We start from the raw sequence: 288,358 nt of genomic DNA, 5'->3' as shown, positions 1-288,358 counted from the left end.
AAAAGGTCTCCAGTCTTCTGCAAGTGGGATGTCAGCTGAACTGCAACACTGACAAATGCAAAATCATCAGCATGGGAAAAACAGCACTATATATTGATGGTCAATATATTAACTACTGCTGCTCAGGAACATGACATAAGAATGGCCTTTCTGACTTTCTGAGTCAGGTCCATCTAGCCTAATATCCTCCCTGACTGAGGCCAATAGCAAAAGTTTAGAGAGAACTATGAAAAGGCAGTTAACAGTCCTTTCCCAGCTCCTGACAATCTGTGATGCATGAATCTCCTGAACCAGCAACATTCCCTCTGCACTATTTAATAGCCATTGATGACTTTTTCTTTCGTGAATTTAATTATTTGTTTAATCCATGTAAAGTTGTGGTATCTGTACTATGCTATAGTAACAAGTTCCTCAGTGAAATACTACATTTTATGAGAAGAAATTGGGACAGTTGTCTGAAAATGACAGTTCAGTGGCCAGCAGTCATCAAATGAAGAAGCTGCTATTAAAAAAAGGGAATTAATTGGAAAGGTGTAGCAAGCTAAACAGGAAACATCATAAAGCTACTGCGCTGATGTGTGGCGTGCCCCCATTTGGATCACTGGACCCAGTACCAGTCATCCCAAGAAAGATAAGGTGGAGCCTGTAAAAGAAGAGTGTAGAGCAACAGAAAGATTACCACACGGGAAATCTTTCATAGGAGGACATTTTAAATAAAATAGGATATTTCAGCTTGTAAGAGAGATGAGGAAGAAAAGACACGATAGAAATATATCAGAACAGTTTGAAAAGGGAAGAATTCAAATGTAGGAGTGAGAAACATCTCTTTGGTTTCCATAAATCTTCAGTTTTCACTTCTCCTAGATAACATCCACAGAGATGGATTTTTTTTTTTATTTTTCAAGAAGACCTGGAATAAAGGAAGAAAAAACTGCAAGTAGTTGACCCTGACACTTCAGATGTTACTGCAGGAATTGGGAAAAGCGGAAAGAAATCCTAGCTGTAGTTTCTGCTATTCCAGAAAGCCCACAGTGAAGTAAAGGGTTTCATTAACTTGAATTTTGAAGATATTTTAATATTCAACATGTTTCATTTAACAAATCTCCATGCCTCACTAAAGGAATCTGCCTTCTGATTTGAAAATTCTTGTCCCAGACAGCCACAGCCTCACAGTACTTCTAACCCAGCAGTGTATACAAAAGTGTTTTGCATTTTCATTATATTTTTTCATTCTGTAATAGCCAAGAAAAGTGCTCTAACTGGAAAAAAATTACCTGTTTTGCTTGAAACTTGGGTACTGTGATTATATTTGGAGATTCCTAGCATGAATCAAACCAGACGAACCACAGGATACCAGCTAAGTCATGGCAGGGAAGCCAATAATTCCATCATTTATGCAACAGAAGATCCGCTATATGCCTGAAAGAACTGAGGTGAAACTATTTGCTGAAATCCTTATGAAATACCCATTTTCTGTGTTTAGAAATACAGCATTGGCTCTGTTCATGAACTTTTATACAAATATCATTTTGTTTCTTCATGAACAAAGTAAATTATCTAGCTAATCTAAAATTCTTCTGAGGATTAAGTGCATTTGCACTACATGGAAGAAATAATACCATCAAAAGTTATACATACTAAGCTATAGAAAATATGATAGAAATCATAGACATACTTTCATAAAAAATGAACATTCCAGCCTTTATTATTTAGGGACAAAAGTGCTGAAGAAGAGATTCACAGCTATGGATTTTGTTGTATGTGTGGGGACAAAAAAGGAGTATGTAAGTATCTTATCCCCTTTTAATAAAAAAGACTCTTAACTAATGGTAAGGCCCACGATTTAGAAAGCAAAGCAAATCCAATCCTTGTTTGGACTGGGCTTTGCCAAAATGATGTAATGACACTCTGCTAAACCTGTGCGTTAGCCCTTGTAGACATGTGCTAGTCCATTAGCCCCGTTCTATTGACAGTGGTCCTTATGTCCTTGGACCACCGATTTCCACCAGCTACTTCATTCCTTTGCATGTATTGCTCTGGTCACTCTGTGCTGCTGAGTCACAGCCCATTTCTGCATCCTGTTACCTCTTTTGCCCTTCAGCTTCTCTCTCTTACAGTTTTCTACGGGCACTTGCTGATAGCTGACACTTAACAACTTAACCTGGAGCTTGTGCATCTTTCCCATATGTTTCCTTTTCCCTAGTTCCCTCTCCCTGATAAGACCTTGACCTTTAGAATAGAATAGAACAGAACAGAACAGTTGGAAGGGACCTAAAATGATCATCTAGTCCAACTGCAACTTTGCTCTTCTTTCTTCTGGATCTGTCACAGACAAGCAACATCCAAATCACATTACTCCTTCTCTTCCCAGTCAGATTCAACCCCAGCCCATGAATGGTGCTTAGAACCGCCTCCATCTTTGATACTTCTGGCATCCTTGTCATCCTTGCCAGCCTGCCTAGAACATTAGCAGTCTTTCCTCCTATAAACACTGACATATTTTTCTCCTCCAAAAGGTCACACTCTAAAATTTTTGTTATGGTCCTTCATAATTCTGCCTCTGCTGGAACAATAGACCTTCACCTCTGTCCATTTATACATGTGCACACAATCTTCCTGGGCAATGTCACTTTTGAGAGCCTACTGCCTGTATTCACTTTCAGTTGCAATTTCCACACTGCCCAGACCTGGACCACCTTCCTTCCCTCATACCCTTACTGCCCCTTTCCATCCTAGTAAGCTAATTTCTGCTGTGATAAACATAAGCAGCGACTTTAGAACTACATGAAAGTATTGCTAAAATCTAGATTTTTCTCCATGTTCTTCCAAAGAGTAGTTCAAGCATAAGCTCTTCAGGGGAGAGCTTAACTTTGTGTGTACTGGACAGATAAAGCACTGCCTAGAACAGTGGCTGATAGCAGTGGTAGTAGCAGAAGCAGCAACAACAACAAGAACAACAATAATAATAATGATTTATGAGAACTCCATTCATTTATACCTCTACAGCTCTGATAATAGTCAATTTTTGAAAATGTTTCACTACTTTTATCTGGTCTCACTTTTGTTCAGTATATATTTTAAAATACCTAGTTTGCATTTCTCATTTTTGTAAACTAAACCAAGTTCTTCTGAATGTGTTATGCAGTTGTGGATCCTGCATTTTCTATGTGACAGATACTTTCAAAGAATTTGTCTAGAGCTCAGTTCGCCAACAGGTTATTTGCGGCCCTGGTTTTCTAGAGGGCACCCTCTTGATCCTTTGGGAAGAGAAAAGAGGTTGGGAAATTGAAAAAGGAATGTGGTGGGTTGACCCTGGCTGGACACCAGGTGCCCACCAAAGCCGTTCTATCACTACCGTCCTCAGCTGGACAGGGGAGAGAAAATAGAACAAAAGGCTTGTGGGTGAGAAAGGACAGGAGAGATCACTCACCAATTACTGTCATGGGCAAAACAGACTCAGCTTGGGGAAAATTGACTCAATTTATTACAAATCAACCAGAGTAGGGTAATGAGAAACAAAACCAGATCTCAAAACACCTTCCTTCCACCCCTCCCTTCTTCCCAGGCACAATTCACTCCCAGATTCTCTACCTCCCCCCACAGTGGCAAAGGGGATGGGCAATGGGGTTTACGGTCAGCTCATCACACGTTATTTTTGCCACTTCATCCTCCTCAGGGGGAGGGCACATCACACTCTTCTCCTGGTCCACCATGGGGTCCCTCACACGGGAGACAGTCCTCCACGAACTTCTCCAACGTGGGTCCTTCCCACGGGCTGCAGTTCTTCCCAAACTGCTCCAGCATGGGTCCCTTCCCCGGGCTGCAGTCCTTCAGGAGCACACTGCTCCAGCGTGGGTCCCCCACAGGGTCACAAGTCCTGACAGAAAACCTGCTCCAGCGTGGGCTCCTCTCTCCACGGGGCCACCAGTCCTGCCAGGAGCCTGCTCCAGCACGGGCTTCCCACAGGGTCACAGCCTCCTTCGGGATCCCACCTGCTCCGGCGTGGGGTCCTCCCTGGGCTGCAGGTGGAGATCTGCTCCCCCGTGGACCTCCCTGGGCTGCAGGGGGACAGCCTGCCTCACCAGGGTCTTCCCCACGGGCTGCAGGGGAATCTCTGCTCCGGTGCCTGGAGCATCTCCTCCCCTCCTTCTGCACTGACCTTGGTGTCTGCAGGGTTGTTTCTCTCACATGTTCTCACTCCTCTGTCCAGCTGCCATTTCCCTCTGTCCCAACTTTTTTTCCTTCTTAAAAATGTTATCACAGAGGCGTTACCACTATCACTGATGGGCTCGGCCTTGGCCAGCAGCGGGTCCGTCTTAGAGCCGGCTGGTATGGGCTCGCTCTCTCTCGAACACAGGGGAAGCTTCCAGCAGCTTCTCACAGAAGCCACCCCTGTAACCCCCCCACTACCAAAACCTTGCCACACAAAGCCAATACAAGGAAATACCCATATACAACTGTGCTATGAAATAAGGACTTTCTGAAACATGTCTATAATCCAGCTGTCCTCTACACAAACAAATACCCAGAGAAGAAGTAGCTGAAGTAATCTGTAGCATTACCGTGATGTAGTAAGAGGAAATGTTTATGTATTTAAAGAAATTTTTTTCAATGTAAATTTAGTATTAAAGAGGTGTGTTTCTGAATCATTGCCATACTGAAAGCACAAAGCACTGGGGAGGAGAATATAACCAAAAGTCTTTTTGCTGTCCTTGCTCATTTAAATTGCAAATGTATTTAGAATCACCATCTTAAAAGAGTGCAATATGGTCAGGAAAATATGTAAGAGAATATTTGATTCATGTCAGGTCAGGATGTGACTCTAAGATGTGTATGATGTGAATGTTGTGTATTATGTGTGATGTGTATCATGTGAGTGATGGATGAGTGTGACTCTAACAATCCGGTATATCCTATTTCTCTTCCCCAGAAGCTACTGATAACATTAGCACAATGGTGCTCCTTACTCCAGTCTCATGATGCTTTTCAAAATGATAAAGATTTGTGTTCACCAAAGAGTCTGACTTTTCATTAACCAGCTGAAGGTTTCATTAACTGGCTGAAGGTCCTTTCCATGTTTGTAAAGGTTAGATTCTCCCCATGTGTTTGTTGCAAGCTACGGCCTACTTTTTGTTTCACTTTTACATTTCCTTCAGCTGCTGTTACTTGGGAACTGAAAGAAAAAAAAATTCTACTGCAGATGAGCCACAAATGGCAGCTTTGAACACTGGCTGTCATTGAGCACATTATTCAAGTGCTAACATTACAGCAAAGCAAGTAAGAAGAGTACAAAGAGAATTCATAATGTCCAACTTCCATTAACTAAGTCTTTAAACTTTCTATAGATATGGCTAAAGCATGTCTTAAACTGTGGTGACCCAGCATGCCTCCTAACCCTTTGGTATGCTACTTCATCCTGAGTGTGTGTGTTACGACAGGATGGGGAAACTCAGGTGTCTAAGTTGGAAGCAATCTGTGGTCCACCAAGGAAAGATCCACCAATCTAGTAGGATTGCAGGATACACAGGAAAGTGTATCCAGCACACATCTTAGAGAGAACAAGATAACCAGCTCTCTGAAATTATTTCTAAGTAGCGATCATTATGAAAAAAATACCAGAGAGTCAAGCCTTTAGAAACCTGTACAGTCTGAAGTTCCACTAGATAGCAAAGTATGCCTACGGCGCTTAGCATTAGAACAGATATTGCTGTAAATTTTACTAAATTATATCAAATGTTTTCAAAACTGATCCATACAGGCATTAGTCTTTCCTTCTGAAACTTTTGTTAGTGATTTCTCATATTACATAGAAATCTCTGTCTCTCTCTCTCACCCCACACTAGCCAACCTTTTTCCTTTTAAAGAAATCACTAGTTGTATTTATCCTACTTGTCATATAAAACCACTAGTCAAATTACAATGGTCAAACTGGGTATCAAGACAATATTCCATTAACTCACCAACAAAGAAATAGAAAAGTAATGATGATCAGAATGGGGCGTACTATTTTTCAAAATAATTACAATGTTCTTGTTTTCAAGCAAAGAAGAGGCAGACATCTAACATATATTGATATCAGTATCATGTGGGAAATTGTTCTTCAAATTGAAGCATGTATGAATTGCTGTGAAGTCTGTAAAGTTGGTTGACACAGCAATTTCACTTCATCTGCATTTTCTTCCAGGTTCATTTGAAATGGATGTTACCAAGCCAAAGAGAGAGAGAGAGAAAGAGCAGAATTCTCTAAGGGTAAATTTATTTAATAAGACAGATCCTATTTAATATCTTCATTAATGACTTTTAGAGGGGAAAAAAGGAGGATAGTGGTCATGAAATTTGCTGATTAAACAAAGATAACAGTCACCATTGAAGCAGAAGAGGACAAGGAATGATGGATGACCCTGGAATAATAAAAAAGCAGAACAAAATGTAAAAGACTAATGACAACAATTTTTACCATTAGCCCATCAGCTGGACGCAGTGAAGAAAGACCACAGAAGTGTGAACCACCAGACGATGTGTCTCCATCACTTGCAGCCTACAGGCAGATGATGTCTAAGGCCTGATGTTCACGTTCCCTCTTGTCCCCCCGTCAGCAGCTCACGAGCCTGGCCAGCTGCAAACCGACTGCGGCAGCCCCGTGGAAGCGCACAGAGAGACCATGCAGGTACTGCACGGTGCTACATGGCACTCTTCAGAGGCAGAAAGAGATAGGGGATATGAATTCTCTCATCCAAGTTAAAACCAAAATTAAGGCTTTGCTCCCCTGGCAAGTGATGCAACAGTAAGGCTACTGCTCATAGATGGTGAGGAGGATGAAGTATCTGAAAAGCATCTTGGTAGATGTCTGTTCTCAGGCAAGGACTATGACCTGCTGATAGCAGCATGACCTGGAGATGTGACCAGGCCCTTCCATCCTATATTTTGCTGCACTCCACCTTTCACGTTATTTTGGATGTTATATGACATGAATGTATACAAGCAGACGCTGTGCTGACCAGTGCCTGAGACAGTACACCCTCCCAGCATCTACCTCAGCGGGACTGTGATACAGGCATCCAATTAATCATCAGGAATCATTAAGTCCAGGAAGAATTATCCTCTCAAGCTCAATTCTATCAATGGCAGACCAAAGCTGGCAGTATATAGACTTATTCAGAGGTCTCTCTCTGCCATATGCTCCTCAGTACCTGTGATACCCAATTTTTACCATTTTCCAGTATAACCTCCTCATTACCAGAGATAACAGAGATTGATGGTATTGTTCCAAGGACATCAAACAGGTTTTGAACTTATTAAGAAGTTGAAAAGAATGAGGATGGCAGAATTCGAAACACCTGATTTCGGGATATTACATGTTTCTACAGTGTTGCACAGAGCCTTTCCTTACTAAATATGGGAGACCTTATTTATTCCTGGTATACAACATATCAGAAGACAAAATACATCCGTTAGCATGTTTGATTATATTTATTTGACTGATGAACTGATAGCTAGGTCATAGTTTTTAATACCAAAATAATTTTAAAAATCTATAATTTCTACTTTATCTGAAATGGGAAATACAGAACTCATTTGTCATTTGCTAATCTAACTTTCTGTTGTTGTCACTGTACAGAAACGGCATGTGTTCCAAAAAAATAACAGTGAGCACCCATTTAAGGTCTCTGCAAAGGAGATGCAAAAGGTGTAATTCAAACTGGTGTAAATCACTGAGACAGCATTTCAAGAGGAACCCTCTTGTTCAAGGCTTTGCTTTCTACCCTAGTTTTTACAAAGGGATGGGACTCTTCAGCAGCTGAAGAGAATCCTGGCCCTTCTATCCAAAAATGTGTCCTCAGAGGTGGCAGTCTTCAGAGGCAAAGGTGCATAAAACCCCAGTGATTATACTTCAAGCTGGTTTAGAACATATGGATGCCAGATTAACAAGGATACACCAACTACTATTCACAAGGTTTCACACCAGACACTGTGGTTTGTTAATAAAATGAATGGGCCTCTATGACAGTCTGCCAGATCATTTTATGTGTATATTGAACAAGGAGAGTAAAAAGACCCCCCACCTAAGTAACTCATTTTGAAATTCCCTTTTAAGACTTCAGGTTTCCAACCCATAACAATACTCCAGCACATTAACACTTACATTAACTAAGGCTCATGGAAACCTTTTCCAACTTTTTTTTTTAATTTGGGGGGGGGGGGGAGGGGGGAACAGATTTGACAAGCCTGGAACATTTTGCAGAAATCTTTCATTCCAATAAAAGACTTCTTGGCCTTGGGATAGACTTGCTGTCCTTGTGGTGCAGGACAACCCCTCCTGAATGGTCAGTGGGCATTCAAACACCACAGCCTCCATGGGGTCCCACATGCAAGTCGCTGTGCTGTCAGACTATCTCTAACTGAACTTTCTGAACAACAAATATTCATTGAAAATGAAACAGCACTGACAAGAAAGATTTGGATGTTCCACCCGGAAAACCAAGAGATACTTCAGAGGCATGTTCCTCTTTGTGGAAATACTGTTCTAATTATCTCATAGCGAGGTACACCACCCAAAACAACTTTTAAATGTGCATTTTATTTCCTTCCAGCACCAGTGATAGAGCAGGTGATTATGTCAGGTTAGATTTTAAACCAGTTAAATAGTAACCATCTTACTGATAAGATGTCAGTCTTAGGTAGGGGGATTTTTATTCAATTTTGAAATATACTATTTACTTTGACAGTCAGTCTCAGATGTCACTCAAAATCCTAGACTGGGAGTGGCAGTGGAATTTTAATTTATTTTTGAGGTATGTCACAGCTACCTTTATCAGAGCAAATGAAAGTCAGAAACAATACAACCACAAGAAAAATGAGAAACTGCAATACACTAATTTGTAATAGAGCACGGAGGATTCAGAAGAATGCTATTTAATGTAAATTGTTATGTGAGGATGATATTTCCTTTTGATTTACTTAATTAAAGAAGATCCTAGAAACTCAGGAACCATTATTTTCCTCCTAGATGACTCTAGCAGAAATTGTAGTTGACTGTTCACAAGAGATCATGATTTCTCTCCTGATCAAGTGTAAGTCATACATGTAATTTGTCTTTGTTTTGGTTTAGAGAGAGGTCTCTTCAATTCCTTTAAGTTTAGAAGGAGGAATAACTTCCACTGACACCATTTAGTCTGTTTTTAAACCATAATAAGGTTTCATTGAAACCATTTTGCCATCATAACCTTACATTGTAATGGCTTCATAATGGCACCGTCAAAAAGGTCCTTATAGACTTGCTGTGAAATAGTTTTCCCATAATAACTTCATATCTCTGACTGCATTGTAATGATTTCATCATGAGGTCATAGACTAGCAATGAATCCCTTTTGCCATTGAAATCTTACAGTTCCTCATTATAGCCTTAGTCACCGTGTCATTGTTAGGGGGTCTCCACTGGATAACAATGAAACCATTTCCTTGTGATACATTAGGCTTAAATAATATTATCACCCTAATGATATAGTCAGGGGTTAGGAAAGAGTAAGCCGTCCCCTTGCTCATTTCAGCGTTTCAGTTCAGCATTTGATTCAGGGGGCTGAAGGTGTGCAGTGTGGCTACTGAACCACCATCCCTTCTCTCGTAATGAAAGTGAACGGTGGTTACGCACCCTGCAGGAACAGGGAATTTTAAAAGAAGAACAAAAAATGTAAAAGAGCTGCTTTACTGCTTCTGGACCCCAATTCAGCAAACACTTAAGTTCATTCCTCTTCGGCAACAAGTCTAAGTACATGTTTAATTTTAAACCTGAATGCAAGTCTCCTTAACTCCACTGAGATCTAAACACATGGGCAGGTGCTTTCTTGTATCAAGACAGACTGGGGAACCTTATCCACAGCACGGAGCTCATGTTCTCACACGTCAGACATCTTGACCTAGATGGTGCAAAATAAATCCTGAAAAGTGATGCAGGTTCTGAACTCCCACCAGATTCAGTGGAACTATCAAACCCTACAGATGCGGATTTACAAGGAGTGCTTTGCAACAGCTTCAGCTCTCCCATCAAATCCACAGCCCTCTGATCCCACAGCTCTCCACTCCTACAGGAAATTGTACCTACTGTGTTTATTCAGCTTTTCGATGGCAGCATGAATACTCCTGATACAACTTATTTAATCAAGCTGACCTAATGAAGCAGACTATTCCCTCTAGCCTCTCACCACAGGCTACGTTCTGCCAAACTCCTAAAATCCTTGCTGTCCCATTTTCTCTTCCTTGTGGACTTGGAATAGTATGGTTTCAACAGACTTGCACTTCATGCTACTGAAATCTTGAATTACAATGGTTCTGCAACCATCCCAGCACAAGTTCCACACAGACTGATGTTCCTTATGCTGCCACTGCTGTTGCACTAAAAAACTCCTTTTCCATCACTTGCTAATGCCAACTACTCTTAAAGAGGAGGAAAACCAATTCCCAAGTCAAAACACAAGCTATCTATGTTATCTACTCCCTCAGGGAATAAGAAAGTACCCTAGGGGTGCTGCTGCACATGAAAGCTCCTTAGAGCTAAGAGGGAAATTTGGAACTATATGAGTATCTTAACATCTCCTCAGCTTCTCTAAAACTGATGACAGGACATTTGGGCAACGAGGGCAAGGGTGGGCACAGCCACTTTTGCCATTGCCTCCTCCATTTTGACACAAGCGGCATTATTAATGGAAGTGGTAATGGTAGATAATCTCTAGCTGTTTTTTTTCTTTTACTGTTGCAGCCATCTCAAATGTTATTTTTCTAGGGGTAAGCATAGCTATGCAAATATGTCCAAATAACATTGCAAACCTGTGGATGGCTTTACAACTGGCATCCACCAAGAAAGTGATAGTCTGCAGAATACACTGTGAATAAAGAACTTTTTTAGTTAGCTGACAAATTGGAAAATAAAACAGACTAAGATCAACTTGAACAGAATATTTTTCATTTATTTAACCTAAAAAAAAAGTCAATGTTTTTTCATCCAACACGAAATGTTCTTGTGAAATCAAAAAGAAATGCTTTCTTTTCAGATACCTGCTAATAAATTATAAAACTTATTTGAGAGACAGCTTTAAAAAACCTGCCTTCTCATTCTCCATTTATTTGCCCAATGGCTCAGCAGTCACTGGATGAGAAAAGCTTGGCTTGAAACCTTCCATCACCTCCAAAGTAAATGTTGTCTACCCAGTTTCACTAAGTCCACTCAGGTTTTCCCAACATCAATGCCAATTCTTTTCCTTTTTTCCTTCAAACTCTTTCCCAACACATTTCTAAAAAAAAGTAAAGCGGGTATCTTACCAAATACCATCATTGTCCCTCCTGCAAGTTGCAAACTTCCCCCCAAAAACATAAATTCATTTACCAAGGACAGTAAGTCACACTTATGTCTCTTCCAGAATAAAGGAAGCAGGAAGAAAACTGATATTTCTCCTGTGGTTTAATATGATCTACTGGCCCACTTATAAAAAGATTATTTTAAAGAGATTGTATGTAAATCCATAAAATAAACAAAGACTCTTTTCACGAGCTCCAGTCAAATAATCTGAAAATAATCCAATGAAGATTTTATTTAGAGAGCTGAGCACTTCCCTGAAAAAACACACACACTGATGCAGACAAATGACTTTTAGTTTCAAAGGTGTATCTACACAGTTTTAATCTTTATATTGACTTTATAGCCAACAACCTCAACTCTGCTCTAATATTCAGTAACAATAGTCAATACTCATTATTGCCATGTGAAAATGGTCTTCCTGGGCCAGCCATCTACTTAATATAAGCTCTTACCAAACCCTGTTACATTTGGTTGCATAGCTTTAAATATATACGGTTTAAATATTTTCCACCATAATTTATAGTGCATGGCACATACATCGAAGTCAGAATGGCTATTACAGAAAATGGTATCAGCAATCAAAATCCCTAAAAAAAAAAAAAAAAAAGGATAAATGAAGTATGAAGTCCAAAATCCTTCTGATCTAAGTGAAAAACTCTTTCTCTTTTTAACTGTATGCAGTTGTATTGACTCAGGTATTAGCACTCTTCACCTCTGCCATTTTTATGATTCAATATATTTCTAAACAACAACAAAAAGAATATTGCCCCACCTGAATAAAGCCTGGAAAACTAAGGTCAAAATAATGCAAGATGCCCAAAATCTGGAAGAGGTAAAATGTATTAAAAAAGGGGAGTGGAAATTCTGTAATACTTCCAAGTGTAAAGAGAATATAAAGCACTGCTAGACAGCAGCATCACCCAAAGAATATTACACAAATGACTTTATGGCTAAAGCACCTGTGGTGAGACTTAATACCAGCCTTTTCTACACACTTCATGGTATTAGGCAAATGGGGGGAGGGGGGTGTACAAAAAAAAAAAAAAGACCTATAGGCCAGAGTATGGGAATAACTAGGTAAAGAATAGTTAGATAAGCAAGCCGTGTTGAAGTAAGCTGCATATTTGCTGCAGGGTTAGGAATTCCAGTGCCTTCCTTGGAGTGTCTGCAGGGACTATTACTTGCGTGTAATTTTGCTTGAGTATTTACTATCTCTGAGCAAAGCAGGCAAGACTTATGACCATCTCCAGGTTACTAATTTCTCAACGAGAGGAAGCTGCCACTGGGAAGTGCCCTTTGATACCACTAAGCAATGTTCTGAAAAAGCACATTGCAGAAACAGAAAATATTCGAGACTGTGTCAGTAGCTGACATTTTAGTCCTGGAGGAATGATATACCAAAGCTCTACTTCAATTTTAGCTAAGCTACCAGTGAATCCAATATAAAGAATCCAATATAAACAGGCATATCAAATACGCTTTAGCAGCCTAGCAGCACAAACTTCTTAGGTTTTCAGGGAGACTGTATATCTTAAATCATGTAGTGCTTTTAAAAATCTCAACTAAATAGACTTACTAGAGGTTTATTTTGCAGGTTAGACTAGAGGTTTATTTTGCAGGTTAGATTTGTTGGGGTTTTTTTTGTTTTTTTTTTTTTAAGCATAGATCAAAGAAAGAACTGTTTCCTTAAATATAAAAACAGATATGTTTTATGCCCTTCCACCTTTCTGCCTATGTATATGCACTTCAACACACTGGGTTTGGTCCCAGACTACAAACTCAAATGAACTGAGTCTAAAGTCATACCATAGTGAATTAGAAGTGACTTTGCTGACATCAGAGCCATATAAAAGTAGCTTGGGGGAAAAACTGACACCACAGCAGAGATTTTGAGCTCCATATTGCATATATGCAGAGCCTTAATTCTGCACCTTTTTTACCAAGAAAAGTATAAAAATGTGGAACAGACATTGAAAACCAATCCCTCCATGTCTCCCTTAAAGCTAAAACAAAAACTTGACTTTTCTTGACAAAATTCACACGTAAGCAGCTTCAGTTCTGGCAGGTTCTTCCATTCCATGATGCTCAGCTGTTCCCTCTTTCTTCACCTCTCATTCCAGCACCCACTGGGATGAGATGTAGTGGACATGAGCAGAGGTTGAAAAGACAAAGTATGCTGTGTATGAGATAGGAAAATATATTCTTTTTTGTCTTTTCCACCCCAACCAATCCTTAACCTCCCTTTTACAGTCACTCAGTAACAACCTCTGCTCCAAAAAGATGGATCAATGCATCTCTGCCAGGTGACCAAACATGGTGCTATCTCACACATCTGAGAAGAAGCAATCTGAGGCATCCTTACTTTTCCCCTATTTTAGGAAGCAAAAAAGCTGGAGGCAAAACAGAAGGGAAAAATCTCCCCAGGCTGAAAGTGCAGATCAGATCCCTTACCTTTACTATGTCTACAGCTCCAAAGGCAAGTGGTTGCTAGTAAAACAGTGATCACCCCCCAAAAATGCCCCGCCATAATATCTTGAGAGTAAATATAAATATTAGAGAGAGATGCTAAACCTTCAGTGACATGGTGGCCTTTGTAATTTCTGTGAAGTCATGATGCTTACCTCCTGGAAGGTGAGTGTTAATTACAGTACGTGGACAAAAGCTAATGACTTGTTTTGGAGTTAATGTCCCATTTGAAAAGGATTACTGTTGTTACCAACCACATCAAGCAATTAATGGCACCCATAATGCTTAAAAAATTAACAGTGGCAGCATAGTTGAGTGACTATTTTGAAAAACTGGTCATTCCTTGGAGATTAATGAGCAATTTTCTGTCAGAGTGCAGGATGCACTCTAGTAGAAAACTGACAAAAGAGGCACCGTCCTCAGGGGATTATTTTTAACAATCCATTTTGTTGTGCATATTTAAAAGGAAATTTGGTAGATATCACTGCCATTCCAGAAGTATATTCTCATTTATTTTTCCCTTTAAACATTATAAGCCAATAATGACAAGTTACACTGGACTGGATATCTAGAATCTAAAATGACTAATTATAGAGGAATAACCAACAAGGTGTAAAACATTGCACAAGGATTTTTTTTCCAATTGCTTTCATTTAGGTTTGTTAGACAAATAAGTATCAGCAATGTAGGCAATTAGGTTTCACTTAAATCAGTCACAATTGATTAATGTGAACTGTTTCACTATTTTTACCTAAGTGTCTCTAAGCAGGTACTCTGTTTTAAAATATGAAGTTTCAGAAGAGACCTGTCTGATTAAAGAAATATAATTAGGACTATAATGAATGTGATTCTTACCAGAAACTTGAAGTTTGTTTTTTTAGTAACATCCATACATTCTTTCTATAAAGAATTGCCCTAGTTTACAACTTTGATTTTTTATTAAACCAAAATTTAGCCAAGATTCTATTTTGTTTCCCCACTTATCAAATTGGTCATTGACTTAAACCTGCACAGAGTAAGACTGATCAGGTGTGTAGCACCCAATATAGACTTAGCACAAAGTATAACATGGGCCAGCAGCTCCCAACCATCCCAGCTCACAGTGATATTTCATACGAAAAAACTGGCTGTGTCCCACAGCTCGTGGGGTTACAGTTCGGGTCCAGGTCTGAGTCTCTTTTTTTTGCCTGAGGGCTGCTGCTGCTCCTACCTTATTTCTCCCGCAGAGCTCACCGAGATCATTAGCCTCAGCTCTCCAGTCCACCTCTAATAAAATTATACATCACCACCAAGGGCATCCTCTGTGGGCCTGGAACAGACTGGCATGTATAATCAGTTTACAGGTAGGAAGGGAAAAAGTTTCAGAGTGAACATATTGCAGATCAATTTCTGTTGCATAAAAGTCTTCACAAACTAAGCTCTTCTTCCAGAGGCTGCAGAATTGTTTTAGCTGCTCACAATGTTCGCCTGACCAGACCCCATCCTTCTGTTGAGCCTAGGTCACAGGAGAAACAGTAATGAACCAGGTTCTGGAGAAAGAGGAGTAAGGGTGGAAAAGATGAAACAAAGAAATCAGAAGCCACTGACTCCCTCAGATAAAATTCTGCAGAGGTCTAGGCTTTCCTGCGAATGACCAGGCAGGTGAAAAAAGGAAAGCATAAGGGAACTAGGCAAATTTTAACAAGGATGTTCAGGGCCGCTTGGGTAAATGACTTTCTTTTCCAAGGACCTTTCTGAAAACAAGTAATTTTTCCTTCTTTCATTCAGGATTTATACATTGCAGTCCCTAAAAGCAGACCAGCGCAGGGTCCCTGACAGTGTGTTTCTGAGCAGTCTCCCTCCACCCCTCGCCTTGGCTGCCATGGCTTTAGCTGCGAGGCTTGGCAGTGATCCACAGCTTTGTCCCAATGTTCTGGCGGCTGCTCTCCAGCATATGGTCTATTCATTTTTCCCCAGCTGTTACTCAGCCAGGGAGACCACGCTCTCTCCTAGCTACGGACCTTTGTTCAGAAAAGGGAAATCAATTTTCTCCTTATTAAAGGGGCATGAGAGGCAGAGGGGAAGTGAGCAGGTATTCGCATCAGCCTTACGCATCTAGGCTGAGTGCTGATAGAGAAGCTTTCTCTCATTGAGTAGTCAGTCAAGCCTTCAGAGGTTGATTCAGACTCTTTGGGAGGAGTATGTGGCAACCAACCTCCTCCCCCCTGCTCCTGTTTTTCCAACTCATTTATCCCTCATGTTCTCCTTCCTCCAGGTCCTTGGTTGTTCTGGAGGCTCCAATGACTCTTCGGAAGCTTAGATTCCTTAGGGACTAAATTGCATGGTGCCTATGCCAAAGTGTGTGCTCCTGTGAACCTAAAGTAGAGGGACCTTCTGTGTCTTTTGGTAGTGGGCAAGGCCAAACGACTAGAAATAAAAAATTGACTCACCTATCCTTGAATTGTGGGGGGTGTGATTTGACTGACCAGTTAAGGTAAAGCCATGCAGCAACAGTGCAGGAAAGGTATCAGACCTTACCTAAGAATTGCCTTAAGTACTCTGCAAATAAGGACCAGCTAGTTAAAACATCCAGGACCATTTGACAGGTGGAAAAGGTACATTGAAAGACTCTGTGACTGGCCTACACCTCACAAAGCCAATGGAATAAAACTCCAAGGAAGAAAAGGTTGGGGGTGAGTTGAAGAAGAACGATATAAAGTTGGTGCAGGAAAACCAGATCAGGCCTCAAGTAAGGGTGATTTTTACAAACTCCCATCAGAAAACTGGTTATCTACATGAAAGAGAGATATTTCATGACTCGCTCACTTGGCAGCTTGCCACCAATAAGCAAGAATAGTAGCTACTGGAGTTGTTTGAAACTTTTTTCAACCAAGGACCTTGGGTTTTGTTTGCAGTTCCTTCTAAATAAAAGAAAACAAAATATTATCAAGCACCAATAGCCAAATAAAAAAGGGGAAAATTTGCACATAGATGAATAGGGTGCTGAATTAAGGAAGAGAAATTACAAGCAACAGAATAAATCTCCTCCTTCTCTCAGCCACATAGCCAGAAAACAGAAGGATCTGAAGTACGACAAATTTCAAAAGACATTTTCATTTAGCACAGTATCTGGGATTTTTGCATTGTCTGGGACAGTGCTGTAAGAACAACAGCATAAGAGTCTGCCTGGATAATAGATTTATGAACAGAAAAATGCAAGGGAAAGGGATCACAAGCTTCTCAATCAGTTCAGATGTAGCTGGAGTAAACTTTTACTTCTGCTCTTAAATTTTTCACATGTGTAAATCTGTCTTGGATCATACATGGCAGAGGATGAATCGAAGTCAGAAGGAAAGCCCGTAGCATCTCTCTGCAACTCCACCTGAGGTGACCCAGAATATAACAGTACAATAGTTTTTCTAGCACTTCTTATATTGATTACTATCTGAGAAATATTCCCACTCTTGCTGCTGTTTCTTCAGTAACAGTCACAAAGACAGTGGCAGCCATTTACTGGTCTGTGACTTTGACTCTGTTGCTTCTTTCTCCCATAGATTCAGTGGTCCTCGGTATCTTGCCCAGCATAACTTCCAGATCATGAGGTCCTGTGTGGTCTGTTTCTTCGTCCTTTCTCCTTCTGCTATGGGACTTACCAGTGTTGACCCTACATCCTCATCCGAAAGAGAGAGCAGCCCCAAAGTTTGTAGATGAGGTTACACGGAACAGTAAACTCTTGCAAACTCTTGGTGGATGGTCAATTGCCAGACTTGCCCATTGCTGTGGTTTTCAGAATTTACACCAACCCCTATTTCTTTTGTTCTGAAATAAATTGAAGCCCCTTTACCATCCACATACATTTGTGTGCTCTCACTAAATACATGCGTTAGCATGACACTAGGTTTTGCATTGACAGTACACAGAGGTAAAACAAAAATGCCAGGGTAAGAGAGCAGGACAGGTCTATGTGAAGTTGCAGCAAATGAAGTTGCAGTGAATAAAGCAATAACTCCACAGTGGAGTGCACGCACTGGAAGGACACTTTGCTCTAGTTTTCTTTATTACAAGAGAGCAAGACCACAAGAGTCAGTGACCAGTAGAAAGTCAGTGGGGAGGAAAGAAATCTTCTCCTTAGAGTGGCAGATTAATTTGTCCTGCAAGAACCATGTCAGGGTCATGACTCAATAGATAAGGGGTTGCTACTGAAAAGCGTGCTGGCCTTTTTGGAGGTGTCTTGAAGCCCTTGGTAGGATGCACAGTGATGAATTTTGCAGAAGTCCCTACATCCTTGCATTAGGAATCTTGGCCTTCTGTACAAGAATCAGTAGAAGGTCCAGAGGACAACTCAAAGCATTTTGTTATGAAATACTCTGTGGGAGTAAATCGCAACAATTACCTTTAATCATGAAGTTTTTTTCCCCTGTCCTCCCTTTCACTCTTCCCCTGTCCTGGCTCATTTGCTGCCCATCTCCTTCTGGATGTTCCACTTGGGAACTCAGGCTTCCAGCTCAGCTTTCTAAATTAGATGGCACAGATAATATACTTCAAGATGTGCTCGTGTGCCTAGCGTACAGACCAATTTTTGTCTTTCCTTCAGAGGTGGGCCAATTCATTCACATGCTCTACCTATGAGTATCATTGTCACTGACTTAACAGTACTCTGGTCAGCAATCACCAACCTCAGATTGATTGATTGATTGATTGATTGATTGATTTCATTTCTGGGCTGAGACAGATTCTGCTGGTCAGATATAAGGCAGAGCATCTGAAATGAGGATTTAAATGGTAACCATACACAAACACATACGCATGTAGTTTCTGGTGCAGGAGGAAGGATGTCGTGGTTTAACCCCAGGTGGCAATTAAGGCCCACCCAGCCACTCACTTACTTTCCCCTGGTGGGATGGGGGAGAGCATCAGACAGGTGAAAGTGAAAAAACTTGTGGGTTGAGATAAAGACAGTTTAATAGGTAAAACAAAAGCCACGCACACAAGCAGAGCAAAACCAGGAATTCATTCACCACTTCCCACGGGCAGGCAGGTGTTCAGCCATCTCCAGGAAAGCAGGGCTCCATCACACATAATGTGACTTGGGAAGAAAAATTGCCATCACTCCGAACATCCCCCCCTTCCTTCTTCTTCCCCCTGCTTTACATGCTGAGCATGACGTCCTATGGTCTGGAATATCCCTTGGGTCAGTCGGGGTCAGCTGTCCCAGCTGTGTCCCCTCCCAACTCCTTGTGCCCCCCCAGCCTCCTTGCTGGTGGGGTGGGGGGAGAAGCAGAAAAGGCCTTGGCTCTGTGGGAGCACTGCTCAGCAATAACAGAAACATCCCTAATTTATCAACACTGTTTCCAGCACAAATCCAAAACATAGCGCCATACTAGCTACTATGAAGAAAATCATCTCTATCCCAGCCAAAACCAGCACAAAGGAAAAATGTCAGAAATTCTCAGATATAGAATAGAATTGGGAAACAAAGTGAGTTTCACTCACATGCTCACTGCAAAGTAGACAGGCTAGAACCATTCTTAAAGCATAGCACAGACTTTATCCTATAGTTTGCTCTGAGCAAATACGTCAATATTCAACTGACAGGCAGGCAAGGATTTAAGGGGATGTGAATAGCAGGGGCGGATTTGGGGTAAACCTCAGATAAGAATGTGGATTTCACCTACTATGAAGGCATATCTGTAGGAACCACTGAGATTTCTTCCCCCCCACCCCCGTATTTTGTTTTGGCTCCATTCCTTCTCAAACACAACTAAATCTAACTACCCAAAGTGGACCAAGACTGTGGAAGTCTCACTGAAATTAGTCTGCACTCTCTCAAGTAATTCCACTAGTCTCAGTGAATCTGTCTGCAGGAGCAGGTGTTTGTTAGCAAGAGAAGGGATTTCATAATCTGAACCCTACTTATTGAAAATTGATCTTCTGCCAGGATTATCAGAATCCCTGTGCTGAGGATACAGCACAACATTGGACCCTAGAAAATCTGTTTCAGTTACAGAAACAACAAATATACAAGTCACAGGAGGTACATGAACCAACACAGAGGTTCCTTTCACCTCGGTTCCTTTCACCTCTTTCACACCAAACCATTTTATCTTAGATAATGGCTCAAAACTTTCAAACTTGTGTATCTACAATTTTGAGGGTTATTTCCTAATTTCTCCCTTGTAAGCTTATCAATGAAATCTATTCTCACATCTCTCTAACCTTCTCCCTCTACTATCCAGAAATCCCAATAGTAAATACACAGATATCATCTGGAATTCAGCTCCATGTCCAGAGGAGATTCTGTGAATCCTGTAGTTCTACTGGATTGTTAAATGTCTGCGTAGGAGTACACATTCAGCAAAATTGCTTGCTTTCATTCTCTACTTACAACTGGAGTTTGCCATGGCCAGTCTATTTTCTAAGGTTCACTGCTAGAGATATTCTAGATTAGGCATCTCTGACATATACCCTTGTTTTACTGTGCACCATAATACACTACTAAATCAGTTCCTTCCACCAGTTCTACCACCCCAACCCAGTCCCTCGGGCTTTAACACTACTCCTTGAAGGCCACCTTGCTCAGGCTTCTCTGGAGAGACTTCACTTCACAGATTGCTTCTCAGTTTTATCAGAATGGGTATAAATACAGACTATCTCAACTCAGCAGCCTAGCTGTTCCTTAAAGTACTGAATTATCTCTGTTGTTCACCATGTCAGCACACTGATGGATAGCAGCCCTGAGAAAATGAGTCCATCTCGGTATAAGTCTAGTTTCCATGAACTCTTGGTTCTTTGTATTTTGAATTAAATTAAAATACACTGATTGATACTGGCATACTGGAAAAAATCAATATTTGACCCAAATCCCATCAACAGTAACATGTTCAAGTGTTACAGTGATTTCCTCTGAAGAGCACAGATTAGATTTCATTTTCATTCAGTCCAGAACTACAATATTAATGGAATATAAATGTTAACCCACAAATGACTGGTAGATCAGAAATAAAGTTGCTTCAGCCCATGTCCTTGCTTTCTGTCAGATGTTGGGGTCTGAGAGTACGTAACCACAAACCAACAAGCATGGAGTTCAGAACAACTGAACAAGCACTAACTAGTTTATCAAGTTAACCAGGAGAAGGTATAGGAGTACTTCTTGTGCTAAACATGCAAAACAAGTAAACTAGTATGGAAAGATCCCTCTCTAGTTGCCACATCATGATGAAAACACAAGAGGAAATAAACACATCACAAGAGAGGGAGGAGAGAGGAACAGGGGACCACAGTGTGAGGAAGAGACAGAAAAAAAATCCATCCTTCAAAAAAGCTCTACAAAATTCCTCCACCCCCTTTGCCTCACTGTTCATGCTGTTTTGCTTTGTCTTTGTTAGTGGCCGTCTTCCTTTTCCTGGTGCCATTCTTATTTCTTCTCTCCTTCACCTTTTTTTGTCACTGCCACAGTGCACAGCCTAACAGGTTCTGTGTCCTGAGGTTTGGAGCACATGTTTTTCTTCTTGCATTTCTGAACATTCAGAAAAGAGGACTGAGTTTGGGGCTTGGGGTTTTGAGTATTCAGCCCAAGTAGAAGGCATTCACAGAGCATGTGACATATCTACAACTTGCATCCTTCCTCTGCTTGATTCAGTCTTTCTCTCTCTGAAGCCTAATATATATTTATTTACACAGAACAGAACAGCTTTGATAGAAGATAGTGAGGGAAGCATAGTCTGCAATAACAGCAGGTGCATGATTAGGGCACTTCTTTTGCCTGATGTGCATCACTAACTTGACCCAGAGACCAAGTCAGTCCCACTCACCACTTCTTTCCTCACTCACAAGTTGAAATACTTTTAATTTTGATTTAGATAAAACCCAGCATTTCCATTTTGTAAAAGAAGTTTAAAAATGAATGACCAGCTCTATTCACAGGAAGAACAGAAAGGTAAATTAACCGCTGCTTTTTAGATTCTTGTCCGTTACAGAAATGATTAGTATAGATATTGCAAACCCAACTTTTTTTTTCCCCTAAAAATCCTCTGGGATTGGCTGCTGTGCTGGAGAATTAAGAACATCTGCCAATTATAAAGCATTAAACAGTCTTCAAGCAATATTCTATCATACTGTTTTTAATATCAGAATTACTTAGCTAAATTTAAGTGATTGCTTTACAAGTAAGTGGTTAGTAAACTTTTCTAACACAATTAACTAAAATCAAGTTCCTCAAAAAAATTTAAGTTCTTGAAATAGGAGGTAAGCACAGACTCCTTGCGAACTCCTACACAGGCTGCCTTATTGAGGATTTCCACAGAATCCAAACACTATATATATGTGATTGCATATAAATAGTAACATATTTGTTACTATATAAGGTATACATTACTATAAATATAGTATGGTAATATATAAATATTTATATTTATAACCTATACATCTTCTAAAACATTAAATTTACCCAGGTACCTACGCTCTGCTCAGGAACCATCCTATCTGCACTATCATTCAACAAACGCTCATTAGTTTGGGTCCCCTAAACAATGCATCACTGAAGACTCCTTCCCTTCATAGCGTGTTTGTCACACAAGAACTATTATTCACTTGCCTTTCTTTAGGATTCAAAGCCTGGCTATGCTGTGATCTGTTAAGTGAGCTTGGTCAAGTCATCTCAGCTCTCTGTGCCAATCCAATGTAAAAGCAGGAGAATGACACTTACCTTAGTATGCAAACCACTTGATCGAACCCAGTAAAGCAGTCTACAATAACAGAAAATTGAAAGCCATTAACATTGAAAAAATAAATAAGCAAATTCCACTTAAATATTCATTTCCTCTGACAAGAGCTATTCCTCATCCTTTCAGATTTTGGACTGTATTGTAGTGTAACCTTCGAAACAACTCTCAGATTGTTTTCAGAAAAGCCCTGAAGGTTTCTCTTCCCTACTGCTGGGGTGATCCTGGATTCTAACTGCTTCTTAATATTGCTCCATTGCCCTGTCAACTACAGCTCATAATTATAGAAAGCCTAGTGCATTGGCATATAAGTGCTATTGGTGAATAGATCCCACCATTATGCTTAAATGCATCGGTAGATCAAGGCCAAAGTAGCGGCACCCTGTAGCACCACATTTGAGAGGCTTTAAAAATGCAGGAATCCTGGAAGCCCAGGATGCAACTGATGAGAGGAATGCCTTTGCTGACTTTCCAAAAGGCAGTTCTGCGTTTGCATAGCAGCTTAAATATGTTCCAACCTGCAAATAGAAAGAAAATGTGAAGTTTAGCTTGTATCTATATAAAAGGTGAGGTGGCTGTTTCTTCTAGCTTTTTTTGGTTTATATTTTTCCCTACATAAAACAATAAATGCTTCGGTGCAAAGGATTTTAAGAATCAAAAAAACCCAAGTCCTTTGCTTCAGCTGTTGTAGACCAGCATGATTCGGGAAGGAGAAATACCCACCACAGTCTCAGAAGGGCATTCAAATATTGTTTGGATGGGCACAAGGTTAGACCTTCTATGCAGGCATGCATACACGTTAAGTGAAACAGGAATTTAGCCAGTGTGAGAGCACAGCCCTGAGAGTCTGCAGAATGAACATTAAAAAGGAAATTGAACTAAATAGAGCTGAAACTTGCAGACAGCTGTGCAGTTTTTTTGCTTTAAGTTAGTGGTACAGATTTTTAGGTTTGGGGGTTTTTTTTAACATAATATATACAAATAGTTGAGGATCACTGCCTTATAACACCAATGACCACTTGAGACATACGTAGTTTTCCTGTTTGATCAGAGCATGGTCCCTTCTCCTGTCAGGAACAGATGCATCGCAGAAAAGGGGACAGTCACAAATTATTAATTTGTAGAATAAAACCTCATATGAGTTTATGTCTTTCACATCCTGCTCCTTAAAACAAAATTCACACCTATAATATTCAAGTCTTTCTGGTTACTTAGTTAGTTGTTTGGGTTTTTTTTTTTTCTTTTTCAATGTGGAAGCAAACAACAATAAAACTCCAGCTCCGGTTTTGTTGTGCCTAAAACTCCCCTCTATGAACTGCATTATGCAGCTTCCTTGTTTTTCTGAAAGCCTTCATTCTTTAGGTCACCGCTGCTTCTCATGCATGACAAGTAATGGGTCATCAGGAACCTACCATTAGTATATCTGGGTGAGAAATTACATCCTCTGCCCCTTGACAACTTCAGGATTTCAAGAACTGTTCCACATTTTAGGGATGAAATTGAGATCTTTTTTTTTTTCCTTATTTTTCTATGTACTTCGCCATACCTAATAGGCCAGCAATTTAAGGGGACCACAAACTGAAAAATACTTCCAATACTTTGTGTCTTCAAGGAGACCTGGAACACCTGCTATGAGTGTAGTTCAGCATTCACACGTGCTGCTATTTTGAATGAAAGAGAGCACAAAACCCCTGCTTGCATGTTTGAAACCTTGTGGTATCAATAAAGTGTAAAAATCTCTGCAGTTTTGATGCAATGATATTGCAAGTACCACTTGTATTATTTTTTGCAATGTCCGCTTTTTGATACTCCTATAGTGCTGTTGTATTTGCAGCAACAGACAATATAACTGCCTCTTTAGGAGTTTCTCAGCAAAATCACACACTAATAGCACCAGTCTGGCTCAAAAGTACAAGGTCATTCAGTTCCTTTGCAAATATATTCTTCACCAAGGGCAACTGCTACTAGAAGCAACCCCCTAGGTTGTTAAAACAGCAGTTCATCACTTATGGTATGTTAGAGGCACAGACATTTGGGGGAGGAAAGAAAAAAGACATGCTTATTACATTTACTTACATGAAAATCACAAGTCTTTCCTTTGTGCTTCTAAGAGAAATGTTTTAATTCCATTAAAGGAATTGCATTTAATACCTGCATATTTATCAGCTGCTCAGTTCTCCTAAGTATGGGCAGAAGATGCAATATGCTCTTATATCCATATCAAATAACATGAGAGATCTGGAACACCTGTTTTGAGTGTGGCTTAGCATTAACTATACAGAGATCACTTTGAAGACCCTGAATGAACACTTGCCAAAATGGAAAAGGTGCAGTATTTTCACTGACATGAAAGGGTTTTTACAAAAAAAGGTGTAATTTTATAATCTACATAATTAGAGTAAACAAAGGAAAAGACAAGATATTGGAATTCTTTTCAGTTTGTGGACCTTTTAATTTAGGGTTTTATATCGGAAGTACTTAAATGCAACAATCCAGGTATGATCTTTTTAGTGTATTGTATTTCATATCACAAAAAATATGAGCACATGAAATAAATGTATTATCAAGGCTGATATGTGATATTTTAGGCAGAGCTGGTGTGGGAAGACACCTGGATTTCCATTTTAATGTCGGGGATAAAGTGGCTAAAGAAAGACAAGGACACCCTGAAATAACCAAGTTAGAAGAGTTACGAGCATTGTCCTACTATTAACAATTATCTATGAAGCCCACTGAAGATCATCTCCTACCAGCCCCAGTCACACGGCAAGCGTCTGTTACTGCCATCTGCATGCTGTTTTCTTGCCGTGATGCTGCTCGTATTGCCTGCTTTGGATAAAACAATTCCACAAGAACTGTGCTTTTTTACAGACATTTTTAAAAACAGATGATTTTACATTGTTATATTACAAAGAATTATAAAGAATTTCATATAAAGAAAAATTTAACTTTTACTTTTTTACTTTTTCCCCACCCATGGCACCACTGCTTCATTCAATGCCAGCCCTCTACCAGTTCACAGGGCTGTGGGGTGAATCAGATTCCCCCTCACATCACTCGCTGCAGAAGCCGAAACCTTTGTAACGAGTGTGACCAGGGAGTGCAAAGAAAAAACCATAATTCTGCATGCATTACCTTGAAGAGTTCAGTTTTCCCCTTACTTCTGCTACAGAGTTTCTGTGTTACACGGTCAGTGTCCAATTACAGTGGTCCCTTAAATCAGACTTCTCCTAGGTGATTGCGTGCTCCTTGTTTTATGGCCCCCACGTGGCCTGTGGAATCTGTTTTATAGATAAGGTAAGTACCCAGGGTTACTCCTCATAGTCCATGGGATCTTTGCTACCAGCTCACACAAATTATGAAAACAAATTATGAAAATGTATTATGAATACAAATTATTAAAAAACCACCTCTTACCTTGTTTCATGCATGTTCGGGAATCTTGACAACAGTCTTTCTTTACTTCAGTTCTTCAATCTGTAAAACAAGGATAATGACATCCTTTAACACAGGAACACACTGAAGTTAAATTAATAAACAGCTAAGAAGCACTAGGACACTAGGCAAGAGTACCATAGAAAGTATTTCTACACCGACAAGGTTGGTAATTCTACATTCAGGATTAGGTTTGAATCTTGCAAAGGAAACAAAAGGGAGGGCCGCATCTCAAACAAAGAAAACTAAAGTAAATATCAAATTACTACTCATTTTGTGGGTACCAACCATTCAGGGTGTTAAATTAGGCAGGAACTGTGGCAAAAATTAGATGAGATCTTATAATTAGAGACACTTTTGCATTATATACATTGAAAGGGGTCATATTAAGATTGCAAAGACTTCCAGCATTTTCCAACATTTGTGTTCTTGATTTTGCATCCTTAAAGTTCTCCAAATGAAATCTTTCATAATGCAATAGGATTTTTTTATTTCACCTTTATAATTTATTTCAGAGTCCAACGCATTCCATTTTCTTCCGCTGATGGTGGGACTCTTCACTCTGGGACTCAACTCTTCACAGGAGTCTCTATGCTCTTACATCTTAAGATTAGTTGAGAGTACTTTGATGTTCATTGTCCTGTGCTCTTCATGTTTTGGTCATGGAACTGAAACAGCTTTGAATCAATAGGTATAATTATATCCCACCACAACATGAATAATGCCAGCCTAGAGAAAAATTGATAAATTAGGCTTTTGTACTCTATTAAATAGGTAAAATATACTAATGCCAATAGAAGTACAATAGTGTAATTTAGTGAAAAATGAAACTCTAAAGTCTAGATCCTCAAAAGCACTTTTGTTCCTACTTCTCATTGAAATAATTCTGCAGGGATTTTGCACCTGAATAACTTCAAAGATTTGTACCTTTAAATTTTTGTTGCTATTTTGTATTTTATTTTTGAATCAGTAAATCAGACTGTTGGGCAGTAAGAACACATTTGAGAGGGAACATACTGTTTTCTGTATGCTGTGAGATCAACACATGTGGCCAAATATCTTTTCGTATTGGTCACCAATTTCCTTTTTGTTTACCATAACCTTTCTGGAATGGCAGAGGGGAGAGGAAAGCAAATGGAAGACCCAGGAAAATGACCACGTAGAACACACAACAGTCTGGTAAATTAATACAAGATACCTTAAGAAGACAGAGGGAATGAATCCTCTCCCACCCTGTGGCAATCAGGTTATTTCCTGAAGGATCGTATTTCATAGATTGGCAAGAAATAAAAATAGTATCTGTTGTAAAATTATCTATCCCTGTTACTTTTACTGGTTCTTTTCCTGGCTAGCCATTTCAACAAAATGGGTACAATACATCCAGTAATATTTTAAAATTAAAGTTTCTTCTTCACCTTTTTGCTGTCTGTCAATGTTTGGTTATTTTAACTATGGATCATGTCAATAGTTGAGTATCTCCCAAGAGATAGAACTATTTCTATTTTATAGACCTGCAACAAAATACATTGAGAAGACTCAAGGGACAAAGACATTAGGTGCCCTACCACTCATGGAAAGTCATAGACTGGCATTAGGCTCCTAAACAATGCATGGAAAGAGCCTGCGATCCCACACTCGGATTTGTTGGGTCAATGTCCTAGTCAGCAGCCACTTCAAGCTAGCTGATGCTGCAGAGGTGTGCTAAGCCCCACCACTCTCTGGGGATGAAGGAATGCTGTTCTTTCTCTCTCTGACTGCATGGGATGGTCCCTTTATCTTCTGGAGTAAAATCAGCCTTTTCTCCAAAATACGGCTGGAAGACAGCTGTACTGCAGCTTCTGCCTCACTTTATCCAAAGTCAGTGGTTAAAGCACTCAGCTAGCATGTGGGAACATACTTTCAGTTCCTTTCTCTAATTGAGATGAACTTGCAATTCCCAGGTGATACAATTCCCATTCTTCTATGACAGTGTTGCATAATGTCATGATATATGACGTTTGTAGCACTGTCTCTTGAAGCTGGATCATTTTGACTGGCAAAATATAGAAGGAAATATTAAGCGTGAGCATGGCTGGTTAAGTGCACTCATAGCAGGAAAAGCTATGAACCAGTTTCTGCTCCTCTGAATACTTAATACAAGAGACTTAAGCATTCATTGAATTCAGATAATATATACTTAAGCCATTAGTCAATATTTTCTTCATTAAGGATGGTAGAATTTGACCCATTCTACAATCAATCCAGTGGCACCATGTAAATAACATAGTTTTTTAAATCACATCTTTCATGCAGGAGGATTCTTTAAGCAAACAGAATGAAATTTACAGATGCAGCGCACATAATATTTAGATGTAATATTAGCTCCATCAGGAAGAAAAAAATCTTGAAAGTTAACAAAAATTGATTGATGCTCCCTGACTGGAAGTGTCTGTAATTTTTTGCATGATAGCAATGTAGAATATGTTAACTCCGTGAACACCAGTGTCTCCTTTACAACTGCTGTTGCTATTCTAACCACATTATCAACCTCACACATGTTTACCTCAGGGATATTTAGCCAGCCATAATTGACTTTTGCACAAAAACAAAGCTGCAGGCAAGGTTTAATCCTTTTGGGCCTGCCTTCTCACTAAAATAAATAAGTATCTAAGAGAATTGTAACTAGATCAAATACAAAATCAGAGGATGGGGTGAACCTGTTCAGTCTTTTTCAATTTTATATTTCTTAAAATTTTAATAATTAGAATGTCTGGAAGCGAAAAACCTCTTGGTGTGTAAGATGTTACAAATAAACAGAGAACTCAGCATTTCCACTTCCAATAGCAGTATTTCTCCAATTGTTGCTTAATCATGTCAGATTCCTTCATGGAGGTGGAGTTTAAAAAAGCCTCATTGTTGTACTGGTATCACACTAAACTTCAGCCGAGAAGGTTAATGCCAGGCAGTGCTGATTGCACATAAACTCTAGGTGAGATTAATCTTGCTTAATATGATAGGTGCTGTCATGGTTTAACCCCAGCTGGCAAGTGAGCCCCACACAGCCGCTCGCTCGCTCTCTCCCCTCCGGTGTTACAGTGGCTAAGACTAGGGTTCAATAGATCCTTTAACCTGGTGCTACCAGGGAAAGAAAGCAGATCTGCACCACTTTTATGCACACCCCCTTATTCCCAGTCCTGCACAGATTTGTCTCTCGTGTTGATACCAACATGTGTACAAGTGTGTGGTGAATTGTTTCAGGGAGCTGATCTGGCTGAGAATTAGCCATTTTCCCCCCAGGTTATTGTTAACTAAGATCCACTCACCACACAGTGCCTGTTACACTTTGTAATGAATACCTGAAGAGGGGGGAAGAATCCAGGACTGCTTCTTCTGACAGCATGCTCAGTTTAAACTGATATTTCATCTTTGCCTTCAGATAAGTGGAATGAAGCATATTCTCGAGTTGCATCTCTTTTCTTCACTGACAACAAAAGAACCTCAGAAAACTAGCTTAAGCTTAAATTTCTAATTGCAGATAGTTGAAGTTAGAGTGATCTCATCCATGAGCACAGGAGTCCATACTAGGATAAAAATTTAATCAAAGTATTACATTAGGAGTTAACACCCTATGTCAGGTCAATTATCTCAAGTGCAGGTAAATGCAATGAGTGCTAGGATATGCTGTCCAATAGATAAGAAGGTAGGACATTTGGGATAAAAATGTTGCTCCATAAAATTGAACAGCACACTTCTTGTTGACATAAAGCACATAAGAATTTTATCCTAGTGTCCTATGTTTGCTCCTGCTTTTATCCATTGCTTGGCTGTTAACAAATCAATTAATATTTCTCTTCTTTCTCTAGCTGTAAAATGGTCATTACTGGGACTATATTTGTAAAATGCTTTCTAATAGTACATATGAAAGAATTATTTAAGTGTTAAGTATATTATTATCTACTGACAAGTCATCTGCTGTGCTAAGAGAGCAATTACAGAAAATGTTCTATATATTTATATGCAGATAAATCTAGATTTAAGTGAGAAGATTGGAGGAGAAAAATAATCGACTGGTGCTTTCCTTCATTCACTCTTTCATATATGAAACTTTGTAAAAAAGCTTCTGTAAACTGCTCTCTGACCTATGTTAAGAATTCTCTTTCCTGCAGGAAAAAGAATTAAAAAGAAGACATAACTCAGGCCCTAAATTTACTCGGATATACAGATAACTTCCATCGCTACAGTCAAGTAACTGTGATCCAACTGAATACATATGTGGAAACAAGCAGCAAGTTAACCAAAGAATGATGTTCTACACTCAAAGAGATAGGAAGAAGTTTTAGTTTCTAAATATAGCAATTTCAGTTGTTCCTAGCAGACATATTTTTAAGCAAACGTGTGTGTAGGGGAGGCGTTGTAATGAGTCGTGACATTACTGTTTTAATCAAAAAGCAACAATCATGGTATGAAAGCCTATGAAGAGTTCATAGATACTGTGGTCTTTTCCTGTTTTGTTTTTACTCATTTATCCCCGAAAATCTATGAAGATGAGAACAAATAAAAGATCTTTGAAATGGATGCCTTGAAGTATTACTGTTGCTTTGCAGAATGAAGAACAATTTTGCTTTATTGTTAGTATATTGCGCTCACAGACAGCATTAGAGCAACTGAGTAGTATTGGGAGAGGGAGAAAAATGCCAGTCCCATGGGAAGTCTATGACAAAATTATGCCTCCCCTCAAGGAATTCAGATACTACTCAAAGCATGACAGGAAAGGGTCACAAACATTTGAATATTCAAGGCTGGAGATAGCTGAAACTAAGTGGAAGCTATAAGAAGGGCAATAACAACTGAACTGTGGTTCAGAAATAGAAATCATTCCTAAAGGATGGAGTGACATATGAGAAATCCAAGAAGTCAAGCTGTAGAAAACGAGGTCAAAAAATGGTATCCTGTGAGTACAGAAATCTGTAAGAATATCAGCTCTAATAAAACATATGTCTTCAATATGTAGTTACAGCTGAAAGCTCAGAAAATTACAAAGCTCAGCCTGGTATGCATGTTAGAAGAAAATCCACGTTTCTCTCACTGATTGTACTCTGTAGTGATGAGAATCTCAAATAACCATATTTGATGAAAGAAAATAAGAGAGTGTTCTCGCAAAACGTATATCCACATCTTAATTTCTTTCAACAAATCATAGGATCATAGAATGGTTGAGGTTGGAAGGGACCTCTGAAGATCGTGTGGTCCAAACTCCGGCTCATGATGGGTCACCTAGAGCTGGTTGCCCAGGACCACATCCAGACAGCTTTTGAGTATCTCCAAGGATGGAACAGGGAATTTAATACCACAAGTCCACAACTTGGTTTGTCTCTACAGATACATTTGATTGTCATCCAATAGAAGGATGAGGAAGGCCTTTGAAATTTCCTCAAAATCTTCTTATAGTCCTCAGAAAAATCTAGAGTATGTTAAACCGCTATGTCAGATAGTGTTGGGACAGGTTCTTTCTCTCATTAAGGGTGCAGCAGAACCCCCTCCAGACAATATATCTGGCAAACAAATGCTGTAGGACACATATAAGGAATGTGAATATATCTCAGTCCATATCCTTGTACAAAAATTAGACTAGGTGTATTGAAATTAGAGGGGTTGAAAACACAAGAAGTTGAGCCTGCATTGAACCAAATGCTTCACAGAAAATAGAAGAGCTGATACTACTAAAGATACTGCGTTAAAGATAAAGACAGATTATTACTCGTCACCAACATTTAATATGTCAAGATTTTTCTCATATATATGTAGTTGCAGACAACTGGAAACAATTTTTGCTGAGATTCTTAAAAGATGGATTACTCTATTTTGGAGTATTATATGTCAACACCAGTCTAAAATCATTAAGAGGTGGTCACCTCTTATTATAGTGTTTCTATAGCAGGCCCAGAGTACTTGCAAAGCTGAAATTTGTTTTCTTGTATATGAAAAGATAAGAATCTTTTCACTATATTTTAAATCATATGTGAAGTGGTATTACATTTTAAAAATATTAAATCAAGTCATGTACTGGTTGTATGAGTTGTCATTCACTGGACTGCTGGTATTTAGGAATGGAAAGGCAGAAGAAGCAATTTAGCTAAGTAATATGTAAGATGTTCCTACTTTGTGAACAATACTGCAGGTTAGTAGGTTAGCAAATTAGGGCCATTTTCAATGTAAATTTCTAAACATCAGAAGTGCATGCTGGTTGTAGCATGCGGTGGTACGTAGTGTAATGGAGTGGGGTATATATTCTACCCGGCATCCTCCAGCAGAGTAAGACAGGACACAACAGCACCTAGAACATCCTCTAGAGTGATCCACAAGGCACATTCAATACTCTTTACTAAAGACAGTCTGCTGCCATGCCTATCAGTTTATTAATAACACTGAAACTGAGGACAGCATGGCATTGTCGATATTTCATTTGTTATGGAAATATATTTTTTAATGAGCAAATATATTAGAAAGTTACACTTTCTTCCCTCTCCAAACCTTCCCACATGAGTTATAACATTTATATTTTGATCTCACTGAGCCTGTTTTTCATTTAGGTTGTAAAATGTCTAGTCCATTGGGAACTATTCTATGTATGAATAAATAATAATTCTCTGTATGCTATAATATATGTCTGTTAATGGCACCACAAATCTATTGATCTCAACCATCTACTTATCAACATGGTTTTCTATGTCCACATGTGTGTAAAAAATTGCAGTGGACAATGGCTGGCCCCAACCACTTAAGACAGAGAGAGGAGAGACTTGTAATGAAAGACTGTCCTGGAATTTGTGTAACTACAAGCTTCACAAACTGGTAAGTCTCCTGTCTCTGCTTCTCTTAAATTTCTCCCACATAGCATGATCAAGAGGTTATGCATCTGGATGCCAGTTTTCCCATATACTAGCCAGAGTTCATCTATTTGTGGGGTGGCTGCTGGCCTTGCCCTCCCTGTATCCTTTATTCCACTTCCAGCTGCCCTGAACAGTCATCAGTAAGTCACCAGTCTATGCTGCAATCAGTTTCCTAGCTCATTTCTGCTCCTACAAAAAAAAAAAAAAAAAAAAAAAAAAAAAAAACAACTTTTTCCTATTCTTTTTAAATTTTTTATTACCCAGATCAATACAATCAGAGTTCTGCGTCTGTCTAGCCTCCACTCACCAGAGCCAGCCAGTGTGGGGACCTGCCGGTCTCTTAGTAATGTTCAAGTCAGGAGGGTGATTTTTTTCCCCCCACACTAAGTTCATCTTAATTACTTCCTCTGAGATGCTAGGGGTGGCCTCGCTTCCCTATGCCACGACTCCCTGTCTCTGCCCTGCCACGTCTGCTTTATAAAACGACGCCTTCCAATTTTAGGCCCATTTTTTTCCCACAAGTAGTGAATGCTCTGTTAATCTTTAGGAATGATCCTCCCAAGAAGGCTGTAACTTCTATTTTAAGGAAGATTTCAGTCTGGGTGGATGGTTTTTATGACCGCAGTTAGTACTATTTCTAATCTGCCTTTGTTATCTAAGGTTTGGTAGAAGGTCACGGAAGTTTAAATTCTGGACCACCTTGTCAGAAATCATCTGCCTGAAGAGTTTTAAACTGCCCATCTTGTTACAGAGCTGACTCTGCATTACTCTGCCTGTGTTCTGGGTTCGCAGAAGCCCTCATACTGATAGCAGAATTTTCTGTTAATTTTCTGTATACTTGTCAGACTCTATATACTTCCCTCTGCTCCACACATTTGGAAAAGCTAAGTTTTTCATAATTCTAATACAAGATTCTGCCTAATAGACAACAACAACTGAGAAATATAATTCTAGGCATTTAACCCAATATGTATAGTGTTTTTATCAGAGAAACTGCGTAACTATAAAACTGGCTGAAAAGAATCCATTGTGTTACTACTCAAAATATTCTGGAACAAAATCTCCTCTTCCTGTCTTCCAAAGAATTGTAACATAAAGCTTTCAAAAAAATATAAGTTCTTGAAGTGTTAAAGGCATGTCCTTTATTTACAAGCATTTGGGGTCTGGCGGGGGAGAGCGCACTTAGAATATTTAAGTAAGAAGAAAAAAGTGCTTTCATTGCTCTCCCAACAAACAGTAAACAAATCATCACAGATAAAATTAGTTTCAGTTGTGTTAAAGCACTGTCAAGATTACTTTCAGAAACGTGAAAGCCAAATTCTGAAATTAGAGTTGAAATTTAATTGGGAATGGAGTATCAGTTTCCCTGAAAAAAATGTACATTTTCAGTCCACACTAAGGAAGGGAGGAAGTAAAGTTAAAATATCTACAAATTAAAAAGAAACCTGTTTGAAACAATGACCCTGGATTTGTATAAACACCACAGTTTCTTAAAAATGGGGTCTAACTTTTCCCAGGATCAGCTTATTCAGTGAATTATAATTCCTTTCTTATATAGTACATTTAAAAGAGATCCAGTTAATCTAACAACTTCATAAATATACTATTTTTTAAAATTTTGGTGTTTATATGCCAATAACATACCAAATATACTCTATAAGTTTTTGCCTGCTATAGTCCCAGATTAAATATAAGGCTATAAAAAGTAAATAGCTCATTTAATGCTCACCTTTTCTTGTATAAACTTGATGAGATTTGAATTATATTTTAAGGAAACTCATTGGAAACCCTATAACTTTCTAAAAAAATTCAGTTCAATTCAATGTCTAATAAAAGGCAGAGCACTATTTCAAATTTAGGAGATTAAATCTACTGGACATCTGAATCTAATCCAGTGTTTACATGATTAAAATGGATACCCAGAAATAACAAGTAATAATTTATGTACATAACTTTAGGTACCAAAGTTTGAAAAATTACCTAAAAATCTGCATAAAAGGATGAAAAAAAAAAAACCAATCAGCATGCATAAACCTTGGCTACCTCTGACAGATGACTGTGATAAAATAAAGGCACTAGGTCAGGAGAATACTTTTGCCCTGAGTTGTCCACTACCAAACTGAAAGCCCAGGTGGTAGTTTGAGGACCAGGAAGGCAATTTTTTTCCATGTCAAGTGCAATTATGCAGTACAGGTATTCTCATATGTGTTGATTTTGGATTAAGAAGTAATTGATTTTGAGATGAAAAGGGGAAAGTAACCTCCAGAGCAGCAAAAGATCATTGTTTACTGCACATCACGGTGAGCACAGGTAAACACAATTCAAAAAATTACTCTTCCAAAATCAACTAGAATCAATCTTTAAAATGATGTCACAGGAAAAAAATTTCTCATGAGTGGCTAGACAGGATTTCCTCTGAGTTTTATGTAATGAAAAGCAGCAACTGTACCTAGCTTCACAGAAGCGTATGTCAACATACAGGAGAAACCAACATCTAATTATTCACCAGAAAATGGCCTCTCTGACATAAACAGGGAAAATTGTTTCATAAATCAATTTTGCACTAACCTTCTAAACAAAAATGCACCACACATTTGAGATGCAATTACTTTGCCTTGTACATCACAGGGTAAGGTGACTTGATATTCAAGGGAAGGAGAGGTGAGAGTTGCTCTTTGTTCTCTGCACTGAACATGACAATCTATTATCAGAGAAATTATAAACATTCACAATAAATACATCGTCCTCGACCCTCATGCACAGGCTCGCCTGCAGCCCCTCTCTGTAGTATTTCTTCACACCAGGGCCAGTGACAAACCCGGCACCCTCTGACAGCAGCAACTGTTGTCTGTGCTTTGCTTATCCCCCTCCCACTGATCACACCATATTAATAATTTAGGCCCAGCCCTTTCTGTTGTGTATATGGTTAACGGACATTTGCATTTGCTTTCTAGAAGCTTCTGGAGTGAGGACTGCTTAAGTCAGAAGCCCTGATTGTTTACTATTTTTTTAATTATTATTACTATCATCTTATCTCCTTCAGATAAGAAAATAAGCATAAGGACAGATTAGTGCTTGCTTCTAAAGAAAGGAGAGTAATGCAAGCACTACTGCTTATACTGTCTTAATACTACTGTACTATTTTTCCCACATCCTAAAATTGCATTAGGGAGTTTACAAACAGGTACATAAATGAAAAGCTCTTGCCTGGATTTCAGAGAGTGGTATGAAAAGACAACAAGGGATGGGAGGTGGGAAGTCAAGGTAATGGCTTACAGCAGTCATGCCCTGCAAGTTCAAAGGGGTCTGGATGCTCTTGTTCCTTCACATTCAGTTTGGATATATTTGTTTTCTGGGAGGGTGCTCTAGTCCTCACCACCGCTTTTGCCCCTTTACCGCACTTGTTCCTTTACAACATATGGAAAGTTGCTTGGCTTGGTCACTCGACAACAGGGATGGTTTGGCTCAGATTGTCTTGAAAGCGAGGTTATTTAAAATCTGATTTTCTCTCACAGCACCAAGAGTGCGCAAGACCAAGCCCTTTGCTCATGCCAAGAGCCAGCCATGAACCCAAGTGCAGCAAGTCCAAAGCTGCCTTGGGAAGAGGTTGCTTTTTACTAACATCTTGTAGCCAACAGAAAAGAAATAACCTGTAAGGAAGCATTTTCTTGATGAGACAGCTATAAATCAATAAATAAAGGATTAGAGGGATATTCAAAATGAAGGTGTCAACATGGGAACTCACAGACAAGTCAGTGCAGATGAAGGAAGCCAGTAGGCTTACCAAAGACGATGCCATTTGTATAATACATCAGTTTATACTTTCCTGAGGATAAACATAAACGGGAAAATAAGTGTCTGTGGCAAGCCTGGTATTTGCTTAAATCCGAGCTCATTAAATAGTAAACATCAAATTACTAATATTTAGCTGAGGTAACATTTGGGGGGGGGGTGTGTGTTAAATTTACAGAATTCCTCAGCTTCGTCCTGACAAATCTGACACCAGCACACTAACTAACAATTTCTTTACTTCATTACTAGTTTTGGTTTTAAACCTTGAGGCCATGATTTCTTTAGTGCTGTGTTGTGATAAACCCACCGCTGATTTTGAATATATAATTCTGCATCCAGCTATATTATTTGCAAGCTATAATATTAATCTTTTTAATGCTTAAGATAAATTAATAAATACCATTGCTGGCATGAAATAGGTGAATGGCAAGGGTTGAAATATATGGATTGTGGACACTTCATCATCCGGTGTCAAAGCAAAAAGCATTGTGCCTTTCTCCATAACGTCATCCTATTCCACTTTTGTCCTTATATATATTATGTCTGCTTTTTTTGGCACGTGATATGCATTCAATTAAGTAATAGCACTCCAGATGCGGTAAGTGCTCTGCTCTAGTTTTACATCGCAGTACAATGTGCCATGTATTAGCAAACTAGACAATGATCTGATTTACTATGTGTATTACTCTAAATGTGAAAACACTGCTCATAAATTGTATTTTTTGTATCTATCACTTAGTCTTCCACTGCTATTACCTGACTTTAAAAACTGTAGCAATTACACAGTGAAAACAACTTGAAAGTTCACGGCATCCTGCAGGAGACAACGCATGGTAATGCATATCCTCAATTCTCTGCAGGATTCTGCAGACTGCAAATCTGTCAGGGCCGAGTCTGCAGGGAAACTGTACTTTTCAGCTGTCTCTGCTGTATATAATCCACATTATATGATGCAATAAGATATAAAATTGTCAGTAGAGCCCAGAGTTCTTCTCTCTTTACTTAAAATTATATGTGCAGACAAGGAGACTAAAGTAGAGTTTGTACATTTTTGGAGCTGAAATCATATTGGCAACAGGATGCATCATAAATTTTAAGCCATCAGCTGTCATGGCTGATCTTGCGGGTGCTGAACAGTAAGCATTTGTGCTGAAATAACACCACGTTATATATCAGCCCTGGTACGTGTTGGTCCACAGTTTTATATAGTCATAGTAAACAGAAATAAACAAATAAATAAGCATACAGCATTGTGAACACTTACAAGTATATACATCTTTAAATAAATACTTGAAAATAAAACCTTAATAATACTGGCTTTAGTAAATCAATAAAGAAATTTAGGCATCCTGGACAGACATTATTGTCCTACAACATTTCTTCAGAGAGTACACTGACACAGCAGCATCTCCAAATTTTGGCAAGTGCTCATTGTGACAGAATCATCAGCTGCAGCTATAATTCAGATTTTGCTCCTTTCCTGACTTCTGTCCACAATCCCTAGCTTAAGGGGTTTTTAAGTAGGATCATCTCTCACCATCCTTGGAAACCTCTCAGGCAAACAGTAAAGCCTGCAGAACCGTGACAGCTACCCTTTGGTACCAGGAGAAGAAATGAGCAGCAAAGGGTGGGCTGGATAGGAACTGCTTGATCCAGCCTGGCTGCAGCCAGAATAGCCATGTCTGCCCATGCCTTTATGCAAAACTTTAAATGTAAACTAATTGGAGCAGGTGGGGTGGGGTTGCTGGACCTGTACCAAGTAATGCTTTGAGAGGGCAACACTTTCAATTAAAACCAACATCAGCAAACCCATCACTCTGTGTTGTGCATAAATGACCCAACTGCCCAATAAAATGCTGTGCAGAAACACCTTAGTTCACTTTTTCAGACATGTATAGGTTATCTGACACAGCAAACATGCATGTTCATAGAATTCATTAGCTTAACCAGGACTATTCTGGGTTTGATGCTCCTTCCAGAAGTGCAGACAATGCCATGGTGCAACCCCAGGCAGCTACCCTCCCTCCGGCATCTCCCAAGCTGCAGCCCAATGCTATCCCAGAGAAGAGATACCCAGTAGGAAACATTTCATGCTCATATTGCCAGAAAAAGAAATTAAACCTTGAAATAATGGGAACCAGATGACTAAACAGATCATTAGATGTAACCAGCTTGTTGATAGGTGAACAGACTTAGGGAGATGTGTAAAACACACACAGAGTATTCTAACAGCGGGTTGGTTTTAGTGGAATTAATGTTTGCTGCTCTTCAAATAATAAGAGACAGGAAAAAATGAAGGTTAAACAGAGGATTTTAGTGAAATAAGAGTATGGTCTTTAAAAAAACATTCTTATATAACAGTGACCATGCTCCAGTTCAGACGCTTTTCAACTTCTTTTTAACGTGACTGAATAACAGACCTTCTCTTCTATGTATTTATAGCCTGACAGATGTAAAACTTTTAATTTGAATGACTTCACATTTTTGGCCATTATTTGAGGGTTAGAGGTGCAAAGGCCAAAAGGTGACAACTTCCATTAGAGGGTTATTATCTGCAGCTCATGCTGAGAAAGTGGCTCCAGAAACGAAAACCTCAGTGCCACACCTCATACCTGTCCCTCGGTTAGCTGCTGCTCCCTCCCACAGAAATTTAAGCTCATCCTATTAGTACAGTAAATGATTTATAATACAACAGCAGTGCAAAACTACAACCCGAGAAATGTTGTTGGCACCAAAAGAGAATCTCTACTCCTCTCTCTTTCCTTTTAAATATTTAACAGTGAATTCAGTGCTTGTCAAAATTACTGGAATCACAGCCCTTTTACACCCAGGTCAGGCATCCTGGCTGTAGGACTGGCAGAAACCAGGAGTTCCCACACCCCATTCCGCTCGCTTTGATCAGCTGTAAGGAACGGCCACAGGAGTAGTTGTTTATCAGGCTGGTCCAGGAGAAGAGTTTATATTTGCTGCACGGAGCATTTTTGCATCGTTGTAGATCAAAGAATTACAAACGCTCTTGTACTTTAAGAACTAACCTCTGATTTCACAGGAAGCAATGATTATTTGGTTGTTCTTGTAATGGGACCAAGGTTTAGTCTTAATAGGTTAAGCCACAATCATTAACTGACTGGTATCTGTAACAGGAAAAATGAAAGGACTATGAGTAAGGGCAAGTGGGTGATTTCTTACTCTGCTTTAGTCTCTGGGAACGGGTCTGGAGCTATCACAAGAGTGCAGACAGCAGGTCAGTATTTGTAGGTCCCCTTGCCTCCCCTTCGAGGTGCAGCTGTGCCGGCGGTGTGGGGTGCTGATGCCAGCCCCAGCCGCCTGTCCCGCGGCTGCAGAAGGGCTTGTACAGCCACCTCCCAGCCTTCCCCGGCGCAGCCAGCTGGGTTAGCGGAGACTAATTTCTTCAGCTTCTTAAAGTTATTTGGCTGGTTTTGACCCAGATGGGTTTGGAAGCAATCACACCAGCAACCGGGCACAGCAGGCCGGTGGGAGGGGTAGCCCTCACTGCAGCCGAGGGATGGTTACGAGGAGCTGGCGGCTGCTGGGAGGCATCCACCTCTTCAACCGGCCCCGGTGCACCTGGAAAGGGCCAACAAACACCAGGGGAGTCTCACCGGGGGAGCCCGGTTCGAACTAATTACTGCACAGGCAATTGAACAATCATCAGCTGATAACCACTTTTGGATATTGTGGATCTGACCGATTCGGACAAGAAACCAGAGCTGAAATTCTCTGTAGTTGATAACCAAAGCTCTGAGCCAGCTAATTCCCTTCTGTTAAAACTGCCTACGCGTGCGTGCGCGCACACACGCGTTTTCTCTCTCGTCTTCCTTTGCCTCGCACCCCGAGCTGTAGTTGCAGACCTGAGACAGGGCACGCTGAGCGCTATATTCTCTGCAATTATCCTGACATGTAGTGAAACCTACCTCTAGCTATTAGGGCCTGGAACATCAGTAATGGTAGCAAAATAAAAAGGTTGATGCCATATTTGTCTAACCCAGGCAAGGCAAAAGCACTTCTACCGTAAAAACCTTACAATATATAGCATCAATGAGCATAATACATATTATATTGGCAGGCTTATTCTTTTAAGATGCAGGCACAGGGGCTCCTGTGTGTGTCTGCAAAGCAGAGTACTTAGCATAAAAAGATTACGTCCTGTTTGTGCAAGAGGAAATGGGCCATTCTTTACTTTCCCGTGGCGTTACAATTGCCAGCCCTAATTGTCTATCACTTTCTGGGTAGTAAATTACTGATTCTTTAGCAAAGATTCAGATCCACTGGCCTTAGCAGCTCCCTTTTAAACTTTCAACAGCGTAATTAGCCTAAATCATATAATAAAAGTTACATAGCATGGTAGCGCACAAGTAACAATGGCATTACTTCTACACAGCCATAAGCTTTAGTAAAAGCCTTTTTTTCAGAAGGATCCAAAATTCAGTCACAAAAGTGAGCAGCAGCAAACAGTTCCTGTAAGAAAAGAGGGGCCTGGGCAATGAACTCTTGAAAGTCTCAGCTGTGACACTTTAGGTAACATGTATGGAGCTTTAGGAGCTAAGAAAAATGCAGCCATCTCCCCAAAGAATTTAATAAGGTAATGCTCTCCCAAGGAAATGAAATTTAAACTTGCACGTGTGAGGAATCCAGGTTCAACACCTCAATAGTGGCAAAATCTTTGTTGATTTTTTCCAGTTGCAGCTGAAATCCATCAGAAAGCACTCAGACTTGGATCCCAAGTCTCTTCTCCTGCAGACATGAGCTGGAATGCCAGAATATGTTTCAACAAGGAAGTCAGGAAAACATAGACCATCTCTTCAGTAATACTAACACAGCAAGTCCTATCATTGGTTTAAACCCAAGGAAAATCAACTTGTAAGATGGTTGCGGTTGTCTGTGCTAGAAGGGAACATGGTGATCCATGAGGTCACTCCCAGCCCAAGGGCATGTTATCTGCGCAAGCTTAAATTTCCTTACTTTGAGTCTGGAGTGACTCATAAGCATATGCCTACAGCTTTGCAGGATGAAGGGCAACAGGTTTGATTCTGCTCCATTAAAAGCAACAAGCAGATTTACAGAGACTTGAACAGGAATAATATAGCCGTGTTACTAAATTAAACAGTCATTAAAATACTTGCAAAAAAGAAAAAAATGCTCATTTTTCAATGAAGCAACTAAAATAACCATAAAAATATTACCAGCAGCTTTGTTAAATAGAATGTGTTTCTTTGTTTAAACACGGATGCATCAATGTCTAGCAACATTTTCAAAAGCATCTAAGTGACTCAAGAACTTAAGATCATTACATGTTTTTGAAAACCTTTTTATTCTAAATCAGACTGCACAAAAATCTGTGAAAGTTTCAAGGGATGGATGGACAGATGGCCAAATGGGTTTCTTTTCTGCATTACTTGCCTGCAGCTTCTCCCTCTGTTAGCTGCCTTTTTTACTCTCACTTTTTTGGGAATTAAAAAAAAAAAAAAAAGCAATACTCAGACATGCAGCATGTTTCAAAGCTCCGGTGGGTAGCAGGGAAATACTTTAGAGATCAGGTGAAATGAATTCAAGACGAGTGAAAATGGTCTTTGGTTCTGCTCTGCTACCTTTTACTGAAGATTCACTGCAGAGACGTGAATCATCTTCATCCACACTGTGCTTCGCTTCTTGCAGGCACTTTTCACAGATCCCTCCTGTTTCTTTTGTCTCCTAGTGTCAGATACGGTGATTTACCATTGGTCACTGTGGCATTAAGGGTTTACTACCAGTTAGAACAAGTGTAAGAGAAAAGGAGCCTGCTGCAAAATAAATAAATAAAATAACAGCAGACACCTTGTAATAAGGAATAACAATTAGGTAATAAAGTCAGAGAAAAAATGGGAAAGCACAGCTTCTGTTCACTTGGCTTACAGCAAAAACCCAACATTTTTTACTTTAGATCAACTAAAATCTCTGCTTAAAGTAAACTGAGAATACAATTACATTCAGGCAACTGGGCTTTTTGTCTTTTTAGGAAAAAAATCTCCTTACCAGACAGAACGAAAAAAGAAATAGAAGAAAGGTAAAAAAAAGATATGTATTTTTATGACACCATTAATAATCAAACAGACATAATTGTACAAGACACTAACAGAAACCATTGTTCAGGGAAGAAGACAAACATCAACATGATGAAATGCTGTTTTTTATAAAGTATATGAAACTTCAGCTCACTTCTACTTACCCCCTTAAAACTAAATAAAAATCATGTCTTGAATATAATAACTCTAATTCCACTTAGAAAATCTAAATCACCATTTTCCAGAGAATTTGAAAAACCTAGGAGTGATATCTGCATTCTTAAATTTGATTCCTTCCTTTGGGGACTGTAGCTAGTTTCTGTGTTTATGATAAAATAGATGGCAGAAAAAATGAGGAATATATAGGAGAAATATTCATATTTTGAAGTTATGTACCTTACCTGAAAAGGAGTTTTGTCTTCTTCATTTATGTATAATAGTGCAGAGATCCCCTACATGATATTAAATTTTAACGCTAATAGTATGCTAAGAAAAGCATGTAGCACTAGCTGTTAAAGCCAGTTTCCAATCTATAGACACTACAGTACAGAAGAGAACCAAAATGACATTTAAAGATCTCCTCCTCCCCCCCCCCCTCCCCTTTAGTTATGTAAACACTTTTAGAAGTGTCTCTGAAGTCTTTTAGACTCTCCAAAAAGAGTTCAGCCAAACACGGGCTGCACAAGGGCCTGAACAGAGCATTGGGTAAAATTGGGTGCAAAAAAACCAAAACAAAACCCCAAACCCCCAAACAACAACAACAAAACCCCCACCAAAAACCAAGGTAGGCAATTATTTCTGAGACTTTTTTCTTTAAACTCTGTTAGATAATAAAACTAAAATTACAGATGATACTGGGTGCCATTCCAACAAATACCATCACATTATGGGACTTTCTGATAGTGTTTAAAACGTTTTCTGATGTTTCAAGGAAGCATTAGATAAAAAGGGCCAGTGCCGATGTGTCATTAGTAAGATGGCCGTTATTTTCAGAGCAATTCATTGTGCTTGTGATGGTTTTAAAGTGTATTTCCTGAAAGATATTCTCCATACTTTCATCCAAGAAAATATTCCAAGTGAAGAAATTTTGTATGTATGAAAGAAGCATTGTTTTTCCAGAGCTTTTATCACTCATGGTTTGGGCTCTTAATAAGCATGAATGACCCAAGGATTTAGTTTATTCTGTCCCTAAATTAGGTGAAAAAAACCCCCTTTTATTATACAATTCCAAGGGATCTCTGAAAAGAGAGGTTGCACTGGAAGTGCAACTTTTGTTGTTGTCAGACCAATCCTTGACATACTTTGGGCATAGGTATGACTCAAGAGAGCATCAGCCAGAAATAATTTCCAAAGACATTTTTGAGGCAGCCTCTATTTCAGAGCACAAGAGAGCTATTCAAGCTTTTTTTTTTTTTTTTTTTTGAAAATCAGCACGGACATGAGCTGCTATGTGCCAGATGCTCTCATGACCAAAGAATGATCCTAGGCATGTCCCTTTTACTAGTATAGTCGTGGCCAGAGGCTCCCACACCCCACAGCCAAGTCATCCCTCAGGTCTGTGACATCCCTCCTGGGAGAAGGCTTGTGCTGTTCCTCCCAATAACTGCTCACATCTTCTTTTCTGTGAACTACAGGAACTATTGCTGAAGGCTACCACTCCGGGCTCTGCTGTGGAGACAGATCTGAGCCTTTTGTTCAGCCATTGAGTATATTGTTCCTATTTTAGGTAATTTTCAAATTATTTCCTAACAGCAGGAAAAGCAGAAGATGGAGACTGCAACACATGGCACGTGTATATCCACTTTTAGTCCCCAGGACCCCCTTTGCAAATGAGAACTTGTACTTTATAGAGCTTTGTTTTCCCAGTAGTAAACTATTTAAATGAATAACCACATTTAAGCTACTCCTGGGGAAGAGCCAATTTAAGAAAAACCATCCAGGAATTCACTGCAAATGAGATGCTGCCTCTCCAAAGACTCTATTCCTTACCATCATGATGACAGGCTTGGGATTGGCTTCTAACAGAGAATACCAGAAAGTTGGGAATTTGCCCATTATAACTTAAAATTAAGATGGTTGGAATGACATAGACAAAAAGGGGGTTTCTTCCCCCCAAAATAACTATGTATCTTTCACAGCAAAGAAAAACCAGTAATTATGTTATAAACACCGACTACAGCAAAGTAGCTAAAGTTGTGTTTTACAGAGCCTTTCCTTAGAAAATGGAACCATGTGATCTCATGGATTCTGTATTGCATATTGATCACAGAGAGGTGGTCGATGCCTCAAAGCTGTCTGTTTAAGAGGCATTTGGACCATGCCCTTAACAACATGCTTTAACTTTTGGTTAGCCCTGAAGAGGTCAGGCAGTTGGATTAGATGATGGTTGTAGGTCCCTTCCAACTGAAATAATCTTGTCTATATCTAGCTTTCTTTCAGATTTTTATAATTTTCATTAGAACAGTTATTTTAATGCTGTTATTATCATGTATTTATACTTCAGTTGATCTTAGCAGTAAAACTGCTATTCATTCAACATCTGGACTTCTGGGAGATCAGCTTTAAGATGTGGTTTGCATCCACAGTGGCATCTATTCGCAGGTCTTCTACAGGCATTGAAACTTATCAGTCTACTGCATAATGAAAAATTAAGCCTAGCATTCACTCAAAATTTCTAAAGGTCACTAACTAGTCTTGTGAGGTTCTGTCCATTCAGCTGTTTGAATTGCTACAATGCAGGGGAAACTGCTGTTTAAAAGAATCTAAAAAGTAGTTCCAAGGAGTCACCTGGCTTTTTATCTTGGGGGAACAAATGTAATGCTCGTGATGCACTATCTAGAAACAATCAATCTGTATTGATGCACAGAAAAGTTTATCTCTGTGGTCATGCACACCCACAGTTGCAAAATGTGTTTAGCCTGGAAAATGAGCAGATGCATAAAGATCTCTCAGGAACTTAGGGAAAACTCTCTGTTGCTGGTTTTCACCACCTCTGTAGCTCTTGTGCATTCACTCCAGTTTCCTCTTGCTAAGTACGTACTTGCATACATTATACAAGAAATGAGAATACTATCTACTGCAGTGGTGAGGTGCCTCAAATTAGCCCAATGGCTTAACTTTCTGTTCTGGTTGCTCTAAATTCAAAAGTCAGCCACAATGAATATGTTTATTTTTGATGGATTCACTAGTCATTACCATTGCATTCATCAACTGGAGGCATATCAAGGGCACTGAAGTGTATTAATTGCAACAGGTTAAATCAGCAGTCATCTCTGGAATTATTCCTTTTCATTTTCTTTCTTGAACTAGCTGGCCTTGATGCCTTCGATTAAATCACTTGAATAGTATTGTATTGGTATTTTTAATTTATGCCACTATTCTACTAACATCCATCCATAAATGATCAGGGCTAATTTCCATCTGTGGACATTTGAGAAAGACTCATTTGTTCTCTACTGTTTGTTCTTCAAAGAGTGAAGGTGCTTCTACAACGGTCTGCTAACTCTGGAAGCTTGCCAGCCTTACTACAATTTTCAACACCATTCATGTGAAGAGGGGTTGGGTATAGTGAATAAATGCATGCCAAACTGGCTACAAGTCTATGCAGGAGGTCCACAGAGATTAAAAAAACTTGTAGGTCAAATGTAAGTAATTCAAAGAGTCCTTCATTTCTGCGCTTTCAAAGTTTTGATTACAGCTCCCTTATCTACCAACCTGAAACCCCAGTTGGTACAAGCAGAACTTCAAAAAGTAAAGCTCCTACTTGGCATAGGTATAACATCTTTCCTTTCCTGAGCAACTACTGACCTGCTGGCCCTAGGGCCAGGAAGAAATATTAATTATATTCCCACTTATAGTAACATCAGGATAGAGGTCAAATCTTAAATAGTACCATAAACAGCTTTACACAAATCAAAGCCTCCATCTTTTAGAAGCTATTAAAAATTTTAAGTAACATATTTGCAAAATCTATTTTTTGTTTGGTTGTGGTGGGAATTGGGGAATGTTGCTATACCACCGCACATTATTTGAAAAACAAAATAACATAGTTTTACCTCTAGAGTAGAGTGCTTGTCTACTGGTATACCATGATAATTAGCTAAGGATTCCCCAGCCTGGACAAAGTCAAGAGACATCCTTGGAATTTAAGAACCTTTTTGATGTTGCCATTTGATTGACCTTTCTTGTCTTCTTAATGTCATGCGAGCCAGTGAACTGAAGAGTAAAGTTTAGCTAAATCCAAAACTGTGCTAAGAGCGCTATACACGCACTTCCTTCAATTTGGTTTTCTTCCTGTCGAGCATGACGAATTACTAGAGCACTCTGAAGTTTACTGATGCAAAGCAGTCACTTGGACTCTCTTCCAAAATCAAATGAACAGTATTCTTCTCTAGATCTTGATAACGCTTCTATGAAATTATTACCCTTCTGGTTTCTCTGAAATAAAGGTGAAACCAATTCAGAAATACACTTCAGTTCTCTATGCTAAAGCCACTCAGCCTCTCCTGCCAATCACCAAGAAGAAAGCTTATTTCAAGACCTCCCATGTCACATATATTATCATCACAGCTTATTCTTTGTCAGATATGGTAATTGCAGGCACAGCACTGCATATAGATACAGACTGGTAGAAGCAACCCTTCTACATGTACCTACCTGGCTGCACACAAACCAGCGCGAGTACAGAAACTGTCAGGCTAATTGTCAGCATCACATTACGCCCAGACCAGTAAACCTTGTATAGTGAACCTTGCTTTTTTTCAGTGGTCATGTCTTCTGAAGTATCCCTTCAAAGAATAAAGCCAATATGACTGAGTGAGACTAGAGAAATTAAATACTCAGCTATATTTTATCAGGACATGACAGCCAGATACTGGATTAAACTACACAAAACCCTAGAAATGAATTTTCACTGAAATATTTTTGCTGATATTCTTCTGATGCAGACATTTTAGGAGTTCCACAGTCTGAAACCTAGTTTTTGGTTTGGTTTTTTTTTTTTTTTTTTCCTTGAACAGGCAGGCTCACAGACGTGCCACATGGAAAAACATGATCAAACTTACTGACTATCCCATGCAAATTTGTTCTTTTGACAGTTCAGCCCATGCTAAAGTTTACAGTCACCAAAGCTGCAGAAGGCTTTACTCAAAGCTCGTAAGATGTTTTTAAACAAACAAACAAACAAAAAAGTTATCATCTAGGACTTTCTTTGCATGTTTCTTTCACTGCAGAAGTCTAAGTCCTAAATGCTTCCAGATATACAAGTGTGCTAAACTTTCAGTGGTCCAGCAATAGCAAGGGAATCAATCTTGCAACTATGCTTTCATTCAAGTTTGTTCAGCTTGCGGTCCACGAAGACCCTCAGGTCTCTTCACCAGAGCTGTTCCCCATCCTGTGCTGTTACAAGGGGTTCCTCAAGGGCTTCACATTTGTTCTGACTGAACTTCAAAAGATTCCCACCAATAAAGTCAATGAAAGTTCCACAAAAACTGTAACTGATAAATACCAATACACATTTTCTTTTTTTGTTCTAAGTTCTTGCTAATGTTATCCACTGTTACAGTTTTCATAATAAATTTCAATTATAATTTCTTAATTTTGCAAAATAAAAAAATACTTTAAAATGAAAATCAAGCACCTATTATTCCAAAATTGTATTTAAAATAAAACCAATTCCTTATAAACTTGTTCACAGTTATTGTGAACTTATGCTAAGATTCCTGTTGTTTAAGGAAGGAAGAATGAGTGGGACCCAACCACCTGTACACAAAGAAAAGTAATACTAAAAATATTATGGTTCTTATAACGAAATAATTTAAATAGCTCCAATAAAGAAAACAAACATTCAGAAACTTTCCCTTTACTTCTCAATTCTGCTGCAGCATTTTAAGTAAAGATAACTTAAAACAGGAGACAACCAAACTATCACCAAAAGGTTCCATCATAAAATTATATTTTCAGGTGTTTGGGGCTTTAGTAAAACCATCTGAAATGTCATTGCTTTATTTCTGCTTCATGCTGCTTTTATCTGTCTGGGTATTTTGGCTTCAATTTGAGTTCTTCTGTGGGGTTGGAGAAGACAGGGCATGGGGTAATTCAATCAAGAGTATTGGTCAGATATTTTGTTCCAGTTAAAGAACTTCTGTTATACAGGAGCCACAGTACAGTGAAATATTACTGTCAGCATAGGAATATTCTGATATTCCAGTGAAAGAATCATATTCCATCTTCTCTTCCACCCTGTAATCCAGTTTAAAAAAAAAAAGAAACAAAAATATTTATCCATGAAAATGTAACCATTTTAATAAAGGTTAGTAAGATGTTCCATCTCCAACATAATCTGCTGATAGTGTAGAGATAATCCCGGAGATATCAAATAGGTTTGCAAAGCCTCAGGAAGAAGAAAAATAGGAGCCCATGCCTCAGTCTAGGTGGGAATTGTAACCGATAGCATACTGGATAGAAAAGGAGATGCAACTATTGCTCCCCTGTTTGAAAGATGGTAACTGTCACCTTCAGAAAGTGTATACACTACCTACATTTTCAGGAGAGAATTCAAGGCTCAGAATATCAAAAGTCCATTTTGGATTTAGGTTTCCCCAGTCATCGCAGTTCTGGGCCAGTATTGGACATGTCTAGTCGAGGTCACAGAGCAAGAGACCTTGTCTCTCTTGTGTCCTCATTGCTGACCACAAACAACAAGGAGAAGCTGTCCAAAGGAAGACATGTTCAGAAGTCAGTGGGCTTTAGCAGTATTGCAGTTGACTCAAATACCAAGTTATAGGATACCTCAAATTGGATGCTCAAAATTAGCAAACTTCAATAACAACAATTTATCTCTATTCCCCTTTATAGAAAGATAACAGTACCAACCTCTCACATGTGAAAATACATTTATACTTGTTTGAAAGACACATGAAATACAACAGTAATAAACACCACTGAGGAGACCCAATGGAATTAATAATTCTCTCTCCATAACAAGACTTGGCTAGTGAGCAATGAGTGAGGCCTGGGAATGTATAACAGGGAGAAGAAGAGTTTTGAATAGCTATGTTACATACACACAGGACTGGTGGTGCTCACTGACTGGGAAAGTGCCCTGTGAAAAAAAGAGGCCATGACTACGTAATTAAACACTCTTATCAGGACGGACGTACACACAGGAACCGAGTTAAAACTGCACAGGCAACCTTAATTATAATTTTTCCTGACTTTGCAATCTTAATCATGTTCTTTTAATCTAGTTCTGTAGTTGCAATTTCAATGTCATTTGGCAGCAGCACTATGACAAAACAGGCACCATGCTACAAAATTAACTTGACCTCAGCAGAAAAGAGAAATAGAAGACAACACATTTAGGTCATTATTTTTTGTTTTTCATAACCATAAGTCTAGATGAAGCAACAACGAATACAAAAATTTAATAAAAATTGTTAATTTATAATAAAGAAACTACCTTCAAGAAAACAGCAGCACCTATACATCTGCTTTTTCAGTTCATTGTTTCTTTTCAAAATACATTTTCACTGTCTATCTATTCCACTTAGCTATACAGTCTTCTGGTGTTTCAATTCATCCATTCTTGGTTCCTGCATTATGTACCTAGGTTTTTGGTGAAGAGCACAGCCAACATACAGATATTTTAAAAACCCTAGTGAAATAAAAATATACCATTTGATTCATCAAAGCTTTTTTTTCCCCCAGACCTGACCACTGAAACATACTGATATCTTAAGCAAGGTTTCCAAAGGCTTCACCGAACAACAGGCAAGTTCCTCAGTTTTTGCTACTAGCAGTGTCCAGAGAGAAAGTGCAGGACGTGCTCAGTGTAGCCCTCAGGTGGGAATCCAGTCAAACTAGAATTTGTCCCAAGTCTATTTTCTAGAGATGTTGTGATCATGTGTAAAATGTGTGTTCCCTCTGGCTACTCCTTAATTTGGGCTGTAGCCTCTGGGGAGTGGGATGGAAATATATTTCAAGCTGAACGGCTGACTTTATAGAGGAATAAATTATTCAAATTAATTAAGCTTTGTATTTTGTTGTTTTCCCCCCCCGTGAATTAATCAGGAGCAGCTTACAATTTTTATGTTTTCATATAAATCACAAATGTATTCATTATTCATTGAGCAATTTCTGTAAATCAGACCTGGGCCCTTGTAGTCTGATCCCGAGCAAGTTGAAAAAAATTTGTTTACATTCAAAATGTGCCCTTTTATTACTTTTCATTGGCTGCAAATATCAGGTTCTATTCTTTTTCCTGTTGCCTGAATGGTTAAACATAATAGGATAATTTTACATTTGAAAGAGATAAAAAACTGATTTCCACAAATACTTACTTACATGTCTTTAACATTTACTGTTTCTAGGAAAAATTCTGCCAGCAAAACTTTTCACAAAAGGGTGTCCAAAGTAGGTGGTGGTGGGTAGCACACATGAAGTTTGAATGCAAGTAAATATCTGAAAGCATTTTTATGCTGTTCACCCAGATTCCCTCATTTGCAAGGGAAGGAGCCATTGTGTCAGCCACTGATCGCAATCAAGGACAACTTGTCACAGATGTCCTGGTAAGTTTTGATACCATATGGAATCAGCACTAGCTAAATAATTAAAGTAATGACTTAGCGAGGCCGTATTTCTTAAAATGCGGATTCACATTTTTAAATGTTTCATTTTAATCAAAGTAAAGTTTGAAAGAAACAAAGAACGAACAATTAAAGAGCAGTTCAGTGTGCCTGAACGGGCAGCCTAGGGGCTACAACCAGCTTGCAGACTGCTTCCATTCAAAAGAGATAGAAAAGATATTTGGGAGAATGACAGTATGCTGCTGTTAAGAAATATCTCCTCCTGCATATACAGCCTATAGGCCAAAGCCTATATACTTACCAGCTCAAAGCACCAATACCAAGAGGAGCTGGGGGAGTGGAGTTAGAGGCGCAAGTCTTCTGTATCTGCCTGCAGTCCGACTGAGAGTGGTCAGCATGGCTTTTAAGAAGTTCCTAAAGCTAGCAAAACTGGGAAAGCTGGACCACCGTGGAGAATACATACATGGCCAAAGCATGGTGTGAGCTTTGTGATGGACCTTGCTGGAGTTCAACAAGACAGCCCCTCTGCCTCGCTTTTATAACCACACATTAGCGATGCAGATCATGCTTTCCAGATCAAATTCTTTAATCCATATATTTAGATACTTATTTCAGAATTTCCCTAGTTAAGGCAACTAATGAATATTAGTCATGAAAGAGTTTCCACACAGAATCTGCTATTTTATGGGTTTTTTAAGCTGTGATCTTCCCAAAGCTTTCCTGGCACCTCCTAGAATACAGTACTGCATTTCTCCTGGTGACACAGATCCTCTTTCTTGTCTTTCCAAAGTACTGATGCTTTTAGGAACTTTGCTTTTAGACAGTTTAGTTTATTATATGGCATTATGAACCATGCCATTCTTTCCCATGCTGAACTTGATTCTCTATTGGCAAGATCGGACAGCTGTATAAACAACTCATTTTTTAAAGCTGTTTATTATCTTTATTTATTCTTGTTTGATTTATGAACTGGAATTACCTCATCCGAGTACTTAGAGGCAGGGTGCCTACCTACTTCTAGTCAAGCTTCAAACAGACCTTGGTCACCAGTCTGTTCTTGTAGCACACTACACTCAGGTAGGCTTTAAAGACCTGCACTTTTTATTGGCTTCCCATCTCACAAATTAAGCATTTCACCCAATCTTTTACATCACATAGCTATCCTTGCTCATTATCTAACGAGGTGCATTAACCAGCATTTCTTACATGAAATAAAAACATGTTATTCTGACACTGTGATTACTGTCTCCTAGCAACAGAACTTCTTCTTAATAAGGCACTTGTTATTTTCAGGGGTCTGTCATGAATACTTTAAATAGACTTAATTTTCTGTATAGGTTCCCTAACTTAATCAATCCTTTTCTTTATAAGTTTGATGACCTATGAAAATATTTTATTATTACCATAACACCACAAAAACTTGATCTCTAAAATACAATACCTTCAAATCTCTTTGTACTAATGTTTCATTTCAACATTACACGTAAGTGGAAGAAAGTTCTTTCCTCACATAACCAGGAATTTCTGTTCAGCCAGTTTTATGTCCATGAGTACAGGTTCTCATAAGCATCTCTGTAAGTTATTACAGTACATCACAAATAAGCATATCATAAAAAGAGAAGAGAGATTCATGTTGTACTAGTTCTTTTCAAATAAAAACAATGATCTTTCTGGGTTTGATCAGAACATAAAAAGTGGATGTTTAAAGGTAAGCGACAGTAGAAAAGAAAGGAAAGCACAAATCTGAAAAAATAATGAGAAAACCCCTACTGAAATTACTTAGCAGTTTGTTTTAAATTCACCAGATATCTAGATAGCAAGCCTAAGGTAATAGAACACAATATAATTGATATCTGATGGACTATTTCTTTCTTGTGAAGTTTTTCTCTCCTTGTCTATCTTACAAAATTATATGTTCTCAGGATAATTCTGGAAATCATGCAGAAATAAGTGCAATTTTACTTCTAAAGACAAATCATTCATTTGTGAGAAATGAGTTTGGAAAAAAGTAATGAAGGTATGTATTACTTCCATAATTTTTAAAATTGGTCGAGATATTCCAATGTTCATATTGTTGGTGACAATATAAACTGGCAGACAGTATTGCAAGTGTAGTCTGCAAAAGACTGAATACATGTCTTAAAGTTATATATTTCATTAATGTACCCAGTTGCAATGTCAATTTGCAAGCTGTCTGACTGAAAGTATGTCTTCGTAGATGGACCTAAGGTACATAGTATGCTAGATGAGGCATCTGAAGAGAAGGCAAAAGCAGCTGGATGAAAGAACTGAACTACTGTCCGGCTCAAAACGCACAGACTTACCACAAGGTTATGAAAGCCTGTTTGTGGAGATAACGTTCACAGAACATCTGAATGACCAGGTCATGTTACAACCAGGACACTTCCTTCCAGAAGTGCAAGAGAAAAGATGATAAAGAGCAATTCCTCTGGCAGTAACCTCCCTTGGTACCTCTGATTCCTTACCAACCTGTGTTCCACTGATCCTGGAAGGCCTTAGGCTGTTGAAGGAGGGGAAGATCTGGAAGTTATGTCATAAACGTCCCTTTTTCCTCAAGAACAAGGGATTTGCTAAATCTGTAAGGCCAGCTATGGGTGACCTAAAATGTTGGTGGGGGACTGAGAGGTAGGTTTTGGTTATGAAGTTCTGAAAAGTCTATCATGATAGAGGGAGGTTTATGCTTCAGTTGGCATAATCTCACTCTCCAGAGGAATAAACATGATTGGGTAGCCAGGAAGGTTTTTCATTCAATAGAGTAATTATGGCACAAACACTCTGTTATGTAAGTTAGTCTCAGAACAACATAAATCAAATCACACTGAACCTTTCAAAGAACATACTTTTAAAAAAAATTGCCCATCAATGAATACTTTCTGCCTAAGTAACAGGCAAGAGGAATTTAAGATATTCATATATAGAGGAAAAACCCCGAAGTATTGGAAATATAACTGAAACCCAGTGGAACGGTTCATGATACTAAGACACTGAAATTGAAGTTTACCAGTGACATGATACATCACTGTGTCTACATCATCTTTCCAGCAGATAATGTAGAATTTGAGAACTGTAACCCACAAAACCAAAGATGGGATACTGAAAGTCATCCACTCCACTCTTTCCAAATAGCAACTATTGCTAGAAGACAGGCAAAATTTTCCTTTAATAGCTGTCCATGACGTGCAAGAAGAGGAAAACATATTCTTATATTGAATGTCCATCTGGTAAACACTTTATATTCATAGAATTTTAAAATACTACACAATAATTTGTTTAGTGAGCATGCTTAGCACCCAACAGAGGTAACGCAATACTGAGTTTAACTGACAGAAGAGTTAGAAACTGACTTTAGAAGTTAACAGACTAACTGAAAAACAGTTATTATGTTGCATTTACTTCCTTCAAGTAGCATGTGGTACTGCAAACACTAAAGAATACAATAAGAACTATTAAAAGGGCCAGTTTCCCCAAACTTTAAGCAGCTATCACCATAACTGTATTTTGGGAGCAGAGAAGTATCAGAGAAGTATTAGTGAAAACTGAGAACAAATTACACATACATTACTGGTCACCTGAAAAGGGGTAACGTTTCAGACATGACTAAGATCGTGATAGTTTAAAAAAAAAATTAAAAAATTAAAAATTGGTTTGAAAGGACTGATGAAAGCCACGAAAATACACAAATAATGAGAAAGGAAAGATAATGACAGTACAATTTATTATTTTTTAAAGGATACAGGCTTTTCCCAAATATTATTAATTATTGATAAATCTCCTGAAGAAACAGATGATTTCTACATGATTACAAAAACATAAATTTGGTTCCATAGTTGAGTTCTTTAAAAAGTAAAAAAAAAAAAAAAAAAAAGTTGGGGAGGTGCTGCTGATGAGGATTTGAAGTCTAAGTAACCTGGTAGAGCTCCTAAGATATCTAAATAGATAATTCAAAAATAGAGGCTATCAACAAAGAAATAGATGTTAAAAAATTAAAACAATTTCAGTCAACAGCTTCCACGGTACACAGGTCTTGTCAAATGTATCACTAACCTTTTTTGACAAGATATGAGTTCAGATGTTAAAAACATTTCTGTTGATGAAGTACTTGGATTTTAAAAAAAAAAATTACTTAGTACTACATGACATCTTGACTTTATAATCTTACGGTTTAAAAAATTACAGTATACAGAAGTAGCAACATCCACTAAAGGTATTAATAACTACTTTACCGGCACATCAGAAAATAAAGTGACTGGGAAAATATTAATGGATTGCGCAACTAAACAGTGAGGTTCCTCAAAGATCATTTTTGGTCTAATTCTCATCAATATTTTTAATTGATGATCTGAGGATATTTTTGATGAATGAGAATAGAAAATCTTTGGCGGTTAAGTGCTTTAGTTGACAAAGATTCATGGAATAGTGAATAATGAGGGAGCTGGTTACCGCTACAAACAATCTGAATCACTTGGCTAAACGGACACAATGCATGAAAATGCTTTAAATAGATCCAAACACACACACACAAATACCTCTGTGAAGGAACAACACCGGTTACACTTAGCAGGCCGGATTTTCTCAGTTCACTACTTTTACTGAGCAAAAGACAGAGAAGATCTGGTTTTACAGGTTTTTTTGCCTCATTTTAAAAAACAAGCTGCCTGTAAGGAGTTTACATTTAGACAGACAAGGACAAAACAACCTTTGGTGACTTAAATCTGAAGGGAGAGGAAGATAACTTAATAGTCCCTGGTTTGCAATGCAGTTGCATGAGCTCCACATTTCCCCCAGTCTGGTGATGTTCAGGGTACTCTGCCTTTTTTCGGCGGGGTGGAGGGGGATTCTCCCACTTGGAGCCTTCCACTAAAACACGGTTACCTATTCCTGTATTTTTGGCAACTGCAGAAGAACCAGGAGCTCTTCAACCGAGAATGCAGCTCTGCACAGCCATCCTGTTCAATGACACATGCTCTAACTGGCCAGTCTCCAGCCTGAGACGGGAGTTCACAGCGGTTCAAGCATGACTGCAAAAGACCCAAGCACCACTAAAAGCACATCACAGCGAGGACAGGATGGACAATGTATGGAGGCCAAACACAAAAGATCAATGTCAAAGGCAAAAAAACCCTCAGTGCACTAGGCGCAGATGCCTGAAGTACCAAGTGGTTGGGAAATGGTATGCTTAATATTAACTTTGCTGTATTCTCTAGTTAATTACGAAGACACAAAATTATTATCTTGTGTATGCCGGCATCAGTACTGTTCTTACAATTACCTTTGAAAAACAGAGAAGAAATTTAACCATGTTGAGAGACTTGAGGAACTGCCTTCCTACATATTTGAGTGAGAAATTCACATTCTAAGTCAGTTTGCAAGGTCTAATCGTGTCCCCAAACTTTTTCAGAAAAACATAAAAGTAGTTTCAACTGCAATAATATTTACCAACCTCTGTAAGCTGTCAACAGCTTTGAAACCTTCAAATGAGAAAGAAATAGATAGAAACCATATGGCATAACCAAAAAGTTCACCAATAAAATTACTGGAAGGCATGTCTACAGTGTGGGTGGATAGTGCTTAAACATCCAAGTATGTGCCTGACCACACTCATTTACTTACTTTGTTCAGCACAACATCACACAGGTGAACTAACCCTGGTCCAAAAGCGTTAGTGCGGCACTTCACTGGAGCTAATAAACCTCCTCCGGCGGAGCTCAGGTGCAGAGCCACACTGACATGCCTATTCCGCTTCCATTCCTGGTACTAACTCAGACATTGTTACCCTGGGTCTCTGCACTGCACGAGATTTATTGACTTGACCAAGAGGTGCCGTCACTTACAGTATTAAGCACCACCTGTGAAGGAGAAGGATGTGCTTCTAGTCCTCAATCCGAAACCTAAATCTGCTTTCCTTTTGCGAGTGTTGCGAGAAAAAGCAGACCTGCGCTACACCCATGTAACTAACATAACCCATTGGGGAACACAACGTATGCACTCATGGAAGCTGCCATCATTAGCTGAGCCTGAAACAGTCTCCTTTTGATTTAATGACAATATCCAATTTCAGTCCTATATTTAAGTATTTCTTCATCTGCCTCAAAACCAACCAAAACAAAAAAATGCTGCAGATGTGAGAAGGTGGAAGCAGCATGGAAAATTCTAGTAATTAAGTTCATTAAAAAGAACAGAATTTGCTAAATAGGTATGTTATACTACAAATTTCACTACTCTGGATGAGGATCAGCAGAGAAATACTCATGTTATTGAGCCATTGGAAGCTTTCTCCACCGACAACGGTGGAACCAAGGTTTAACTCAAAATGTCTGTTAATCACATGGACAGAGTAAGATTTATCATGTCTTTAATTTCTCACTTTTTAAGACTTTGGGATTAGTTGTTGAGGAAGACACTCAATTTAGGCAAGACTGTTACTTAGCAACCATAATTGGTTTTAAAACAAAGCTTTAGCCTGTGCTTTTTTTCAGCGAGGAAATAATAGATCCCTGTCCTTAAGAGTTTCTAACCAAATTAATAGCTAGAGCAAACATCTAGACTGAACATCAATGGAAGGCCATAAGCAAGCTGCTTATCAAAGCAGCATCCTTACATAGTTTGTCCCTTTCCTCATTTTTGCATTCATGGCAAAGAAAGTCTCAATTCTTAAAAAAAAAAAAATTTTTTTAAAAAAAAAGTTTCCTCCAGACACTAGCTGGCAGCTGATAGAGAGCAGTCACATCCATGGATATGGGAGAAGTGATGCTTTTGTAAACAAATGGGGAAAAATAACTACTGGGTAGGTTTCATTCTCTGCAATAAAAGTGCAGAAGATAGCAAGAAAAATCAGGGAATATGGAGTGGTTCACCCTCAAAATCAAATATGAGATTGGAATAGCTTTCTTACTATGCCCACCTAAGACTCAAGCACAGACTCCACAAAGCTGCCAATTACACTGAAGCTAAGCTGGCCTCAATCATATACTCTGAAAGATTTTGGTGCTCCTATCATTGTACGTAACATGCCGAGCTACCCAAAGGTTTCAAGAAAAGGACAAGGCAACAACATATGGCCTAAACAGACTGTTCATGTCTTTCCCTAAACAAGGTACAGCTTCACCTTAGACTGACCTTGCAATTACAGGCTACTGGGAGCAGTTAGGCACTTGAAAACAGTCAGCACAACAAATGGCACGGACAGGAAAAGACTCAGAAATACTGAACACAGAGAGCCCTCGATAGGCAAGCTATGTATCCTGGCCACATTGCCCGAGACAATCCTGCTCTGCTCAGGCCATTTGCTAGCTGAATCTTAAAATGCAACGTGGAAGCAGAAGAATCCTTTATACTATCACTTCCTATACAGATGAAACAATGATAAAAGCTCCTCCAGAGGTGCACGCTTTCAGCAAATTGAGGCCAAGGTTCTGAAAAAATCCTCCCCCAAATAATAAATTTAAATAACTGCAAAGTAAGCAAAGTGGATTAACATACCAGCTTCCTCCAGCAGCGAGAGCAGAATCTGAATAGTTTTTCCAGCGCAGGTATTAAGTAGCTAGGGAAAAATTGCAATGCCACCTCAAATAACTCATGCCTGTATGACTCAGTTCAGGAATATTAATAAAATCCACACATCCAGAGCCTGTACTCATTAGAGTTTAGGAGATACTGGATTCTGAGCACTAACCTAACAAATTTACCATAACTATTCTGTACCTAGTGTCATTTGTGTGGGGCAAAAATAACTTGTCAATTCTTGACAAACCCCTAAATCTTAGAAATTTGCTATTTTTAACTGTGAAGTTGTTTTGGCTTTCTTAACTACCCCTGAGTACAAAAGCTTAAGGATGAGTATATCTTTATATAACTCTTACACCACAGATTGCAGTTGATGTATGATTTCTTTTAAAAACACATACATTAACATACATGTATTTGATGTGCGTGAAAGATAAACATAATAAATATTTGCAAATGTGCCAAAATCCAGATTGAACTTGTAATTTAGTGGAGGAATCTTATATACACTGACCATTGTACAGGACTACAACTAGCAACAAGTACTACAGGTAATTTGCATTTCTTGTCAGATAAACTCTTATTTTCTCTCTAATACCCTTCTTCCCCCCCCCCCCCCCTCTAAATCAGAAGTGGCTTTATATCAAGTATTCAATCTCAGACCTCAATGATTTCCTTCTGAGAGGGCTGCAGTACATGATAACATAAGAGAACAGATTTCAGGTTTATTAAAAAAAAAAAAGAAAAAAAAAGAAAAAAAGGTACTCTACAGCTTAGGAGAGCTAAAATATGTTTTCTTCTGTCTTATCCTTGTGTTTCATTGTGAAAGGGTTTTTCTCCTAGTAACACAGTAACAGCTGCCAGCTCTTTTTCCTCCATGATTTCACATGACACGTTTCTCACTGGTGCTCTCAGCAATTTATTCTTAATGCCTTGCTGCTCTGAGTAAGTTTTTTTGGAAAAGTTCAGTGTTGTATACATAAAAATTAGATATGGGAGGGGAGAAAAAATCCCTTTAATTCAACAAGCTGCATGAAATGCCTCTATGCCAGAAGATGCTAAAGGCACGCCTGGGTTTTGGGTGCAGGGAGGGCATTTATTTATTTCATTTTTAAAGGCACAATACGTGCTAGACACAGTGCTTATGTGGAGACTCCTGATTTTAAAACTGCCGTTCAGTTTCCACCTCCATCAGATCAGGTCAGCAGTCTTGAAGAATTTATCTTAATGAGCCAGGAAAGAGGTCACCCCATGGGGAAAAGAAAGCCCTTAAGAAAGATTGCTACACAACCGCACCGCTCTGTCAGAGCACACTGCTGCTAACAACAGAGGCCGTCAGCCAGGGTTTGCTTACGTTTGTACGGCTAAAAAACAAGGGGATAAAATTCCATCACTGACACAGCATCCTGACTTAACCTTCATGCGTTGCTGACTTTAAAAACATCAAGTGTTTGGGTTTTCACATCCTAAAATTAAATATACATTAATTAATTACAGCTTCAACTTTGAGGACCCTGAAATGTCGCAGTCAAAGACAAGAAAGGAGCCCCCAGGAGGCCACCTAACCCTTACTTGTTCATTCAGAACGCGAATACAAAATCTCATTGATCTTCTGATCACTACAAATTATTGGTAAGCTCTGCATTAAAGCAGACTGGTGTAAATTGGAGTTGACAGTATTATCACTGAAAGAAATGCATGAGCCCTGTGTTTGCCAAAGTGTGACCTCCTGGACTAGTGGTGTAGCACCGTAGCAGTGCAAGGACTGAGATTTCTAATCCAACTGCCATTCTCAAGCAAATGATTTAAATCACACAGAATTAACTTTGCTAAGGAACACTTCTTCACATTAGACATGCACTGCCACTTAAACAAAAAACCCAAAAAGATATCGGTGCAACATTCCCATCTCCAGGTGCAAGCTCACAAGACTCAGCTGCATCAGACATTAATACCCTTCCAGACAGCTTCCTTCAGTGAAACCATCCTCAACAGGCATTCTGACACTAGCTTGCATGCAAGCAGGATAAAAATTCAAAAGAATGATGCCAGAAATTAAATGTGGGTTTTAAGACCACAGGAGGAACCCTACTAACAAGGTCAGTGACAAGCATTTTTATATTATAGGAAGCAAAAAGATTACAGAACGTAACTGGCAACCAATTTAGGAAGCTGGTATGATTGCTAGGTTTGTTAACCAACTGGAACAAAGACGTTTCTCTGTTTTTGTCTTTTTTTTTTTTTCTTTGTATACTTCAAGATAGCACACATATATTGTTCCTCAATCAGGGCCCTTCAGCATCACCTCAATGATAAAGAATTACTGAAGGAAAGCAAGCAACAAAGAAGACAGAAGGAAATAGTTACTTAATCCTTTGAAGGTTATTTGTTGATGTGGGCCAATGGTGATGTTCAATGTGAGGCAAATTATATGGTTAAAATGATAAACAAGGAACAATGCTTTGACAACCGAAGCTTTTATGGAAATGTGGGAGCTGAAGTACCATGTCTGAAAGGTAAGCAGGTACCTGGGAAGAAACTGAGGACACCTAGAGGAATTCCAACTGCAGAATTTTGCCATTTTTGTACATTATTTTCCACTTCAAACTTCTAATGGAAATGATGTAGCATACTTATATACAAACATGTTCACACGATTAGTGACATGTTTATATTATCTTATAACCAAAACAGTTCACTTGAGTCTGAAAAGCCAGAAGAAATTCTCTTGACAAGTAGCCTGAAGAGATATTTACAGATGAACTGACGAAATTTGTCTTTGGTTCATAGTTAAGGGATAGAGCCAATAAATGCCTTGGGAATCTGAGAGATTGGCACCACAGTTCCTAGTTATTTTAGGCACCTGTGTTACAAAGCAGAGTCAGTTCTGGGCACACCTCCTTCCCTTCCTGAAGGTTACCCTGAGCAGAGCCTACCAGTCATCCCAAATGACACCCAGTGGCACCTCTGCAAAAATTATTCAGCTCTTTGGGCTGCAAACAGAGCAGACAGAAAATAGGGCATGACTCTGCAGGCACAGGGTAAGAGGCGAGGTCCTATCTTCTGGCTCCTGCTGCTTTGGGTTAGACTAAAAACCCACCTGGTTTAATAATCTATTTCCTGCTAGGTCCAGTAGGCCATAATTAGAGGAAAATATAAGAAATGGGATGAGAATAAAGTGATCCTTTCTGGACATGCAGTGTTGATTGGCCCATGTTAGAAGGGAAAGGGCTTTCTGAGTCAAAGGTTGCAACTGCAGCAACTTCTAACAGCCAAAGTACTCTTCATGAAGAATTCATGAATCCCATTATTTTGGCTCTCAGATCACACTACGGCACCAAGTTCCACAATTTCACCTGTGCACAGTAACATTTTTTTAAATTTGGTTGCCTCTCAATTTTTCTAGTGTGACTAGTGGAGAATAAGCATTTCCTCCCTTCCGTGTTTTTTGTAGGACCCTCTCGAGTGCAGTAGCAGCTCCTTAACTCCTGATCATCCTTGTTACCCTTCTCTAGTTTGTGTACCGTTTCTTTTGAAGTAGGGAGACAAAAGCTGTGTGCAGCATTCCAGATAGAATGCACCACAGATTTATACAGTGGAATAATGAGGTTCTTGGTTTTACTTTTCACTCCTAGCCTAGTCTTTCCTAACATTTGATTTGTCTTTTTAACCTTTTGTGAGCAGTAAGCTGGTGTTCTCCAGGGGGGTGGAGAGGTGGAGCCTAAAATTTCCTTTTTCTTTACTGTGCTCTCTTTTCCACACACTCCCTTTACATTCAGAAAACAGTTCTAGAAAGAAAAAAAAAAAAAAAAAGGTCAATTATTCTCTTCATCCTCAAGTTCAGAAACTCACTACTCAAATAATTAGCCCCCACAGGCAGGAAAGCAAATAATTCTGATAATTTCTCTTTGTCAAAGTAAGGAGCAATTTATAGTGATAGTCAGGTATTTTCTGATAGAGCACTTTTCTGTAGTAAAATGAGAATTCAGCAGTCAGTTTCCTGAGGGGGAAAAAACAAGGGGGAGGTGACCCACCTTCCCACTTCTGCTGCACCTCCTCCACAGCCCATCAAGCAAAAGACCTAAGGATGAGGCAAGGTTACACCAGGTTTCCAGTGACACCAAGCCAAAAAGCTTCAGGAAATAACCAGTTTAGATTCTTCCCAACCTAATTTAAAAATAATAATTAAAAACCAAAAACCAACAAAACAAAAACCCCCTTCCCATTGAAATTTTGCACATCGATCTTGGGGTTTTGGTTACAAGTTTTTAGAAATGCCAAGATTACATTAGGCAGCTCGACTGATCTCTTTGTGGCACTACAGGGGAAAGAGAAGCCCAGACTAGACTCAGGCTTGCAGCTACAGTCAGGAAGCCATTTGGAGCATAACAACAACTTTATTGACTCGGCAGGTTTCTGGACAATGCCAATATATATTCTCCCCTTAAACGTCAGTAGATGGCACTCTCTATATTTACTATCTACATATTTTGCACGCTTGCCAAAAAAATGCTTCTTCTCATGGAGCTGTAGTAGTAGATCACAGGTCCTTAAACAGCTTCCCTTAGTGGGGAGCTCTGTGTTTTACCTAATCTTTAGTGCAGATTTCGGTTTTCCCCAGGCACATAAGCTGGTCAAGTATGTTGATTAGTGCCCACAAACCCATGGAAACATGAACTGTACATATGGTCTATACTTTATGCAGTTAACAGATAATCCACTCTCCCATCCACAGTGTAATAAGCCTCAAAATTGGCTCTTTCTACTAAGGCCAAAAAAGGTTCAGCATTAACAAAACATCTGCATATGACACCAAAAAAGAGGTCTATGTTAAAACAGAGCCCTCTTCATTTACCTGGTCAGCTCACTATTCATTTAGAGTCATACCAACTTCATTTAGTTGTTTATATGTCCTTCATATTTGTATAGCCAACAGACTCATGGGAAGGCAGACTGAAAGCTTCTTTGGTGCACATCATGTACATGAAGCTCCTTTGAATTAAAATTATTAAACTTCCCCCCCCCCCCCCCCCCCAAAAGAACAATAACTAGTTTGGGGTAAAAGCTAACAGTTCCACATGACACACTACAACCCAAAAATACTTCAGAAGAGAAAGTGTATCTAGGGCCGATTGCTTGCCAGGGCATTTGGGGAAGGCAGGCTGGTATGAATTCCTCATACACCAGCACCCTCCTGTACAGAGCACTATTTCTACAATGTGGTCAGGACTGCAAGTTTCACACCTTTCAGAGAGTCTCACATGGGGGCACTTGGTTTCTATCAAAGCCTGCTTCATACAGCAAGCTAAGAGTTACGAATACTCAGCAAGTCTAAACCCTTGTTTATCCTCACAGATCAGATGAGATTGAGATCTCATCTCTGAGATGAGACGAAAATAAATGTTCCTTTTTTATCGTGCACTATTACAGTAAGCACCACCCCATCAGCCCAATGGTATGAACATATAACCCTAGTATAGTCCTTTAATACTTCCTTTTTGAAAACATTTCTAAACTATAGTAATATATTAAATCTGATAAATACAATTACTACCAACATTTAATTGATTCTTGATTACAATCAATTATATTTCTGAAACAATCAAGCATCCTACAATTAAAAATAATTGATTCATTAGCACAGCCCTACTAGACAATTACACAAATGCATTATTTATGTAATTAGATACATTTACAGATCATTATTCCACTTTTTATTCTATTGTTGCAAAGCTACAGCAGTAGCACCCTACTTTTTAATCTTCCTTTGCCTTCTATTGACATAGAGATTGCATTTATTTTATTTACCCAATTTCAAATTAAAAATCAAAACCTGAAAGAGACTCAATCCCTACAAAAACAGTAATTAAAGCTCATTTATTTGTCATATGGGTGAAAAGTAAGGGCAACAAAGTATTTTCTGGGGGAAATCTGCTTATTGAGTTGAAAAAAGCAGCTGTAAGCAACAGATTTTTGGAGGTTTCAAAAGTATAAATTAAAATATCTATGTGCCAGGCTCTTGTGTAAACAAGAATTTAACGGTGAGCATGAAAGAGAAGCTACTGAAACATTATCGTGATTAGAGCTGCTTCCAAGCCCAAAAGTAACTAACGGCCACGTACTTGTTATTCTATCGTGGCATCAAAACCAGTTCAGAAGTCTTGACAGTCATGACAACAGATTAAGGATCTGATTTTCAGATGTTCTAGTCCTCCACATATTTTGCCAACTTCACTTATGGCTGTGAATGACCAAACTTGCTAACAAAATGTAATAAAATCCACAAACCAAACACCACCAAAAAACATCCCCCTCCCTCAAAAAAAAAACCCCACCTACAAAACAAACCATCCTGTTCTTTAGCTACTTAGTTGAAGCGCCCTGTGTTGATCTGACTACTCTTAATACAACAGAGGAAGATAACACATACTCTGAATTCCTTTTAGGAAGCATAATGATGTCTCCGACTGCTAGATTACTAAACTTCACACTAATGCACCTTTACCATGTAACTCCAGTTGATATTTCAACTGCTTGCAGATGACTAGGGCTGACCAGGCTGCCTTACACTCTTCTGAAATGAGCAGCTCACCACAGAACCGACAGTATCCTACGGTGAACCTGCGCAGTCTTCTAGCCCTGTTGATGCTGCACTGTTCTGAAAGCTACGTATTTGACTTGCCTGCAATCAGGGTGTCCACCTTGGGTTTTGATCAGCTTCTTTTCCATCTTCTCCATACTATTCAAAAGAGCTTTTTATTATTTAAGAACAACCACACCTGGTCAGACCAAAGAAGGAAGGACAGATGTGTGAGAACTGGAAGGGGCACCTCTGGTCTGAGAACCAAGAGAGAAGAGGCATGCTGAAAGCTCACCGAGCAAGGCATCATGGCCTGCCTGCTAATTGGCAAGAGTACTTCAGTAATTCATTTAGGAGAGAAAAGAAGTGAATATAGAGCAATGCAAAGACATTTTCCCTTCCTTGGCATACTACCACCACCCAATGGCCTCAACGGACTTCAGAAAACAAGTCTGCCAGACTTGTTCCCATGGGGCTTTGAAGCAATGGCTATTAAGAGCTCCCCTCTGATCCCTCCAGACTGAACGTGGGGTGGCTGCCACACAATTTTGACCCCAAGATGCCTGAAATGGTGATCAAATGAAAAACCCAAGCAAAAGAAGTCTGCAAGCTTCTACGCTTAAGTTGCAGCAACTCTCATTTTCCAACAGCATTATACTTTGCTTCCACTTACTTCATATAAATGTTTGTAACATTTATATAATTGCTTGTCATCCATGCATTTATGTTTTTTTAAAAAAAGAAAGATTAAAAGAGTGAGTTAATCTGTCTGTTTCTGATTTTACCTTTCCTAAAGAAAGCTATGTAATAAAGCTCCGAGGGTTAACGTAGAAAAAGTTACCAAAATTACTGTTTTGGTAGAGCTCCCAGGCAAAACCCTTCTCTAGAAAACCCTCAGACAAAACAGAAGATTCCTTGGTGAATCAGCTGACTACATTATAAAGCAATCACTGACCAAAAAAAAACACATAGCAGAAATATTTTTAAATGATCATGCATTCAGCCTTGAGTCTTCTGGATTGAATTTAACCAAAATGGACAGAAGTTATATTGGGTTTATGTTTATATGTGTCCAGCTTTTTTGGATTGATTTGTGTCCTCACTTTTCACAAGTTACAAGCTTCTCTTTTCTTATGCTTATTTCTCTATGCTTATTAAAGACTATAAAGCAAAGAAAGGAGAGTATCTACCTCACTGGAACCCTTCTTTAAACTATGACTGAGTAGGAATTTCTAAGTCCCACTGAAGTTCAGAGCTACACAGCTCTAAAGAAACTAAAACATACTGGTCTACCTTACAGTCCAATGCTATTCTTCATTTTGACTGGGCCTCACTTATAAAACACTTCAAAATTCACCTGCAAAGAAGCACAGCTGCCTTCAAAGTCGTTATATCTTAAAAAATCAGAGGAAAGTTCTTCCAAGTGTGTTTATTTAAGCCAAAACATTAACACACTGACAGCTGTTGAGCTGCTTAATTTAGCTGTCACAACAGACCATAAAGCACCATAGCGAAATGGACACTTCTGTGTATGACATCTGCCAGTCTTCTATTAACTGCTGCTTCACCACAAACATTTTACCGAATAATTAATTTGGCTAGGTGTATGCAACACAGGTTTTTTTTTAATGCATTAAAACATCTGGGGTTTTGCACTGCAAGGTTCTGCCTAATGCAATGAAGTCCAAATAGAAGATTTTAAACAGCCATTTTTGGCTATGACACGAAAGGATTCCTGCAGAGAGATAACATGCCTCATCTACTCAGGAAAGCATACCTTCTGTAACATAAGTTGAAAAGTCTTACTAAAAATATTAACATTGTAAGCTTTAATGGAAATAAAAAATCTTAGGAAAGCTTCATCTCTACAGGGTTATTCTTGAATCCAAAGTATCTGCAACTCAGTGGGAAACACAGGTTATTTGAAAGCAATTTATAATGTGCTGCAGCAGAGGCAGAATAGGGTAGCCTTAATATCAAGGGAAAAAAAAAAAAAAGAAATCATCACAGTAGACAACTTTGCAAAATATAATCCTGAGAAACAGAGTACTCGGGACTCTCAGAAGAGTATCCAAGAATGTCTGAGAATCAGCAGTTCTCAAAACCAGGTTGAAAGTCAGGAATTCTCCTACTATTAAAAAATCTGAAGTCTGGGTTTGGAACTGACTAAAGCTCAAATGACAAAGTCTCCTTGAATCAAACTTGCTTAATTTGCAAGCTAAGTCACAGAATGCCACCAAGATACTCACAAGTAGTACCTGTAAACCATAAGACTACATAGCAAGAAACAACCTTTCTCTTTCACCTGGAGATGACAAAGAACTGATTCCAGAATGTGTATTTTCTCAGCTTTGTAGGAAGTATAACATTTGTCTCCGCAGATTTAGCTGAGTATCTGAAACTACAGTATTGCCTTTTAAAGGCTAAAATAAAATAGATTGAAGGAATAAGTTGAAAAAATCTAAGTTCTCTGTTATTGCCATCTGTCTTATCCAATGGACACACCTGAAGTATTGCTTTTGGCTTTTTCCAAATGCCTGTCCTTGGTCTCCAAGATAACCATCTCGCTTGGAAAGAGAAACTAAAGAGAGAAAATGTACAGCTCTGCTCTGCACATTTATACATTTTACAAAAATGTTTAAATCCAAAAGGAAATGAAAAACATTATGAAAAGCTTTCTTTCAAGAAAGCAAAACATACTTGGCTGGCAATGCCTTTGGAGAGCATCCCTCAAACACTGCTACCTGATACCCCAAAGATGCACCTGATTAGACTACTGGAATTGTACCCTTTTGGAGTCTGCAATCAGCCTGGAGGGTAATTCCAAAATGGGAACTCAGCAGAAGCTGGTTTACTGTCATAAGATGGAAAGAAAAAAGGTAAGAAAAAATGAAGACTGGGAGTGCTGGCTTCTGCATCCTCCACACAACAACTTTTCTGGCTTGTTTTGAAGATGTTCAACACTCCACTGGACCTAAGCATCTAAATTTGAAGTCAGTCCTGCTCTGGGCAGAAGGTTAGGCTAGAGGACCTCTAAAGCTCCCTTCTGGGGAGCGTATCACAGCAGGCACCAAAGATGGAGGTCTCCAAACAGGGAAGTCATTCTAGTTGCAATAATACCTAAGCCTTATCAAAGTGCTGCTGTAGATCTAGAGTCACAGATCCTTTTGAATCATTTAAGAGAAATAAGCATAGCAATACTGAGATCAGTGCACTCCTGCATATAGGCAGGTAGGACTAATTTCTTGATTACTAACAGCTTCCCATTACAATAAGAATCTTCTCCCCCTTTTTTAATAGGCTGAGATCATTGCCTAAGTTCCCTCTAGTATCACTGGAGAGAAGCAAGTACTTTCACAGGGCAATTCACCAACATCCTAAGATAGGGATGGGATGACTTGCTCTTTCCAGCTGTCCCTTATTCTCCAATGACTACCGAAGGTAGAAATGACCACTTCAGTCTAGAAGTCTGGCTTTTAGACAGACCAAATTCAATGACAGAAATCCCATTAGTTACTGACCAGGGAGGAACCAGTAACTCCTCACTAGAATAAGGTTCTCCATCCCTTCCGTTTACACAGCTCTGAAGGTGGCAGAGAAACATAAGCCCCCATCTAAGAGCCATGTCTAGCCCCCTCATTATTCAGAGGTAGAAGGAAGAAACATGGCTTTTGAGAGTTTAATTCCTGAAGCATTAACAGTCAGTACATTATAAGGCCAAAGTATTCATAACCACAATATGCACATCTTCCTTGTGTGCCCTGAAAATAATTTTCAGGATTAAATTCACCAATGATACAAGTAGAGGCAACCCCAAGCACACCCTTAAAAAACTCCTTAGACTATTAGTCCTTGTTATTACTTAATTTCAGTTTTCCTCAGCAGAATTACAGCAGGGGTATATTTGGTGCATTATGTTTATCAACTATATTACTACTGAAATGTTTTATCTTAACAATTTAATGGAAAACTGAATTATAGTGACTTAGAATGGACTTTGAAAATGTTCCTAAGCGATTTATAGGGTGAAGCTCGGGGGGGGGAGGGGTGGGGGTGGGGGGGATTAGTTAGGCTTGTTTCTTAATTTACTTTGGTGCTTTTGAAAAACAACAAAGGCAGTGGAGGTGTTGCACAAATGCCTGCATCTACCAACATAAGCGAGGACCCTCTTATTTTGGTGTAGTTATATCCTCTGCTTTACTACAGTCTTGCTACACTGGTTACTACCACCCATGGACAGATACAGTCTCAATTTAAAAGGAGTATGCCAGGCTGTCCGATGCTAATTGGACAGCTTTGCCTTCTTAGTCCTTCCCTTCATAAATCCACGGCTGTTTCAATAACAAACCCACTATTTCACTTGCATTGAAGAAAACTGTTCAACAGTCATCATGGAAGTAATTCTAGGTTTACACTGGCACACATTAGAGTAGAATCTGCTCCAATGTTTTTCAAAGAAGATCAACAGAGCTGAAGCTCTGCATTCATACATTTTCAAGGCTCTTGCTAGAGCAGGGGTTTTCAGCAGCTGCACAGCACTGCAAGTTGGCATAAGTTCTTGTTATACTGCCACGGGCTAAATTCAAAATCCGAGTTTAACATTGATGGCAAACTGCAATTAGTACTGTTCCTATACTACAGAAAATAATCCATGAAATCCATCATTTTTCATAGCAACATAAAAATTTACCATAAAAATATTCAGTTTTGCTGACTTCTGTTCACTCCTGCTAATTTCTTTCTTTGGATTTCATATGAACTGCTATCTTTTATGAAAGGAAAAAAACCAGCCAGAAAACCAAATTTGTGTAAAATTTTAGATTAGGACAAAACTTCTGTAATTTCTAATTCCTCTACACATTTGTGGAAATATCAACCAAAATATACAGACTGTCATTCCATGACAGCTAAGGTTCATCTAATTAAATATTCTGTCTTGTACATAAGCTAGCATCAGACGTTCAGAGGACACAACAAACTTATACATTGTAAATATGTTTTAGTTGTTTGTGTCCCGACACAAGAAAAGGAATTTATTCAATACAAATGTTCCCATTATTCCTACAACATTGTAATACACTTTTGACCCCTGCTTCAATATCTCCCTGCAATGAGTTACACTACTAATATAAAAATAGTAAAAAAAAAAAATCACAGCAGTAGAATATTTTATCTTATTTTTCCAAACTTGTCACAAATTATCTTTAGTACTCTCTAAATCCTTGGTAATTCACCAAATCATCACAACAGCGAAGCCAAACTATTTTCAACAAGAAAACAGTTTGCACACTAAAAACATTTAAGGGTTGCTCGAGTCTCTTGTAATAATTGAGGTACAGTTCCTTATCACGTAATCCAGTTCTAGGCCTAAATATGTTCTATGCCTGGCAGTTCTCTTCCAAGGTTATACATGAACATTTAGAACATAACAGTCTAATTACACAGAAGTCTTCTATGTCCTTCCTCACAGTCAGGTCTTATCTTCTACTCCAGATTCTTTCTTCTTGAAAATACAAACAGGTAGGGTTCAGTATAACAGGGTTGCATGTTTGGAGGTGGAGAAGATGGAAAATTCATTAGTTTGCAACAAACACTAGCTTATTAATACTTTTCATAGACTGATGTGTTTGAGCAATAAATGGAGGAAATTCCTGAAGGGGCATAAAGAACAGTCAATAAACATTATAATACACAGAATACCAATGAAGACAAACAGTACCACCATAGCCATCTGTTTGTTCTGTTGACCTGCAGCTTTGAGCCATGCCCAGTTAGGAATCTGAACACCTTGGCCATAGTCCTGAACTGTACTTGAAAGAAGAGACACCAACATTTGTGTTGCAGTGAAGGCTGATTCAGTGATACCTGCTGGTATAAGCTTTTAGGAGAGAAGAAGAACTAAAGGATGTGGTCACAGACACATCTGTGATCAGGAGGATGCCAAAGGATATAAAGGCCACTATAACGAACCACTCGGACAGCTATACAGAACAGGAACCAGTAGTAAAGAATAACCTGGCAATTGCACAGGGAAGAAGCTGATTGCTCATATCATCTGAAGGCCAGACAATGCTACAACCAGAAGCCATCAGTTTAAGAGCAAGTACTCTATCCTGGAGAAAGTTGGGACTGTACCCTATGGACATATCTGACCTTTCATCCTTGAAATCAGGCATTACTGCTGTCCTCAATGCACAAAAAAACCCATAAAATAGAGTTGACAGGACAGTAGAGTAGGTCAGATCACTAAAGAAGAACATAAAAGAATGGCACAAGCAGCTGGAGTACAAGCAAAAAGGTCAAGACACAAAACATGACCATAAGAAACAAAGGAACCCTATGGTCACAGCTGAGCAGACACCAGGTCAGGCACACTTCTGATGTGGATCTGCCATAACCTACCCTTAAAGTGAGTGCTCCAAAACACCAAAGTGCTTGCAATATCTAAACATGAAGTAGAACAATGTAAGTTTTTTTAAATAGGAAAGTCTCAAACTGGTCAAATAAGAAAGATATAAAAAGCTTTGAAAATGAAGCGCCTTTCTCCCTACCACATCCTTATAGACTAAGTTTTTCCTCTTCAGTCTTGTTCTAATCCAGCAGTCACTATGCCCTTTCTAGGTGTATAAATACTCCAGCCTCCTCCTGGCCCCTGTGTGCCTGTTACCTGCCTGTCTCCTAAGTCTCTCGCTCTCCTCATTTGTTCTGTTTCAAAACCTAGCTGCCACCATCTATCTTTCAGAAACATGTCCCTCCTGAGCATGCTCTCGGGAAAGGAGCAATCTCCCTCTGCAGAGATTTCCATACAATTTCAAATTCAGGCAGCCACAAGAAGGGAACCATGCAAGCTCTTAAACACAACATAAAGTATCTATGCAGTAAGCTGTAAACAAATAAATAAAGCAGGTATCAGCATTTACAACTAGAAAGGGTACATTAGCCAACTATTCAGAGAGAATGTAGAGATGATGCAGAGAAAGCCAGAGAGTTTAATGACTTTTTCCATTAGTCTTCGTGAAGGAGCTCTATTGGTGTCAAGCAGAATTAATAGCAACAACAGTCAGAGCTCAACTAAGAACACATATTATTAATTACATTTTTCAAATTTAGTCAGCCTGACAAATATCAGCTAAGATATATTAAAAAATTAGTTGAACAGACATGAGAACTGATAGCAGCTCTGTGATGCCTCATGGAAGATAGGTGGAAGGGCAAATGTATTGCCTGTGCTTAGAACAGGAGAAAGGAGGAGCTGAGAAACCACAGACAACTCAAGCTGAACTTTAGATTCGAGAACATTTCTGGATAAAGCAAACTATTACGTGCAGCTATATGATAACACAGACATAAGTAGCAATCAATATAGATTTGTTAAGAACAAACTGACAGATCAATCCAATTTCTTCCTGTGTGTGGCTAACAGGCCTTTTTAGTAGAAGAGAAGTAATTGTCATACATCTTGACTTCAGTAAGTCATGATGAAATTTGAAAACAGAAATTAGATAACTGTACACATGGAGGACCAATGTCTCACTGTCAAACAGAAAGATGTATTGAGTGGTGCTTCAAAGGGTCTGTCCAGGGTTCAGTCTTTTTCAGCATTTATCTTAACAACCTAGATGACAGATAGAAGAAAATATTCCTGACAATAAGAGGGATTTCAAGTATGTTGGAGGACTGGAGAAGGATTCAAATAGGTTTTAACAACCTGGAGAAACAGTGATTACTCAACCACAAATATAAGATAAAGAAAAGTTGATTAGTAACAGTTCTGTTAAAAAAATAAAAAAAAAAAATTAAAAAGGGGGGATGTCAGCTGAGGGCTATTTTAAATCTATTAATACAAGCATAACACTGCACAATGGTTTTGGATATTCAAGGAAGATGTGAACAAATAGGAGACATTCAAAAAAAGAGCAACAAGAACTATCAGAGCTGGAAAACCTGAGCCACAAAATAGGAAAAAAACAGAAGTAAGAAAATAATCTGTTCTCCATACCAGTGATGGACAGAACAAGTAGTAATGGGCTCAGATGCCAACCAGAAAGAGCCAAGATAAATTTTAATAAAACCACTCCATTGAGAATAATAATAAAGCACTGGAAGACATTGTCAAGGGAAGCTCTGCATTTTGTGTCACTGATGACCTACAAAATAGAAATGACAATGTAATCCTACTTGGGGCACAAGGATGGCTTCTCCAAGTCTCTTTCAAGGCAGTTTTCCAAAACAATAAACTACCGTCTCCTCTCTTAAGGGCATTGTGTCACACATGTACATTTCCTCTGTATAAACACAGTCTGTTGTACAGTGGACACCGATTCAACAATTTTTGTTCTAAAAGAATGGGTTTATGGATGTGGTAGTCCCAAATATCAGTGAACACTGTTTGCATCTTTGAAAGCAAAAGTAGGAAAAAACCCCTACCCCCGAAAAAACAAATATAGAGAAGAGACACACATTTTAGTTTTGCTCTTTCAGCAGAATGAAACTTATGCCCCATCCTTTTTTCCCTTTCTAATAATGTGTTTTCTAGTAAGGGTTCGGTTCTAACTGCTAAGTGTGAATTTCCAATATGATTCAGTTTCCAGCCTTAAGATGGGAATCATTAATAGACTTTACCCCAGAATTTTCCCTGATGATGACCTGTTGCTATGGAAGTCAACTTCCAGAGCAAAACTGGAAGGAAGAAGTACTATACCATTAATCACATCATTAATACAGCCCTAATAAGCTGAGGTTCATAACCTCTGGATGCTGATGAATTGGAGTCAGATAAACCTGCTCTGCCCAATGTTTTAATCAACTGCAATGTTTGCTGAAGGCCATGGTAGTGCAGCTTATAAATATATAGATGCTTTATTCACTTTACAAGTGAAAACACAAACTAAAAACTGAACAGACTCAACAGAGAAACTGTTAACTTCAATCCTTGGAATGTATCAAAGCCAAAGGAGTTTGCAAAGATAAGATGCTCAAGCAAAGTTTCCTTATTTCATTAAAATTGTTCTGAACTCATTTTGAAGTATCAAGGAGATACAATACCACTCCTTGTTAAGCCTCAAGACTTTTCTCCTCAAAAAATTGTGGTATGTGCCCAATTAAATTAGTTTGGTTGAGGTTTGGTGCACCATTCTGTATTGTGGCATCCATACCGAGTACATCACAACCAAGCAACACCATGGCAGCTCAAAATAATGTGAGATAAGAGCAGAAAGGAAGGGAAAAATGAGTTACAGATAAAACATGACAGGTAGAGTCTAACCTTCAGACAGAGATTCCCCAAAATAATTACACTCAATTATTCACCCATCACCTGAAGTCCCTGCTGAAGAGCATGACAGTCCTAAGGTAAAAGCATTGCTACTCGACATTTTCCTTATGTATCAGACTAGAACACGCTCTGTCACAAACGTACAGATACTCTTGTACTAGTTTTTCCTCCCACCACTGGTCTGAGTAGCAAACTGCCTTCTGAAAACCCTATCATTAGGCACCGAGTTTTTTGCTTTATGTTTTACTGATGACAACTTAATTCTCTCTGGTTATTCTCCATTTTGATTTAAAACAGAGGACGACTGGGGTTTTGTACACAGTCAAAGTCATAATTTAAAAAATCTCTATTTAAATAAGCTGAATAAGAGAAGTGGTTGTAACACACCTTTGACCCCCCCCCAAAATTTTCATTCACAATAACTGTCAAATTCAGTGATTGTTATGCATTATTGACAATCCTGAAAACTCTTAAGATACACTTTTGCTCTAGCAAATAACTACCAAAAAACCCCCAAACACCTCATCCAACAGGCTATGTTTTCACACAGCAAGGTTTCTTTCTCAATTATCCATAGCCCCCCAAAGTAATCTGGAAATCATCCTTTGACACAGACGTGTTCAGAATAACAAGGATGATGTGATCATAGAGTGTTTTATGAACAGTTAATAAATGACCAGGAAACTATTTCTCCTAGTCATTTTCCAGAGTAAAATTTCCACTTAACTGCTACAAGACTTGTAACGAAACAAAAACATACACTAGAAAGAGTCCAGCTCTTTCCCATAGCTATATAAATCTGGCACAACTGAAATGGCAAAAAAAAGTTACCTGTTGAGCTAAACAAGTGTAAACCTAAATACACAACAAACAAAAGAAACAAGTCTATAAATGGTGCTGTGTGATGCCTTTTTGAACAAGAAGTGTACTCTAAAATGTTGAGTAATTAAAAAGTGTAGCTACACAGCTTTTCCATAATAATTTTTGTTTATTAAGCGTGACTGCTTACAGAACCAGAGATTTTCTTTTAAATCCCCATCTCCTATTTAAAACTATTTTTGGACTTAAACACTGTTAATTGAAATTCCTAACACTGAAATCAATGGAGGTCTTCTCTGAGCTTCCCTCTGAGACCAAGAAATGGATGTCTTTAAGTTCAGTTGATTTACTGGATTCAGATCGCAGGACAGAGGTAATCTCAGTTGCTCAACCATCCTATTTCTGGTGAAAAACAGGGCCGAGAGGGAAGGATGTTATATATTCACCCTGGGATAACAGGAAAGAAGCCAGCTTGCAAATCTCCCCACATTTACTCCTTCTAATATCCCTGGCTGCATTTAGGGTCAGAAGGAGGAAGCAAACTAAAGATGTCAAGAGATGTAGCTCTAACTCCCAAGCACCCAAGGAGAATTTTGCTGGGCTGAACACGCTCTCTCTAGGTCTCACAGCAATATTAAACTGATCAAACAGCACAAGCAGGCTAACTATTCCACTTATTTTGTATTCAGTGTACACTCTCCTAATTGTTTCCAATTACTGTCCTTTTTTTCTGGAAACAGATAGTGCTTGTCTGTGCTTGGAACCTATTAACATTGCTGCCTCAGCCACTGGAAAGATAACAGCTACATTTCTGTGCATGTATCTGTGGATGCAAGATCTGATTGCATTGAAAATGTGCTCAACTTGCCTGAAACTTTCAGTTTTGCTCTCCTCAATGAACAGACCTGACTCATTTTTCCAAACAATGAAGAATCGCCCTCTCTCATTTTCCAACAGCATCATGTGATGCAGCTTTTCTCAAAAGAAGCTGGTGGATGTTTTGAGTTTGCTCATCAGGTCTTTTATGTCTAGCCAGATATTTTTATGTGCTCATGACTGTGGCATCTAAGTGCATTTTCCAGATGTTAGTTATATACACATTATTCTCCTAAAACAGTCATTCCTAATCTGCATGTTAAAACATATCTGTGAAATAAGCAAAGCAACTGAAATCAACACAATATCAAAAGAATATTGGTTCAGTCTTCAAACTACTGTCTATAAACTCACTCAACATCACATTTAGAGATGTGATTAGATGTGATATTATGTTTATGTTTATATTATTTATATCATATTTATATGGTGGTATAACTTCTCTCCCTTTCATATATGGGTTTATTTGAATGAACTTTTAGGTATATTGTACTGCTCTGCAAGTTTGTTTATTCAGTTTAGAAGATAATCTGATTGATGCCTTGAAACAGGTATTAGAAAGACCTGGTTATAAACAGTCTCGTTCTCATTTTGTTCATTTTCAGTCATATTCCAGTCAAGGTCTGCTTGGGACTTCTGGAGAAACCTTTACTTCCATGTATGGATTTGATTCACTTAAGCTTGTCTTTACAACACAAATTTGCTAAGGAGAAGAATCCTGTGCAATCTTGACAACAGATAATGGGTTTATTTTTTCTACTGTTAAATTCTTAACAATATATTATCTCCTTGAAAGAACTGTATTTCAACTGACAGAGCATTGCCTCATAGGCAAATTTTAATATATTTGCACAAACATGAGACCACCAATAATACATAACCCTTCAAGAGGGGATGAAATTACTTTACAGAGTACTTTAAGAACCCCTATGAGGAAAATTATCACCTACATGAAGACAACTAGCAACTTAAATACATACTTGATTTTGTACATAAGTACATTTATCAAAACCTTTCCTCTACTGTAAAAAGAGGAATGTACCAAATTCTTTTCTGACAGTTTTCCAAAGTGTTTCCAATGGCTAATGTAACACAACACAGTTAATTTATGTAGGAAAAAAAAAAGGATAATTTGTTACATTTAAAATTGCTGACCATCTTCAGAGTAGGAGGACACTAGTCCAAGTATATTGTTTTAATGTTTTTAGTTGTGAATACTGCAGATTTCTTGAAGACATCAGCCTAGAACTATTCGTGTGCAAGTAACCAAAATCCCTTTTTCCCAAGAAAAGGAATAACATTCAGAGGATTGTCTTATAACTAGTCAGGCATCTGAATTTGACTTTTGATTAATACTGCTCACTGTTAGTACAAAATACTGAGCTGTACTATTTTGTTCCACTTCCTCCGACTAGTACATTTAAAGAAATAAAAAGTTCTCTTTTTTTAGTGTCTTCTGATGAGCGCTTCAGATACACACCTTCCTATGAAAAGCTATAGGCTTCAGCAAAATGTACTGCTTGCTAAGAGATCTGGATGCATTAACAAAGAATTGTGAACAGTAACCAGTGCCTTGCTCTCCCATCTAAAACTGATGCTTCTATATTAAACAACTCGTCTTAGCATCAAGGTTGATTTATGGTGATTTAAAACAGAAGTTAAGATGTTTTTTTAAATTAGTTTCAAGACATTTACAATAATAATAAAAAAAGAATGCCTCACCAATATTCCTGGTTTAGCATGCCTCAGCTGATTAAGTACAGGGACTAAACTCACTATACAGAAGCCATAAAAAATGCCACCTGTAAACCACAAGACCTTTGGCTTCTCCTGCACTGTCAGACATGCCAGTTAGCTTTCACATACATACACTGCAGCAAGGTTGACAAATAGATTACAATGATAGAGTAGTCCAATCACCATAGAGCGGCACAGTGGTCCGAGCAGCAATAAACATGCAGTTGCTTTCACTGTAACTTTGATGGCCAAGAGAGCAGAGGTTGGGGAAGGAAAAGGGGAAAAGTCTCTATTGTCTAGCTGAAGACAGTCTCAGCTTGCTAAACAAGGAAATGTTACTTCCTTATCTTGCTTTGCCCAGTGTGGTACCTCAATATATTATTACACCTTCACTAGAAAAACCAAATGAAGCCGGACTGCCTGCTTAGACTACTGGCATCAAGGGAGATCATTCCTAATTCCCACCAATGTTATTCTTTCACTGCCTCTGGCAAATAGTTGCACTTTAGCAGGAGCCACTGCCTCACACAGAGGCAAGACCTAACTGTTCAGCAGATTTCCAAAAAACCAGCAGCTCCCACCTCACATCCCTGCCCAGGAGCAGCGACCTCATACAGGAGAAAGCTGGAGCACTGCCTTTGCATGAGTAACTCCTCAATATGACACCACACCTCTTCCTTTTCCGCCTCTTCGGCACTGGTTCCATCTTTATCATGTACTAGATCACACATATTGACTTTTGCAGGAGCAAAACCAAGATACTGAACAGAATATTAAGTTCTTATTCTCATTCCAGTGAGTTTCTGTTTATAAGTTTTTATTATTTAAAATGCATGGCTTCCTGCTCATCTGACCCTAGTTGACAATGAAAACCTCGTCATCCATGGACTGCCACACCTTCTAGGTATTCTCCAGATTCTTCTCAGAACTTCTTCTTCCATACTCTTTACCTCCCACTTTCACAGCTGGATTGTTCACATCCCAGGCAAGATCTTAGAAAGGTGCCTCACTTAATCTCAGTTTCATATTTCATCTTAGCTACATATTAAATACTTCTTTGAACATAGTGGTCTTCATTTACTGGTGCTAGCAGTTTAAGTGGGGTGGAGTTTTACTTCCAACATACGGCCAAGTGCTTCTATATTCCAAAAGAGTGCTTATCATATTTAGGTAATATTCTGTCTCTCCTGTGTTAATTGTTAGTTTTTTCTTTTAATTGTTTAGTATACACAACTAAAAGAAAACAATGGCTATTCCTCACTGCATGAGAATTTACCTAGCTGCACATAACACTCTCACTGTACAATGACTGCTCACATAATTTTCTATTCCTGAAGTAATGTCAGCTGGGGCAAAAAATTAAAGAATATGAAAATACAATGGTAACATTATTTATCTAATCAAAGTAAGAAAGTTTTTATGGGCATCCAAAGAAAAAGGGCTTCTACTGATAGTTCTATATCTTACCACACAGCCTGGATTCCACATCAAACCAACTGTTAAAAAAGCATCTTCTCTTGAAATATAAACCCACTATCTACAGCAAAGTACTCCCTACTAATTCTCCCAGTCTGCAAAAGACAGACTTTTTTGTGCATTCCAAAGAAACAGGAAAACCAATTACAGCCCCCAGAATTGGGAATTGCGCAAGGAGAAATCCTAACAGAAATTCAACCCCTTGACACAAGGAATGCATATAAGACCCTGTAAGCTCTTAAATGAAGGTTATATCTTTTCAATGGAGGTACAATATGCAGAAAAATATAAGCCAGATTATTTTTACATACTGGCATGATAGAAATTGACCTATGTTGTTTTAACAAATCTAATTTTGAGGTTTGATTTCAACTCTCATTCAATTTTTAAAGTTCTAAATTCTAGGTTTTACAGAAAACCTGAAAAAAATCAAAACTCCTGCTTTCATTTACTAAAATTTTTTAGTTCAGCACAGTTTTATGAAAAAAATATCAGAATGATGATATGGATCAGAATTTTCTCACACACTCTTTTTGCTGAGGCAAGATTGTTTCAATCTTACAGAGAAATCAAATTTAAGCAGCCCTTTGTAAACAGAAAACTTCCCAATGCATTGTCTCACAAGCAAATTCACAACTGGTGAGCAAACCCTTCCTTTAAGAGCAACAGCTGTTGGCTTGGCATGTCCCAGTTTGACCCAGATGATTTGGGCTTCAGCTTGTTTACTAGGTATTGGAACAAAAGTTTACTCATGTCATTAGAAGTTCAGGCATGCCTCTTTCTCAACAGGTAACAGTGTAACTCACTAAACAAGCTGACATGCCCCACCTTAGACATATTTCCATCCCTGGTTGGTGTCCTTTATATCCAGTTAGGGAAACGGTATTCCCTGCTGTAGACTTGGCTCTGCCTCCCACAGCAACACCTTCAGAGCCGGAGTAGAAGAGGCTACAATGGGACCAAACCGATCCTGCAAATGCAGGGCAGCAAGTACAGGGATCAGGGTAAACCAGGAATCTGCTGAGCTCAGCAGTGAACTGTGTTTCGCGTCCCAGGCCCGAGGTGCTGGCTACTGATGGCTCCTGCTGACAGGAGAGAAGGACAGGAGAACGAAGAGCTAACTGAAAAGAGGACCAAAAGCCCTGAAGAGTCAGGCCTGTTGCTCTCCTCCCCGCTGGAAGCACAAGGTGTGCAGGCCAACAACGTTGCTTTGGGTAACGTTGGCCTCCCTCCTCTTAGTGCCAACGGCCTCGCCTCAACTCGGCTTCTGCTACCGAGAGGAGGGAGACACAGCAAGCCTGGCTTTCTGGGGCCCTGGACTACACAAAGCTGCCAGCACCCCTAAGCTGTTTTGCTACCCTCAGCAAACATCTGCCCCAGGCATTGCCTCAACACCTAACGTGCCGAGCCAAGCCTTGGTCAGGGCCTCAGGGAAGCACCGGAGTTCAGATTTCGGCAGCCACAGCCGGAAGAGCAAATGAAAGGAGTCCATCCAAAAGGATGACGTCCCAGAACAGTCAGCTACAGCCTCCACAAACTTTTAAAGCTGGAACTGGAAGAGAGAATCTAATGTGAGCTTGTGCGAATCCTTCATCCCAGCTAGGGTATAATTATATCATTCTGCTTGACAATGTGGCATAGAGGGGGCAATAAAATATCCATTTCGCAGTGAGGCCAGTATGACATGGCTACTATGGATGGTTAGGCTACTTAATTTATGTTTCAGAACTCATTTGAATTCATTAAGCTTTTCCTACTATATTCAGCCTTGCTATAGATAGCTGCTTATAAAGGTTATAAGAAATAAACACTTTAGGCATGGGCAATTTATTTCTTCCTTCAACCTATCTTTTGTGAAATTGCATGCTATAGAGCAATAACTACAATATCTGATTTATAGAAAGCATGAAAACCAAAGACTTCAAACTGTTGCAGAATGGTAGAGAGTTGCAAATACCTTAGAGAAAGAATGAAAACAAACAAACAAAAAGAAAACGCTTAAGGCACTTAAGGTGCCCCAAACAGTGAAGACTAATGTTTTACATTGTTTATATATTTTTCAAGAATGCCTTCAAGAAAGCCACTTACCACTTTCTGTGCTTTTTGCATTTGAAATATAATTAACCATGGGGTAGGATTTTTAAAGAAGACAACAAGGCAAACATTTCCTGGATTCTTACAAAGTGAGAAGGTAGGTATGCAAAGGCTTGACTGGAACAAAATAGAATCCCTCAACTCTGAGTGCATTGTTTGCTGTCCTTTAAAAACAGGCTAACCCAGTGTGCAGTTCATTAGTATTCTAATTGTCAAGTAGTGCTCAGTGGTTGTCTCAGGCTGTCTGATTAAAAATTAAACAAAATTAATTTTTTTCCATTGCCAGATGCACTGAAGTATTTTTTTTAATTAAACTCCCTTCCCAACACTTAAGATCACATGCCATCATAGCAGAGCAGTAACTGACCATACTTTGCATGAGTAGATCATGAAAGACTATTTAATTCTGAATTACAGTGCAGAGGTTTTATTCTTATAATGTGTTGCTGTTCTGTTCATTTCAGCTGATCTTTGTGTTCTCCAGGGGTGAAAGAAAAACTGATGAGACTGTGATCACAGAGCATGGCAAACAGCTCCATGACCTACAACCAGCTATGAAGCACACGAGACAGCTTGTTTCCATCTCTAAATAGCCATTGTGCTTTGGTAAGGATGTTCTTGGCTGCTGAACTGACTCAGACTGACTCAAGTAACATCTGGGCACTAACCATCTAACTACTCTCTTCCAATTATACATTTATCTAACATAAAACTATACCAACAGGAGTTTCCCTGAACCATGATGCCATTAATAAATATCAACAGAATGTAATGTTTCTATAACACTATAAAGGATGACCTAAAAGCTGAGTTTCTGGACAGAATCTCAACACCCTGGGGTACATTTTCAGGCACATCCACAAACATCTTCTGTTCAATTTACCCAAGTAAATCACTTAAACCACCTTGTGCCTTAGTTTCCTGTTATTACAATGGGGATCCTTCTTTCTCTCTGTTACAGTTGGTTATTATGCAAACAAAATTAATCATGTTATGTGTACAGACACTGTAGTTGTAGAGGACAAAACAGATTCTATATTCAGAATACCAATATTAAGAGAACCCAGAGCATTCCCAAGATACAAGAAAAATATACAGTTATCATTTTAAGCTACAGCCAACTAGAATAACACGCCAATCAGTCTGATCAAGGACAAGAGAGGAGTCATGTTAGACTCGGGGTTTATTGAAGGTTAGACCATGCCCTCTTGTTTTATTCGTGTTAAGTACGCTGTCAGTGACACTAGCATTTGTAAAGCCATCTTAAAAGCTAGCAGCAGAAGGAAAAGTAGTGAACATGCTAAGGTTGCATTAACAAATGTATCACAAACTTCAGAAAAAATTCTGAATGAACCTATGCCAGTCTCTAGAAAGACAGAACTACTTCTTCCTTTGTAACCAGGCTATCTTATGCTGGGAACAATGTACAAAGACAAACACAAATACGTGATCAAATTAGTTCTTTTTACATTTTGGAATTGTCATGGTTAAAAATAACTGGTGGCAACAAACCAGAGATGAAGCATCACAGAAATTTTTTAATACAAATCAATTTATGCTCTCCTCCAGGAAAGGCAATATTTCCATGTGGCTGCTTCACTCTCTTAAGCAGTTGCAGGTACACAGCCAAAGACACTAGAGTTGGGTTCACTATCATTTTTTTTGGGTAAGACTCGAATTCTTCTTGCCCTATGGAAATGTTGGTCTCATTTCCAAGACTATGCATAAAAAAATTAAAGACAAAGACTAGAAAATTAAATTAAACCCCAAATTTGTTCCCTTACAACAGGGGCCATATTCTTATGAGAAGTAAACATTTTATCTGCAGTGGTGGACTGGAGCAGACAGAAGGGAAAGCAAGAGAAAGAATTAAAAGAAACAGGGCAACTCATTCCAAGTCACTGAATCTATATAGATTTACATCAGATGGGGCCATGAGTCTGGGTTAGCATGTTAGCATGTATTTTCTTAAGATCAGTTTATTATCCTTTTACAGTTGACCTGAAAACTGTCACACCTTTCGTATTTTATACTCGATTGTCAGAGTCCTTCCTGTTTGAACACAGAAAGTGTTCAATGCCCAAAAGCTTCAGCTACAGCCCACACAATCTAGAAAAATATCAGGATCAATAATATAACATAATGTGGTAAAAGTTTCTCCCACTTTAGACTAGAAAAGAATAACACTAATAATGCTGTTGCTGCGTAGTAAAAAAAGCTTCTCCCCTCTTCCCCTGCACCCACCCCAAGTGTGAACAACCTTGCTGAGCTGGTTTTGAATTCAGAGTAATGGAATATCACGGCTCTGCATCAAAAGGAGAATTTCTATCCCCTACGCTGTAGTAGTTTCTGCTTTATACTAAAAAAGTAATTAAAAAAAAAAATCTTAAATCAAGTTCAGATTATTATTTTTGTTTTTAAACTGAAGTCAACAAAGAAGTTGAATACTGAGAAAGATTGCCTTTTGGTGTATAGGATATTTAAGAATAATTTTCTAAATTTTGGCAAGACACAATGTTAAGATTTTTGTTATGAAACATGCAGAAGTACAGGGGAAAAAAATGAAGTACTCTCTCTCGCTACTGATATTTGGTTAGGTATTCTTTTCTGTTCAAACAGACAATGTTAATGACGATTCTCCAATGACTTAAACACAAATTTACCTTGTTTCATGGATTTATCAACTCTGCAAGCGCAAACCTCAGCTCGTACACCTTGGTAGAACAGACATAACTATTTTACAAATACTGAAACTAAGCTAACAACTACTGCAGCCACAGCAAAGGTTTTGTCACCATCAGTGAGCTTTGTATCAGGCTCACATTCCCCTGGTTGTACTTATACGGTGACAGTAGTCAATACATGCCCCAGACAGGATTATATAGTTTCATGATCCAAATATACACATGCACACACATTTAATAAATCAAAATTATTATTTAAAATGTGGAGAAGAGCATAGCTCTAAGTAAGGAAACGGTTATTTATGGAGGTCAGATTGCACTCCTAGGGAATACAGAGTATTGCTGCACTACATTATTTTGAAGACATCTAACCCATACCCTACCTCCACGACAGGCCAGTAGAAGTGCTCCAATATGAAAGAACATGGCCGGTTCAGCAATATCTCCTGCTCAGTTCCCAGCAATCCAGAGTAAAGACTCTGGAGACAAAAGTTGTGTGGGGACTAGTTGCTATGATAGCCACCCTTGAAACTATTGTCCATGAACACGCCTAAGCCTTTTTTAATTCTTTTTTCCTTTGGTTTTCACTCTATCAGTGGTGAGTTCCACCATGAAAATTTTCTGCTATGATAAAAAGTATTTTTTGTTTTAAACTTGCTACCTTGTATTTTTGCTGGATACATTGTGACAGAGAAAAACTCCCCACTGTTCATTTTACTCCTCAGCGTTTATTTCTCTTAAAATAATTCTGTTTTATGAGCTGCATCTCATAGTTGCAGAGATAGTTAATATACATCTGGGGATATTGCTATGGTTGAAAAAGTTTTCTGTATGTGTGTAGAAAGCATTAAAGTTTGTCTTAGCTGTCCTTCCATTTAGTCTACTTTCTCCCAAACTTTTCCGATCAAATTCCTCTCAAAAATTACAATAATTTGGAAACAAAAATTTACTAACACCACCAATCTGCAACCTAAATTATGATTTTTAGCAATTAAAAAAGCTGACTTAAATGCTCTGCCTCCTGTTGAAGTGTGGATGCCTGAGGTGAGCAGTGAGAGGAATACAAACCATGAAGAGTTTAACAGAGCAGTTGTGGACTTCAGAAGTGATCCCATGAGCACAGATGCTTGTGGATCGTGTGCTTACAAAGCCTGACACATAAGTGCCCACACATTTTTAAAGATTGCCACCTGAGATCCTTTAGTAGAGTTTAAATAGGTGACATATCAGGCTCAAAGTCAATATAGTATTGAAAGGTAATTGAAAGGGATTTTATCATGGAGCTATTAACAGCAATTCACACAGGATATTTAGTGGCAGTTAATACCTGTACTCTTACAAAATGTCTTAATAATGAATAGCTGTACTAAAGTAAATGTCTTAGTGTTTGGAGTTAAACTTAGCTCTATGAACTTTCATGTCTAAATGTAAAGTATCTACTATGGCCAAACTATTGCAGGTTCTAAACTAAAAGCATTCTTTTCTGCAATGAAATAGTCTTCACACCTTAAAAAACACTCAACAGCTTTAAACTTCCCCAACGTCACCTACTATGCTTAAACATTGTATAATCAACAGCTAAGTAATCCAAAAAAAGCAGAATCCAACCATGCCAAAACTTAAACTTCACCCACCTGTGACTTCATTCCCCAGGCTATGACTTTGCAAATTCTTTTTCAGGAGGTGAACTAAAGCAAACAGTGCTGGATTTGTAGTAAAGGGCACCTCTCTAGCATTACAATTTTTCACCAGAAACACCTACAGCTTCCCATTCCACCTATAAAGGAAACTGCCTACACTGCGGAGGAAGAACCAAGAAATATTGGCCTGCCCTGACGTTAAATCATTATGGCTATGACAGGCATTCCTACACATGATGCATGTGCAGCTGCAAATAAGGTCACTGTGTTGTTCTCCTTGGCAGTTAACACTATGTGCTGAACATCTCGGCTTCCATTTTAAATTTACGCTAGCTTTACTCCCTTAAAAATTAGATGAAAAATTTGCAAAGTAATTCGATTTCTATGTCTAATTAGCGAAGACTTAATTCACTACTGATATATTTCACCTTTCTGTGAGCTACTTTAGCAATGACTTTCACATATTCAGAGCTTTCCATACCACTGAGCTTCAAACTAATTTACAAACTTTGGATATTATTATGTACTGTGACAGTAAATAATAGAATCCCCAGATTTAGATGTATGTTAGATCCAGGCGTCCCTTAAAACATCCATATTTTCAGATAAAAATCAGAGCTGCTGGGCTCACCACAGTCATGGTGTATGCACAAACCAGGTCAACACCATGCGTGCAGTCAGTCCTATGTTTCTAACAGCACAAGGGCTTCATCAACAGCCTGGTGCAGGTAATGTCCAAGTGCTTCCTAACCATTATAATTACTGTGAAAGCACAGAACACCTGGCAGTGCATACACACACATTTCTGTCATCAGTTAGAGTAAATCAGTATGGCACTAATAAAAGTCAATGCAAGGAGCCTATTTAAAGCAGACAGGGACCTGGTCTTGGAAGAACCTACGTCTGCCAGTTACACAAATTCACTTTAGCAAAGCAGTGCTGTACTTTCTAAAAGAATCTCATTAGTACTAGCTTAGCATTAGCTTGGCTACATTTGGAAAATTAGGATTCAATTCACTTGCTTATTGCAGTAGTATGGCCTAGCAAAGACAGGATTCACTAAGAACTACTGTTGAGGATGGCTTAGTGAGAATGTGCTGATAAAAAATATTATTTAAATGATCTCACTACAAGACAGCATCTCTCATCATGGATGCTGGCCAAGTGCTTCCAATATTTTGTGAGCTAGTGCAGCCAGAGGCAAAAACAAACCCAACAGTCATCAGGAGGATTTGTGGGGCTTCCCCTGGTAGCTTCCCATCCAAGTACGATGCATGCTTTGTGAGATCTGATACTACATGTGGCAGGACTGCTGCTAAGAGGGTCACCATGGGATTATTTTAATGTTCACTGAAATGGAAGCAATTTATTACATACTGCAGTAGCATTGCTTTCATTCAAATTATAAGAGGTTGCAAGTAGCCTTTTAAATCTGCTTTGCCTTTCCCTCTGGTACCAGCTTACCTTCAAGCTTCTTGGAAAGATGATGCTCTGCGAAGCAGGCTTCAGAGGTTATACTAAGAACAGAGAGTTCAGTAAGTACCCTGTTGACCTCCCAGAGCATGCAGGGTTAGAAACACATATCTGCATGCGTAAATTGGGTTTCCCCAATGGCCTAAGAATGGGATGCATCTGCAGAACAAGTTTTGCACTTGAATATTATCATAAAACATTTACATGATTTAATTAGATTATGTAAATGCTTTACTCCAATTTGAAGCTTTGAAAATCATAATGTCATGCTCTAAATTATGCAAGTATTGAAAATGCTTTTCACAGCAGTAGAAGCAAAAACACAAGTGAGACAGTCCTGCCACATGCCCTTCTGCTGTTCTCTACTCACCAAAGACCACACAGAATGCATTACTGTAATCCTGACTTTTTCTATTAACATTTTCTGCACAGTGTAGTTATTTTGTGCCCTGATTTTATGCTAAGCCCCAAATCCAAATTTGATTTGGAAAGTGTTCTGTGGTTTATATCCACATCTCGATGAAGCAGCAGATTTTTCACAATGTCCTCCCCACCCTTCTCTGCCACAGCATGGCAAGGACACCTCGGCAAGGAGATTCAGTAAGAGTTATTCATTGAAGCACCTTCCCTTTTTCACTGCTCAGCAGTTAGGAAGTAGGTAAAACCTTAGCAAACGTTTTTCTCTTAAGTTAACTTACTTCTACTGTATTCCTGGATAGGACAGTGCTGCCACAATACTGAGCACATGTCACTAAGAGATCCTGCACCCCACAGGACATTCTTTGAACTGTAGAAAACAGACATTTATATGATATACAGAAGTTAGTTACAGCAGGTAGGGATGGTACCAAATTATGTGGAGACAAAAGGAACCACCATTAGAGACAAAAGAACCATCATGAATTAATTCCAGGAATTAACATGTACTCAGAGAAAAGTCACCAAACTTGGGTAGCTGAATTTTAGCAAGACTTCATTATTCAGAATATCACTTATTTTTGAATACAAACTGAGTGCACCAGCTTCTTCAATACTTGATGTGTTTGAAACACCTAAGCCTGATCTAGCCCACCACACAGATTGCCATAATGGGCTCTAAAGCATGTACCACTTTACATTAGGGTCACAAATCTTTTTATGCAGTCAGAATACCTCACCCCCAAGTCTTACTGTTTCCCCCATATTCTGACACCCCCTCCCCCAAACTGAAGCTCATGGACAGAATAAAAAAATTGAAAATAAAGTTTGAGTTTATGAAAAGTCCTAAAATGTTTGAGCTCCAAGGCAAGGGAACTTTGAGAATAACAGCTCAGAGAGAAATATATTTCTTCCTGTGCAAGTGTAGGTCTGTTCTTTACCACATGGTGAAAGGACCTATCCCATAGCTCTTCAACCATGGGTGACCAGAAAACAGTTCATATGCAGGCCAAGTTATGTCGTACGATAGTTGGTATATCCATTCTGATATAAAACATCTGGGGTAACACGTATCTCTAGCAGCAGCCTACATTCCTGGCTCACCATAGAATAAACCTGCCCATTTTTATCTTACACAGATGAGGACTCTTGGGAAAGCTGCTCTCTCAGCAACCCTTTGTCATCTACGGCATACTGCCCAGCTATGGTTAGGACTTCTGAGAAAGCTGATGAGTTGTGAGAAAAGGCTGTCTGAAAGTCTGCAGGGAAAAGCCACACACGATAAACATAAAATTGCAAACAGAGATAATACTGTTGCGGAGGGAAACATTAGCAGCTCAAGGATTCAATAGGGAAAAGATACCAAAATGAAAAGGTATAAAATCCTAATGGGATAAATGGAGCTAGAAGGTGGCAACTCTACAACTCGGTTCTAAGCTGCACAGAGGACAACCCTTCCCCAGTCTACTGACACCTTCCTGGCCAGCAAAATTCACTTCAGGTGTCTCACCAGACATGGGGAATACACTTGTGCTAGGACCCAGTAGCCTGTTAAATTTTTGCCTGTATCCTGCTTGCGGTCTCTCTGCACATTTCAAAAGATACCTGAACTAACACAGACACGAACCACTGCCTTTTCCTACATACCCTCCTCTGCTTTCAGCTCTCAGGTTATTATAAATGTCTTGTTCATGACAACAGGAAGATATTTGTCTGCAACACACTTGCTCCCTAGCTCTGCTTGCTTGGCATTCCCATTCTCTACTGACCACAGCCAGTCATCACAACACTGTAACCTGCTCACCTTCCTGTTTTACAGCACTTTACATTCAGTACTCTTTCTAGGACAATCCACCCAAAACATCATTGTTTTTCACCTATGTGGGACAGTTACAGCAGACAAATGATAAACTCGTAGGGACAAATTTGTTTTTAAAAGTTTCATATAACACTCTTCAGTGGTGCATGGGTGCTCCATTCACTGCAAGGACAGAACTGATTCTGATCACCACTCCAGAAAAATTCACAAAACCCAGAAGTGAAATGTTCATACAACTTGTCATCTTAAAATAATTTGCTACGAACAAGTGTACAGAACAACGCCCTACCAACTGAACAATAAAGTGGTTTTCAAACACTAAGTAGTAAAACTCTCATTATCCTTCCCAGCAGACATTATCCCACAATGCATAAACCAGAACTGACTCAGCCTCTGTCATGGGCAATACCAGAAGAGCTCAAGGTACTTACTCTCCAATTCTGATGAATCTTAAGTCAGCTCATAAGGCTGTCATACAGGCCTGGCAGCAAATTTAAGTTGCTCTTATTCCAGGTTCCACAATGTCTTTCCTGTGATGGAAATCCTTGAGATGAAGCTCCCAATCCAAAATTGCACCCTCCTGTGGTTATCGGAGAAACTAAATTGAGCACAGCTGACTGAAATTATTCTGATTCAATTATTTCATGAACACTTCAACTAACCACATTTATCAGCCTCCTAAACTCATAAATCATAGCAATCTCTGTTGGGAAATTTGAAATTGATGTGGCCCCGCCTGAATCAGAGAAGGCAGTAGGCATCTGACAGCCTTGAGGAGCAGCCTTGTGTGAGTTGATTGGAATTTCTAGCAGTATTAATCTTAATAACCTCAGGTAGCTTCCTCCCCGCAGCCTATGTCTTTCTGTGCAAGCAGTGAGGGAGGGAGCACTGCAACAATTACTCCCTCATTCTCTCCAGCTGACTCCGTTTTCTGATGAATATGAACACGTCAGTCATGCTCAGCCTTCATCCGTAGCTCTTCTCAGCCCTCAGCAATGACCAGTCCAAAACCTGTAGAATTTAAATTGTGATTTGAGCCTTGAGGTACAGGACACAGGAATAGAAACCAGAATACCTCCCAATTCAGCAGCATGAAGACTTAAAAACAAAAGCAGCTTTTCCTTCTGTCTTGCAAGAATTGCCTGTGAACTGCAACAGAAAATTGTACAGCATTTATCCAAATCATTCAAACAAAAGATTGAAGATATTCAAATAGTATTAACACTGAAAACAGATGATTAAAACACAGATCAGAAATATGCATCTATCTAAGAAACCAAATCCAAGTAACTGTCACTCACAACTGACAGGATGGTCAGAACAGTTGTTGAAGCTCTCTGGTACTTGCTTTGCAAAGGATTAAACAGCTCCCATTGTGATGAAGCTTTCATTTGTGCTTTTTCTAATAGACTTTCCACTAATAATAATATATTTACAAGGTTTCTCCCATTTTACCCAGGTTGACTTATAGAAAAAAAGCACAACAGCATCAAAGTATCTATGGCTCCCATCTACCAACGAGCTGCTATCAGCAGACATGTATGTACCCAAGGCTAACTCTTTTGTAGTTGCAAATAAACGTGTTACACAGCCACTCTCCCGACAATAAGGAAACATTCTTAATTTTAAGAAGATGCTTTCCTGTTTGTGCTGGTGTATCATTATCCTGAGTAGCATAATCCTTTTTTTAGAAGCAGTTTTAGATAGGTAACTTCTGCTCAAAATATTGATATATGTATACTGAGAAATGGCTGGAAGTACTCAAATGGGTGTTTCACCCCACAAACTACATGCTGGAAAACAGATCATTCTTGTTCACAATCTCTGCAAAATCAACTTCCAGGTTTTTTCCCCATCCCCTACTTTCCAGGCATAGAGTCAAAAAGATGGTTCGTTACTTTCTTTAGCAGAAACTCTTTCCCAATGATGAAAAACTAAGAGAATATGTGAGGGTTTTTTTCTTCATGTGTATTTGAAGACAAGTTAAATTTACCATTATATACTACATTCTACCCAAGGGAAATCATACAAATGTTCGGATTCTAATTCTGGCTATTCTGTGTAACACAATGGACAGACAATCCACACTTTGTTGCATGGATGCGGTCACATAATTTCTGATATTTGTTAGTATTTTGACTGGTGTTTATAAAAAAAATCTAATTAAAAAACCCAAATAAAACATTCATAACTTGGCTAAAATTTCCTCAGATTTCCTTATCCAACTCCATGCACTGCTGTTCCACGTAGCTCCAAATATCAATACCATTTCTACTATTTTCCAGTCTGTCTTGACTTCTCAGTCCTCTGCAAATTTTTAGAAACTGGCAGTGGTTCAGAGAATTTGTCTGCCAAGTCTTTTACCGCCCCAGGATTCAGCTCATCTAGACTTGCCGATTAGTACGTGGTATCTTTGGGTTTTCCAAGGTTTCCCATACTCTTCTAAATTCATTCTGTTTAAAAGCTTTTCCATAGTTCCTTCTGCCAAAATCCTGAACTTGGGACAGCATCAGAATAAATGGACAATTTGCTGAGAAGGTACATTAGAGGTCTTCCCTGCTCAGCCCAGCTGCTTGGCAGCTGTTGCTATAGCTCCAGGGCAACAGCAACCCACATATTTGCCATGCGTCTCCACACTGGGAACTTGGCTCCTGGATTTAGTAAGACTCATTCATCTCTTTCTCCCCAAAGCCATCTTCTGTGCTGGAGCACTAAAACTGCTTTATGAAGTTGGGGCCGCTGTAGCATCAAAAGCTGTAGCATCAAAACAGGGGGGATTTTCTCAAGAACGGCTCAAAATTCTTTTGCTGTAAGGCAAGTCAGTGTGGAAGGGAGGATGCGCCTCAGATACTTTATTAATCACATCTAATATCTTGACTTGTTCTCACTAGGACGCTCCCCTAAAGTCATAAACAGGGGGATAAGCAGTGTCTATCAAAGACATGCTTTTGCAGATCTAGTTAGTGTGACTCAAGAAATAACCCACATGAAATTTTCCTCCTGCCTCTCAGAACACTGCTCAGGTTGATTATCCGATCTGCTAACTTTGCACTGAAATGGACTACAACTCCTCACACATGCAGTTGCAACCTGATCACTGAAAAGAATAATGACCAGCTAAAAATCCTAACCCCTTAAAACCTACAAGTTTGGACTAATAACTTATGCATCAACAAGAACGTGATAGCAACTATTCTGCATGAACCATCTCCAATATCAGAACTAAAATGCTGCAATATAAAATAGGAATTCTCTAGCACTTAAATCAGTTAACACGGGGAGATTAACATGGAAGAATTTTAAGGACCTTTAACATCACAGCCAAAACAAGCGAATAAAGTCTTTTTTTTTTTTTTTAACTCCTTACCCCTGTATCTTTTTCTTTACTTCATTTACTGCCAATTTCTTCCATCTTTCCTATTTATGTTTTCCAAACTGATCTTTCCCTGATCTTGTCTTTTTCAATTCATTTTTCACTCTGTATTTGCCAGTCTTCCTTTTACTTTTTCTTCTCCTTTGTCTTTTTCTCCAAATCTCTGTGTGTCATTTTCTTCTGACTTCGCTAGCTCCTCACTGACCAGAGTGGCAGGTGGAATGAGGAGAAGCAATGTGCAAATTGTTCTGGAGAGTATCCATGGCTTCACAGCCTCAGAATGGCATTCATACCACAGGCACCACAATAAAGTTTTAAGCACTTTCTTCATATCCCCTAGAAAAAGCAAAAAAACCCTTGATGTCCTCTGTGAAGCCAAATGGCAGCTCTATAGCACTATGAGCTTGTATGCAAATACTGACTGATCTTAGCAATTATCATTACCTACTTCTCATTGCTTCAGTTATGTCAAAGACATATCTACCTCATGATGTCTTACCATGTCAGACTATAGTCAGACAATACTGTTGAAGGCTATCTTAAACAAGATGCAGAATTTCAGTCTCAAATACTGTAAGACTGGGGAATTCCAAATGAAGAGGCAAATACAGAATTAATGCTTTCTGCTGTCATTTGGAAAATACATTGGTCAGGCAGCTTGACTTTTTCTTTACAAAGCACTGTTTTCAACTAATACTAGTGTTGATCATAATCCAGATCATACGGCTTCTTATTTCCACTCATACTGCTTCTTAGTTCCACTCACCTTTGTGAAATGAAAAGATATGAAGTAAGGAGAATTGGTCTAGAGCAAGCATATTGGATGGCATGGGTAGACTTGACAAGTTCTTCATTAATTCTAATGTTGACAAGCAGTTTTTTAACGTCATGGGCTTCAATACAGGTCAGGCTAATTTTAGCGCTGATATCACAGACAAAGTCCAAGTCATTACTGAGAGGTTTTACTTTTTGGTGTTTGGTGGTGGTTTTCAGTTTTGTGGTTTTTTTTTTCTTTTCTTTTCTTTTTTTTTTAATTTGAAGTTAGCACCATTTTTAGTTCAAGTGAAACAGATTGTTATTTCAAGCTTCTCATTAAATGGCCAAGATTTGTATTGACTTTGGTCAGTTTCATTTAGATCATGCTCAAAACCTTTTAAGAAATATTATAAATTCCTTTCTCCTTCAATAATTCACTTTCTGTGGAATAAAAATACGTTGTCTCAAGCATTTTTGTAATTTCATACCAGACACATATATTAAATAGGTGACAAAGAAAAGATTTTCAGCACGAAATCTGGAATAAAACAAGTTTTTAGATGGCAACATTGAAAATGTGACATTTTTAAGGAATACCATAACTCACTTCTTAAAAACCAAGACCTATTAAAGCTTCTTACCTGGACACAGTATGCAAAGAAAAAAAATCATTAAGAGGTGTTTGTTTTAAAATAACAATTATAAGCTTACCAATGCTGATACGTGACTGTATAAACAGCATTCTCTATAAAACACTGAAACAACCCAGTGCTGCGAGATCAGTTAGACCATGATTTGAATTTCCAAAGCGGTGATGGACTCCTCACTGTACAGAAATCTGCTTGCCTCCACAGTCTTACTGCCAAGAAGTGTTTTGCAACAAGATAGTTTCCAGAAATAATACTGGGATTCTGTAAGAAATTCATCTGAGACATAAGTGTTTTCTGAAATCCCCTAAAACACAACTCACGACCAAAGTAAACAGTTCTGAGATAGAAACGTGCAGGAGCAATGTGCTGTCTCAGCACTACAGACAAAGCTTTAGAAAGTTATTTTTTTTTAACTTCTATTTTCTACCTTTACTGGCAAATAGCACATGTCCAGGGAGGTAAGGACTGGACAAGCGCACAGGGATTCTCTGCCAGTACTCTTTGTAGTGTCCAGTGATTCATGGTTTAAAAGGATTTTCCAAGCCAGAGATGATGCCTTTATATTTAGCAGCCTTTAATGGATTCATCTTTCAAGTACTGGTTCAGTTTCTTTCAAGTCATGTAAACTTTAATGAGATTTTTTTTGTTTCTTTGGGTGTTGGTTTGTGGTTTTTTTTTGCGGAGGGAAGGGAGTGTTAAAGAGGAGTGCCATAGCTCACCTTCATGCCTGTTGAGACCACCTTATTTTGTATGCTTTGAGCCACCACATGCAGATTCCATTTAATAACCTCTAGTTCTGGTATCAGGAGAGAGACAGTGAACAATCAACTCCCTATTCATGCTCTCCCTCTGCCACTTGTGATTCTATGGACTTTTATCATTCCCTCTCAACCATCTGCCTTTCAGTCTATTTAGTTACCCCCATACAGGTGTTGCATGCTATTCATCATTCCTGTCACCACCCTCCTCTCAAATCTTTCCCAGTTTTACTACGTTGGGTTTGAGATGAAGAAACCAGAACTATACACAGTATTCAAGATGCACTTACACCATAGATTTATAAATATATATTATTTAATGGATTAACAATTCTTTATTTTCTTCTCTATTTGCTTTCTAGTAATTCCCAACATTTTAATTAAAATTTTAACCTCTATTAAGCTGACGCTTTTAAAGATCTATGAAAAGCCTAAGATCTTACTTCCAAGTAATAGCCAAATATCGGTGGTCCCCAGTAGTTATGTAAAACATCTGTTTTCTTCCATATCTGTTACTTCACATTTCCAGCACTGAATTTCATCTACCATTTTATCACCCAGCCACCCTGTGAGGTAAAGCCCTTCCATAATTCTTCAGTCATCTTTACTACTCTGAACAGTATCTGCAAACTATGCCATATTTCTATGCAGCCCTTTTTCCAAAAAGGTCATGAATATACTGTGAAGCACCAGTCCAGGCACAGATCCTTACAAGACTTCATTGGTAATTTCTTTTTACCATGAAATGTGATGATTTATTCCTGCTTCCTATTTCCTATCTTTTAATCAGTTATTTAACCATCTTTGAACCCCTCCTCTTATCCTACAGCAGCTTGCTTTCTCTAACAGACTGGGATAAAACCTTGTCAAAAGCCTTCCTTTTCTGAAGGTCATTTCCATATCGCTGCCAGTGCTGTACATGTAGCTCAGATCCCACTTTACAGACAGCTGAAAATGATTAAAACTTGACCCTTCCTGCTCTCTTGATTCTACTGTAATGTGTTTCATTCAAATTTGACCTGCTACTCCTTTCCTTCCCAGTGTTCATCCCCTCTCTTCTTCCCTAGTAAGTGATATACACATTCAACAAAACTAAAACAAAAGAAAACATTTCTTATTTGTTTACAGAGCTTTCCAGCTTGTGTAAGCTTACAATATTAAAGGAAATACAGCCACATAAAAATTAGTCTGAAATCTGTCCTGCATTTATTACATGTTAAAAATCAAATCCCACATACTGTTATGCAATTTCCCGTCACCTTCACAATGCAAGACATATACATTAACAGACAATAAAGTTTCATTAGACATTTATTGCTAATGTGAAGAAAGTTTTAAAGAGTTTTGCTGCATACTAAAGATATACTGCAGGTTTGGGTTAGTGTGGGTTTTGGGAGGGTGGAAGTGGCAGGGGGTAGAACCTGACAAGGTTTGTGTCTGAATATTGAAAGCTCCACATATAAAGCTGCAGCCCAACCAAGGATTTTGATATTCAGATGACGGAGGCGCTACTGATTTGGAAATGTAATTTTTCTTATGGTATATAGGTGAATAGCTCATGCCTAATTACAGATTGAGACAATCTGAAATAGTACAAGTTTAAGATTTTAACGCAGAAAATCAGACCATCAGAATTTCCAATGAAGCATTCATTTTGGAGCAGACAGGCAGCATTGTAACACAAATATAAACAATAGCACAGATGATTTAATTGGATTACTTCACTCCTATGAATTCTTCCAAACAAGCTCTTTAAGAAAGCCAGAAATAGAACTCAACTCATCTTTTCTGGATGTTTTGGCCTATAGCAGTCAGTGATGCTCTCAAAGCATGTTCTCACAGAAGCAGCTGTGTATACACAACAAATCACATCTGGACATGTTTCAATCCAAGAGTGGGTAAGGACAAGCAGAGGTGAGCAGCAGGCTGTCCCTCAACACTAACACCAACAGTTGCCATGGCAACAAGAGGAATCACAGAAGAGGCTGGTATTGATTTTTCCATCCCATGTTCATTGCCATTTCTTCAGAGCAGTCTTACACAATGCTACCACAACCAACACTGTCACACATACCCAGGTTCTGAAGTTAATGGGAAATAATAGGGATGAAAAGGCAACAGGGAATAATTACTGCTGCAGTTAGTCTGAGTACACAAAGAACAAGCAACAGAATTTTCATCTTAATGCAAGCTATGTAAGGGGAAAGGGGGGTTGTCAGCACGTACAGGCATGCTTCACCATGCCTTCCATTGACATTTCAAGTTTTCTGTGCATTCTCCTACAGGGCAGCATCTGTCTGTTCTCAGCATTTGTAACAAGACAGTCACCAATGCCTAGGTCAGGTATTGCAAACAGTAGGATATAGCAAAGGATATTTTGTGCTTAGCTGAAAGCCTGCTACATCATGTCAACATACTGCAGAATGGCACAGAGCCAAAAGGATAAGAAGGAGAGACTACTCACAAATATAAAGAGATTTTTCAGGTTAACAACAGCATAGCTCCAGAGTCCCTCAAAATATACTACAGCACAACTAAGTTCTATAAACATGGGATAATACATTCCATGAGTATATAAGAGGTTTTGGTAAAGACTAATATTGTTTCCAATAACAACAACGCATAGCTCAAAATTGCATTTAGTTTGCAAATTACAGGATGGTACTTTGTTGATGCTACCACAAGGCTTAAATGAAAAAATGTATTTTGAAGGTTTCACCTTCACAATTAACTTCTCTACTTAGGATACACAAGACGGGAGAAAAAGTGTTTGAAATATTAGACTGAATTAAGAAAGCCTTTTAAGACCATTCCCAACTGTATTCATAAACATTGAATAATGACCAGAATAGTTAGCAGAATGTGGCCCTAGCCAAGAGCAGAAGGCTGCTTATATCAGAAAGATAAAATATTATTCTTGTATACAAGTAGATCACTTCTGCTACATGCACCCTACAATGTCCCAGTTTTATATTAGCATAACACCACCTCTGTAATCCACTATATTTGCATAAAGCTGAAGTAATAAAGCAATAGTATGGGAAGTACCCAATATCTCCAGAAACTTTATAATTCACAAAGTGATTAGCCCCTCAAGCAAGCAAAAAAAACAACAACAACAACAAAAAATCATCTAACTAGTACAGCCTTCAGAAAATGCAACAGTTCTTCAAGGCAAATACAAAAGGCAGACTGAAAGTGTCTATATTAGTATGGATATTCTTAACAAAAACTTAACATTTATACTTAATAAAAACAGATTCTCAAAAAAACCCTCCTAAACAATACCTACCAATTGTGTACATCAAGATAACAACTCCACCATAATCCAAACAAATTATAACAGTATGTGATATTTAAGGGCTCTGGGAACCCTGTTAATAACAAGTCTCCCATCATAACTTAAAGAGGCAAATAGCCACGGGTCTGCTGAGGACCATTCAACTGCATATACGCTATCTTCATGTTCTTCATAGGTAGCTATTACACTGTCCTGAAGGGGCTCTTTAATCCTAAAATTGGAAGAAAAAAAAAAGAAAAAAGGAAAAAAGAAGAAAATTGTAAGGATCTGTGAACACACTTGATTTAAAAGGCAATATTAAGTGTCACTAACATCTAGATACACAACTTGCCATTTGAAATATAGGAACGCAGTAGTAGGCTCTAAGGAATTATTTTATACCAGATGTCTGCATGTACCTATGTTTTAGATAACACAGCAGAGTCAAGTCAATGTTAAAGACCCCATTTGGAGGGACAAAGTACCTCTTATTCTCAACTTGAGTGCATTTCCCAGTGTCTCAGAACCTACACTAAGCATCTCTCTCTCTAAAGCAAGTAAAACTACAGTGTATGATCTAAATGCACTTAAACACACATTTTTATCAATATCTTTTCTCTTGCCATGCTCCATCCCTTCCTTTCCCCCTTTGTTAACTGAATTCTTAAAATAATATATAATCTTATTAGAGGTGTGTAGATAGGTAAGAAGTTGCAGTCCTTAACGTCATAGTCTTTCCTGTGCTGCCATCCTGGACCCATTCTCTCTGGAGTAATGGAAGGGAGATGGAGGCACCACTCTGAACACTTCAGTTTTAGTCTCCCATTCCTAGAGTTATAACACCACCAGATTCTCATCTATTATTGTATACCTTACCTCTCACTGCAACACCCAAGCTCCTGGTCACCTACATCATGAGAGACAGACAGATTCTTTTTTGCATTGCAAATATTTAAGAACAGACTCAGGCAATTCTCTGAAGTCCAAACCACCCAAGAGTCACTGATCGTGCTCTGCTAGCTGAGAACAGCCCTTCTTCCCTCCACTCACAGAGCCAGTCCCTCCTCTCAGAACACAACCACAGCACATTATTCTGTAGCTACAGGGTAGGTGAGTTTTCAGAGGATGACCTTAGAGCTCTTCACCCACAGAGGATCACCTCTGTCTGACAGGAATCAGTCAGCCTTTCAGAAGCATCCCCCTGCCTCCCAGAAACAGCCTTGTATTACAGCTGCAATCCTCCTAACAGAAAGCAAAGCCAAAGAGCCTTGTGAATGCCACTCAATCATTTAAACAGATGCTGCTACTACAGAAATGAAGTGTTGTTATTGGCAGTCTTTGCCCTTTACTGCTGCTCTCTGAAAGCACGTGTCTCTACGATCACAAAGCGTATATGGTATCACATTTGAATCGCTTGCAGGATATCGCTGCTCCACCTAGCCAGCCTAACCAGCTGTGAATCTAACATCGCAATTAAAGTTCAATTGAATTTAATGAATAAACCAAAAGCAGTCTGATACTTCAGAACAGCTTCAGATACTTAGTTTCAAGGACTTTTATCATTTAGTTATGCTACATTTAAGGTCAACTAACAAAAAAAGGTCACAGCACAAACAACACGCAGCCCCTGGTTAATTGCAAAGAGCAGGCTTGTTTTGCAGTTCTCCTGAATATGTACTTTGATACAAACCATCTAACAGCAGAGAGCTAACAAACACACACACACACACAGACACTTCATCTCCTGCAATGTGTTTTTCTAACTTCCTGCTAACTGACATGCCTGGTTAAGTGAAAGTTGGTCATGTCCCCAGACAGCAATGTGCTTCGTGCGGTGCTCACCCACTTACCCACAACTCCATTATTCTGAAGGTTTCAGATGTCCCTCCGGATAAGCAGGGGAGTAATGCACGGTGCACATGGCTGTCAGGGGACACGACCGACTTTCAGTTAACCAGGAGTCTCACTTAACCAGAGGTTGGATAAACAAGAACAAATAAGCTTCTAGATTATACTATTTTCTGTATGCTCAGAGTTGTTCCAGTGTTTCATTTAAATAACACAGTTCATCTAATTTAATTTAGAGAAGTCATAGGGGAATGAGTGTTCAGGAAAGAATCCTGTAGATGAACTTCTGTTTGGCATTTCCATTTATAACTACAATTTTTAACTGTCTTTTATTTTTGTCTATACACTGAACTTCTTGGCTATGAAAGTAATTTTGTGACGTCCCAGAAAAAGAAAGCATACTATTCCATGTGGTTCTTCAGGCCACATGAGTTCAGTTTTCAGTGGTTTGTGGGGGGTTTTATGTTTGTTTTTTTTTTAATAGCGTAGATCTGTGAAAATATTATGTATAGACTACTTGAGCATAAGAATAGCATAGCCCTGAGACAGTTACTCAGAATCTGAGAAAATCCTTATGGAAGTGATCACTTCATGTAAAAGAGCTAGATACTATACAAGATAATCAGGATGGGAAAAAAGTCATGTCAGAATGACATGTGTCTCAGGAATAATACAGAAGATCCAAAAGAAACTGTTTGTAGAGAATGCTTATGGCACTATGAATGAAAACAGATTAGCCTTTAGATTATGTAATGGGTAATGAGCCCCAAAGGATTCTGCTACTGGAATAAAGAGCAGAATTTATTACATGAATGTGAAAGACTGTTCCAAATAATTAAAAACCCCAAAGGAGCAAGCTTGTTTGTGGTGGGTTTTTTTCCCCTCACAACAGGAATCTCTTGGAGACAGACCACCTTACCCCATGCTAATAAACTTCCAAGAAAACACCTCAGATTTGTCTGCATTTTGGCTATGTGCGTGAATTTTTTGGTAATCCACAACAAGCTGAGAATACTATTTTTGAATCTATATGAATCTAGAATACTTAGAATTGTTCAGAGTCCCACAACAACCTATTTACTCTCAACAAGATTTTACACAGCTTTTACATATTTTTTAAAGAATCAGCTCAGACTCTCCTACCTCCCCAGATATTTAATATAGTTTGGTTAATGTAAGAACTTACAGACTTGACAGCTATGACACTGACATTTATTTAAACAAGGTAACAAAAACTTTTAAATATATATATACACACACATATATAAACAGAGCCTACAAAAAAAAGATTATTTTGGTCACAGCACATACTAGTGGAACATGTACAAAACAACTTGTATTTATCTTAAGATGTTTCTTCTATTTAGATATTTTAATTATACTTCTGTTTTTATCAGTTTCTACAATTTTATTTCTCCTTAACATACAGTAAGTAATTTCAGAACCTAATATGTCATAGCACTGACAAGTGTATTTTTTCTAATACTCTATTCATAATGTAGCAATGATTAAAAGAATACTGTGCTATACTGCTATACTTTCATGTGCATTATTCTTATCTCGGAAACTTCCCATTTCATAGTTACCAACTCCTGATGACAATTCCCAGGTTACCTGCCTTCTTACATTAGATGCATAACACAGGACACAGAAGAGGAAAGCATTCAAAATGGACTGGATACTGGGCTAGTCAGCAGATCTTTGGCAGGTTTTGGAACAGGGAGGAGAGTTCAGGACCTTAAATTTCTTCCCGGGTAGAGAAGTTCAGAAACAGGAAGAGTACCTGTACAGAGGTGGATATGAAGTAAACTTTCTTCTATGCTACTTTAATAAGTATAATTCAGGTTGTTGCCAAAACACAGAAATTTCTGTTTTGACATAAAAGCTGCAGGTTATGGGTGTAAAAATGTAGTTGCTATGCTATAGCTAGTTTAGTGTACCACAGGTGCAGGTTCTTGGCCTGTTGGTCCCTGATAGAGCAGTCTGACTAGATTATATTTGATAAGCACACTTGGTAATCACTTGTTATGCCTGGCAAGCTTAGTAAGATATTTTCTTTCTAGTCCTAAATCTCCCTGCCCCTTAAAAGGTTCCTTTAGTTTCTCATTTTCCTGTACTATTTTAAGGACTTTTTCTGGCCAGATTAAAATACCTTTTTCTCTCCTTATATATGTTCTTGCATTGCACCAACTGACAAGGCATCAAACTCTTATGTCATCAAGAACTCATAGTAAGAAACGTGTAATTTCTACCTACATCCTGCATAAATTTAAGACCTGTGCCACACAGAGCTGAAACTGGACTGCTTTCTCTTTTTAGTGTTATTCACATAGCACGACCCCTACCAGCCTCTCCTATGAAAGGAGAAGAGCTTTCATTTTACTAGATAACTTTGAGGTTAATTGTGTTACAGACTTGAGAGAGAAGCCTGTTAAGTCTTGGATAATTGTTTTCATGTAGAGAGCTGTTGTCTCCTATTACTTCTCATGCTAACAACCACTTAAGTTTTCAGTGCTTGCGATTCTGTATTGTCACCACAATGTTCAATAAAATATGTTTTTCAGAGTCACCAAAAATCATTAATTCCTTATCACAGTCAAAATTAAATCCTCTTTAATCTAAAAATTACTATGAAATAGATGTGATTCAACAGAGCAGCAACATGTACTGCAGCATCCAATATGAATCCTGAAAAGCATGTCATTGGATTCCAGAATAAGCCCTGTGGATGCCCTTTCTCTTTAACTGCAGGAGAAAACTTAGCAACTGTAAGGTTTTGTTTCTGGTAAGCCTAGACAACACACTACTTCCTCTTTCACTCTCTTATTTTATACTGGAACACAATTTTTATATATAATAATTGGCCATTTGTACTATTGTAACTATTATCCCCCCCCCCCCCCCCCCAAAAAAAACCACCACCCAAACCAATAGCCTTCTGAACTGCTTCTACAGGAAATGCTACCTTTAAAAACAGGAAATGCATATTTTAATACAACATGTTTCATAGTTGTCCTAATACACAAAATGAATTAAAGAGGGTATATCTCCTCATAAGGGTTAAAGAAAGAAATAGTATGGAAAAAACCACACATTTTTAAAGCAAAACAGCCTAAGAATTGGAAAGTGCTGCTGCACTAGATTTGGCCCAGCTTCTTACATATCCAACCAAATTCTGAATACTGGCATTCCCCAAGACAGGAACCATTTAAGCTGTTTTAATTAATTGAGTCTCTTCATGGATTCCATAGCATAATCCCATGACTTCTAGATTTCTCCGAGACATAAATACCACAAGCAAAATATCATCAAGATTAATACTATTGGCAGCTGTGTGAAAATACCCTGAAAGCCTGCCTTATCATGAACATTTGGCAAATACTTTTTAAAGTATCAATGCTGACAATTCATCCTCCTGAAGTCACTGGTGTGTATACAAAGGTGTTATGTTAGATCACACAGTAGTTCGTATGTATTATCATGAAACCACATCATTTACTATTCAAAAGGCTCCAAACTACGTTTCTATCACAAAAGGTAGAAAACACCACACTTCCTTTAGATGGAATTTTGAAGGAATCTCTTTCTACAGAGAGGCCACCCACCATTTTCTCTGGTCCATTCTGATTGCAGAAGAGGTTCCTACACTTAAAATCTCATTAAAAACTTCACTATCTCAATGAGATACTCTGTACTGGAAGGACCAATCCTTTACATGTCTCAGCTTTAAATGCAAAATGGTGAGAAGTGCTTGTGTTAGATTTTGTTCTGTTTGTATCAAAGGACAGTGTGGCTAACATCTATGGTGAAAAAGATGGAAACATCAGACTTCAGGAAACACACTACAAATGTATTTCTTAATGTGAATTTCTGGTACCCTCTTCAACAGATAACAAAGATAAGGATAAGCTTAGAACATATTGTCAAAAAACGTAGCATAATGGAGAAGGCAGCATACTGACCTTAGTAATCAGTTCTGCCAGTGAAAACACAGCAGTCATCTCAACCCTGTAAACCACAGAGAGAGCTATGGGATCTGGTAGCTCATTCTGCAAAAATTAAAGTTTAAGGACGGCTTCCTTTTCAGGACTGATGTATAAGCTCAAAATGCTATTGACCTTATAAATCTTTTAATTGGTATGGATACAGAAAAGGCTTTTTCTCTTAAAAAGCAAGTCCTCCATTATCCATTCAGTCTTGTCACGAAGTTCTGGCCATATAAGTCATGAAGAATGAAAACACTGCTGTACATGCAGAATGTACCTTGTTGGTGCTCCTAAGGGAGCGAATGGCCTTCCCATGTTGCATATCATCAGCATACCAAACACAGACCTACAGAGTTTAAAATTCAAACCTATAAGGCAAATAAACTGTATCAGCTTTGTGTGGCAAGGTTTTGGTAGTGGGGGGGTTACAGGGGTGGCTTCTGTGAGAAGCTGCTGGAGGCTTCCCCCATGTCTGACAGAGCCCATGCCAGCTGGCTCCAAGACGGACCCACCGCTGCTGGCCAAGGCCGAGCCCATCAGTGATAGTGGTAGCGCCTCTGTGAAAACATTTTTAAGAAGGAAAAAAAAGTTGCGGGACAGACACAGAAACGGCAGCCAGAGAGAGGAGTGAGACTATGTGAGAGAAACAGGCCTGCAGACCCCCAGGTCAGTGCAGAAGGAGGTGGAGGAGGTGCTCCAGGCACTGAAGCAGAGATTCCCCTGCAGCCCATGGGGAAGACCATGGTGAGGCAGGCTGTCCCCCTGCAGCCCAGGGAGGTCCACGGGGGAGCAGACATCCGCTTGCAGCCCGGGGAGGACCCCATGACGGAGCAGAGGGATGCCCAAAAGAGTCTGTGACCCCGTGGGAAGCCCATGCTGGAGCAGGCTCCTGGCAGGACCGGCAGATCTGTGGAGAGAGGAGCCCACGCTGGAGCAGGTTTTCTGTCAGGACTTGTGACCCCGCGGGGGACCCACGCTGGAGCAGTGTGTGCCTGAAGGACTGCAGCCCGGGGAAGGGACCCTCACTGGAGCAGTTCATGAAGAACTGCAGCCTGTGGGAAGGACCCACGTTGGAGAAGTTCGTGGAGGACTGTCTCCCGTGGGAGGGACCCCACGCTGCAGCAGGGGAAGAGTGTGATGAGTCCTCCCCCTGAAGAGGATGAAGTGGCAGAAATAACGTGTGATGAACTGACCGTAAACCCCATTCCCCATCCCTCTGTGCCACTTGGGGGGGGAGGTAGAGAATCTGGGAGTGAAGTTGTGCCCAGGAAGAAGGGAGGGCTGGAGGGAAGGTGTTTTGAGATCTGGTTTTGTTTCTCATTACCCTACTCTGGTTGATTGGTAATAAATTGAGTTAATTTTCCCCAAGCTGAGTCTGTTTTGCCCATGATAGTAATGGGTGAGTGATCTCTCCTGTCCTTATCTTGACCCATGAGCCCTTTGTTATATTTTCTCTCCCCTGTCCAGCTGAGGAGGGGGGAGTGATAGTATGCCTTTGGTGGGCACCTAGCATCCAGCCAGGGTCAACCCACCACATAAGTATATTCCAATAACTAAAGAAAAGGAATCCTGATTGGTGAGTAAAGATGGTCACACTAAACGGCAAGAACCTAGTAGGTTTTGTTTATTGTTAGAAATAGCAATGTAGAATTAAAATGACTGCCAGACTAGTTTAATACAACAAAATATAGACTCACTAACATAAGGACTTTGGATGACCAAAGAACAAAGAAAGGATGTAAGACAGTCACCACCTCCCTTTGAAGGAAGACAGTGCTCTGCAGATGTCTAGAAGGGAACTGACAGACACTTTTAGGAGCTTTGGAATCATGGCAAGTTCAGTGTTGTAGAGAGGAAGTCCTTGCAACACCAGAGTGCAAAGCCACTAAAGAAAGAGAGGACAAGGAGAAGCCCACCTTAATCAGTTGCATTCTTAGATGTGGAATGACCCCATGTTTTAAATGTTTTGTTCAAACTGATACATTGAAAAGCACTCCCTATATTCTTGTCCAGGTGCACGAACTTTGTCTTGGGGATGAAAGCTAAATGCGCCCCAAATACTCACCTCTTCTGTTCTGTTTTCATTTGTTTTGTACACTTTTTTATACCTCTGGATCAAGGTGCTAGAAATTAAGCTAGGAGTACAGCATTTCATTCCCCATTTCTCAGCTAATTTTTTTTCCATATTTGAATTGTGCATTTAATTACCCAGACTAGGGACTTGACCAGAATACACCATAGCTCTCCTCTGGCCACGTGCCTTTAACTCCTCCCTGCAGACGGCTCAATCCTCTTTTTTAGACTACCTACTTTCGACAGAGGCTTTGGGCTTCCCAGACAGAAAGCACTGATGCTTTTCCTTATTCAGTGTAAGAAAACAAATGCAGTTGGCATATTTCTCCTAGACACATTTCACAAAGGCAGTGCATGCACAGCTAGCATGTTTTGGAACAAACAAAAGCCACTGTTAGTGAGAAGAGATAAACTCGAGAATATGGCTGATGGCAAAAGAAAATCCTAAAGGGAAGGATCAGAAGTCTCCAAAGATGATTCAGAAGGCAGTAAAGGCCCCTGATCTGCAAATAGTCAGGGGCTAGAAGCATACCCAGGGGAGGTATCATCTCCTTTTCCTGTTTTTATAATCTTTACTCTCGGCCACTATCAAGATACATGATATACAGGCTAGGGAGACCTTTGATATGAAACAGGGAGGCTGCTCTTAATGTTTTTATGACTGATGAAACAACAACAATAGCAGTTTAAAAGTAGAGAAGAGACCGCAAACTAGTTGCTCTGATCTGAATCAGCAGTTAAGAGGAACTAAAGATCACTCGATTGCAACAAGTGACAGATCCTCATGCAATAGTTCTAGTTTTATTGCTTAGGTAAGCGTGTTCTGGTCTCCAAGATGGGAGCACATACAGTTCCAAGATGTCAAAGACATACATGGACAACCACCCAAAGGAGAAACCTCAAAGAATAATTCCTTAGTAACAGTAGAACAGCAACTTTTGGATTGTTGTCTATTCATTACTCAGTGAACCTGTACTCTTTTCTTAAAAAGAAAAAAGTTACCTCCAAATAATTATTTTGCAGTTGCAAACCTTAAAAAGTAGGCAGTTACTACAGAAAATCTGGCAAGAATAAACGAGTGGGTAGATTCATGCATTGTTCTACATGGCTGAACAATGAAGTGTTAAACTGACATATTACTTGCTTCTGTCTCTAGCCAAGCAATACAATAAAAATTAGAAAGTTTACTACAAAATATATTAAAAATTAACATAAGCCTTAAAGATCTCAGAAGTCTTAGCTGTGCACAATGGTATTACAATTCAACGTTTTTAAAATATGGGGATATTTGCTAGGCAGAAAAAAAAAAACCAAAACAAAATTTGAAGATACAACTGGTACATACTCTTCATTTTTATATTTAATCCAATAAATATTTTTACAAGTTACTTTATTCAGAACATGAAAAATAGGTAGCCCCTGAGGAAAGAGCCTTTTTTCTTCTTTCCACTTATATTTCAACCTTCTTTTCAGATACATTTGGTCACTCACTCTGAAGGTGACTGGCTGGAGATACTAGTTGTACAGACACCTGCTCTTCCTGGTGTATTTCAAGGTACACCCAGAAAGGACATTTTTTTTTCAAGATTTGTGTGCTAATTAATAGCAAATCAGATGCCCTCCAAAACAGGATAAAATTGAACCCCATGAGAATATAACACTGTCTTGAAAGTCTAGAACACACCCAAGCAAAAAACCAAAACACACCCCCCACACACCACACCAAACTGTACAATAAAAACCTGTTCTACACAAGAGACAGTACCCACAGAATGGTGGAACAGACTCTTCAAAGAGGTCTCCAGGAGGGAAACAAGTACTAAAGCCTAAATATTTGGCACTAGTGGTTGACTAACAAGAAGTATTCCCAACAGCTGTTATGCCCTGCTTCATTAGTGCGCTCAGAACTAAACAGACATTCAGCTGGCAACAGCTCAAGGTTGGTGAGCACCTTGCAAACATCCTTCCAGCTCAACTCATAACAAGGAGGGGGGACAAAAAAAACCCACAAAACAAGACTCTTACAGTACCAATCAAATGTTACAAAAGCTAATGCACTTTCCCAGGTTTTATAGAGAACAGATTAGCAGCTGAAAAACATGTATTTAAAAGGCAAATGCAGTACTGATACTCCTGTAGCTTCTGGAAACAGGCATGGGCTCTACATCATTACTATACAAGTCAGTCATGATGTGGTTTACATCCACCTCATAGCCAAAGGAAAAGATGCGTTATATTTGTTGTATTGCTTTGCATATTCTTGGTTTCAAAAATTCCTATTGTAGAAACAATCACTTGTGTTTTAATAAGGCAACCTACACGGTCTACAATCAACAGAAATTCAGAACTCCAGATACCCTACTATACAACATCTGTCAGAACACTATTTACTTGTGATTTTGTTTATATTAACACATGTCCACCATATTTTAAAAAAGTCTCTTTCTCACTTCCATTAACGCTATTTATCTTCCATCCAGAACAGAATAAATTGCAATCCCCAGCCAAACGTAAGGAACCAAAAGGTACATCATATTTAAAATGCTGTAGTTTAGTTATGTTCTAGAAAGTATGTACTGTTGATGCGAGCAAATTTCTAGGTGCTTAATTTGATACACCTTGATTTTCCAGGCACTTACATCACCTATTGCCTCCAGAGGCATCTTGTACATTTAAAATGAACCATTTCTATATATGGGATAGCTTCCTTATTTAAGATTTAAAAAAAAAATGGTTTCCAAGTCCTTTATGTGAAGCCAAAATGTCAAAACTATTCAGAGCAAAACTACATCTTTATTCATAAAATAAAGGTGCAAGAGCAACCTTAAAAATGCAACTAGAGAAGTAACCTATACTTTATTTAGAATTTTCACTGAAACTTCTAGCAAACACAGCTGAGCAACCAGGGGATCTTTTTTGTAATTTCCTTGTTCCTCATCCCATCTGACTATTCTTCATTTTAAAAGATAGTTCAGGAGGTAATCTGCCTATTTCATTGCAGACAGCTTTGCATATTAAAATAAATTAACAGAAGTAACAAAACAACTGCTCAGTACAGACATGAGGAACATAGATATCGACAGTTGAAAAGAATAGAAAAATATAGACTAAAGCCTGTTGGTCTCAAAATATTTTACATGAGTTTCAGTATCATCATCTTCACTTTGTAAAGAAAGTTTGCTGAAGATCACCATGTAAGCTAGTCACAAAATTAGAAAGCCTCAGCCCACACTAGATCTACAGAACTCCCTATATAGATTTATATATTCATAAAGAAGTACAGAGAGCAAAACAAGCATCATATATTGCACAATGAAAAAGTTGAAAGCAGACAAAAATGGAGGATAAAGAAATGATTATTTCAGCATTTCAGTTAACAATTTACTAAAAACCCCGTCTCTCCAAAATTCACGTGCAAAATACGTGATTTCTCACACACCCAAACAGATGCTGTCTAGAAATGCTTGCAATAACATGCATTATTCTCTACCAAGACTGTCAAAAAACCCCAAACTTCTGTTTTGCTTGAAGTAAGGTCTGATGAGTTACTGGTTTCTAGAGCAGTCAGCAATATTAAGAGTGAAATGTACAAAAGTTAATGTATTTATACTTCTTTTTTCTGCCTGTGCAGAAGCTCACCATTAGACTGGTAACATTTCCTAAAGGTTAGAACACATACACAGAAAATGCAAAAAGCAGATTTTTCAACTCTCACTTAACCCAGATTATTGTATGTGCTTGACTTGATCCAGAGCTCCCTTAAAGTGAATCTTTTCACTGAACCAGTGGACTTTAGGACTGGTTGTTGGCATCACCATCCCCTTCCTACCAGTGAACACATCATGACCGCGCCAATCAGATTTAAAGTGTGTACTGCACCCAAGACTGAGTAAAAGAAGAACGAAGTAGGAATTAGAACTACTTACCAGAAAGGCCGGTATACAAAAATCCTAGTCAGCAAAAAAATAGCATGTTAACCATTACAATGAAAAGACCAACTATAAGCATCTGCATAAAACTCAGGAAACTTCATACTTCTCTTCTTGATGCTGGTCCTCTTGGTCACTTAGTTCGTCATCATCTACCATATGCCCAAATGGTTCAGAAGAAATTGATACCATATTAGACAGAATAACTCTGCTGTCACTGCTTCCTGTAAGGATCAGCTGATCATGAGAATGATTGTATCTGACATTCCAGACCCTAAAAAATGAAATCAGAAAGAACAAAAGGCTATTCTTGGCAGGTACTGCATCAATGTTAAAGGATTTTTTTTCTAAAAACAGCACTAAAAACTGATCTGTGACTTAAATATTGTAAGCATGCATAGAAGTGATGTGCCTTACTCCAAAGACTGGCATCTTCATATGGCTTTTAAGCTTCCACGTGATCTGTTTTCTGAGGTGTCTTTAAAACTCAACAAATAAGTTTCAAAAAAAAAAAAAACCCAAAACCAAAGAACAAAACACACTATTCAGTGGTATCATTCCTTGAGGTTACATGCCAATTCATTGTTTAGTAAGTCAGATAAATATTTAAGTTCTAAATATAAAAATTTGCCCAGAGCAAAATATGGATTAGAAATACCCTGTTAAACAAAATCTCACAACATTCTTACAGTAAAGTTTAAAATAGACTCTAAAACAAAAGTAGGATTATATTTCTCTTCAATTTTAACATTTTACATATCAAGTTAATACCAAATGTCTTATGGTTCTTGTTTTATTATTTTTCTTTTAATCTTCTGGAAAAAAGTATGAATGCTGCTTCTGTTAATTCACATCTTCATTCCCCTCAAAGTAGCTTCAGGGTCCAGATTTATTTTGCAAGAATTACTCCAACCCAAATTTTGTAAAATATGAACTGCTCATCTTTTCTTAACCACTGAAGTCTGCAAACATCAGACAAGATTCTCTCCTTGCTCCAACTACAGGCCAGAGCAGTAGATACAGGCTCTAAATATTATCTCAGAGAATAAAATGACTCTTGCATATTCTGGCTTAAGGGCTGTGAAGAGCATGAAAAAAGTGTGGCTGAATTATTGAGCATTTCAACCATTCCACAACAGAAGGATAGATGGCAGCTGATTTTCTGCACATCAGGTGCAACAGATCAGGCTCAATTTGAGCAGGCACACCTGTGTCCCAGCTGGCCCCTACAAGCCAAGTTCTGTGCTGTGCTTCTCAAAGGTGTACCCTATCTCCCAACAATGTTAACGATAGTTTCTTGCCAATTAGACTAACGTTGTCTAAACTTTTAATTTACAATCACACAAGGAACATTCACACATTGAAACCTTTCCTCTGTGCGGAAAAATGATTATTCACAATAGCACAAACATAGTTAGTTTGCATTGTTCCTAAACAGTAAAATAATTAGCTGAATAAATTACATAAGCCATCCACCCACAAAACAGCATGCAGATAATTTGTTCTACCAGTGGGAATGCTCCTCTAGTGTCTTCACTGGTTCAGTGACATTTCTTGTATCCCAGAATTTCACCTTGCAGTCATCTCCACAGCTAGCCAGGTAGTACTGTTTATTGGGATTAAAGTCTAGGTCTCGTACCAGCTGTCCGTGTGCATTTTCTATGCAATATATCTGTCTGTAAAACACATTAAAAAAATTATATGGTCTATAAAAAGCTAACTGCACTCCACTGACAGGAATCTGTTTCCCTGGGAACTTGCATAATCCCCTTAGCACCCGCAGACCTAGAGTTCCCACCGCTGGTACATAGTTTAGGGAAATCCCAGCTGTTAACAGTGACTTGTATAGATTTCTCAGCTTGCATTGAAGCTTTGCTCTTTCCTTGTTTGCATTAGGATCGTCTGGAGCTAAAAGGAAACAGTTGTTCCAGATGATTCTAGCACAGCTCTCTTAACAACTGTTATGAAATCTCTGCTACTAAACCACAATATTTTCAGATAAGAGCTTCTCCACCCCTAAGTAATTATATTAATTCTGTATTTATGACATCTAGTTCTCCCTACATGAAAAGCTGAGATGCAAGGGATGCAACACATATGAACAACAGCTTTTTATTATTGCACTATTTTGAACTTAACCTTTTTGAGCTCTGGCATTTATCATTAATTTACCTGTGGCCCTTAAACTACTCAAGCCACGTGCACACTCATCCATCTGGACCGCTTCAGAAAACATTTGTAGTACTGCTAACAACCTAGCATCCTTATTCAACACATCATGTTCCACCAGTTTGTCTCCCTACCTTGCCTCTTAAACTTGGGTTTTGTTTTGTTTCCACTATTGCATTACCAGTTTTCTCAAAGCCACCATCTACCAAAGCTTTGCTTAGATTTGACAGTCTCCTACAACCTTCACCAGAACTTGTCAACACTTTGTAAACTTTTTTCTTTCTTAAAATGAAAGATGTTTCTCTTCAGAAAACATAGACTGACCAAAACTTTGTATTTCTTGCGCTGTACATATGGTCTCCTGTCAAGACCAGATAGAGAAGTCTCTTGCTGTTAATACCTAACTACTAATACAAAGCAAAGTAGCTCCATAAGGAGAGATTCAAAGTATAACAGGCCTATACTAAGCCCTATCCTGACAGCTATGGCAGTCACTCAGGATAGAAGATATTACTTAGATATCCAAGGTCAATACTCAGTTTCAGAGATTAAGGATATCACTGAGGTATGCCTTTCTACCAGACATTCTGGGAGCCGAATTCAACATTTCCTCTTAATTTCTTGAAACATTTTTATGGGAAAATTTTTAAATCTCAAACATGCTTGCAGCAATAAAACACTTTTTTCCTCCTTTATTGCACCTTTCACTTCTTTCTTGCACTTCTTGCATTGCTCATGGAAATGTGTGCAAAGGCTCAAAAAGAAATACCACTGTCCACTGCATATTCAACAGTGCTTCCCATGAAAGTCTTTATCCCAACTTAACTATCATTCTGAACACTTGATCCCTTTCCATCCTGTGGTGGGTTGACCCTGGCTGGGCACCAGGTGCCCACCAAAGGCATTCTATCACTCCCCCCTCCTCAGCTGGACAGGGGAGAGAAAATATAACAAAGGGCTCATGGGTCAAGATAAGGACAGGAGAGATCACTCACCCATTACTATCATGGGCAAAACAGACTCAGCTTGGGGAAAATTAACTCAATTTATTACCAATCAACCAGAGTAGGGTAATGAGAAACAAAACCAGATCTCAAAACACCTTCCCTCCAGCCCTCCCTCTTCCCCGGCTCAAATCCACTCCCAGATTCTCTACCTCCCCCCCCAAGTGGCACAGAGGGATGGGGAATGGGGTTTACAGTCAGTTCATCACATGTTATTTCTGCCGCTTCATCTTCCTCAGGGGGAGGACTCATCACACTCTTCCCCTGCTGCAGCGTGGGGTCCCTCCCACGGGAGACAGTCCTCCACGAACTTCTCCAACGTGGGTCCCTTCCCCGGGCTGCAGTCTTTCAGGCACAGACTGCTCCAGCGTGGGTCCCCCGTGGGTGTCACAAGTCCTGACAGAAAACCTGCTCCAGCGTGGGCTCCTCTCCACAGATCTGCTGGTCCTGCCAGGAGCCTGCTCCAGCATGGGCTTCCCACAGGATCACAGCCTCCTTTGGACATCCCCCTGCTCTGTCATGGGGTCCTCCCTGGGCTACAAGTGGATGTCTGCTCCCCCGTGGACCTCCCTGGGCTGCAGGGGGACAGCCTGCCTCACCATGGTCTTCCCCATGGGCTGCAGGGGAATCTCTGCTTCAGTGCCTGGAGCACCTCCTCCACCTCCTTCTGCACTGACCTGGGGGTCTGCAGGCCTGTTTCTCTCACATAGTCTCACTCCTCTCTCTGGCTGCTGTTTCTGTCCCACCAACTTTTTTTCCTTCTTAAATCTCTTCCCCCACAGGCACGACCACCGTCACTGATGGGCTCGGCCTTGGCCAGCAGCGGGTCCATCTTAGAGCCAGCTGGCATTGGCTCTGTCAGACATGGGGGAAGCCTCCAGCAGCTTCTCACAGAAGCCACCCCTGTAACCCCCCCACTACTAAAACCTTGCCACACAAAGCCAATACACTTCCCAAACATGTATATTCTTTCTTTCACTCTATCATGCTACCTACGGCAACAATACCTACACTGAATTTCCCACTCACATCATAAATTAAGGCTAGACCGCATGAACTTTTTCTCCAGCTACTGGCTCCACCTTCTCATATTCTTTTTTCATATTTTTTAGAATATATTCTTGGAGTCTGAATTTTCCTGATACAATTCTCTCTTTAAATCCATTCAGCCTAGTGTCTGTCTCCTCTGCTTCACAAGCTTTTCTCTGATTAAGACTGCTAGTCTAGGATTAAGACCAGTCTAGTCTAGGAGTCTTCCCACCAACCTCTTTTTTTCCTCCCCTTCTTTGTTTGCTATGTCCAAAATAATATAACTCCCTCTATCTTACAGCTATCATAATCGCACTATGTGGAAGTGGCTATTTCTAGCTACTTCTTTAGTATCTCTCCTCTCTTATTCTTTGCCAGTATAGCAGTTTTCTGTCCTTGATTCCCTACCCCTCCTCATTTTTTGCTTCTTATACTGCCACATTTTATACTGCCCTGACTTTAAACTCCTACTTCTAGCCTAACTAGTCATTATCAAATATTCACATCATTCTAGACATATTACAGTGTAATTGCAGATGAGACTTAGTCTTGCACATATTTTTCAAGTACACTGCAAACAGCTCTTTGGCATAGCCTAGTACTCGTAAATTGGTTCAAGGACTATCTAACCTGAGCTTCACTTAAAGTAATTAGAATTGTGGGGTTTGCTTTTGTTGACCAAGCTACGCTTTCATTGAGAATCTTGTTAACATCTGGACTATCTATCTTTCATAAAAATTACTCAGAGTATTCATTTAATGCAAGATAGAGATGCTTTTTCTAATGAGACAGAGCATGTAGGAGACTTCACAACATTTAACATTTTCTGCTTAGAAACACAGGCTTTAATCTTAAGGTCTGCACGCTATATATTAAAAACAGGATGATTACAAAAATATCACAAAAAGGCAACTTAAAAACCCACCCTTTCTCCTTTGACCTTTCTTTCCTCTCTTGTACACTTCATTTAAAAGAGTCTTCATAAATGAAAGCATACACATATATATATACGAAGTTAGATTTCTATATATCCTTTTACAAGGCAAAGAACAGGACTTCCAAACCTGATGACAAATGTACAGGAAGTGACTTTTAATTACTATATTTGTATTTTTAGCTTTTGTTCCTTAAATTAAATAAACCTTTTCAGCAAAAACACCCAAGGCTGGCAAACACAGGGATTTATTGCTACACCCCTGAGCTGGCAGGAACCATAGAACTAAATTTAAAGTCATCCCCCTTTAAGGCAACAAAAGTTATTACAAGACATCAGTCTTCTCGGTTTAGTGATAAATTACTATGTGCTAAGGGGATAAAGCGTATCTTAAAAAAGCTTGCACAGGCTTTAGTAGTCATGGCAACAGTTGTGCACAACATTACTCCTTTGCTTATCAAAATCACAGCTGAGCAGGGGGGAAAACACCTTATTAGGTATATTCAAAGCTTTAATTGATTTGGTTATGATTTTGATAGATTCAGTAGTTTCATATAACCACCATGCTACAATCTTTAATATAATATAGTATAGCATACTATTTGTTAAAATCAGAAGAGTGAAGAGTGAACTTAACCTGTGAGCTACCTTCAGAGATTAAAGTTACCTTTAAATAGTATGCTATGAAGACAGTTCATAGCTTAGTCAGGACTGCTGTTAAAACACTTTCAGGTTGAATTACAGAACAGCTTCATTCAGGTAATGCCTATATATTGAGCAAATCATCTTGAGACTAGTACATAGTTCAGTAAAACTCAACATACAAGTTAGAATTAAAGCTGAGGGGGGAAAACCAGAGAAAACCCTTTACTAAATTGTAAATATATCAGCTATGCAAGCCCAACCATTCCTTTTATAAATGATAGCTTTGCCACATTTCTAATATAAAAAAAACCAAAAAAACAAAAAACCACCAACCCACAAAACGTTAGGAGCAATGAAAAAATCTATTTTCAAAGGAGACTGTATTTTCTAGAGAACAAGACTGCAATTTCTCATTACCTCATGCTTCGTGTATCCCATCCTCGAACAGTGGTATCATTGGCTGTTGCAATCTGTGTACAATTATGGTGTGGACTCCATCTTCCAGAAGTAAATTTTAATTGTCCTTTCCCTTCCAAGGCTGTAGAACTAGAGAGCTAAAATAATGAAACAAAGCTGGCAATGTTTCTAAATGTAACGCTAAAATGAAATTGGTTCCACTGAAGACAAAACCTGCACAATAGCCTATTGTTCCAAGTGTAACAGATTATCAAAATCCTAGGATAAAAAATGGAAAAAATTAAAAGCTAGGGCTGATTTTGTATCTCAAAGTAATTTTTACAAAGGCTTATACAGTGTAATGTATCCAGAAATATAAGAAGTACTGTACTACTTTATAAACTAAAATAAGCAACTTCAGATCATTTGTTGAAACAGTAGATAGACAATATGGGCACATTGCACAAATCTGTAGCTGCCTCAGACAAACACGCATGCATGTAGTTTCATGAACAGTCTTACAAGACTGTTTTTCCATGTCAAAATGTCAAATTTTATCTTTAGGAACAGTGTCAAAGACTCTTCAATAAACCTATAGCAGCTTTTAAAAATAAAAAAATCAAGGCCCAGGTGCCCATGTCATCACATACACGCCTATTAAAATAACAGCGAGTACTAGATCACAAATCTACAATCTGTGAGAACTAAAGGTTTCAGTTCCAAAACCAGGCTTGCATGTCATTGAGCAGACAGCTCTCCATCTCTACAGTTAATGAAAAGGTACAAAGCCATCAACTTTCTCTTTGAAGTTGTACAGCAAGTTATCCTCCAATTCCATATGAATGTGGGGAAAAATGAAGCTGCAAACACTGCAAATTACTTTGACTTCTAATCACTTACTGAAACTGATATCTAAATATCTAAAAGGGGATAGGGAGAAAAACCAAAATACTTGCATTTTAATCAGATATAAAATTTATACAAATTTCCAGAGGCTAGGCGGACAGCAGACTTATTTGGTTACCTTTCACATGATGTTCATATTTCAAAATGTTTCATTAAGTATTTCACAAAAGCAGATTACTGTGCTGGATCTTGTTGGATCACTTTTCTCCTTTACCTAAATCCTAACACATCATAAATATTCTATTACATAGAAGTTTTCTCAGTGGAAATATTACACTTTGATGGATGAAAAAGGCTAAAACATAGATACTGCTTACGTTAACTTTAACTGATGTCAACAGAAAAATATGCTGGCAATACAAGACTGCTTAAATCTATTTGTATATAGTACCAATGTCCATTTCTGTATATTGCTAACTTTTTACTATTACAGTTTTACCCAGAAGATCATATATATTTAGCATTCAGACTAACAATCTAGAAATCACAACTCTTCTATCACTGAAGTCTATGCTACCTAAGATGTGTTGTCTTCCAAACATTTTGCAGTTGGTTTTGGTTTTGGGGGTTTTTTTGTTTGTTTGTTTTTTTAAGACTGTAGAATTCCCAGCATGCAGGATCATATATCGCTCCTGTGTTCATAAGTGATATAATGCTGTGGTCAAATCTACTCCTCTAGCACCATTCCTCCTTAAGTACAAATACTGTCTGAAAACCTTTCTACAACTTGCAGATTATTACTATAAAGAAAAATACTGCACAGGACACCAGACGTGGGATAATGAAGTGCACTGTTTATTTTTTGACACATACTAGATTCCAGGCACAAGAGATTATGCAGAGTTAGAGTGGGTCATTTAAAAAATTAAACTAATTTTCTTTAGTAAGCACTCTTGGCCACACAAAGCTCAGACTGGGGGGAGAGGAGGGAAGCAAATGTTAAAGTGAGATAGTACCAACAAAAAGAGCATCTTTCATCAGGTATTTCCAAAATCTGTTTTTGAGACAGAAAGCATCACATATCCAAAATATGACTTGGGCAGAAGGTCTTTGTCAGCAGTAGACAATACTTTCTCCAGCATTCCAGCCATATTTATTTTTTTAAAGTCTCCATTTCAACTTTTATCATGTAAACTATTATCAAAAGATGAAATTTTTTTTCTTTTCAGCCAGAAGTTTAGGGGTGAGGCCAGCACACGCATCCTGCACTATTTCTTAACAACATATATGAAAAAGATCACACACATGTTAGATTGGTCATCCTTGCTTTTCCAAGCAATTCTTAAGCACTTGCAGAAATTAAATGACATCTTTCCTCCTATGGATGTCCAACTATGAATACAGCCAAGTTCCCAATCAACTCATAGTAAACTTCTGTTAATAAAATGAAATCCCAGAAGTTACTGAGTAAACTGTTGTTCAAAGTTCTTCTGCATGTCTTCTATGAGCTGGAAAGGAACTACATAGATTCAAATGACAGCTAAGAGGTAAGGGGAGGAAATTTTCATACATAAGAAGGAATCCTTACGTAGCAGAAGGAAGTCTGCAAGTCTCCTTCTTGGAAGTCCAAGAAATGAGCTTGAAGGAAACAAAGCTAGTAGTTTGGAATCACAAATGCAGGTTCAAAAAAACCTTAGCTTTAGTTTTAATTCATAACTAAATATACAGACAGGTAAGCAAGCTTTCTTTTTATCTTGAACTCTTCCCTCCACTTCTTTAAAGGCAGAAAAGTTGCCTACAGAAGGAAAGGAAAACATGACAAAGGTATATTTTAGGCATTAATCTCACATGAGGATTTGGATTTGTGCTGCCCAGAAGATGAAGACATGCAGCTCTGAGAGCCTCACCAGATACTGAAGGAAAACAATTCATCATAATATTTTATAAACACAAAATGTGACTTACAGTAAGAAGCGAGTAAGATCAGATGTCTTCTTTTAGATAACAGAATTAGTTATTGTTCTTGCATTGTGCAAGAACCACACACTGACTTTAGAAAAAAGACTGGACAAAATGAAATCTCGAACCATGTAAAATGGTTATCAGAATATAGATGGATTTAATACTGTTTATAAGTGCTTAAGTGGATCAGTCCCTAAAGCTGGTAACATAAGAACAATAATAAAAGGGCAGTATGGTATTATACTACAATTACATGAGAGCAATGATTTGAAATAAAAATGGACAGTTCTGAAAAAAATTAAGCAACATAACATGATCAGAATAGAACTGTATATATTATCCTCAGTGAGGGAAGGGGTTTTACAAAAGCAAAGTATCTGGATCTGAAAAAGTCTATCCTAGCTTTGAAGGACTGACCTCTGTGTATTCAAATAAAAATAAGTTGTAGTAATTGACGTTTCAATCAAACATCAATAAGGACCGAGATGCCTCTTTTTCTGCTTCAAGTTTTCATCTCATAAGCACTGATTTGGAAAGAGGAAAGGATAGGCAGTATCCTTAAAAAAAAACAAACCCCAATATATATTAGCCTCTAGAGGGCACAGAAATTATCTAGAAAAACCACAAGCAGCATGGAGACAGTGAACCAATTGTTCATGCTCTCTTCCAAAAAAAGACCTATGGGCCATTGAATGAAGCCTGTATAAGTCAGATTCAATAGTAAACAAAAGAAAGTGGTTCTCCACCCAATGGACTCCTTGACAAAAGACACTTGAATACATAAAGCTTACTTATGTCCAAGAATAGAACAGGAAAGTACTTGGAAGAAAGATCTATTGAGGGTTACACTAAACAGACAAACCCAACCGGCTCAGAAAAATCCTTGGATTGAGAAAAGTAGAAGACTGACTGAGTGTTAAGGGCAAAGTATCCAATACATTTGCTCCACTGAACTTTTCCTTGGAGTCTGCTATGGCCACTGCTTCAAGCAGAATACTGAGGCCAGATGGATTTGGGTATGGACCAGCATAACCATTCTTAGAACTGAGCAGCATGAAGCAGACAAATCGCAGAATTTATCAACTTCTAAGGGTGGCTGAGGGGGCTGTACTTTTCTCCTCTAACAACATGTGAAAAACAATGCTAGAGGACCAGTTCTAAAGTTCTGTAAACTTCTGGATGAAATGGTAACTGGAAAAATGTAAGCTCTGTTCCCTTACTACACTATCTTCATCTAATAAATAAGTTTTTATATGCAGAAATTGGCTTTAGTTTGGTTTTTTGTTGTTTTGTTTTGTTAACGTATGAACTAATTCTAAGGTAGAATGACTAAAAATTAGTAATTGTGTCATGCATTTGGGAGGTCAGTTGTTTCCCCTCAAACAGACTGTCCTGGTTTCAGCTGGGATAGAGTTAACTGTCTTCCTAGTAGCTGGTACAGTGTTATGTTTTGAGTTCAGTATGAGAAGAATGTTGATAACACTGATGTTTTCAGTTGTTGCTCAGTAGTGTTTAGACTAAAGTCAAGGATTTTTCAGCTTCTCATGCCCAGCCAGTGAGAAAGCTGGAGGGGCACAAGAAGTTGGCACAGGACACAGCCAGGGCACCTGACCCAAACTGGCCAACGGGGTATTCCATACCGTGTGACGTCACATCTAGTATAGGAACTGGGGGAGTGGGGGCAGGGAATTGCCGCTCGGGCACTGGCAGGGTGTCGGTCGGCGGGCGGTGAGCAATTGCCCTGCATATCATTTGTACATTCCAATCCTTTTATTATTACTGTTGTCATGTTACTAGTGTTATCATTATCATGATTAGTTTCTTCTTTTCTGTTCTATTAAACCGTTCTTATCTCAACCCATGAGTTTTACTTCTTTTCCCAATTTTTTCTCCCATCCCACTGGGTGGTGGGGGAACGAGTGAGCGGCTGCGTGGTGCTTAGTTGCTGGCTGGGGTTAAACCACAACACAGACTTTGACACCAACGGTTAGAAAACGTCTCCCAAGAACAAAATATGTAGAAAACAGAGAATGTTCTAGTGCTCTAATTTGATTAATTTATAAATTCTTATAACATCTTTCTGGATAACAAAAGTAGTACAAAATTAAAGTAAACGCTACATTTCCTAGTATGTATAAATGGTTACCAGCGACACTTAAGCAATATTTTTACTACAAAATACAGGCTCACATAAAAGTGTTAAAAATATGAAGATTTCTGTTAATTAAAATCAATCCACTTGGTAGATATTAGTAAACAGACTAGTTTCTTATTTCAGAATTTTCTCATTTGAAAAAAATGGGATTATCAGTCATTATATAGGGAGAGCCAAAGATGCAAATTTCTATGTAAAGGCTTAGCAACTGCAGCAATCTACTACATACTTATCAATACGTTGATATCCTGCATTTTCTTTAAGGAAATGACCTTGGTTTAGTTTCTTGATAAAAATGTTCATTACAATTTGAAGTATGTAAAATATATTGTTGGGGGTTTTTTTAACACTTAGAAATTATTTGAAAGATAAAAAACCAGAAATGTTTTACTTGATAAATGAGAAAACATGCCTTTTGACTCCTGAATGCCTTTTTAAAAAAAATATTTAATAACTTTAGTTTTCTTACCCTTACAGCAGCAGCTGTTTTAAACAGAATAAATAAAAACAAACAAACCCAAACACAAAAAAGTGAACCCTAAGAAACTCTCACCTCTTACCCAAGAAGTTGTAAGACTAAAAATCTGATGGATGTTCAAGTGCATTCTAAACAAGACAGCACATGCTTATTTGATCTTGACTGCCTTCTAGTGAAGACAGGGTAGGGAAGACATCATAAACAATTAAGTCCATAAATATTTAGAATTTCTAAAGAGTATCAACTGGAAGAAGTTAACTCATGGTAGTGATTATTAAATTCATTCAGACAAATCACACACATTATTTTTTTGTTTTTTAAGCATACGCTCATCAACTGGAAATGGGCCACAATTCTGCTCATGCTAGAGGTTGTGTGGACACATCAAGACAGCCTCAAGGAGATGTCCTTTTAATAACCACAGTAACAAAGCCATTTAAAGACTATTTTGAGATCCACATTAAGAAGGGATGAGTGTGTTTCTGGCTTCTTATTGACAGAAACAGAAATATTGATGAGGATTTTAAATTCATCAAGTTCAATTCCTCCCACTGCAGGCAACCACGCCACATAGTCCTTTCATAACTGTTCTTGTCTCCTGAACCATCTTACAGTCATTTGCCTTTTCAAATAGCCTCATCATACTGGCAGCTCAGAGTCATTCTCAGAATAGCTAAGTAAGAGAATCGACATATTTTTAAGTGCTGAGTTTCTACGTCACAGCAAGAAAAATACTTTTGTTCCTGAAACACAAGTTTTCTGCTTTATACTACAAAAATTAAACTAAACATTAAGTTCATCCACTGAAATATATTGTTACTCCTATATACTGATGATGCATTCCAAGTTTCTGTCGTCAACAATTTTCATCATTTCACTCCTACTTCTATGCTACTGTTAAGGAGACCATTAAACAAAATTGATCCCAACACCAACTCTTTAAGAACTGGTCTTCTATCCTCTTTCTGATCCAGTAATTAACTTCTCTTTCATTTTTCATCAGACAGGTTTTTGCCCTCCTTTAATTAATCTATGTTTACTCTAGTTGCAGTAATTATGGGGCACTCTACAAAGTTCTCCACTAAAGTCCACAATGTATTTCCTGCCTTGAGGAACAGCAGCCATCTTGCCAAGAAAGCATCCCATGCTTATTCTTAACATCCTCCGATATTTGGGTACGTTACTTTTACCCAGACAGAGTGTGAAATCTTCCCCACAAGACCTTCTGTCTTGCTTGGAGTGCCACTGCCAGATATCTTCCACTGTTTCAAATTAAGATGACCTATACATTAAATGCTACTAAAGAATCCAGAAGGGACAAGACATCTAAAAGGAATCTAATTAATCATTTGCATAAAAATGATCAAAACCACACCTCCACTTCTCCCCTTTCTGAAAACATAAGGCAAACAGAAAAATGTAGATATTTTAACATCTCCATTTCATTCTGTTGCACTCATCTGCCATTCCAAACATAGGGCATTTACCCAAGGAACAGTTCTAGTGATTTGGTGACATTGGAGCTAACGTCTGTATACAGAAATATTAACTGTCATCTTTTCAGCAGAATCTATCCAGACTTTGTGGATTGGTTGGGCTTCTCTTGGGTTCAGCTAATGATTATAAATGGCAAAGAATAGCTAATTTAATTGCAAAGGGTAATGATGCAGTGAGCATAAGATTAGTTTCACCCCAGAAGGTAAATGTCCTCAAAACAATAATAAAGGGAGTGATCAAGAGGACAGAAGAAGCTTGTCTTAATGCAAATACACACATATATTCCTGTATTATATACTATAATGAAGAAACAAGTTAGCAAAAAACTCTGAAAGGGGTAAAAAAAAAAAAAAACCAAGCTACCAAACTGTATAGTAAGTTATGGTTAGTAATGTTTCCTACGACACGTTGACCAGATAATTCAGAGAATGAACACACCAGTAATTTTATTACAAAGAAGTGCTGAAAGTATCAGGAACCCTAAAATTCTTCAGGCTAATTCTAATTAAACAATGCGACTTGTAAGTCCCAGGCAGATAGAAGAGATTGCACCCAATAAGACTCTGAAGTTTCGATCAGTGTAGGCAAGCAGAAATTTTGGCCTGTGCAAAATTTTAAAGACACGTATATTTTCAGTTTTTCACCAATACTACACCTGAGTTTTAGATGAACTTTTTCACAAACGTGAAAAGTCCATGAAGAGTAGCATTGGGTTTACCTCTTGCCATTAAAATTAATATTGCCTATAATGCATACCTATCCAAAAAGGAAGCTACTGAAATGTGTTCTTACAGGAAGACCAGGAAGACCAGTACTCACCAGTGCAATGAATACCTCCTTACTTCTATTACCTGATACAGATAGAGTGGACCAGTTCCTACTTTTAGTTAATGATGATAATGTCATTCAACTTAAATACCATCATGGTTTTGACAAAAAGGGAAAAAATTCAAACACACTGACATTATTATCTTAATCCTAGGCTATTGATTTATTCAGTTAAAATAATGTAAATACACACACAGGTACATGGTTATTTCACTTATAAGTCTAAAGTAACAGGAATATTTTGTAAAGACTTTTCCCCCTCAACAGTCTCTACAAAATATATAAGTTTACTAGCTACTTACTGCTTTGTCTGCTACAACCAAACAGCATGTTAGCAATAAGACATCAGGTGGCTAAGACTTGCCAAAAATGGACAACCTTTAATTCTAATGAACAATAAACACAATGTTTCTTGTAATTTAAATAATCTCCCTGTGCATCTGCATATAAAGCAAATGTGGACTTCCTGGCAAGAATTTTCTACATAGCACCAATTGACACCTTGTATAATCAGCTGTAACCTCCAAAGGAACTGTGAATGGTTTCCATGGTCTCTCTTCAGAAAACTTTTTTTTTTTTTTTTTAAATACATGCCCCCTTTTTAATGTTGGTGAGAGTTGGTTTTTCTTTTTTTTTCTGTAGGCTGTCCTATACCTGTTTTCAAGGCCCAAAAGGTCTTTTTCTCAATATACCAGAAAAATCTATTTTTACACTCTGAACAAAAAGCATTAAAATACAAATCATGTGCTTTTGAGGGTTACAACATATTTTGCATTCAACAATCCCTTATAAACAGGACATATACAGAAAGAAATCACTATTTCACCAACAGCTTATTGGCCTACAAACACTCCTTGTACATGGTGATAATCAAATGGAAAATATATTTATTGCTTACCTGTACCAATGCTATCTGTCTCCTAACCAACCTGTTCTCACAGACTTCTCTCTTGCATTCTAAATACTATAGCAGCAAAGGATGGGGTAGACTATTAATTTTTTTTGGTGTTTTTATTTGTTGGTTTTTTTTAAACAGAAAGCCACCTCAGTAATGAAACATTTCTTATTTTTCCTCATTGCTCCCTGTAACTGTCAGTCCTACATAATTTTTTGTAAATATAAAATTGCTACAGAATAAGAGTTGTTTTTTCAGCCTTCTACGGATTCTAACAGGGAGTTAATCTCTTAGGAAGCAGGTAATCTTCAGAGATTTCAGAAATACACAGCAGTTGATTCTAGCCCTGAAAAGCCTATGATACGGGACTTTAGGTTATCATCATTTTAATTACTAGAAAGTCTACGGTAGGCATTTCAAAGAGATGCTCATGCTTTCCTCAGTCTTGTTCAGCTGGACTCTGGTTAACTCAGGAACCCACAGACATGTTTGAGACAAATTTGTTGCAGACAAATATTCAACAGGAATGCAACAGTACAGTCGTCTTAGAAGATATTCACCTGACTTAAGATTTAGATGCCTGGATATACATTATCTGTGGTGAAGTTTCCATGGACTTTCACTATTAAACTTCACTTTAAAAAGCAGTCACTGACTCAGTGATGCAGCAAATACCATCTAAGAGTAACTCAAAATTGCTGGAGCAGAAGACTGATAATGGTAAACAGTTATTTCCGGGTAAAATTTTAATCACAGGAAATTCTAATTTACAGTCTATTCACATGAGATACTAGATTATTTTAGACAGAAATATAGAGAATCAGTCAAATTCTATATCAGGCCTCCTGAGAGCCTGACTGTAAAATATAAATGACACTCCTAACTTCTGCAAACTAAGGTTTTTAACAAACATTTCAAAATTCTCCTTATCTGAAGATGTCGGTCAAGGGTCGATATATCTACTTTCATAGTGTTAGCTTCATTAGATGAAGCAGGTTTTTTGATGCAAAATTTCACTTCCATTTTTTCTTGTTTCCTTTTATCAAATATAAGCATATAGCAATGTCACAGGTTAAATCCCATTAGTTTCTTTATCACTTTGCCTTCTGGAGTCCTTATTTTGCCTTCAATATTTGATGCAGTACAGGCATATTTTAAAAGTAACAGAATAAAAGATGTTCTAGGAACACTAATTGAAATACTGAAGGGATCTGCAAGCTGAATATTGCTTTGAGGACAGAAATACTGATTTCCAAAATCATGCTGAAATTACATAGTTTGGTGAAGAGCCTAGTCCTCTCCAAAATTATGCAGAACCCAGTTCTAGCAATGGAAGGAAAAGAAAATGGAAATCATACTTACTTTCACAAGTATTTGTGTGACGGAGTGAGGAGGTTAGTTTTGAGGAAAGGAATAGTAAAGTGAAGATGCAACATGCAAAATTTTAGTAAATAAATCCCAAGAAAAATAAAATAAGGAAAAAAAAAAAAAGAACTTGGCATTCATTACAAGATTCCCACACATACTTATAGAGAGACTGGTAACACACTAGACAGCATCCCAAAGAAAATCGTATTTCAGAGAGGTTAGGATTAGGAAGAAGTTTGAGATAGTTATGAGAAAGTGGTTCGGACAATGAAAAAACTAATTAACATTAAAAGAACTTTAGCAAGAGAGGACAGAGCTGCCCAAAGAGAGAAAGGAGGAGAAAGAGAAAATGCTAAGTAGTCTAGCAGTCCCAGCACTTCAAAGAGATGTGAAAAGCTATAGCATGGAAGCAGGACCACCCCCAAAAGTAGTTTTTTAAAAGGTTTGAAGAGCGCATTCCAAAAAAGTCTGTGCATTATGGAGACATTAGAAAAGAAATACTGACTAATGTAGGACTAACACAAATCCAGGGGATACAATGCCACAGACAAGCTCCTGAAGGCAAGCCTTCAGAAACTCTCAACATCAATTTGATAAAAACAAACACCACTTTGAAGACAACTTGTAAGGTAACATAACAATGACTGAAGTTCCAGGTGAAAAAAAAGCTGAAGTTTCTTCACCTAGTGAAGGAACCCAAAGGGCTTGATTATGAACATAAGGGATTAAACTGTATTACACTACATTGATAGCATGCAAAATGTAGCAAAATAGTAACAGCTCAAGACTTCATCTATTTGCACACAGTCAGACAGTACAACAGGGAAGAGTTTATGGACACAATGTCTTGACTCTTTAAGCAACTGCCAGTTCAAAAACCTGATTCTGCAGCATCCAAGAAAAGAAATTAACTCTGAACTGAGGAGTTTGTTCAAGAAGTGACAGCAGATCAACTGAATAATGATGTCCTTGACATAATCAGTTTCCATTTTTAAGGACAGACACTGACCTAAATGACTCTATATAGAAACATTTGAAGTTTTCTATATACAATCTATGTCATTATACATAAATAAGCAAACTTTTTTTTTATCTATAAGACATGGCATAATCAGACAGAAATCTATGTCAATGACACCTTTTTACATATGTTCCTGAATAAGGTTTTAACGAGTGAAATAATCTGAATAGACAGTATAGTACTAAATTAAATACTGAGAAATCAAAGCAGTGCATAATAAATACAGAAATTTATATTACACTTACACATACAAGGGTTGTAAATTAAACAGACAGCTGCATGGTGTTAACCAACATGAATTAATATACTATTATCTGAATTCAATAACCTTTGGCTTTACTGATCCCTTTTCCCTCACACACATTTATCAAATTAGCATTGCTTTATTTTAGATTATTCACTGTAAAACCAGTAGGAAAGTAAGGGGAACTCTAGAAAAAGGAAGATATTTAACCATTAGCAACAGATACAAAATACTACTCTTATACACTCGTATTCAAGACAACTGATATGGTATTCATTTGCCCCACCCACATTAAAGGCAACAAGATATTTCTGAAGGAGTAGTTAAAAGACTAGCCAATTCTAGGCTAGTGAATGTTGTTGTTTGTACTATATTCAAGTGTATCGTGATTTGTTAAAAAAAATTTCTTACCACAGCTTTGGCTGAACTTTCTTGCAAATCCCACAATAATATGTTATTATCAGCCAGCGAAATAATCTTTTTACCGTCTCCCATTGGTTCCCACATAACACTGTAAAACAGAAACAGAAAATGAAAAAAACAACCTAACATTAAAACCAATCAGAATTTGTACTAGAAATCTATTTTAACTCTGTGGATCTAATCTGTTCCAAAACATATTAAATCATGTTCCTTATGGTTTCCTTCAGCTGAAATCCATCCCATACTTTAAGTGCAAAATCTGCCATTAACTAGCATTCTAGCAGTTTTTACACGTACTAGATGAACATTGTATTGCAGCATCAGTTACTTAAAAGCTATGTGATACCAAAGTTAGGCTTGCTTATGGAATCTTTTAGTCCCTGCTAATATAGACATCTTTTTCTTTTGAGTGGCCTTTGACACCCCATTCAAATCTGTCAGAAAAAGGAATACCACCCAGTTTCCCTAGATGCTAGCCTAACCGTAAAAAGAAAGCTTCTTGAAATTCTTACTCCATTTGTTGTCCATTCTGCATATTGAATCATACAGTGATCATGCAAAACAGTGATTATGTCACTGTAGCAGTCATTCTGCATACATACAGAGAAAAAACCAGACCTTGACGTACACCCACTTTAGAGTGCTTTCGCTTGAAATCTGGAAGTTCTTCATATGTAATGTGCATCCTTTTGAAGATGCACCAAAAATTAGAAGCCAAAGAGCTTTGATGCAAACCTCTTCCAGTTCAGCAGCTGTCATCATGACTCAATCAACATACACTTTTTAAGTGTGATTCACCAGTTTCATGCTATACATGAAGGAATGCAAGAAATCAGTCCTCATCTCTAGTTCTGCCTATGAGAAGCAGCATATTCAAGCCAGTTAGTATGGGCAGCATAGCTAAGTATATGCACTATAACCCTAATAAATTTGCTGGAGAAAACAGTAAGGTTAAAAGAATAATACTTGTCATTTGATGAGAATAGGCTTCCATACCCAACACTTTTAAAAGTAAGTTGTGCAACCTCCCAATCATCTTATACAATACAGCTGAAGGCAGAGATCACAACTTTAGTATCAACAGCTACATGAAAAAACTTCTTCCCATCTCTAGACAAAAACTTAAGCTATTCAAAGGCATTTGATAAACTGCTCTCATCCTCAGTGCATATATGAAAAAGTACCTCTTGAGGTTTGTCAAGAGTCCATCACTAGATGTATGTTTTCTAGTCTGTTTAGCTTTTTACATGAATCAGTTCAGTATCTGGATTGAAGAGATGAAAGAAGGTTGCATGAGTAGGTGCAGCCTTGGGCAAATAAGCAAAACATTAGGCAGCCACGAGCTACCTTCCTAACTCGGTGCTGCACACTATGCATGCTCCTATTTTATCCCAAATTTTGCATTACTCCTACCTTCCTAAGACAGTGAGTATGACCTGGCTGGCCCCAGATCTAAGCCATGGAACTCCACCTAATCTTATGGTATAAAAGACAAGGAAAAGAAAATAGCAAGTTGCAGGTAACAGAAAAAAGTGACACAGTGTCATTTTCTCACATCATGAAACACAACCTCAGTTATTCTCAGCTGATACCTTCCTCTCAAAATCCTCTTGTTTCTTCCGTGAACAGTTTCGTTGCTTTTTTTACTCTGCACTTTTAGCAAAACAAGCATTAGATATACAGGCACCTATTTGCTGTTATAGAGTAGCCAGACTATGCAGAGAAAATAGAACTCTGCCAAAAAAGAAAATTAACACTAAGTAGATGAAAAAGCTGGAACTGTAACTAAAGGGTGTGTTGGCTGACTCCCCACCCACTGAACTTTTCTCTAAGGCAACAGAGCAGATCAAAGAAAGGACTAGCTTCTGCATCCATCTTCTGCTGGAACCATGACCTGCATCCTTATTATGTTGTCAATCTATGAAAATTAACTACTTAGAAAAGTTCATTTGTAATGAGCTCTCTTGTATTAGGACAAAATCACTTCATTTAGCACATTAAGCTACCATCATGTTTTTAAATGTGTTTTAACAAGGACATGGAACTAGAATGATTCTATGATTTGCTTTAAATTGGGCTGTTTTGTCTGTAGTATTGCCAATCTTATTTTCAAAAGTGTTTCTTGTTAAAGTTGTATGGCACAACTTGGAAAAACTTATGAGCAACTGAAAATGAGTGTTGATGATAAAAATGATAAAGCAGTTTCAATTACAAGTTCAACCATCATTGTGCCCATAATAATGAGAAGTAACCAACTGGCACTGGCAGGGGTGTTTCAGAATTTCATACAGTTCTGCTGCACGGATATATCAATTAGATCCTTCCAAGAAATGAAAACATTTTCTGAACACATATAACAGCATAAAAAAAAATTAACGCACTATAACCTGCACACAATCACAGCTAACCTTCCACAATCCAGTTTTCCAAAGTGAAATTAAAAGACATCAGGATCATCACGCAACTGAATGGGTAACTAAGAAATCTTCAAGCTGATTCTGATCACGTTTATTTAAGTCCATCATTTTTCTTACATATTGCTGAAAGTATAACTGGCATTTGGTGTTAATATATGTAGATATATTTTTAATTATAGACAATGACATCTGGTTTGACCAATTAACTCTTTCAGAGTTCTTCCAGCCAAAGATCAATATTCTTTATGCCTGTTGATGTATTTGCACCTTTCCTGCACTGATCACTGAACTTTCAGTTGTAAGAGCTAGATTGGAAGCACTTTCTTTGATGTTTTCAAAGGAAGAAATTTCACATCTTTGAGTGTCACTGAGCTTCAAGGTAAAGGATTTTTATAGCTGAATACAGTGTGCTAATTAGAGCCAATTATAACCCAGCTGACATACCTTGGAATGAAAAGGTCTCTCCACATTCACTCTGTCCTTGTGAGATGCCCATTTTCCTTCTATTTAATTTGTCTTTTATGAAAGTTCATTGTTTTATGGGTGTGGTTGTAGTGATCATTCAGATTTTATAATCTAAGTGAAGGTTACTCAAATCACTCTTTGTAACACGTTCAGCTGTATTCTGTAGTCATGACTGAATGTTAAACATGAAATACCATGGAGAAGTGAAAAAAACTGGCTTTGGAAGCAAGATAAAAATTTTAGAAAAACTGAAGTTTTCATTTAGAACAATTTTCAGACACAGCAGAGGTGGTAATAATCTTTAAAAAGGAAAACAGATAAACCAGGCAATACTATTTTCCTGAGTGTGCCAACAGTTGCTGATGCTTACAGTTTTCAGAAATGGACAAGATAATTGTCAAATTCACAGCTGCCACTCAGAAACTGAGTGTCAACTTCATGGCTGCTCTTTAGATAATCTATAAACAGCAGACAAGCAATTATATTTGTTGCCTTTTACCCTATTTTGTTATCATCTGACTCCCGATGCTTCAAATTAGCTTCTAGCTAGTAGTTTTTGGTAAAAAAATTAAATCCTACAGAGAACATTTTCCTAGTAAAGAAAAAAGAGAATTTAAAATATTCACTCATGAAAGGACTCTATTATCTGTGTTTTATGCTGAAAAGATAGTTAACACCATCATTTATTAATGTACTGAGCTTTTACAAATGAACAATTCAAAGTTCTCCATTATAGACTAAAGAAGAATAAAGCAACATGCAAACGCTTTCATAGATGTGAACTGCAATCAGCCACAATGTGTTGGACAAAGAAAGCATTAACTACTGCTTAACCATAATTATAGAAGTGACAACCATTTATTTCTGTAAGTGGAAAAATTTTGCTAGACTGAAAATTCTTATGCACTGCAAAACAGAAAATACACCCAAACATTTGGTAACTCAGCAGAACATCCTGCAGCCTCATGTAGCCCATCATAAAAATTCATGTGTTATGGACTCATATATCCTGCCTTCTTTGCAGTATAATGATTCAAATTTAAAGGCGACTCTGCTATCAGGTGATTAGGACATTATTCTAGAAGGAAGGAGATGAGACTGAGGACAATCCAGAACCCACAATTCTTACTCCTTACCCAAGTGCTCTACAGAGTGGCCACATTTCTGATTGAAAACTGTTCTGGCTATTTTGTAGCGTATTGAAATCCATGCTGCAGGAAATACATGTAAGTTATTCTTTGTCTCAAAATTCTCAGCCACTGAGATGTATTTTGCTGTCCAGCTCAAGACACAGTAAAACAAGAATCAGATTCCTAAAAAACCTGAAAGATAAGGGGAATTTATTTTAGGTGCCTTTTTAGCCAAGAGGCTGCTGAGAAGAATGAGAAATGAAGTTAAAGATTGTTTTGGACAAGAAACCCAAAGACAGCTGGGCTTTATTTTGGCTCTTAAATTATTTTTACATTCAGAAAAATAAAACTGCTGTACAAATGAATACAAGAGTATCCCAACAAGGTGGTGACACAGAAAAAGCACCTGCTTCTAAAATGTTTTTAATTTTTTTTTCCTTAAATTATTATACTACAGTGTTGGCAACCCCATAAAGTCTTTCTGAAAAAAAATCATAAAGCAGAATGCAAAATAATAAAGGGTCATCCTTGATATTTGTATTTACTTCACTGCATCTCCTCATCTACTGCAGCTATGATTAAACATGTTTATCGTGAAAAAAAGAACTGTGATTCTTGCTTCACAGGCCCAATTAATTTCAGCATTGAAAAGGTATTTATGGACATGTAAAGATAATAAAGACAGCCTGAATCACAGGAATTCACAATCTAAGAGAAAGCATGGTAGTGAATTTGTTACAAGAAAGCAAGATATAGGACTCATTGATTTTAAGTAGGAGCTCCTAAATATCTGTTTTGTAGAAACAACTATTGGATTTCTGTTGAGATATTTGTGATTTAAAGGGATGACTAACAGGTGAACACCTCCATAGTTCATTAACAATCTCAGACTCCTGTCTGGTTGGCCATGGGTTTACATATTAATAATGCTTAACAGCAAAGCAAAATCAGGCAAATTGATTATACAGACTATACATATGAACTAAACTGACAAAAGCTGTCACTAGTAAAATTTCAAGTCATGAAATTATAGATGGGAATTAACATCTCTAGACTTTAGTTTAACCGACTTACCTACATTCTGTATACACTTGCAGCACAGTAAGAGTAATTACTGGTGGATGCAAAGCACAAACAAGCTATGCAACCAAATGGGTTGAAGAGTAAATAGCAAGACCTACTTTATAGAAGGGAAGCCATGACTTAACCATTTTCAGACTTAAGACACCCATCAACACGGACAGTTCTTGTAGAGCATGTGGTGAGATTTCTTACAAGTGTAATCTATGGTTCCTCAGATTGCAGTAACCTAAGAAATCCTAATTCTTCCCCATCGACTTGTGGGTGAAGCTGATTCATTCTTCTGTGTTCAGAGAGATAGTGCATATGAAAATCCCACAGAGTAAGAAACTCATGGTTAGCACTAACTGGAATCCATGCTGCAAAGTAGTTTTGTAGCATGGTTTCATCAAGGTTGTGGATGTTCTCCATGTTCATTTGGTATTGCAGAGAAGTTCTTACAGTTGATTAACAATATTATGAGGCTAATTTTGCTTGCTTGTTGTCACAAGTATTTATTCCAGACAGATGAGGAATATTAATTCGTCTTTCCAGAAAAAGTCCTGCTTTCAAAGATACAAAAGGTATACTAGATTTTTTAGGACACTGCCTTGTCCTCTAAGGTCTGCCTCTTACTAGGATATTACTAGATATCCTGGATTATTGCTCAACTTTGTGCTTGTTGGCATAGACTGTTCTTGAGCTTGGAGGAGGTGATCCTTGAATAGTAAACAGCTTTCTTGGACCCTTTGTCCCTCTAGGGCCCTATCACATGGGACTTATTCAAACAGATCCCTGAAGAGGCCAAAGTTTGCTCTCCTGAAGTCAAGGGTTGTGAGCTTGGTTTTTGCCCTGCTCCCTCCTGTCAGGATTCTGAACTCCACTATGTCATGGTCATTACAGCCAAGGCTGCCTTTGACTTTCCCACCCACAACCAGCTCTTTCTTCTTTATGAGGTCCAGCAGAGTATCTCTCCTCATTGGCTCCTCTGTCACTCAGGTCAGGAAGTTATCGATGCTCTCCAGGAATTCCCTGGATTGCTTATGCCCTGCTGCACTGTCCCTCCAGCAGATAGTTAAAGTCCTCCATGAGGATCAGGCCCTGCAAACAGAAGGCTTCTTCTAGCTGTCTGTAGAAGGCCTGATCTAACTGTTCTTCCTAATGAGGTAGCCTACAGCAGACACCCATTATTGTGTCACCCATAGTGGTCTGTTCTTTAATACTTACTCACAAGCTCTCATTTGCCTCATCATCCATCCCCAGGCGGAGCTCCACAAACTCCAGCAGGTCTCTCACAGAGACAACAACTCTCCTCATCATCATCCCAGCCTCCCTAAAAAGCCTCAGTACTCTTCTCAGTTTTGTCTGCAGCTATTTTGTCTATCCAACCTGAGTAACTGAAAAATGAATTATCACATACAGACAACACATTTCCTAGTCTTTTGAGTGCTGTTAAATACAGTTATAACAATATCAGGCTACAAGAAGAGACTATAACCCCTGGCTTTCCCCCGTTCTGGTGATTTCCATTAGGCTAGAAGTTATAGCACTAGTTTGGTTTGACCAGAGTTGTACTATTAAAGACTAATGTGTCTTCAATTAAGATAAAAAATGTACTGTCACAGGATATTTTCATAACAACTCTATTATATAAAAGATAGCTTACCAACAGATCTCCCAGTATTTTTGGTTTGTTTGTTTTTTTCTGGGTGGGTTTTGGTTTTTTTGGTGGTGGTGGTGGTGGTTTTTGGTTTGTTAGGTTGTTTGTTTGTTTTGGTTTTTTTTACATAAAACCTGGGGGGCTATTTTATTCTCCTTTATTCTCTTTTGGAGGAGAGAGAAAAGCTTGGGGCGTGGTGGGGTGTTAATTAAAAAGGTTATGCATTGTTTTTGACATTCTATGAAACACCAAATACAGTCTAAAGAATACAATAGATTAAGAAAGTTAGTATTTCCTCAAAGTAATAAATATTGGATTATTTACAACAAGAATACTTAAATATTATGGCAGAAACACTTGCAAATAATACTGTAAGGCAAATATGCAAACCCCTTTTAACTTCATTATGTTTCATTCATACCTTCCCATATTGCTCAAGTGCTAAACTCATGTCTACATACATGACAGCTCTCACAAAAGTTTTGTTAACTTTCTGTCAAATTACCATGATTAATATTTTACAGTGGTATTTTAATTATCCTACTGTTAATGATGGCTGAAATATCTGAGGCCTCAATGACTATTTTAAAACATTTTGAAAGTTCTTTTTTGTTTTTACAAGTGTTTTAGAAAAAGTCCATGTGAGATACATGTGCTGAGACAGCAGAATGCATTATAACTGGAGGGTTTTTTTGGTGACATATCTACAATAACAAAAGGTCTAGAGTATATGCACTTAAATTACTGTAGGAATGCAGTGTTTTGGCAAGATAGTTTATGGTACCTGGTGAACTCTATATCCCATGCCAGAAAAAGCACTTTACTAAGCAAAAAGCAAGGAGGATTTGCAGATCCTGTTACACAGACAAATCTTTTTAACAGTTTTAGCAACAAATCACAGAGGAGCTGAAACCTATTTATTAATATGAAAAAGAATCAATTGATCACATGATTTGGACAGGAAACATGGCCAAAGTGTCAAATAAGTACTGCTTGAAAAAGTATGTACAGTTTAAAGATCTACATGAGTATTAAAAGTTGTTTTCACCTTCTTTCTTAACAGCAACAGGAAAAAAGTTTCAAAGGAAGGAGTAACACATTTCACACAAGCAGACACTGATGACAGATTACTGTCACCCAGAGTTAACCGCTATATACAATGAACAACACGTGGAAGAATAGAACCCCCCAGCACACACATGAGTTTCTTCAATGAAATTGGAGGGTAGTGGGAAAACTGTGCATAAAGCTAGGATACATTTCCAAAGCAGATGGACAGAAGTCACATAACATCTATCATTCTACAACACACTGCTCATGGAGCAGCTGCTGCCACGGACACCATTTCCATTCTGTTGCTTGAACAGGGCTGAAAAAAAAAGACAAAGTGAATATTATGGATATGTGACATGTCATGAAAGAAACATATAACTGGCTTGTCTGTCAAAGATCAGTAAGGTGGTCAACCTAGGAAAAAACTTCAGAAGTATGAATGTCTGGCAGGAAAGCACACGAGGAGATGTCACGTAAAAGTCCTGCCCAGCCACATGATGCCAACAGTTTTTTTCCATGTGCTAACGTAAAGATTAAGAGCTGAAACAAGCTTATTTGTGAAACAGCTGGAGTGGGCAAAAACATTCTCTGCAGACTCATTTTAGAGGAAACACGTATCTACTTTTGGGGGGGACAGTTTGAATATTTTCCTACGGGATTTTTCAAAAGATAGCAACATGGATATAGCATATCCTTATTAATTTATTGCTGTTTGTAACAAACAGGACATCTACATGGTTGGACAGGGGGAAAGAAACCCAAACAAAACAGAATGTTCCTGAGTACATTTCTCCAATGATTTGAAACGTGCACCCAAGAAGAAAATTATGATTGCCTAGAATCTGCATTGATAGTTGAGGAAAATGACCACTCCTGTTCAAAAGAACAGCAAAACCAAGAATGACAAAGGTTTACATGGACCTGGCACAGAGGTACCCTCTAACACCCCTAATCCAGTGACTGTAGATACTGGGGGAATCTGAGGTGAGCAGACTCTAAGAAGTGGCTGGGACTCTAGCTAGTGTAGTCCCACTGAATAAACTCTCCACCACCACTGCCTGAGACTGAAGACTGGGCTGGATGGACTGTTTGAGACTGCAGGGCACCCCTTAAGTTCTCACATATATTTTACCAAATAGAACCACTTAACTACAAAGGTACAAGGATCAATTTTTTTAATCCGAAAGACATTTCAGAGCCCTGAATTTTTAACTACCATGTAAGCAAGTGTCAGCAATATTACTTCATCTGTAATCATCCCAGAATATTGTGCTAGAAGAGAATTCTACTCTGAGGAATAAATATTCTAAATAGTAAATGCTTAATGGGATTTCAGAAGGCAAACTGGAGTCCAAGACCAAGAAAACAGGGACACCTGTTCAAAGCTAGTTCCTTGTGAACATCTAAAATTCTCCTGCATAACTAATTTTTTCCACAGCTCTACAACATCTTTTTTTTTTTAACATTTCGCACTAACCTTTTAAGCAATTCAATAAAAACTGAAAATAAAACTAGCTGGTATCTCCTTAACCTGAAAAATCAGTTGAGGGAGACTGCAACCTTATTTTTTTTTTTAGTACTAAGAATAGCTAAAGTGGTATTATAAATAGGAAAAAAACCCCACTTTTAAAAATAGCGCAGTTTTCTTTCAGTAGGGAAAAAAATCTCAACTAATTTGGCAGTAAAACTAGGGAATACGACAGCATGGTGAAAACTGGAAAGAAAACTACTTTCAAGTTGGGAAGCAGAAGTGAAATAGTACTCTACAAACCCATTATTTTTTACTTGCAGAGGAACACAATTTCTGCACTATTTTCTGTATCATGATTTACGAATCCAATGTAAATACAAATAACTGCAAAGACTTCAACAAAACTAATTTTCATTTTAAGCATATGAAATCTACTGAAATTATCAAAAGTGGTCATAAGTTAACTGAACACAGAGTAAGTTCACGTACATGAAATACAGCATACTTTTCCCTTAGTATTTCATTCACTGTCAGATTTTACTTTCATTAAGTTTCCCTCAGCTTTACAAGATTAGAGTGAAATAAATTCTGATAAAAAATTAACATAATAAACTGGGCACGTAATACAATGTGTTACTATTTCACTATCCCATTAATGAATCACAATTATTCCCTAGTATATGCAATTACATTGAATAGCTTAAAGTTTTAAACTTGCGCAATACTAACCATTCAAAATTACCAAAAACATTCAAGGGAATGAAAAAGAGACATGAATATTATAAATTACCCTACTGGTTCCAGACATTGTAGAGGATGATAAAAGGGGGAAATAAGAAAGAAAACACGAGAAAGAGAAAACAAATGGTTGAACATTCGGATTTATATATAATACATGGATTTATTTACAATAAAGGATAATCAAAGATTCAAGAGAGCAAAATCCTGTAAAGAATTCAGGATGTCACACAGAATTAAGAAGGGAGAGGGTAAAGAAATACAACATAAGATACAGTTAAAATTTTTAATATTTTAGAAAGGATTAGAATATAAAGGCGAGAGTGACAGTACTGATAAGCAGCTATAGGTTTACATTCCCAGTGAAAACACTTGTCCTGTAGTAAGTTTTTCCAAAAACCTTTCTCTATACTTCATCTTTGTAATATGAGAGGTGGCTGATGGAGAATGTAAATGTGTGGAATGAACCAGGGGCAGAAGAATTATTCTTAAATGTTAATAATTTTTTGAATCTGTCTGTAATGAATGAGCTTCACCAGTATGTTTCTCCTGATAGCTCTGAAATTCTGTGCATTATGTGAAGAAATTGAAAGGCCTACAACACAATCAGTATCAGCTGGGCAGCTATTACAAAAAAACCCTAAAACCCCCTGGAGTTCAGTTTATACCCCAGCCCATGCAATTGGCACTCCTGATGCTCTCAAAAGAAAACCTCTATACAAATGTCAGAAGGATCTCCTTCTTCACAATTATATTTCTGATACTGGGACATAAGAGGAGTTAAAATAAGGTAAGGTTTTCATACCAAAAAATTTATGATTGTATTTATTACATGCCTTTGCTATAAAGCACATGTAACAGTTAATATACCATGTATTCAGGACTATATGATCCTCCTAAAAGAAGTGTTACTTTCAGGTTTAAATTCATTAGATATAGACCATTAAATTGTTTTGGGTTTTTTTTTGTTTTTTTTTAAATGAAACACTAAGGCAGAATTTTAACATGTATACCCTGATGCATAACAGAGGAGTACTGTAGAAGAATTAATGTTACCAACATCATGACAGGAAACAAAAGTGTCACCTGAATGCAATGTGGAAGTGTTAGAGCTATTAAAAAGACCATTTTCACTTTTCTTTTTTCCTGAGTTTCAGATTCTGTTACTTCATAGTTTTTTTACTTAAGACAATATTTTGGGGTGTTTGTTTGTTTGGGGTTTTTTTTAATACTATTTTAAAGGCCAAAAAGAGTAAGTAAAACACTTCTGGACCTCACTTCTGGAATGCACTTACTCACCTGTCTTCAGGGCATCAATTACAAGTGTGCTTAACTTTCATCAGGTGACTGTGTTCGTTAATGGAATGAACATGATGAAATTGAAACAATAATATGTTATGTATAGTATCTTATATATCTTAAATAAAGTAAACTTCCATTCAAGTTGAAAGGACTGTTACAGCAAATCTGTACTTTTGTAGAAAGCCAGCCTTAATGACATTGCTTCATACTGTGCAATGACACAGCCAAGGAAGAGATAGCACTTCTCAGTACTCTATTTGGAGAGCTTAGATGAAATACCAAATAAAATCTAGAGTACTTAAAAAGTCTGTGGGAATAGCTCATTTACAGTAACTTTCTCCTTTACAAAATTCTTGTTTAATATTTTAGTGATAAACATCCCAGAGTTCTTGAAACATCTGTGACTTTTTAAAAAGATTATAATTTGTCTTTCTCTCTAATTTCTCTTAGATGTGCTAATATTTGCAAGTCCATATTTAGGATTGATTGAATTGGATACACGAAAAAATTCAACTTCAGCAAGTAGAGAGGCTTAATAAGTAATCTATCATTATACCTAATATATTCATCCCTTTCCAACTTTTTTTAGCAGCTGACTATTGTTTTCTACATAAAACATGAATTCTTAATTCCTCACCTTTCAGGTCTCCCACAACTGAGCTCTCACTCTTCTTGTCTCTGTCATCTCCATTCATTTTCCCTTTACAGTTTTATCTATGCTGTCCATCTAACACTTTCTAATCTTGCTTTTATTTTATTCCAAATTTATTCCATGGACCACCATCTAACTTAGTTCAGTTGTGCCCCCTCTCTTTTGAAGCACATACCTTGCTACTGACCAGCATCTACCTTATTTTATACCTACCAAATTTGGAAAGCAAGGAGTAGGATGTTAAGCAGATATAGACAAACCTGCTTCCAGCAGGCACCGGAGGAGAAATTCTGGCTTTGCACCTTTACTTCTGACAAAATAAAAAGTCCCTGCTGAATTCTGAATTCAAGATCTCACAGATTACACTTTCTCTCATGGTGTGTGGTATCCTACTTCTCTGAGGACTATCCTGTCAAGTCTGCTATCAAAAAAGTCTGTAGAAAAACTGATGAAGAAGTAGAACAGCAGGTTACTCCTAAAACATAAGTCTTCAGGATTTTAACAGACACATTTTTAGGTATTCCTCCAAGCTGCACACAGAGGAGTAATCAAAGTCTCATTAATAGTTGTCCTGTTTCCTAGGCCACTCCTATCCAGACTGCACCTTGGACTGCTTCTTGCAAGATACCCAATGGCAAGTTCCTTTAATTACTGAATCTTAAAACATTGTATGGAGCAACATACCTATGGTTATGTATGTGTAACACTGTGTGAATACATACATTTATCTACAAAATTAATTTACAGAAAAGGCTTTTTTTTCTTTTCTTTTTTTTTTTTTAACATGCAAATGCCTATGTATCTCCAGAATTTTGCACTCAAAATATTTGCATTTTGGCTTACATGAGGAACAGCAGGTAGAGGATGAAAAAAAAGTCTTAGGCTTGAACCAAATAGAGCAATTAATAGGCCTATTTGTTTGCCTAATTTAAGCATCTGCTTAATTTTCTGAACTCTCTCTACACCATACAAGAGTTTGAGTAAAAATTCTGATGGGTCCCAGATTCAAAGCTTAGAGGCAGTAAACAACCTCAGTAACTGAAAGTGAATAGTCATGCTTAATTTTTAAACAAAGTAACTCATTCAATCCAGATAAAAGTGTAGGAAAGTGCATTTCTTTTTCACTTGCCTGTAATGTCTTGGAGATCAGATATTTGTCAAAGGTTTTGTCCAGACTAGAAAATTATTTCAGAAGATCTCAAGCAGGAGGGGCACAGTGTTCAGACACACACAAGTGAAGTTTAGGATTTTAGTCACAATCGATTCGAAATGCTCTTTTAGTCTTGGTTCACGGAATAGAACTGGTATTAAATATGTCCCTGCTAGTTTTTAATAAGAAATTTCAGAGACATTTGAGCACAGCATTCCATAAAGGAGATGGGAAAGGTAAAGAAACACAGGATCAGTTCTGTCAGTAAACAATTGAGCAAAACCAATACCTGACACACCAGAACTGGAAAAATCCCCCCTTGTATTCTGTGGTACATGATACTAGAAATAGAAAAATCCGTGAGGTAATTTTTCAACTATCAGGCTTTCTTAATGGAAGAGAAAAACAACTCAAAAAGATAAACCTTAAAGAACAGAAGTTAAGCAATAAAGCAGAGCACGGAAAACATGAACAAAAGTACAAGCAAATAAAGCCCTGAGACTTGCAGTGGATGCCGGAGTACATAACCAGTTGCATTTTCAGGATAGTTTTTTTTTTTTTCCTTTTAATTACAGTCAAATATCAATTACTTATGATCTGCAACCCAGACCCATGAATATTGTGAAGCATCTGTGCTACGGATGCTGAGACACACAAAATACATTCCCATGAGCCACTATCTGAAATCGCAGAAGTTCACACTAGGTGCCACAAAGGCCGAGATCAACATTACACCCTGCATCTCTAAACTGTACTGTCAACTACGGTACTCTTCCATGCCTAGCATATAAAGATGTGATAAAAGCCCAGTTTATTTTTTTACCCCTTTTTTTTGGGGGGGGGGGGGGAATGCATTCTAACTAATAATTTTCAAAATTAATTTTAAAAAATTAAGTGTTTATCAAATCTAAAAATGTATAATTGCAAAAGCTATCATGACTTAAAATTTTTCAACCCTTAACAAGGGTAGCAGTTGTGGTACATTGCTCTGCTGCACTCTGTGGATTAAACAACCTCCTTGAAGTGCATGTGGTCACACTGAACCCCTGGGTTCAGTGTTCAGCCTATGTTTTGTAAGTAAAATGTACAAGATTATGCTCTAATGGCAAGGCAAATGACAGAGCTAGAATAAGCATTGCCCTTCTTACTGCAAAGGTATGATGCCAGACCACTACTGATCTCAGACTGTGTACACCAGAATGTTGGTCTTACATTGAAGTCTGAAAAGTATTTACACTTTGCATTGAGGAAAATTGCTTTTCTGATTTATGGTTGGTTCTAACAACAATTGTACTGTAAGTGTCTAAAGCAGTTTCATATTTTTCTAAACATCTGAAATGTGTAATAGAAAAGAATATTTAAGTTGCTATTCATAGCCAACACACCACTCAGTGGGACCTGGCCTGTTAAATGACACACGTTTGGCACAAAACATTTATTTTTACTCATTTATGTGAACTGTTTCCACTATGATTGAGGCAGGAATAGAAAAGCCTGCTCTAGAACAAGATCCTATAACTTAGCAGTGCTTGCCTGAGATGATGTGAGGGGTAGTAATTCCAAGTATTCCATTTATACCTTTTATCTCTAACACAGGACATTTTCAAATCTTTGTGCATATATATACACACAAACATAGATGATGGGCATTAAATGGTAGAAGATATTTGTGAGCACTAGTACTGAACAAAGTCAGATGACAGGAGACAGAAAATTGCACATGAACTTGCTACAAGCTATATTAGAGGGAAAAAATTATTTTTGGCATTCACATAAATTCACATCCTGATAACAAAGCAGTGATGTGCCCCTTATTCCTCCTCTGGTGATCAGGCTACCACACAGAGTTCTGGCATCCCACCATCAGATAGGAACATTATGGAAAATTAAAAGATAAAAAGTACAAATCCTAACGTGAAGATTAAAACAAACAAAAAATAATATTCCCAACTATATTGGAAACTAATTATCAAAAGGTTTCTAACATTAAAAAAGGAATTTTTTAATATAATCAAAGAGTTATAAAGAGAAGTATTCATATGAAAATGAGTAGCAAAGAATTAAGAGATACTACCATGAAGAAATGTAACATTCAGGAAGCTGAGATTTTAGAAGAAAGTAGCCTAGACAACACACTTTTGAATACACTGATATGTCCAATCTTGTCCAAGAACCATCTAATACATATTACCTTCTATTTATTTTTTTTTTAGTTGAAGTTTAATCTACAAGGCTAAAACTAGAAATCAGCAGCTAGAAATAGATGCTTAAAACTTACAGTACAATGTATGACATAATTAAAAATCAACTGAATTAATTATCACTTCAAAAGTCTACTTTTTTTTTTTACTAGCTAGCTAACAAATAGAAATTTTTATGCAACTAGGTTTTGAAAAGGAACTGAGACTGATGTTAAGTATTGCTCTCTTTTGATATAATTTAAAATTACTCCTACTAGAATATACTTAAGTATAATGAGATTATGATGGATACCTTACGCAGCAGGTGTCTGAATACAGAAACCAAAGAGGCCCTTTCCACTCTCATGTATGACACTTACAGCAATATTTGACGTTGATGTTGCATTATCCTTGTTGGGTTTCCGTTCAGAGTTGTCACATTTCATTTACAAAAGTCTGCTGTGTTATTCCACATTTTTCTCTTAAAATTCTCTGATACTTGTGAAAGGGACTGTAGAACTTGGATGATCACCTCCTACTCCATATTCTTTCTGACAGACAGACATTCCTGGGACTACAGCAGACCATAGTCTTACGGTTTCAACTTTTCCTGCCAGTGGAAGATGGTCAGGTGGTCCCAAAATTATTTCAAACAACATTGTAGTTGGTAAAATACGGACTGAGTGTATTAACATTCCTTTGCCCTACATCTGTTCAGGAAGGAGTGGGAACATGTTGTATACACACCCATAAAACAAAGAACTTGCAAATACACAATGGACAAATTTAATTTTCTTTTAAATAACAGAAAAGAAAGGGAAACAAACCTCTGTAATACCCTCTGCAGTACTGCAGCTCTCCTTGTCTTTTCTCAGGCAACAGAAAAGAGTAGTTAACCAGGCACCATATAATATAATGAATTCTTATCCTTAACAAACAATAAATTACTTGCACTTACACCAAATCAGTTGAGCGAAGACTGAAAAACAAAGACTGAAGTGCAACATCAAATTTATATTCCGTAAAAAGATTGACATGCGAAGTATTATACCTTTGTGCAACAAAGGTTTTAGATGGGGGCAGGTGGGGAGAAACACATTAAAACAGTACACAGGCTGTTACTCCATATGTGTTTGCAGGACTATAATAAATGTTTTTAATCTATGAAACATCTGGGACTAAAAATCCAATTTGTACCTTTTTTTTAAAAAAAAAAAAAAAGATGGAATAGTTTTAAAGTGTATAGCATTGCTTCTACAATATAAATCTGCACAAAACTAACAGCACAGGTCTATCCTTTAGGCTTTTTCTAGGAGTATAAAATATGCAGAATCCTACCAGGCCATATTGCCATGGGCTGTGTTGTCAAGGTGACAGAGTAGCTCCAGGGTTTGAGTGTTGCTTGATGAATCATCAGGGGATTCATGACTGCCTGATTCCAATTCCTTCGGCATCCTCCAAACAGCAGCACATGTCATGACTTTACTGTCTGAAGCTAAGCAACAGAGAATAATGTCAACAGATCACTGTATGGGAGACATATTTTGTATACAGTGCATCAACATTTACACAAATCTATAAGCAATGCACATCTGCTGTTTAAAATATTTAAAAATATTATACAAAGATGAACTCAAAGAATGCAGAATGTCGATACAGACACAGACCTCAAGTCAGCAGTCAGGTTGCTGCAAAACTCACAATTAGCACACATTTAATGCGTTTCTCCGCGTATAAAGGCAAAATTCAGTGCTCGTGAAAACCCAACTCTTTTGGAGGCAAGTCTTCCAAGCTTCATTCCCCATATTGATGTTAATGAAAATGACCCACAAGCTACATTGCTCAATTCCTTAACAACAAGGATTTAGACATCATTTTAACATTTTCCTTTCAAGGGTTATCTTCAGTTGAATCTATGGCATTGCCACATCCTTTACTACCAATAACTGTTTATTGCAAAATTAAGTTTTCCGTGTAAGTACACTCCTCTCATTCTAGCAAATAAAAACAGCTTCCGAAAGACAAGCTGAACTTACACGCATATAGCAAAATATTACAATGTATGATGAACAAGCCAACTGTAGATTGAGGAGAAAATACCATATGGTCTATGCACATATGGCATTGCCCGTCACCCAATATAGCAATTTGTAACAGTGCAGAATGGGAGGAGACCAGAGCAGCACTGCATATGTTCATGTTGTTCCAGCCGCTGGTCCAGGGTTCACAGAAGATGAATAGGTCAGTATTATCCACTGCAGCAGGAACAAAGAAACCAGCCACAGCTGTGTTAAGCAAAAGCAGGGGAGCGACTACCTGCTGGAGGATGTGTTAAACGAGAAGTCCAGAAGATAAGCAGCAATGAACGACATGTTTTCTGTTCTGAGGTCATTTCGCATGCCTCTTTCTCACAGTTCTGTCTCCAAGTACATTTTAGCTGATTTTACTGCAAAGTGCCTGATTACAGAGCCATGAGCAGACGTGACCAACTTACATCAGTGGAAAGGAAAACAGGAACAATTGTAATGAGAGTGTTTTCGAGAGGAAGGACAGTAACTCTGAAAAAGGCCTTCTTAAATGACATTAACGGGGGGGAAAAAGTCTCTATTATAAAAGGTTGCCAATCTGGATATTCCATATGCAAAAAAGGCACCCAAACAACAGAGAATAGGACAAAAATCAATTGATATGTAGTGATACATAGTAAATAAGCGCAAAATGTAAGAATGCAAACGTCTTTAAAAAGTAGCCATATGAAATAAAAACCATAGGTAGTTAGGTCAAACCAATAAGAGAAAAAGGCCATTTCTGTGAGAGAGAAACAGGGGAAGGAGAAGGACTTTGAATTCAAACACAGAATTCAAAACGCAGAAGCACTGGGTATTTGATAGATCATACTAAATATAAAATATATGTATGATGCACATAACTGCTCACAGTAATTTGGCATATACAAGTTGAATACAGTATCAGGAGACCATAAATCTAAAGATGATGGATAATCCCTTATTTATTAACATTTAATTGAAATTTTACTAATTGTAGTGCATGCTAACTAAACAGCTACTTCCAAATCATTTGAGGCAAATCCTTTACTCTAAATCCATGTGCCACTGAACGAAGAGGAGAAAGCAGCAGCAGATGGCTACCTTTCTTTAGCAAAGGGCAGCAAATCAACGCACAGCATGCATTGCATGCCATACAAATAATAAATAACGCAAACTGAGAGTGCGATATAGTTCAAGAAGGTGAGATTCATTGAATGTTTCGCCTCGATACTCAATATGTGACAGAACAGTAAAGAACATCACAGAGAAGTTTCTGGTAGATTATAATTACTGAAAGGTCTGTACCATGCATATAAAGCATTAGCTTTTCCACTATCATCAAGACCTATACAGACAACCACAAAAGCAAATCATGGAAAACAAACTACACATTTCTCAAGCCATCTCTCCTCTCAGCACAGCACCACAAGTCTTAAGACAGCCTTGAAATGTCATTTTAACTTCTTAAAACCAGAACATTTTTAATTTCTGATCGTGTGTTCCTATGAAAAACTTTTTAAAAAAAGGTTTAGTTTCTTGCACAATCAGATTTCCAGATTGAAAACCCTAAAACAACTAAACAAGTGCTTGCTGAAGATTGAGGGAGGCTGAAGGGGGGGGGGGGGGACGGGACAGATATAGATATAAAAATCCCTCTGAAACATGATGTGACCCCAGCTCCTATAACACTTCGGTGTTTTGAAAATTGCCAAAAGCCACCAATGAAATGAATCTGCTTGAATTTTTAATGTGTGCAGCAATTCTACATAGATTTTATATTTGTTTTCAAGTTATTTCTACAGATGCTGCTAAGGAGCAAGACTGAAATGTACCTTGATACTCCAGGCAGAAGAGATTTGCTTCAGTAGTGAAAACAAGTTTATCAGATTTCCACATTTTGCAGACTTATCTATGCCATTCTTTGGAGCCCAGCCTATAGTGTCCTCTCTGGAAAGCTGTTCAAGCTGCTCTGATGATATGAGGTGTATCAGATGCCATTTGCTCTTCCAGAACGCAAGAGAAACTTATCTTTTTGAAATATAATTTGACCACAGTAGATTTCTGTATTAATGGCTGTTATTATGTAGTATATTAGGCAATTATTTTTAATATTAATTTTTATCATTAAAAAAACCTGCTCCAAGTCTTGTATTTTAAAGATATAAGCCAAAATGTATAATTCTAAAACTAAGGATACCTATCAAACTTACTAGGGATCCCAGTAGCACAGTAGTCATTCATTCTTTCTCAAATAGTAGAATTAGTTGTTATTTTCTTCTGGCTATGTTTACCAAAACAAAAAATCTATCTATTTTTAATTAACATTAAGAAAGTCTCAGTGAGGTAGCTGTCACTTTTCATGATAAACAGAAAAATTTTACTTCTGTCTCATGACTACTACATTGATTACATTTTGGTATTTGCTAAAAGTTTCTTCTCACGTTACCATCGTACACATATAAAATAAGCTTATTACCTCCGCTTCCTCTTACAACATAGATATTCCTGTAAACAACTGGTAAAGTAAAAGGGTCTGAAGTACAGGTTGGTGCAGAATTTCACACACAGAATTTTTTACCATTCCATGCCTGTTTCACTTCATCGGGACTAGTGGAGAAGGATAAAATTCATTGTGTGTCAGAAAGGGACAAAACTAAAAGCCAACAGGCACAAAACTCCTCAACACTCAGCACAGACATCATCCTCTGCTTTCAAGCTGGGTTTGAAGATGCTCATGGAAAATGACAGACTGCTTTCCAGCTGTTGAATGACCATCAATCATGAACAACTGTATGTGCATCAAAAAAATCTTCAGGTTCTAATTTTAAACTTTGGATGATTTCTGGAATTAGATACATGGCTGAAATCTGTAAAGCACATACTCGATTCAGAGCACTATTATTTCTCCTTGAACTTTTTATGTACTTATCTACAGTTCTGACACTTTATTAATTCCCAGATTTGTGAAACCAAAATGGAATTGCCACGGTCTCCCACAGAAGTAATTTTAGATACAGCTGGCCTTAAGGAAGGCTTAATTTCCCTATATATAAGGACCTTTTTAAAAGATACCATTTTCTCCCAGTTAAAAGAGATGGCAAACACTAGTGCTGAGTGAAAGTCTCACTCTTATGACAGATGAAGTGTAGCCTTTATGTGGGTCACGATTCCTCTTTATCAAGTAACCACTAGCAACAAACCTACAGGAATCTATAGACACAGGATAACTCTCATTGCATAGAAATCCAAGTCCCACAACAAGTTTCTCATGCCTGTATGACAAGCTCACTAGCAGTATACAGTATTTGTGGCATTACCCATATAGCCTTATTTCCCAAGTGATCATATTAAAATTTAAAAATTCAGTAACTAAGTAATTTCACTACCACCTCTGTAGTTTCATTGCTTACCTATAATACCTGCAGGAAAAGAGAAACTTCAGATTTTCCCTTCTTTTACTATCTTCTCATCACCCTACTGCACATATACATACTAAATGACAATGTTTTTATCTACCACCTCTCGTATTATTTCTTAAAAATGTTAAGAGACCAATATGAATGTAATATTTAAATGACAATGCCAGTTATTCTGTAAGAGAAAGAAAAACAAAACACACAGTGTCTATTTAAGTCATCCTTCTACGCCTTCCTTAAAGCTATTTACATAGTTGGAAACCACTTGTCCATCCCTATCCCTAAAAATAAATTTTTATTTATGTCACAGCACCAATGCAGAAGAGAATGGATAAGGTTAAGCTAGTTTCTGTTGTAGTCTTATCACTAAGCATATTAAGAAAAATGTAACTGGGTTTAACTAAGCACTATTGAACCTGTCTTGAGAACATGGAAGTTACATTTTCATAGAGAACAAGTGAAAGGTTTGCAGAAGGGAGTCCCACTGTATTCCTAAAGCACTATTCGCATAAAATGATACAGGAATGAGACAATGAACTGTTTAATCTTTGTCACATTTGTTCCTCCTCATTCAAGAGAAATCCCTTGTCTAATTCATTGTGCATCTTCAGTATAACTTTTTCTAGGAATAGCTAAAGATGGAGCTAGATGTACTGTTCCAACTGCAACAACCCCCTGTGAAGCACTGTTTCCCCAAGTTCATCAATACGATCTCCTGGGCAGAGGATACCATCTGCTAGAGTGACTGTACACAGTTCCATCTACCTGGTTCTGTTGAAATGATCTAGACTTACAAAGAAGCAAACCAAAATTCAAGGAATAAGTAAATAATCCCATATTTTGACAGTACTTAGGAAGCAACTACATGTGATGCTGGCAGCAATGAGGGTGCAGTAACCAACCACAGGAAACAAACTTTGATGAGTTCAGCCAAAGCCTAAGAGAGATAACCACGGCTACAGAATACGAGGCCATATTTAGATGCCTACTTTACAAGTCGAGCAAGTGAGAAAACTCTGTGCATGCAGAGCGTGCAATTTGCAAAGGGTTACAACTTGGTCAAATCGATACCAATTTTCACTGCAGCACTCAAAAGGACTTCTCAATGAGGGCTATTTCCATGACAATTTTCAGCTTTCCACTACCAGCTGTTCCAACACAGGGGAGGAAAAAAAAAAAAAAAAAAGTAAAAGTTGCAGGCAGGTAAAGCATCCTGCTTTATCTTCCTCCAAACACTGTTCCCCTTGGAGAGTTGCTCCAACTTAGAGTGACCGACTCTGAGAAGGAAATAAGCCTGAAAAAAAAGATCTGCCTGAAAGGTAAACATAACAGGAAGTTATTAATGAGAGTTTGAAAAGAAACACATATGTAATGTTAACTACAAGTACTCATTACTGCTTTATAGAATTATGTCACACACAACGGATCAATTCACTGTACTGTTGCTGCTGGAACGCAGTAGCCAGCAGACATTCTTTAACAACTATACAGTCATTTTGGGACTAGATGCAAAAAGAAAAATGTGGATATAAGAACACAGACTGCTGATTCCAGTTGCAATACATTTGCTCAGGACACTGAAAGTCATTCTTGCCCTGATGGAGAACTACAAATTTTTATGAATTTGCAGATTTTTAAGCTAGAAGGGATTGTCTATGCACTTCACAGAATCCTCGATTTTCCTTCAGCAATTCATACAGTTAAAGACTTACATAATGAAAGAAGTGAGCTCTGTCACGTCTCCAGATTAAGAGAGGACATAAAATTTTAAGTCATTCGGAATTATTATAAAAATTTCTTCAGAAAATGCCCCAGACTGCAAAACTACAAAGAATTCAACTGAACATCAGGTGTCATAAAAACCTGTTTACACAGACTTCTTGAAAGATGCAGTTTATTCTCTTTAATAAATAACAGCTTTAAAAAGGACATAACATGCAACACCAGTAAACATACTAAGAAACCAATTGATACCTGGATGACTGATGCAATAAATCAGAATAGATACACAAGAAAGATGCTGTCTAGTTCGTCCCTGTAGATAGTAAATGTTCTCACTTAGACCTCTATTTGGTTTTATATATTGAGAACAAAAAGCCATATTTGTTATGTCGGAGCTACAGGTGATTTTCCAATTGAAAACAACCCAGTAATTTCATTGTTTTCACACACTGCATCCATTTATTGAAATTCTCCCTCCCCAAATATGTTTTTTGTAAGGAAGCTAGACAAAGAAACTATTCCACTTAAAAGCTTAATGGCTTGAGTTTTAACAAAAAACAAACCAAAACAAACAACAACAAAGGCAAAAAAACCCTACCTGAAACTACCTTGGAGACACCTGCAACAGTCAAATATTAATAAAACAAATATGAAATAGAAAAACAAAAAGAATATATGGAATATAAAAAAACAAATCCTCATCAGAAGTGTGGATGCTAATGAATAGTCTGAAGTTTCAGCAAAGAGAAGGTCTGGGTACATGCAGAAACCCACCAGCTTTGTTTGCCTTCCTCTTACAGGTGCGGATTGAGGCCCACCCAGAACTTGATAAAAGTCAGTAAATACTATCACTTATCCATGTTCTGCTTGCCACCACTTCACCCACTGGAGTAATTTCTCCAAAAGTGAAGTTAGTGTCTTTTACAGGCAATAAATAGAGACACTAGAAAAAATAAAGGAGAAACTTATTTTGAGTGATTAAAAACAGTATCAATCTTTATTATGATAACAAAATTTAAAACAGGATTTTAAGAAGTTAATCCCCCTCTTATGCAAAGTGTTAAGTCAGTGTTCCCATAATATAAAGGGAAAAGCATAAGAATAAATGGACATACAAGAAATAGTACCACCTGTCCCTCCCACCCCCATCCAACAGTCTCAAGTGGATTTTGATTCCAGTTATACAGGTCCACATCAGCCAACATTACAGTTCACTGCTGTTCAATCATCTACCTTCCATTCTTCTGGTGCCACTTGCTGAATAAAACCTACCATGCCACTGAAGTATGCTCTGACATGTAACAACTGCAGTCTTGACCTGTCAGGAGCTTACAGCAGTCACCCAAAGCAGACCAGATCCAGCTCTGCTCAGTCCTCCCTAATTATACCATCTTTCAAAGCACTTTAATCTTTGTGTTCAATCATTCCGTATGGTCTTTCTTAACTAAACACATATTCAAGCTGGTTATTACTAGTCTCCTGTTCTCTTTTCGAATAATTTCAGAACACATTTTATATGTACATTAGTAATTCAGTATTTTAAAATTAACTTTCTATAATCAATAGCTATACACATCAGATGGTAGTATCTACACGAATGATGTTTTCATTTTACTTTCTGCTGTCATTCTACTTCATTCCCCTGTGTTTAACCTTGAAACCCGAATGACAATGCTTCCTACATCAGTGCCTGCAGACATTCACACTGAAGCTGGAGGAGCTGAAGTATCAGTGCCTGACAGGGTTTGCTCTTTGATCAGCTCAGGTGGTGCAAAGCCAGCTGGCTGCAGTTATTCTGTTGCCCAGGGAACAACAACTGAAGTGTATACTTCCTATATCTGCACAGGAGGCCCTTCTGCAGCATTGCCACAGCAGCTCTTGCTGTGCAAGGCTGAAGTGGTGAAGCTGCTATAGCTACCGCCCAGCTGGTGCCCATTAATGCTCTCAGTATGACAGGAACAGGCAGCTAGTGTTCAGAACCCTTCCTCCTTTCCATTGACAAACACAGAGTTATCATTCTTCCTTATTAATCAATGTAAATATCCTTCTCCTAGTTTACTAAAATGAAGAAATAAAGAAAAAATGATTCAAGTAGGCATCTTTTTTTAAAAGAATAACCTTGTAGCTTTTTTAGTCAATTTGTAAAAAAGATGAACCGTGTTCTATTTATTCAACAACATGTCCTTCACAGGCAAAACAGGTGGAAAAACAATGCACCATACTTTTTCTGGGATAAGAATTTCATCTTTTGTGATAAAAGCCTGTGTAATCTTTAATTTTATATTTTTCTGAAATATATGGGGCAAGATATAGGAATAAAGAGTTGTAGGCAGTTTTCTTTCCATCACTTCGATGAATCTTTTAGCTACCAAAAGACAGCCTTTGATTTTTGAAAAATACAAACATGGAAACAGGGCAGAAACACAACACAACAGCTCAATGTGTATCCTAATAGAAGTATGTTTTCAAGCGGAGCTGAAAGTTGAAATAATTAGCAGAAAAACAGTAACATGCAACAGTCCAGACATACTCATACACAGGACATCTTCCACACTTAGCTGTTGTCTCATTACTGCAACCTGTGGAAAGCACTGCATAAACAGCAGCCCTCTTGTTAGCATGCAGATCACAGATGACCATAAATTCACATTTACTGCACACAAATACAACACAGATAGGGGTTTAGCTCTCTAGACAACAGGCTCCCACGTTTGCATTCTATATACAGATGTCTAAGGAGGTTTTAAAAACCTCACAAGCTGGACAGTAATGCAGAGAGAATGACCTAAGAGTGTGCAGAGGTGTGGGGTATGACATGGAGAGACGGGTAAACCCATCATGTTGTACGGAAATGGGAGACAGAACCTGCAGAAAGCAGGCAGTCAGCAGGCTGAAAAATTGGAGAAGGCATAAATTGCACTTTTTTATAGTCTGATGTTTCTTATGCTATCCAGAGGTGATTTGAGACAATGTTCCAGCACATACCTTTTTTGGGGGATATGCTCTGCAGATATACATCTATTTGAGGGAGCTCAAATTTACTGACTGCATTTCTGGAACTCTGCCATATGGGGACAGCGCAAGTGAAGAACTGCAGCCATCGCTGTATCGATGAGCTGAACTTTGCTCTTCAGACAGAATTTGGCTGCAACACTTTAAAGCTGCTCAGCAGCACAAATAGGCACGCTTTCTTTCTGACATTTCAGATGACCACATCTCATAAGTCACAACAATGACTTATGGCTTGTTTGATACTTCAAATATGTCTCTCTAGGTACTTTAACAGAGTGCAAAAGAACGGAGAACCTAGCACTAACCATGTGCTTCTGTTTGTTTGCAATAATGTTCCTGCTATTGTTACCACCAGCACACCGTAACCACAACAGTGGGAGCTATAGAAGAAGCAAGGTATCAGCTGGCCACATAAAAAGCATTGTGAGATTTAACCCTGTGCTGAGGAGAGCTGTGCAATACACCAATAAAAAGTTAATGAACCATACTTACATGTTGGCTTCCATCAATACTAAGGCTAGCAAAGCTGAACACCCTTATCAACATTGATACTTTTACACACACAAAAAAAAGGGCAAAGGAAAAAGCAGGAGTCTCATGGAGGCACTCACTTTCATCACCAAAGCAGCCACAGCAGCTGTCAGTTAAGTAGGGCTAGATGACAGCAATGCACTAAGGTTCCCACTTGATGTTTCATGAGATATTAAAACACTGTACTCCTTAACATGTTAATGGGAACTGCAAACCACTTATCCCCCCATCGAATCAGGCACCTTCCTAGACAGTTGCATATTCAATGGTCTATCTAAATAACCTTTAGCATTCCCATTCTACTTCAAAGGAGTTCCAAAGGCAAATATGATGACTTGACAGTTCATGGAAATCTACTTCGAACAGGACAAATATCACTATATCCAACACCAGCAGTTTATGTGGCTGCCTCAAGCTTGCTGGACCAAGTTCTTACCACTAGCTTGATTTGAAAAGGTATGTTCACTACCCCTTATACCAGCCTTTCACAGTCTCCACTTCATACTTTTTCTCGATAGAAACCCAGATGTGTGGCCACTATCAACAGACACAAACTTTTTTCCAGCAATAATTTGTGATTCAGAGTTTAGATCTCAGAGTCATAACTGCTTATATCTTTACATTATCTGGCCAATCACATATCAAGCACAAGTAATTAATGGAAGAAAATAATTATAACAATTAGTAGCTAGATAAAGTGTAATTCAATTGTCTGTTCATGAAGTCAGTTACAAATGCTACAATAAGAAAGCTAGTTTTACTAATACAATAAAAATAAGTTACTCACGTTTGGGATTTTTAGTTGAAATTCACTTACCTGACGTCTCAAGATATCAACAGCTAGCATATCCAGAAAGTTCCAAGAAAAAGAATAAATATTGCCCTATGCTAGTCAGCAGTTTTCTCAACTTGGGGCATTCAAACAATACATGTTGTTCTTAGTCAGCTGCTAACGACTATGCAGTTCTCCTCATTGGTTTACAGCTCTGAAGTACCCATAGGAGAGAAACCCTACCATAGGTTTTTTATTGAACTTAAATGGAGAAAGACATACAGCCCTTTCCTGAAAAGCTTATCATCTAAGAAGAAAAAACCATGAAAATATAACCAAATAAAAACAACCCCCAAAACGCCTTGGTGGGTTTTTTAAGCCCTAAGCCATCCCACAGTCAAATCTTCAGCTCAGAGATGGAATAAAATTTCTTTGCTAGCACTGACCAAATACGCCTTAAGTTTATTCCAAATGCAGAATCTTATTGAGGTGTACAATCTCACTGGGATCAGAGAGGCATGGCTCTTTAGGAAGGACAGATCAGGAAGGTGAGAAGGGAGAATTGCCTTTCATGAACAACAGCAACTAGAGTGCATAGAGCTCCGTGGAGGGATGAGGGTGTGATGGGTTGACCCTGGCTGGACGCCAGGTGCCCACCAAAGCCGCTCTATCACTCCCCCTCCTCAGCTGGACAGGGGAGAGAAAATATAACAAACAGCTTGTGGGTTGAGATAAGGACAGGAAAGATCACTCACCAATTACTGTCACGGGCAAAACAAACTCAGCTTGGGGAAAATTAACTCAATTTATTACAAATCAACCAGAGTAGGGTAATGAGAAATAAAACCAAATCTCAGAACACCTTCCCTCCACCCCTCCCTTCTTCCCAGGCACAACTTCACTCCCAGATTCTCTACCACCACCCCCCCAGCGGCACAGGGGGACGGGGAACAGGGTTTATGGTCAGTTCAGACGTTATTTTCTGCCGCTTCATCCTCTTCAGGGGGAGGGCTCATCACACTCTTCCCCTGCTCCACCATGGGGTCCCTCACACGGGACACAGTCCTCCATGAACTGCTCCAACGTGGGTCCTTCCCATGGGCTGCAGTTCTTCATGAACTGCTCCAGTGTGGGTCCCCCATGGGGTCACAAGTCCTGCCAGAAAACCTGCTCCAGCGTGGGCTCCTCTCTCCACAGGGCCACAGGTCCTGCCAGGAGCCTGCTCCAGCATGGGCTTCCCACAGGGTCACAGCCTCCTTCAGGAACCCACCTGCTCCGGCATGAGGTCCTCCCCGGGCTGCATGTGGAGATCTGCTCCACCGTGGACCTCCCTGGGCTGCAGGGGGACAGCCTGCCTCACCATGGTCTTCCCCACGGGCTGCAGGGGAATCTCTGCTCCGGTGCCTGGAGCACCTCCTCCCCCTCCTTCTTCACTGACCTTGGTGTCCACAGGGTTGTTTCTCTTACATGTTCTCACTCCTCTCTCCGGCTGCTGTTTCCATCTGTCCCAATCTTTTTTTCCTTCTTCAAAATGTTTATCACAGAGGCATTACCACTATGGCTGATTGGCTCAGTCTTGGCTGGTGGTGGGTCCATCTTAGAGCCGGCTGGTATGGGCTCTCTCGAACACAGGGGAAGCTTCCAGCAGCTTCTTACAGAAGCCACCCCTGTAACCCCCCCCCGCCCCACTACCAAAACCTTGCCACACAAAGCCAATATAGAGGGCCAGCTGAGAGCTCATGGTTAAGCATTAGAAGGTAGACCAATGTGGCAACATTGCAGTTGGTGTCTGCTACAGGAAGGATGAAGCAGAGAATAACACAACCTTCAGACAACAACACGGAGCTTTACATTCATATGTCCTGGTCCTCACATGGGACTTTAATCACCTCAGTGTCTACTGGAACTGAAATGCAGCCAGATACAGGAGGTTTCTGCAGTACATTGATGATAACTAAACACCAGTGATCAATGAGACAATGGAGGTGTTCTGCTGGACCTCAGTTACAAACATCAAAGAACTGGTTGGAGGTGTGAAGGCTGGGGGAAGCCTGGGCTACAAAGATCAGGAGATGGAGGAGTTCATCTTTTTCCCTGACATGAAAGATCAAGGCAGATAACAGAATCACACATCACCCTGAGCTTTAGGAGAGCAGACTTTGGCCTGGTTAGGGATCAGCTTCAAAGAACCCATGGAAGACAGACCTGGAGAGAAAGGGGATTCAGAAGAACAGATTGATTTTCAAGGTTCACCTCCTCCAAGCTCAGGAATGGTCCATCCAGATGAGTAGGAAGTGAAACAGAAGGGGCAGGAGGCTTGCATAGGTGAACAAGGAGTTCCTGACTAAATTCAAACATAAAAAGAAAGCGTACAAGAGGTGGAAGGGACAGGTGGCTTCAGAGAGACACAGAAACAATATCTCACCACACAAGAATGTGGTGAGGAAGCCAAAGCTCCTCTGGAGCTGAATCTGGTAAGAGACAAAAATCAACAAGAAGGGCTTCGACAGATATATCAGCAGCAAAGGGAAGACTTGAGAAAATGGGGGCCCACTGCTGAATGAGGCAGGGGACCTGATTACAGAGAACACAAAGAAGTCCGAAGTAGTGAATGTTTTCTTCACCCTGGTTTTTACTACCCTCAGGATTCAGGGATCCCAGGCCTCCAAGACCAGTGGGAAGGTCTGGAGCAATAAAGACTCACCCTCAATAGAGAAGCATCAAGTTTGGGAATATTTAAACAAATGGGACCTGAGTGGATGCATTCACAAGAGCTGAGGAAGCTTGCCAATGTAATTATGAGGCCACTTTCAATTATTTTTGAAAGGTCATGGTGATGGGGAGAGGTTCCTGAGGACTTTAAGAAAGTCAGCCTCCACTCAGTCCCTAGGAAGGTGACAGATTAAGTGAACCTGTAAAACATTTCCAAATATAAAGTGACTGGGAGCACTCAGTACAGATTTATGAAGAGGATATCATGCCTGACAAATTTGACTGCATTCTGCAATGAAAATTAACTTGAAAATACAGGCTTGGTAAACATGGGGAGAGTAGTTGATGTTGTTTATCTTTACTTTAACAAGCCTTTGGTATAGTCTCCCATAACATCCTCACTGACAAGCTGATGAAGTACAGGTGGACAACATGGTGGGTTGAAAAGTGGCAGAACTCAATGAGTGCCATTCTCAAAGGGTTGTGATCAGTGGCATGAAATACACCTGGAAGCCAGTCACTACTGGTGTATCCCAGGGGCTAACAGTGGGGCCAATACTGTTTGGCATCTTCATTAATGACCTCAGGGAACCTCAGAGGGACCGCAACAGGCTGCAGAAATGGACCAACAGGAACCTCATGAAGTTCAACAGTGAGACACAAAGCCTTGCACCCGAGGAGGAGTAACCCCATGCTCCAGTGCACACTGGGGGGGCTGAGCAGCTAGAGAACAGCTCTGCAGAAAAGGCCCTGCGGGTCCTGGAAGCAACAATGTAAACATGAGCCAGCAGTGCACTTGTGCCAAAGAAAGCTAACAGACTCCTGGGCTGCGTTAGACAGATCATCACTAGCAGGTCAAGGGATGTGAACCTTCCCCTCTACTCAGTCCTGGGCAGACCACATATGGAAAACTGCATTCAGTTCTGGGCTCCCCAGTACAAAAGAAACATAGATATACTGGAGCAAGTGCAGGTAAGGGCCACAGAGATGATGATGGGATTGGAGACTGAAAAAGAGAAGGCACATTATTAATGTGAATAAATAATGTTGTTAGGAACTAAAGAAGACCGAGTCAAACTCTCTCAGTAGCACCCAGTGACAGGATAAGAGGCTATAGGCACAAATTGAAATAAAGGAAAATTCTACTTAAGCATAAAAAACCCAAAACATATAAGGCCCTGAAAAACCTGGTTTGATATCATTGTTGATTCTGCTTCAGGTAGGAGGTTGAACTCTAGTTCAACATCCCTTAAAACCCTCTGACATTCCTTACAACCTGAATTACTCCATGATTCTTAAACAGTGGAGAAATGGTCTACTGGATGGCACACGTACCCACAGTGGACATCAAAAAACTATGCTGAGCTGCAAAATAATCTTCACATGCCAGAAAAGGCACATAAACATTAACCTCAAATTCTCATATTCCCTGTAGCTACCTGTCACTCCAGTAGCTATAGGAGCAGAACTGTCTGCGATGGTCCTTAAGTTTTATGTCTAATGGTCAGAAATGTTGATGCTTGTTTGATGATGCATGAAGTCAATATAATCAGTTTCCTTTTAAAAAACACTCACACAAGTTAAGAGAATTAAGGTTGCAAACCATCACCTAAAAATTAGTGAAAAAAGGACTTGAATTATAATAGTCTTCAAAATATTTGAACACATTTTCACGTAAGCACTGTAGAGAATAGAATACACTACAGATTTAGTGTTATCAGGTGACTAGATCAAACTCTAGATTTGCTACCTTATAAAAAAACTATCAATTAGCTAAACATTTAAGATATGGCTAGGACTTGAATTGTGGTTTTGATAAAAGTCAGCAAGAGCAAAAGAAAAAAAAAATTTAGCATTCTCTTAAGAGTCTATCAAGCAAGCAACTCTTCTTCAGCCTCTCCAGCATTCCAAGAAAGATGGGACATGGAAAAGCTGAAGCAGGCTATCCTTCCATGGTGGAAAGGACACAGAAAATGGAATGCAAAAAAAGGTGAAATTGCAAAATGTCTTAACATTTACTGGAAGGAACTTGCACATTATGCTTGGTTTCACTTGCATGATTCAGGAATAACTCCTAAGTCTAATGCAAACCTGAAAAAACCAAGCCTCTAAGTTTCAGTTATTCAACAAGCTAGTTGGACAAGAACACCTAAACACATACTCTAAGACCTTATGCTTATCTACAAAATGTTATTTACTGCAACAATAGCATTGACTGGAGATGGAGAAAGAACGCATTTTCTTTCAGTTTATTATACTATTTCAGTTCAATATTTGAAAATTTTGATTTAAAAAGCTCTTTGAAATTGGAGAAGGAAAACCATTCTTCTTGTTCTAAGCTCAAAAAAAAAAAAGGGGAAGGAGGGGGAGGAGAATGAAGCCTTCTAATACTGAAGGATAGAGCAGCTTGATAATTCAACAGATTCTCTCCCAGTGACAGTTCTAATTCAGAAGCATTTTATCCACTTCCTGTATTTTAGAAGCACTCTTTTCAATATCATGACCATCCTGTAATACTCCAATTTCAGTAATTTTCTCTCCTCCCTCTTCTTTCTGATATTAGTTCTATTTTGCTTCACAGCACAAATGTTACAATTATCCTGATAATGGCTGTCAAATAAAGATGAAATCCTAAATCAAGGGATAACAAGCATCTGTGCTTCAAGTTAATTATATTATATAGAATCCCCCAGTTCTTACACTTTTCCCTATGTATCTGCTCTTACTCACTGGCTGAGACACTACTGAGCTTGACTCCTACTGCAGTCTTACATATGAATAAGATTATAGCACAGACTAAGATAATACAGCTATGTTACCTGTCATTTGGACTGAACTCAATATACGTCCATGCACAAAGGCCTTCAAACCTGAACAGCAATTAGCATGGAACAATTTCTCAAGCCATTCACCACTTCTGTAGTGGTTTTCCATCATCTGGATCAGACAGTAAGCCACGGCACTTAAAACCTTATTGAAGGGTACTTGTAAAGGAACACTACAGATTACATATAACAGCTAGAATTCATAGAAAAACAACAGGTACAAGCTACAAAGAACATTAGGAGAACCTCAAGCACATTTATTTCCTCCTTCAAACTATGGGAATAAACTTTCTTCTGTACAAGCCTCCACTACTGCTGAGAAGAGCACTAGGGAATATTTAGAGAGTTGCATTCAACTTCCCTCCCCATTTTAATAACTGTAGCATATCACATGGCTGTATCAATGATTTCCCTACATGGAGTGTTTTCACTACAGCAAAGGAAAGTGAAACCAGTGAAGTCAGTGTTACCTGCTGTTTTCAATACTAAGCAGTTGAAAGCATCACCAGCAGCATTATTTCCAATACCCTTACTGATGAATTTTCTCTGCAGGAAGTTTTTTGTTTGTTTTTTTTTAATAGACAAGTTTATTGTGCGTACGTGCAATGCACCAGACAACCATAACTCATAGCAGGTTTAATGTTTTTAAATTAATGGGTTTTAAATGCAAACTTCATTTTCTTTTTCATCAAAATTAAACAGCAGTTTTGTGTTTGTATGTCTCTATGTTCTGGATCTACAAACCCGAGCTATTTATACTGAGTCTTCAGGTGCCACTGTGCAGCGGTTGTATCTTGTTTGCACACGTTCCTGCCTGCATGTGTAAAGTTGCAGATAAGAACAGCCTTCTCCATTTGCACTTTCTTTTGCCCTCTGGTGGCTTTGTATGTCCCTACATGTAATGGAAGTGCAGAACCTATATTTACAGGAGTTGAACAACACATTTGCACTGGGAAAATAAATCGGTTTCCACATATATTTCAGTGGATTTAAGAAATTGAATACTTAAGAGAAGCAGGGGCAAGCGCAAACACAGAAGACAACAGCAACATAGAAAATTATTTTTAAAGTACTTAATTTCAAAATAGTCTGGGAAAGGTTTTTAAAACAACTTTAAGAGTGCTGCTTTCATTAGTCAGTCACTTTACAGATAGAATCTATTTTTGTTGCAGTGATAACAACCTGACTTAAAAAAAATCTCATTATTGTTACACCTGATAGAGATTTTGCTTTTAAATTTCATTTTCCCTCTTCCTAGTGAGAGAAATTCATCTAGCTTTATCCCATGGACTTAAAACAAGGATTTATCTGAAATGCTAAAGTTAAAAACAAAAGAGGCATTCCACCATGAGCTCCCCAAATAGTGTTATTAGTGTCACAGTATCAACTCCTAGTCTTACAGGAGTTGACACTTTCAGATAATTCCATGCCATGCCAAAGGCGGGAACAACTGAAGGACTCCAGAAAACTTGGTGGCCAAAAAAGTGACAGATGAGCTTCTCTGCATACAAAAGTTAGTTAATGCATTATAGAGAAAAATAATTTAAGCCATCCTGACATGATACTGCACCTAATGTGCAGCAGTAGCTATGGAAGCCAGCAAAACATCAGGCATCCATACAAAGGGCACTGAGAATAGAATAGAAAGCATTGTTTCACAGCCCCATAAAAACTTGGTAATGCCCATATCTCAAAAGGAGAATGCAATTCTAGTGTTTGCATCCAAAGAAGGGCATAGCAGATTTGGAGAAGGGCAACGTAAACGAAGATGGTAGAAAAACTGTCTTATTAGATGTTCAACAGGTTAGAACTATTTCATTTAGAAGGAAAACACCTTGGGAAGAACATGACCTAAGTTTACAGAAACAGAAAAGCAGTGGCAAGGTGAAAGAATTGCTATTACAGGCCAAATCTTGCAATCTTAGAACTAAGTGGCACTCACTGAAATAGTACAAGGTAAGTTTAAAAATAAAGGGTGGGGACTTTGGCCAGTGAGTAGCTGACTGAAAATTGATGTTAAAAAAGTTTGTGGCAGAAGGCAGTCTCAGCTGGTTCAAAAAGGGATTAGAGACCTATCTATAAACCTGTCTATGCTGTTCTACATAGGATCTCCTGTGGCTGCTGTAGGAGTCATGATACTGGTATAGATGAACCAGTCATTGGTCTGATCAACAGGTTGGCACTATTCCATTTGGAAGGAAAAGGTAAAGATAGTTCTTATATACTTACCTCTCACAGAAACAGCAGCATGAAGGTAAAATGCCTTGCTGCATCTCACCCATCCGCTCCATACCAAAAATAGTTCACACTAACAAACAAGATCATTGTGTCATTCCTTTTTTTTCCCCCCATCTCTGTAGGTTTTCCACTAGAACTGATAGTTATGTCCAAGAAAATTTTTAATTCTGTATAGGTGAAGGTTACCCTGATAATCAATCAGGATAACTAGGCTCCTTTTCCTCCTGATCTACTTTGGAGATAAATAGGAATGGTATCTCAGCAGCTCTTCCTCCGTTTCCCTCAACCCCCAAAGCAGAAATGGACAGGAAGTCATACTAGGGTTTGTGATAACCAATTCTTAAGCAAGCCATATTTCAAAACAAAAGGAAGGCACAGACAAGGAATGAAACACACACAGATTAATTTGCAGCACTGAAGACACTCTTACTTTTCCCAACAGTTCAAGTAATCTTATTAGTACATTCAGGTGAACTGCAAATAATCCTGTTATGGAGGAGCGTGAGATGGAGAACATACTGTGCTCTGTAAACTGCAAATTATTATGGAAAAGTGTACTGTATTTAAAATTCCTCCAAGTTTTTCTTAGCCATTGAAGCTAAGTAGCTGCCCAATAAAATGAAAGTCTGAAAACAGACTGATCAATAGCCCTTCCTTCATCAGCACACACATCCTGGGATGCCAGTTTCCCTGGTCACCAGGACAAGATGATCTGATTTGAAAGGGGAAAATGTTGAAAGGACATGAGCAAAAAATAGCATTTGGTTTGCTTGCTTTTATGAAGGGAATGGAAGAAAAAATGACCACCCTCTTTTTCCCTTTCAAATTTTTTGCATTTATAAATATACAACAGAGACCTTCACTGATAGCTGGTTTAGATTTTAAACAGCTCTGCAATTGATAGACTGCAGTCATGTTTCCCTCTTTTTAAAGAAATCTCTAGTGTCATTAGCAACAAATATGAATCAGAACAGGTACAACAGCATATACTGATGCCATCAGTACAAGAGATGCTTATTAATTTGACAAGTCTGCCTAAGAATCAAGTTAAACTATTTAAATGCTCATTTTGCCTTCACCTCATGGTGCATTTCTGGCAGCAGTTAAGAGTCATCAGATATCAATGGGCTTTTAAACATTTTAGGGCTCATTTTCCTGCTAATACTTTTCTTTACACTTTGTTTAAGTATTTCCTTCATGAACTACTACAGAAGACACCCAAAGAACAAGGTGACAAGTATTCTTCCTACTGTTTTTAAGATCTGTGACTGCCAGCTTACAAAAAATAATAATAAATCTATCAAGAACACACATTCATGTTTTTCTTTTTGACTTTGCATTTCCTTGTGTAGTTGTACATAACATGTCTTTCATCCTTTGTTCCCACAGGAATTTTTAAGAGAAATAACCAATGACCATTCTTCTCCAAGCAGCACAGGATATAGCATTCTGTGAAAAACTGCCCTCCTTCAAAATAGCTGTCATTTTTTAATTGTACTTGATGAGACTAAAGTCACACATTTCAAGGATGACAGAAGTACCAGACAGCATGTGACATGTTGCTCCTTTGCTCAGGACTGCCTATGGTCTCAATGTCATCAAGAAAAAGAAATGTCAGCTGTTAAAAAAAACAAACAAACAAAAACCCAAAACACTTTCTCTCGAAGTTCTGCTAAATATCATTCAATGATGAAAAGCACAGGTAAAATAATCACAAGCAACTCCTAAAACAATTCTTCAGTATATTCTATATAATTTATTGACATTATTTAAAGAGTTTGAATTATTCCTTTCTAATTAGTCAAAGCATGAACATTTGTTAAACCTCAGATTACTTGAAACCTTTCTATAAACTCAGAAATTACCATGCTGGCAAAGAGCTCTGGTCCACGGTCTAATTCAGAATTTAGTATCTGAAAACAGCTAGAAAAGAGTACCATCTTCAGAAGCAAAAGCTAGGATAAATTAGACAGTTATCATCGTTAGACACATATTTTGCCTCAACGAACTTGTGCACCTAATACCCAGCAATTAAACATTCACTTCAAATTGAGAAGTGTGAAGTTTTCTCTAATTCATCAGCATTCTTTAAGACATACCTGCATAATATCTAGCAATCCTAATTACAACACAACCACCTCATAGCACTAGACACTGTATAAAAGCTATACAAAAAGGATAACTGTTCCAAAACTCTGTTCTTCTCTAGAAGGACCAAATTATCTCCAAAATTATTTCTCTCAATTTTGTGGAATAAGCTGCACAACAGAACCATCATACCGAGATAAGCAGAACTGAAATTCTTGACCATAGCGTCTTACCTTAATTTATTTCATATATGTGTTAATAATGTCTTCTGTCTAATTTCTGAAGTACTTGCATGTTTCCCTGCAATACATTCTCCAAAACAAACAATCTGTGTATTTTATAACAATCTGCAATGGAGAACCATGACAGATATTTTATTTTTTGGCAACTCAATAAAGTCAGGTACAGTTCTCCAGCCCTGAGGCCAGCTAACACAGTTAAGCTCAAAATTTTTTCAGGGTAAGCTGAAAGAAGGAGGCCGCACTCCAAATACTCATGATGTTCTTGGACTACCTCTAAGCACCATTGCCTGAAAGTGCTAGGTGGCCCACACCAAAACTGCTCAGGGAACATGCTGAGTCTAACAGCACGCACTACTGCAAGTCAGTCCCTAGGTCAATGCCATGGCCCTCTCCAAGTTACTGGAATACATATATAACCTTAAAATATTAGTCTAATATCCTGAAATTATTTATTTTACTCTATGGGTTATAATTTCCAGCAAAAAATATCATTATAGCAATACTGATGCAAAAAACCAAGAGCAGCCAGCTGTCCAATACCAAAACCTGATTATTCAATATTAAGTTGGGGGGTGTGTGTGTGTGTGTGTTTGCTTGTTTGTTTAGAGTCAGCAGGTTTTATACCTCACAAGCTAGCAGGTAAGAGTTGTTTTCTTCTTAAATACTCACACACACACTCTCCACACCTGCTCCCATGCTGCTTGACATCATTAAAGTGAATAATTCCAAACATCAGACTTCAATGCTGTTATTTTTTGTGGCCCATTATGTCACATTCTAATTTTCAAGTTTTCAATTTACATAAAGGTACTCTTGTGGCTGTGAAAATACCCTTGCAACTCAATTCACAACTGCATAAACTATCAGCATAAACATTTTGTTTAGTTTGCTAGCACTGTTTGAAACAGTAAAAAAGAGAAATGAAGTCTTCAGACCACTGTTCATCTTATAGCATCAAAACTAAAAGTTAGACTCAACGATTTAAGAATCAACAAATTATTTCATTGAGCATTTCAGTAAATGGCATGGAAAGGAAGAAGAACATAAGGCCTCAGGAAAATAGGGGGAGTTGCCACAGATGAAGAAAGAAAATGCAAAATAGAAAGCACTAATCAAAAAATTGAGCAGGCAGACATTTAGTCACAATAATAGATTTTTCTACTGACAGACACTAAATGCTACAGAAAACACCTACAAAATGCTAACACTTAAGGGCCGTATCTTACCCCTTTAACATTTCTACAGTCTTACACAGAACTGATTGCCCAAAGGCTACATACCACCTCACACCTTGTTGCTTACTCACGCATAGTTGCAGTCATATGCTTGTCCTTTAAGTAACATACCCCTTATTTGTTTTTGAGAACTCCTTCCTTCAGGATCTCCTTATTTCTCCAATTACACCACTTCCTTCATTTCTTCACTTTGTCTTTCAGTAAACATTTCCCCATCAGATCTGTGACAGTTAACAGTACATTGGCATTGCCTATGATTATGCTCTTGAGATCGGGTCATTTACTTTTGCCCCCCACCCCCAAGCATTTCCTTCACCTGCAAGCAGGAGATACGCTGAAGTAGCTGCTTACAATCCCTCCCTGAAAACTCACCTTTACAGTAATGGAGATAGCTACCTAGATCCAATTAGAGGTTCAGCAGGCAAACTGTATTTTCTACCAATGCAGAATTTTTAGTCTGGATCATTTCTCTATTTCCACTCCTCTATCTCCCCATCACTTCATGTAAACCCACCAGTTTGCCTTACCCCTTGACTTCCCAAACAATTTTACCATCTCTTCTAAGCATCTGTACATCTACCAGAACGTATTAACTACCCAAGTAGCTAGCCATGAGAGAGTATCAAAATTTAAACAAACCACTAGTTCCTCACTGATATTCTGAATAGATTCATCAGTATCTCAGAGCAATGTATAATTCTGAGGTTTTATTCTACCTTATAGGATATAATGAAAGTTATATTCAGGTTCTGCAAAGAATAAAGTAGAAACTATCGGATTAAGGCTTCCCTTTATATTTATAAAAATATTATTTTAGAATGATAGTTTTCCCCAAACACATCATCACGAGCATTCACCCTCTTTACTGAATATTCTGAATATTCTGCTGTGCAGAGACCAGACACAAGTCATTCAGAAAGAAGCCATCCGTTGCTGGCAAAGTGGCATGGCTGCAAAACTCTTCAAATGGCCTACAAAAAAATCCCTCTGCATTCTCTATTCCTTTAATAATGCACCTGAAATTTACTTTATAAGTCCTTAGGAAATAGTCCGTCTCCATTTTAACAGTATTCTAAAATAGCAGGTGAGAGAAGGGAAGAGATGTATAAACAAGAGAGCAGATTAAAATGAAGTTCTATAAGAAACAAAGCATAGCAAGACACACTCACACTCAAAAACCACATACAACCTGTACCTACCAATGCACATCCACCTAACTGGTAAATTTTTCAAATACCCGATGACAGTGTATTATAAACTGGACTGAGAAAGAGGCCATCATTCAGAAATCAACATATTTTCAAGTATTCCCCAACTTGATCTTAACCCAGGGCTCCCACTTTTTTCAGCCAACCCCAGAGCTGAGGCTTCCATCACCTACTTTACAGAAGAATACAAAAATGGTATTAGACACGTTCCAGTCTGTTGTCTGTTGGTATTTCTTCCTGCCTCGGAACACTATTAAAAGTCCATTCAAATGGCTTTCCAATTTCCGCTCCTGTAGCCTGAAACTTCAGCAATACTGAGACTGTATAGGGATCGTATTCCAGTGGGGTCTAGGGCTTTGTCAGGTTTTCATTGTTCTAGTTCCCAAGTGACTCCACTCTAGCACGATCTACAAGGTTTTGGCATTTCACCTTATCACAATGAAAAATTTATGCTAGCATAGGTTAGAATGCACTTTTGTGTAGTGAAGCAAGGCTTCTTTCAAACTTTTAGCAATACACATGTGAAATTATTTTCCCCTCAGCAGGTGAATAGACGTCTTGGATGGCTACCAACTTTTTGCAAATTTGAAGACTAATTTATCCTCATTTTTAATCTTTATATTATATTTAGTGTACCATTATTCTCATTGGTTTATATCATTATTTGGAGGGTACATTCTTGACCCTCACCCCACCCCATCATTATTCTTTTCTGATATTTAAAAGTGCATTTCTACTAAGATACTATAATGTCCTTAATTACTTTGCCACCTTTCTTATTCACTTTTTTAAAAAGTGTCACTCCTGTCACATCTTAGTTAAAAGAAAGTAAAAAGTGAATAGCCAACTGACTACAGCTAGTCAGAATAGCAAAAAAGAAGCAAGGTGTAAAGTTCCTAGAATTGTTCTGACAGGGATTTTCCACTAAATACAGCATCCTCCATTTTAATTCTGGACCCCTGTGAAGCAAATTATTTGATTTCTGCTTTGTTGAACATAACTAAGATATCAATAAATACTAAAGGCAAATAAGCATGTGTAAATTTTCAGAGATTAAGCATTAACCAATTAAAATGCAACTGCAGTACTCTAGCTTATTGCCACTTTTATCATCACCCAAAACCCTCTGTACATTGTACCCTTTTCTCAACAATCCATCCTTTTAGCTTTTTTTTAGAACCTAATCTATATCATACTGAATTTTAACAATCTAATTTAACTTCTAAAGCTAGAAGACTACAAAACTAATTTTTCCCATTAATTTTTACCTATTTTAAAGCTGTCAGTAGCAATCTTATCCTGTTCAAGAAAAAAACCCACCCCCTATTTTAATACACTTGACTTGCCGCAGTAAGGGGGAAAAATAATGCATCAATATGTCACAAAACTGACTAACAGTGCATAAGTTCATCTAGAGATCTCAAGTATTAATTTTACAAAGCCTTCTTCCCCCATCCCCAAGATATTCAGATTTTAATCCTTCTTTTCTCTCTTATACCTAGCTTCTTCATGTATTTATGCACTCTTCTCCCTTCAGTCAGGGAATCTGGGATAAAATACAGCATTCCTAATTCTTACAGTGCTCACAATACCAAATAGCTGCCAAACACATTTGCAGAAGGGGGGGGGGGGGGGGGGGGGAAGTAGTTACTTCTCAGTGTAATGACTGCCTAAAATAGGTAGCTCATGTCAGGGATTTTTATTTATTTTAAACCATGGATCTGAAGGATCCAATTATGTTTCTAAAACATAGGAAAGCCACTAGGTTCACAGATTGCTACGCTGATATCTCCCCCCGCCACAACCATAAAGTTTGTTTAAAAACCCTAGGAAATCATTTATTTATTAAAATAGAGATGCAAAATTAACCTTACAAAACATTATCTGTTACCAAATCGGTTTTAGTGTTTTATCAAAAAACATTCAGTGTTTTATCATACTTTGGCTATATCTGGACTACCATTTGAACATGAGAAAAGCAATTTTTTAACAGCAAAGGTGGCAAATGACAAGAAGCAGAAACACAACATCACCTCTGATCAACTACTAGATCTACTGAATACACATCTTGCCCATTAGCAACGCGAGTTACACAGGAATGGTCTTAATACATTTCTAGCATACAATATTGCCGAGTACGTTAGAAATGTATAATATAGGCAAGTACTATGCCTTCAGCATAGTAGATTTCTGATCTTTGCTGAAAGTTAGGCAAGATTACACATTACTAGTAAGCCTATCACTTGATAATAAAATCATCTTCTTATAACATCAGTAGTAATAGTATAAAATTCCCTAAGTGATATATCCATCATTGGTGGGACCGGGGGGACTACTATAATCAAGACAGGAACTGAGTAAAATAAGTTTTCCCTTTGCGATTACATGACTTTCCTAAATTGGTATTTCTAATGTGTGTTTAGCACTTAAAAACAATCCAGTAGACAACAAGGAAATTAATTTTCACTGACATGGAAGCCTAACTATTATGACTCATGAGCACATGACTTTGCTCTTCAGTAGGTGTACTAATACTACTACTACTACTGATGTACATTTGAAGTTGTACCTCCTTATGCCTCTTTTACTTATACGAGTCAAGTACAAGTAAAAAGTTTTCACTTATCCATGAAGCAGGGGAAGAAAAAAAAAATTTGTAAACCCCCCAGCAAGTGACAGGGGCACATTGTTTCTACATTAGCATCATTCCTTTTGAAGGAGGCTTCCTACCTGTATGATTCAGGGGGGAAAAATGACTTTGGAAACAGATGCTGTGTATATATATGGGGGGGGGGGAACGACACCAAAAAACATACATACATATACACATGCATGGAAAAAAAGCTTCAGATCTGTAAAATCCCACACAATCATGCTTAGAAGTAGCTAAAATGCCCTCTTTGAAGGAAAACAAAAAAAACCACAAAAAAACCAAACCAAACCAAAAACCCAAACACAGGAACTTACCCATCCAAGAACATCTTTCAACTTTTGATTAACAGCCTTGTTACATCAATTCAAGGCCTTTCTCAACCAGAACAGCAAAAACTTCCAAACATTATTGCATCAGCATCCTTCTCAAACACACAGAGGGCTTATAACTTTCCATTTGATTCTTGACCCCACAAATAACCTATCGTTACCAGCTGAATAAGAGTATCAGTTTCCCTCATGCAATTCTTAGCACTCAGCAGAAATTAACAAAAAGCTTTGTGTATTACAATTATTTTGCTAAATTTAATCCTTACAAGAGAAAAGAGAAGCAAATAACATCAGATCCCTTGTATTTCAAAACATACAGCAAGACCGCTAGCGTTATCTTTGACTTTGAGGCAGTAGTTTCAACTGTCAAGTAGTTAATAAAGTAAAAAAAGAGTTTGAACGTCTCAATAATATTACAGGGGATGATAACAACTGGATACTGAGGAAAGATTTTTCACTACATTTTAAAAATATGGTATGATTAAAAAAAGGAAGAGTAGTTAAGTTATAGGGAAAGTACGTTTAAAAAAAATCTTTTATCTTGCGTAAGTCAGCTCTAGAAAAAGAATTAATCTATGGTCGGAAGAACAGCAAGTCCAGATGACTGAAACACTGAAGCAAATTATTCAGGAATCAATATTTTTCTGTATCACTAGCTGCAAAATGCTTTTAAAAAGTTAATCAAGACTCAAAAAGCTCTCTTCAAAGTAGGTACACAGTATTACTCTTTCAGTTCAACCACTATTATATTCCCCAAACTTCCTATATTAAAGGCATACTTCTCCCAGACACAAAACAAAGAACAGGAGAGCTGTGAAAAAAGTGCTCTTCTGTTTGCACCTACTACATGTTTTTTCATGAAGTAACATAAGACCTTATTCATATCTTGGTTACGCTAACTATAAGTGTAAGAAAGTGAAAGAAAACTCAGTATCTCTCCCAATATAAAAGAGGAAATTTCAAAGTTTTTTCATGAGTGCTTCACCCTATTCCATTAGCTTACTTCAGTGAGCTATGAAATGCAAAATGCACGTGATTCCACTTTTCTTCAGTGCCACATTTCACCACTTATTTAAGCAACTTCAAAAAATAGCTATTACTAATGGACACACACCACTTTTCTTCACTCTCCCAGTTTCAAAAACAGTCAAGATTTGTCAGTAGTATTGGGTTCAGATGCAGAGATGGTCACAATACGTATGACTGTTCCTGACAGCATCATCTCATTTGACTGGTACTTCAATGAGGAAAACAATTAAGAGTCTTTTTAAAATAACAAAACAAATACAATACAAAAAAAAAAAAATTAAAAGGTTTCCATTGCTTAATTTTCTGCAGAAAGTTTATGGCTGATGATTCTAAATGAAGATACATGAAGTAAAACAATAAACCCTCATGTTCAGAAACTAGGTAAACTAAATCCAGAACACAAGCTAGAATAGAAAACATACATATGAATTAATAGGTCCAATAATGGAAATCAGAAAACTCACAGATATTTAGAGTGTTTGGATAGAAGCTCAATTCTAGCAATCTCAGTAAGCTCTCTCCGAAAGAGAATTTTCAATTAATATGCATATTGCTGTAAGGAATTGCTATAAAGAACTTAAATATAGGCCTTCTTGAGAAAAAAGTATACAATTGTTTTTGCCATACTTTCTAGAGCAATACCTGAGCTCAAGAATAGACACAAATTGAAAAAATGAAGACTGGTTAACATTAAACGGTATGTTACATACATGAAATACTGGTCTTGATAAGCTATCTCGTACCATCTTGCTGTTCAGTTATGTACTGAAAAAGAGGTACAGAAATTCTTTAAAATGTTTCACACTATTCCGTGCAGCACAATATTCTTTAAGAAAATAAAAATGCAATCAAGTCAGAAAGGCTAGAGAAAGAAACTTAGAAACTTGTTTTGGTTTTCTTTAAAGGAGACTTCCGACAACTTTCTCAGATTCTCCCCTGAAACTAGCCAGAAAATTACTAAGACTACTTTAGAATTTCAGGCCCGATTACTGCTTTCTCATTTTTTCCATGGATCACTGGCAAGGTGAGAAAGTTATGTTCACCAAGTCAACCAGAGAGTAAAAAGTAGTCAAAAACCAGGCCAATACCATTTCAGTGCTCTCTTAGTCAAAATGCCCACGATCATTTTCAGTCTAGAAAACCAAAAAAGCTCTTTATTACTCTACTTATCTTCTATAATTGTCTTCAAAAGATTCACATAAGGTTTGTGAAAGAAATTCAAATTTTAGCACTTTTATTTCAATCCAAAAGAACCAGGAGAAGCGAGCAGTGCTGGAACCTTCTCTCCAATATAGCCACCAGGTGAGCAGCAGGAATTCTCATCTCCACAACCATCCACAGATGCACAGAGCCTGAAACTCACTTCATTATTCTTATATTCTTGGACCATATTTCCATAGAAGAATAGACTAATATTTACTAGAAGAAATAGTATTTATTCCAACTGACAGCACAGATTTCTTGCTTGTCAGAGAGAAAGAGTACTCCCTTCCCCAAGTGATGCAAGTGGATTTTTCAAGCCTCATGACAGAAAATCTTCACACCTGCCTCATCTAGGAAATGCACAGAGATCCTTAATCTCAACAGCTGTGCACTTAGTGCTAGGTTACACATGGAGCATTCCTACTGTTTCTGATGAGATATTTATATAAGAATTTATAGTTCTCTGTGGGCATATCTGCATTTAACATATGACAAATAACATTATATACAAACTTCACTTGCAATTTTAAAACAGAGCTTGATGCTGGCTGGCATGATGCTGTTTTGAAAGACATTTACTGCCACTTTCAAAAGCAAACATATAAAACAATAAAAAGAATGACATCTAAAATACCAAGAATATATTTTATTTGCCATGCTTTGCATTAATCAGGCAAGCTATACTTTTACTTTGCTGCTTTCCTTGATGTGAATGCAGAAGTAGACTTCTAACTAAGATGACCTAAGAATATGAGACAAATGATGTATAGGTAATGGTACAGCAGATTTTTTGGAAAATGCCTGTGTTGATAATTTTGATTTAAAGTGTTTACACATAGCTAGATGTTCAATCTTTGAACATTCAAAAATATCAAAACACTTAAACAAGTTTAACACGGTTAGAAAGGACTTACTTTTATTGTAGCAGGTTGCTAGTACACCTTTATCTGCAGGACTGGTACTAATGTGCCAAATTTCACCCACTTGATGAAGGAGAACGTTTTTGTTTATAATGTTATTTTCATCATCAAAATCTATGATGTGAATCTGCAAATACAATAAAAGAGAACATTAGGGTTTCAAATGTTTTCCTGTGGGTCTTAATTATGCACGATGACTGCACAGAACAATTTAATGAGAATTTTATAACAGATATCTACTTTAATTAATTGTTATACTAACAATTTAGTATATCATTGATTTCATGCAGCATATACTTTTCTAGAAAAACACAAGCAATTTCCCTGTTTTGAGGAAATACCATGTTTATTCTTCTCAATTTTGCAACTTAAAGCTTGAAGGTGATTTTTCATTTTATGGCTAATAGTAAATAAGCCACTTCTATTGCAGTTCAGCACTTCTTATAGCAATAAACAGAAATAACAACATTACAATCCTTAGTCTAAACATCTGCACCAATTCTGTATCCAAATCATCTAATTCACATATCCTACAAAGAAAGAAGGGGAGAAAGGGAAGGGACTCTCATTTGAAGCAAATACTGTAGCTCAGTAAGAAACATTTTGAGAGTTCACTTCAGCAATCACATATCTGTAGCAATATATAAATCTGTAATACTTTTTATACTATATAGAACAATAAAATGTTAAACGGAAAGATGAAGAAAACCAATAAAATTTAAATACCTAGACATGATTTTTTTAAAAGACATACAGCTAAGTTTGCTTTTTGTGATTTCCATTTTTTGTTTGTCATGGAGTTTTTGTTTGTTGGGGGGGGGATGTTTTTTAAATAGGTCTATGTTACTCTCATTTTTCCTTCTTAGTTAGTTGTTTTTCTGTAGTTACCTCAGAAATACAAGGAATTGAGAAAGATACTAGCCTGGCACAACATACACAAGTGACTACTCATGGGACTAACTACACTGAGCTCAAGAGCGAACAAATAAATTCTAGAAGACTCAACATTTTTAGAAAACTGTATCCTCATTAAAAATTCATTAAGCAAAGTTGGGTGAACAATGAAGAGGAAAAAAACCAAGAGACGTTCTATCATAATGTGTATTGGATTTGTGTGGCAAGGTTTTGGTAGTAGAGGGACTACAGGGGTGGCTTCTGTGAGAAGCTGCTGGAAGCTTCCCCCATGTCCGACAGAGCCAATGCCAGCCGGCTCCAAGTCAGACCCGCTGCTGGCCAAGGTCGAGCCTATCAGTGACGGTGGTAGCACCTCTGGGATAACAGACTTAAGAAGGGGAAAAAACCTGCTCTGTAACAGCAGATGGAAGAGAGGACTGAGAATATGTAAGAGAAACAGCCCTGCAGACCCCCAGGTCAGTGAAGAAGGAGGGGGTGGAGGTGCTCCAGGCACTGAAGCAGAGATTCCCCTGCAGCCCGTGGGGAAGACCATGGTGAGGCAGGCTGTCCCCCTGCAGCCCAGGGAGGTCCACGGGGGAGCAGACATCCGCCTGCAGCCTGGGGAGGACCCCATGACGGAGCAGGGGGATGCCCAAAAGAGTCTGTGCACCCATGGGAAGCCCATGCTGGAGCAGGCTCCTGGCAGGACTGGCAGATCTGTGGAGAGAGGAGCCCACGCTGGAGCAGGTTTTCTGGCAGGACTTGTGACCCCGCGGGGGACCCACGCTGGAGCAGTCTGTGCCTGAAGGACTGCAGCCCAGGGAAAGGACCCTCGCTGGAGCAGTTCGTGAAGAACTGCAGCCCGTGGGAAGGACTCATGTTGGAGAAATTTGTGGAGGACCGTCTCTCATGGGAGGGACCCCACGCTGGAGCAGGGGACGAGTGAGGAGTCCTCCCCCTGAGGAGGAAGAAGCAGCAGAGACAACATGCGAGGAACTGACCCCAACCCCCATTCCCCGTTCCCCTGCGCTGCCGGGGGGAGGAGGGATAGAAAACTGGGAGTGGGGTTGAGCCAGGAAGGAGGGAGGGTGGGGGAAAGGTGTTCTAAATTTTGGTTTTATTTCTCATTACCCTACTCTTGACTTTTGATTGGTAATAAATGAAACCAATTTCCCCAAGTGGAATCTGTTTTGCCGGTGACAGTAGTTGGTGAGCGATCTCTCCCTGTCCTTATCTCGACCCAGAAGCTTTTTGTTATATTTTCTCTCCCCTCTCCAGCTGAGGGAGGGGGTGTAATAGAGCAGCTTTGGTGGGCACCTGACATCTAGCCAGGGTCAACTTACCACATAGTGACTGAATTAAGTCTACTGAATTAACTACTGAATCACTGCAAAAATCTTAGCTACACAGTATTACAGATAATTTTCTTAAAATACAGAAGCTGCTAAATAGGTCTCAATTTAGTCTAAACTGGGAATATTACACACTGGGTTTTTTTTAAATGGCTGAGTTTACATGTTACCTTTTTCTTTCTCGTCCAAACACTGTCATCAGCAACTGCTCTTTCAAACATAATGTAGACCCTCATCATCTGTATTGTTCTTCCATTCTGTCATCCAAGACATACAAGCAGCTCTGCAGCTGATTAGCAAGTTGCCTTTTCAGACTTCATTTGTTCCCCTGAACCTAGAAATCTACCCAGGAATCAGGACACTATCCATCCACCCCAACAACTGCATATCCATCTTCCTGTCCAACTTAGAGTGACCTTGCTGCTTTTCAAAACTCTCCAGAGTAACATCACTTAGACTTATCTATCTTTTCACTTTATTTTGGCTTTCCGTACATCCCCTCTCTCATCTATTCCCTGTATCCCAATTCAAGAGCTTCCATCTATACAGAAAGTTCTTGCTCATTTCATGATTAAAGACCAGTTTAACCTCATCCCCTTTTTTTGTTGTTTTTTTAAAATAAAAATCGAAAGACATCATCTGTTCAGCCTCTATGCTGCTCTTATCAGATAAATTTTGATGTTCTGAATAAACTTAGAACTCAAACTGTTTACAAGTCAAACAGCTACTTTACAAGCACAGAATTGGAAGGTAAAGAACAGCAACGTATTCACAACTATAAGGTAAAACATTTTCAACAGACTCATGGCAAGAAGAGTAACTCCTGTTGTTATTTTTACACTGCAAAATAATTGGCTTTACTATAACAGAGAGAAAGGGATTTCTCAGTTTACTGAATCAGGTATTTAGCAGCAAAACAGTGTAAAATATGTGAAGATCTATTGTAGTTTAAAAATTAAAAGTTATTTTAGTTTCCCATGTAAGGCACAATCAGATTTGCCAAATGTGCTATCTAAAAAAAAAAAAACAACCAAAAAACCACCACCACCACACAAAAAAAAAACAACCCCAAAAAAACAAAAAAACAAAGCAGGGAGAGAAACCTTCCATTGGAGTTACTGGAGTCTCCTTTGACAGCTCAACCCAAGTCCCTGAAGGTGAAACAGAATCCCATTTACTAGTCACACACATTCTCTACCTATATTAACCAAGTTAAGAGGGTCACTCAGCACATAAGCTAAGGGAGTGCTCTTTACCCCAGCTGAAGCCCTTTGAAAGCACAGATAACCAATTTCTCCTCTGCTGTTATGTTTCTGCTTCAGCTGACATCATGGATAGCTGGAAACTGCTGAAATACATAGTTAACTGATTAAAGGTCCAGACTGAGACTTTTAGGAAATATGAAATTTATTTCTTATGCACAGATATTGTTTATAACCTTGAGTTGAAAAATGACATCTTTCACAGCTATGCCAAACAACACAGTCTACCAGAAAAAGTTGATCAGCTTAACAGAAAAAGTTCCCCCAGTGTTTTTCTGCTAAGGATCTTTTTAATCATGTTAAATTGAATACACGATAAATTATATTTATCATATGGAATAGTGACTTCACTAAATACTAAAACAAGAGAATTTTTATAGAAAATATACTAACATCAAATACTGTACCAGTGTGATGCCATGAAGACAAATATTTCCAGAAAGAAACATTCACCTATAATAACTGTCTGACAGAACTGGACAAATTTCAGTTCTGCAGGGTGTTATCCTCCAGCTCTTGAATCATGATCTTTCTAAGTTTTCCTGATGAAGTGTAGAAATGAGCTTTACCGTGGATTAGTTATTGCAGTCTATGGACACCATAGATGAAGATATAGAAAACTGTAAGTAAGCTAAGTCCACACAGAACTTTCTTAACATGAATGTACTGTAATGGTTAATGATATGTGTACTCATAACACTTGTGGAACACGATCCTTGTGGTAAACACCTCCTAGAAGTGACTGGTTTTATTACCATTAACTAAATAAGTGAGTTACTAATCTGCTCTAATTACACTGGGAAAAATTCCCACTGAACACAAGTCAAAGGATCAAGGAAAAACTAGCGAGATTTGAATGAGAACAAATAACTTTTCAGTTCTCCTCAAAATCTGGAGGAATTATTAATTGCTAAGAAAATTACTAAGGGAGGGAGACTAAAACTAACCAATTTCAACACAAAACATCTCTTTTTCTTCAATTATGCAGTCTCCATAATTGATTCTCCTTCATCAGGCACTCATGGGCAGCAGAGACTGGAGAATTGCTTTAGTTTGGCCAGTGCCCTGGTTTGTGCCTATATAATGCTATGCATTAAGGTAAACCATGAAAATAAGTATTTCAAGTTCTAAAACACAAGACTGAAAATAACTTGGAGAGTTCTGAGAATGAGAGAGATGAGAAAAGAGTGACACGTACTTCCTTTATGTTTCCAAAGCATACAGTAAATGCATCAAACTAAGAACAGTATAAAAAGCCACAGTTTAGCAGCAATGAAAGCATTGAGGACAAAAGTTCCAAAACTACACTGCGTAGAACACAGTGCAAAGAGAAACTACTTAAACACTTTCCAGCAAGTTATGAGGACCAAATGACAAGTACTACACACTGTTAATATCTCAAATATTGACAGAATATAAAATCTTATAAACATTTTCCTTTCCTTTGAAATACCAGTATTGATAGGAAAATACTTTCATCAGTTCTCCTATGCATGCCTAAATTGCTTCATACAGCAATAAAACTCAATGAGGCACAAGTTACCATGCCAGCTGTGCAACTCCTACTCTTTCATTTGCACTATACCTGTCCATGACCAGAAGGGAAGAAATATTCTGCACATGATGGCACTGAATAAGAAACCTCTCACGGTGCAGTACTTGGTTGCAACTAGAGGCTGCAAACCAGCTCGTGAGATAGGTTAGGTAACTAAAAAAGTTTTTAAGCAAATCTAGAGAACCTAGTGCTGAATTAAGCAATAATGACTTCAGGCCTAGGGCATTTCTTGTGGATTAGTAAGGAGCTGAGAGGAGCTGATGGCCTGAGGCACAGCTAAAGGCCAATAACCCCCAAACATTTGTTAATACCCTAGAAAGCGTCCTGCACCTCTATTATTAATGTTACTCAATGGAAAAAGAAAAGCATACTCAAAGTTGAAATATGTGTAAATATTTCTAAAATACGTAGTATATGCCAAATCAACTTACCTAAATCAGAACATTTAAATTATTGAAGACCTGCTGGATATCAACTGATAAATGAACATCATTCTCCAATTACAATTTTTTACCAGATTTTAATTAGTTGAACCAAGAAGTAAAAAAACACATAGAAATCACAGTAGAAAATTACATTATAACCAAATGTCTGAAGAACATCTGAGACAGCAAAATCAAAAATATAGTTGTGTGTATTTATTTTTAACTAAGTTTGTCTGCCACTTCTCTTGTTATTGGTCTCGCAAGTATTTCCTGAAATGTAAAGAAACTGAATACTCCATCCCCCTTCTACCTTTGCATGTTTTTTCCCTTGAGCCTCATACAGTATTATCATTGAGTGACAAACTCAAAACCTCACTGAGAATTGACAGCTCCCATGTCCCAGAGCTATGGTTCCGAATTAGTTTTGTGCAGTCCATTACAGACCAGTTTCAGAAGATTCTATGACTGTATCCATTCTAGGGGCTTCTGTGGTGGGTGTTAGCCTAAGCTAACAGCTGGACTCCCCCCCAGCCACTTTCTCCCCCCCAAGTAGGACAGGGGGAAAAGATAAGAATAGGAATGAGAAAGCTCATGGTCAAAGCTAAGCACAGGGAAATCACTTACCAATTACTGTTGCGGGCAAAACAGACTTGACTTGGGTTAATTAATTAATTTATTGCCACTTAAAATAAAAATGTAATTAGTAACTTGGGTAGTAGGAAAGAAAAAGACAAACATTAAATCAGCACCTCCTCTCCCCCCTTTCCCAGGCTTAACTTGACTCCAGACTCCTCTAACCCCCTCCAAGGAGTGCAGCGGGACGTGGGGCAGTGGTGTGGTATGGTATGTACGGTCAGTACATAGCGTTTTCTCTCTGACATTCTTTCCATCTCACTCTTTTCCTCTGCTCCCGTGTGGGGTCTTCATGGGCCACAGTTCCTTCAGTAACATCCGCCTACTCAGCACAGGTGCTCCACAGGGTGCAGTGGATACATGCTCCACCATGGAGCACCTTCTGTTCCTCCTGACCTTGGTCTCACCTGTGTTGTTTCCTCCGCTGTTTCTCAGTCTTTGTTCCCTCCTCCTCTTTCCATCCAGCATTTTCTCCCCTTTCTTAAATGGTTTCACAGAGGTGCCACCAGGCTGACCAGCTCAGCTGTGTCCTGTGGCAGGTTCACTGGAACCAGCCATGTCTGGCATGGGCAATCCCTGGCCTCTTCTCACAGAGGCCACCACTGCAGCCCCTCTGCTACCAAAGCCTTGCCACCTGCACTCAGTACAGCTTTAATTCTTCTGGCCTCAAGATCTTCTTTCGGTATGATGGCATTTACTGAAATTTAGTCACAAAAATTAAAGTTGCTATACAATTAGAAGTATTGTACTCTTAACCGCAGAAGAAACAGCCCAATAGAAATCGAGCCATGAAAGTCACTCAAATTTTAGTTTCAATTATTGTTAAACTTATAATCAGAAAGGTCATAGCTGATTGCCAATAATTAATAATGAAAAATCCAGTTTATGAAGCTTCACATACACAGAGCTGTGCACGTACCAGGAGTCCCATTAGAGGCAATCAAGGCTTAAAGACTTTTGTTTTACTTTGCATCTCTTCTGTGGTTTAAAGATAGCTCCAGAGAATCTATAGATTTAAATTAACAAAAATATGGCAGTTCCTTTACTAAACCAATCCGATTAAGTCATAAAATTAAATTACTCTTCTAAATTCTATGAAAATATACACAGCTTTTATTCACCTACATTTCTTACCAATGTCTTTACATTCTACTCACATGAGTCTTCAACTTGACTATCACTTAATGTTCAAATTCAACAGGGGGTAGAAAGGAGAAGAAATTATATTGGAACAATGTTTTAAAAAAAGAGGAAAAAAATTACAACTGACATTTGACAGAAAAATTACCTGATTATCATATCTAAGAGACTGTGTTCCAACCAAAAATCTTATTGCATCTGTTTCGGCTGTCTGAGGTGTTAAAGCTCGTGCCTAGGAAAGAAGAAAGCCATTAGAAAAGCAATCCATTAATTTCACAAAATCTTGAAGCTTACGTATCAATTATCATTTTAAGCATCACATTCTTACAATCTGCAGACTTTCCCACTCTTTATGTCCATTTTGGTTAATACTTTTTTTTTTTGCGCAGTTTCTCACATTTGTGAGGTGTGTGGAACATAGACGTGCTAAATACATCATCTGGCCTTCATTGTAACAGTGATAATATTCAATATTATAGCAGTTCTTCCAAATTAATTCTCCTTTATCAACCAAAAAAACCTCTATAGAACAGTGGTCAATCCTTAAATACATTAGATAAAATATCCAAGAAAGAGACCGTTCCCGCAAAAGTTTTCAAACCATTCATTCAGACTGAAGATGCCTACATAAAAATGAATTCTTTTTCTTGCCATTAACTACCTAGTTTAGAAGAAAGTTAAAAACCAACCCCCTTCTCTTCTACTTCAGGCCACTAAAGATAAGAATTGTCTGAATATAGGAGAAATAACTTGTTATTTACCTATCAAAATTTTGTTATAATCTTATTAATTTTTTGTATTATTGAGAATGCTAGACTCTCTGCCTTGCTTCTTCAACTTGCACCAACCACAGTCTTGGTAGAAGCAAAACAAACAGTTAAGGGCCATGGAAGACATTGAGAAATAAAGTATAGCTTGAACTAAACCCACAATTGCTAGTTTGCACTAGTCATTAGTAGAGAGTCTCTTAGCTAATTTTGAGTAAATGGGAGGTAAACTAACACTCAAAGGCACTTTTTGCAACTCTAAGTAAACTGTGAGGAATATCCACTACTTCCCCATGCAAAAGATACCCTAATTATATTGTTCAATATCTTTTTTTTTTTTTTGTCAAAACAGGAAAAAAAACCTTTGCAATTCACATCCTGTTTGGCATAAAATAGTTCAGATCTCTTCAGACACTAAATCCTGTATTGCAAGCAAATACTTCAGAAGGATTCAGGTAACTGTTGAATGGCCCTTCTTACTGCCATCCTGTCATGCAGCTAGCTAATGATTACATTCTCGATTCAGGAACATTTAGCTTCAATATAGTCCTGTTTGAAACTTATTTTTAAATTAATATGAGAACGATGCCTAGAAGCTTGAAAGGGAATATTTGAAATACATTACATCACAATACATAAATTTAGAACAATTTAATTCTAGAACAGCAATTTGAAGAGATCTGATTTTTTTTAAAATAAGGTAAAGCAATCCAAGCCCTTGTCTGGCAGTAACAATAAGAGCCAACTCATTTTTCAGAATAAGCTCTGAACTCCTACAGAGCAGGTACTTCTTATCTTGCATCTGAAATGTGTGTTTTAGACAATGTAATATTTTGCTTAAGATTCAGCACAGAAAGTTTAAAAAATGCAAATGAGCTTGGTAAGTATAGGCTAGTAGTGTAAAATTTATATAGAGAAAAAAGCACTACAGAGCATGTTTCAGCAAGTAGTTTGTGTTCAAAACATACTCAAATGCAGATCAGAGATCAGTGTGAATGCCTACCGATTTGTTTATACTCTCCTGTTTATGCAGTGCTTACCTACAACAAGCCTAGACAGTGTTTCTGATTGACAGAAACAACTAAAGTTCACCAAGAAGATTGTAGAAAAGCTTTTATTTTGTCTTGAACATAATTTACATTTGCAGATATTTGGCAAGAGCTCCTTTTCATTTCAGATCTGCTTTCAACTATTTTGAAGAAAACACTAGAAATAAGCCAAGAGCTATGTATCTCTTTCAATCAAGCAAGCTTCTGTTGTTTCTACAAGTCAAACAGAAGAAGAGACCTCCACGATCATCAATAAAATAAAGAAATAAAAGGGGGTTTTCACCCCTTTTAAGGCCTTTTGAGTAGGTCTTACCACGCTGCTTTCAAAAATGCATCAGATTAGACACAAAATGGCAAAAGTAAAATTATGTCAATACATGGTAACATTTACGTCATCAGCCTCCCTATGTCTTCTTTAAAATATTTTTAAATTATTTCCCATTTTTGCAGGGGAAAAAAAAAAAAAAAAAAAAGGCCTGAGAAAAATATTTAAACACATTTCACAACAAGAAACACACTATTGTTTATTCTATGTCATAAAACCCTACAGCATCCAAAGAATACAAGGTTCAAACTCATTAAGCGTTCATAAATCAGGAATATCTGATTCATAATAGAAATAACAGTACAATGGACTTCCAGTTGTCTCCTGCACAAAGATATGTCCAATTTTGTCTACTTCTGAGTTACTTTTAGAGAAACAGAAGTTATTTCAACAGATGATGAAGACACTGAGTAACCCTTGTGATGAACAACATAACTGAATTTGGAGTGCTGTCAAGATCAAGATGAGTGCCTTAAGTTTGTCATCTTGTACCGTAATCTACCAGAGCAGGTTGGAAATATATTTCACAAAAGCATCCTTGTTCATGACTGCAGCTACTAGATGGCAAATAAACAAAGGCATATATATGAATATAACGGATATTGATTAATCTAAACCAATAGAAGTTATTATTTTTATAAAAAGTCAGCATCCACAGGACACTAAACTGCATATAGCCCCCAAAAGCATTTACTACCCAAGATATTAAAGTATTATTTACTATGAAAATTGCCGTGATACACAGAAAATACCCAGAACACACATCTGAGATGCGAACAGGGAGAAAACAAGTCATCCTTCCACACACTGTCACAGCAAAGCCCCACCTAACCAATGCTTCTAGACAATACAATAACATATGTAATTAGATAATTTTATTTTAAAGAGGGCCTAAGACTAGTAAAAAATTATTAGCAAGCAAAGATTAAAACATCATGAACCCCAAAGAACCATTTGGTTACACGTCCAAATTCCATATTCACCAACAGTTCTATGAGGACACGTGCATATTTTAAAGCAGGTAATTTTTATAGAACAGGGGTGATACAGAGGCAACTCGATTGTGATTGATGCTCTAACCAAATATTTTAACAGTCTAGAAGGAAGTTTATAATATGCAGTCAAAATTCCGCTCAGCTAACACAGAGGAAATCCTGCCTTTGGAAAGCAAACAGCAAAGACTTCTCAGTGCCATACAAGTCTGCCAAGGAATCTGAAAGAACCACCCCTCCTTAGAGGCTTTTCAAAGTCTATGTATTTATTCCGCATAATAATCTGTAGCTTCCCCAGTTCTCATTTATTCCACTAAATTAGGGGTTGCACATAATCACAAAACAGAAAACCAAAGAAATGCAACAATTATCAATTCATCCCTGCATTTTCAGGGAAAAAAAATTTATATAGGTAACAACAGATGCTGAGCAATTGTTGCAGAGATGCAGGGAATAGCATCACCATGCTCCAAAGGCATTCCTGACTAGTACTCTGTACATCATAGGGCTAGACACTCTTACCCACACTGAATCTTTCAAGGTGACAAAAGGAAGAAAATATCTTAGGACTCCAGCGTAAGGAATATTGCATGTACTCAAATACTTAAATACATTTAATATATTAATGAGAAATACTAGGTTCCACATGCCATATTCAAGAAACTTTTGTGGTTTGGGGTTTTTTTTGTTGTTTTTTTGGTTTGTTTTGTTTTTTAAAAAATGCATGGTGGCCTGCTATAGTACAGTTAAAACTCAAATACTCTTTTTTTTAAACTTTCTAAAACAAGGTGTGAATTCATACTTAAACAGAAATACAAAACTGAATAGCCTATAGCAATGGTCATACCGAAGTTCAATATGGGTCAGGGAGACAGAATGTAGTCAAGCAAACATAAACTGGCATTTTCATTTACTGCATCCTGAAGTACTTTATAGAGCCATAAATTACATACCTAGAGAGGAATAACTATATGCATGCATGGAAAAATAAAAATGAAAAAAAGCATTCACAACACATCATCTATTCCCAGGGTAGTATAGCTGCCATGCTTTTAGTAGCAGAACCACAAATTCTGCATGAACTTTGAACATACTATACTTCTACCACAGCAGAAAGTAAAACTAATCCCATGGAGGGACAGAGATGAAAAAGAGAGTGGTGGGGGGTAGTAAAGAGTCACCTGAAGCTGAGTATAGGAAGTTTTACTAGAAAAGAAAACAAAAACTTAAATTATTTATTACTTTTACACATGATCTAAATCCTGTGTTAGCATTTCCCACTGGAGATCGAAGATCTCAGATTTAAGATTTCATACCACCTCCCCATATGCAAGTATGTAATTAATGAATGATACAGAAAACTTTCTATCCTGCTACTATTCCTACCATGGAAACTGTAGCTAGTGCACGTATAACTAGAAAGCAAATATTGCCTACCCCATTACCAGAAGACAAGTCCTTTCTTTACTGTGTGCATTGATGGATTAGAGACATGCTGCACAGGTGTCCACACTCACTCTTAGACAGCATCACTTCTTTGTTTAGACATTCTGGGCTTAAATTTCCTTCACTAACCTGAAATGTAAGGGTATTTATTTTTGCCTCAAAATTGTATCTTATCCTCAAAGGGTAGGCAAAGGGGACCACACCACACCCCCCCCCCAAAAAAAAAACACAAAAAACAAACCCCAACCACCAAACAAATCCTGACTCACAGGAAGCTAGTAGGGTGTTCTCAGAAGTTCACAGGTTAGGTAACCAAATACAGTCTGGTTTCCATAAGACAAGAAAGAAAAATAACAAGGAACATGACCAAACTTTTTTACCCGGTGATGGGGAAACAAGTGCAGCTACACATCAGGGACAAGGCAACCCGAGGGAAAAAAAAACCCTGCCACAAACTGTAAGAATCAAAGGCAGGCTTGAGCAGACGTCATACTCCTATCCAAAAAAACCCCTAGATATACTCATCAGGAGAAACCCAGTCCCTCAATAGTTATTCCTGTCAGGCACACATGCTTAACAGATCCTACTGCTTACGTAGTAATTATGGTCTAAACAATAACAAGCTCACACTGAATTAAAACACAGCTTTGACACCACATAAGCTAGTTGCTCCCTTGTCTTAGAAACAGGTCCTGAAATGCATCACACCTAAAGGAAAAGGACAACAAAAACTTAACTGCAAATCAACTGAAAAAATAGACATTTATTTACGCAATGGGCACGCAAAAAGCTAGAATACAAGTGTGATGAACAGCAGTATAAAGATAAAGCAGAAGAAACAGCAATCATTGTGCCAGTATGCAAAGACTAACTGGAGACTGGGCATCACATTCATGCCTACGCTAAGCACAGTGTGATGTTGGACAAAGACCACCTTCTACCCTACCCTGACAATTTAGACTACCTGCAGAATAATAAAACCCTCTGAGAGACAGAAAAAGACCAGAGACTGCAGAGAGAAGGGACCTTGACAACAGCAAGAGATGATCCAGAGGAACACAATGACAAGCCTCAAAAACATAAAGAAGGTTGGTTTAAAGTAAGTCCATTATGGAACTGTAATGCACTAAAACTCTACACTTTATTCATAAGTTCCCCTGAAACTTTCCCTTCTCCACCTCTTCTGAAATACCAGCCAAATAAAAGTTACTTTTTTAATTAGACTGTTACTATTTAGGGCATTAATAGGCAAAGAAAAACGGATCAGTACTTCTTCAATAAGCATTTTGTCTTGCTGATGCATTGCACTGGTATCAGCAAACAAGAAAACATATGCTGACCCCAACATCTGAATATTTGTATTACATTTAACGCAATCAAAAGAATTTCTGCAACCCAGGTATCATTTGAAATTCATACAATCAATCTGTACTAACATGCAGTGAACTTGCAGTACAAAATGTAAAGGATACAGTATTTGGCTTGCAGTCCCCAAATCTGAATTTAAAGTTATTTGACCATCTGCTTATGCTGTAAACCAGAAATAGTATACTGCTACTGGGGGGGGGGGGGTGGTGTGTGTGTGTAAGGGCTGGCTTCACTGATGCCTCATTCTGGAGGTAAAATACAGGTTCCCTGCCCCCGTCAGAGAAGCCTCAGGCTGCTAGTGTCATGAAAATTATTTTTGCCTTCTGGCATAATTTCAATTTTCAAGTAGGTACACTTTGATTTTTACTTAGGTAGGACAGCCTTGTTTCTCCCACCACAGCAGGAGACCCTCTTATCATTGACTGTAATAAGCTGCAGTGACTCTATCAGTGAAGAAACTGGCAGCACACATGCCCAGGTGACCTTCAGTGCTCTCAGACAGCTGCTTTCTCCAAGTCTTTCACAGCACAAGAATTCCCACCACTGATGTATTTAGTGCGCTGACCCTATTCCAAAGACTGACAGATTCTGTAAACCATCATGGCAACAAAAGCAACCCTCACACAAAGCCTTACATAGCACAATCATCCTTAGAAATCCTGTTCGTTTATCATGAACCACAATGGTAACAATCATCTTTGAATAGTTCCTTCAAGTTCACATAACTTATCTTCATATTGTCATTAGTCTGTACAATACCTAATATTAGCAAGATTCTGCTAATTGCTTAAGGGTCCTAGAAGAAATAGTTTCCACCTGATCCACTTCATGCATTATGAAGATCCTTGGGGATTAGTTAAGAGAGTTTTGCCACTTATCTACTTTTTTCTGCCCCTGGTAAAACTTTAAACCTAACAGTATGTTACATTGTAGTTCCACAAGAAGTCCTCCCAACTGATATGCTGCTCTCAAGAAGGGTCCTGAAAAGAGAGCCAGGTAGGAAAATGATAGAATAGACACTCAGCCTGGATTAAAATATACAGGATTGGCACTCATGAGGCAAGTAATCTTAGAAGAGGACCAAGACAAAAACTAGTAATTTCACTAAGACATTATCATGCAGTTTCTTAAACTGATTCAATATTCAAAATAAATTCTCCAAAGACATCTCTAAAGCTGTATCAAAATTATTATCTACATTCTGTTTAGGCCATCCTCTCTCATCCCACAAGAGAGCATGAAAGCTCTCCCATGGAAGAGAACACCACTGCCAATAAAAGCTCCACTGCCATACTGGAAACACAGCTGAGCCTGAAAGGCAGCATGTTTCCCTGGGTACTGCACGAATGACATACATCTTCCTAAAAAGTCCCCCTTGCCCCCTCCTTCTAAGAAATCTACACCTGCCTTCTACTCCATCAAAGGTAGGTCAGTTGAGCTATTCTCAATACATACTGATATTATATATATATACACACACACACACATTGTGCAAGACCTGTGACCAATCTATTTCAGTTGGTATTTTGCACTGGTTTAAGATTCTTGGAATAATAAGTCACATTTGGCTTTAGGGAAATTAAGTTTCACCTTAATCTTGCAAACAGGCATGAAAGTCCTAAAAATCAAGTCTCTGTTCAGATTCATAAAACCTGTTAACAGCTAACTGAAAATACAATATGGGCCAAGTACTGCTTATTCAAGAAGCACAGCAGGACCACAATGCAGTACACAAACTCTGACAAAGCATTAGTGCATTCTTTTTAAGCCTGCTTCAGCCAGACCACATCTCAGGGTGCAGCTGGAGTTGCCCTTGTGTAGTACGGCCCTGTGGTCAGCCAGCAGGCTTTCTACTGTCCTTCCCTCCTGCTCATTATGCTTCTCCCTTGCAAGCCTATGTACTTCTGACATGTAACATGCAGTAGGCGTATCTGGCATACTGAAATTCAGCTCAGCATTGTGGTATCCCCAAAATTCATTAAATGTGCCAAACACATGCTCCATAATTATCACTCTCTGGCACAAGCAATGTTCCTCCTCCCTCCCCACATGATGCTGGCTAGCTTCTGCACACTTTTAAACAAGCAAGACGTAGGCTGTCCCCGCAAGAATCACAGTTGGCATTACAACTGCACCAAATACCTATCCTGGAAAGCAACCCTGCACACAGCTTATTTCCAGGGGTATAAGCATCATCCAGTCAACCTTAAACTAAGGCCAATACGGTATTTCAGGACATTCAGTAGTGCTTGTACACGTACTCAAAACATCACTGTTTAAACACTTAAAGAATAGGATGGGGAAAATTGTGAATCCCTGAAAATGAAAGCCTATTCGACAGAGGGTAAACATAGCAGGTACACCAGGTTAGATAGTAAATATAGGTCAACTATACTCTGGACAAGTGAGAGGCATATAATTTCACTGACAAAAAATAGCGCTCAGTGATATCCCTGGTGCCCCATTTACTACACTCTCATAATTCAGGATATTGGTGAAGTCTACCAAGGTTCCTTTGAGAAGGACAACCTTTCAGTACTGAAATGTTCAGCAGCTACTGCTGTTGCCCCGTATTCATGAGCCACAGTCACATCACTCAGTCCTCAATGCAAGCAGCATCTCACATTTTCACTCCCCATCCACTCTGTAATTTTCTGATTTTCACTACATTTGGACGAACAAAGCAACTATGGTGGGATATTGTCTTTAAAAAAAAAAAGATGTCACAAAAAGAATCACACACCCTAAGAGTCACACATATTTTGTATGTCTGTACAATGTTCATGTAGCTCACAGAGTGAAGAGGGAAAAAAACCACTCCAGGAAACTACATTTTGGGGGTTATATGAATGTTATAAACAGCAAAAAAGAAAGTTGCAACCATCAAGTCAAAAATTTAACTAATCATGCAGAAAAATGAATTCATCACTAGTTTTGATCTTGTTTTGCTGTTAGATGTTTAGCTTTCCCTGTCTACACCAGAAAAAAACCAAAACAAAACAAAAATCCCCAACCTGTTTCTCACTGTTACTTGGCAAATCTTCTTGAACAGTAGTTACACATGCTAAGTAATTACACACAGTTGTATAAGGGCTCAGGATTTGTATCTTTAATTACCATTCTCATTTGTCAGAACCATGAGTGGTGTGGCTCTTCTAAGTAAGACTTCCCTGTTCCACTAAGCCTTTTTTGATGAAAGCTCAATTCAAAAAAGAGAAATATATATTTGTTCATTATTCTAAGTTACCTTACTTATGCTGATACATCAAAACACATTTTGCACATAAAAATGAACAGAAATTGTGCAGAAGTAATTTTAAGTTAGCTGGTGGACAGCACCCTAGGAGGAATCAGCTCTATGTTCTTACAAACCTGGCCACATTGGATCAGGTGAAAGGCGTATCTGCACAACTACATTTTCTCCAGTAGTGGTCAAAGACAGATTCTTATTGGCTGCTGGAGCCACATGTAGCTTCTTAGTCTGCAACCCCTCATGTAGCTTCTAGATGTCATGGTTTTACGACATAAAATTTTTATTTGTAACAAGAGTAAGAAGATCCCTTCCTCTTTTTAAATACTCTATAATTTCAAATCTGAACTTTGAATAAGCTTGTCATAGAGCTGAATTAAAGACTGGAAATAATAAAAAAAACCCCAAACATAAGAAACAACAACAAAATTGGGCTGAAGAATTCATCTGAAGAGATGCTTTCAGTCACAGTGCTTCTGACACACACTGGAAGGAAGCAGTAGTTGTGATGCTGCTGCTAGCCATTACTGTCTAGTGACACATAAGAATCCAGGCTTAAAAAGAATAGTAAACTTTCTTATTAGACCTGAGGATGCAAGTTGGATAAACCAGACCAGTTTTAGGTTTAAGTCTCTCCATCAGAGCCTTTTTCAGAAAGCACAGAGATGAAATTTGTTTTAAAGCCACACTGGCAATTAATGGAGATCAGAAATAGAACCTTCATCTCTACGCTCCTCTTCCAACTTATACATAAACCATCTTTTTTTTCCCCCACTTCTCTCTAAATGATCTGGATTAACTGTAATTCCCTTTGATTACAGCCACTTTCTTAGTCCTTTTGCTTTATCCTCCCACCAGACAGCCTTGTTACATACTTTGCAGAAGAGGTCCATAGGAGATGTATGATTTGGGGCGGTGCAGGGCATAGGTCCATGGAGGTCCCAGACAACACACTGGATAGCTTTCAAAAATTTATGTAAGACTTATTATATATGACCTACCAGAAAGAAGCTATGAATTTTATTAAGTACAGGATATATATATTCTATTCTGCAAAAGAGATTTAAGTATAGTTCAAATTTTATTAATTTTGAAGTACAAGTGACAGCCATCTCTAGCCAATCACAAAATGACAGCGTATTACCAGACTTCAGTAGATTCAACAGTTAGTACAGGTGAATATTACACACTAGCTCCTATACAAGAGGAAAAACCAAACAAATACACAATTTGCTAAGGAGATCTGCTGGTATAATCAGGATTACAGAGCACACAACTCAGTAGCCAGGACACCCAAACCTGTAACAAAGAACCTTCACATATTACTTTCCAAGAGCACTTTGGTAAAGGTGCCTAAAAAAAACCAGTACACATGTTCATATTTATATTACTACATTTACTGTAGAATGAAAACACTGCTCTGTGAGCTGCAGAAGAAACACAGCGCCTCCTATTACTGCTATAATGGCAACAATGATAAGCCAGCTGTTACCAAGGAGAACATGTAACAGCTGAGTAAAACCCTTATTGTGGGAAAGAATCATGAATTAGAGTCCCTCTCACCCATCCAGCTACCCAGCTGTTTGTTTTCCCAGAACTTGCAGAAACTTTATTAAAGGTGAGACCTGTGCTCCTCCATGAACATGATCAGTAAGTTCCTAAGTTATCCAGTCCCATTTCCTTATAGCCATAAACACCAACATGATGGACAGATTTGTCCTATGGGACAAGTGCGCAGACGTGGAACGCACAGCAGGACATCCCACAAACATCAAGTAGCTTTACAGTTGGGTATAACCAACTGCAATTTTCAACTTCAGAAAACGGTTTCATGCCCTCTCCTCACAAAAGCATTTTTATTCTTTTTTTTTAATTTCTGAAGAGGAAGAAACAAGCACTAAACTCTCTTTGAGACTGCCGGTATTTTCCTACCACCCCAGAGCCTACCCAAGACTTCTCCAGAGGTGGACCAGACACTGGTGACAGAGCAGGAGCCCTACCAGCCAGGCTGTGGACGACTGTGAGGGGAAACAGGCCCTGCCCTCGGCCCCTACACCCACCCTGCCGCACCTACCCTGCAAACAGCAAGTTTTGGAGCAGAGACCAACTCCTGCCCTCTGCTCAGCCAGTGGTGGGGACGCCGGCCTCCGCACGAGCACGACACACACACACAGACACACACAGACACACACAGACACACACAGACACACACAGACACACACAGACACACACAGACACACACAGACACACACACCCCCAGCCCCGCAGCCACCACCTTCCCGGAGGTAGGACCGCCACCTGCTAGCTCTCCTCCCGTCTCCCCCGGTGCCCACCTGGAACTCCAGCCCGTAAATCACAGGCGCATCGTCCTCCATCGCGGCCCCACAACGCGACACACCCCGCTGTCCGCCGGCCTTTCTGGCCCTCAGCGCTGCCCGTCACTCGCCGCTTCCGGGAGGTGAGCTCGCGCATGCGCACTCCCGCCCGCCCCGAGCCGCGGCGCAGGCGCGGTGGCGGAGCAGGGGTGTCGCCGCCGCGGCGCGGAGGTGAGGGGAGGCGGGGGGCGGCGGCGGCGGCGCGGCCTGCGTGGCTCTTGTGCCGGCTGCGGGGCGCCCGGGTGGGTGCCGAGAGGCGGCCTTGGGGACGCGGCCCTGAGGGAGGGCGGCGGCCTCGCCCCCCGGCCCTGAGGGAGGGCGGCTGGGTCTCCCCCAGGGCCTGAGGGAAAGCGGCGCCGCTCTCCCCACCCCCCCCCCCCACCCCCGCCCCGGCCCGCGCTAGGCGGAGGCTGTGGGGCGGTCATGGCCGGGGGGACCCCGCGGTGGTGCTGGAGGCAGGGCCGGTCGCTGGAGCGCGGGGCGGGGGGCGGCCGGCGCCGCGGGACGGCCGGGGCCGCGGGACGGCCGGGGCCGCGGGACGGCCGGGGCCGCGGGACGGCCGGGGCCGCGGGACGGCCGGGGCCGCGGGACGGGGGTCTGGAAGCAGCGCTGCCGCCCCCTACCCTGCACGGCCGGCCCTGGGCTGGGCAGCCTGCGCTGGTGGCAGGCGTGGAGCCACTCTTTCCTCTTCTTACATGGGGACCGAGGAAGAAGTCTTTGCGAGCAGGAAAGCCAGTGTGGTTTTGTCTGTGTTTGGTGAGAGGCATTTGCTCTTCAGTCCCGTGTTTTTGCGACTTGCAAAGAAGGACAAAACCTTTATCAGAATTAATTTACTACGCAGGTTGATGTTGAATGTGAGATGTCAAATAGCGAAACGACTATATTTTTAAAGCAAGAGTTTCAGTCTTTGTATGATGCTTAGGGGTTTCAGGGTGGCAGCTGAGCAATACCTGAGTAATAAAACTAATACTTGTTTTGGTGGGGATTTTTCTACCTTCAGCTACCATGGAGAATATTGAAAGTAATGCTAAGGATGCAAAGACTGCCTCGGATGAAGATGACAGCAGAGACATAGTTCAACAGAAAACTCAGGAGGAAATTCTCTTTCACGAGGAAACCATTGATCTTGGTGGAGATGAGTTTGAGTCTGAAGGGAATGAAACTGTATCGGAAGATTCAAACAATTTCGTAGATAAACTTAACGAACAGATGATGGAGAGTGTCATTATTTCAGATTCTCCAAACAACAGTGAAGATGACACAGGTGAACTTGGCTGTCTCCAGGAAATTGTAGAACAAATGGAAGCTAAAGATAATCAGAAAACACAGGCGGAAGTGGATAAAGAAGAGTTTTTAAGTAACGAGAGTGAAACCGAACATGAAGAAACACCCAAAGACATTTCTGAGATTGGAACAGATGATCAGGCATCTTTAAAGGAAGAATCAATTCAGGAAGCCGCGAAGGAAAAACCAAAGTTGGGAAACAATGTCCCTGTTGAAACAAAACCAAATAATATTGATGAAAGCAAACCCGAGGACCAGATTTCATCACCCGATACCAGGAAACCATCTTCTGAGGCTGAGCCTATTCCTGTGTGTACCATCTTCAGCCAAGCAAACAACATTAATACCCAGCCACAGTTGTTCCTACCTGACGGTTTTGAGCCTCAGATGGTAAAATCTCCCAGTTTTAGTAGTATAATTGAGACTCCAGTGAAGTCTAACCCACAGGTGGTTCAGCCAAGTCCTAGTCTAAGCAAGTTCTTTGGCGATACCGTTAACACTAATACTTTAGCTTCTGATTTTTTTGATTCATTTACCACATCCAGTTTTATTTCTGTTAGTAATCCCAATGCAAGCTCTTCAGTTCCAGAACAAATGTCCTCTCTTTCTAATGGTGGAGACAGTTCTTGTGCTTCATCTAACCCTACTTTCTCTGTGCAAAATGGGAGACCTGAAGCAGGTGATTCTCCATCATCCCTAGAAATAATTCAATCCCCCAAGCCGTTCTCACAAATCCAAGCTGTTTTTGCTGGGAGTGATGACCCATTTGCCACAGCCTTAAATATGAGTGAACTCGATAGAAGAAATGATGCTTGGCTTCCTAGTGAAGAAACCAGAAGTGTTCTAATTTCAGTGGCCACACAACAATACAGCACTGTGTTCGTAGATAAAGAGAATCTCACCATGCCTGGATTAAAATTTGATAACATCCAGGTAAGAGTCTATTATTGTATCTTAGTGTATGTTTATATTTTAGAAATACTGTACAAGAGTTGTCCAGTAATCTGTATATCATAGTGCTTCATATTGTTGCTGATGGTCACCTCGTGTGTATTACTTCAAGTCTTAGAAAATGTAATGTTGCTGCCTACTCATACATGAAGGGGCTAAAACCAGATCTGATTTATTCATAGTGAAATTTGTTGGGTACCTTGAAAACCAGTGTTGACAGTTTCCATAGAATCCTAAGCTGGTTGTATTTTTAAGTAGTCTGTTTCTGGTCCTCCTAGTTAGCGAGATAATGCTCGCATTTGGAATATATATGAAATCACTATGCTGTACGACGAAGTCTGAAAGCAGACAGCTTTGCTTGTGGAATTCGCTGTTGCAACCAAGTGGGAGATAACATTTTTCACCGATGTTCACAGTGCTCTCAATAGTGTTAACATTGACTGAAATCACATCATTTGTATCTTCCCTAAGCAGTGGAAAGGTATAACCTACAAGAAAGATTGAGTGCTGGAGCAAGCTACTGGGAAGGGATAACCCCCAAATTAAAGCGAAAACTCCAGATGAGATCAGGAAGGAAAAACCAATAATGGAAACTCATTTCTTTCTCTTCTATCAGAGTTCCCAACTGGTGAGAAGGCATAAAGTGTTTTTTTCAGAATTTGAGAAGTTTCACTCGGATCTATTCAGTATTTCTCATGAAGTAATTTTATCCTCATGGCTCAGCCAAGGCTAACTATTGTAATGGGATTTTTTCATTGAAATAGGCTAATCCTACTCTTTCATATCTAGGTCTCTGGGTATTAGAATTTTTGACTAGAGAGAGGGTGTTAAGGGTCTGGATACTTTAATCCTTAGGTGTAACATAACAAAGATTATCAGTCAATAGTCAAATACAAGCAGAGAACAATCTGCAGTGATTTCCCAATCTGCAGGAACTATCAGAAAAGTTTCTGGAGTGAATCAGGTCCAGATTTGTAGCTGAATTAACTGACAAATCTTAGGTTTCAACAAATGATACCAGATTTAGACATGCGCCATGCTGCTGCTACTTCTTGGGTTAGGTTTATCTTAAAACATTTGTTTCTCATCACAGAGCCCAATAATTAGCGCGAAAGAAAACACTGTAATAGCAAGCTACTCCTTCTCCGCTCCTTCCAAAAAAAAAAAAAGGAAGGATCCTTCCCACCTTCCCCCAAAATCCGTTAGACCTTGATGACTGTGTAGTATTTCTCTCCTGACAGCTAATGGGATGGACAGAAGGAGTGATCCTTTCCACAGGCCCCAAGGATGAGGACCTCCTTATTGCAGGCCTCCTTTTTTACAATAGTTATCTCACACCTTCCTCAGTCCAGTCAAGGATTAAAGCTTGTTTGTGCTGTGTCCCTGAATCTGGGCATGTGCATATATGCAGATCTACCATTTAGTACATAATTTAAATGAAGACATTATGGCAATGTCCATGTGTTGTATTTCTACAGTAAGACCTGATGTAAAATTATCGGTGGGATTAAAGGGCATTCCTGCTGCTTTCTTTGTTGAGTATAATTTATAAGCAGTCACACAGGCATGTCAGCAGGGACAAGTTTTGAAGTGCTTTATGTTTATACAACTTCCCTCACTTCCAGTTACTGCTTTTCAGTGACCTGAGTGCATGCCTTGACTGACCTGACATCCACTAGTTTGGTGTCATTGTTCCATACACTTCTAGTACTGCAAATTGTGTATTTAACTGAAACTATAATTGTAGAGTACTTGAAGTGTCAACTGAAACATTGTGGGAGGCATGTTTTCAATGTTAAATCAGCTCCCAACAATGGTTATTAAAGCTTTGGTATGAATACTTTGCTAATGCTAAATGTTAATGCAAGATGTTAAACCGGGCTGCATGCAGTTGGCAAAGAAGTTATTTGAAAAGTGCATTTACAGTGAATTGTTAGTGTGCTCCAGGGAAGGACTGAAATTTTGTATGACATGTATTGAAGAGCTTGATACATTTTTTTTGCCCTGCTCACTCAGAAAGTGTTCTTATTACAAGTGTTAAGTAGATAAATCACACCAAGAAAAATACTAAATGTTCTGAATTTCAGCTATGTGCTACTTTTTGCTGATCATTCAAGAAACATTATTTTTTAAACTATCTTGGATTGTGTATGCTACAGATTATCTGTACCTGTGCTCTCTAAGTGTGGGAACAAATTGGAGTACTGCTTTTTATGCTCTTTCCTCATCAGTTACTGTCTGCTGCCATTATGTTCTTTGTTTCATTGCATTCATTTGTAATGTTTCCCCCTCCAAAGTCCTGTTGGAGGGATTAACAATTCTTTTGCATTTATGTAAATCTGCACACACTGTCTTTTCTTAATCCTTCAGACTTTTCTGTCTGAAAGATGGAATTCTTGTTTATTCATAGGATATGTGACAGCATTAGAGGTAAAAATTTTCCGTGTAGTGAAACAGTAGTTGCAGTCTCATTCCTCAAGAAACTAGACAGAAAACACAATACATATTTCCCATCACTGTCCATGGGGAAAGTACAAACATTTAGTATCAATTATCTTTATCATAGCTACACTTTACTGTATTTTATGCAGCTCACCTTTTTTTAGTCAAAAGGCTTTGTGGCTTGCTTCCTGCTCTCTGTGCTAACAGCTTCCTACCTCAGTTCTTCAAGTCAGTGTTTTCATGTTCCTTTAGAGGGATTTTTGCAAATATTCCTTTGTTTGCTTATATTTTTGCATGGTCACTTTCTGCTTTACCATCTTAAATACTGCATGCTGTTCTAGTTACCACAGATCTGAAAAGATACAATGGAATTAAAACATTGCAGAGAGAGGAGCAATGGTGAGGAGTGCAGAGGTTCTCTCTCTGTGAGTGGTAGCTAAAAGGAAGAGGACCTTTTGGTTTACAAAAGCAATAATGACCTAAAATTCATAAAAGAATTAAGGTGAATAGGGGATTATGATTTGCTGTTTTTTATGGCAAAGGAACTGTTGGGTAATAAGCATAACAAAAGAAGTTACTGTTCTGCAGACCATGTAACTGTTTTTAAGTTGTAGAATTCATTGCCCTTGGATGTACTTTTGGTCAGAAAAACAGACCGAAAAATGAGCAGGACAAATGTCATGGGAGGTATGTCTATCAGTGGGTGTTTAAAAATGGTGGGCAAATATGTCCCCTGGCACAGGTGGACCATAAAGTTCTGGCTGCTTTAAGTTGGGAAAGACCAGTATGACCTTATCCTGTTTCTTACACTGTTCCTGTGAACATCTGCTATTCACCAATGGCATGGTGAACTAGACTGATCTTTACTCTGGCTGAATTGCTTCCTGTTCAAAAACAAAAATATGAGTAGATTGTTAATATATTGCTGATAATTTTCCTTATTTTCAGATGTTTCCTCTTCTAGATTAAAAATGCATAAAAACATAAGATTGGCAAAAATCTTACAGAAGTAATTTCTGTTACCTGCTTTTGGCACGTGGTGACTCCTGACACCATAGGGCACTCTCTTGTATACAGTAATGTGTACAGTCCCAGCAAGACTAGGACCCCCCCACACACCCTGTCCTACAGTCTGTCTTGGCAGACATGGTACCCGAAGAGTGTGCAGACAGTATTAGCATGGTTTTCAACATCTGCCAGTGTGTAGTCCACAGTTTTTCAGTAGCTCCTTGACGTTAATCTTGAATTTCTTGATTACCTGTTGAAAATCCATAGTACACAGAACCACAAGGATGTCAGCCAACAGATAGGAAGGCACAGAAATTGATAGTTGAACAAAGATTAGAAGGGGAAATTGAGGCACAGAGGGTGCATATTCAGTTTATTCCTAGCAAAGCTGGAAATAGAAGCTGGATTTGAACACTCCTTCTCTTAGCTTCTCCATGTGGTAAAATGTAGAATTAATCTTGTCTGACTTCCACGTTCAAATGTCTATGTCTCACCTATTCACAAGTCTTCAAATTACTGAGCTCCGATAACCCAATTTCTCTGACTGTTTCCTGCAGTTAATCCTTTTGAAATTAAGAATACTGGTTGAAGGGTTGCTATTTACTTGGTTTTATGAGCTCTCAAAGTTTATTTTCTGTGGATACTTAAGGCTAGCAGATCACGTGCAGGTTTATCTTCAATCAGTAGATTGCACCTTTCAACATTAATATCCATTATGAAAACCTGTAAAACTTACTGTGCTTTGTCAGATGTTTGAGGATTATTTTCTAAAATCTTTGAGGAGTAATTTGTAAGATCTTTGAAGGATATTAATATGAGAAGCAAATAAGCCTGAATGTTTCTATGTGAACTGAAACCTAAACATTGAAAAAAAAAAGAATAAAGCAAATAATGTGGAGTAAATCTAGAAGCTTTCATTAAAATGCTGTAAATATATATGCATTTATATTCATTTCACATAAAAGGTACTGGAAAATAAGCATTTCTCAAGGGGAAAGAACTATGTTGCTCAGCTCTAATTCAACATTTCATTTTGCTAAAATAATGTTTTAAAGTGTCTTGTTGTGTTTCTTCTTTTTCTGTTCCATGAACACTAAGGGAGATGCAGTAAAAGACTTAATGCTTCGCTTCTTGGGGGAGCAAGCTGCAGTGAAGAGACAAGTTTTAAACGCCAGCTCTGTAGAACAGTCATTTGTAGGCTTGAAACAGCTAATTGTAAGTAACAATCTTCATAATTCAATATATACTAAATACCATGCTTCCCTCAAGGTGATTGGAAGCTACTGACTGTGAGGAGAAACTAAAAAAAAAAATCTACATATCAGTCTATTCGTGATCCTGCAAAATGACGAGCCAAAGAACAGTAGTTTTTACTGGGAATGACACTGAGGTTTAAGTATTTGGTTTTAAATGACATAGTAAACTTTTTTTTATATGCAAAAGTTAGAAAAAAGGTAATTTTAAGTTGCCATGAATTTATCAGCTGTTAATTTTCATGTAACGTAAATTGTTGCAAAACTGATTTTAATCACTTTTTTGTTTATCTGCATATGTATTATTTATGTTTTCACCTTAGTGTTTTACAAAAGGTAAGACATACCAGTTGTTGTAAATGGCAAGCAAAGCTGATGTGATAATTTCAGCTGCTTTAGTTTTTTATTTCAGTGCAGGAAAACTAAACTAAATTACTTCTTAATGAAAGCTTAACTTTCTCTAAGTTAAAATCCTTTCCTTAGTGGAAATATTTTGGACCTGGAAATAGTTGCATCTAGCAGCCTTGATCTTTGAACCATTGTGTTCCTGTGTGAAACTCATTACTATACATGACCAAGCCTTACTTAATATGTTGAAATGTCGAAACATTTTAGGCTTATTCCATTTTTGAAAAAATGGATGAAAAAGTACTCAGGAAAAGCAGTGAGGAATTGTAAGTGTTAGGACGGTCTGTATTTAGTATTCAACATCTTCTAATTTAGTTGTGTTATGTTACATGTAAAGCTCCAAATGAGACTTTTTTGTCATGTTAGGAAAACTCTAGGTGGTCTCCGCAAGCGTTGTTAAAGGAAATCAGAGGTCATTTTGGAAACTAAACCTGAAAAAACAGATTGTGATCTCCATCCTGGAGACATATTTTTCTATTCATCTCAATGTTTTGCTTAATTTGAGAGTTTGGAGGGAGAAAAAAAATCTTAGTAAGAATTATTATCCCCATCAGTGTCTACGTAGGAAAGGCCTTTTTCCAGACTTCCTTTCCCTCTTCCAGAAGAGGAGTTTTGATGTATGGGAAAGGTTTTTCTATTTGGCCTGGTAGCTTTGTCCATGCAAGATGTTCTTCTATGCTGCAGACCATCTTGTACCTTAAATACAGTGCTGCCATTGATACTGTTTTTTGCTTTGGGTGTGCTCTTAAGCTCCAGAAGAGCAGTGTTAAGGCTTTTAGGATCAAAGCAGAGAAGATAGGAGGCAATCTGCAGCTTTAAGAATTTTTGCTACCTGTAGCAGATTTTTTTAAAAACTTGTCTTATTAGGGGGGGGGGGTTGATAAAATTGCAGCCATTCACCTAGAAGTCAGGGTGTTCTTCAGTTTTCAAAACTTCCAATCATTAGCTGTTGGTTGTTCTTGAGTATGCAATATAACTATCTCTCAGTATTGTTTGCAGAACTCTGTTTCTTTTTATGATAAGAGTAAGGTTTTGGGGTGGTGTTTTTTTCCTTGCAAACATTGCTGTTTATTCTGAAATTCTTAATGTGGAAAATTTATTCCTGATTGGCAACAGTTTTAGAGGTAAAAGGTATTTCAGAGGTAGAAACATTAAAATCTCATGCTAGATGATATAAATTAAAAAGGTGTATGCTTTTTACATACACAGTAGGCCAGAATGACGTATAATAAATGCTCTGTTACCAACCACCAATTTTACTTTCTTTATGAGTGAATTCCTGACCAAATATGTTCAGTGAATATATCTTTTCATGCAAAGGTCCACTTACAAGGAATATTTTCATTAACATCTGGATAAAAAAATGGTGAAAGTTGGGAATATCGCTATGCAGTTTCCATAAAGTTAAGATTTTTATTTTTTTTCCTTAGCTGGTTGTTTCATATCCATGTAAAGTACACATGAACATAAGAATTAATGAGATTGTTTCAGTCACCTAATTCAATCCCTTGCAGCAATGGACAGCAACTTAAAAGAGTCTGTTTCAAAGGGGTCCACAGTACAGAGGAGAAATGCATAGAATTAGGATAGACTTCAGCTTCAGACTGATACCTATTCTTTAGGGGTTTACATGTGAGCAGATGTCTGAACTCTTTTGAGATCGAATCAGTACAGTTACTGATAACATGTAAATTTAGATGTGTAAACCTGGGATCCCATCCAAAAGTCTCAAGAGTTATCAGATGTAGGAAGACACCAATGGCAGCTGAAACCAAAAGTGAATGTTAAGTCCTGTCATGAAGAAATTTGTCAGGTTAAAATTCTCAGATGACCTTGGGTGAACTCCATCTTATTATGGGAAGGAAAGAAAACAAGAAAATAAAAAAAAGCAGTTTTCCAAGCCTGTCTGCTCCAGAGGAAAATGCTTCATTTGTATCTGGTTTTAATCCTGTATGGATGGGAAAAGCATGCTAAATGGCTCATCAGTATCCCAAATCTTCATACCACAGGTCTTTAGCTGCAGCTCTGGAGCTCCTCTGTTCTACCATACAGTTGCTTCTGTTAGCTTATTTGGCTGTTTTAACAAATACAGATACATTGCTGCTATTTTCAAAGGCTATTCCAGAACTTCATTCCTTTGGTGGTTAATCAAAGGAATACTAGACAATCCTCTCTCACAATCTTTTTTCTAATCAAAGATAAAGTTGTTTACAACAAATTAAGTGTTTTGATCTCATGTTGCTTTTTAAGTCATTTTCTTTTCTCAATATTTGCTTCCTCTCCCCTGCTACTTTGTATGGCTAGACAGCAGTGACATTTCCACTTCTTGGATTTTCTTTTTAAAGGCAAAAATAACACTTTTCTAGTCATCTCATCCTGGATGTCTTCATAATCATCCTAGGAGCTCTTCTTAGGAGCTCTTCTCAGAACATCTTCCAATTGAAGCTAACATCTTTTTATTATCACTGTCAGAACTCAACACATTATATTGTAAGTTACATGACTTTCCATGTCAATGATTGTGGTTTACCTCTTCTATTATTCTGATACTGTAAATCATCTAATCCCTGTTTAGTGATGTGGTCCTTACATATATTAACAATACTTACTAGTTTACGTCTACAAATGCAGTTACCAGTTCTGTTCACCAGCATCACAAAAGAGCATCTTAAATTGGATTGGTTCCAGTGTACATCCTTGAGTAGTAACTTCTTACCTTCCTTATAAAAGTTCCAGTAAAAAAACATTTACTTGTACAAGTTAAAAAACAGTTCTGTGGGTAAGATGAAGTTTGTGCTTGTAGCAAAGAATGTTGGAGACTGAAGTCCTTTTTGGGGGATCATAGTGCCAACAGTCTGCAAGTTTCCTCAAGTACAATTAGTTGGCAGAATACAAATGTTATCAAGAAGGTAGTAAGCTGAACTTCCAGAGGTGAACCTTTTCTGATGAGACCACCAACAGCAGCATCATTTCTAAGACAAATAGTTGTTCACCAGGAACTGAACTCAGATCCTTAAACCCTAACAAAATTTTTTTCACTGTGAATTTGCTCTCTAGTTGATTTGAGTGAGATTTGTACCAGTAACCCAAAGATGGATAGTTGGTTTATTAAACAACTGTACTTTCACATTTTAAATTTCTGCTATGGAATGGGTAACAGTGAATTGGAAATGCTTTACTGGTAGAGTAATGGTGCAGAGGTTGTGCAGTTGAACTAGTTTTACAACTTTGAGGCTTTTAAGAGATATAGGAGTGCTGGAGTGGTCCAGCAAAGTAATTCTATAAATTTATGTGCTTATCACTGAGGCGATAACTTGTAAGTATAGTTACACATCTGTAGAGTCTAAGTGTTTATATTTTTCCACTGGAAACAGAAAAATCTGAGCTTTCAATTTCTGAAAATTTTTATTACTCTGGTATAGGAACATGCATTTACCTGTAGAGCAAATAAATGTAAGCAAGAGCTTGTCTTCACAGCAGCAAATAAAAATTATACATACAAGGTGCAAGCTGCAATTATGTTAGTTCCTGTTATTCCATATTTTAGATAATCGTTTACCCTCATTTGAACAAATAGCACAGTATTTCTTACTAGAGACCTTTCTGATATTTTGAGTTGTTAGGTGTTTGCAGCCATAGGAAGATATGTCTTTGATAGTTAACATACCTAAAAATAAATAAATACACAATGTTTCCTCTAAGTATACAATCATTTCTTCAAGCTACTAGACCAGGAAAGGGTTACTAGCTACATTTTCTGAACTGATGTGAAAGTGCTCTACCAATGTAATTTACAGGGGAGAAGAATGTCATAGCTAGTGGAGGAGGACATTTTAATCACTTTAATGGTGTTACATGTAGAGTTAATGATTCCCTTTGAGTCTATTTAAAAAAAAATCATATACTGTTACTTTTGCATGTGATTAATGTTGTGCTCTTACATATATTTTCAAATAGAACTAACAGGTACAGTGGTATGGCATACATGTTCACTTAAAAAGTTAGAAATTATCCTTAAAAATATGGGGGGGGGTGTTACTTTATTTCTAAATCAGTGAGCAATTTTCAACATTTTTGTAGCTGATTTGAGAGAAGGTGGAAGACACAAGTAGCACAAACAGTAACTGGGGGCTTGTGGGAGAGGTTGCATTTCTACACTAAAAAGAAGCAATTTATTGGATAAAATTTCAGTGGCTTAGCTCTGAGTCAAAATTGTTTTCTTGAGAGACTCAATAATGTTATAAATTGTCTTCATGTATCAGGTGTTCCCTTTTCACTGAACATGTTTTCTGTAGATGTCCAGTCTGCATGAATCTCCTTTCTTGACAGAAGAATTCCACCTGGGTATTAGCCGTATTTGTTGCATCACCTGAGCTTCACTGCTTTCATTCGTGAAAACAATGTACAAGTATTGTATACAAAGCAGAAATATGAACACTTCTGCAATCAGATGCTTAAGATCTTTGTTCAACCATAATTAAAAAAAATCAAGCAAAATTGACCTGCATGAGGAGACTTCCAAGGAACAGTTATATATGTGAGACGGTGGTATTCAGCCATATGGTAGTATTTTTTTCAGTCCAAATCAGTGAATATCTTCATAATAGAATGAAAACACAGTCTTTCAGATATAGTGAAAACTCTGACAATTAAAGTTCTTATGACACTTCATTAGAAAAGGAAGAAATTTCAAAAATGTTTTTCCAGACAGACTACAATTTTGGCTTGTATTGGATCATTTTACTCAGTTGGAAGTTTTCTTCATTTCTGAATCTAAAAAATATAATATCTTCAGTGCTATTCTTGTATTTGAACTAATAGCTTTCTAGTTTTAGTCACTGGAATTCTTTTCTACCCTACATCCCATTTCTTCATTCCTCTTTGTAGAAAATAGGCTTATTGAAGGCCTTGGGATGTACAGAATATCTCAGTTACTTTTAACTTTGATCAAATGGGCTAGAAGCATTGCCAGGTCTTAAGATGTGGATTTATCAGAATTTGTAACTCATGTTGTTGTCTCCATTTCAGATGGTTTTTAGGCTGTTTCCTTCTATTGCCTTTAATAAAAGGGGATCCCGATAGCCTTATTCAGGTTCTTATTTTGAAAATGGTGAAATGTAAGTCAGTAAAATGTGGAGGTGAGAGTTGATCACCTTATACTGTAATTTTTATCTCTTAAAGCTGCAGATACAGTATTTGATTAGGTTGGAGGTGTGATCAGAAGAAGCAGTAAAATAATAAACATACTGTATTTGTTCCAAAAAAGGCATGTCAGATTTCTGTGCAAGGTAAGCTCTCACTGAAGAGAGAGAAAAAAAAAAAAGAAAAAAAAAAAAAAAAGGTGGATGGGGTGGGAGACTCTATAACACAAGCCTATCACTTCAAGCTGCATAAAGCTTTTAGTTCCTACCTCTACGAGATAATAGCCAGACAAAATCCTGGCATTACTGTCTACTTTTTTGATTTAAACCTAGAGTCATTGTATTCAAATCTCAGACATCTTAAGAAGTTCAATGAAAAGATAAAAAAATATTGGGCTGGTTCTGTCTTGAAGAAAAATACAAATCCTTTTTATTTGAAATCTGTTTTACTATCCAATTTCCCCATCTGTATGTAAACCTCCCCCAGGACCTCTTCTGTTTTTTCGAAGAACAGAGAAGTTCTTCAAGGAATAATGCAATTGCATTGTCTATTGGGTGGCTAATGGGCTTGTCCTAGCTTTGGTGTGTGCAGCAGTCAGTACTGAAATGTTTTGGTTTTCTTTTTTAATTTTTAGTTATGTTATATGGACCAAAAAAATCCCTTCACAAGTTAAACATCTGGACTAGGAGTGTGTAAAAAGCACAGAAATCATACAAGCTGGTGGCTTTCATTAAAAGAACAATAGCTCCATACTTTTTGTGAAAAAAAGGTTTTCTAATGCCATGTGTGGAGAGAAGTTCTTTTCTGCCAGGTGGTACCGTGTTAGTGAACTATTTAGCAATAATATTTGGTTGACAGTATTTTCTCTAGGAGAAAATAATGTTTTCACACAATTGCTGCTGGTCGACAATGTCCTGATCATCATAGAATAATTATTTTATTCTTTGAGAATATTCTTCAGTATTTTTGATGCTGTATCTGAAGCTGTAGTATCCATATTTGCTTTGAGCCTCTACTTAAGACTTACAAACAAAATTCATCCCTATTACTTTCAGGAGCAAGGGACCTGGGTTCCTAGGACTGTGTGGCTGTAGACCACAGGAAAAGTGAAAGTGGTTTTGAGGGGTGTTTGAAATAACTGGATAAAGATTTCTGGTGGACTGGCAACTGTAAGTCTGGTACAATCTGCCAGAGACAATAATGTGTCCTGCTAATTTCAAATTAAGTTATACTGCCAGCAGCCTTCTATTAAGCTTCCACAGAGAATTATGCTCCATGACCAGCAGGCAGCTCTAATTTTGAAATCATGATGAATATTATGTTTCATTTTCCAGCAAAGACTGTTTTTATGGTGGTTGTCAGACTTGCTTCTCCTGGCTGTCTTGTTCTGTAAAGAAAAAGTATTTTTTGTCTATGCCTGAAACAGAATTTTAAAAATTGTAGCATGTAAGTTTGTCATAAATGTTCCATTATTATTTTTGGATCCTAACTCTCACTTGGGAAGAAAAGTTGAGTGGTTTAGAGTCTGCGTCCACTTCTGTTCTAAGGATAATGAGGAATTAATTTGTCTCTGCAGAAGAGGAATAAATTTCAGGTAATCCATGTCAGTGTCTTTCTGCTTTTCTAAGTTGATGCAGACATATGTTGAAGGATGTTATAAATGCGTTCTCAATTCTTGCTCTTCTGTAAGAGCATAGAGGTCTCAGAAGCTGCTATGCTGCTTTGTGGTCTTGCTGTCAACTGACTTCTGCATTTCCAGTAGAACTCAAATTTTTATCGGGGATTTGACAGTGCAGGGGGGAGAGATGAGGTGGTCAGTGCATGGTAATCTCCTGTAGTGGCCCTTTGAACTATAGGGCTGCAAAATGGGGGCCAGAGAATATGAACACTCTTCAGCTGTAACTACTGGTTTTTCTATGTAACTGTTTGCTGTATTGACATGTTTTCTAAACTCTAAACGTTGGAGAGAATTTAATAAAATACCGATTCAAGGTCAGTATCTGAACTTTGTAAGCACCAATATAAATATATTCTTTTCCTTTACGTTTCATCAGACAACATGACAGTTTTCTATTACATTTATCATTATTTTTTAATGTATTTAAGAAACTATTTGAAAAAAGATTACTTTCAGGAGCAAGATGTGTTTGTTTTCTGATGACCTGCTGGATACGTGTCTCTTGGAAAAAGTCTTCTGTATGATAGAAAAGTATGATGGCTTAAAGCCTGTGAAGCATTATTCTGTGTTTTAAATTTTTGGTACTGTTAGCTATTTACATGGCTGCATTAGCATATACAAGGCAGAGGCATTAATAGGGTGACAGTGTGACAAGACAGTTTGACTTGTCTAACTAGGAATGATTTTGGTTTATGAATAAAAAAATATATTTAAGAATATTTTGAAGTTAGCCATGCAATGGAAATTCAGATGTTTACATTTTATAGGTGAAACAATGGTTATTGTTCTGAGTTTATAATTTTATGCATTGTATTGTTTCTTGTCCTTTGTTCGTAATTGATAGGAATTCTGTGCTCTGGGCAATGTTAGGAAAGTCTATTTTCATTAAATGAACTGCACTAGGGGCTATAATCTGAAATGCTGAAGTCAGTGAGGTAGGAATAGGCGTTAAATACTTTATAACAGTAGAGTAACTTGGATGTGATTATTGAAATATGGCTGGCAATTTTTTTCTCCTTTTGAGGAGAAAACTAAATTGTGAATATTACAGTAAATTCAAGAGTATTAGCAAACTTGATATAGCTTTAAATTTAGAATCCCATATGGTGTTGTATATTCTTTTGTTTTAGTGATCTGATAATATTAATGCTTGATTTCACTTTTTGCCTAATTAGACGTGCAGCTTTGACAAATGACATTCTGCTTCTCACCGGCCAGCTCTCCTGACCTTGTCATTATTACTGATGGGGACATGTAGCTGCTTCAGGCAAAATAAGCAGTTGTGCATTTTAGGGACTTTATGATTTTGCTACTTACTCTTTCCTCCTTCCCAGAGCAGTAAAAACTGGAGGGCAGCAGTTGACTTGTGTGGGCGGCTTCTAACTGCACATGGTCAAGGCTATAAAAAAAGTGGACTACCTACTAACCATACAACAGATTCTTTGCAGGTATGTTTTTAAAGGGACACCCTTGTCACTTTTTTCCAATAGCATTCACAGTGGCCTTTTTTTTCAACACAACCAACCTTCTTTTCCTAATTGTTGCCTAAAAACTGAGCTTCTTAAAGCATTGTAGCAAGTCACTTCTGTTTGCTCATGTAAAGCAGGTCTCTATTTAAAGCAAAATTATTTTTTTAAGTAAAATTCTATCTTGATTGTATGTTTTTAAAGGCAATCACGCTAGTAAAAAGGAGTACGTTGTGCTGTCTTGGAAGACTCACTGTGCTAAAGTTCGTGGACACTATCTAGATTGTGAACTTTGTACTATTCAAATGTTAGAAGTATGTTTCATGATGATAAGAAAGTAAGAACCCAAATTAATAAAGGTATATGAAACATTACAAGTGTTTTACTGAACAAAATGTGACCAGATGACAGCGCGTGGTTCTGGCCCTAGCAACTATAAAGCTCATGAAATTTCACCAACATCATAACAGATTTTAGGAATTGCATAAAATGGGAAAAACAATTAAAAGTCAGACTGATAATTCTTACATGCTAACTCAGTTTAAAGAGAGATGTTCCAATTTTGAAGCAGGCTAGTTTTTGAACTTCAAAATCTCAATACCTTTACAAACAATTAAAACATCAGTCCTCTATGTTTTATTTTAATGATCTTATGAAAAGTATGCTGTGAAATTCTGTGGAATTCTGTGAAAGAGCATGTAAATATAAATCCTGATTCTTATCAGTAACATAGAAACTCTTAACTTTATCAGAAAAACAGAAAGTTTAAATTGTAATTGGATGTAGCTTGTGATTGAAGCTAGTAACAGACCTTGTCTTTTCCTTTTTTTTTGTATGTATTAATTTTTAGCTGTGGTTTGTGAGACTAGCACTGCTGGTAAAACTGAATCTATTCCAAAATGCAGAAATGGAATTTGAACCATTTGGAAATTTAGACCAGCCTGATCTTTATTACGAATATTACCCTCATGTATACCCTGGACGAAAAGGTAAGGTACTTGATTTATAAAATGCTTTTTATTTTTGCCATTTTTACCAGCCATTATAAAATAATGGATTCAGGTTTTTTTTTAATTCTAAAGCATTGGTGAATTTTGGATTCCCCACCCCCTCCTGAAGAACATGATTAACTACTATGTTAAAGTATTGTTTGCATTATGGAGGGTAGTGATAAGGAGTAACAATAAGGGGTAAAATTATTCCATTACAATATAGGTAGGCACTGTATTTCATTATGCTGATACAGCATTGATTTGAAAGAGGAATGGTTTTAACAAGTAAATATAATAAAGTAATTTAGTTCTAGGATATTGAAATTAAAAAAACCCAAAATTTAATAGTTCATTTTAGCCAGAAACAGGCTGTGAAAGGTGTTGAGAGAGTTTGTGGAAACAGAATCTGTAAGCTTTTCCTCTTGAATTCATCCACGTACTAGCAATGTGCTATTTTTAACACCAGCATGTCAATGCACACATACTAATGCAGGTGTTATTTTCTTAGGTTTCCTGATTTCTAGGATTATTTTTTTAAAACTAAATTTAGAGCTAATTTAATAATTTTCCTGAATAAAAAAAAATACTGGTTAAATATATGATTATTTGCTTAGTAATTGAAACTAAATAAAATGAATAATGTACTATGTATCCCATTGTTGAAGAGGAGGAAAGGTACCACCAGCCTCAATTCTTTAAAAGTGGCTTATCTCAAGTTGTAAATGCTCTACTTCCCACTGCTCCTGATAGCCCATAGGTTAACCAAATAGTTCCACTACTGAGGGTATTCTAGTCCTCTAGGATTCTGGATTTGAAAAATTGCTATTTTTAAGAGCAATTTCACTCCTGGTCAGGCCATTTTGAAATTTTATTTTTCCTAAATCTGTTATTTAGAAATAAATAACTCTCTGATGCAAGTACTCTGAGTGATCTTACTGTTCTTTGGCTTTCATACTTGAACCACAATATATGAATAAAATGCTTGTAAGTAACAGTTGTAATAGGCAGTGCCACTCTGAAAAAATATAGTTCATTTTACATACGATGCTGGTAGTCTCAATGGGGTAACCTAGAAAGATACAGAGATTTTGAGGTTGCTGAGGAAGGGAAGTTGGTGTCAAGGAAGTTCAGGATCTTTTGCAGAAGACTCTTTCGTGTGCTTACTGATGCAAAGGATCAGTTGTAGCCCAGCAAGGCCAATGTGGACTGCCTAGAGCAAGTCCCTCTGAGCTTACTCATCATCTTTCAGGCGAAAATTTCCTGGTTTGCCTTGAATATATTCAATCCACTGAGAAGGAACTGTGTTATTTTTAAGAGTGAGAGAGGTTTTGGTCATCAGGTTGGACAGCTCTTTGGATCTGGTTGTATTTTGGCAGCTTTGCACATGATGCAGTGCTGCACAGGAGAAGTAGTCTTCCCCGGGCTGTATGTATGTTTCCACATCTTTTTCAGTACTAAAAATAAGTTATTTTGCCTAAGAAAAGAATCCGTGCAAGTCGTGTCAACATTTAAGGTAGCTCAGTCCTCGTGCCACGGAGCATACAGGTAGCAACTGTTCTGGACAGTCTGGCCAGCTGTTGCAGGCACCCATCCTGTGAATGGAGTTTGGATCTGAACTGTCTTTGCAGCAACCACTCAACCACTGCAGCTATTTCATACAAATTACTAGGATATCTGTGGTAAAAAGGTGAGCATAAGGAAAATATTCTATTTCATGATTATATGCCTCAGTTCATTTTTAACAGTTGAACGTACCAACCAGAACCACAATATGATCATCTGTAAGGAAAATAAGATCAAGGTTGGATGGAGCCGACCTGCTGGTTGTAGGTATCTCATATAAATGCAATGTGATTAAGATATGGGAACAGCTATCAAACCTTTTTTATGTAGTTTTGAGGGGAGAGAGAGATGCTATTTGCAGGGATGTAGGAGAGAACAAGCAATTCTCTTACGGCTACCATTAAACTACGCAGTGCTGGATTATCGATAAAGAAATTTAGTATACATGCATCGTTAACCAGCTAATTTAAATAATAAAATAGATATAAATCATTCATATATTTTGATTGAAATGTATTAGTGGGAATCCACAATCCACTGCCATTTTGGTAATTTTACATAACATTTTGTGGTGTAACAAGTGTAAAATGAGGAGTTTTGTTTCAACATTTTAATTGTGATTCATGGTGTATAAATGGAGTAAGCACTTAAAAATCAATTTAAGAAATGAGAGTATAGCTATAAATAATGTACACATTAATTGTAGTACATATAATATTTTGCACAATTTCTTTGTATTCAAAATATCCATAATAACAAATGCAGTAAATTAGAAAGTTTTCTGTGTCTTCTATGCTTGAAGTAAGGAAAGTTTATATACCTGAGCTTCTTACAGCAGTGAGGATAGTCCCTCATCCATTAATCTCCGAGAAATACACCTGAAAGAATTTAAAATCTAAGTAAATGTATGAGGAGTGGCAGATGTTTTTTCCATTAATTTAACTTAATGTGGCCAACACAGTCCTCTTAATTTTCCTCTGAAGCTCTCCCAAGGTTCTTTCACTTTTGGCAATGCCACTAATGTCTGTTTCATCCTGAGATTTTTTTATGCCATTTGCAGTCATACTGTGCATGGATCCCATTACTGTTATCTTCATCATGGCTGTAAGATCTAACCTTTCTGAAATCTTCCTTTCCTGGTTTCTGTGGTCTCTTTCTTTGGTCGTCTCCATTGCCTATAGGTGTGCACCATCTGGGGGGTAGAATCTGCTGGGAGCCTTGTATCAGCTGGTGAAATTAGTTAAGTCACTCTTTGATCATTCCTGTTTGATATGGGGCAGAGATCAAACCATTCTCATTTTGTAGTAAAATCTTAAAAAGACTGAGTTACAGATTTATTTTTTCTAAATTCAGCTGTGGAGAGAAGCCAAAAACTGCAAATTTTTATTTTTATTTTTTTTTTAAATAGGTAGGTACTTAGGTCAGGAACTCTGTTCTAGATTGCTTCCTGCACATCTCCATTGTACTCTGTGGGGTATATAAGGCTGAATTTTTGTCATCGTTCTCATGAATAATGGTTTTCAGGAATATTTTTTTTTAGGGTTTTGTCTTTGTATTTACACAGTCTGACCCACTTCTATTCATATAGTTTCTTTCTGTGTTCCTCATGATACTTCATAAGCTCTCTTGTATGATAGATAGGCTAACCCGAGATATCCTTTCCATTGGTAATGCTTATGTGTTTCTGAAAGAGTGAGAGCCAACAATTAAAAGGGAACATTAAAATGCTATTTCATTCTTTTATGACATAATTTGGTCTTGTTTCTGGTTAATAGACCAGTAAGTTACAGAAAAGTTAATGCTATCAAAATCAGTGTTCTAAAGCTACAATAATTGAGAATAATTTATTTTGAATTATGAAGGGAAAAAACCCCTATGCACCAGTAAAAATAGGATTTTTATTCCCCTGACCAGAGGTTTATATGTATAGGGGTAGGGTTTTTTTTCTTTTCCCCTTTTCATTCTCCTTGTGATGATACAGCATCATCTGTATTCCTCTAACACAAAATCAGTCTTCTGCTGTCTGGTGGAAAGTGCCTAAATAAGGAACATACTGTTAAATATTTAGTTGTATGTGCTCTAGAAACTGGTTTCATACTGTACACCTTTCCATGAACTCTCTCACTAATTCTAGCACAATTTTTTTTTTAGTGTGGCTGTGTTGCAACCTTAGGGATACACTAGTGTGTGCTGCAATAGGCTGGCACTTTCAGATGGATAGTGACAGTTTTAAAAAACAAAAAAAAATTTCTCTCAAAGTACTGTGAGTCTGGATGTCACAACTATTGTTTTAACATGTTTCACTAGGTCTATATTACTTTTATGACTTTACTAATATCCACTTTAGTTAGAAGTTTTAGCAGAAATATATGAAAAAATGATATAAAAAAAATAGTTGGCTGTGTGAGATTTAATTCTTTATGTGTCCTTATTTACTCAAGCAGTGCTCTTAATTTGTTTCTTTTATTCAGTTTTGAAATTCGGATCCCCCTAAAGGAATCCTATCATATGTGGTCTGGAACTGTCATTCAAATCTATGTTGTAAACAAGTTCTCAATGCTGATCTCTAAGATGAAATGTAGTATATTATTATTATTATTATTATTATTATTATTATTACTACTACATTTAATAAGCTTATAAAATAGCAAAAGATGTAATAGGAAACTTGTCATATGTCTGTTGATGTAGAGACACTTTGCTTACTGTGAAAACACTCATTCAGAATTTTTCTCTAATACCCACAGAAAGCATTTTACAGATGTTGCACTGTGCATGTGTAGTGCAGAGGGCTGTGTACAGCTCCAAGGTCTACCTGCTCTCTGAAGCTTGGTCTTGCTTCTGAATATCAGTCTATGCCAAAAGGAAGGACAGGCATGGATTGGGGAAATTTATGTCCTGTATGGTTTCACAGTAAACATAGTGATGACTCTACAATGTCATTTGACCATTCTGAGTTTAGTGTCTTCCTTTCCTCTGCCCTTCTCTCCTACTTTCTATGCGAGTAGAAGGCAGCCTTGCTGAAGCTTGCTTTCCTTTTTTCTCAGCATGGTTTTAGATGATGCTATAAATTAAATGCCCTTTTTTTTTTCTGTCCTCATCAACTTTTGGTTAGTGGGAGAACTGTAGCAGAATGGAAAGTGGGGTGGGGAAAAAAGAAAAATAATTGTCGTGTGTGGGGAGGCAGAAGGGAATAATCAAGGTAAAAACAGAGATAAGAGAAGAAATGCACAGACTAAAGAAATTGTAGCATGTAAGGTGCTCCTATCTGTTAATAAACTTTGCAGGAAAAGAGACGGAAAAAAAAAAGACTCCCAATCCTTGTTATATGTGGTATTGGTTTTCTCGTATGTTACCATAAATACTGCTGTGCCTGAACTTACACTCCCATGTCAGACTGCTTCAGTCTTGGCAGTTGCTCGGAAGAGTTCTTCATTCAAGCTCAAGTTGACAGTAAAAAACATATCAAAGCCTCTAGAGGAACTGGTTTGACAATTATTTTATTTACAGTACTGTGTACATCTCTATTGTCTCTTTAAATTCGCTATCTGTTCTGTTGCTTCAGAGCTACCTTCTATGTATGAAATCAACTGAAACTGCTTGAATAAATACCATTCAAGTGTTGTGGTTCCAGTTGGCTATTCAGAGTAGTCAGACTTGCAAATACAATTTTTTCTGAAATAATAGAATTTTAGTTAAGAAATGTGTCTATAATTTTAAGGGGGTAGACTGCTGCTGAAACATTTAATTGTGCTTTCTTTCCCAAGGCTACGTAGTCTCATTGTAGACAGAACCAGCTTTATATAGTATTTCTTAAAAGTGAACAAGTAACTTACTTCTAAATTGCACCTTACTACAGTTATCAGTAGGTAAGATTTATGGTGATCTCTTTGCAGTAGAGCAATTGTTGCAGGGATTTTCTGCATTCTTTCTCTTATGTTTTCCTTGCCTCAGTGCAAATAACTCCAGATTACTGAAAAAGTATTTTTGAAACCTTTCAAAACCAGATCTTAATTCAGAATATCTGTGTTCTTAGGTCATGTACAATTAAATTGTGAACTATATGGAAACATGCTATTTCAGATAAAATTTTCAAAACTTTTTCTTTCAATGGTTACAAACATTTACGCTCCTATCTCTTCTTCAGTCTCTCCGGAATGAAATTAATAAACAAAAGCTTGGAAACTAGTCTGATGAATTTGGATTTTTAAGTATACTTTTAATTGACAGTCAGTAAGGCTAGGATTCAAAGTTACTACATCATCGCTCTTAAAAATCTCCTTATAAATTATACAAATATGCTGTTGTAGAAGTATGTAAAAGTATGTGTGCATATAAATGCAAGGATATACACCTCTGTTTATACATATGTATAAAGCAGAATGTCTTTCTGAAACTGGGTTTTCTGTATTTCTCTTTTACCCAGTGGAGGAGGGGTTTATTTCTTTGTTTTGGTTTTTTTTTACTGTCATAAGATCCCACTTTATACTTTCAGTAAATGATAATTTGCCCTACTGATGCTTTTGGTATTTAAGGTTTGTTGAATAAGCTGTAGAAGGCAGAACAGAAAGCATTTCTGATAACTGATTTTGCAACAAGAAAATACGAAGATAAAATGGTGAGCTATTGGAATCCTCTTTTTTCTGCTCTAAAAGGGCTGCAGATGAGGGCTGCAGTTTGAATTTGATTGACATGAGGTGATGTTTATGTTATGACAGTTATGAAAATGTGCAGCTGTTCATAAAGAAATAGAAATTGAAATCTGTGGTCTTAGAAAATTCTACCTGATCTTACTATTTATTCCATCTGTTCCCATGCTTTTGGAGTATCTATTTTCCTTTCAGCAGACCTTTTTTCACTTTTTAGTTTTGGCTTTTGTATGCTGATTATATATATATATATATATATATATAAAAATGAGATTAATTCATGCCAAAGTAATAATCAGAAATCATAGTATTTGAAAAAAATTCTCCACTGTTTAAAAGTGATAACTAAGAAAAGAACTGTCTTAAAATTAAACCATTTTTCCATGATGAACTTTTTATATATAAAATTCTTATGAAACCCCTAAAGAGGAGCAATAAAGGTCAACTGTAAAACATCAAGCTAGAATAAGACTTACTTAACTTAAAAATAAAATTTTAATACATAACAGTGTTTGTAGGGTATTGCCTTTTGTTGAAATCATCTAAGCTTAGTTGACATGGTTTTGCTGTGTAAGAGGGCATTACTACTTTAAAAATCCGAAGCATGAAGTAGAGAGCAAAATCCATTCTCCCATGCTCTAAAGTAAACATTTTAATTATAGGATATGCTGCTTGTTTTAAATGATACGTTGCCTTGTTAAATTCAGTAGAGTGAAATATAACAGAGGACATGGGTTTGATTCCCAATAGTTTTGCAAAAGGCAGCACATGCCAGAATCCAGTGTTTATATAAAAATCTCTTATCCCTACTGGGATATCACAGGAGTATATATGCCCACCTGTATAGGAACCTATATATAATATAATAATAATATATGTAATAGGTATAGGAACCTATTATAAAAAAATGTGTTAGTCTGTGTGCCTTAACTATGTGGCCTAACAGTAAGCAAGTAGGTGAAATGTTTCAGACAGTATGATGTCATTCTTAATCTAACAAGCACATGTATTTCTGTTACAGCTTAGTGTTAATGTAGTCAGTCTTACTTTCTTGTTTGTTTTTCCCCATTGTAACTGTGTTTATTGAGGCAAGTATAGGGGTTTTTTCCCCTGCTCTTAATCTGCTTTTTTAATTAAATTTTATACTCTGAATTCTACAACCTGCCTTTCAGACCTTCATAACACTATTATTATTGATCTACTAGAGTCATCAGCAAATGTCATTTACCTCTTCTCAATTGTTTTCTTTTTAACCTAGACAATGTAAAATGAAAATTACAGTGTTTTCTAAAATCTCAGACCTGCCTTTTTTAGGTGTTATCTCTTTTTCATTTGTGACCATCTTCATATTAAACTGTTAAGGAATACTTATCAGAAGCCTAAACTTCTGTGTCTTTCAAGACAGAGTGGAAGCTGTATTTTTGTAGATTTGTGTGCAGTTTCTTTTTCTGTCCTATATTTTTTAACAATAGGAATGGGCTCCTCCACAGTGTTGTTCTTTCAGCAGAAAAAGGCTGAATGATGAGCCTTTGATCAACATGATATGGTGACGTCACAGAGCAACAAATTGATGTCCTGTTGTGTAGACCAAAATTCTTAGTGAGCTCAGAGTTAACTGTTCCCAGTCAGCACTTCCTGTGATTCTCTTTATTTTTTGCTTTTTACCTTTTTATCAGTGAACTGATGTGGCTTTAATGAAGATTCACAAGAGTCCTATTACGGTTTGCCTTTACCTTTTTCATCTGCCATTCACTCCATGAAGCTCTGCTGGGCTGCATTTCAAACCCATTATGCTCACAATGTTCTCTTCCACTATGGTATGCACACAGGTCACCTTACGGAGTCCTGTGAGAGCAAAGGTTCATACCCATCCACCTTGTGAAAAGATTTTTAGTAACTTTCTGTTGCTTCTGTCAGGCTCTTTCTTGACATTTTTGTTTCAGACAAGTTCAAAGATGATTGTTCCATTTTCTTAGATTGAGAAAATTATAGATTCAGATTTTGGATAGAGAACTCAGGAGGGACGGGGAGTGTGTCAGTTTTTACACAACTGTTAACCAGGAGTTACAGAATTATTTTGGTGAACGGATCTCTTCACATGCATTTTCTATTACTGCCGTGTATTTCTTCCTGAGAAGTCTATATAAATTGTATTAGCACTTTATATAAGTAGCACTCATTGAAAGCTATACCAAATCTAAAGTAAATTTATGGTCTTTTTTTTTTTAAACAGAAAATCAGTTTATTAATGTAGGAACTGAATTAGATATATTATCCATAGCTCATATCATTTAACTAAAAACAAGCTTACTTGGAAACAGGAACATATCTGGGAAAATGTACTTAACCAAAATTCTCAAGAGTTTCTTTTTTATAAACAGAGTATGTTTGGATGAGTGGCTTGGATAAGTGCTGCCGTTTTTTTTATGAGCGATTTGCTCATCTGATTTGACTTGAAGTTACAAAATACAGTTTACATGGAGTGGTAAGTCAGCCTTACTAGTGGTAGAAGCTCGTTTCTTTTCTCTTCTGTTTTCCCCAATTACCGTACGTGTGTGAGAGCATACATACAGTTTTGTGCTTTCTTCCAAAAAAAAAAAAAAAATCTTCTGCTATTCAGAAGGATTACAAGGAAACTGAGGAAGAGGGCAGAAACAGTTGGTGTTTCTGAGATTTTAAATAACGTTAGCAGCCTGTTTCATAAGCAGTAACAGAAATTCACTTAATGGATTTGCAGTAAAATTTCTTGCAGGATACTAGTTATGTCATGAGTTTAAAAAGAAAGAAGAAACAGATACTAGAGTTGTAGATCCTCCTCTGTGAAATAGTAATATGAATTCTGGTTTGAAAAGTCATTAGACCGACTACCCTTACACCGTGGGTCAGCTTCCTTCTGGTTTTGTTTGAGATCTGTCATCACACTTGACCTACCTACTGAGGATCACACTGGAATGCTTTTTGGTCACATGCTATGAAGGAAACACTAAGTGGTTGAGAAATAATACATTAATAAAGTACATTTCGAAGTAATATAGTTCTGAATGCCTATTACAACTGAGGTCTTAGTTGTGATAGGAAATAAATCAGATTCTTATGGAGTCTTAAGTTGGCCTGGAGTCGCATTCATCATTCTGACATGCACTGACACCACTTCTGATGATGTAGATTGGTACTGGGTTATTCCTTCCCCTTGCATGGACCATAATAGTGTGGCTTCATTCAGCAATATATTAGATCAATACTTTACAAAATATGCAATCTCAAAAAGTGTTCTGCAAAACATTATATAAATTTTATAAAAATGGATAATGTGAGGCATTTCATCTGCACTCCATTAAATACCCGTCTATCTGTACTTTGAGCTGTTCTGTTACCAATTCAGATTTTCTGTATGAGTATTTATTGAGTTGACCTTTTGCTGCATTTTACAAGAGAATGTAATGATACAAACTTGTTCAGAGTTGAAGATGCTAGAACACAGTCATTAACCAAAAATGCTGCTAAAACTTTAGATCCCTTTTGTTTTATACCTCAGATTTTCCAAAGCTTTACTGATGAACAAAACTTTTCCTTTTTTTTACCTTTGCTCAGAAATCCTGTTGAGTGCAGCAATAGGTGCATCGTTCATGTATTAGCAGTAAATTAAGACTACTTTCTCCAAAATAACAGTTCCAAACTAGCTGGTATTAGGAACTGCTTTTTTTGGCAGGATTACAGTGGGATGGTGGAGTTAGAACTTGGTCACGCAAGGGCTGGTAGAGGTGGAACCTGCCACAGGTCACGTTTGCTTCCATAGGTTTGCAGTGCAGGTTATTAAGTTCACAACATGTCTACAAAGCAATTTTTCTGTGGTGTTCTGGTATGGAATTTATTCTTAAATTATTTTTGCCTTCCTTTTCATTGTTGTACACCCCACACACTCTGACTGTGTATCTTCACTTGTATCATGCTAGGTACTAGTCAGGATACATACATAAAATATTTCACATCTTTTGTTACCAGTTGAATAACCTTTTACACTCCTCTTAATAGAATTTCCAGGGCAGTTTTGTTTTCTTAAAATTTCTGTTCCACATACGATGATGCATGAAACTCCTGTGTATATCTGTTAGAGGAATACAGCAGTCACAGAAGCCATGGGGAGTAGTTAGCACTGGCAAAAGAGAATTTGTGTAGATGTAAGTGGCTTACTCTGAAGGTCATAATTAGTGAGTTTTGTGATTAAAATTTTGTCAACCTTTAAAAAAATGTCTGGAGGCAGCGTCTCATTGTATACAGCATTTACCTCTTTGACATACAAACCTGTTAAGAACTGGTGCAAATATCTATCTAAAAAGCTCCCAAGTCCTATTTTTGAGAAAAGATGAGGCAAGAGGTGACTTGGGAGGGAAATCCCCTTAGAGTATGTGTAAAGTAAGCAAATTTATTATATTAAAATATTAGAACTGTAGCACGGTATTTTGCAAGCCCTATTTCCCCATTATGCTAGCTCTGATTTGGTTTTAATAGTAGCATTTGGTTTATGTTCAGTATTATTGTGTGTGTATCAGGATATGCAGTTATCTGAAAGCAAGATGTTGCACATACTAGGATTCCCTAAAACTCCTGAAACTGCCCTTGAAGTCAGCCAGAATGCTCATAAACTTAGAGGATTGGGTCTTTGGTAAATATTATAGTAATAAAGGTAAAAGTAAATTAATGTGAAAAGGAAGAAATTTATTTTACTCCCCAAATATTGCTTAAAATTCTTTCCCTATTTTTTTATGTTTTCAATAACCCAGAAAATACTCAAAATATACACCATCTTTATGAAGAGTCAGTCTCAAAGTATAGAGTCATTTAGTAACTCTTTATGGAAGAGCTAACATTAGTGAAGTAAAACTCAGACTAAAAGTCATCTTTAGAGCAATGGAATGGTCTCTGCTCAGCATAATGGACTCAGACCTTTACACAAACCTATGGATATTAATAGAAAAAAGAAAATATTTTGTAATATATTTTAATTTACCAGAGGACTTGATATATTTTTAGATCTAATGTGTCTATTATAGTATTATTATTTTTGTTCTTCATTATACCATTTTTATTTTTTATTTCTTTTGACTCATGTTGGTTTTCTGTCCTTTTGGGTTTAGGTTTGGGGTTTTTTTTGTAATATAGGGGCCCTTCATATCATCTTTATTTGGAAAAGGATTACATAGAAGTGGTTTTGCGTGCCCTGATCACATAACTTTTTCACAAGCATGCTTTTAAGGCCAATAATTTAATCTTCTTTCTTCTGCATTGATTGCAAAATATGCATAATTATTAAATGTTAGGAGTAATGCTCTAGCTGCAACTTGAGTAAACTTCCTTTTTTTTAATCCTTCATTTTAATTAGTTTATAAAAATCTTTAATGAAACATTGTACTTCCATGCACAACTTGTTCTTGAAAATTTGAATTAGATGCACCTTTTTCTTGCCTTCTTGATTATGGTTATGTAAGTGTTTGCCTATTTAAGACATTTTACAATACATCACATGTTATAGCTGAGAAAAAGTTTGCTGTTTTCTCATCTTTCATATCTTTCATCAGGAGAAGAAAAAGATATGAAGGTAAAATGGACCTTGTGTCGTATATACTAGTGAGAAATACCTTGTGTAATGTAGGCAAATCACAACATTATAGCAAATGCATTTAATAAAATTAATTGTTTCTAGGTTCCATGGTTCCTTTCTCCATGCGAATTTTACATGCCGAACTTCCTCAGTACCTAGGTAATCCTCAGGAATCACTTGACAGACTGCATAGTATGAAGATAATCTGCACCAAGGTAACAGCTTCTCTATGCACTAACATTTCTTAATGTTTGAGAAATACATTTTATTGTCCTTATTGTCACAGAAACACTAGGCCAACAGCGATATGTTTTGAAAGTCAGTTTTCTTTAATGATATCAAAATGCAACAGTCAAATTGAACAGGAATGTTATGTGGTATTGAGATATAACAGCCGGATTGAACAGGAATATTGGGTTGTAAACACTGTGACAAACAAACTTATTTACAGGTTCAAGATGTCAGTTGGGAACTATCACTACATGAACTGTAACCAAACTTAAGCTTACAATGATGACTCAAAATGTGCATATCACTCACTGATAAGGCAAGGCACTCAATCCCAGGAAGTTTCCTTAGATAGTGTCCTGATCTAAGGGGAGAGTCTCCGACTGCAGAATCGAGGAAGACTGGCTCAAAGGGGTCTTCTGTCAGGCTCCATTTATACCCTGAGTTGGATCGGGGCTCGTGGTCATATGTGGTTGGGGGTCTAGAAGCTTCCCTTAACTGAGGTGTTTTGTTGGATGAGGTGTTCCTGGTGTGGTCAGGTAGCTGGGGTACGTCACTTGGGGCAGTGTGTGTACATGACTCTACTCACCACACAGCCGGGCAGCTGGACCCCCAAACCATGGCTTCTAGTTTAACTTTCTTTGCAGTGGTCCAGAAGTTTCCGTCTTTATCGGGGCAGGTGTACCTGCCACACTTACAAAGAACATTAAGTTTCAATGATGACTTTTTTTACTCCATCTTGATAGAAGTAAGGAACTCACTAATAGAAGTAATTCAATGCCTCTTCCATTTTAGGATATATCCTCCTCTCCTCTGTGGTAGCTCTGACTAAAACGAGTAGAACAGTGGACAACATAGTTCACTTGCTTTCATGCTTTTGCCAGACAAGACATGGAGGACAGTAAGCAGATGTGTTTAAGGGCAAGTAGGAGAGCTTTCTTCCCTCAGTTGTGTCCAGCTAGCTCAAAACACAGTTGTTAATAATCTTGATCCTTCAAAAATAGTCTTGATCCTTCAGAAATAGTCTGAATAGCTGGTTTTAGAAACAACAGTCATTTGGGAATATAAATACAACCTGCTGAGTTTGTTTGGGGGTTTTTGTTTTTTTCTATCGAGTGCTATGATACAAAATTATGGCTGAAATTATAACATGGGATTTGTTGGTGCTGAAACTGGAGTGATGGTGTTGTGAGCACTTGCCTTATCCACTAAACCGAACACTATGACTGTTAAGCATTCCTCGTTAGGTGTTTTTTACAGAAATCTTTCCCAAGTAGTCTAATGCAACAGTGACTATGAATGTTACAATGTCGTAAACTCTAGACTAAATGCAGCATTATTGTCTTATCTGTGACACTTGAAAGTTCAAAACTGTATATAAGACAAATACGTGTGATTAATTTGTATTTTCAGTATTTCTTGCAAGTTTCCTTTATTTACTCCTGAAAATCACTTGGATAACAGAAGTGAAGGGATTTGATAATTGCCAATTGTATAGCTATAATGGCCTTAGGAATATAAAATCAACTTGTTTATAGCACAGTAGTGACTAGGATAACCAAATGTTTACAGTAAAAAAAAAAAAAAACAGTTCTTTGTATTATGAGGGAAAAAGATGAAGGGTTTAGGTAATAAGTGATGAATGTGGTATTTGTTATAGAGTTGGAAAGAATTGATTTGGAAACAGTTGAGAGATCTATCTAATTTGGCCAAGAACTGCTACTTTTTAACACTTCACGAATGCTGTTACCTGTTCATGACCATCTCATCTAATAATATCACTGGCAGGCTGTTCTCTCCAGCCTTTTCCTTCATAAACAGTCCTCCTCAATTTGAAGTGATTTTTTTTTTCTAGGAAATGCCTTACTCCTCTGTTGCAGGATTTCACAGTACTTCTACTGGCATTTGCCTACCCTGGTCTGCAGCAGATCAGCTGTTTCATATCTTGTTTTTATGCAATCTTGTATTAAGTGCTGCATTATCTCCCCTCAGTCATGAAGGTGCCACTATATTACAAAAACTTAACTTATTTCTAAGTTCCTTTATCTTATAACTGAGAGAGGGAAAATGGTATGAATGTGAATGAGGAACTGACTGCTGAGCAGGGTGTTCATCAGCTATCTGGCTAACTGTTGAAATGGCCATATCTCAGTTACAGTGTGATCAGCCATGATTCTCCACAGCTTAAAGATTATCGGTCAATAGAGGAATAAAAGAAAAGGAAATTAACTCCCCCTGCTTCTTTAAAAGACCTGTAAGTCATCTACAACCTTGAGGTGGCTCTGCCTGCACTCTTCTCCTTGAAGTGCATATCCTTAGAGCATACCCAGTGTGTACCAAGGAAGCTTTTAAACTATAAAACAAGATTTTGTTTGAACATGAACTAGGCTGATTATTTGTTTAAATAAGGGAAATTGGATGTGTTGAAGAAGATGAAATAGAAATAAAGAAGATTTCAAATTAATATATACATATTTCCCTGCCCGCTAAGTTCTTGAAGAACAGGTCTTTTTACTCATCGTCTTACTCCATCAACTGCTAGTGGCCTAGGTCACTACAAGTTCTGTGTGATCCCTTGTGCCCTTGAGGAAAGCTTCTTTGAGGCTGGCTGTACGTCTTCCACTAGCTCTTCTGAGGAGTCCCCTGTTCTCTGCACTTGCTGTTGGTTCACAGGTTGCCATCTCTTTCTCTCTGCCTTCCTCTGTCCAAGTTTGTAAAGTTTCTCCTGGATTAGTGTATGTTCAATTGTGGTCAGAAAGAGGATCTCGCTTTGCTTCTGACAGCTTCCACTAGAGGCAGGATACAGTAGTCAGGAAAAGCCATTGTCTGTGCTGATGGATGGTCCTTTTTAAAGTATAATACACAGAAAACTACAAACGAGCAAATAAAATATACCATGCTTCTCAAGGGAATATTTCTGATCACTTATTCTAGACACCTCATTGCAGATTACTTCATTTGTTTGCATTCAATTAAATACCTTGTCTTTTGGAGCAATTCAAAGACAACTGTAGAAACAAGAGTGTGAAAAAGGACAGCTTGTAAAGATAAATATGTTTTTAAAGACATAATTTAACCATTTGAAGTCAGGGTTGGCTGACAAAACACATTGCTTAGATATATATTTTGAATTTTGTATAGAATGCTATTGGTCTAATAATCTCGATCTCACCTTGAATGTTCAAAAATAAAGTTCATAATACTTATGAAAACGCATGGCATAACCAAGAAAATAACATAAAGGACGTACACTCATTAGTCTTAATATTTGTATGTGACACTTGAGAACCATTTGGGTTATAACAGAATTAATTGGGGAGCTTTCAACCAAAAGCTGCTAGTGTTTTATTTCCCTATTTTAAAAAGTGGAAAAATAATTTTTGGTCATCCGTATTTACAGAAGGGCGTACGAATAGTCATTATGTAAATGAGATGATCTTGGAGTCATAAAAGCTAGAAAAGAGAAAAGACCTATTAGCTCACCTAGTCTGTCTCTCTGCAATGCAAGGTTGTTTTCTAGTTTTTAATGAGCCAGCCTATGGAGCTGAGGTCACATCCCCTGGGAGGCTATTCCAGGCTAATGCTAATGCATTCTTATCATAAGAAAATTTGTATTTCTATTTTGTTTCTCTTCCTTAATGTAATTGTGGTTTTTTTCCTATCTGATCCTTCCTTTTAACCTGCTAAATTCCCTCTTGCTTTTTGTTGTACAGATTCTACAGACACTTGTCAACTTTGGATTAGCCATTTGACTTAAAGATCTAACCATATTTACTTTGTCACTATTTTGGTAACTCGGTGACTTCAGCCCTCATCTTTTTACATATTTCGGGTACCTGAAGCAAGATTGGAGGTTGAGTGCTAAAACATAATTTTCATTTTCCCTGTATAGGCAATAATGTTTTTACCTTTTCCAGTATTCCTGCAAATTTGTAATCAAGACCTGGTTGGATATTTTACATCTCTGTCTAAAGGTGCAACGTTTGGAAAATAAATAATCTGTAGTGCCAAATGCACATTACAGCTTGTGGGAGGAATCCAGTGAAATTGTTACTGTCTCTGTGTTATTGCTGGTCTTCCCAACATGAATTGCCTCAATGAGTTGTTGCTCTTATAAGTCTGCCTTGAAATAAATGGTCTCCAAACAGCCAAGCAGCAAGAGTAACAGTAGTAATTTAAATCACAAAAGGGTTTGTTCTTTTCAAGTATTTATTTAAAAACATAGGCGTGATCACTGTAGTGCTAATAATGCTGAGAACATGCTAATAAATGCTTACCTGGAGACCAAAATGTGAAAAGAACAAGTCAGGCTTAATCTAAACTCCTCCCTTGTTTGTGCCTAAGCTTCCTAGCTGATAGAGGGAGAGCTCCTGGAAATGCACACATCTAATAGTTCATCATATATTACTTTTTAACCCTAATCCTTCAAGTGGCAGAGCTGTGCTGGGCTCTTCTACCAGGTGGGTGGAGCAGTGGCAAGTGGGTTGACAGTCTTGCTTCCTAAAAAAGCCTCTGCAAGTGTTACCTCTGCAAAACTTTTCAAAAATACTTTGTGCCATTCCTCCATCTGCCACTCCCTCTGTAGTTCCACCACTCTCCTTCACGAAGTTATGTTCCTCCCTGGCCCTTCCATACACACGCTTTATATCTCCTAGTCTTCTGGTTTACTTCCAAATTGATGAACTTTTCAGTCTCTTAGCTATTGATTGGTTCCTGCCTCGGTTATTAAGGTCACATAAGTATTTAGTTTCTCATATATTACTTCAGTCTAGGGGTATTTGTCTTGATAAAGCATAGGTCGTGTGTAAAACTGATGTTTAAATTACGTGGTAGTAGTGTTCAATCATATTTCTCTTTATAATAGAAACAAGGGTGTTTAGAACTATCCCGTGTGATACTGCTAGAATAAACAGTTTACATCTGTAGAAAAGTGGGATGAGGGCATTTGCTAAAATTGTTTCGTGTCAACTAACCCAGATAGCTTACACTGAGGAACTACCTGAATCATTAATGTTGTTATTAAACAATTCTTGAAAAACTGAGGAAATGCCCAAATACTGAAAAACTGCAGATGATGTTCCTATACTTTAAGAAGGGCAAAAGGAGATAAACCTAGGGAATAAAACAATTAGCCTCAAATCAGCACTGAGTTCTGGTTTAATTACGTTGAGCTTGAGGTGACGGCTAGATATCCCCAAGTAATGTCACAGAATGGTTAATGTAATACTCTAATTGTATGCTAATATCTAATTCTTTCTTTTTTTATGATGTTAGTGAGCACATTTTCAGAGAAACCCATTGTCTTTTTAAACAAGACAGCATGTCTCATTGATGAAGCCACCTTGTTACATTTAGACCATTTCAAGAGTAAGAACTTTGAGCCTTATTGAAAATGAGAAGTGATCACTAGATGTTTTCCAGGGGAAGAGAAAGATCATGGTTTTTAGACTAGATAGAAAATAGATGATAAGGTGGTTTTGGGTTGTGGGAGAGAAGAATGTATGTTTTTTCTCTGACAAGGTGCCTCATTATACACTAGGCATTTAACACTGAAATGTGGTGCTTTGGTTTCCAAGTGATTTCTAAGTGGCTATGCTGCTTTTGAAGGTGGGACTGAGATTCAGTCTTGCAGGCATGCCAATGTGATCTCATAAATTGCCACCAATCAACTAAGCTGTAGTATCTACTGGTGAATGCTTATAGCCTCTCAAAATCTGAGGTAAGGCAACTTAGCCTAGCCCTCTGTGAATGGGGTTTACACTAAAAGATACTGCCTTATATTTGTCATGGGCTAACAATTCTTATTGGGAAAATCACCCTGGCTCAGCTAGCATGTGGTAATTGCTGTCATTTCATTGTATGTCTCTCCTTGGTCTTAAGTTCCTTGTAGCTAAATTTATGGCACCTAACTTCAAGCTTTCACTCTAGTGTGTGCAAAGAGCTTGGTATCTCATAGGGCAACTCCTTCCACCTGAAGATGTCTAAAATAGGTGGCATGAACTGGCTTCTTGGAGGTACTGGTTGCTGTTCATTGGCTGTAGAAGGCACCAACACACTGTCTGAGGCCAGATGATTTCTACCTGTCTTTGCTTTGGAGGATTTCCTGGGTTGTTTTTAAGTGTTTGCTTACAAAGCACTGAGCACAATTGGAATGCTTTGCTGGTGTAGGAAAAACCAATTACTTCTTATACTGACAGCAGCTGAGAGCTCTGTGTTCAGAACTCTGTGTTCTGCACTCAGTCCCCGGAAGAGGCAGTGCCTTATATTTCCCTAACCGGCTAACCACAGCGGCTGATTAAAGAGCAAGTGCCCTTAATGGTTTTTTGAAGGAAATCTCAAGCATTGTTCTACAACCACAGTTATAAATCTGTAACAGAAAAAATGGGGTGATCTGTGGGAATCAGAAAACAAATTTGGAGAAACTGTAATGGGATTAGAAAAAGGAAAGTTGACTTGCATTTCAGATGGAACCTTGCATACCTATTTTAAAAGTGCTTAAGACAGAAGCTTCATTAAGTATACGTTTTCATTCTTCCAATAAAACAACAAATGTTCCATTCACTCAACAATTTAGATGATTTAAAAATCTATAATAAATAAAAAGAAGCAATAAAACCCAAACTTGGGGAAGGAAATTGCAGCAAGAACTAAGAGGAGTACTTCATTAAGGACAAAAGGATGAAACCAGAGCCTATACTTAGGGTAGAGGAGTCAAAAGGTAGTAGCTTTCTATGAAAAAACAGTTTGACTTTCTATGTGGTCATTAACATTCATTCTCTGGTGAAGCATATTTCATGTTTTGCTTAACAAAATGTGTATGTCCCTAGAGTGTGCTGACACTTAATGTTCTGTAAGTATCATAAACCTGAACTCTAACATTCTTCTACCATACAATGGCTTTCTTACTTTGTGCAATTGATGTAGCTATGGTAATAATCAGTAATTTTGAACTGTACCTAGGTGAAGCATTCCTGCCTGAATTGGTTTACATATAGACTGTCAATTGTAGGTAATTTGCATTAAATATATAGTGCTGTTAAAACTCATGTTGGTTACTTTAAAAAATTTACTACAGATATTAGAAAATTTGGAACAAGGCTTAGCTGAAGATGGAAGTATGACTAGCATTACACAGGAGAACAGACAAGGTAGGTATTCTTTAAACATTTTTTTCACAGACAGTGTGTTTTTATCGCTTGCCTAAGTATGCCAGAAGTTTTCACAAGACTGCCCCAGAGTTGTTAAAACAGTATTTTTGTAATCTCATAGCCTACTCAGCCTCTGAAATTATACACCTTGTACTTTTATTTGCTGGAATTAATTTCACAGTTTTGCCCTTGATCAAACTGATGCACTAAATCAATTTTTTTCATACTTAGAAGAAACAAAGAACATGACTACTATCTTTTAGTGATGAATATTTAAGTGTATTGCTGTCGCAGGTAGATGGGTGTTTCATCTTAAGCCTTGGCTGACTAGCTCCTCTCAGTCCTCATGTCTGAAATCCACTAATTTTTTTTACATTGAACTGCCATCATACTGGGGCTACGGGGCTACACTGGCCTAGGATGCTTCTGCATAGATGGCTGAGTCTCACTGTAGCTACATGGTTCTTAGACTCCTGAAATACCTAATTCACTTTTTAGAATAAGATTTAGATTATATTAATCTACACTGTCATTTTCATGATTTTATATGCAATTACTTTTTTTCCTGTTACTTCTTAGTTGCTTAACTTTAGTAGTATAGGATACATTACTGCATAAAGAAGGGTCATCAGAACAAATTAGTTGTCCAAGCATTTTTTTTTTTAATGGAATTTATACTAATGAGGTCATTTGAGTACACTTAAGAATTGGACAAGAGGTGACATGTTGTTATGGATTGTATGGACCACTCATGGTGCCTAGCAAGTTACAAACATCATACCAAGAAAACAAAAACCTTTCAGCTTCAGTTAACAGCTAATCTTACCAACTTCTTTCTAGGAAAACATTCACCTAGAGCTTGTGGGAAGTACAAGTCTGCCTCTTGTAGGAAGAGGCTGAGTAGAGTTGTTAGCAGAGTTAAAAAATTATTATAAACAATTCCCTAAAACAGTGTTTATAAAGGGTGCAGACCTGTTTGAACTCTTCTACCTGGTCTTCAAATTGGCTGGATGTAAAGCAGCTTTAATGTCTTATTGTACTTTACTTAATACACCATCTAGGTATGTCCTGAAAAAGTGAATGCGCATGTGAGCTGAAACGAGGACAGAGCAGCATATATCATAAAGGCATTTTCAAATACAGTCAAATGAATACCTTTACTACTCTTCTCAAAAGGGTTAGGAGAAAGAGAAATAATCTGATATTGAAGATTTATCCACAGCACTCCAGGAGTTTCTGTTCATCTCTCTTTGTATCTACTATTCTTCTTGCATCTCTTCTCCTACTCACTTTTTCCCTGCTATCAACCCCTTTCTACCATCATTTTTTGTCCTTATTATCCCCACATTCCTTTCTTTTTTACCCCTTTAAAACCAAGACACTGATCCCCCTTTAAGGTACAAGGACTTCTTCCTAGCTGTGTCATAATCCTGTGTCCTGCAGTCTGCCTCACTTGTGAGTTTCTGGCTCCTTGCTTTTCCTCTCTGCTGCTGCTTTAGAGCTGAGATGAGCTCAGGAGGAGGCATAGTTAGAAAAGCAGCAGCTAGTACTTACCAAGGGACAAGGCTGCTGAAAATTTGGAGAGATCTTCATGTGTCTACTGTGCTGCTGCCTGTAGGTTTAAGACTGCCAAAAAGCCCATGGGACCTTTGCAGAGACTGTTGACTGCTATTTTCTGTGGAGGTCAGCCAGGTCTGCTCCCTGTCTGCTTCTTTGCTGCATTTGGAGCTCTAGGAGGCTGATAATGTTTTTTTTTCATGTGAGACTAGCTGAAGCAAACCTTGTTAACTTTATGTGAAGACAGCCTTAATTCATTATGGGGATTATGCTTAGCATGTAATTTCCTTATTGCTGGTGTAAGAAGGTGCCACACTGTTGGAGTTATCATGTACATCTCCTCTAGTCTGGAACAGAGCACCTCATTTGCCAGTTTTTCAACAGGCAGGGAGATAAAGCATTGCACTGCTTGCCTGGTAACACATTCTGTAAGATGCCAATTTTGCAACTTCTCAGTGCACAGAGCTGCTTTTGAAATGAATGGCAGTGTGGAGTATGGAGTCCTTGATAAGTAACAAAGAAAAACAAATGCGTAGGGTGGAAGCATGGGTGCATGGACCTGCAGAGTGGGTTTCAGGCATTTCAGTAACATTCAATAATCAGCTGTTGGCTTTTTGATTTTGTTTACTGCTTTGCAGGTTTTCTTTAACCTCTTTCTGCCAGTGCTAAGAAGCTTCATCGCACAGGGCTATGCAGTTTCCAGATCAGGTGCCTGTTCAGTTTATAGCACAGACTGAAGACATCTGGTCTGTCTGCTTTGCAGTCCTTTTTGAGAACTGTATCTGGTGCTATTGGATTGTTAACAGGAAACCTAGATGTCTCCACTGCAGGAATCAACATCTAATTTTTTGTCACCTAAGTCCTAAAAAGCTGAATGTGGTTACCAAACTGAGGACATGTGAAAAGGAGAGATTAACATAAGTGAAGTAATACAGGAGAGTTATTTAATTATGTCCAGGTTTTACAGACACCCACAAGGAAAGAAAAATAGTAATGTATCATAAAATATTTGCTCATGGTTAACATCATCCTCTCCATTAATCGCAGTAGGGATGTGTGATCAAGGGGGAATTTTCTAAAACAAAAGCTAGGAGTAATGAATGATTTTAAGGTACGGTGGATGAAATATTGAATTCAGTCTTGGGCCCCACATTATACCTCTCTTTTGAAAAAGATAATTTGGGAATATTCATGGATTGGATTTTTTTTGTTGTTTTGATGTTGGAGAGGATTGAAGAAGTTTTTTATTTTTAGGAAGGGGAGTAGACATTTCACCAAGCTCTCTTCTTATTTGTAATGGCATTTATGTGTGCTGAAAGAATTATCTATGTGACCTGCCATGCTTTCATCAGAGACTACATTATTGATACAAATGAGTGGTCCCAGTTATCACAATCTCACTGAAATAGCCTCTTCTCCCTTTCCTCCCCCCTTCTTGAATCATTATCGTGACCTTGACAGCTGATTGACTGAGATACATTTCTTTTCCAAATGTGCTAAATTAATACTCCTAATGTTTATTTTTGAGGATTAGAGGAATATTTCTAGCATTGATCTATGGTAGTGTAACACAAGAGAAAATAAGGATCTATGTGAACCATTCTCTTACAACATCAGGAGTCAGTCTGCAAAGCAAGAGAGAGAAATCTGCTGCTGCAGCTTTTAATGCCTGCAAGCTCCAGGAGCATGGGGAAAGCAGACAGGCTTGGCAGATTTTTTCCAGCATATCTCTAAGCCAGAGGCAAGCACAAACAGTCCCAGACTCAGACAGTTCTCACCCTGCATGTTTTGGCTCTGAAATGACATTTTAGCTATGTTTGATTTTTGAATTTATCACATTTAATGCTGTAGATTACATGTTTTTAAACTGGCGCTCATTATCATTTGAATCTTTTTATGCACCTTTTGTTCTGATATTAGAAAATGCATGGCTTCTTTTGGTGTTTAATATTTGGCCTGAACTCAAAGCTGAGCGGCTGTCTGTTGCTCTGCATTGTTGTATTGTGTATGGTCCCCAGAGCCGCTTCAGCAATTCCCTCAGAGAGATGCAGAATTTTCTGTCTGATGGTGCAGCGTGGCTGAGAATTAAAAATTCTAGACTAAAACCCAGTGGTGTTAACGAGGGAGATCTTTCAAAATAGTAATTCATAGGACCAATAATTGATGGCAAGAAAGAACCTCTAATTTATTTGTGCAAATTCACAAGCTGCTCTTATTTTGCAGCCTCTGTTCAGCTGTGGAGGTCACGTCTGGGCCGGGTGATGTACTCCATGGCAAACTGTCTGCTAATGATGAAGGTATGTGGGTGGCAGCAACTGCAGAGGTACCGTATATTCCAGAATAGAATGTCAGCGAAAGAGCAGGAGAATTACTGGTGCATAGATGAGGGAAGACTACCTGACTGTACATGGAGGTTTTGCTTAGTGAAGAATTAATTAGACTTAATAATGTCTTATTTAATAGATAACCATTTGCAGTAATGTTCTTGGGAACATATCTATACTTATTTCTTCCCAAATCATCCTGGAGAACATGCAATAACAACAAAGAATTTGCATTTTTAAATTGAATTTTTCAAACACTTAACTAAATGCTGTAATTAAAAGCAATTATGTGCTTTGTCTTTTTCAAACTGTGCACTAGGAATGTTGCTCTGTTTGTGAGGATTAATAATACTGTAGCCTTGGTATATGATGAAGATCCAGAATATCTAAATAGATCCTCCCTTGTCAACCTATCTCAATTGTAAGATATCTTCTTTTAAGTTTAAATCCTCACTACTGCATAGGGGTGGAAGAGAAAGGAATAAAAGCAAAAGTAACAAGCTTCCACTGTCGGGTTTTTTTCCCTTTGATTCCTCCTTACTTTTTTAAGCAATCTTACTTCATTTGGTGCAACACTCTTAGTTTCTCCATGTATTCAGGAAGTAGAAATATAACAACTTCTGCCTTTCACCTCATGGTCAGGGAAATAGGCATACAGCCATTCTGAGCTTGCAACAAACTGCTGTTATCCTGAGCTTAACTGTACTTCACAAATCAATGAGTGGCAACAGCCTCGGAGCACAGCTGTCAGCAGTATAATCTTCAGAGGCGAAGATTTGCACTCCGTGCTCCCTGCTCTTTGATTGCCCAAGGTCATGACAAACCTGACCCTCTGATGTTTACTAAACTAATTCCCAAATGGTGCTCCTTTCTTAATATTACAATACCTCAAAAAGCATGCGTTTTTTTTAGGTAAGATCCAGTTATCCAAATACTGCTTTATATGAAATGGAATATCCTTTTCATGAGAATTAGGGAAAACAAAAATTTGTATTCATAATGATATTGCAAGCAGAACATTTCTGTCTTGAATAGAAATAATTGTCCATTAAACCATGAGGTGGTTTTAAGAATTAGTAAGCGTTTGTGTTTTGAAGTAGATACTTGACATAGGTTCAGTTTTCAAGGAACTATCTTTTTCAAAAAGCAAGTGGAGAAAAGCACAAGTTGCCATCCCAAATTAAGTAGAATATATGAATAAGAAAATGCTGGTAATACCTTTTTTTTCAAGAAGTTCATTTTACTTTTGACTGTGAATTGTTTTTTACACTTTCAGTGTTTTTCTTCTCGTGTACACACAAATTCATGTGCATGCATAGCTCTCACCTTTCTTCTGGTTTGGTCGTGTTAGTGCTATTGTCTTCTAGTAATAGAAATATATTTGTGAATACTGATTACCACCTTTTTGGAAATAGTACTTCAGAAGTACTGCAGCTCAGATACTTCTGAAGACCAATTGTATTTAGGGCCTATCTCATAGCTGTTAAGTTAGAAATTTACGGTTCCACAATAACTTCCAGATTACCCACAAATGCATGTTAGTGCATAATTACTTCCATCTGAAATTTGCATTTCAGTGCATTGGGTATGGAGTAGTTGTGAGTCTCTCATTTTTCAGAAATATTCCTGTATGGAGTAGTAGAGAGTTTTTAAGAAAGATTTTTTTTCAAACACAGTTATGTTGCAGTTAAAATCAGACTAGTACATGAAGCAAATATTTTCTGCTTATGTGACAGATCGTCTGTGAGAGAATTATATTGGTTATTTACAAATTTAATAATTTTTAAGACCATTGCAACATGCTGCAATGCTATACTCATCTTCTCCCCCTTCCAGAGTATTCAGTATGAAACTATTTCTTCAAGTCATTTTAAACACACTTTTGTTAATTCTCCCATGAACAATTATATTAATTGAACAGTTCCACATATTTATAATTTTTTGCTGTTGTGTAATACAATGTAAAAACTGCATTTGTTTTTATTCAAGTATTTCAAGTGTATGTAATTTAAAAAAAAAAACCACAACTGATTTCATTCTCCAAGTCAGTGCTATCTATTGCCATCTAGTGAATGTTTACAATATTGCAATATGGTTATATTTGATCCCCAAATCCTATTAGGTGAATGGAATATCTTATGCTATTAGTAGATTAATAATAATTATTTATTAAAGTAAAACTATGTGACATTGGTATAAAAAAAGAAAAACTGATTATTGTATTCTTACTAACCTCTTTCTATGGCCAAAAAACTTCAGTAGTATTTAATAGGGAACGGTCTTGTCAGGATTGACTCTTGAAAATAAAAAAAAAAAAGACTTTGATTAGATGTTGGGCCTATAAGTATTTAAATCTATTTCAGTTATCCTCAATTCTAATTACATTTATTTCATGTCATCTCTCTTCTGCATTACTTCTCTGACTCAAGGAATTCTCTTTATGTAGCACAATGATTCTTGTCTTTTTAAATATGGCCTCATTAGTTTCATAGCTAAACATCTCATTAAATTATTGAGATGGAGGGGAATATTGTTTTGGAGTGAGTGAGGTGCAAAGAAGTGATTCACCCAAACTTGCCCAGGAAACCTATAGCGGAACAGGAAATTAGTCATATGTTCCCTTTACTCTGGAACCATCTTTCCTAGGTATGGAATTCTGCCTGCTGTGTCCCTTTATCTGTGTGACCGATGATACAGTTTAGTAGCAGTTTACATCAGTCTTACTATACGTTTTTTTCCTGTTCATCCCCTTCTCTTTGTCCAATGTTTCTTAAATGTATTCTGGCTTCCTTCTGTGCACCACTTTTGGACTTGACCAAGTGACAAAAACAAAGAAGTGGTGGATCTTGGTTATATCAACTGAATCTGCTTTTCCCGTTTCATGTGAAAAAGAGGCAATTTAAGGGAGGAGGTGGAAATACAGCAGGAAGGGAAGGGGAGACCATGTAATGTGTCACTGTAGACTTCCATTTAGAAGAACTGTGGGCTTAAGTCACTATGAAAGCATACCCTGAATATAGCAGCATGAGGGAATACTCATTTAAAATGCAACTGATGATGTGCATTGCTTCATTTCAACAATCTAATTGCGAAATGTCTGTCATTTTACTAAATCACCATGGAAGTGTCTTGAAAACTTTTAAAGTTCTTTTCATCTGAGCTAAAATCGCTTTTGACATTATCTTACCAGACTTCTACCTCTCTGAGGAATAAACACTTAAGTACTTTCTATATATAAGTGCACTCTAATTAAAGACACATTTTGCACATTTTAGATTTTTTTTCAGTGTTGTCTTAGCTTTTGTAGAACTTACCCTTCGTAAAAACAAAAGCATTAGAATTGATTTTGGTTTGGGTCTAATACAATTAAAACTGTACAAAGAAGGAGATAACGGCTTGTACTAGTGATACGAGGGACTGATGCCTAAGGACTTTGGTTCCTCTATGATTTAAAGGAGAAAGACTGCATGAATCATCGTGTCTTTTGCCTAACTGTGCTGCAGTACTGCTCTTTGGATTCATAACACTGTGAATCTCTGCTTTCATAACACTTCCACAAGTACACTAGAGAGGAAGGATAAGTTATCCCTGTCCTCTCTTCCCAAAATAGAGTATTTATGAACTATACACTTTGTACAACTGAAGCTGATTTTTAATCTAGGGTTTATTGAACCTCCTCTCAGCATTCCACACATCATGGTCATTTATGCTTATTTCTAATTAATATTTTAAGTACTTAAGGTGGTGGTGAGGGAAACATGAAAATGTGTAATGCAGTGACTTATGAAGGAAAGTACAGTTATACTGGAGTGCATTAAAGGAAAAACAAACCCCACTTGCTATTTTTTGCAAGTAGATCCAATGGCTTACTAGAACTATTTTGGATAGGTATATTCAATGTTAGCTCCGAATTTTCATAATAAAAGAGATTGTGAATTATAAAACAATAGGCCAACTCTCATTCATTTCCTGAATTGTGTAACTTCAGTCCTTCTTTTCGGATTTTGTTATGAAGTGTGGAAAATCTGAGGGCTCATAATCTTTAGAAATTAAAGACCATGACAATACATCAGCCCCACCTTTAAGATCACAAGCTGTAGTCATTGAGTTTTTTACTGGCAGTACTTAATATGTCATAGTCCTCATAACCACAACTTGTATCAGCTAAGACTTCACTTCTCTGGGAGGGTCTCTATTTGTCATTTTCTCAGACAATTTTTCTTGTACCATGTAACATTAGCAAAGCTGGGAATGAAAACAAAGTCTTTAGTAAATGAGACCAAATCTCATCTACTTTTCCTTCCGGAGGAACGTATTGTAATGTCAGATAAGATGCTTTTATAACTTACATGGAATAGTATCATTCTGTATCACATGTAGGATACTCTAGAAATCTACTACTGCTTCCATGATAGTGGGGGGGGAAGAGTAAATGCATGCAAAACTCACTGTGGGATCCTGGAGTAACTGCAAAAGGAGGCTGTGTTTAGAAGTGAGCCTGGATATTGTGATAATGTTTTATAGTTTCATCCTGCGGCCGTCCTTGCCTATGCTTAAGGGTGGCTTTGGACATGCATAAGTTGGTCTCCTGTCATCTCCTGGAGGAAGTGGGTCCCATTCCTGTGATAGGTACTGCGAAGCATGGGGTATATAGGCACAGATGCTGTGTGCCATGCCATGGTATGGAAACGGGGTACCATATCCACAAATACAGTGCATAGACTCTTAATGCTTTCCCTCTACTCTCACGTTTTAGGAGGTGTGAATGTTTATGTACTCCTAGTTATAATGCATATGGTGATGTACAGTCACTGCATAGGGAATGCAAAAAGGGAGGAGGGTTTCTTTGCCTGACTAGGCCAAGTCCGCGAAGCCCCCGCAGCGTGGGCCTCCAAGACGTTACTTGGCTGCTTGTTCCTACCAAGGCTGGCTACTACCTACACTAGGGAGCCTGTGGTGCTATAATTGTGCAAACAGTGCCCCCTCGTGCAGCTGCTTCTGGCTGAGACTTTTCTGCAGTCAATTCATGCGAAGCTGTAAACTAAGCTGACAGAAGCACTGTTCTATCAGCTTAACTGCATGATCTCCTGAGAACTGTTTTTACATCAGTTTGGGGATGTGACGGTAAAGCATCCGTCCCTCATGGTTGTGCTGTGCACCTCTGTTGTGTAGCCAAAGCCTTAGAGTGTGCGTGAGACTGAGCGCTGGATAAGGGGCAGCTTTAGACCACAGAATGGAAGGCATTGAGCACAAAAGCTAGAATTTGATACAATAAAATTATTTCTCCAGTGAGCACATTTTATGCTTGAAGGGATAAAATTCACAGTCATAGACGATCCTTCAGATTTTATAAATGATGCTCTTGCCGATATTAATAGCTAATACAAGCGTGACTGGGGTTCCTCTAAGGAGCCAGATCAGAGGGTCCCTATTACAAGTTTTTTATGGCTACCGAACACAGTGGGACTCCATGATCAATGCAGTCCTTTTAGTGAGAGCCGTTACAGTGAAAATTGAGTTTTTCCTAAGTCATAAATTTGTGAAAAATTTTGGTAGCATAAATTTCATCACAGTTGAGTTCTGAATGCTGAATAAATCAGGATTTAAATAAATACATTTTTGTGTATGTAGCCCCTTGTCTTTGCTCTGAACTCTTTCCATTACCAATAACAAGCATGAACATGGCAAGGCACACTAGAATTGGAATAAACTCTTAACTGTTCAGAATTAAATCATTATGCCCACAATATATAGGTTGTTTGCAAAAGAATGGTTCTGCAGAGTGCCTCCTGGGCTGTTTAAATCAGCCTCTACTGTTGCAGGACATGTAATTTCTCTCTTATATGGATGAGACTCCAAAGAATTCACTTGATTTTTTTTGTGTGTATGAAATAATTAGTATGTTCCAAATGGTGACCTGGTGCACAGGTCAAGTAGAACCATTACAGGTCACCTAATCCAACCCCCCTGCAATGAGCAGGGACATCTTCAACTAGATCAGGTTGCTCAGAGCCCTGTCCAGCCTTACCTTGAATGTTTCCAGGGATGGGGCATCAACCACCTCTCTGGGCAACCTGTTTCACCACCCTCATCATAAAAAACATCTTCCATATATCTAGTCTAAATTTACCCTCTTTTAGTTTAAAAGCATTACTCCCTGTCCTATTGCAACAGGCCTTGCTAAAGAGTTTGTCCCCATCTTTCTTACAAGCCCCCTTGATCTACTGAAAGACTGTAGTAAGGTCTCCCCAGAGCCTTCTCTTATCCAGGCTGAACAACCCCCACTCTCTGAGCCTGTCTCTATGGGAGAGATGTTCCATCCCTCTGATCATTTTTGTGGCCTTCCTCTGGACCAGCTCCAACAGGTCTATGTCTTTCCCGTGCTGAGGACTCTGGAGCTGGACAAAGGGTTCAATCCTTCTAAGTGTGACCTCAGGAAAAGAAATTCATTACACCTGGGGCACTTTGCCTCCTCAGACTAGGCAGGAGATGAAGGAAAAGTACTTTTACCAGTAGCTGTGACCACATTAGGGACAAGTGAAATGAGTACTATAATTTGACCAAGAAAAATGGTAGTGTAGAGAGTATCCCAAGATGTCTGTGCAGTTCTGAAAGATTATTCTTTGATGTCTTTTGCTTCCTAACACTTACCACAAATTCTTGTATTAAGCTGAAGGGCAGGACTGTAAGGAAGCACCAGATCAGTACAGCACAGAGTCTTCTGTCTTTGCATATGCCTGGCTTTTATAAGTAAAGGCAGGCTTTCTCTGTCTCTGCTTGGGATTTCTCCAAGAAGCTGTAGCTGATGCTAGTGCAACCCTGTGCCCCATGAGTGTACCTACTACGTGTCTTCCAGTCAGTGTAGAGCACATGCAGAGTTTCTCATGTATGCCTGCCAAAGACCATGTAGCCAGGCTCTAAAAGTCATTTACTGCCCAGACCATTGAATTACTGTGGTTTAACCATGAAACAGCTGGACCGCAGTAACCAGTCACATGGGCATTTCTTTCTGTGGGAAGTGGGACCATGAGTTTTTTTAATCTTCTGTCACTGGTCATTATGTGGAGGGCGCGTTTGCACTGTGTCTTGAGCAGGCAGATCTCAGAGCTGCCACTTGCCAGCGTGCTCTTTGTGCAGGCGTGTGTGTGTTTGGGGTCACTTGCAAAGCTTCCTGGAGTTCAGAACCAGGCCAGCCCTCACTTAGTTTTAGCACAAGTCAGTTTTCTATTTAGAGTACCTGCTCATTTTCCTTTTACATGGTAGGGTAGTAGGGAATAAGGGTTTGGGTGGAGGGATAGAAAAGGTCTTGCTTCCCTTGGCAGTAGTGCTAGTTTGTCATCTGAAAATGTACATGAATTGCAGCTTCTCTCACATTATATTTTTCACAAGTTAAGAGCATTTGCACAGGCAGTTCCCAAAGCTTCAGAACATAGTTTGTTAAATCATGTGAATTATACATATATTTGAAACATGAGACACTTCTCAAGTATGTATACCCCAGTCACACAGAAGGCTTTTGACTTTCATCCTAAATCATAATCTAAGCTGAAGAGGAAATGCTGAGGGTTTTTTTGTTCTTGGCATTTAGCTACAAACAGAATATGATCCAGTTGAAAAGAAAAAAAAAAAACTCCTGTGTATGCAGTTCCAGTATAACTGAGAAAAGACCAATATAGTCAGCTACTAGAGTCTGCAGTGATAGGTAGAAATTCTGTCCCACTGACAAGTTGCAATTACTTTAATTCTGTTTGAATGTGTCTTTAACAAGAAGGCAACATAAAGGCTGAAGAATGCTGAGCTTAAATATCTGGTCATGTGCTTTTCACCCCTTAGGACTACGTGCTTGCTGTAGATGCTTACCACACTGTCATCAAATATTACCCACAGCAAGAGCCTCAGCTGTTGAGTGGAATTGGAAGGATTTTCCTTCAGGTATGCATTTTATTCTAAGTCTGCTAGGTAATATTGCTGTTGACAGCTACGTAGTGAATAATTGTTGCATTTAAAACTGCAGCTATTTTTATAGGGCATGTATCAAACTGTAGAGGCAGTGGTCAAAACAAAAAAATTCTACCATGTGATATTAATTAAAGTTGGAAAATATAAAGCACCTATAATATTAAAAGTACATGCATGTATATTAGCAAACAGAGAACACACTGTAGAAAATTATGCAATAATTTAATCAGAGCAATATCCTGCTTTCCCTAAAACTAATGGTAAAGCTCCCATTGACTTCAGTGAGCCAGAATTTCACTAAAAATCTATTTCTCACTGCCTCAAACTGCATGCAGCTCTCAGTCATACTGTATAACTGCCATCTTCATCTAGAAAAAAATTGAGTTTCTTTCTTTTGTCCAGGTTTTATCCCTGAGAAGACAGGGGAGGGCACATTAAAAGAAAAAACAGGACTGCACAAGTATAATAAATTTCCATATAGCTATGTACTTATGATAATAGGTAAAAAAAGGTGTAAGTGCAGTAGTACTTTTTTGTTTATCAGAAAATGATGCATCTAAATAATTAGTATCTGATTATTTTAATTTTTAGTATCTCACAAGTTCTTTGCTGTTCTTTCATATTTCTGATACCAATATTTCAAACTTTTCCTTTTTTATCTACTTCCTTTTATTACTTACTATAAATCTAATTCTGAGTTGTGGAATATTTACAGACAATCTCATCTGTGGCATTCATGTCATAAAATTATATTGAAATGGTATAATTTACTCTTGATAGATAATTAAATCATTAATATTGTTGCTTGAAATCATAGAATGTTATTCAAACTCACTTATAGATTTTCAGTTCTCAACAGGAAAATGTTTTCACAGTATGGTAGACATGTTTGTCTTTAAAAGTCTCTGGTTTGAAGTGAATCTCCATCACTATAGAGTAATTTTATGATACTGGCTGCGTGCATTAACTGTTACCTAAATAAGCAACCTAGTAATTATGCATATTAAAGAATGGTACTGTAAATATGCATAATACTATTGGAAATACAAGTTATTAATAGTTCTGGTCTTACTGGGAAAACAACTGGGTATGTTACTGGTACTGCCTTGCTGACAAGAGTGTCTGCCATAGTGTCACACTCTCCAGTGTGTTAGTAACTCAGTTTGCTATAGAAAAATTTTCACTCTCAGGAGGAAAGCATCTCCTAACTTCAGAAAGAATTACATCCATCCAATTCCAAAAGTGGTGTTCACAGGCCCCGTACGCAGTCATTTGAAGTCATTGACCTCTGCGATGTTGGCTGTGACAACAGGCCTTTCGTATTTAGTGGTCTTACTATCAGAACTGGACATAGCAAAAGGGAGTATGAGGAGCCCTCGGTATTTTCATGTGATCCTAGATAGTAGTTAATAAAAAGCATCACTTCTAAATTCAAATGTTTTCCTTTCTTCTAGCACCTTAAGGAGATAAATTTTTATTGTTTGGCACGTTGTCTTTTTTTGTGACAAAATATTCAGCTCTGTCTGGAGGGTTTGGTTGCAACAGATGCAAGATTTTGATGTTTTAAGAGAAATAAGCAGTGTGCAGGTAAACAAAACCAAGAAGTTCAAATTAAAGAAGGATAAATGTGTTGCAGGCCTGGGCACCATCATTTTGGTAAGATCACTGTGCAGTATGTGTGCATTGTTGAAGAGGCACTCTGAAAAAAAATAAACATCTTGCAGGTAAAATGGGAAAGCCATTTTCTCATATTCAAATGCCACAAACATTCTCAAAAACAGGTAGTGATTCCCAAATAACCTCCGACTGTTCTGTTAACTTTGAACATTACCCAAGAGAGGCACAAGGGAGCCAGATTTTAGCTGCTTATCAGTCACAGGTACTGTTTGACAATAGATATCACACATGAAACAAAGCAATAATATAGAATGAAGTGTAAGTCAGGACTTAAACAGGAAAAAAAGGTAACCTTTTTTCAACATATAAAACCTTACTTTGTGTGTCTTTTTTTTTTTCATAATTAAATTGAGCTTACTAGTTTAAGGCACCATGTCTTCTTTATCTTCACATGTATTGGGGCATAAAGAGGCCTAAATCTGATGTACGGCCTTTAGTTGTTGCCTTAATGTAAGTGGGAAATGAGGATGAGAAGTGGAAAATGCAGGAAAAGACAGGCTATCACAGAGAAATTTTCAGAAGCACTGTAATTCTGTCAGCAATCACCTGACCTGTAAAACAGAAATTCACATGAGATGGGGAAACAGTGAATACATTTTAGTCTCTAGGATTATACTGTGTGTTGCTAATAGACTCTGCTTAATGGCTGACCTATCCAAAATTGCCATTTAAATAACCACATTAAAGAATTTAGAAAGTGGAAAGCTGCCTGACCTTACCCTCTGCAACAGATTGCTGCAAAACAGAGTTAAAAGCAATAAATAAATCCTAGGAGTACTTAAGAAAAATAGCCTTGGTTTCCAGACAAACAACAGACTTAAGCGCATAGTATATTGGAGGTTCCTTGTTAGAAGATATGATTATTTGAGGTTAACAGAGGAATTTTCATTTTTATTCAAAGTGCTAATTATTATTAGATACTGAAGTCACGTTTTCTGAACTAAGTTAAATAAAATTAAGTGATGAAGACCACTTTAACATTTTAATGACTAATTAAAACTAATTCTTTCTTTTAAATGTTCTGCCAAAAAAACCACATTATAAACTGTTTCCCCTCAGTGGGTAAAATGAGAATTTAAAGTTTGGCATGTTTGCTGAGAAGATACTAGATGCTGCTAAGAAATGAGAACACTTCATGATCACAAATAAGGTGTGATTAGTCTCAGAGCATATTAGATTTGGACTCATCAAGCTCCCAGTGGAGCAAACTGGTAGCTTGCTTTAGAAATTGATTATTCTCATGGTTAGGGGCTTCCTTCTAATTTCCAGGCTAAAAATATTCAAGGACAGATTCATTTACACTTGAGCCAGCATTATCCTTTAGTTAAATGTAATTATTTTCTTGGTGGTTTACACTTCAGTGGTATTTATAGAGGGAAGTTATAACTGAATGTGTAAGTTTTTAGAATGAATAATGTTTGTTTTGTTTGAGTCCAGGTACATAACATCTGGGAGAAATGCATCTGTTTCATTAGATAGACTATTAATGGGTATTCCATAAATGCTTTGGTAGCTGGAGAGTTGCATCTTTGAGTGCAGTGTACAATTGGATCATCCCCTAAAGGTAAAGAAGAATAATTTCTTTATGTTGTCAAGGGAGAAGTCTTGTGGTTAGAGGTAGCAGTATCTGTTATATTAGTGATGTTAGTAGGGCTTTGGATACTGCCACTGTGATACTCATATAAGCAAATTGGGAAGAAATCTAGATGAAAGCTTAAGATGAATGTTTGCTGTGTCTGAAAAGTGTACTTGGAAAGTTGCTCACTGGTAGACTAGAAAGACTTGCTAGATGATCTTTTCCACCAGGATCTCTTTAGGGTTTGCAGTGTTTCTATTTTTTGGTTAGGTGCTTGTATGATGGAATTAGAAGCATGCTTGTAAAACATACGGATGATACTAAGCTGGGAGTGGTACAGACACTATGGAGGGCAGGATCAGAATGCAAAATAATCTTGTCAAGTTGAGAAACTGAAATGTTAAATTGGCCGTGATTCAAACAGCAAAGGCAAAATACTACCAAAGATTGGGAGTAATACACAAAAACAAAACGGGAAACAACAGCAAGGCACTGTTCTGTGGAAAGGAATTAGGCTAAGGGTAAGCAAACTACACATGAGTAAACAAATCAGACTTCCAAAATACTGTGACATAAAAGCAAATCTCATATTCACATGTGAAACATAAAGTAATTCTTCCATTCTCACTGCTGGTGAGAGGTCAGTTGGAGTGTTATGACCTCTTATGTGGGCAATTGGAGAGGATGTGAAGTAGCAGGAGAGAGTTAGAGAAGAACAGCAAGAATGATCAGAGAATCCAGAAAGCATTTTCTATGAGAAAGGGGTGAACACTGATTTGCTTGAAAATTGATTCTCATTCTAGAAGAAGAAACATAGGAGAAAGTGCAATAAAAATGTTCCAGTATGTAAAAGGCTGTTAAGAAAGAGGACTTGTACTATTCTCCCTGACCACTGTAGGTAGGACAAAAAGTTGAGGTAAAAAGTGCAGCAAAATAGACTTAGAGTGTATTTTCTAATACTAAGGCTATTTAAGAATTATGGAATAAGTTTCCAAGGGAGCTGTGTAATATTCACCATCTGAGAGCTTTAAGGAGACTTCAACACATTTGTCACAAACGTTTTTTGGTAATGTTGTCCTGTTCTTGAACAAACAGGTGATCTCTTGAGGGCCCCTTCAATCTCCCCACCTGAGGGCTGCCTGGTTTCCATGGCTTTATGTTCCTGAATTAGTTTAGTTTTACTCCTTTTGATAGATTTGGTTTACTCAGTACTAAGTTTTCTTCTCCTTCCATCTCTCCAGCCCCAAATTAAATACTGTATTGTGAAACGTTACCAAAAGTATGAGCGTATCCTTCTATGAAACATACATTGCTAACTTACTTATCAAAGGGGCCTTCTTCAAATATTTTTTTTTCATGTCAAATAGCAATGTATGTGACATACCCTTAGGTGAAATACCCCTTCCTTTCTAGGAATCCCCTTCCCCATCCCCCCCTCCCATAAAATCTGCTCTTCTTTATGCCAGCTTTCAAATCCCTCATTCCTTCAGCCTGCATGATACACTCATAGGTATTTTTTAATCTGCAAAAGGACTGTCTCCCCAATACCCTCAGGGGCCCATTGCATTGGGGTTGTTTTCTGACCTGTTTTGGTCTCATGCACTGAAGTCATCCTGTGGTCCCTGGCTATGACCCATAAGCTGTGGGTTAACCGAGTATGGGTCCTACGCTAGCTGCCAGGCTACAGTATTCCAGTTCTCTTGCCTTATTGACAGCTTCTGCCTGTGGGCAGCATCTGTCTTCACTTCTTGCAGAATAACGCCCAGTCTCACTGGAAGTAATTCTGACCTTTTCTCATTTTCAGCTAATTTTACAAACCCTAGAGTCAGTTACAACAAACGAGGAGGTGGGGCACCCCTGCCATCCAGTCCATGAATGATCCACAACCCACAACTGAGAAACACTGCCTTAGATAAAACTGCCCATGCTTTTGGTGTTCTTTTCATGACCTTCATGTGGCTCTTCAAATACCTTGTTTGATAACAGATGTTACCCAGTCAGCTTGGTACCAAACAATTAGATAATGGACTTTGATATGTTTTCATGTTCTTATCCTTTGTAAAAGATATAATCAGGCTGGATCTCTTTTCTTCTTCTTGTGGTAACTTTCTTATGATTTTACTGTCTAGATTGGAGACATAAAAACTGCAGAAAAATATTTTCAAGACGTTGAGAAAGTGACTCACAAATTGGATGGACTGCAGAGCCAAATTATGGTTTTAATGAACAGGTAGATAATTTAATAGCTAAATGAAACTTTAAAATATAGTTTTGCAAAGTATGCATTGTGAGCATTAAACTACCCTTGAGACAATCCCGTTCTCTTTCTCTGTTTTATGTAACTACATCTGTCATAAGTGAGACTGAATAGCATATAGACCCAGGAGATCTGTATTACTTGGTACAGTCATATTATCCTGGATTGAAATTGTGATCCTTCAGTTGATTTTACAAAGCTTTTTCTCATTCTTCCAGGCATTGCATATTTTCACTCTTGCTTTTTCAGTATACATTTGCATAAATAATTTTTAGGAAAGGAGAAGTTATTTTGGGCCCTTATCCTCCAGTCAGATCTGCTAGTAAAGTTACTGCCTGGTAGTTTCCAAGAATGCTGGAAAACATTGTAGTAAATCAAGCTGCATGATAGGGGACTCAGTTTGTAATGGTTAGCACATTGGCTTAATATATTTAGAAAATACTATTTAAAAGGGCTCTGAAAATTATATAGCGTGGCTAATTTCATGAAGAGAAATAATTCCAGGAAGAGAGTATCTGCATTTAAATTAATAAAAACACAATGAAGACTTGCTTTGGTAGGCAGAATATATAATAGCCAAATGATCCAAGTTGTCATTCCATTTGTCTGTAAATCAGTGTCTCCTTGCTGGTTGTAATTACACCGTGAAGAGCAAATGTCAGAAACTCTCACATCTATAACAGGAAAAATAAAAAATGGTGTCCATTCTTTTTAGAATATATTATCACCTTGGGTTTTTTAGGAGAACTCATTCATATGTCACTTACTTTCTAGAGCATTTCTCCACCTTGGTCAGAATAATTTTGCAGAAGCTCATCGATTTTTCACAGAAATTTTAAGGATCGACTCATCAAATGCTGTGGTAAATCTCCAAATTGCTACATTTATAATGAACACCTAAATTATTCTCATAATGCTTCATGCGTGGATTTAATTAGTGCCCAGAGTATGCTCAGAGCTTTGGAGAAAAATTGGATGTGGCATGTGTGCCAAAGGGGTTTTAGTATACATAAGGATAAGATACAAAATGGGATGGGAAATGAAGAACCAGTCTATATGAAGGGCATGAATACTTAGGCATGCATGTAGAAATTCTGAGACATTATGCTTTACGGGATCTTCGCAAAAGCACTTCTTTTTGCATTCACTGTTTTTAGCGTAGACATGCATGTCAGAAAAAGAAATGGCAGCTGCCAACGTGTATAAGATTAACTTGATTTCACACAACATTGAAGGGATATTGTAATTTTAAACATGTCATTTTTAACACGTTGCATATCAGAGGCTTGGATTCCCATCACAAGAGGAGATCAAAGAGCTGTTTATTTACTTTCGTGTTTTCTACATTTGGCAGCTTTCAGTGCATGGTCATATAAAAGTGTTCCTAAGAACTGGGACAGCTTACCCCCAGTAGCCTGATCCAAGGCCATTTAAAGACTGAGGGGACTGAGTTTAAGAAACACATGAATTGCATCATTTTGCAGGCTGTAAAATTGTATTATAAATCACACAAGATCAGTAAGGTTTCCTGAAGGGAGAGAAAAAAAGAATTTTTAAAAAGGCTATGTTCTTCCTTTATCTGCAGCTTTCAGAAAGTGTGAAAGTTTCTGCTGCTAAACATGTTATATGACTTTGTACTGTTGGAAACCTGTTCTGTGTGGTAAAGAAAATGGAACCTGACTTGATCATTTATGATGTATTTAGACTGACCTATTTGCTGAATTTACTTGAAGTCAGTTGTAGATGCCTTTGTGATAATTTCTTCCTGTTGCTTACGTGGATATTCTATATGTAAGCCAGAGAGAAAAACACTTCTGAAGATATAGTGAAGTCATTAAAAAAAAAAAACGATGAAAATGACAGCATGTAGAGGCTCATGTAGTTTCTGAAATCTGTTTCAGCTGACTTTCAAAATTAACTGACTAATGTCCTATACTATTTATATTTCATTTTAGACTCTGTCTTTCAGAGTTTCAGCTCTTAGAAGTCAGTGGGTCATACTGGCACAGCATAAATCTTGAGAATAACAAGAGGAGGATTGGACTGTATGATTGATAATGTATTTTAGTTACTTGCACACACACACACACACAAAATAGTAATTCTTAGCACATAGTAAATCTGTTGTAACTCCAGATGCTAGACTTCTTTTTTTCCTTCTCTCTCATCACTTGTAAATACATACATATATGTACACTTATTTATTTATTTACAATATATTTTTCTCTAGGCTAATAACAATGCTGCTGTTTGTCTTCTTTATCTGGGAAAACTGAAGGATTCCCTCCGGCAATTGGAAGGAATGGTTCAGCAGGACCCTAAACACTACCTGCATGAGAGTGTTCTCTTCAACTTGACAACTATGTATGAACTGGAGTCATCTCGCAGTATGCAGAAGAAGCAGGCGCTTTTAGAGGCTGTAGCTATCAAAGAGGGTGATAGCTTTAATACTCAGTGTCTCAAGTTAGGATAGATCATTTCCAGCTAATTTTTTTCCAGCAAGGCTGTTTTTTTTAAATTGTATATACTCTTGCTAATGTGTAAATGTGAAATAAAATTTATTCCATTATGAATATTCAGTGGCATTACTACAGAATCTGTTGTCTCTAGCAGTCCTATCATTGTGAAGACTTTGTGCTGACCTAGAGCCAGCTTCATCTTGAGAAGTCTATTACTGTTTAGTTATTCTTCATTACAGTGTACTAATATATACACAGTCAACTACTCAGAATTTTTATAAGAAAAACTGAATTTGACCTTATATTGTCTTGATGATTGTTACAGCTTTTCAGTAATTAGTGAGCAAATCACATGAGCCAATTTCATCAGCTAAGAGTTATTGACAGAATATCAGTATGTGTATTATAGAAATGAAATTCTGAATGCACTTCTCTTCACTTGCTTCTACTGTGTGCGTCTCATTTTGCCCCCATCAAACTATTGAGATTACACTTTTGTATGTCCACAGCTCTCAAAGGAGGTTGCTTGATAACCACCATGCAGAATCACAGCATGGTTGAGGTTGGAAGGGACCGGTGGAGGTCATCTGGTCCAACCCCCCAGTCAAGCAGGGCCACCCAAAGCAGGTTGCCCAGACGGCGTGCGAGGGATTCATACAGTCCCCCCCAGTATGAGGGACTATATCATCTGAATGATACCAAATGGTCTCCCTATATTTCTTGGTTTTGTGACACCATTAAATCTTTCAGATTAAAGCATTTGGATTCTGGAAAGCTGTGGGTGGGAGTGGGGGATTTCTCTGTTCCCAAACTAATGCGTGCTTCAATGCTTTCTTCCTCTCTCCCACTCTGGCCAACATCTCTACTTGGATGTCACCAGCAGATGCCACAAGGTTGTTCTAGTAACCCCTTAATTTGTGCATGTGTATGTATGTGAGCTCTTCTTATACTACAGCTGTCTTCCTCATGCCTACCCTAGAGCCTGTGGTTTCCTCTTGGTGCAGACAGGCATAGCTCCTCCATTCTGGCATTCTGATGGGTCGAGCAAGGAGCACTGCCAGTTAGGTAGAGTGGAAACGCAACCCGTTTCAGCTCAGTTCCTCTCCTTTCCCGTTACCAAGTGAAAACACCGTGCAGAAAGTATTTCCCAGGGAAAACGATGGAGAGGGTGAGGCAGAGGTATCTAAGGTTTAGGCCACACAAAGCGGAAGCAAACAGGGTGACGCAGAGCAGGACACAAGGCAGTGAGTGATGCGACAGTATCAGCATACAACTGGCATCCCTTGGAACACAAATTTTTTGGCATCACAGTACCACTGTGGTATCAGTGTATTTCACATCTCTGCCCACATTTCTCCCTTCATCTGCGTTGTAAAGATTCAATCCAGATACTCCCATTCCTTGTACATGAATACAATATATACATCTGATCATTGGGTTTTTATTGTTTTGAAATTTAATGTTTAGCAGTTGGAGTAGCTTCTTGTCATAAATCACTGCCATGGGACAATTCTGTAACAGTATTCGTTACATTTTTATGCCACATCCATCAATTAATTCTCATCGTCTTTAAACACCCGCACCTGTATTTTTAAGTAACTAGTAACATTTTTATGCTTGTCCGACTGGAGATACTGTACAGGGGCCAAACAGTTGTCCTCAAAACAGGTTGTTTGAAAACTGCTGCAAGCTGGACATGCAAAAAAATGAGGATGCCTAAAAATCACCAGTCACCTCAAAAGACGTAAGCCTACAGCTTAGACAGAATTTGTTCCATTTTTACAGGATATATATGTTTTACGGGTCATACTTGTACACTGAAACAATGGCTAATTATGTACCAATCCACTGAAAAAAATGAAATCGGTATTTCTGTTTCTGGTTTGGCCTCTAGGTTCCACAGCTGGATCTGAATTAAACTTGTGCAGCACCTGGGTAGGCTTGTCCTAAGACACCACTAATAAACTCGAAAGATTCAGCATCACCTGCTTCAGTTGGGTTTAAACACTGTTTACATTTCTTTAGTGACTATTAAAATACAGTGAAATAAAAGTGGTTACTTTTGCATTACTCTTTATGAAGTTTTACACTTGTTTTAAATATTGCTATGATTTCAGACAAGGTTTAACAATAATTGGACAAATTCTCAGTTTACATTGTCGTAACTGAGTTGAAATCTGTAGTTTTCAGTTTGTCACAACTATTAATCTGATACAGTATGTTACTCACTGTACTCATTATAAGTAACTTTAGTAGTATGTTTTCTCCAGCATAGGTCACTTTTCTTGGGCATAGGGTTTCTTAGGCGATAGATAGAAATCCTGGTATGTAACCACCATTGTTCTCAAAGACTTTGAGAGCACTGAACAATTTACCAAGGCATGTAGCGACAGGACAAGGGGTAATGGCTTTAAACTGAAAGAGGGTAGATTTAGATTAGATGTAAGGCAGAAGTTCTTCCCTGTGAGGGTGGTGAGGCTCTGGAACAGGTTGCCCAGAGAGGCTGTGGCTGCCCCATCCCTGGAAGTGTTCAAGGCCAGGTTGGATGGGGCTTTGAGCAACCTGGTCTAGTGGAAGGTGTCCCTGCCCATGGCAGGGGGGGTGGAACTAGATGATCTTTAAGGTCCCTTCCAACCCAAACCATTCCATGATTCCAGTTAGAAAATTTTACAATGATATGTGAATTAATATCCTATAACAGAGATTCCCATGCATTTAACTGAAGGCCAGCTGTCATGTTATATTCTTATACTATCGTCTGTGCTTTCAGGAAGCTTGATTTGTCTTTTCTAAGTGAAGGTAGCATGATCCACCATCATCCAGCATGCTGAAGCCACTTGCCTCTTTACAGTCAAGGAGCAACATGCTTCCTTTGTTGATTCAGTAGTGCCTTATACTCACTGCACGTGTAAATGACAGCCTGTGTTCTGATCGGCAGAGAATAAAAATTTATGATCCCAGTCAGTCAAAGAGCCATTAAAACACAAACACCCTGAAAAGATAATCCCCTGTTCTCCAAGCTTCTCTAAATTGTAATTCATATGTATTGCTACGTAGGCCTCACTTCAGTATGTTTGCTGTGTTCTTACTAGTAGAAGCTTTTACTCGGATAAAAACGCCAGTAAAGAAGACTTGGACTGGGTGACCTCTAAGCTCAGCGAGCCATTAAACAAGTGACATCCTGGTAGACATGCAGAATGATTAAAATTTAAATGCAAAGGCATATTATCACTGCTGGATGTATGCAAATTGTTAACTGTTTATAAAATGCAAGAATGTCAATGTCACTTTACGGTTTGGATTTAACATATATACAAGTGTTTGAATTTCCTATATTCAGCCAGTTACACAGCTGAATGCTGTATATGGTGTTAAAGCATTAAAGCTAAGGACAAAATTTGTCCTCAAAACATTAATTACACCAGGCAATCCTGTTAAATTCAATGAATTCAGCTGAATTTAATGAGGGTTCCTGGTGTAAATGAGGGCAGAGCTCAGTTCTAAAACACAGCATGCATGTGTCATCTGGCTAAGTAAGAAAAGCTGTGGAAAGTATAGCCTGAATGAGCTGATTGTTGTATTCAAGTCTTAAAGCTTAATGTGCCTTAACAGAAGTTTTGCATTTAAATTTCCTCTTTTATTAAAAGAAGAGCAAAGAAGCTGTACTTCAGACATTCAGATAATTACATTATGCACAGAGACCCTGATCCTCAAAAGGACTTAAGCATCTATCTGCCATTCTAGTACCTAACTGCAGTTCAGGTGATAATAGCATCCCCTAAACAGCTGGTCATTTACATTTTCTTGGTGCCTTAGTTTTTGGACTGGACCCCTTAAATGCTCCCCAAAAGGCACGTGCAGACATGCCTGAAACTCCACAGTGGACTTCAGCCAGTGTACTAGAAAGGATGATCATTCCTCCACCTACCTCATCCTTCATGTCAGCAAGAGCACTCATGCAGCCATGCGCAAGCTGGATGAGCTCACTGACCCGCTGGAAAAACTCACCAAGCCAGCAAACACCCTCTTCAGATTCATCTTCATCCTGAGGCTTTCAACACAAGGATGTGCTGGGAATTACCACCCCGCCTGCACAGGCTGCCAGGTTTTCTGCACAACAGTGGCCTAAGAAGTAGACAGACAATCCTCTTCTGAAGCCTTTGCTGCAGGTGTCTTGCAGATCAAATTGGAGAGGGGAATAAGCAGGGTATAGTCTGCCTGCGTAGCCGAATTACGTGTGTCCTATTTGTATATCAGCTGATGCACTTAATCAACCGCGTGCATTGCAGCCATCCAACAGAAGATTGCAAGATGTGCGCTACCCCCATCTCCAGTTGTGTTTAGCTGTAGTGAGAAACATACACTCGCCCTCTGCTTCAACTTGCAATCAAGAAATGTGTGAAAACAGGACTGAAGCATCAAATCTAGATTTAAATTTATTCCAAATACATAGAACCACAGCAGCCAGAGTCAACCTCTCTGAGGTTGCTCAGGTAGCAACCTAGGTTGCTGCTGTCCTGAGCCAAGGCCAGGGAAACTACAGATGTTAGAACAAGGTGGATTTTATCTATTAGCTCATACCTGTAACATGAGCTCAAAGGACAATGTCATACACCCCTTCCACCCACTTAATAAAACATCGGGGGAAAAAATGTATTTTACTAGTGAGGTACTTTACATTGTAGGTATCTAGGGAGAGTTTTTAGCATTTGAACAGCAGCTCAGCAGCGCTGAATGCAAACAAGCTCCAGCACTAACTTTCAGGCAACAATAGTGGAAAGCTGCTTTCCTGCTTAGTTCTCCTAGTCAGCTTGGGAATAACAAATTTAGAGATTCCCATTTTCAAGGGGTGTGTGAGATGGTCAGAATCCTGGTGCTAGGGAGGAACAGAAAGTTGCAGGGTAGGGAGGAGGACCCAGGTGCTGCCTTATCCAAGCTGTTCTGGATCAACACCTGGTGCTGTCCTAGCTTTGGGCAGTCATTTGCAGGTGTTTATTATGTATGAGAGTCATTAAAATGAATCCATCTGAAAGCCAGCAACAATGGCTTGTAATCTGCCCACAAAGAGGGAAAAAATGGGATGTTACTTGCTTGAGGCAGGGAAGGAAGGAGGGAGGAGGTTCCTCTCTGGCTTTGAAAAATTGTCAAAACTGTCAGTGCTAAATTGAAAATACTGAAGTAAAAAGCTGCAGAATAAAATTACTAGAGCTGTTTATAAGAAAAAAATCCACTATGCAGCACAAGGTGTGAGCAAGTACTTCAGATGCTGCAGTACTTCAGCACACACTCCAGTGGCATGCAGCAGGATCAAGCAGCCTGTGCGTAACCCAGCCACGGCTTTGTGTCCCCTTGCTACAGCATCACCAAGAACAGCTTCCCTCTTTCCCATCAACAGTGGGCCAGCTTTAAGTTGCCTGAATCATTTGGAAGGAAAAAAAAAAAAAAAAAGCCTGAGGGTGGACCCAAATCAAATTCTCAGGCTCAAATGCCTGTGATCACAGGGGAAACTGGAGCCCAGAGCTCTACTTGGCTCCTCAGGGCTGTGCCAATGAACAAAGGCAATCCCGCGGCACCAGGGAGGCATGGAGGATACCCAGCCCAATTTTCCTCCAGCCGATGTGGCTCATTTACAGGCACAACAGTTACTAATCGGTACTCTGAGAAGCAGCATAGAAGGCAATGAAACAGAGGGGTGCTTTTCAAAATTAGCGCAGGTATCCCAGAGAGAACTGCAGCGGGGGAAGCCAGCACTGAAAGAGATTCACAGCCCTTCAACTGCTGAATCTTTCCCTGAGCATTTTGCTTCTTTGTCTGATCTGGGTATTTATACAGTTAATAAAAAATGAGAGATAGTGACTCAGTTGCATAAAAAAATAGGTTTTTCAAATTGCAGGTATAGCAGAGTACTTTTTTGCAAACACACAAAATGTTTTGGGAATCAAGCTGTAAAATCACAATGAGTGCAGCAAATCGGATCAAATCTGGATCTCTGAGCCAGGAATATTTAAATTGTAACACTAATTCATCCCCCAATGAGTTGATATGTTTATTTGGCTTCAGGAAATAGAAGACAACTGGCAGTGACCCTATTTTGGGGAGAGGGGAGGGAATCTGAGAATTTCTATCATTTTCACAGGGAAGACTCCCAAACAGATGATGTAATTTTCGAGCATAGCACAGGTCAGGTCCACAGCCTCTGCTGGCCAAATATCTAAATCCATTATTTGGCTGCTAGGGGTATTCTTCAAAGCAGTGCTCAGCTGCCACCTCAGTCTTTTATGTGCATTGGTGCCTGCCAGCTGATATTAAACGATTGCCTTTGTCAGGAAGCTGTCCCTTCTCATAAGTTCCTAGTTCAAGCTAAATCCTGGAGTCAGAAACCAGGCAGGAGAGTGCCTTTTCTGCCAGTAGGACCCGATGCTCTGAGTGCATGAAGATTTTATACTGCTCAAGTTCAGCAACCAGGACAGGCAGCTACCAGCTCCTGCAGCTGCCAGGAAGCAGCAGAGCCCCTGCTCTCGGCAGCCCGGGGCGAGACACCCCTCGCCTCAGCATCTCCCTTCGCCCATTTATTTGTAAGCACCCCTAAGTGCCTGGTGTGGATGTGACTAGTTAATTACTAGCTGGCTGTGAAATGTCTTTGCCTTAAGATCTCCAGCCAAAGACACTTGCCTCAGGACACATAACAAGGGAGGGCAGCATGACAGATTTTGCAGCCATGTGGTTGCCCACCAAACTTATTGAAAAGCCCGCTGACCATCAACAGTTTGCTCTGAGGCCACCTGCAGAAAGCAAGACCACAGCTCTCTTAAGCTGGTCATGAGAAACTGAGGTATATGCCCCTTTGGAAAAGTTTGGATTAAAGTGGAAAATAATACAAAGGTACCAAAAAAGCTATCTGCAAACGCCTCAATTCAGTACCATTTCTCCTACATTTCTTTTTTTTTAAACTCTAATCCTGGAGGAGTTGAAATATTCCCCTTGTCTGAGTTAATGCTGCCAACGTGATGTTGCTGGAACCACTTACATAAATTTTCATACTATGTCAATGCACCAAGATTTTCCACTAGCTGCAGTAAAACAGACTCATGTTTTTGGACAAAAAAATCAATTTTGCTTTGCACTTTTAGATGTGTGGTATATGGGGGAAAAAAAAAAAAGAGGAAGAAAACAACCAAACACAAAATATTGCCATGAAAATAAACTGTGGTTTTCATCTGAAGGAGTGGTATGTTCTCCCTCCCTCTTCTCCACTCTCTGGAGTGTTTTCGATTAATATTAACGTTTTTTTTTTCTGCCCAGCTGTTTCCTCCCAGTGTAATCTCCCATGTAATATCTTCACAGGTGTGGAATCTTTATACCAGCCCCAAATTGCTTTTTCCCTGGCTGACAAAAAACACTTTCAGAGAGCAAAGCTTTCACCCTTTCAAAGACACCTATAGCACAAAAGGGCATAGACTCAAAAGCGTTGACAGTAAGACCCCCACAGCCCCTGCCACCTCTCAGTGGCAGAATGCATTGTGCTATGAAAATGATGAACAATCTTCAGCAGGGTGATCGTGTGTTATTCTTGACAGCCAGGAGATGGGAGCTGTGCCGGGTGTATATATTCCTCCAGAGAGACAACAAAACAAGGTGGTTCAGTCCTGCTTCCGAGGTCACATCCTACATCAGCGAGCTGTTGAAAGCAATTGCTGCGGGCAGCCGCTTTACTGTCCATCCCTCATCGCTACCTCCAAACTGTAAATCTCTCCCCAGGAGAGTGCGTTACCTGCTGTCTCTTCCCAATTGCTCCCCCAGTCTGTTATTGGATGGCTCTGCTGTAAATGGGGGTTCCTGAGAGCCCACGCTGCTGCTTCCACTTGCCCTTTTGCAGAGAGAGAGATCAAAACGGAAGGGCCCATAGGAGGAATGAACAGTCTCATGTTAACTTCTGTTAAAGAAAAAGAAAACAAAAGCAGAAGGAGGATTAATTAGATTGGATACCAGGGACTGATACCAGCACCAGGAGAAAGCAGTCATTTTACTTCGCATTCGGAAACACAATTTTCTGTGGCATATAAGTCAAAGGAATAAAACTTGCCACTGGCAGTAACTGTCATTTATTCCTGTAGCTGTACCTTGAAAAATCCCCAGTTTACTCTGGGACCAGGATGCCCCAGTGCGCTGTACAAGAGGACACTCAAGTGCTCCTTCCAGACAAGTGGCACACAAATCCCTGAACCGATGAAGCATGTGACACGGCACAGCACAGCGTCTGTGCGAGCCTACCCCATGTGTGTCTGACTAGTTACACTTCCCATTTGCTTAGTAACACTGATTTTTCAGCCAGGCTTACAAACCACTGCACAAAAGCCAGTGCAGGCTGATCGGGGTGCTAGGTGGGCTTGCATTTTGCAAGCACCCCCTCCCACAAATTGAGCCCCCGCTGGCAGAACAAAGGGTCAGCTAGGTCTGCATCTAGCTGGCAACCAAAGACCCTAGGAGAGGAAACATGTGCCTTTTTTATTCACCCTTTCCAACTTTTAAGATAAAAGCTAGTAAAATTTCATTTCAAAACTGCAACTTCATTTTCAGAAGCACTTGAAGAAATAAAGCACCTAGAAATGGTTAGGAGTAATGTTGCTACAAAGTGAGGAAAACATTGTTGCCTGCCGAAGAAGGGTGTGCACATACCCATAGGGAAGAGCAGTGGGAAAGTTCAATTATCTATCATCTGCTACATTAGGAAAACTGATGTAAGCCCAAGTTTCAACTTCTCTTTAGAGTCATGTTTATTCGGGATGCAAAGCAGGAGCTTGTATTCTATGTGGCTGAAATCAGCACACAGGCTGCAGCCAGCGCACAGCCCATGCTCTCATCATCCACTGAGATTTGGAGCAAGCAGTACATCGGCCCAGCTGACATAATTCATCACTGTAAAGAGCAAATTCATACCAAAATGCTTCGGTGCCCATTGCTGAGGAGCTACATGCCCCTCATAACCCCAAGGCATTTACTGAAAACTGGACCAGCATTAAGTCTACTCTTCTCCATCTCACAGCTAAAGAAACTGAAGCACGCAGTTAATGATTCTCCCCATGTCACAGAAGTCAGTAGCCACACAAGGAATAAAAGCTGAGTAACAATTACAGTAACAACACTGTTGTTCAGTGTGTCCTTAATGTCAGCACAAGGAAAAAAAAACAAAAAACAAACACCATACCTAAGTCAAAGTAATTTTATTAATATCTCACAAGAGCAAATTGCTGCATTTTACTGAGAGAAAACCACAGCTTTATGTACCATGGCAGAACTTGGGAAGCTGCATACTAAAATGACGATTATGCAAATTTATCTTATGAACATTTTTAGGCAAGAATGAAGCAGGGTTTATTTTCTTTAATTAAAAACAGATTCCTACATAGTTCATTAGCATGGATTCAGAGCAGAATGAATATTAATGTAGCCCACCTCTCCCAATTCTACCTGACAGAAATATCAAGGAAAAAAAAGATTAGAAAATGGATTCCTGAGCAACTGTAAATGCAACTAGCTAATGTCACTGCAAGGCTGCTGGCATCTTTGAAAGGTCAAGGAGATCAGGAAAACCTTTTTGACTGGAAAAAGGCAAATGATACTGCCACCTTCAAAAGGGCAAGAAAGAAGATCTGGGGGACTACAGGCTGGTCAGCCTCACTTCAGTCCCGCGGAAAATTACAGAATAAAGCATTGTGGAAGCCGTTCCAGGCACATGAAATACCAGGTGATAGGGAGCAACCAGTCAACACCAACTTACCAAGGGTGCATTCTGCCTGACAGTCCTGACTGCCATCCAAGAGGCAATGACTGCCTCCTTGGTGGAGGGGAAGCAGCAGATGTCATTCACCTTGACCACAGCAAGGCTTTCAACAGCGTGTCCCACAGCAGCCTTGTGGCCAGACTGAGGATATGAACTATGAGGTGGGTGAAAATCTTCTGGACCATTGGGCTCAAAACAGTCAGTGCTTCAAGTCTAAACGTCAGGTGGTTATAAGTGACATTCCTCAGTAGTCAAAGCTAAGGCAAAATGTGTTGAACATCTTCCTTAACAGAAAAGAACCAGCTAAGAACACTGGTTTGTTGAGCCTGGAAAAGAGAAGGCTGAGAGGAGACCTAACTAGTTTCCCACTAGAGAAGGGACTGCAGAGAAGACAAAGCCAGCCTCTTCTCAGGCATTCAATGAAAGGGCAAGAGACAACAACTGCAAGCTGTGACCAGGGAGCTGGCCATGAAGAACAAATGCTTGCCCCTGAGAGAAGCCAAGTGCTGGAACGGGCACCCAGACAGGCTGTGGAACCTCCACCACTGGAGGTTTCCAAACCTCAAGGTCTTGAGCAACTTGGTCTAGCTTTAAAGTTGGCCTGGTACTTTGCAGGGGGTTGGATTAGATGACCTCCACATGACCTTTCAACCTAAATTTTTCTATGATTCTGTGATTCCAATTGCATATGTAAATAGAAGTCTAATCAGCGAAAAGCCACCAGTCACATTTTTTCTGACAGGGCTTTAGGCTGTTCCACCTGTCAGGTCTCAGACACCATTACTTGCTTCTTCAGCCAAAAACTTCATATACTGTTTCCGAGCAGGAAAATCATCAGCTGGCCTGTTGTATGCTGTCCAGACAGGTTCTCCAACGAATAGCCTCATTGCCTTCACGTAATTCTGTCAAAGAACAAGAAATGACAAGTAATTTGAGCTCCTTTCCATGAGATCTTCATTCTGAAGTTAATGTTTCATTTGCATTTCTGCAGAAATTTTTGAAACCATTTCAAAAGGGACTGAAAGTTTCACATGTTCCAGAAGATGATACCACTAAGCTGCTGTTCCTGCTCCCAGCCACTGCAGTGGGAGCTTTTGCACCTATGAAGTGATATATTGTGTCACACAACCAGTTCCTCCAGGTCAGGCAGAGACCGTATTTCTCCTGGTTTCAAAGAAACCAGAAATATCCTGTCTTATGCAAATCTTTTGCACTGGATTCACAATACTGATCAATGCAGCATCTAAATCCTACTTGCTTAGTTAAGCAACAGCAATCAGAATACCCAAGACGGCTACCCAGTGCTTTTGAGGAATACCAGAAGCTTCAAAGTGAAAGCCATAAAAGCTGAATGGGGAGTGCATAAACTAGCCTAGCCAAAAAATAGTGCTATGGGAAGTGAAAACTCTCCAAATTCCAACAGGAAAAGCAGCCCCTGCCACCAGCTAACAAAAAGTATGCCAAGTGCGAGGTATAGCTGTGGCAGCAGCAAAGGGGATTTTATGTCCTGCACAAATGCTCCAACCACTGAGTTATGGGGAGCTCTCCTCTCCTGTCCACTACACTACAGATTTAGACCCTACCTATTTTGTAAACACAGCTAAGTGCTTATCTTGCACCCAGGTGCTCAGCAATGTCAAGAATAGCTAGGTATCTAAAGAACTTAGGTGCAAAATGTAAGGGTCTAAAAGCACCAAAAGAATTTACTTTGAAGATGGCACTACTGGACTAAAGTTTCTGAAGTGGACAAACATTTAAGACTTCTTCTGGATTCAACCCTTAACCCCCAACATTCTGTCTATGTAAAGAAAAAGCCTTAAACTAGCAATTGTAGCCGATTCACTGTGGATCTCAAAACGCAGACGTGAGAAGTCAGTTTCTTCACCAAAGCAGCATCTCCCTTTTTACATATATGACAACTGCTATCTGGAGAGCCGATTCAAAATTATACCATTCTCAAGACTATGCCAGAGATGAGATTTTGCCACACAGGAGACGCCACACATTTCCCAATTTTCCAGGGGTAATGCTGAGGTTACAAACATATTTATAAAAGCTCACAAGGACAGACACACAAATCAGGACTACATGTGCCAATCTCACAGTTCCATTGCCAAAAATACCCTCCAGAAGCAGGTCACCTCCTGTGAAGCCAGCATCCAGTCTTGCACAGCCTAGCTGCAAGTAGAGGCTCTGGACCCTTAAATCCTTCTTTCCCTTGAAGGTGAATTTAGCAGTCATGAAAAACGCCACTGCTGGACACAATTAGGCTCTGTCCATCCCCACAAAGATACACAACAAAGCAATACAGAGGGATCCATCTACACCATCTCCACCTCAACCGACAGCAGGGGCAATTGTGGGAGGGACAGCCACAGGACTTGGCTCTCACACCACTGTCACATAAAATATGCTACAGATATCACGTGGCAATGACTTGCAGTTACAGCTGACGAGAGGAAGCTAGATTTGTGACCGGGAGATGAAAGGTTCAGATGCTGTGAATTATTTAGTGTTTTTCATATTCCTACTTCATATTTAATATGTTTTGCTAACGAACTGCAAGTCTCAGGGCATGTAGTTACTAACGTGATATACACTCACATGGATTTGTCATCAAAATTTACAGTAATCTGTAACAACATACGTTCTCATCCAGTGTAAATCGGTGATATATGCCAGCAGGGAGGGTTATCATGTCTCCTTTTTCCATGGAAATCCGGATCCATTTGTCATCCTCGTCACGAACATCAAAATAGCCAGATCCATCTAAGATGTAGCGAATTTCATCGTCTAGGTGTAAATGTTCTTCATAAAATGTTTTTATCTAGGAACAGCAAGTATCTCTTAAAACTACTGAACACAGAAAAACTGCAAAGAAATCTGGTAGAAACACGTAGCAAAGCAGACAAAGGCTTGGAAAGGGTAACTGCGCAGTGATTTAACTAACAGGTGAGACCAACATGGTTAAAATGGCCAATCCAGCCAGCCAGACCCTTTCTCAGAACACTTCTAAGCAGGCTGCTACATTTCCTTTGGAAGACAGGAATTTCTCTGACAAGAAACAGCAGCTATAGCTGTACATAACCAGACTCTGAATAAACAGTAATGCTTACACCCATTTCAGAGAGAGGCAGGTAAAGCTTCCCACCACAAGATTTGGTCCTTGCAGTTGTTCACTTTGATCATTTTGTGCCTTTTTTTTTTTTCCTGACATGCAAAAATAAAACAGCTACAGATTATACCCCCCCCCCCCTTTTACACAGGTGTGGGGCTGAATTAGACCCGAAGGCTTCTACAACTGCATGTGAAAATGCAGTTATTGCCAAACACGGCCTATCTACAGCAATCTGATGTAAACAGCATGTCATGCCTGCCCCTACACAGTGAGCCCCAGCTCCAGGCTCTCTCCTCCTGGGCAGCAGCAACATCTTTCTTGGTTTTTTCAGAATGGTGAATTCTCTGTACATTTCACAGCACAGAAGAAAACATGGTTTAAAGGTTCAATTAACAGAGACCTGAGCAGGTTAGTGCACAGAGAACAGTGTAATGCCAGGTACCATCATCTGCTTAGGTCTAGATGTTGTTAAGCCACACTAGTGCAGATGTCCCTGAGCCACTACTGATCCAACATGGCAAGATGAGCAAAAGTCCGTATGCCCTATTAATAACTGCCTGTCTTTGAGTCGGGTAGAGCCCAGCCAGGCAACCTAAGTTACTACGTAATTCACATTCTCATCAATTTAAAACCATTGTAACAAAATTAGCTTAAAACAAACTGGTGTATTGGGCTTCTGTGGCAGGGTTTTGGTAGCAAGGGAGGCTACAGGGGTGGATTCTGTGAGAAGCTGCTAGAAGCTTCCCCCACGTCCGACAGAGCCAATGCCAGCCGGCTCCAAGACAGACCTGCCACCGGCCAAGGTCAAGCCCATCAGCGACAGTAGTAGCACCTCTGGAATAACATTTAAGAAGGGGGAAAAAAAACCCGCAAAAATGCACAATGGCAACTGCAGCCGAATAGAGGAGTGAGATTATGTAAGAGAAACAGCCCTGCAGACCCCCAGGTCAGTGAAGAAGGAGGGGGAAGAGGTGCTCCAGGCACTGAAGCAGAGATTCCCCTGCAGCCCGTGGGGAAGACCATGGTGAGGCAGGCTGTCCCCCTGCAGCCCAGGGAGGTCCACGGGGGAGCAGATCTCCACCTGCAGCCCAGGGAGGACCCCACACCAGAGCAGGTGGGTTCCTGAAGGAGGCTGTGACCCCGTGGGAAGCCCGTGCTGGAGCAGGCTCCTGGCAGGACCTGTGGCCCCGTGGAGAGAGGAGCCCACGCTGGAGCAGGTTTTCTGGCAGGACTTATGACCCTGCAGAGGACCCACACTGGAGCAGTTCGTGAAGGACTGCACCCCATGGGAAGGACCCACATTGGAGAAGTTCATGGAGGACTGTCTCCCGTGGGCGGGACCCCACAGTGGAGCAGGGGATGAGTGAGGAGTCCTCCCCCTGAGGAGGAAGGAGCAGCAGAGAAAAGGTATGAGGAACTGACCACAACCCTCATTCCCCATCCCCCTGTGCTGCTGTGGGGAGAGGAGGTAGAGAAAATAAAGAGTAAAGTTATGCCTGTGAAGGGGGGGGGCTGTTTTAAAGATTTAGTTTTATTTCTCATTATCCTACTCTGACTTGATTGGTAATAAGTTAAATCAATTTCCCCAAGTCGAGTCTGTTTTTCCTGGGATGGTAATTGCTGAGTGATCTCCCCTGTCCTTATCTCAGCCCACGAGCCTTTCATTATATTCTCCCTCACCTGCCCAGCTGAGGAGGGGGAGTGACAGAGCAATTTTGGTGGGCACCTGGTGTCCAGTGAGGGTCAACCCACTGCAACTGGCAAATGGAAATTTAATGAAAGTAGGGAAGTACCACTGAGTTGCTGTCCTCAGGTCAGAGCAGCACACCAGTGCTGGGAAGAGAAAGTTCCTTTTAGCAGGCTCATCTGAGAGCCTGTCACCATTTGCATTCAGCTGTTACAAGGTAAGCAAGGTAGCAGCTTCCCAAGGTAAAAAAAAAAAAAAAAAATCTCCTTGTATGGGGACAGGACAGGAATGTATCCCTCTGATTCCACGAGGTTAACATTCACTTTGAAAAGATGTATTTTGCAGGCAGCCATCAGGATGTTTCAGCCTTCAAAGGCCATGCCCAGCTCACAATGACCTGCCTTCATCCCAGGGAGGTTCTCTGGGGACAGGTCAGCATTGGCAGGGCTCTGCTGGCAGGAATCTTAGTTTTGAAATGACACAGTGATGGGAACTATCCTTAAAACCTTTGAAGGCAATCTACAGATGCAAAAGGCCTCTGCTATTTTAAAAATAATACCAGAACTGCTTTTTTGATGTTCAGGACTTCAGTACAGGATGTATTTTACACCTGGAAATCTCATCTCTGCACCCCTGCTCGGGGTGTGTAGGTGTTAAGAAGCTGTCTGCACACTCTAGCAGTTATCCTCACTGAAAGCAAAGACTCGCATACCTTTTCGTCATAATTTGGAAGCTTGTCTTTATGTATGGTTATTATATCCATCCAGGAATAATTTTCTGCTCTCCGAATCTCTTTCAGGCAGGGATCAGTCTCATAGTTGTCAGCATCCAACTGCAAGATAGGCGGGGGGGGAAGGAAAAAAAAAAAAAAAAAAGAAAAAAAGGCGTTCGGACACAATTGCTCAAGGCGCCGTTGAGGACACGGAGGTGGAAAAACCCGAGTTCTCAGGAGCGTCAGCGGCGGCGGGGCAGGCGGCTCCCGGCGCAGCTAAGCCGGCTGCCATCGGCGCCCACGGCGTGCCCGCCGCCTGCCCCGTTCCCGGGCTCGGCATGGCCGGACGCGGCCGATACGGGGCTGCCCCCTTCCCCTCCCCTCCCCGGCGGGCGTCGGGGCAGGCCTCGGCCGCCGGCAGGCCCTGCGCGGAGGCCCCCGTCCGGGCCGGGCCCCGCGGCGGCTCCCCGGCCCGCCCCGCCGCGCACCTTGCGGTAGGCGACGCCGAGGCGGCGCAGCTGCTCCAGGCCGACGGCGCGGTTGGGCCGCAGGCGGTGGGGCGCCCGCTGGTCCTCCTGCGAGTCGTCCATGTACCAGGCCTCCACCATCCCGCCGCCCGGCCCTGCGCCCTGCTCCCCTCCGCTGGGCCGGGCCTGGCCGAGCCGGGCGGGAGCGGCCCGCCCCGGCGGGGCTGGAGGGGCCGGGCAGGGGCAGGCGTCGGCCCGGCGCTGCCGGCCTACGGGGAGAGCCTTAAAGGGCCACCATTCGCAGCTCCCTCCAGACGGGCCGAGGAGGGCGCACCGCGCAGCAGGCGCCGCTGCGATGCGAGTGCAAAGCTCTAGGCCGAGCGGTCTGCCCGAGGGAGAGCTGCCAGGGCGAGCCAGGGCTTCCCCCCGCCCCAGCGCTCCTGGGGGGTCTGCCCGAGGGAGAGCTGCCCGGGCGAGCCAGCGCTTCCCCCCGCCCCAGCCCTCTTGGGTAACCGACCGCTGGTCCGCCCCGGCAGTAACGCTCCGGCTGCATTTACCGCTCAGCCTCGAAGGCCTGCATTGCAACCCCACAATATAGAGAAATAAATTAGGAGGAAAAAAGAAGGAAATTAGAGAGGGAAGACGCGCTGCCCAGGAAGCTTGCGTTGTCTCCACCCCTGGAGATACTCACACCCTGGCAGCCTGCTCCGGCCGACGCGCTAGAGCTGGGGTGGGCGAGAGGCACTCCAGGTCCTCTCCAGCCTCCATGGCCCTGCGATTCTACACGGGAAATAAACCAACAGCCAGCTAAACACAACGCAAGGCTGGAGAAACAACTGAAAAGGAAACAATCCCTCCTTAAACGTTCTTCTTCCTAAAAAGGGAATTTTATACTTACCAAAATGTCTTAACCACTATTTCTCAGATTCTTAGAAATGCTACCAGATCCCCTGAATGTACAGTATCCATGTATGAGCACTACTGGTTATCAATTCTGGATAAAATTTAATTGCAAGTCCCATAACATTACAGGTAAGCTGGTCCAATGCTGGTGTTGTCCACATTTTCAGAAGGACATAAAAATCCAGCCAGAAGTTCAATGCCTATCCACTGAATGTCTCAGCTGCTAAGTGCCAATACCCTCCTCAAGTTTTAGCTCCCTGGAAAGAATGACTCAGACAGCAACATCCACTCCGTGTCCTTGAGCACCTTTAAGTCCCGTTGAGAAGTATTATTTGTCTTCCACGCTTTAATCAGCCTTAATCTTGTAACTTCCCTCTCAGCTTTCTTTTGTCCTGAATTTCCAGAGTAAGAATGATAAACATTGGTATCAAATTAACACAAAACTCTAACTCTTTCCTATGAGATTTCCTATTATAAACTACCTATTAGATTCAGGTAGTAAAGCTGCTTAAATTCAGTATTACACTGATGCTATGACTTACCCACCACTATCTACACTTTTTTGTTTCCCCAAAGCTGCTGCTTCAAAAAATACAGATTTCCATACAGTAATTAGGATCTACATGTTTAACTGGAGAGGTACAATAGGCAGATTATCAGATCCCTCCTCAGTATGTTGTTGGTCACACTGTTCTGCCTCAGCTAGAGATTTGATCAGGGATGATGGAGTGTTTCCCTTCAAGCCAAACTTCTAAAATAAACAGCTAATTGTGTGCATATACACAAAAGAAGCAGAGGGGAAAATCTAACCAGTGCACTACCTTACCCTTAGATGAGCTTTACTGTGCACTTTTGGAGGAGAGAAAACAACTAAAGCAACCTCACTTATCTATCAGCTACTAGCTAGCCAGTTTCCTCATTCTCTCACAATTCATGTGACTCTAAATACGTAAGAGCTCATACTTTGCCTCAGTAAAGATACAACAACACACGAGAACTATTAAGAAATCAACCTTCAGCAGCTCTAGCATTCTGTATAGCAATTAACAACTACAAAAAAAATTCAGTGACTCCTAGCTTAAGCCCTACTATTCAATAGTATGAAGGTACCTTACAAAGAAATTGACAAAGATAACATAAGAAACCCATTTGCTCTTCCCATATAGATGCAGGGAAAATAAAACCATGTTGATTACTGGCAATTACTCTCTTAAATTAAGTGCACATTAGCCATTCCATTAATCTCGTCATTGACTGGAAAAAAATGAAGTCAGACAATTCACATCCAGACGATCTGGAGAAACTGATCATCTTCTAGTTCCATTTCAGATAAAAAGGCCAATTATTACCTTTGGGACAACACTAAAGAGGAACTAACAATGCTAATGAGAACCAGCATGCATTAAAAAATTACTTCATGGAAACAGGAAGCCAGAAACAAATAGCTTGGACATGAAGCAACTAGAGAGAGGAGAACAGTAAAAATTCATTGTTCAAGTTTTCTTGTGACCTGGCTTTTTGGTTTGTTCACACTACCTTGCAAAATAAGTAAAATTATAAAGAAATCGACAGATGCTGTAAATGATGATATTGTGAGGCACAGGCGAGTGTTACAAGCCCATCTGTAGAGCAGTTATAGCTAGTACCAGAATGCCAAAGAACATTAATGGACATCTCCATGTTAGGTCACTGACCTCTTACCAAACCAACCAACCCCAAAGTCCCCCTGCCCCCAACTATTTTGGGCTGTTAATATATACCTCTGTATAAAAAAAATTAATTTATTTTACTAAGAGGAAAACACAGAATGCTTAGGATAAAGTTTCAACATTTCTTCTTCAGAAGTCTGTCTTTACAGTGAATTCAGAAGTCTACAAGACAGCTAAAAACACTGACTGCAGCCCTTCAGTAAAATGGAAAAAAGCAAACACTCTGTATCATCAAGTAAATATTGACTTGATTGTAAAACAAATGCTATAGAAGATGTGAGGTTTTTCTCCCCAGAAGTTGGTACATGTTTAACACTTCAGGCCAGAAAGAAGTACAGTTCAAAGTTCAACTCTGAAACAATTACAGCAGTTCAAGCTGTCACTGTGATGTTGTCCTTTTCCTCCCACTGCAACAGTCTCTAGTCCCAGTACATCAGGACTTCTGTTTAGTAGCTCCTTCTCTTGCCAGTCTATCAGCTTCTTCATTTCCTTGGAAGCCAGCATGACCAGGAACATGCATCTGTTAGGACAAAAGTATAGAAGCGTTAGATATGCAAGAAATCAAGAAAAAAAAAGTACATACATGAAATTTGATCATGCAACACCCTTTCATTCACAGTACAATAACACCTCCTTAGAGGCCCTCTCCTCACATTTAGTCCTTACGTGTTCTTCCCAGGAATGTTCATAGTCTCCCTTCCTCTAGGGAAGTCTTGCCAAATTGTGAAAATCATCTTTATGGGGAGTAGTGAGCTGGATAAGGACCACCTAACCTAGCCTTTAAGAAATGCAGACAACAGCTCCGACTCAAAATTCCCACCTTCAGAGAAGAGAGAAAAAGCTATCTGCATTCAGTGCTTAGACCAAGTTAATCTTTTCCCAGAAAGCCAGAGACCTCTATGCCACTAACAGCCTCAGTGGTTACAGCACTCGCTTCGGATACAGAAATGGGGCATGAAAAGAATCCCAATTTTCAGATGTCTTAACTATCCATCCTTCAATTAGGAATTGAAAACACTTTCAGCCTTAAGCCCATCCTTGTCAGAAGTAGGGGTGGAGGAGTGGGGGCGAGGAAGGAGAGGAAGAAAATCAAGCTTGCTATTTGACAAGATCTGAGAGGGGACAAGCATGAAGTGTGTGTGACATAGTATTAGGTTTACACAGCAAGGTTTTGGTACCAGCTGCGGGGCTGCAGGAGTGGCCTCTGTGAGACGACACCAGGGGCTGCCCCCACATCGGAGAGAGCCAGTTCCCGACGGCTCCAAAATGGACCCGCTGCAGGACACAGCTGAGCCCAACAGCAAAACTGGTGGCGCCTCTGCAATAACGTATTTAAAAGGTGAAAATGCTGCAGAGCAGCTGGAGAGAGGAGTGAGAATATATGAGAGAAACAACCCTGCAGACCCCCAGGTCAGTGAAGAAGGAGGGGGAAGAGGTGCTCCAGGCACTGAAGCAGAGATTCCCCTGCAGCCCGTGGGGAAGACCATGGTGAGGCAGGCTGTCCCCCTGCAGCCCAGGCAGGTCCACGGTGGAGCAGATATCCCCCTGCAGCCCAGGGAGGACCCCGCACTGGAGCGGGCAGATTACTAAAATAAAGTGTATGCATACATTGCTGCTCCTGAAATAAAAATCTTCCCAAGTTTAAGAAATTCAGGTGTAAGAAGTGTGCATAAAGAACAGTATTTTTTTTCATTACGTAAAATACTCTAAGGACAGCTGAACTTTGGTCTTAGTTTTAAATTTTTACACTTTCTTCTCCTCAATAGACAATAGGAGTAGTTATATAAAAATCTAGTCAGTCTTTAAACTGGAGTTGCCAACTCTGGAACACAGAACACCATGAACAGAAGAATATCTGCAATAGATATCCCATAGAAAAAGTGCATGTTAAAGATCTACGTCATCCTGTTTTCTACAGAGTAAAGAGAGAAGCCCATAAATATGCCATTAGCAGCCACAAAGTCAATGGTACAGAATACTTCTAGAATCAGTAGTCTTATGCCACAAGTAGAATAAAATTTAGGAGGAGAGGGAAGATATCCCCTACAATGTTTAGCACTGATGCTAGAGGTTACAGAAAAATATATTTTACCAGGAATACCTGCATAGAAGTTATTTTAATTCTTTACTGGAGAGCGAAACAATTTAAAACTTAAGAATGGGTATTTTAAAGACCCTTCTATGCCCAGTTTTCTTAGAAAAAACACAGTTAAGGTACAGTTAGTTTATTTGGGGGTTACACTCTCTCAGTTTTCCCAGTTTAAAGACAATCATGTGATTGAGTTACACCAAGGAACCAGCATCTTAAGAGTTCTGAAAAGCAAATCCAGAAACTCAGCTATGACTCAAAAAGTCACAGTTACGTTTTAAGCTTAGATTTCCAGGAATAGAAATTTTATCTACTAACAGTGCTAACAAACTAAAAATAATTATTGCAGGCATTTTCTAAGTAGTAACAAGAGACAGAAAACAAACATGAACATGCATTTTAATAAATGAAATACTGGTTCCAAGAGCCTCAGTTATGCTGCTTATTGGCTTTAAATAAAACAAGCAGCTTCACTGTATTTATGGTTTTACTTATGGATGTACAATATTATGCTCTATAAAATTCTCAGTTACGGTCATACTTTTAAGTTTTTACAAGAAGCATTTTTAAGATGTCATTAAGAATAAGAAATGAGGTGCTTACCCACTGAATTTCTATGCCTTTTGATAGATTATCAAGTCTTTCAAAATCTTCTTTATTTATTACACTTCCTCCTGAACTTGTTCTCCAGCCATTTGTTTTCCAGTTGTCAACCCAGCTCGTAATACCTATGCAAACGAAGCATTACCATAAAAATGCTATTAAAGAAGCCAACAAGGATAAGACGGAGCAAACAGCCTTTTAACAAGACATTAATGCAGCACAAAGTCTCAGGCAAAGACACCGGATATAGGACATATTCTTGTTGGGTTCTCTACTACTGTCTTTCAAATCCTATTTTTCCATTATTACTTGTATTACCTGACCATGTTTTCCCAAACAGATATTTAACTTAAAGACTACAATTTTATATATGCATTACACATAAAATTATGACATGAACTTCAATAAACTGAAGCTAAGGATTTGCTTGATGGTACAGTAAGCTAGAACAAATCTACCACTTTGTTTTGAGAAACTGAGGAGATATACACACATAGAGGAAAAACAGCCAGCCAGCTGTCTCATGACTTCTGCACACTGAACAGAATCCTTCAGAGAAGGACCACAAAAGCAGATTTCTACAGAACAAGATTTAACATTCTGGCTATTCCTTGCTGGACAGAAAATTTACTGTATTACTTCTTAAATAAGGATCCTTTTTTTTTTTTTTTTTCCTCTTTTTTTAATACCTTGCTGCTCTTGACAACGTAAGACATCCTTACTGCTTTCATGACAAACAGACCCGAACCAAACAGAGAATCACCAATCTTGCACACAAAACCCCCTAAAAACCAAACCAAACCACACCACATCCATTTGTACTTAACTGCAAGCCTCCTCCTCTGGTATTTTAAAAAATAACTCCTAGACACATTTACAAAATAACTTTGGCTAAACAAGAGTGGAACCTGCACCTCAGTGACCCAAAATGCAAGAGCAAACTGCAACGAAGAACAGAGAGACTAAGCCATTGCACCTAAATATTCTTCTTTTCCTCCCTCATGCTTAAGTCTTGTACCCAAGTTTTACAGGAATTTTATCTGACACAGCAACTTTTCCTCCTTCATAGCACCAGTTACACAGACAAGATGGTATACACTTTTCTCTCACAAAGCAAAGAATTGCAAAGATGTTTCTTTGCTCCTTAATGCTTTGAATTTGCTTCTTGCAACAAATTATGCACTTGGATTCTATTGATCAGCATGCAACACCCAGTCCTGAAGAGCAGAGACTTCCTTTTACTCTTCCTTTTTTTCAGAATGCTTCTAACAGAGACTAAAAAAACGCACCACCACCAAGAAAAAAAAACAAACAAAACAAATCACTACACCCACACACATTCTGCTCCTGTAAGAAATGCTGTATCTCATCTTTTGGGGAAAACAAGCTACTCAAATGAGAGATCTGTGAGATGATCTTAAGGAAGAAGCAATGGAAAATGCCTTTGTTTCTTAACATTTACTGTCCCTTCCTCAACTTACAAGCTAGAATCAGGAGGACAGAGCACAAGTCCTTGACACTTTCTACTTCTGGACAGAACCTCTTTCACGCACATTGAAGCTAACAGCATCTGAAACAAGCAGCAAGTGACAGCTCCAGCAACTCCTTCCTTGACTAGCAGTCACTTGTTCCTACTCAGTAGCTTTCTGTCCTTTCTAGGGTATTGCTACTCAAGGTGACATCAGAGTTTTTCAAGGTAAGTTCTGCTTTACTTCTAAGCATGAGCCATCTGAAAAAGGAAAAAACTGACAATCTTCTCTTGCACTCCTCTACTTTCAGCAATCGGGGCGGGGGGGGCTTCTAGAAAGCAGGATGACTTATTTGGAAGAAAAGTTAGACAGAATTTTAACATACCAACCATTTATTTGCTTTATTATTAACAAGCAATGAAACAGATGATTACCTCCAGCATTACCACTCAAGTATAGGAAGTTATGCTAAGAACAAGATACTCACATTCCCCCCCCATCTCTCCCCCAAAACAAAACCAAAGTGTGAAAGCGCAACATTTAATTTTCCATCAAAAGTTGCAGTGTTTTTGTTTAATGAGAAAAAGCAAAAACTCCAAAGTGATCTAGAAACAGCAAACACATGTACTCCCTTTATAAAAATGTGAAATACAAAGAAAAAAATACCTATGCAGTTCCAAATTATCACGGGAGTAAAATCTGAAGATCTCAGGGAGAGAGGAAAAAGTTTTATTCAGGAATTATCTTAATGCCCGCTTCATATGGCATTTATAGGGAATAAAATTAAATTTTCCAAATCTTTGGATGAAGGTGAAACTTTAAATACATATTCTGAGCACATACCATCTCTGGCTAGTCTTTTAGCGTAGCCTGAAAGCTTGAAAGTGTAGTCTACATGTAAAAAGCAAGGAAACTTGAATGTGCTTCACATGTACGTATTAAGAAAGCCTCTCCAATCCAAGCAAAACAAACCAAAATACCTACAGGGTTACTACACCAGCTTCTGAGCAGATCGTTGACACAGTATACAAGAACAACATTTTTTCTAAACTTTGTGTCATACTGAATGCCTTAAGACAAAAATGCTGGTTTTCCCCAAGAGTATTGAAATAAGTTATGAATTCTCGTCCTTATATCCCTCTCCCCAGGACTCAGTATGTTCTGTGTGCCTTATGTAATGAAACAGTGTGTCTTTAAGAATCAGGAAAACTAAAATAATTAACTTACCATTAATAGTGAACTTGCTATCAGTGTAGATAATTAGTTTCTTGATGTTTTGACTCTTTGCTTGCTCTATTGCTTTGCAGGCTGCCTTAAGAACATTTCAATAGAATCACAGTTCAGAACATGATTTTGAACACATGCAATTAAAATACCAGCAAAGTACTTGATGCTAACACTGAACTACAAATATTACAGTAATGTCTCCATCAATGAGTATCAACATGCTTTGGAGCAGAGGTTCTCAAAATTATGCATGAAGACGACCACTTAATGAATCAGGCAAACAGGAAGCTGCTTAAGTTTCACTGGCAAAAAAACCCCAAAACATTCTGATGTTCAACTCTACTGAAGGAGTAGCTCTCTGCCCAATCTTCTACCAAAGCCTCTATCAACCGCACACCAGGTTTTAGGCCTTTTCTCCACAACTTTGAGGAGGAAGGATTCATACCAGTTCCAACAGTCTGGAACCCCTAGAAGGGTTTTATTAGGGTTTTTTGGTGCTATGCAACATAATAAGAGCAAGAAGTGGCTGGGTCTGGATGTAAAGCTGAAAATCTCTTTAGTGACAAGTTTCACCCCTGGCACACCACCATCACCTCTGCTTGTCCCTCACTAAAATGAGGCCTCTGTGGTATTTAAGCAGATCAATTCCCCATTTCAGTTCATCTCCAAACACACAGTGCAGGATAGCAGCGTAAAAGAATTGAGGTAAGGAGGGAAGACTAAATCTGCTGTTGCCAATGGAAGTTTACTTCAGAAGTAACAGAATTTACTCCTCAGAGCCTAGAATTGTTTATTTATCTAAGGAATATGATATTCTGATCCTACCACAGTAAGGAGCCAATTGTCCTTTTAACTGCTACTCTGTGGCCCTCACTCCAAGGTCTGACATGCATGCATTAAAAATGCAAAGGATACTCTACAGATTTGAGAACCAGGCTTTCCTAAAACAAGGCTGTTTCAAATTGCTGTGCTTGGCCTGATGATATTTGGGAATTCTCAAGGTGAATTACCTTGTTCGAAACCAATAGAGATCAATAAAACTTGAAGAGAATGATTTGTTTCAAGTCATAACTCCTGATATTTTGTGTACTTCCCTCACAGCTCCGTAACCGGTTTCTGAAGGCCAGAGTTGAAATAGTCATGAGCGTGCTACTGCAGTATAATGGGCAGAAGCATTTTATGACATTTACTACTTACATGTATTTCTGCTCTTTGATTAGTCTGCCGTCCAGGAAGTCTTTCACTGGTATTTCTGTGTCCATGGAATGAATAGTAGATTAGTTACCCCAAATATTCAGAATGGTGTATAATGACTGCACATTAGAAAAATAAATACAAGAGAGCTACCTTTCTTTTTATAAAGAAGGATGAATAGATATTCTAGCTGTAACTTCCACCTGCATAGTACAACCTGCATATATGGACCTGCCAACAATATGCAATTACATTTGTTGTCTTCTGTGCACACCTACACCTATTTTAAAACTTTCTGCATTACTTGAATTACAGCTTCAGCCCTTAAAAATATTATTTCCAGTTGATTTTCTCCACATTCTTATCTCCCAGAGAAGCTGATTCCTCTTTCCCCCTCAGTAACTCACTAGTCTCGTAGCACTGTCATTATGAGTCTCAACAGCAGGGTTTCATATTCAAAGGAGGCTGATATTGTAAATCACACAAAGCAAACAGTAATATACCAAAATAAAATAGAAATAATAATAAAAAAGAATCCATCCAGCTACTTACAAAGGATGGCCTGGTCCCCAGTAGACACCTATTCCAGCACGTGCCCTATTACGTCCATTACCAGAGCAACAACCATCTGTGTAAACGACTGCAAAGTCACCTACAAAAGAATTACCAAAAGCAGAAGTTCAAGCACTCCTTCAAGGATGTAGACTCTTTAAGCAAAAAGAAATGTCTGCCAGCAGATTAATTCCCAAAACTTCCCTCCCCAGACAGCCCTTCAAAAAGTTAACTACAGAAGCCATGTAAATTAGTAATGCAGAACAGAAGTCCCACTGCAGCTTCACACCCTTGCTGGAGTCAAATCCGTCAGCCTCAAGAAGCACTTTTGCCCCAAGTTCCATATTTTCACTACAGTTCCTGTCTTCTTCAGTCAACTTTAAAACTTCCCAGCTACATCTGTATATTTAAATATAGTCTGTGATTCAGACACACATAAAATCCCACCTATCACAATCAGATTAAGCGATACATTGACACCAGTTAAAGCCAATTAAAATTACACTGAAAGACAACGTGAACAAATATATCATGGCTCACATATCCATTTTAAAATAAAACAAAGTTACGCTGGGCCTAATGCTGCCATACACAAACCTCCCCAAAAGCTTTCTAATAATTACACTTGTTACTTATGAAAGAGTGCAAAGAACTGAAAAGAATTACAGGAATAATGAAAGACCTCACCCATATATGAAAATTTATCTTGACTGACTGCAGGCACTGAGTATACTTCATCGTGTTTTACACGCTTTGCAAACTGTTCTTCGTTTGTAGACTGTTCATACGGCCTTTTGCATGTACTGCAACACGAGATGTTTATTTCTGGTCCCTCTCTCTGGCTAACATTTTCCTGTGTTACAGCTAGAGGACTGTGTGCCCCTTGCAAGATAAAAAAAAAAAAAAGAGAGAGAAAGAGTTCAACTCCATACAAGACCAGGTTTTATTTGAAACGACCGCTTCTAGAGACAACCGCTGTTATCACCTATTAGCAATGCTAGTCTGTTAACCGACACCATCCCAAGCTACTACGCAAAAATTATGACACAGCAGTCATTCCTGATCCTAGGTCAAGCCGAAGAGGAGACACGCACGTAACGGCCTGTAAAAGGGACACGGAACAAGCAGTGCTCCCCAAGCACCTACAGAAATACTTTCGTCGCACCCACACACCCACCCACCGCTGCGTCCGGAGGGCAGGGCCGCCGCCGCAGTCACCACCGGGGCATTCCGCCCGTTACCAGACGTCCGCCGGAGGACGAGCAGAAGCCGCTACCCGCGTTCGGCCAGAAGCCGCACTATTGGCACCGACGCCACGCAGAGGGCAAGCGGCCTGTACCGGTCCTCAGCGCGGCTCGGCTCGGCTCAGCACAGCCTGCCTCCCTCCCGCCCCGCTTCCCCGGCGGGCCGCCCTGCCCTCCCTCCCACCCGGGCGGCGAGGCGGGAGGCGCGGGGAGGACGAGCGGCCTACCTGCCGGCTCGGGCTGCTGCCGCCCCGGCAGGCCGGCGCGCACGAAGGCCCAGGCGTCCTTCTCGGCGGCGAACTTCTTGAAGCTGGCGGAGGGGAACTTGTTCACCTGCTCCTGACACTCCGCCCTGCAACACAGGCGGCGGGGGTGAGGCCGGCCCGAGGCGGAGGCGGCCCGGCGGCGGCGGCTCCCCGCGCTGCCCCGGCCGCGGCCCTTACCAGGTGCGGTAGACGCCCGTCCGCCGGCCCTTGCGCACCGCGTAGAACATGCCGTCGCCCTTGGAGACAAAACAGGAGTGACTGAGCACCGCCACGAGCCACCGCAACATGGCGCGGCCGCGCCCCCGCCCCGCAGCCCACCCCCGGGCACCGCACCGCACCGCACCCGCCCCGCCGCTCGGCCGCCGGCCCCCCGCCCCCCCCTCCCGCGCCCTGCGCATGCGTGGCGGGCGAACGGCAGGGAGCGCGCCGAGGGCTTCCCTACGAGCCGCGGGAGAGGCCAAAAGCGCTGGGAAGGCCCAGGGCCTGGCGGGTTCTTGGGGTTTTGGTGCCGGCCTCCCGCCGCCCCCCTCCTAATAACTGTATTGTAAAAGCCATCCACATCGGCTTTGGGGGGTTTTCTTTTTTGGGGGGGAGGGAGGGGCTTGGGCACGAGATGTATGAGGTCACAGCAGCGCACACAAACTCCCCATTCTGCAAGCCCCAGTGACTAAAAGGCGAGTGAAACCTCACAGGTGCCTCAGCTGAAGTCGCCCGCCAGCCCCAGGAACGGCCCCAGTCCCGTGGTCGGCCCCGGCGGCCTCGCCGTCCCCCACAAGTCATTAAAAGGGACGAGCGAACGTCCCCTGCAACCTGCTGCGCAGTCCCCGCTTCCCCTTCTGGGCTCCACAAGCACCCCAGGAGGGGTTGTCACGGCCTGATGGCAGGGGCCTCGACGTATTTAGTACATCCAAAAATCTAGAGCTGAAGAAGGTCATTGAAGTGGTCCTCATCCTGCTATTTAAATCAGGAGCCCCCGGTAAGCATGTTCCAGCTGAGCCCTGGTCGGTGACGGCCTCTGAAGTAAGGAGAACCACCTTGTCCAAGCAGGTTAACGTTCAAACTGTTGCCAGCTGCAACCTGCTGTCACACACCCTGTTATCGGGAGCGTCATGTACGTGGAGACCAAAGCCGGGAGGTCTGGTTATGTGCCGAATTCGGTGCCTCGGCTGAGCTGACAAGGTCAAAGTACAGAAGATGGGGGCAGAGGTATGACCGCCTCCAGAAACAGCCCAGCGCATATATGCTGCTGCGTTTTCAGCTGCTGGACTTCCCCTGTACCTCTAGTACAGACATACTGTGACAAAGCCAATCTCAAGATGCTAGAGCCGCAGGGCGCTATGTTCAGATTTACAAGGGTGGCCTAGTAAAATGCCAAGAATGCAAAACAATGACGTTAATTTTGCCTGCCATTGCAAAAACAGCAAATGGGTTCAACACTACTGTGCGTATCAGTTGGATGACATCTCTCTTTCAAAAAAAAACAAAACAACAAAGAAAGAGCTTATGCATTTGACAGGCCTGGGTGGAATACAGAAAAAATTTGGTTGGGCTTGTAGCAGAATATAATTACTGCATTTTTCTTGCTTCTTCCAACATATTCATAAGACTTCATATTACTCTTGCTTACAAAATGCTTATGTCTGATTTTCTCAGATCAAGATTATTTACATTAATTATCTCTGTAAAGGTTCCCACTGAGACTCTCAGGCTTTTCACTCCTTCCTGCCTGGGATATTTTTATTTCATTGCTCTTGGTTAGCTTTTCTTTTAATTATGGTTTTTTACAGCAGATGGATTTCTTATTCCTTACAGGTTTACACATGTATATTACTCGTAGTCTTCTTTGGGCAACACATACTAAAGGAGCAATGAGCAGTAAGTGATGGGGAAAGAAAAGACCTTCTGTTACACTCATTAATTCTCTGGTTGAACAGATTCATACATCCGATTTACATGCAAGGACTGAACAGTAACTCTCCTGCTGTCATGATCAACATGCAGAGCTCAGATTCAAACCGAAAGAAAAAAAAAAAGATTTTTGAAGTCCACCGAGTACCATATGCATTACTTTCATTGCTTTTTCTCCCACTTGGTAAAACTGAGGCTGCATGTGATCAGCCAGCCCTACTGCTGCACCTCCATTGCTGATTTTTCCTTGCTGTTGTGCTGCAATGGCAGGAGAGATGGATCCCTTTCCTCATGTGACAGATTGCATTTTTACTACTGTGGCATTTAGCACCGCTAGGCTAAGCAATACCTGTGTTGCTTCATGGTACTTGCTCTCTGGTTGCTGTAGCACTGGTGGATTTGTGGGGTTTTTTAGCCAGCCCAGGGCAGAGAGGACATTTCAGGCTCTGTAGCTCACAGTTTTGTGAAGTGAGTGTGAAGACTCACCAAGAAGTGAAACATTTCGTCCCCACCTGCAAAGCTGAAGGGCCCAGTCACAAAAGCTCTCCTCATCTGAATACAGAATAATGTAAATATATACGTGGATAGGACTTTGAGTGGGTTTCATAAATGATTTAGCACTTGTAGTCAATGCCACAGTTACACATAGTAACCCTGTGTAGCCACCATAGAATAAGCTGATCCAATATACAACTCTAGCCAATTTTTGCCAAATCAAAGCTTGCACGAGCGCTTGTGCTACCACAGCTGAGGTATTGGGAATGAGCAGCTAAGGGAAAAGAGAGGAGAGCAAGCCCCCCTGTTTTGGTGGAAACATGGTGGCGCCATGTTGAATGACAGTGGTCATTGAGCCATGGCCTGATACCAAGCGTTCCTCTCAACCCATTGCACTATAAATTCAGCTGTGTTTCACTGCCCCCCTTATTCAGCTTATAAGGGGTCCTGTGTTCCCCCCCCAACTAGAAGCAAAACTTGTTTATTAATTTATTGACATACTTTCTTGGCAGCCATTTCTGTGTTTATAACAGAGAGTCTGCAGAAAAAAATAGGACTTAATATATGTATACAAAAAATACACTCATCAATTAAGTAACGGCATGTGTCTGTAGGACATTTTTACTTATGCTCACTGTAAATGTTAGCTGATTACTTTGTCCCACGTTAATGCATGTAATGTACACATTAGCTAAGCATTTTAATCTTCTTTGATAAATATTTTAGCTTGAAACATGTTTAACCATAATGTGGTGTATGGGGTTTGTGTGGCAAGGTTTTAATAGTGGGAGGACTGCAGGGGTGGCTTCTGTGAGAAGCTGCTAGAAGCTTCCCCCATGTCCGACAGAGCCAATGCCAGCCGGCTCCAAGATGGACCCGCTGCTAGCCAAGGCCAAGCCCATCAGCAATGGTGGTAGCGCCCCTGGGATAATGTATTTAAGGAGGGGGCAAAAAATTGCACAACGGCAGCCAGAGAGAGGAGTGAGAATATGTGAAACAGCCCTGCAGACCCCCAGGTCACTGAAGGAGGGGGAGGAGGTGCTCCAGTCGCTGGAGCAGATTCCCCTGCAGCCCATGGGGAAGACCATGGTGAGGCAGGCTGTCCCCCTGCAGCCCAGGGAGGTCCACGGGGGAGCAGATCTCCACCTGCAGCCTGGGGAGGGCCTCATGCCAGAGCAGGTGGGCTCCCGAAGGAGGCTGTGACCCCGTGGGAAGCCCGCGCTGGAGCAGGCTCCTGGCACAACCTGTGGCCCCGTGGGCAGAGAAGCCCACGCTGGAGCAGGTTTTCTGGCAGGACTTGTGACCCTGCGGGGGACCCACGCTGGAGCAGTCTGTGCCTGAAGGACTGCACCCCATGGAAGGGACCCTCACTGGAGTAGTTCATGAAGAACTGCAGCCTGTGGGAAGGACGTACATTGGAGAAATTCGTGGAGGACTGTCTCCCGTGGGAGGGACCCCACGGTGGAGCAGGGGACGAGTGAGGAGTCCTCCCTCTGAGGAGGAAGGAGCGGCAGAGACATGTGAGGAACTGACCCCAACCCCCATTCCCCATCCCCCTGCACTGCTGGGGCTGAAGAAAATCAGGTGTGAAGTTAAGCCTGGGAAGAAGGGAGGGGTGGGGGGAAAGTGTTTTTAAGATTTGGTTTTATTTCTCACTATCCTACTCTGATTTGATTGGTAATAAATTAAACTAATTTCCCCAAGTCTGTTTTGCCTGTGACAGTAATTGGTGAGGGATCTCTCCCTGTCCTTATCTCGACTCACAAGCCTTTTGTTGTATTTTCTCTCCCCTGTCCAGCTGAGGAGGGGGAGTGATAGAGTGGCTTTGGTGTGCACCTTTGTGGGTTCCCCACATAAGCTGTTAAAGCAAAAGTTGATGTGACCTGAATCAAGTGTTTCCTATATAAAACTGAGCTTTTAGGTAGGTAGGTCACTAGGTAGTCACTTTATCTAGCATACCCTGCAAGTGTAAGTTATATTGCCATCTCGTTACCTTGATTAAAAACATAAGACAGGAAAAGGAGGTGTGTTGCAGAGGATCCACAGGGGACATCACACACAGACCAATGTGATCAAGCGAAGTTCCTTTACTCCAACATTTGATACAGTTATATACCTTATGCGCTTGTGCACGCGCCTTATACAATACTCTAATTGGTACAATACCCCGTTTCATGCGACACTATCTTATTCTCTATTGGCTGCGCAAGCTTCTTCACAAGGTGTCCAGCAGTTACTTATCTCATTCTTCACCATCCAGGTGTTGTTTGTCAGGCTCTTCTTATCTTCTCTTTTCCCAGCATACAAGGACACAGCGTCCTTGTCTGCTCCAGCATTTTGTAAACTTATGCTTCGTTCCCACCTAACGGCTGGATTGCTCACATGCCTTCGCCCAGCCAAGAAATCCTCAACAGAGGTGTTTTATCTTCCTTCTCAGAATTGAGATCTTGTGTAACAAAAAACTTGCTGTACTTCAGTGTAGAACTATGTGTCAGTGAAGCTGCAAAGTAGTAATCCCCTAGCATCATCGCAATCTTCAGTCGACCCTTAGAGAAACAGCCTACCCATGAGCTTTGAAACTTTGGTATGGTTATACAAGCCTCTTTCAGAGAAGTGAACTAGTAATAGACTCAGTTTTGCTTCCAATTCTAGAGTTAACTATGATCCTGACAAGTCTTGCCTTCTGTCTGTTTCCTCCACTTATTATATTAAATCATGTTATTCATAGCATCATGAGACCTTGTCCTATTTCTGTTGGAATACTTTTGTAACACACCTGACTAATTTATTCTTTCCACTTCTTTACCCTGCCCATTCTGCGTCTGCATGGCATTAAGAACTTTATTAATTATACTACTTTGTAATGACATGACTTCTTTTAAAGATCAGATGTCCACAGCGATTCTTGAAAACCTGTCAGCTGCTTTGGATATCATGCCTTATCGACTGGGTAAAGCCCATGTAGATCTTGACATTCTGCATCCTTCCCCTAATGCACAGTCAGTGTCAGAAAGGAAACATCTCTCTATACCTTCTTCTCTCATTGCTCTCATGTAGCATCCTGGTCTATTCAGTAGCACTAATAGCATGGAGATGGGAAGCTGTAGATAGTCACATTGCACCTTTATTTCTTCATTAGCGCTCTGCACAGTCCAGTTTTAATCCATCTGCACACCGCCTATTCTTTTTCCCTCTTGTAAAGGATTTCACAGTATAAACTGAATGCAGACTACTGGACTGCTGAGACAATTACTTGTTATCTTTCTTTTTTTAGTCTTCAGTCAGATCCTCATCACTGTTGTTTAGATAATTTTAAATCTCTATCAATACTAATCCTGGATGTCAGTATGAGCTGGGCAGTTTTTCCCATTCATTGAATTCATGCAAAGAAGGAAGAGTGACTTGGGAGAAAAATGGGAACCGAGCAATCTGCTTTTCTGGCTATCATAAATTTAGCAAAAAGCCCACAAATGCTAGAAAACATGACGGGCTGCCTTCTGCAGGTGATAAGGTTGTTTAGTTTGGGGGTGGTGGTGTTCTTGTCAGTTTTTTGTTTACAACAGGAGCTTATTACTCCACTACTGGATTTTTGTTAAATAACAGGCTTTACACTCACCATTACATAGTAATAGTGAATGTGGTGTTACAAGCTAAAGTTGGCTGCTCTTAGGGTAATTCAGGGCATCTGAGCACAGAACCGGTGCTCTGAACAGCACTCCTGTGTCTAACCTCTCCGGACAGTGTGTGCCAAGAGCTGCACACCTGCCTCTGAGTGGCACTTTCCCTGGAGCAGGGAACCTGTCTAAATTAGCCACCAGGGAAGCATCAAGGTGGAGATTTTTTGTCAAGGCAGGGTTTTAGCTCCACTTTAGATGTACAGCTGGGCACTTTCACCTGAATCAACATGCAACTCACTTCCTTTGAAACTAGAGTATAGCTTGTTCCTTTTTATCAGCGTGCAGCTGAAGTGTTAACAGTGCCTTCTTTGTTAGATAATAACACAATATATAATAAAAATCCCTTCCAGTGATGAGAGAATATGCGAAGCCCAGGACTTTTATATCTTGAGTTAGTACCTGAACACAGCCAAAGACTCGTGTGTTATTTCTAGTCTAAAGACAGTTTACTAACTCTGATCGCTGTGACGTTGTCACAGTGCAACTCTCAGAAGCAACTGAGAGGTCATGTTTATAGAGTCACACAAAACAAAGCCCAGGCACGGATCAGAGCTGGCACGCGATTGCCCGTCCTCTCTGGTTGTCAGCATGCTGAAACCTGGTGCGGTTTTGGCCTCGTCTCTCTGGCACAATGCCTTGCCGCAGGTCAGGGGTGACTGTGCCAAGACTGCTCCAGCAGGTCTCTTCTACCTTCACAGGGCTGAACATCGCAGGTGAACTCTCAGCCCACCAAATGAACAACATGGGGAGAAGCAGCAGAGAGGGGAGGAAAAAGGCCATCCACTACCCCACTGTTTTTAAAGCTGGTGGCCGATGCTGTTTTGCACAGCACTTGAGGTGGGCGAGGGAGCTCCGCAGGAGAGAGGCAGACACACGCTTCCTCTACGGGCCCTGCCACTGCTGGGCCAAACCGAGCCGCGCCAGACCGCCAGGGCCGAGATCCTGGTGACCACTGACAGACGCGGCATTTTGACACCAGAGGCCGAGCACTTCAGCCGCTGAGGGGAGCGGCCGGGAGCCGCTAAGGCGAGCGGGGGCCACAGAGAAGCATGTGGCGGCGAAGTCCTGGCGTAACAACGAGAGGCAGAGCGGAGCCGCCGCCGCCACCGCCGCCGCCGCCGCTTTCTCCTCATCCCCACCCTGTCGCAGCGGGAGCTCCCTCGGCGGAGGGAGAGAGGCGGGAAGGCAGCCCTCAGCCCGCCCGCCGCCGCCGCCGCTGCCGCGCATGTGCCAAACCCCGGCTTCGGCCCCCGCCCCGCGGGGCGGTGCCCCGCGGCTGGCGATGACTTCATCCGCGGGCGCCGCGCCGGCACTCTCGGCGCCCGCGCGGGCTTCGCTCTGGCGGAAGCGGCCGTGAGGCGGCGGCGCGGGCGGGCGGCCCTTCCGCCCTTCTTCCTGGTTCGGCTTCACCCCTGCGTGGGCGGGGCGAGCGCCGCCGCGGGCCGCGATCTTAGCCGCGCTCGCGAGAGCTCCCCCTTTTCCTAGGCCGGCGCGGAGAGAGGTGGGTGCCCGGGCCCGGCGCGGGCCGCGGTGGCGGCGCCGCTTTTCCTCCCCCGCCGCCGCCGCAATACGGAGCCGAGCGCCGAGCGGCGCTCCCCGCCGCCGCCCCGGGGTGGGGATGCTCCCGATTACCCCCTGCCCGCGGCCCGATGGTCGCCGGGGCGCCCGGTGCTGGCGGAGAGGAGCCGAGCCGAGCCGGCGGGGCTTTCCTCCACCCTCCCCCGGCGGCGCCCCGAGGGAGGCCGCTGCGGCGGGACGGCGGGGCCGCCGGGAGGGAGGAGGGGGCCGGGGCCGGGGCCGGGCGGGGAGCCCCCCACCCGGGCCGGGAAGGGCTGCCCGCCCGGCGGCACGTGGGGCTCCGTGCGCGGCCGGGTAGCCTCCCCGCTGCCCCGGGGGCCTCGCCGCCGCCCCAGGCGGGGCGCTGAGGGGGTCGGGCCCCTCGTTCCCCGGGACGGCCTTCCCACGTTGCGGTGGGCACCCCCTGGAGCGCCGTGGTGGGCCGTGCGTGGCCTCTGGGGCTCTCCCGGGCTTCGCCTTGAAGCGTGTGGCTGCGTGGCCGGAGTGCAGAGCCGTGCTGTGTCCGCAGCAGAAGGCACGTTCCTGGTGACAACCGAGGTGTTCTTTTGCGTTGCAGAAAGGCCATGTTCAGCTCTAGCGCGAAGATTGTGAAGCCTAATGGCGAGAAGCCAGATGAGTTCGAGTCTGGTATATCCCAGGTACGTGTCTTTTCCTTCTGGTGTTTGGTAGCCGGCTGCAAGTCACGGAGACGGTGTTGTGACGGTTGTCTAGAGCTTAAACTTCGAGGGCGATGCTGTCTAAACGTGTACTTTTTCCGAGTTTTACTTGGGAGCTGGGGCAGCCAGCCTGTGTTCCCACCAACTGAACTTGTTGCATCTCTCAATGTGATTTATAGGAAGTTAAATCTCTGATATTGTCTGTAGTAGAAGGTGTAGAGCTGCTCTCTGGCACTGTGGATAGAGTTTGGTCTCAAGGGTTCTTTGGAATTGAACCGTATGTCATGGATTATTCTTATTAAACTTCACTTTTCTAGGCTCTGCTGGAGTTGGAAATGAACTCTGACTTAAAGGCTCAGCTGCGGGAGTTGAACATCACAGCAGCTAAGGTAGGTTAGACCTTCTCCACAAAGAATTGCTTGGTGACTCGCTCTGTGTTTGATTTTTGTGAATGTTAATGTAGGTGAATGGTGTCTTCAGCTGTTTCTTATGGCCTGTGGTTGCTTTACCATATGCTGTTGTGGTTTATCTCCTGATATTTGCTGTTAACATGTAAGATTTTGTAATAGTTGCGTCTTTAGGAACTGCTCTGAAAAGTCATTGTAAAAACTCAAGTAGCAGTTTGGTGTTTTAGAAATGATAGTTCTGCTGTCTGCAGGCCGGGCTTCAGGTCTGAAACTGGCTTTTTGTGTGGGTATTGGCTGGCAATGTAGGCGTTGCAGAATCTTTGTCAGGCACATAAACTGGAATACTCTTTTTGTAAAATCAGTTTATTGTAAAGCCTCTTTTATATACCAAGTAATAGATGAGAGGTGGATTGAGGTAATAGACTGACTTGATCACACAAGTTAGCCTGTTTGTAAATTTTCGTTTCCATTTATAAAGTCAACTGAAACCTTAAGGAAGAAAAAAATTAGTGTTAGAATTTGTCAGCCTTGGAGACTGGATGGAACTTCTGAAGCTGGTTACTGCAACCAGAAATTTAAGTAGGTTGCTTTTTGGTTCTTGCCCAGGCCCACCAATACAGACACAGATGCGTGACTGCTTAGAGTTAAGTTGAAGTGTCTGGGAATGCAGAAGTCAGCTTGGTATATGAGTTCAGGGGCCTTCAGAAGAACTGCTTCGCTGCTGAAGTACAGCAATGCGTACTGTCCTCAATGAGGAGGTTTTTAAAATGTCTTTGTTGTTTACTGAGCTACTTGGTTTTTATTTGTGAGAAGTCTTATGTGAATTTTGAGTTAGTTCATGTGGGAATGTAGCTGGTAAAAAAATTCAGCTTTCCGCTCTGTTGGAGAACGACGATGACTCTGCAGTTAGGTTTATGGGAGAAGTGCCTTGTAAGTCAATGCAAACTTCTTTGGTTTTGATCAACTGTTGGAGAAGCAAACTGGGGAAAGAGTAATCCACGTTGGTGTGATGTAAACCTGCTGGCATTTGGAGGAGAAGAAAATGTTTTGTTTGAGTAGTGACGCAGGCCTTGGCAAGTAGTGGACAGAAGATGATTTCCATTAAGTAGTAGCTTGAAAATAAGAGACTTATCTAGAGTCTGCATTAGAGACAAATAATTTTTGAAAGTTTGTATCAGCATGTAGGTACCACTGCAGATGTGATGATAAGCTTTCTGTATAGTTAGGATTCTAGCATCTGAGTCCCATCCTGCAGAAAGAATGGGCATTGCTATTCAGAGGATGTCACTCTGAAAGCAGTGGTGGGATTTATTGCCCAATCACTTCTTTACAGCAAAACAAGTGTTCTGACAGGATTTTCTGTTTAATGCTTGCTCTTAAATACATTAAAATAGGTACTGCTCTCTGCTCTTTTTTTTTCCCCCAAGTTCTAAGCAAGATTATCGAATATCTGTGTTCAGAGGCTTCATGATCAAAGCAACCATTTCTTCTTGACCTCTAGATAATGTTTACTTTCTACTTGTTTCAGGAAATTGAAGTGGGTGGTGGCAGAAAAGCCATCATTATCTTTGTACCAGTTCCTCAGCTGAAATCCTTCCAGAAGATTCAGGTGCGGCTAGTTCGTGAGCTGGAGAAGAAATTCAGTGGAAAGCATGTGGTGTTTATTGCTCAGGTAAAATACTTAGAATTGTAAAAATGTTGATTTGAAGGGATCCCTGGAGGTCATTAGTCCAGCCTCACGCATGAAGTGGGACTATTGCCAACATTAGATCAGGTCAGCCATGGTTTTGTCTATCTGGGTCTTGGAAACATCTAAGGATAGAAGTTCCACAGCCTCTCTGGATAATCTGTTCCAGTGCTGCACTACCCTTCTTGTCTTGCCCATTCAAGGTAACAATTAACACGTATTTTTGTACTAGCAGGAAATGTAATGAATGTCCTTCTGTGGATGTAAACTAAAATGATTTCAGCTAGCAGCCAAGGCTATGTAAATTTGGTGAGATGCAAGGCTTTTTGGAGGATGATATAACTTTCTTGTTCTGGTCTCTTTTACTCCTTCAGAAGTTTGAGAAGCAAGACTTGAAAGTAAAAGGGAGCAAATATTAATATTGGAGCACAAGTCTTATGAGGAGCATCTGAGGGAGCTGGGGCTGTTTAGTCTGGAGAAGAGGAGGCTGAGGGGAGACCTTATCGCTCTCTACAACTACCTGAAGGGGGGTTGTAGTGACGTGGGTGCTGGTCTCTTCTGTCAGGTGGCTGGAGATTGGACAAGAGGAAATGGCCTCAAGTTGCAGCAAGGGAGATTTAGGTTGGATATTAGGGAAAATTTCTTTACTGAGAGGGTTGTCAAACGTTGGCATAAGCTGCCCAGAGAAGTGGTTGAGTCACCATCCCTGGAGGTATTCAAAAAGTGTGTAGACAAGGTACTCCATAACATGGTTTAGTGGGCATGGATGGTGGTTGGACTCAATCTTGAAGGTCTTTTCCAACCTAAATGATTCTATACTACACTTACATAATCTAAGCACTTAACATTCAAGTTAATAGGAGAGGAAGAAAAAATCTGACTCAATTTCTGAATTTATGGAAGCAGCTAAGCTGTGAAAAGGTGGTAGAGGGCTTTCTGGGCAGTACTAACGGGTGGACAAAATCTGGAGATCTGTCTGCAGAGTGGACAGTTAATTGTTACACTGAAGGTCTTTTTAGCAAAATTTTTTCATAATGTAACTTTAAGAGCCAGAGCACCTTACCCTGAATCTTTACGTGGCCAAGAAGACTTCTTTTAATGGAGTGCCTCTTGCTCACTTTAAGTGCTTGAGAATTCCCTGTCAGTTTCATAATCCATATTTTGGAAGGGAATGTGTGCAGTTCTGCTGTAGGTGAAATGTTGCTTTTGAATATGATGTGACCCAATTTGGATTATAGTAACCTGATCTTGAATACAGTCATGGAGAAGCTGTGATATGTTAGTAGAAAATACTGCAGGTGGCTACAGCTACATCTAAAACTTGATGTTTTAAAACATCTACCCTTGCAGATAAGGAAGTAGAAAATAAGTTTTACTCATCCCAACTGGTATATATACCTTTAGGTGCTGGTTTTGGAACAGATTACAAAGCCAGCGTTTGATCTGCATTGTGTAATACATCTTACTATTCAAACTAGCATTTTGATCTCAGATGTCACCTAGTTGTCTGTGGCACTGAGGTAGCTTACTACTCTGCTTTGCATCGGAGGCTCACTCTAACAAATTGTAAAATTCTTTGAGATTTCTGTTCAGATTGCTGATACAACATGGTAAACTACTTTGGTTATATTCCTAGTGGAGGGGGGGATGGAATACAAATCTTTTATTTCAGTGCACTGAATACAGGATCAGTAGATGAGAAATAAAGCAATACCAGTACTTAGCTTCTGTGAGTAATATCAGATTCTAATGCTAGCGTAGCTTTGGGCATAACTAAGTCTCCCTTTTTGGTGTTTCATGCATCTGTTTCTAGTGGGAAAAAAAAAGCATGTGTTGTGGTGGTTTTGGGGTTTTTTTGTTGTTGTTTTGGGTTTTTTTTAGTTGATTGTAAACACTAGATACTGAGAAATGCTTTTTTTTTTTTTTTGCCTTAACAGAGAAGGATTCTGCCCAAGCCAACAAGAAAAAGCCGCACAAAAAACAAGCAAAAGCGTCCTAGGAGGTAAGTAAATAATATTGATTCAGTAGGACAGTCTTCTTTTGTAACTTGGTAGTTTAGTCAAGCAATGTTTAGTTGAGTTTTTGAGAAGTCATTCAAGTGATTGGTTAGTCTTGCCCTTTCTGTTACTGTTTGAAATAGTATCTGCCGTTTTTCTGCTGAAGAGTGCAGTAAAAAACTTGTCTTTGGGCACTGTGTTGCATTTCTTAGAACTCCAACTGTATTTCCAGCTATAGCTGTAGCCAATTTTCCGTTAGCAGTACTGGCTTAAACTCCAACCTGCTGTGTCTGTTACCACAGTGTGCTGACATAAATTATTTTTTTTAAGCTGTAGGAAGAGCCACATCCACATCACGTGTTAGACTGTACAGAAGGCAGGGCTGGCACACTGAAGGGATGCAATGAGGGAGAGAGTGGCTGAGGAGGGGTGTAGGTATGAGTAGTCCCTCTGGGTATGAATTCAACAGCAGTAGTATAGTCATTTGTGTTAAATGGCCTTCTCACTCTAGTTTCTTTACTGCTAGACATGCAACACTACTGTGTCTATGTGGATGTCAGTGTGTTTGCCATACTGTTCTCTATCTTACTGTATCATTATGTAGTCCCTGTCCTAAAAAGTTTGTCCTCTTTATGACATGTGGCATGTTCCTGTAAGTTCTACCAGCCCCAGTATTATACCTGTGTCATGTCTGTTACTGTATTTTGAAATCTTTAGGCATGGGTTTTAAAAGTGCTGTTTACTAGTACTCCTCTAGCTGCAGTCCTGCCTTTGGAGGACTCTGTTATATTAAAGCTAGTA

General features: G+C 39.0%; 5 protein-coding genes across 8 annotated transcripts in view; 2 read left to right on the top strand and 3 right to left on the bottom strand.

The window, feature by feature from the left end:
• Positions 1–95,175: 95,175 nt before the first annotated feature.
• Positions 95,176–192,589, bottom strand: EIPR1 (EARP complex and GARP complex interacting protein 1). Of its 3 annotated transcripts, XM_075049210.1 has the most exons (10): positions 192,470–192,589; positions 181,088–181,171; positions 173,673–173,805; positions 144,834–144,990; positions 128,207–128,306; positions 116,523–116,659; positions 111,833–112,000; positions 110,431–110,598; positions 110,322–110,345; positions 95,177–98,720 (listed from the first exon to the last, which is right to left on the bottom strand). In XM_075049210.1, exons 1-10 carry the CDS (start codon positions 192,509–192,511, stop codon positions 98,546–98,548), a joined length of 1,188 nt encoding a protein of 395 aa, XP_074905311.1. In that variant the 5' UTR covers positions 192,512–192,589; the 3' UTR covers positions 95,177–98,545. The 3 variants fall into 3 exon arrangements, with proteins under 3 accessions (XP_074905313.1, XP_074905311.1, XP_074905312.1); XM_075049212.1 differs by lacking the exon at positions 111,833–112,000 and having other exon boundaries at positions 95,176–98,720; XM_075049211.1 differs by lacking the exon at positions 110,322–110,345 and having other exon boundaries at positions 95,178–98,720.
• Positions 192,590–192,622: 33 nt separating this feature from the next.
• Positions 192,623–248,718, top strand: TRAPPC12 (trafficking protein particle complex subunit 12). Of its 2 annotated transcripts, XM_075049208.1 has the most exons (12): positions 192,623–192,682; positions 193,512–194,728; positions 199,295–199,411; positions 208,012–208,125; positions 208,994–209,132; positions 221,049–221,161; positions 228,250–228,322; positions 232,103–232,176; positions 240,037–240,135; positions 245,545–245,645; positions 246,447–246,534; positions 247,903–248,712. In XM_075049208.1, the coding sequence occupies exons 2-12, from the start codon at positions 193,517–193,519 to the stop codon at positions 248,143–248,145; spliced, it is 2,373 nt and encodes a 790-aa protein (XP_074905309.1). In that variant the 5' UTR covers positions 192,623–192,682; positions 193,512–193,516; the 3' UTR covers positions 248,146–248,712. The 2 variants fall into 2 exon arrangements, with proteins under 2 accessions (XP_074905309.1, XP_074905310.1); XM_075049209.1 differs by lacking the exons at positions 228,250–228,322; positions 232,103–232,176 and having other exon boundaries at positions 247,903–248,718.
• Positions 248,719–257,335: 8,617 nt separating this feature from the next.
• On the bottom strand, positions 257,336–264,143 carry ADI1 (acireductone dioxygenase 1). The gene is made up of 4 exons (XM_075049206.1): positions 263,918–264,143; positions 263,430–263,549; positions 260,560–260,739; positions 257,336–258,814 (listed from the first exon to the last, which is right to left on the bottom strand). Exons 1-4 carry the CDS (start codon positions 264,035–264,037, stop codon positions 258,683–258,685), a joined length of 552 nt encoding a protein of 183 aa, XP_074905307.1. The 5' UTR covers positions 264,038–264,143; the 3' UTR covers positions 257,336–258,682.
• A 2,421-nt stretch (positions 264,144–266,564) lies between these two features.
• RNASEH1 (ribonuclease H1) lies at positions 266,565–275,485 on the bottom strand. Its single transcript, XM_075049205.1, has 8 exons — positions 275,330–275,485; positions 275,114–275,238; positions 274,330–274,524; positions 273,643–273,742; positions 273,094–273,148; positions 271,897–271,981; positions 269,201–269,325; positions 266,565–267,028 (listed from the first exon to the last, which is right to left on the bottom strand). The coding sequence occupies exons 1-8, from the start codon at positions 275,437–275,439 to the stop codon at positions 266,942–266,944; spliced, it is 882 nt and encodes a 293-aa protein (XP_074905306.1). The 5' UTR covers positions 275,440–275,485; the 3' UTR covers positions 266,565–266,941.
• Positions 275,486–282,633: 7,148 nt separating this feature from the next.
• RPS7 (ribosomal protein S7) overlaps positions 282,634–288,358 on the top strand; it is a 7,522-nt gene continuing 1,797 nt past the window's right edge. Inside the window, exons 1-5 of the mRNA XM_075049204.1 lie at positions 282,634–282,733; positions 283,367–283,448; positions 283,784–283,855; positions 285,402–285,545; positions 287,498–287,562. Coding sequence (XP_074905305.1) covers positions 283,374–283,448; positions 283,784–283,855; positions 285,402–285,545; positions 287,498–287,562 — 356 coding nt within the window. The 5' untranslated portion in view covers positions 282,634–282,733; positions 283,367–283,373. The remainder of the gene's footprint in view (positions 282,734–283,366; positions 283,449–283,783; positions 283,856–285,401; positions 285,546–287,497; positions 287,563–288,358) is intronic.

Source organism: Buteo buteo, chromosome 17, assembly GCF_964188355.1.
Source record: "Buteo buteo chromosome 17, bButBut1.hap1.1, whole genome shotgun sequence".
NCBI classification, from domain to species: Eukaryota; Metazoa; Chordata; class Aves; order Accipitriformes; family Accipitridae; genus Buteo; species Buteo buteo.
This window is presented reverse-complemented; position numbering and strand designations above follow the sequence as displayed.

Excerpts from the sequence above, each read along its gene's own strand:
- RNASEH1 (XM_075049205.1), bottom strand. The coding sequence starts at position 275,439 with ATGTTGCGGTGGCTCGTGGCGGTGCTCAGTCACTCCTGTTTTGTCTCC. Across the intron at positions 271,982-273,093 it reads ATCAAAGAGCAGAAATACAT|GCAGCCTGCAAAGCAATAGA; the intron begins GTAAGTAGTAAA and ends AATGTTCTTAAG. Across the intron at positions 267,029-269,200 it reads AAGGCATAGAAATTCAGTGG|ATGCATGTTCCTGGTCATGC; the intron begins GTAAGCACCTCA and ends TTGTCCTAACAG.
- ADI1 (XM_075049206.1), bottom strand. The coding sequence starts at position 264,037 with ATGGTGGAGGCCTGGTACATGGACGACTCGCAGGAGGACCAGCGGGCG. Across the intron at positions 263,550-263,917 it reads TCGGCGTCGCCTACCGCAAG|TTGGATGCTGACAACTATGA; the intron begins GTGCGCGGCGGG and ends CCTATCTTGCAG. Across the intron at positions 258,815-260,559 it reads GATTTACACTGGATGAGAAC|AATTACGTGAAGGCAATGAG; the intron begins GTATGTTGTTAC and ends GTTCTTTGACAG.
- EIPR1 (XM_075049210.1), bottom strand. The coding sequence starts at position 192,511 with ATGGAGGACGATGCGCCTGTGATTTACGGGCTGGAGTTCCAG. Across the intron at positions 181,172-192,469 it reads TTTACGGGCTGGAGTTCCAG|GCACGAGCTTTAACACCTCA; the intron begins GTGGGCACCGGG and ends CTTCTTTCCTAG. Across the intron at positions 112,001-116,522 it reads TGGGATACACGAAGCATGAG|ACAGATATATTGCATAGAAA; the intron begins GTAATGAGAAAT and ends TGTGTTTTACAG.
- TRAPPC12 (XM_075049208.1), top strand. The coding sequence starts at position 193,517 with ATGGAGAATATTGAAAGTAATGCTAAGGATGCAAAGACTGCCTCGGAT. Across the intron at positions 208,126-208,993 it reads ATACAACAGATTCTTTGCAG|CTGTGGTTTGTGAGACTAGC; the intron begins GTATGTTTTTAA and ends ATTAATTTTTAG. Across the intron at positions 228,323-232,102 it reads TACACAGGAGAACAGACAAG|CCTCTGTTCAGCTGTGGAGG; the intron begins GTAGGTATTCTT and ends CTTATTTTGCAG.